The following is a 205186-nucleotide window of genomic DNA, read 5'->3' on the forward strand; positions in this document are numbered from 1 at the left end:
CAGAGGAAGCATGCTGACAGATTTAAATAAGTGTCAGAGCTTCATAACGTAACAGTGACGATGTCCAGTACAGCCAAAGTCACTCATCATAACAAGAACCAGGACATTGTAAACTTGAATGAGAAAAAACCTCAAGAGATGTCAACACTAAGATGACACAGATGTTGAAACTTTATGACAAGAATTTTTTGTTTTTGGAGACAAGGTCTCACTCTGCTGCCCAGGCTGGAGTGGCATGAACAAGGCTCACTGCAGCCTCAACCTCCTGCGATCAAACGATCCTCCCACTTGAGCCTCCTATGGAGCTGGGACTACAGGCGCACACCACTATGTGTGTCTAACTTTCACATTTACTTTTATTTTTTGTAGAGATGAGGTCTCACTTTGTGGCCCAGGCTGATCTCAAACTCCTGGGCTGAAGCAATTCTCCTGCCTCAGCCTCACAAAGTGCTGGGGTTACAGGCGTGAGACACCACACCCACCTGATGACAAGGATTTTAAAGCAGCCACCATAAAAATGCTTCAGTGAGCAGTTATAAACACTCTTGAAGCCATTAAAAAAAAAAAAGTCTCAGCAAATAGAAAGTCTCAGCAAAGAAACAGTAGGTATAAAAAAGAAATCAAATGGGAATTTTAACTGAAATATACAATGATAGCCAAAGTTAAAGTACTGCATGGATGGTTCAAGAGCAGAATGGAAAGGAAAGAGAAAATAACCAGTTATTCTGAAGATAAAACAATAGAAATTATCTAAACTGAGCAACAGAGAGAAAACAGACCAGAAAAAAATAAACAGAGCCTCAGGGACTCACGGACAATAATAAAAGATTGAACATTTGTGTCATCAGTGTCCCAGAAAGAGGATGTGGGTGGGGCAGAAAGAGTAAGCAAAGAAATAAAAATAAAACGTTCCACAGAATGGGTAAAAACTTTTGTGAAGCATGCATCTGATAGGGGCTTATATCTAGAAACTATAAGGAACTCAATAATAATAAAAAATAACTTTTTAAATGGGTGAAGGCCCTGAATAGACATTTCTCCAAAAAACATATACAAATGGCCAATCAGCACATGAAAAGATGCTCAACATCATTAGCCCTCAGGGAAATACAACGGTGTACAATTAATCGCCACTTAACATTCCCAATGTAGCCAACAACTTCCATTTCCACTGTAGAAAAGTTTGGCAGTTCCTCAAGGTAGTCAAGTTACTTAACTGCTCTGTCAAATGAAGTTAATCACGTTCACTTTGGATGAATGAGTTCATATATATCAGCTATAATTGCTATAGCGATTACCACTGTGTACATTATTACCAATCGGGTCAAATTGTTAGCCCCGTCTCCCTAATTCATTTACTTTTGTTACTTTGGATGAATATTTAAAGTAGTCTTGAACTGAGATATGTATGTAAAGGTTCTATCACATTGGCATATAACATGTGCTCAATAAATGAAAGCTGTTAATTATTTATTTCTGAAGAGTTTACAGATTAAACTTTCCTCAAAACAAACAAAAACCAAGGCCACGCCCCAAGCTGTGAGGGGCTGAGTCTCTCCTGGTCTCTCCGAGGTACAGGAACTGGCTGCACAAGGCCAGAGAGCTTACGTGGCGGCTCTCTTCAAATTAGCCCACACGGAGCGCTTCATCCCCTGCGCGGCCTTCACGTCTTGCCAGTCCAGTTTGATGTCTGGAACATCCTCTTCTGGCTCCGGATCCTTCCTCAGGGCCCCCCGGGGGGAGGCCACCACAATGGGCAGAGGGCCACACTCCTCCCGGATTTCTACAACATGGAGACCCTTCTTATCAGCCAGCTGCTGATGGGTTTCCTAGGCAAGACCAGATTCACAACAGATTAGGTCTGAAGTACATTTGCAACATAAAGAGCAGGAACTTCCACAGGCCAGAAGAGTACAGCCTGGGGGAATTCGAAGGCCATGTCAGTGGATTTGGGGTAATGTGTTTTGTGGCTAAACTCTAATAACCTGTCATGGGTGGAGCCATTTCAGCCTCACCTGCCGCATCTGCCCACCCCAAACTGGGACAGAGGAAGGGCCTTGGCCTCTGGTCTCTTGCCTTCTAAACCCTCCTGATTATGCACCATGCTGTGCCAAACACTGCACTTGAATCTCACCAACCCCCTAGATCTAACTACCAATTTACAGTAAATATAGGGGAGATAAGACATGAAGGACCCTACAGGTATTTTAGTCAGCAACAGGCCAGGAAGCACCACAAAACAAACAACCTGGTTTCCTCAACAAAAAATCCTAAGGGGGCAGGGTGGGGGGGGGGGGGGGCGGGAGACGAGGGGAACCTATTTAAAAGGCATAGCAAAAACATACATTAACCTGTTCTGCAAGCTGATTCAAACATATTGTGTAAAAAAAAATTTTTTTAATCTAACAAATGGAATTTGTTCGTTTGTATGAACACTGATTGGCTGTTTGATGATACAAGTTACTGTTAATTTTTTAGGTATGGTAATAGTATTACAGGATTTTTAAAATCCTTATCTTTTCGAAGATACATACTAAAATATTTAGGGGTGAAATAAAATGTCTGAGATTTGGTTCAAAATAACGGGGGGTGGTACTAAGAAGCAAGACTGGTCACGAGCTGGGTGACGGCCATGGAGATCCACTGCAGAGGGAAACCACAGAGTTCTGGAAGCCGGCAGATCAGTTCAATAGACGTTATTCATGGTACAGTGACATACCTGCTATGTCAATCCTGTGATCCCGGGCCTTATGGCTGCCTTGCACTATTCTATGTACGTTTGAAATTAGAAAAGAGATGAGCCATTCCACAAACAAAATAAAATAACTTATATTGGTGTGTCTTTCAATCAAAGCACATCAGCTAAATTGGTGGCATCTTTTCCTTTTTGAGTGACATATTAAATAATGCAACCTTTTATAGCTGATGGCATTTTAGGAGAGATGATATATGGTAACTACATCAGAAGGTTTAAAAGACTAACAGAAGGCCGGGCGCGGTGGCTCAAGCCTGTAATCCCAGCACTTTGGGAGGCCGAGACGGGCGGATCACGAGGTCAGGAGATCGAGACCATCCTGGTTAACACGGTGAAACCCCGTCTCTACTAAAAAATACAAAAAATTAGCCGGGCGCGGTGGTGGGCGCCTGTAGTCCCAGCTACTCGGGAGGCTGAGGCAGGAGAATGGCGTGAACCCGGGAGGCGGAGCTTGCAGTGAGCTGAGATCCGGCCACTGCACTCCAGCCCGGGCGACAGAGCGAGACTCTGTCTCAAAAAAAAAAAAAAAAAAAAAAAAGACTAACAGAAAACAAAAGTATCACATAAAAGAACAAGCCTAGGCCAGGCGTGGTGGCTCATGCCTGTAACCCCAGCACTTTGGGAGGCCAAGGCAGGTGGATCATGAGGTCAGGAGTTCAAGACCAGCCTGACCAACATGGTGAAACCCCGTCTCTATTAAAAATATAAAAATCAGCCGGGCATGGTGGCACGTGCCTGTAGTCCCAGCTACTCAGGAGGCTGAGGCAGGAGAATTGCCTGAACCCAGGAGGCGGACATTGCAGTGAGCTGAGATGGAGCCACTGCACTCTAAAACTTGGTGACAGAGTGAGACTCCGTCTCAAAAAACAAAAACAAACAAACAAACAAAAAAACAAAAACAGAACAAGTCTACTGGATCATAAATAACACCTATCTAAAACCAACACCTTAATTAAACCTCTAATGTTTCTGTTTAGAAGTGCTCTGAAGGGTGTTTAGACAGTACCTACACACAAAAGCTGTTCGGAAAACAGAAGGCTTTTACCCAAAGCCTTCCTTTTCTTTTAATTTTCCTATTTTAAACAGAGACATGTAAAATTTCTCCATGGATCACTCTAACTAAAGCCCACTACTGTACTCCTGAAGTGTCAGGAAGTCTGCCAGAGTCCTCAGCTAACAGGGTCAGCAAATGGAGCCTACTGAACCTGGTTGTCTTTTCTGCTCATCCACCATGCTGAGGTCTACCCATCCTTTCAAGAGACAGGCCACCCCTGCGGGGCAGGTAGGGCGGCCGCCCAAGAACGGGGGGCCGGTGCAGCCACAGCCCTGCCCTCCACGGTGGGTGACTGGGAGCCGGGCCCAGGGCTCCCACCAATGAGGAAAAGTAACCTGGCATGTTAATGTTCAGAGTCCCACCAACCCAGGCGTCAGTCCGAACCCTCAGTCCGAACCCCTACACAGGTAACCTGGCATGTTAACGTTCAGAGTTCCCTACCAACCCAGGCGTCAGTCCGAACCACCTACACAAGTCACAGGGAACTCACCGTGCCTGCCCTGAGTGCAGAGGTGCCCTGGGTGCTTCACCCTAGCCCCAACTGAAAGGACTAAATTAGGAAATAGACTTTCTCTTTTGATTTTACTTTTCCATACTGTTGGAGCTTTAGAACAAGCATGTGTGATTTTCCTAATAACATGTAGACTGTAATTATTGGCTTTAAAAAATGCTACTTAGAAAAACCCTTGAAATACTTTTTATAAGGTAATTTTCATGAACTTGTCAGTGGATTTAACTAAACTGATGTAGTCACAGACAGCAAAGAATGCCCAACTCCTCAGGTGGTCCCAGGAAAGCATCGCCAGGAGGCCCCAGGGCATCGCAGCCCCAACACACACAACTGATAAACAAACTAGAACTTCTGTTTCAGACCCCGGGGAAGGGTTACCTGTCTGGAGAGCCCATAGAAGAGGCCCCGGGTGAGGTTGATCATATTAACAGACCCAGAGACCTTGGCGTACATGTCTTTGATGCCAATGAGCCGGCAGATGGTGATGATGGCTCTGTGGCAGCGGAGGCCATAACCTAGAAAAGGAGAACTGGGTGAAACACAGCCCACTCGCCTGCAGCGGGAGGAGTCGCCCTGCTGACTTGCGCATGGCTTCACTCTGGGCTTCGGGAAACTGGTTCACATTCTGGTATCACCACTTCCTGGTGAGTTGACCCTTGACAACTTACTTAACTTCCAAGATGACACTTCAACAGGATACTACAAGGATTAAAAAGATGACACCTACAAATATCCTGAACACGTATCCAGGGCAAAGAAACAGGATTGTTACTGAGATTAACAAACATGCATGGAGACTCCTGACACTCCAGACTCACGTTAACTAAGGACGGAGGGACACACCTCTTCTCACCCTCCTTGATAGTTACGTTACCCTGAGCAGACTGGTCCACTTCCTCCTCCCGGAGAACCTCTTCTTTTCGTGTTGGTAACACATCCTCTCCTGGCTTTCCTCCTGGCTATTGGCCTGTCCTCCCCTCCTTGCTGGCCTCTAACTCTTGGCGGGGGGGGTCTCCCCTCCAGCCACTTGCCCTACCCTTTTCTGCCTGTAATCCCTTCTCCAGAGAGCTTTAAAAACACAAACCAAACACGTTGTTCCCCATTTAAAGATCCCTCCTTCCCACTGTTCTTGAGATTGAAATAAAGAATGCCATGGCCTATTCAGAGCCTTCTGTGCCTGAGAGTCCTGCCCACCTCCCTGACCTCATCTAGAGACGGGACACCTCCTGCTGGCTTCCTCACCTTAAGGACTGCACTTGGGATTTCCTCTGCCTGGAATGTCCTCCCAGCTCTGCCCCCTTGGCTCCTTCTCTTCTTCAAAGTCCCATTCAAATTGCTCCTCCTCAGACAGGCCTTCGGTGACCATGCTAGTCAAGATGGCATCCTTCCTTCTGCCTTCCTCCCTTGTACTCTAACACAGTATACTGATTAGGGCATTCAACAAAACCTGTTTATCCAATGATTCCCCTGAATGGAAAATGGCCCCCATAAGGGCCAGGATATTGTTTGCTCACCGTGGTGTCCCCAGAGCCTACAGCAGCATCTGGCAAATGCAGGTGGAGTGAGGGAGCTGCAGGGCCCAAGTTTGGCCTCCAACATTCTTATTTGCCAGACATAAAACTCAGAACACACCTCTTATGCTCCAAGGCAGAAGATCTCCTCTGGAAATTGGACATTACTGGCTTTCCAGTTTGACTTTTTTTTTTTTTTTTTTTTTTTTTTGAGACAGAGTCTCGCTTAGTCGCCCAGGCTGGAGTGCAGTGGCGCGATCTCGGCTCACTGCAAGCTCCGCCTCCCGGGTTCACGCCATTCTCCTGCCTCAGCCTCCCGAGTAGCTGGGACTACAGGCGCCCGCCGCCTCGCCCGGCTAATTTTTTTTGCATTTTTAGTAGAGACGGGGTTTCACCGTGTTAGCCAGGATGGTCTCGATCTCCTGACCTTGTGATCCGCCCGCCTCGGCCTCCCAAAGTGCTGGGATTACAGGCGTGAGCCACCGCGCCCGGCTCCAGTTTGACTTTTTATGGTCAAGAACTATTCCTTCTACTTGAAAGTGCCAATGAACTGTGGCCTCCATCATTACGCCAGAGTGCGCAAGACCTTAAGAGGAGAGCTAAAGACTGGTCACAATGGGGTCCTCTGTTCTTCCAGATGGAGTTATTCACACACAGAACAGGTGCCATCCATGTCTGGATGAGCACGGGTGCACACACACCCAGAGAGAGGTACACGTGGAAAGGGCATCGTGCAGATTCTGGAAGGAGCTGAGAGGCAGCTCTACCCTGTCACTGCTCGCTGGATAACCGTGACAAGGCGGCCCCCCTTAAAATACCTACTTGGCAGGGCTGCTGGTGAGTGCCGCGAAGGTGTGTGATACACAGCACCTGGACCAGCACAGACACTGCAATGAACACTGCCACTGCGTGACACACACACCAACACCCACGTGGTCGTGGTCGTGGTCAGTCCGATGGTAATGATTTCACTACCTTCCAGGCAGAGACTGTGTCAAAAAACACTGAATAAATATGGCCAAGTTTTGCAGGGCTGTGTGTGGAACTGAATACTGTTCTATAGCCGAGGCAGAAGTGTTCCATGGTGAAATAAATTTGGGAACACCACACCCTCCATTTCTCTTGGGAGATTCATATTGCACGGCAGAGCATTAATGACTGCAACATTCACAAAGATGCACAAACACTTTTGGTGCCTTTCCTTAATCCAGTTCTGCCATTTGGCATCCTTTTTGGAGTAACACCTTTTCTATCTCCTACAGAACTAGTAACACATAGGCGACATGGTTTAGGAAATGCCTATTTGAACATGTATGTACAAAATGTCTATCAACGTGTATGTATTTAGGAAATGTGTAATGGTCTAGATAATACAAACACCTGAAAAACACAGCTTTGATGAGAAGACAGGAAAGATTTTAAAAGGTAGCTTCCACAATTAAATTAAAATTACAGCAGTCATTTGAATAGGATTCTGTTCCAAGATGGCCGAATAGGAACAGCTCCAGTCTGCCGCTCCCAGCGTGATCAACGCAGAAGACGGCTGATTTCTGCATTTTCAACTGAGGCACCTGGTTCATCTCACTGGGACTGGTTGGACGGTGAGTGCAGCCCATGAAGCAGGGTGAGGTACTGCCTCACCTGGGAAGCGCAAGGGGTCAGGGGATTTCCCTTTCCTAGCCAAGGAAAGCTGTGACAGACTGTACCAGGAAAATCGGGACACTGCCCCCTACGTACTGTGCTTTTCCAACAGTCGTAGCAGACGGCACACCCGGAGATTACACCCCGTGCCAGGCTCAGCGGGTCCCACGCCCACGGAGCCTTGCTCACTGCTAGTGCAGCAGTCTGAGATCCAGCTATGAGGCAGCCCTGGCTGGGGGAGGGGCGTCCGCCATTGCTGAGGCTTGGGCAGGTAAACAAAGTGGCCAGGAAGCTCGAACTGGGTGGAGCCCACTACAGCTCAACAAGGCCCACGTGCCTCTATAGACCCTACCTCTGTGTGCAGGGCATAGCTGAACAAAAGGCAGCAGAAACTTCTGCAGACTTAAACGTCCTTGTCTGACAGCTCTGAAGAGAGCAGTGGTTCTCCCAGCATGGTGTTTGAGCTCTGAGAATGGACAGACTGCCTCCTCAAGTGGGTCCCTGACCCCCGTGTAGCCTGACAGACACCTCCCAGTACGGGCCGACTGACACCTCATACAGCTGGGTGCCCCTCTGAGATGAAGTTTCAAGAGGAAGGATCAGGCAGCAATATTTCCTGTTCTGCAATATTTGCAGCTCTGCAGCCTCTGCTGGTGATACACAGGCAAACAGGGTCTGAAGTGGACCTCCAGCAAACTCCAACGGACCTGCAGCTGAGGGCCCTGTTAGAAGGAAAACTAACAAACAGAAAGGACATCCACACCAAAACCCCATCACCACCATCAAAGACCAAAGGTAGATAAAACCACAAAGACGGGGAGAAATTGAGCAGAAAAGCTGAAAATTCTAAAAACCAGAGCGCCTCTTCTCCTCCAAAGGATCCCAGCTCCTCGCCAGCAACAGAACAAAGCTGGACGGACAACGACTTTGACAAATTGGCAGAAGTAGACTTCAGAAAGTCGGTAATAACAAACTTCTCTGAGCTAAAGGAGGATGTTCGAACTCCATCACAGGAAGCTAAAAACCTTGAAAAAAGATTAGACGAATGGCTAACTAGAATAAACAGTGTAGAGAAGACTTTAAATGACCTGATGGAGCTGAAAACCATGGCAAGAGAACTACGTGACAAATCCACAAGCTTCAGCAGCTGATTCGATCAAGTGGAAGAAAGGGTATCAGTGATTAAAGATCAAATGAATGAAATGAAGCGAGAAGAGAAGTTTAGAGAAGAAAGAGTAAAAAGAAACGAACAAGCCTCCAAGAAATATGGAACTATATAAAAAGACCAAATCTACATTTGATTGGTGTACCTGAAAGTGATGGGGAGAATGGAACCAAGCTGGGAAACACTCTTCAGGATATTATCTAGGAGAACTTCCCCTACCTCGCAAGGCAGGCCAACATCCAAATTCAGGAAATACAGAGAACGCCACAAAGATACTCCTCAAGAAAAGCAACCCCAAGACATAACTGTCAGATTCACCAAGGTGGAAATGAAGGAAAAAATATTAAGGGCAGCCAGAGAGAAAGGTCGGGTTACCCACAAAGGAAAGCCCATCAGACTAACAGCAGATCTCTCAGTAGAAACTCTACAGGCCAGAAGAGAGTGGGGGCCAATATTCAACATTCTTAAAAGAATTTTTCAACCCAGAATTTCATATCCAGCCAAACTAAGCTTCATAAGTGAAGGAAAAATAAAATCCTTTACACACAAGCAAATCTCTCAGAGATTTTGTCACCACCAGGACTGCCTTACAAAAGCTCCTGAAGGAAGCACTAAACCTGGAAAGGAACAACTCGTACCAGCCACTGCAAAAACATGCCAAATTGTAAAGACCATCAATGCTAGGAAGAAACTGCATCAACTAACGGGCAAAATAACCAGTTAACATCATAATGACAGGATCAAATTCACACATAACAATATTAACCTTAAATGTAAATGGGCTAAATGCTCCAATTAAAAGACACAGACTGGCAAACTGGATAAAGAGACAAGACCCATCAGTTTGCTGTATCCAGGAGACCTATCTCACATGCAGAGACACACATAGGTTCAAAATGAAGGGATGGAGGAAGATCTACCAAGCAAATGGAAAGCAAAAAAAAAAAAAAAAAAAAAAAAAAGCAGGGGTTACAATCCTAGTCTCTGATAAAATAGACTTTAAACCAACAAACATCAAAAGAGACAAAGAAGGCCACTACATAATGGTAAAAGGATCAATTCGACAAGAAGAGCTAACTATCCTAAATATATATGCACCCAATACAGGAGCATCCGGATTCATAAAGCAAGCCCTTAGAGACCTACAAAGAGACTCAGACTCCCACACAATAATAATGGGAGACTTTAACACCCCACTGTCAATATTAGACAGATCAATGAGACAGAAGGTTAACAAAGATATCCAGGAAGCAGACCTAATAGACATCTACAGAATTCTCCACCCCAAATCAACAGAATATACATTCTTCTCAGCACCACATCGCGCTTACTCCAAAACTGACCACACAGTTGGAAGTAAAGCACTCCTCAGCAAATGTAAAAGAACAGAAATTATAACAAACTGTCTCTCAGACCACAGTGCAATCAAACTAGAACTCAGGATTAAGAAACTCACTCAAAACCACACAACCACATGGAAACTGAAAAACCTGCTCCTGAATGACTACTGGGTACATAACGAAATGAAGGCAGAAATAAAGATGTTCTTTGAAACCAATGAGAACAAAGATACAAAGGCACACATTTAAAGCAGTATGTAGAGGGAAATTTATAGCATTAAATGCCCACAAGAGAAAGCAGGAAAGATCTAAAATCAACACCCTAACATCATAATTAAAAGAACTAGAGAAGCAAGAGCAAACACATTCAAAAGCTAGAAGAAGGCAAGAAATAACTAAGATCAGAGCAGAAATGAAGGAGATAGAGACACAAAAAACCCTTCAAAAAAAATCAATGAATCCAGGAGCTAGTTTTTTGAAAAGATCAACAAAATTGATAGACCGCTAGCAAGACTAATAAAGAAGAGAGAAGAATCAAATAGACACAATTTAAAAATCACCACCAATCCCACAGAAGTACAAACTACCATCAGAGAATACTATAAACACCTCTACACAAATAAACTAGAAAATCAAGAAGAAATGGATAAATTCGTGGACACACACACCCTCCGAAGACTAAATCAGGAAGAAGCTGAATTGCTGAATAGACCAGTAACAGGCTCTGAAACTGAGGTAATAATTAATAGTCTAACAACCAAAAAAAGTCCAGGACCAGACACATTCATAGCCTAATTTTACCAGAGGTACAAAGAGGAGCTGGTACCATTCCTTCTGAAACTATTCCAATCAATACAAAAAGAGGGAATCCTCCCTAACAAATTTTATGAGGCCAGCATCATCCTGATACCAAAGCCTGGCAGAGACACAACAAAAAAAGAGAATTCAACCATTGTGGAAGACAGTGTGGCGATTCCTCAAGGATCTAGAACTAGAAATACCATTTGACCCAGCCATCCCATTAGAGAGTATATACCCAAAGGATTATAAATCATGCTACTCTAAACATGCACACGTATGTTTATTGCGGCACTATTCACAATAGCAAAGACTTGGAACCAACCCAAATGTCCATCAATGACAGACTGGATTCAGAAAACGTGGCACATATACACCATGGAATACTATGCAGCCATAAAAACGGATAAGTTCATGTCCTTTGTAGGGACATGGATGAAGCTGGAAATCATCATTCTGAGCAAACTATCACAAGAACAGAAAACCAAACACCGCATGTTCTCACTCACAGGTGGGAACTGAACAATGAGATCACTTGGACACAGGGCGGAGAACATCTCACACTGGGGCCTGTTGTGGGGTGGGGGGAGGGGGAGGGATGACATTAGGAGATATACCTAATGTAAATGATGAGTTAATGGGTGCAGCAAACCAACACGGCACATGGATACACATGTAACAAACCTGCACGTTGTGCACATGTACCCTAGAACTTAAAGTATTAAAAAAAAAAAGAAAAGAAAACATGAATATAATACAAAAACATATGGGGACCTTGCCAGAGAAATTATTTTTAAAATAAAATTATAGCAGTCATTCAAAAATCATTCAGATATAAATGTGCTGCCCAACATAAGTATGATCCAAGCCATAAGCAGAAGCCACATAGGTAATTTTAAATGTTCTCATAGATACATTTTTTCAAGTTTTTAAAAAAAAGTTTATTTAGTGATGTGTTTTATTAACCCAACATGTCTAAACATTATCATTTAAAATGTAATCAATGCAATAATATTTTTTGAGATTTTATATTCTTGTTTTCTACTAGGTCTTTGAATTCTGGTGTGTATTTGACAATTAGAGCACATCCCAATAGCCACATGTTAAGTGCTCAATAGCCAGGCCGGCTAATGACTAGTGGCCGCTGTATGGGACAGCACAGATCTAAACCTTGAAGTCCACTTAACACCTTTTCTAAAGACAAAATACGTGGTTTTTATCCAGCACCTAAATCATTAATTATGGCTTTAAAGCAGAAGGCAAGTTCTGGTGCATTAACACAACTGATTCTGTATTTGAGGGTTTTTTCCTCTGATTTATTTCCAAGCCATGGCTCTAGCAAAGTTGTATTGGAAGCTTCGATATGAAAATTTAATGTTTTATCTCTTCTGACTCAAACTTTTTGAGATTTAAATACCAAAAGTTATATAAAATTATTTTTTACTGATTTTATATAATCAGTAAAATGCAAATCAGAAGGTTCAAGAATCCTACACTCAGAGACCACTAGGCATGACTGCCCTAGCCCATGACCCTGAACTCGGTCTGCCTGCCTGCTTGTCCACAAAACAGGAAAGGCCATCTCTGCACATCCCTAGTGCCCAGCATAGCACCCAGCTCACAGAAGGCATCCAATCAGAATGTGATGAGCAGTAAACACCTGGACCTGAGTAAGTCAGAACAGAAACACCTAAATGCATCAATGAATTCCCTGTGAGGAACTCATGTTCCCACTCCTCCAAACCCTACCACTCGCTCAGGTGCTATTTCCTGTTTCCAATGTGCTCTCCCCACATAAACTTTTTCTGGAACAGGCCTGTGCTCACAGGAGCCTGTGTGCCTTGACTATTCTTTCTCCAAAAGCCTCATCGTTCTTAAACCTAATATAAGCCTTTACATTTTGGTGTTTCCAAGATGAGTTCAACTAAAGATGAACAAAAATAGAGGAGAGGATAGACCTGTTATAATTTCTCTGCTTTATCATCGACAAATGGGAAGAGTTTTAAAGTTACCTTTGGGTTGTTTCTTCATCCTGATACGCGTCCTTTTAAATCTTAATGAAATATCATGGAATACTGGAGGGTAAAAACATAAACACAGAAGGATTAAGTGTGTGGCTTTAATAAGCCTTTGCAAATATTGCAAAGCAATTTATACTAGCCTCAACAGCCAGCACATACTGACCGAAGATAAATGGTAAGCTCTGATTTCATTCACTTTAGTAACCTTCTTAGATTTGTTTTCACACTTCATATATTTGTAAGAGTGTAGTAAGAGAGAAACACAAAGATACTTATAGAGATGTATTACCACACATACTTTAACAAATGTAATCCTGCAAATTAAAAAAAAAAATAGATTAACACTCACTTGTATGGTCTTCATATCGTTCTATATAATGCAAACAGTAAAGTGCTCTGTTCTTTGCCTGAAAGAAGGAAAATGTTTTTCTTAAATCTATTGTTGAAATTCACATCTTTTCAAGGATTCCAAAAATACCTTTAAAAATGTTTCATTACTAAAAATTCACTTATGCAAAAAGGTTAGTATATACTTCTAAAATATAAGGACTTATTTTTTAAAACTCTTAACCACAATATCGGTATCACCCCTAAAAAAATTAACAATAATTCCTGGCTAGGCGTGGTGGCTCACATCTATAATCCCAGCACTTTGGGAGGCCGAGGCAGGCCAATCACTCGAGGTCAGGAATTCGAGACCAGTCTGACCAACATGGAGAAACCCCATCTCTACCAAAAATACAAAAATTAGCCGGGCCTGGTGGTGGGCACCTATAATCCCAGCTACTTGGGAGCTTGAGGCAGGAGAATCGCTTGAACTCAGGAGGCGGAAGTTGCAGTGAGCCGAGATCACATCATTGCACCCCAGCCTGGACAAGAGTGAGGCAACATCTCAAAAAAAAAAAAAAAAAAAAAAAAAAAAAAAAAAATTAACAATTCCTTAGTATCTTCAAACATTCTGTCAGTGTTCAAACTTTCACAGTTGTCTCATAACTGGGCTAGGCAATTAAAAATCTGATTTAAAAAAATGGTGCAAAGGAATATAAGTACTTCTGAAACTGATTTTTACGAGCTAATTAACCCTTGACAGCAAGCCTCATGGGAAGGTTTTGGGACAAATTATTATTGCTTTGTGGTTCCCACCGTGTCCAGCATATAACTTACTAATCTTTTACTAAGTGTCGACAAAGGAAAAAAATGCACATACTTTCCTGAAAGCGTCCATCCGATCAGTGGCTTTCCCAATAGCAAAACCTTTAAACAAAAAAGCAAAAATAAGAAAAGAGACAGAAATTTGGCCCACGTGGTTTTCACCACATTTCAAGTTTCTGCTCCTACAATATTTCATAGCACTTCATCTTTCTACCACCCACAAAAGACTTGCTATATAAAACCAGTAACAGGCTGGTGTGATGACTCACATCCGTAATCTCAGCAGTTTAGGAGCCTGAGGTGGGACGATCACTTGAGCCCAGGAGTTTGAGACCAGCCTGAGCAACACAGCAAGGCTTTGTCTCTATTAAAAACAAAATTTAAAAAATTTGCCAGGCATGTTGGTGCGTGACTGTGGTCCCAAATACTCAGGAGGATGAGGTGGGAGGATTACTTGAGTTTAGGAGTTTGAGGGTACAGTGAGCTATGACTGCGCCACTGCACTCCAGCTAGAGCAATACCCTGTCTCAAAACAAAACCAGAACAAAAAAGCTAACAATAACAAAGCATGAGGTTACAGAGATCTGTTCTGAAGCATCCTGGAAATAACAAACTTAGATGTATTTATAAAATCCAAGGTTAGACGCCACCTTTTAAAAATAGCTAGATAAAATACACTCAATTTTTAAAAAACTAAATATATTCTAAATTAATTAGGCAAATCACTTTGGACATTTAAAGATAGATTAAAATAATCAGAAAGGGGCCAGGTGCGGTGGTTCACGCCTATAACCCCAGCACTTTGGGAGGCCACGATGGACAGATTGCTGGAGCTCAGGAGTTCACAATGAGCCTGGGCAACATAGTGAGACCCCGTCTCTACCAAAAATACAAAAATTAGCCAGGCATAGTGGTAGGTGCCTGTAATCCTTGCTACTCAAGAGGCTGAGGTCGCGGGATCACTTGAGCTCAGAAGGTTGAGACTGCAGTGAGCCATGATGGTGCGACTGCACTCCATGCTGGGTGACACAGCAAGACCCTGTCTCAGGAAGGAAAAAATATCAGAAAGGGTGGGAAAAAACATCCACTGCTAGAGAGTAAAACCATGATTTCAATGGAACTTCAAATGGAATCCAGATTTTAATTAACCAGGAAACCAAATTAATGACTTTAGTTTCTAAACACTTCACTAGGAAATACAATTTACCAGCCATTACAGAGACACTGCCATTATTTGCTGCCACTGTATTTTGTTTTGAACAACGTGTTTTGTTTTTAAATCATACATGGGAAAATAACATAAAACAACACTGCTCCATAAGACACATGGGACCTCTGAGCCCTGGGACAAAAGAGGCTGCGAATGCCAGTTCCTGGTTTAAACAAAACAAACTAAACCACGGAGTCCTAGAGGAAAATACGGGGAAACTTACTGACATTTATAATCTTCAAATGAGGCTTTCTAAGCAAGACACAAACCCGAAGTGGTAACTAATATTTATAACCCAGTAGTGATACAAGACTGATAAATTTGCCACAGAGCTTAAAACTTCTGTGTAGAAAAAAATTAAAACCTAAGTCAAAATATTTGACTAACAAAGAGCTAATGTCCTTAACTTACGAAGAGCTTATACCATTCAATAAGGAAAATAATAACCACCCAATAGAAAAATGAGCAAAGCACATAAACGAACAGATCTCAAAAAGGAAATAACAACAGCCAATAAACATGTAAAAGGGTGTTCAAGCTCTCAGTTTAAAAAATAAAAGTCAGCCGGGCACGGTGGCTCAAGCCTGTAATCCCAGCACTTTGGGAGGCTGAGACGGGCGGATCATGAGGTCAGGAGATCGAGACCATCCTGGCTAACACGGTGAAACCCCGCCTCTACTAAAAATACAAAAAATTAGCCGGGCGTGGTGGCGGGCGCCTGTAGTCCCAGCTACTCGGGAGGCTGAGGCGGGAGAATGGCGTGAACCCGGGAGGCTGAGCTTACAGTGAGCCAAGATTGCGCCACTGCACTCCAGCCTAGGCGACAGAGCGAGACTCTGTCTCAAAAAAAAAATAAAATAAAAGTCAAAACTGAGAGATTTGTTTCACAGATCATACTGACCATCAGTAAGGTTTGATGATACCCGAAGCTGGCAAGGGTGAGATGGTGTAGAGGAACACAGACATTGATGTAACCTTTTGTGGGGAGGCAATCTAGCAATATTTATCAACACTTAAAATATGTATAACCTTGGGGCAGCAATTTCACTGCAAGAAGTTTCCCCTATTGATATACTTGCAGCAGTAAAACAAATTACATATACATGAACCATACTGTTTTTTATAATTAGTAAAAATTTGGAAACAACATAAATATTCAGCAACAGGGAAAAGGTTACAAAAATTATTCATGGACAATGGAACACTGCAAACAGTACAGAGAATCAAGGAGAATGTTTATGTTAATCTGAGTATTAATATCTCTGAATATAATACTATGTAAGAAAATCAAGGTGCAAAATTATGGCTATAATGTGATTCCTTTGTGTAAATTTTTTTAAAGATATGTGATAATAATATGAACATAAAATTTAGGAAAATTACAAAAGTAGCTGTAAGGCCTGGTTTCCTTTGGCCACATACTATATACGTGTATTACTTTTGTTTTGAAAATGTCAGTATGGGCTAACTAGGCCATTTTCCTGTGTTCCTTTCCTTCAAAAGACATGAATACATTTCAAAAACAAGTGTCCACTATGGTAACTATACATAGGAGAAAATTTAAATCATCAGCAAACCTACTAATTGGAGTAAACACTATTAACCTTAACAGTGTATAGTTTTCCAGTCTTTTCTTGGCATATAAATATACTTAAAAAAAAAAAACAAAACTAGGATTTGATATGGTCTTATATAAAGCTTTTGTGTTCTTTTAACTTAGCATTGTAAGTAATTTCCCATAATTCTTTAATGGATACAGAATATTACACTGTATGGCTATACTGTTTTTATAACCATGACCCTATCGAACATTTAGTGTTTTTCTCCCTAATTTTCCACTATTACACATAATAAAAATAATGTCTTCAGCCTTTTATAATATTCCTTTTCCTCAGAGGAAAAGGCACGTATAGTAGAGTCTATTCTCTCTTTTCTAGGGGAAGTCATGGGCTTACCACAAGCTTTGTGAACTCAAACCACTAAAAGGTTTAATCAGCAGAAAAAGTCTGGCCAGCAGCATGAGCCCACGGGCTCCACAGCATGGCCCCGTGCCACGCCTGTCCCTGCGTGTCACGCCTGTCCCTGCACACCACTGCCACTGTGCAGCCACCACTCCCCATTCACCTGCAGCTCCTTTTCCGTTCCCCACAGCCACCAGGACACGGACCGATTTCTTTCTTCCCTCTTTCGCTGTCATATTGAAAACATTTCTTACCTAAAAGGCAAAATGTCTCATAAATATTGCACATTAAGAAAATGTGAAGGAGGGAAAGGGAGGAAGCCGCCTTCCTTGCAGGCATACACGGTGAACAGGCGCACACGGTGAACAGGCGCGCACAGACACAGGCGCACACGGTGAACAGGCGCGCACAGACACAGGCGCACACGGTGAACAGGCGCGCACAGACACAGGCGCACACGGTGAACAGGCGCGCACAGACACAGGCGCACACGGTGAACAGGCGCGCACAGACACAGGCGCACACGGTGAACAGGCGCGCACAGACACAGGCGCACACGGTGAACAGGCGCGCACAGACACAGGCGCACACGGTGAACAGGCGCGCACAGACACAGGCGCACACGGTGAACAGGCGCGCACAGACACAGGCGCACACGGTGAACAGGCGCGCACAGACACAGGCGCACACGGTGAACAGGCGCGCACAGACACAGGCGCACACGGTGAACAGGCGCGCACAGACACAGGCGCACACGGTGAACAGGCGCGCACAGACAGGCGCACACGGTGAACAGGCGCGCACAGACACAGGCGCACACGGTGAACAGGCGCGCACAGACACAGGCGCACACGGTGAACAGGCGCGCACAGACACAGGCGCACACGGTGAACAGGCGCACACAGACACAGGCGTGCCATCCTCCAGCTCCTGAGCACAGCAGCCTTTCTCCAGATGGAACCTCCTCCTGGACTGTTACAGGAAGAAAACAGAAACGAGACTTTCTCTTCATTCCACAGGCTTGTGAGAAGCTTCAACTGAGAAAACCTTTAAAGGTATTTGACATTATACATCTCGATATACCCTATCTCAATGAATGTATCACAAGAAAGAAAAAAGTTGCTGTCAAACTTTGATGTAATTTATCACTGATTATAAGATGCATTCTAACGTCAGAGATGATAAAATGTGAGGAAAATATGCACCTTAGAAATTATGACGTGCAGTGTATAGACATAACCAGCACAGGACTGGCGTCTATGCTAACGACTAGCATATTTGGAAATACCTGCTTACTCCATGTATTTTTTTCTCATGTATTTAAAAGGCCAGGAACAGCTGGGCGCGGTGGCTCACACCTGTAATCCCAGCACTTTGGGAGGCCGAGGCGGGTGGATCACGAGGTCAGGAGATCAAGACCATCCTGGCTAACACGGTGGAACCCCGTCTCTACTAAAAATACAAAAAATTAGCCAGGCGTGGTGGCGGGAGCCTGGAGTCCCAGCTGCTTGGGAGGCTGAGGCAGGAGAATGGTGTGAACCCGGAGGTGGAGCTTGCAGTGAGCTGAGATAGCGCCACTGCACTCCAGCCTGGGTGACAAGAGCCAGACTCCGTCCCTCCCCAAAAAAAACCCCAAAAAAGGCCAGGAACTACTGAACTGTTAACTAAACTGCTTACGTGGCAGCTGGCTCCCTGGTGCATAGTTGTCTCTTATCCCATAAAACAGGGTTAAAAGAAAAGGGAGCTTGAATCCACCTCCATGGATCTTACAGAAAATCACCCACATATATACGAATTATTCAAAGAGATTAACTTCCAAAAGCTGTAAGTGGGAATACCAAAGACATAATATGTGTTAACATTTTAAATCCTACAATGCAATTGATATTGAGGAAACAATATAGATAATCAGAGGCTCAATCACACACTCAATAAATGACTATTCCACATAGTATTTAACATTGAGGGTTCAGTGCCAGCTCAAAGGGAAGCTGACTATTTTAGAGACTGCTCCGGAGAGTGACAATAGCTTACCTGACACAGGCTTCAGTTTCAAGGGCCCGTGAGCAACCCAGAGACCATTTCCCCATCAAGAACCAGACATGCACCACAACTCTAGGCTTTCCACCCTGCCCAGGGCTCCCCGCAATCCCAGCTTCCCGCACAGAGTGCTAGATACAGCTGGTTTATATTCGAACATAGACTCCCAAAGCTACTTTAGCCTTAGGAAGGAGAAAATTTAAACCTCATCTCCAAATCCTGTAGTTAACAATATCACCACCTTATCATGAGACCTCAATGGTAGCCCCCCAGAAAAAAGAGGGTAGTAGTCAGAAGAGCCAGTGTCAAGTAACTGAAATTAAAGTTGCATAATTTCCTTCCCCAGATCAGCTGTGTGTCAGAAATAGTCACGCATCCAAGGCCACCCCTTACAATTCCTCTTGCCCTGTCCCTGCCCCAACCACCCCAACCTCTCCAAAGGCTTAACCAGGTATTTAATTCTGCATGCCTACCTCAAGTACCCTGGTATCAAAATCCTCGTATGTTTCTGCAGGGAGAAAAGAAACAGGGATACAGATGAAATCTGTGTACACAACTCACAGGAAAGCATTTTCAACACAGGCACCATCACAGACCTTTCAGGGAGAAAGAATCTCAGATCTTTTGGTCCCACTCTCAAGGCCACGCCCCAGTCGCCCCTCATCACTACAGACCACTCCACCAGTAAGTTCATAACTTAGTCACTGATCTCCCCACCTGCATCCTCCTCCCTGTCCAACTGCCTCTCATCAGTTCCTGGCCCCTCCAGACCCTGGATCCCTGCTCTCCCTCCTGCTTTCCTCCATCTTTGCGGCCTCTCCCCATCGACCAAGACACCACAGTCCATCATTTCCACCAGACCTTGTGATGCCCCCAACCCCTTCACCCTTTGCTCTCTCCACCACACTAGCCAGGCCTGAATCCATGCAGCTCTCTGGCCACTCCTGACCTGCTAGGTGCTGCTGGAAAGAAGTCAAAGTATGCACACACAGGGCCCGCTAAAAATCCATGGACTCCAGTTCCATCAAGTCCTCCCTGCTGCCAGCTGGCCTTTATGTACTTTCAATTCGGTCTCTCTCCGTTCACCACCGCAGCCATTTCAGAGACTCTCTACATTCTTTTATTTTTTTAATATTTTTATCACAGACAATTTCAATCAAACAAAAATAGAACAGCAGAAAGCTTTACGTATACATTAGTCAGCTTCCACACGCATCAACTCACAGCCAATCTTCTTTCCTCTAAACTCTGCTCAACCCTCACTCCGTTGGATAATTTTGAAGCCAGTTTCAGATATTCTACCTTTTCATAAAGAAACAATCTGGAGGCCACAATCATCAATGCCCCCACCTCACTCTCCACAGATGATTCCACCTCTTCCTCACAGACCAACTGCGGCCACGTCACGCAACACCCCCACCTACCTTTCCACTACAACCCCACAGGCTCACCTGATCCTGCACCCTGCTCTTCCTTCTGTGAACAAGTGAAGCCGTTTCTCCAGACTCCGGATCTGGGCCGTCGTTAGGTACTTGATTCACGGATTTTGTTCTCCTCCCCCCCATACCTTCATCCTCCTGACTGAAGCATTTTGATCAGTTCTAAGCATGGTCCTTGGAATTTCTCAATCTCTCCCCTCCTCTTTAAGCCAAACTTCTTAAGAAAGCGCGGTGGCTCACACCTGTAATCCCAGCACTTTGGGAGGCCGAGGCGGGCGGATCACAAGGTCAGGAGATCGAGACCACGGTGAAACCCCGTCTCTACTAAAAATACAAAAAATTAGCCGGGCGCGGTGGCGGGCGCCTGTAGTCCCAGCTACTCAGGAGGCTGAGGCAGGAGAATGGCGTAAACTCAGGAGGTGGAGCTTGCAGTGAGCCGAGATCGCGCCACTGCACTCCAGCCTGGGCGACAGAGCGAGACTCCGTCTCAAAAAACAAACAAACAAACAAACAAAAAAAAAAAGAAAGCAGCGAAACTCTAACGATTTCTTCTTCCTCCACTCACTGACAAGAACAAGTCTCTTGGATGATGGTTTACTGCTTTACATACTCAAGGAGGACGGAGGGAAACTTTGTCTTCAAATTTGGCCTAAGTATTTTCAATTTTTGCTTCATGTGTGCTTTTCCAGGGTTAACATGACAACTATCTGCTTTCCTGATTTCTAGACAGAAACAGCATTCCCAAGCCACGCTGCTCCACTGGCGCCCCCTGTGGCCACCTGTATTTTGGAAACAGTGTATCCTACAGGCAGCTCCTGTAGGTCCACAGGGCACATCCCCACATTTAAGGATCTGAGAAGGTACATGATAAACACCAGGAACCCAGTGCTTTCTATCCTGTTAGTGGAATACTTCCGCACTCCACAAAATACAGTTGGGATATTAATGTAATATGTTATTTCAAAGATGTTCAAATCTTTTTGGAAAAAGGTAGTACGAACAGACAAATAATAACACCACTTCAAGGAAATTCTAAACTACAAGTACTCTGTCACAAAGGCAAACAAAACCAGGAGTCTGCTACCTCCATTGGGGCCAGGGCCAGGGGGGCCAAGACTGACGCCTCCCCAGGAGTTTCCAGTCCATCCTCGCTCGTGTTTAACCTTTATCTTCCTCTTTCGGTACCACTCTTCTCTCTGCTGGATCATGTCGGCCTCCATCTTCTTCTGCTCTTCCTTGCTTCTTTGGGCGATGGTCTGCACTGCTCCATTTTTCATAAGAGGGACATTCAGACCAGGCCACAGAAAACCGTAATGCCCTGAAGGTTTAAAAATACAAAGAGTAATTTTTTTAAAGTACTCATTTGTCAAGTGTTAAAACGTCAGGCAATGCATGTACAGATAATGATGACACACTGTTCACTGGAGCTTCAGCTAACATTATTAACTTGGTAGGCCACTTGGCACAATCACAATTTTACATATACTTCATGGTATTACCTAGAGAAACACTCACATATAGGTACAAGGCATATGGATGCTTGGACAAGGACATCCACTGAAACATTATTTGCAAAGAGAAGAAATGCAAGTTATCTAAATGTCCAGCAATTATGGACTGGTTAAATGAACCACAGTGTCTCCAGCAGAGGAAACACCCTGCACTAAATCAAAAGAACAAGGTATCGCTCTAGATTCTGATGTGGAATGATTTCCAAGACCTATAATTGAGTGAAAAAAGTAAACTGTAAGACAGCATGTATCATGTGATATAATCTAAATTTTTTTTAAAAAAGAAGATACCTATTTGTTTTTAGGTATTTATGTAAAAATTAATAAAAAAATTAACACATAATACCTTTTGCATTAATCTTTTTGGGTATTTATGTATAAATAACTAAAATTTAGTAAATACCTTTTTAGGCATTTATGTATTAAAAAACTGAAGGAAACACACCAATATGAGGCCAGTGGTTTCCTTGAGGGAGACAACAGGATTGAAGAAGGTAGAAGAAGCATCCAGGGGGACTTCATGTTTCTCTATAATCTTTACATTTTTTACTGAGAAAGTATACATACATGATCCTTATAATTAAAAAAAAGTGTTAAAAAGATAAGATACAATAAAGGAAAACATCCATGTAGACATGCGATGCTGGAAGTGTGCTGCCAGGTGTTTTCTTTATCCCTGAAGGCCGTTACTATCAAAGACGGTTTGGCAGCAAGCACAGTACAAGATGGGCTGACTGAAGTACACTACACTATTTTTACTCTTCCAAAAGCATGAGTATAAACAATTATGTGTTCTAGGTGTCAACAAACGAAGGCCCACAGGCCCACTCAGTTCGTGGCTTGTTTTTGTACATGAAGTTATACTGGAACATAGCGATACCTATTCGACTGTATGTTGTCTGTGGCTGTTTCTGTGCTACAACAGCAGAGCTGAGCGGTTGCAAAACAGACTATGTAACTCACAAAGCCAAAAACATTTACTGTCTTCCCTTTGCAGGGAATATTCTCCAACTCTCCATTTAGTCTCTATTTTACCACTGATTACAACCTCCTTGAGGGCAGGCACTGCTACAGGAGTTGACACATAGAGACATTTAATGCTTGCTGAATGAATAAATCCATTTCTATGGGATTTTCCTCTCCCAGAATCCTAGGGCAATGAGTAAGTCAACTGGTTGAATTCTAAAACCATAGATCCTAGTGCCCTTCATGAGAAATGTTTTGATGCTTCTAGTTTGTAAAATATCTATAAAATCTAGGGTAAGAAACTTAAAAAGCACTTCAGCTATTTTTATAAACAAGTTTACCTTCACCAATGATCTGACCCCTGTTCAGATCCTTTCTTTTCCTCTTTTTAGTTCTTTTGCCTCTTCCTTTTCTTGATCCGGCACCACTCTCCGCTAAAGCGCCTTTCCACAGCTCATCTGCAGTCACTGTAATGAAACAGGGTTTCTTTTTATAATTCTGTAGTTTTCAAGCAATGGTCTATGCTCTCCTATTGAATCATAAGAGAAGTGGAGGTCTGCTTACAGCTTTACCCACACATCACTGAGGTGATGAAAGCAAAATTAAATCATTCTTTGCACACATCAAGACGGTTACATTTGGAAAGCCCAAGAAAGACAATCCTATCACTTTCCTCCACAAAACTCTCACTAACTATTTTGTTTTTCCCTCTAACGGCTTAAAAGCCAGCGTTCCGATCTCAGTTCTCCACAAAACTCTCAATAAATATTTTGTTTTTCCCTCTAACGGCTTAAAAGCCAGCGTTCCGATCTCAGTTCTCCACAAAACTCTCACTAAATATTTTGTTTTTCCCTCTAACGGCTTAAAAGCCAGCGTTCCGATCTCAGTTCTCCACAAAACTCTCAATAAATATTTTGTTTTTCCCTCTAACGGCTTAAAAGCCAGCGTTCCGATCTCAGTTCTCCACAAAACTCTCACTAAATATTTTGTTTTTCCCTCTAACGGCTTAAAAGCCAGCGTTCCGATCTCAGTTCTCCACAAAACTCTCAATAAATATTTTGTTTTTCCCTCTAACGGCTTAAAAGCCAGCGTTCCGATCTCAGTTCTCCACAAAACTCTCACTAAATATTTTGTTTTTCCCTCTAACGGCTTAAAAGCCAGCGTTCCGATCTCAGTTCTCCACAAAACTCTCAATAAATATTTTGTTTTTCCCTCTAACGGCTTAAAAGCCAGCGTTCCGATCTCAGTTCTCCACAAAACTCTCACTAAATATTTTGTTTTTCCCTCTAACGGCTTAAAAGCCAGCGTTCCGATCTCAGTTCTCCACAAAACTCTCAATAAATATTTTGTTTTTCCCTCTAACGGCTTAAAAGCCAGCGTTCCGATCTCAGTTCTCCACAAAACTCTATTTTGTTTTCCCTCTAACGGCTTAAAAGCCAGCGTCCGAATCTCAGTTCTCCACAAAACTCTCACTAAATATTTTGTTTTCCCTCTAACAGCTTAAAAGCCAGCGTCCGAATCTCAGTTCTCCACAAAACTCTCACTAAATATTTGTTTTTCCCTCTAACGGTTTAAAAGCCAGCGTCCGAATCTCAGTTGCTTACCAACAGGTTCGTTTCCCTGACATTTTACTAACCAGGATACAGGCGTCTTCCTGTCCTCTTGCCTCCACTATAACCACTAAGATAATTAATAACTATCCTTCCTAAGTATAAGTTTTCTAGTCCAAACAAGAATCAACATTTCAATCTGAACCCATAAATCTGGAACACAATCTATGGTTATAAAATCAACTGTTGGCCAAGTACAGTGGCTCATTACTGTAATCCCAAAACTGTGAGAGACCGACGCAAGGGGGATCACTTGAGCCCAGAGTTTGAGACCAGACTGGACAACATAGTGAGACTCCATTTCTACTAAAACTTCAAATATTAGCCAGGTGTGGTGGCATGTGCCCGTGGTCCCAGCTACTAGGGAGGCTGAGGTGGGAGGGTCACTTGACCCCAGGAGTTTGAGATTACTATAATCATGCCACTGTACTCCAGCCTTGAGAACAGAGTGAGACCCTGCCTTCAAAAAAAGAATGGTTCCATTACCAATTTCTTTAATAAAGAATCAGAACCACAAAATGTTGTAATAGTAAAAAATCTAAGACACATTTATATCTATATACCTAAAACACTAAACAAATTCTAGAAGACAAACGAGTGCCTTTATTCTCTTATGAATGCTCAGAGTTTAAAACGTCTACCTACTTGCTTCCTGCAAGGTCTTACGTTGATCCTCTAGGTAGATAACACGAAAAGAGAAAAATGTTTTAGGTTTATAATACTTTTAAATGCTCTATATCTGTACAGCATCCAGTTTTTCAAAAACACACACACGTATCACAACTGGTCTTCGTAAGCGAGGCTCAGGGAAGTGCGATTCCGCGTCACGTGTTGCTTTGGACATCCCTGATCAGAACAAAAGATTCAGCTCATCTTTAAGCTGACTCGAATTCACTTTAAAAGACCACAGGCTCAAAATAAAAGTACCAACCTCCAACCAAACTCTCACTAACGATTTGATTTTTCTCCGTAAGTGCTAAAAAATGGTGGTACCTATAAATGCCATGGAAAACTTGAAATTCACTTGTAATGGAGGCATACTAAGAGGCCAATCGATCACAGAGTTTTCTTTCACTTAGAATCAGAACTCATAAATCACTCATTACGATCAAGAGACTCAATTTTAAAAAGAACTTGACATTGAGACAAAAATGTAAGCTCTTTCATATATATAGTAAGAGAAAAATAAAATATTTAACTGCATTTGAAAAAGACAGCAAAGTCAGTCAATCTTTGAATGCCACTATGCTATTAAAAATGTTTTAATCCTTTTTCAAATTATAAAATAGTTATTTTTTAAAATCTGGAAAATACAGAATGCAAAAATAATCATAATCCCATTACCACTGTTAGATAAGAATGTGTATTCTGTCTTTTTCTTTACACATGCATACATAATATATATTTAAGCAAAATTATACTACATGCACATTTGTATCCTGTTTCTTAATTTAACATTACATCATGAGTCTTTTCCCATATTCTTTTTTTTTTTTTTTTTTTTTTTTTGAGACGGAGTCTTGCTCTGTCGCCCAGGCTGGAGTGCAGTGGCGCGATTCTGGCTCACTGCAAGCTCCGCCTCCTGGGTTCACGCCATTCTCCTGCCCCAGCCTCCCGAGTAGCTGGGACTACAGGCGCCCGCCACTGCGCCCGGCTCATTTTTTTTGTATTTTTAGTAGAGACGGGGTTTCACCGTGGTCTCGATCTCTTGACCTTGTGATCCGCCCGCCTCGGCCTCCCAAAGTGCTGGGATTACAGGCGTGAGCCACCGCGCCCGGCCCCATATTCTTAAATATTATTCATCAACACAATTTTGTAATGGCTACAAGGTGAATTAAGTTCTTTTAATAGAAATTTTACTATTTTCACATCAGGTCTAAGATTCTAAATAACCTAAAAGGCTAGTTAGAATACATCTACTATTATTTCAATTCTTTCTGTCATTTTTCCATAAGGGTGCAGTTAGGTTAATACATACACCTATTACTATTATAGTTATAAAAGATTAAGTTCATGTTTTTTTTTTTTTGAAACGGAGTATCACTCTTGTCGCCCAGGCTGGAGTGCAGTGGCACGATCTCAGCTCACTGCAACCTACGCCTCCCGGGTTCAAGAGATTCTCCTGCCTCGGCCTCCCAAGTAGCTGGGATTACAGGTGCCCGCCACCACGCCCAGCTAATTTTTATATTTTTAGTAGAGACGGGGTTTCACCCTGTTGGTCAGACTGCTCTCGAGCTCCTGACCCCGGGTGACCCGTCCACCCCAGCCTCCCAAAGTGCTGGGATTACAGGCGTGAGTCACTGCACCCGGCCTCATGTTTTTTATATATATACACATATACATAAATCCACTGTAGTGTCTAATCTTATACACTGAGTTATTTCCCTCTTAATCATGCTAAGTAACACAGATTGCCAATTTGAATCAAAAGGATTTAAACAGTGGATCCTCTATAGAAAAGAGATAGGTTTACAAGAACAAGATTCAATACTCATAGGAAATCATTTTTGAAAAAGTGTGTCTCTAATTTCTTGGAGATTCAGAAATCAAAGACTATTTCCTAATGAAACAGTGAAAACTAGCCCCATGCTAGTTTCAACTGAGCTGGCCCCAGTGAAGCAAATCTTACTACGACTTGGAGCCATAAACCCACAAAAGTACTGAGTCGGGCCGGGCGCGGTGGCTCACGCCTGTAATCCCAGCACTTTGGGAGGCCCAGACGGGCGGATCACGAGGTCAGGAGATCGAGACCATCCTGGCTAACATGGTGAAACCCCGTCTCTACCGAAAATACAAAAAATTAGCTAGGAGTGGTGGTGGGCACCTGTAGTCCCAGCTCCTCGGGAGGCTGAGGCGGGAGAATGGCGTGAACCTGGGAGGCAGAGTTTGCAGTGAGCCGAGATTGCGCCACTGCACTCCAGCCTGGGTGACAGGGCAAGACTCTGTCTCAAAAAAAAAAAAAAAACAAAAAAAGTACCAAGTCATGTCACTGAGGAAGAACACCGTGGATGAAAAGAGTCCGAGGCAGGGGTGGGACAACTGTGAAGGATGAGGTCTCGGAGGGTAAGGCCACTTCTAGAACAAGGCTTTTTAAAACAGGGAAAAGGCTATTAAAAAATAAAAATTCCCGGCTGGGCGCGGTGGCTCGCACCTGTAATTCCAGCACTTTGGGAGGCCGAGGCGGGTGGATCACAAGGTCAAAAGATCAAGACCATCCTGGCTAACACGGTGAAACCCTGTCTCTACTAAAAATACAAAAAATTAGCTGGGCGTGGTGGCGGGTGCCTATAGTCCCAGCGACTCGGGAGGCTGAGGCAGGAGAATTGCTTGAACCCAGGAGGCGGAGGTTGCAGTGAGCCAAGATCACACCACTGCATTCCAGCCTGGGCGACAGAAGCAAGACTCCGTCTCAAAAAAAATAAGTAAATAAAAATAAAAATAAATAAATAAATAAAAATTCCCAAGGCTTGTAAATCTGATATACCCACTAAAGTACAAAGTCATCTCTTAGAAAAAACTGGGGCTATGCATACCAAGTGGAGAGAGACTAAAGGCCCCAACTCTGTCCATCTCTCTTTTCTCTGTACTGGAATCTGCAGGTTCAACTAAGCCTACGTTGCTTAATCCTCCACCAAGTCTTTTCTGTGTTGTTGCTACACAAATGACCTCGTTACCAGGAGACTTCCAAATTAAAGTGAGCTGTATCCATACAATGAAATACTCTATGGTCATACCGTTGCACTGCAGAAGTCCATGGAAAAATGCAATGTATTACTACATTGAAAAAAGCAGCAGGCCAGGCGCAGTGGCTCACACCTGTAATCCCAGCACTTTGGGAGGCTGAGGCAGGCGGATCACGAGGTCAAGAGATAGAGACCATCCTGGCCAACAAGGTGAAACCCTGTCTCTACTAAAAATACAATTATTAGCTGGGCGTGGTGGCACGCGCCTGTAGTCCCAGCTACTTGGGAGACTGAGGCAGGAGAATCGCTCGAGCCTGGGAGGCAGAGGTTGCGGTGAGCCGAGATTGCACCACTGTACTCTGACCTGGTGACAGAGCAAGACTCCGTCTCCAAAAAGAAAAAAAACCCAACAAACTCAGTATTTCATAGTAGGAATATAGGTGATTATCTTTTTTTTTTTTTTCTGTATTTACCAAATATTCTAAACTAATCATGAATTGCCTTTATAATCCTAATTTCTTTCTTTTTTTTGGAGACGGACTCTCGCTCAGTCGCCCAGATTGGAGTGAGTGCAGTGGCGCAATCTCGGCTCACTGCAAACTCCACCTCCTGGGTTCACGCCATTCTCCTGCCTCAGCCTCCCAAGTAGCGGGGACTCCCTGGGACTACAGGTGCCCGCCACCACGCCCAGCTAATTTTGTTTTTGTTTTTTTAGTAGGGACGAGGTTTCACTGTGTTAGCCAGGATGGTCTCGATCTCCTGACCTAGTGATCCACCCGCCTCGGCCTCACAAAGTGCTGGATTACAGGTGTGAGCCACCGCGCCCGGCCAATCCTAATTTATTTTAATCTGCTAATGCAGAGTTTAAATTCAATCTCCATTTATTCCCTGAGAAGCCAGTCTCAGTTCAGATTAGACTCTTTTAAATGCTATCACAAATAAGAGTAGCGTTAGTGAACAGTATCTCCTTAAAATTAACTTTTTCCAATTAGATGTCCTGTCTCCTCAACTAAGGCACAAATGAAAACATGAGTATATTCTTGGTGTGAATCTAAGTCAGCAAGAGATATGGGCCATGATACAATATCCTTCAGGCCTCAGGTGCCCCAAACAAGGGGACTAAAGCAAACTAGTACTCCCCAAAATACAACTGGTAGCATTTGAGATAATTCTAGGACGTACATCAAGGAACATTTTCATTTTGACAGTACATTGTAAACTAATCACTAAAATCTTCATTCATGTAAAAAAGAAGAAAAATTCAGATATAAGAAATTCTTTTCCTGTTTCAAGAAACAGGAAGTTTGTGGCCATTCTACATACATTTAGTGAAGAAACTATATGGTCTATACTGCTGGCCCATCAGGTGACTGGGAGAAGAAACACAGCATTGTGTCTGCAGCGCGTGGCTCAAGCTGGCGTAGGGATGGGTGTCTCTGGTTCCCAGTGATGACAAACAGCCTGTAGGCAGAGGGGTTAAACTTTGAGTTAGATGTTTCGCGGCTGTGGAAAAACACTGGTAGCATCAAACAATCATTACTAATAAAAATAAGTCACTAAAATCCTGAACTTTTAAGAATCAGATTTTTAGGGCAGTCTTTCTTTTAAAAATAAAACAAAACTCTTGACCAACAACAACCTAAATGCCCAGCCTAGCTGGGAAAGTTATAGTTCATCCGCACAATGGGTGCAGCTGGGTAAAGAAAGAAGTAGATTTGTCCATCCCGGGGTTTCAGCACTGCACTGGCTAGCCTAGGTGAGCAGTCTACGCTGGGCAAACGGCGCCCTCTGCTGTGTGCGGCCAGCAACACACTCTTCGGAAAGACCTGCAACTGGCCAGGTCAGAACAGCAAGGTGCAGAGAGCACGTACACCATCCTACTCTTCTGTTAAAAAACAAGGAGCAGGTGTGAATGCATTTCACAGACTAACCCAGAAGTATGTAAGAAAACCTGGAAACAACGGTTGCCTCTGGGGAAGAAATCTGATACATTTAAAACTGGGTATGAGGGACTTGCTTTTTTTGTTATTTTTTGGAATTGTTATCATCCAGTGCATATATTACTTAAAAAGTTTTTAAACATCCATGTCTTAGAGGCAGCATCTAATCAATTCATGGAGGGTAAAGTCCTGTGAGGAAGGGGAGAGTTGAGAATTGGTGCATGTGAAGAAATGGGAATATTGCTAACAAAAACAGTGCACACTCTTAAGCTTTGCATTTCAATAGAGACACTAGTGACTCCAAGAGAAGTGAAGGGAATTAAAACAACCCTTGAGAAAGAAAAAAAAAAGGTTATTTAAGAATACTTGGCTTAAAAAAAGAAAACCAAACAGTGACAACAACAGCTATTTTCAAGTCTATGTGAAGTTATGAAGAAGACGGTAACAGCTGCTTTATGGCCACAGAGGGCCATATACCAGCAATGATCTTACGTGGCAATAACAAGTAGTATCAAATGGTTACAGTAGGCTATTGAAATATCTCCACTGCATAGACACACTAAGAAATAAAGGAATAATCTCCTTTTAATTAAATTAGATGATCTTTAAAATCATTTAAATATCTAATTAAAAGGAGGTTATTCCTCTTTTAATTAATTTAAATGATCTAATTAAATTAGATTATTTAATCCAATCTTTTCATTTTACAAAATAAACTTAGGCCTATGAGGTTAGGGACTTGCCAAAAGTCACAAGACTAGTTAGTAGCTGGGATTTAAGCACTAGTTCTGATTCCAGATGAGTTACTCAATCGCACAGAGGCAGGGAGATGACACACTGAGTTCCCTCTCAGCGCACTTAATGAACTAGTCAATAAAAAGTAGACAGGACATACTGGCGTTTCATTTTTAAACTCAGGACTTCATCATTCTAAATTCCGTCATGCAGCACACACTTTAGCTTTAGCTTTTCTTGTATGCTCCTTAATTTTCTTTCTTTTTTTTTTTTTTTTGAGACGGAGTTCTGCTCTTGTCACCCAGGCTGCAGTGCAATGGCACAGTGTCAGCTCACTGCAACCTCTGCCTCCCAGGTTCAAGCGATTCTCCTGCCTCCGCCTCCCAAGTAGCTGGGATTACAGGTGCCCGCCACCATACCCGGCTAATTTTTGTGTTTTTAGTAGAGATGGGGTTTCACCATGTTGGCCAGTCTGGTCTTGAACTCTTGACCTGACGATCCACCTGCCTCAGCCTCCCAAAGTGCTGGGATTACAACTGTGAGCCATCGCTCCTGGCCAGCTCTTTAATTTTCAACAAAATATCTTACTTAATATTGTTATTTATATTAATATTAAATAAGATATTTAATCTTGTACTGTTTAGTACTGCAATCTCTGACATACTTCAAAAAGTGTAAAATCATTACTAACAAATGTAGAATTCTTTAACTTTTTTTGAAAGCCTGAAATACTTCCCCAGCTAATAATGTACCTTAAAAGGTCCAACTGTCGGCCGGGCGCGGTGGCTCAGGCCTGTAATCCCAGCACTTTGGGAGGCCGAGACAGGTGGATCACGAGGTCAGGAGATCGAGACCATCCTGGCTAACACGGTGAAACCCCATCTCTACTAAAAAAAAAAATACAAAAAAAAAAACACAAAAAACTAGCCGGGCGCGGTGGCGGGCGCCTGTAGTCCCAGCTACTCGGGAGGCTGAGGCAGGAGAATGGCGTGAACCCGGTAGGCGGAGCTTGCAGTGAGCTGAGATCCGGCCACTGCACTTCAGCCTGGGCGACAGAGCGAGACTCCGTCTCAAAAAAAAAAAAAAAAGAAAAAAAAGGTCCAACTGTCAAAAGCAGAAAGAAATTGACTTTAGAATTGAGAAACAGTCACTTAAAATACACTGTTACTACAACTGACTTTGTTTAAAATGTGTTATAATTTTTAAAACAGGAGGTGGCATTAGCTTATGCAAAATTAGTCAGTTATAGATTATCCATCAATGATCAATTATCAGTTTGGGTTTTGTTCTTATTCTCTGAATTATTAATTTCAGACCATGAAGTCCCCATTTTAGGAAACAATTGCCCTGGAATCCAAAATGGGCCGAGCCCAAAAAGCACCCTCCTGTGGGTTATGTAAAAATACAAAAATTAGCTGGGTGTGGTGGCACATGCCTGTAGTCCTAGTCACTCGAGTGGCTGAGGCAGGAGAATCACCTGAACGCAGGAGGCAGAGGTTGCAGTGAGCCAAGATCAAGCTATTGCACTCCAGCCTGGGCAATAGAGCAAGACTCCATCTCAAAAAGAAAAAAAAAGACACATAGTCTGACCCCAAGGAGGATTCCGTTTCAGCATTTACAGTTTTCACTATTTACAGTTTTCACTACGATGAACTTCTTCCTCCTAATTGAAATCTCATCTATTTAATCAAACCAGCTGATCAGCGATGTGTTTGAGAGATTTTAGAAAACTATTGCCATTTGTCTGACCAATCTATTGCAGCATTTAGAAAAATACTGTAATAGATACTAAGGAAATTGTTGTAGGAAAAAGAAAAAAAATGTAAAGATAGAATTCTACCTAACTCAGCTATAAATACATACACAAACTTAATAATAAAAACACTGACCAGAGATTCAATCAAAATTGTGCTTATAACTATGTTGGAGAAGGCAGGAACAATGAAGGGTTCAATTTTCAATTAACATAACCATTGGTAAATTGAAAATTCAACTCTTCATTGTCCCTGCTCTAAGCCTAATACACAGAAACTACCCCGTAATCGTTTAGTTACTATTTTGTAAAGCCTTGAACTATAACAATTGCAATCATAAGAAATCTGAAAATACTCTTCAGAGCCTATGTATTTGTATCATAAAGAATGCGATTATTGAAGTAAGACTAACCAGGCTAAAAAATGAAAAAGAGAGAAAAGAAAAAAGCAGGTGATTACTCATATTTTTAAAAACTATAGAAACTACTCCGACATTACATCTTATGAGAAAAGGTGGTAGCATTAGTGAATCTCACCATTGCTCAGAGCACTCTTCCACGCCAAAATGGAAGCTGCTGGTAAGGTGCTTAGGGAACGCTGCCTCCCCAATAAATGACCTGCAAATTGGGGGAAAAAAAAAATTAAGATACATTTCTACATGAAAAGGAACATTTTAAACAGTAACACCCACAAAATATATCTATAGAATAAAGAACCAAGACAAGGGAATAAGTAATTTCTGGGCTCCAGGGCAACTTGTCAAGTAGCTGACATCATACCTCATCTTCTCCCTTCAACCTCACATCCAGCCAGTTACCAAGCCCTTCAGTCTCCTCAAAAATCAATCCACCTGCCAGCTGTACCTTTTCCTGTGGCCTCAAAGACCCTTCTTTGCTCAAGCCTCATCACCACTCAGCCACAGAGTAACAAGTTTCCTAGCAGGTTTCCTACTTTCAATCTCTCCCCCTCTGCTTCACGGCTTTTCTAAAATAAAAGGTCTGGTCACTTCACAGCTCTGACAGATTATTCTCTGGCTCCCTACTACCTTCAGAACAAAGTCAAAACTCCTCAGCATGGCCTACAGGCCTGCCATATGGCCCCAAGCTTCCACACCAGCCTGCTGCCTCACCTTTCTCTCCTCCACCTTCCCTCTGGCCATGCCAGGCTTGTACTCAGTCTTGAACCTACTGTGCTCTCGCATACTTCTGTGTCTCTGCAAGGTTCTCCGTTAGCCCGAAACATCACCTCTTAGTGAAGCCTCCCCGATCCTACAATGTTCCCCCTTCCCTCTGGAACCCCTGCAGCACCAGGCTGACTGTACTGTGTACCCCCTCACACAGTGTGGTACTCCAGAACAGGATCTGACACAGCATTTATGGGCAAGTGATTTTTGACAAGTGTGTCAAGATCACTCAATGAAGAAAGAATCATGTTTTCAACAAGTGGTGCTGGGACAACTGGATATGAACATGTAAAAGAATGAAGTTGGCACCCTACCTCACACCATATATTAAAACAAATTCATAAAGACTTACAGGTAAAGCTAAAATGATGAAACTTAGAAGAAAACATAGAGGTAAATCATCATGACCTTGGATTCTGCAATGGCTTCTTACATGAGACACTAAAAGCACAGCAACAAAAAGAAAAAAAAATAGATAAATGAGACTTCATCAAAATTTAAAACTTGTGGCTTCAAAAATACTGTCAAGAAAGTGAAAAGACAACACACAGAGTGGGACAAAAATTTTGCAAATCATATATCTGATATAAGGGTCTTGTACCTAGAAAACATAAAGAATACCTACAATTCAACAATAAAAAGACAACCCAATATAAAAGTGGGCAAAATATTTGAATAGCTATTTCTCAAAAAAAAAATATATATATATATATAAAAATGGCCATTAGCACATGATAATATGCTTCTTATTCATAAGGGAAATGTAAATCAAAACCACAAACTGATACCACTTCACATCCACTGGGCTGGCCAGGTATGGAGGTTCATGCCTGTAATCTCAGCACTTTGGGAGACTGAGGCAGGAGGACTGCTTGAGCCCAGGAGTTCAAAACCAGCCTGGTCAACATTGTGAGACCCTGTCTCTACAAATTTTTTTTTTTTTTAATTAGCTAGGCATAATGCCACACACCTGTAGTTCCAACTACTCAGGAGGCTGAAGTGGGACGGTCACCTGAGCCCAGAAGGTTGAGGCTGCAGTGAGCTGCAACTGTGCCACTGCACTTCTACCTGGGTAATGGGGTAAGAATCTGTCTCAAAAAAAAAAAAAAAAACACGAAAAAACAAAAATAAAAAATAAAAAAAAAAACCCACATCCACTAAGATGGTTATAGTCAAAAAGACAGACATTAAGTGCTGGCAAGGAGTAGAGAAATTGGAAGCCTCATATACTGCTAGTGGGAATGTAAAATGGTGCAGCTTTGGAAAACAGTTTGGCAGTTCCTTGACACCTAAACCTATGTTTCAGCATGGTGGCTCACACCTATAATCCCAGCACTTTGGGAGGCCGAGGCGGGAGGATTGCCTGTGCCCATGAGTTAGAGACCAGCCTCGGCAACATAATGAGACCCACTCTACAAAAAATAAAGAAAAACTAGCCGGGCATGGTGGCATGCACCTGTAGTCCCAACTACTCGGCAGGCAGAGGTGGGAGGATGGATTAAGCCCAGGAGATGGAGGCGGCAGTGAGCCATGATCGTGCCACTGCACTCCAGCCAGGGCGAGAGAAGGGAGTTAAAGAAACAGCAATTACAATCCTAAGTATATACCCAACAGAAATAAAAATATACTTGCAAAAACATTGCACACAAATGTTTCTAGCAAAATAGGCCTAAGAGCCAAAAGGTGGAAACAACTCAAATGTTCAACTGATGAGCAGATAAACAAAATGTGGTATTCATACAGTAAAGTCTTGCTACAGAGAGAGGGAAAGCACATCAGTGGTTGTGCTGGAGGCCAACGGGAAGCTGGGAAGTGACAGCTAAAAGGCACAGGTTTTCTTTTTGTAGTGGTTATAATGGCTGCATTGCTCTGGTGATATACTAAAAACCACTGAAATGTACACTTTAAATGGATTCATTGTATGGTATGTGAATTATGTCTCAACAAGGAAGCTGTTACCAAAAACAAAAAACAGGCTTTGGAGCCAGGTGATATGGATGCAAAAACCTGATGTCCACCTAGCCTAACCTTAAGCAAGTTTCTCAATCTATGTGCCTTAACTCCCTCATCTGTAAAATGGGAATAGCAGTACATACCTCATGAAGACATTGCGAAGATATGGTGAGGAAAATGAAGGAAAGCTACAACAGCTAGGAGCTATTTGAACAGGGCCTTGAAAAAGGAGGAGACAGCCGGGTGCGGTGGCTCACGCCTGTAATCCCAGCACTTTGGGAGGCCGAGGCGGGTGGATCATGAGGTCAGGAGTTCGAGGTCAGCATGACGAACATGGTGAAACCCCGTCTCTACTAAAAATACAAAAATTAGCCGAGCGTGGTGGCGGCCTCCTGTAGTCCCAGCTACTCAGGAGGCTGAGGGAGGAGAATCGCTTGAACCCGGGAGATGGAGGTTGCAGTGGGCGGAGATCGCGCCATTGCACTCCAGCCGGGCGACAGAGTAAGACTGTCTCAAAAACAAAAACAAACAAACAAAAAAACAAAGGAGAAGACGGAGACAACACGGACAAAAGAATGTTCAAGTCAGATTTTCTGCCAAATAACTTCAGGTTAAAGACTGCCGCTAAATGAGTTTTAAAATACACATATTCGGGCTTTAGCGGTCTTCGGATTTCGAAACTACAAACACTGGATTGTGGACTTCCAGTAAAATTGAGCAAACAGAAAATGCAAAGTCAACCACGGAGCGTTTCCTAGAGATAAACGTTACGCCGGAGGACAAACCCAGGCCGACATCCAACGACCCCGGGGGTCGCACGCGTGCCAGTTCCCGCTCCTCTTCGCCAAGCACGCTCAATGGGTTTTGGGAACTGGGAAGAACCTTGGAGAACGACGTCCAGTTCCCCCTCATTTGACAGACAGGAGCTCCGCGACCCAGAGACGGAGGGGACGCGCCCAAGGTCACACAGCGGCTCCGGGGAGGTGGAAGCACGGCGTGCGGAGCCGGCGGCCGCGGCTTCCCGCTTCCCTCCGCCCGGGCTTCTGCAGGCCCCAGACGAGCCCCGCTCCCGGCGTCCCAGCTCTCACCTGCCGTCCCGCTACACAGCGCGGGCAGCCGGCCCACAACACGCGCCGCGGTCGCCATGCTGGAGCCCGAGCCTCGCCTCGGCCCCCGCCCAGAGCAGCCTCGCCCACCGCCTGCCGCGACTGCTCCTCGTCAAACGGCGAGCCTTGGGCCGCAGCGGAATTCCTGAGGCCCGAGTCCACGCAGCAGCGCAGGCCGGGGTGAGGCACTGTCCGGACGGGACACACGGCACGCGGAGCCCGGCGCGGCCGCGGACAGCCCCGCGGGAGCCTCGCGTTAGGACCCGAGGGCTGGGCTTGGGCGGGCGGCCGGGCGGGGCTTGGGCGGGCGGCCGGGCGGGGGCGGGGCTTGGACGGGGGGGACGGGCGGACGGGCGGGGGCGGGGCTTGGACGGGGGGACGGGCGGCCGGGCGGGGGCGGGGCTAGCTCGCGCCTGCGGCGCCGGAGAGAGAGCGCAACCGGCCGGGTGAATTTGGCTACTTGTGCAGGGGCGCTCTGGAGGGGTCCGCTGGCGGGGGACCCTCGGGCTTACCAGAGCTGGCACTGCGGACGCCTGCGAGGTTCACAGAAGCACCGAAGGGGTCCAAGTGCAATGAGGATCCAAGGGATGAATAAGACGAGGAACGTAGAGGTGTTCATCCCCAACTCCAGGAAAGCTCTGAGTTTCATTAGATTAAGCACTTAAATGACCTGCATTTCACACACACTTGTGGATTCATACTGATTTTAACGTTTGGTCACACATGTGTATCTCAGCCCCGGGTCACGGTTTTTTTTATTGCCTCCATACCATCTACGTCTACTCAAGTGACCCACACACCTGCAACACAGCAGGGCACAATGTCTTGTAAGAGGGTAGCCTGCTCAGATAAACGTCTGGTTTTCAAGTCTAGCATAAAATTTTTCAAACATACAGAAGAGTAAAATTACTGACAAGCTAGAGTTAAAGATTATCAAGAGGAACACAGTTGTTTCATCTACTATTTTCCCATTTTCTTTGCTGAAATAGACAACTTATTTCACTCCAGGTTATTTTGATGCACACCATTTTCAACAGACCTTTTACATCTTGAGTTGGCGAAATTAAGAGAAAAGAGATTCATTACACCTATGTGTAAAGCCAACTGCTTCAGCATATTTGGGAACATGGTAAGACCAGCTAATTCCACGAGCAAGGACCTACTGCCACACTTCATTTGCTGTGGAGTGAGTTCCTAGGTCAGAGGCAACAGTGTGTAAAATAATTATTAAGTCCAAGGACAGTTGTTTTGGCAGACGCACGGTGGGCAGGAATAGCAAATCCATATCCAGAGTGTCTATTCCAGTCAGAACAAGTGCTGCCCCTTCCATGGTCCAATGTAATCAACCTAGAGCCAGAGAGCTTGCTGAGCCCCCAGAAGTGCTGCTGTATCAGGAGCTGTAGCCAGATTGACCCTGGCGAGTGAAAGTCCACATTGACCCCATGTGTAACCTCCATCCCTAGCCCTTTATTCATGAGTCCATTTGGCTAGGTAAAGAGGCTGACTGACATCCACAAAATGGATTATTCTATCCACCTCATTAAAATCCTCTGTGGAGGTCACCCTTTGATAAGCACTCATGTGGGAAATAATTATCTTCACATTCTGGGCCGAAGTCCATCCACATACCTGTTCCCTAGACGTCCTTGTCACCAACTTCCTAATTATGTTCCTCTCAAGTACTGACCATCCAGCCAAGCCATTAGCCACTGCTCATGAAAAAGTATAGATCTATACTTCCAACCAGGCAAAATGAACAACCAGGTACACTACTCTTATCTTCTTCCCACTGGGAGGATCTCCCTTCACCGCCATCCTTCAGAAGCATCCCAGAGTGGGATTGCAGTACTGCAGCTGTCCACTTTCAGGTGATACCAGCAGATCATGCAGAACCATGAGTAAACCAAGCCCAAGAGTTTTCTTCTTCAGGCAACTGGTCATAGGTAATTCCTCATGAAGCTGTGGGTAGGGGTTGAGAGAAGATCATGTAGCTTGCATGTTCAGGTCCTACTCCAGTTCAGTTTCATATGTACCATTTCCATTCGATGATGGAGTGTTGCTGTGCACGCACAACTTTATGGCTTGGTGATCATACAACAGCCAGTTCATGATGAGCAGCTTAAACTGCATGGTAAGTTGCTGGTCGATGGTCACGCCTTCAGACTCTGTTAAGGCCCAAAACCAGTTTGGTTTTGATTACTTAGTCATTTGTTTCTAACTTTTAAATTTGGAATAATTACAGATTCAAAGATACAGATAGGAAGTTGCAAAAATAGTACGGAGAAGTCCCATGTATCCTTAACTCAGTTTCCCCAAATGGTACAACTTACGTAACTATAGTACAACATCAAAACCAGGAAGCTGACATTGGTACAATCCATAGAGTTTATTTAGATTTTATGAGTTTTACATACTCATTTGTGTGTGTGTGTGTAGTTCTATGCAATTATGTCACATGTAGATTTCTGTAACCAGCACCACAATAGAGATACAGAACTGTTTCTATCTCCAAGACCACTTGTGCTTCTCCCTTCGAGTCAAACCCACCCCCTCTTCTATCCTCTCCTCCACCATCTCTAACCCTTGGCAACCACTAATCTGTTTCTCATCTCTATAATTTTATCATTTGAGAACATTATATAAATGGAATCATATAATACATATAATACATGATCTCGGCTCACTGCAAACTCCCCCTCCCAAGTTCAAGCGATTCTCCTGCGTCAGCCTCCTGAGTAGCTGGGATTACAGGCCTGTGCCACCATGCCCAGCTTTTTTTCAGTCAGCATAATACCCTTGATGTCTATCCAAGTTGTTCCATGTACCAATAGTTTCTTCCTTTACATTGCTGAGTAGTATTCCATGGCACTACCATTTGTTTAACCATTCACCCGTTGTAGGACATTTAGTTTGTCTCAAATTATTATTTTTCTTTTTCTTTTCCTTTTTTTTTTTTCCTTAAGACAGAGTCTCGCTCTGTTGTCCAGGTTGGAGTGCAGTGGCACAGTCTCAGCTCACTGCAACCTCTATCTCCTGGGTTCAGGTGATTCTCGTGCCTCAGCCTCCCGAGTAGCTGGGATTACAGGCGTGTCCCATTACACTCAGCTAATTTTTTGTATTTTTAGTAGAGACAGGGTTTCACCATGTTGGCCAGGCTGGTCTCGAACTCCTGGCCTTAAGTGATCCACCCACCTCGGCCTCCCAAAATGCTGGGATTATAGGCATGAGTCACTGCGCCCAGCCTGTCTCCAGTTATTAACTATTTCAAACAAAGCTGCCATGAACATTCATGTATGTGATTTTTTGATATTTAGAAATTTTATTTTATTTTTATTTTTTTGAGACAGAGTCTCACTCTGTCACCCAGGCTGGAGTGTAGTAGCATGATCTTGGCTCACTGCAAACTCCCCCTCCCAAGTTCAAGCGATTCTCCTGCCTCAGCCTCCTGAGTAGCTGGGATTACAGGCCTGTTCCACCATGCCCAGCTAATTTTTGTATTTTTGTAGAGACAGCATTTCACCATGTTGGCCAGGCTGGTCTCAAACCCCTGACCTCAAGCGATCCGCCTGCCTCAAGCAATACACCCGCCTCAGCCTCCCAAAGTGCTGCGATTGTAGGTATGAGCCACTGTGCCCAGCCAGAAATTTTAAAATTGTGGTAAAATACACATAACATAAAAATTGCCGGCCGGGCACGGTGGCTCACGCCTGTAATCCCAGTACTTTGGGAGGCCGAGGCGGGTGGATCACGAGGTCAAGAGATCGAGACCATCCTGGCTAACATGGTGAAACCCTGTCTCTACTAAAAAAAATACAAAAAATTAGCTGGGTGGGATGGTGGGCGCTTGTAGTCCCAGCTACTCGGGAGGCTGAGGCAGGAGAATGGCGGGAACCCAGGAGGTGGAGCTTGCAGTGAGCCAATATTGCGCCACTGCACTCCAGCCCGGGCAACAGAGCAAGACTCCCTCTCAAAAAAAAAAAAAAAAAAAAAAAAAAGCCATCTTAATTTTTTAAGCTGTTGCCCAGGCTGGAGTGTAGTGGCATGATCTCAGCTCACTGCAACCTCTGCCTCCTGGGCTCAAGCGATTCTCCTGCCTCAGCCTCCTGAGTAGCTGGGACTATAGGTGCCTGCCCTCATGCCCAGCTAATTTTTGTATTTTTAGTAGAGATGGGGTTTCACCGTGTTAGCCAGGATAGTCTTGATCTCCTGACCTCGTGATCCGTCCACCTCCGGCTCCCAAAGTGCTGGGATTATAGGCGTGAGCCATCGTGCGTGGCCCACCTTAATCATTTTTAAGGGTACAGTTCAGTGGCATTAACTACATTCACTTTGTTGTGCTACCATCACCACCATCTATCCACAGAAGTCTTGTATCTTTCAAAACTGAAACTTCAGCCATTAAACAATAACTCCCCATTCCCTTCTCCCCCAGCCATGGCAACCAACATTCTACCTTCTGTGTCGATGAGTTTAACTACTTTAGGTACCTCATGTAAGTGCAGTTATATAGTATTGTCCTTTTGTGACTGGCTTGTTTCACTTAGCATGATGTTCTCAAGGTTCATCCAGGTATAGCATGTGACAGAACGTCCTTACTTTTAATATTACGAATAATATTCCATTGTATGAATAGATCATATTTTTTTTATCCATTCATCTGTCAATGGACACTTGGGTTTCTTTCACCTTTTGCCTATTGTGAATAATGCTGCTGTGAACATGAGTGTACAGATAATCTCTTCAAATCTCTGCTTTCAATTATTTTGAAATATATCCATCCTGTACATGATTTTGTGTGGCTATACGTTTTCATCTAGGGGGATAAATGTCAAGCCGTGAGATTGTCAGACTGTGTGGTAAGTATATGTTTAGTTTCTAAGAAACTGCCAGCTGGGCGCGGTAGCTCATGCCTGTAATCCCAGCACTTTGGGAGGCCAAGGCGGGCGGATCACCTGAGGTCAGGAGTTAGAAACCAGCCTGGCTAACATGGTGAAACCCCATCTCTACTAAAAATACAAAAATTAGCCAGGTGTAGTGGTGCACACCTGTAATTCCAGCTACTCAGGAGGCTGAGGCAGGAGAATCTCCTGAACCCAGGAGGTGGAGGTTTCAGTGAGCTGAGATTGAGCCATTGCACTCCAGCCTGGGTGACAAGAGTGAAACTCCATCTCAAAAAAAAAAAAAAGAAATAAAAAGAAAAGAGGAAGGAAGGAAGGAGGGAGGGAGGGAGGGAAAGAAAGGGAAGGGAGGGAGGGAGGGAGGGACTGCCAAACTACTTTCCAAAGTGGCCATTCCATTTTATATTCCTGCCAGCGATGTGTGAAAGATCTAGTTTCTCTGTATCCTCACTAACACTCAGTGTTGTCCCCATTGTTTTTAGATGCTCTCATAGGTATAGGGACATATCGTCATGGTTTTAATTTACATTTCCCTAATAGCTAATGATGCTGAATTTCTTTTCATGTGCTTCTAGAATTGCCATCTGTACACCCTCTTGGGTAAAATGTCTGTTCATATCTTTTCCTCATTTTCTAGTTGGATTGTTTGGTTTCTTTCACTGCTGTGTTTTGAGAATTCTTTGTCTATTCTATATGTGAGTCCATTTTCTTTGTTTTTCTTTCGTTTTTCTTGGAAACAGGATCTTGCTGTATCACCCAGGTTGAGTGTGCTGGCACCATCATAACTCAGTGCAGCCTCACACTCCTGGCCTCAAGCAGTCCTCCTGCCTTGGCCTCCCAAAGCACTGGATTATAGGTGTGAGCTGCCACACCCAGTCAAGCTCATTTTCAAATAGGTTGTTTGCCAGTATTTCCTCCCAGTCTGTAGCTTGCCTTTTCATTCTTGCGGAAGGGTTTTTCACCAAGCAAAAGTTTTTAACTTTGATGACGTCCAATTTATCCTTTTTGTTTGTTTTATGGATCATGATTTTGGTGTCATGTCCAAGAATTCTTTCCCTAATCCATGGTCTCAAAGACTTTCTCCTGTGTTTTCTTCTAAAAGTTTTGTTGTCCCGATTTTACATTTAAGTATGTGACCCAATTTGAGTGAATGTTTGGACAAATGTGTGCGGTTTAGGTCAAGGTCTATCCTTTATCTTTATTGTTGCCTGTGTACATCACTCCTGCACCATTTGCTGAAAAGACTGTTGCTCTTCCATTGAATTGTTTTTGCACCTTTGTAAAAAAATCACCTGCACACACTTGCATGGGTTTTCTATTCTGGTTTTTTTTGGGTTTTTTTTGAGGCGGAGTCTCGCTCTGTCGCCCAGGCTGGAGTGCAGTGGCCGGATCTCGGCTCACTGCAAGCTCCGCCTCCCGGATTTACGCCATTCTCCTGCCTCAGCCTCCTGAGTAGCTGGGAATACAGGCGCCCGCCACCTCGCCTGGCTAGTTTTTTGTATTTTTTAGTAGAGACGGGGTTTCACTGTGTTAGCCAGGATGGTCTCGATCTCCTGACCTCGTGATCCGCCCATCTCGGCCTCCCAAAGTGCTGGGATTACAGGCTTGAGCCACCGCGCCCGGCCAGGTTTTCTATTCTGTTCCAAGGCATTTTTGAAAAGGGAAGTTATGCACAAAGGATGGCATGGTTTTGCTCCACTACCCTCAGGGTCTGCACTGTGATTCACCAACAGCAGCCTGCCAGAGGCTCCACACAGCATCCCGATCTGCCACTGATGCTTCAAACACAGTCATATCTGCTGGGTCATGGCAGCGTGGCAGGGAAGCTCACACAGCAGTCCGGATCTTCTGGCCATCTCTTGTCTTGAGCCCGACGCAAAGCTAGCAGCTTTTCTGGTTACTCGGTAAATAGGTCAGAGTAGCACACCCAAATAAGATGTATGTTACTTCCAAAATCCAAAAAGGCTTGCTAGGCTTTGTGTCTCCTTCTTAGTGGTCTCCCTTAAGAGGCCAAATGCAACTTTTCCTTTACCTTGGAAGGATATCTTGACATGCCTCAGACCACTAGGATTCTACAAATTTTACTAAGGTGGAAGGCCCCTGAATTTCTGTGGGATTTATTTCCCACTCTCTGGCATGCAAGTACATTGCCAATGTATGTATCTAGGTTAGTCACTACTTCCTACTCACCGGATCCAATCAGCATAATATGATCGGTGTAATAGGCCAGCCTGATCTCCTATGGGAGGGAAATGCATTCGAGGTCCTTTGAAACTAGATTATGACTTCGGAGTACAGGTTGGATATATGCCTGAAGTAGGACACTGAAGGCAAAGTCCTGACTTTGCCATCTGAACGCAAACTACTTCTAATACTCTTGATGAACAGGATTAGAGAAAAAAACCATTGACCACATCAATATGCATACAAGGTGCTGGGGGATGTACTGATTAGCTGTAAAACCACATCTGAAACAGCAGCTGCCAGGGGAGTCATCACCTGATTAAGAGTACAATAGTCCACTGTCATTCACCAAGAGCCATCTATCTTTTGAAGAGGCGAAATGGGCAAGTTTAATGCAGATGTAGTAGGAACTGCCTCCTGGCATCTTTCAAGTCCTTGATGGTGGCATCAATCTCTGCAATCCCTCCAGGATATGATACTGCTTTTGGTTTTCTGTTTTTGTGGGTAGAGGCAGTTTCAAAGGCCTCCTCTTGGCTCTTCCTACCCTAATAGCTCTTGTTAGAAGGTCACAGAAGCCATGAGGAGATTCTGCCAGTTGCTGAGTGTGTTTATGTGAAGTATGGAATCCACAGCTACAGGAATAATCACGGGATGGGTTCTGGGACCTACTGCACCCACCGCAAGACAGACCTGACCTAAACCTCCATCAGTCGCCTGATCTCTTTATCCCTCTGCCCTGACAGGTCACTGTGACATTTTGGGTCTCTAGGAATTGGTGTCAGCTCAGCCAGTGCTGAGTAATCCTTAAAACATCTGATATTCTCTGTCCTTCATGCATAGTCATCCTAGTAAATGGCTACAGGCACCTTTAGGGAAGGCTGAAAGGAAGATGAACAGCGTCCACTTTTGGTAGTGTACCAGTGCCTTTCCTGAGGGGGACCTGGCCTCCCCTTCACTCAGGGGACTCTCCATCTGTGAACTCCCTCAAGTCTGGGAATTGATGGAGGAGACATGACTCCCTCTTTTGGTGATTTAAGTCAGACTTCTGTTTACTAGGCCTAGATCTTTTCTGCTTATACAAATCCAGTAAGATTTCAGTAGGTTCCCCATTTCTTTTATTTCCAGAAGCACCAGGTAGCAACGCCAAAGGTCCTGGTGAGCCTGGCTATTCTGATGACGGTGTTTGTTCTACTGTCTATATGGTAACCATACCCAACTTCTGTTCAGTGATTAAATGCCGCCACATAGTACCTGTCACGTCATTATCTTCATTGTGTTTAGTGTTTTTGGGGGGTTTTTTGGTTGGCTTTTTTTTTTTGAGACAGAGATTTGCTCTTATTGCCCAGGCTGGAGTGCAGTGGCATGATCTTGGCTCACTGCAGTCTTCGCCTCCCGGGTTCAAGTGATTCTCCTGCCTTAGCCTCCCGAGTAGCTGAGATTACAGGTGCCCACAACCACGCCCAGCTAATTTTTATATTTTTAGTAGAGACAGGATTTTACCATGTTGAAGAGCTGGCCTGCCCTTCCACACCTGTGGGTGTTTCTCGTTAGGTGGAACGAGAGACTTGAGAAAAGAAATGAGACACAGAGACAAAGTATAGAGGAAGAAAAAGTCGGCCCAGGGGACCGGCGCTCAGCTTGCAGAGGACCCACGCCAGCACCGGTCTCTGAGTTCCCTTAGTATTTATTGATAATTATCTTTACAGATAATTAAAGATAATTAAAGATAATTATCTGTAAAGATAAGGGAGTGGCAGGACAATAGGATCATTTTAGGGAGAAAATTAGCAGTAAGACATATGGACAAAGATCTCTGTGACATGAATAAGTTCAAAGGAAAATGCTGTGCCTTGATATGCGTATGTAAACATCTCCACAAACCTCTTAGCAGCATTGTGCCAGCGAGCCCCACCTTATGCCATAAGGCGGTTTTCTCCTGTCTCAGTAAACAGAGCATATAATCGGGTTTTACACCGAGATGTTCCATTGCCCAGGGACGGGCAGGATTTTTAACCAGCAAGCTGCCTTCAGACACTTGTTTAACAAAGACACACCCTGCACAGCCCAAAATCCTTTAAACCTTGAGTCACCACAGCACATGTCTCTTGCAAGGACAAGGTTGAGGGTAGGGTCACAGATTAACAGCATCTCAAATACAGAACAAAATGGAGTCTCTTATGTCTACTTCTTTCTATATAGACACAGTAAGAGGCTGATCTCTCTTTCTTTTCACCACACCATGTTGGCCAGGCTGGTCTTAAACTCCTGAACTCAGGTGATCCGCCTGCCTCAGCCTCCCAAAGTGCTGGGATCACAGGCATGAGCCACCACACCCGGCCTAGTGTTTCAGTTTGATGGTAGCTGTTCAAAGAATTAGACTTCCACAAAAAAATTTTAAAAACTTTTATTCAATGAAAGACTCCATTAAGAGAATGAAATGGGCCAGGCGCCGTGGCTCACACCTGTAATCCCAGCACTTTGGGAGGCCGAGGAGGGCGGATCATTTGAGGTCAGGAGTTTGAGACCAGCCTGGCCAACATGGTGAAACCCCGTCTCTACTAAAAATACAAAAATTAGCCAGGTGTGGTGTCCGGCGCCTGTAATCCCCGCTACTCAGGAGGTTGAGGTAGGAGAATTACTCGAACCTGGGAGGCAGACATTGCAGTGAGCCGAGATTGCGCCACTGCACTCCAGCCTGGGCGACAGAGCCAGACTCTGTCTCAAAAAAAAAAAAAAAAAAAAAAAGAGAGAGAGAGATAATTAAATGACAAGCTACAGACTGGGAGGGAAATATCTGCAAGCCACATACCTGACAAAACACTAGTATCTAGAATTTATGAAGAATTCTCAAAACTCAACAGTAAAATAACAAGCAATTTGATTAGAAAATGAGGAAAAGACATTTCGCCAACAAAGAATTACAGAAGGCAAAGAGGTACCTGAAAAGATGTCCCACCACATTAACCATTAGGGAAATGCAAATCAAACCCACAGTGATATATCCCTACACACCTATCAAAATGGCCAAAGAAAAAAGTAGTGCCAGCACCATGAACTGATGAGGATGTGAGAAGCGGGATCACTCATACGTTGCTGGTGGGGATATAAAACGGTACCGCCATTCTGGAAAACATTTTGGCAGTTTCTTAAAAAGCTAAACATGCAGGCCGGGCACAGTGGCTCACACCTGCAATCCTCGCCCTCTGAGGGCCTGAGGTGGGAGAATCGCTTGAGCCCAGGAGGCTGATGCTGCAGTGACTTGTGACAAGACCACTGCACTCCAGCCTCGGTGACAGAGCAAGACCCTGTCTCAAAAAGAAAAAGAAAAAGGAAAGGTCAATTTCAAAAGGTCACACACTGTATGGTTGAATTTACATAATATTCTTGAAATGAAAAACTTATAGAAATGGAGACCAGATGAGTGGTTGTCAGGAGTTAGGAAGGGGGTGGGGGCAGGAGGGAAGTGGTGTGGCTATACAAGGGCAACCTGAATTCTTGTGGTAAAGGAAGTACAGCTGGCCCTCCATATCTGTGGGTTCCTTATCTGTGGATTCAACCAACCAAGATAAAAAATATTCAGAAAAGAAAGGATGGTAGGCCGGGCGCGGTGGCTCAAGCCTGTAATCCCAGCACTTTGGGAGGCCGAGATGGGCGGATCACGAGGTCAGGAGATCGAGACCATCCTGGCTAACACGGTGAAACCCCGTCTCTACTGAAAAAATACAAAAAACTAGCCGGGCGAGGCGGCGGACGCCTGTAGTCCCAGCTACTCGGGAGGCTGAGGCAGGAGAATGGCGTGAACCCGGGAGGCGGAGCTTGCAGTGAGCTGAGATCCGGCCACTGCACTCCAGCCTGGGCGACAGAGTGAGACTCCGTCTCAAAAAAAAAAAAAAAAGAAAAAAAAAGAAAAGAAAGGATGGTTGTGTCTGTACTAAACATGTACAGACTTTTTTCTTGACATTATTTCCCAGGCAATACAGTATAACAACTACTTATATAGCATTTACATTGTATCAGGTGTTATAAGTCACCCAGAGATTAAAGTATACAGAAGGATGTGCATGGGTTATATGCAAATATTATTACATATCATTTTGGATCAGGGACTTGAGTAGTCTCAGATTTTGGTCTCTACAGGGGTCCTGGAAGCAATCCCTCAGGGATATTGACAAATGATTATATTCTGTGTCTTAACTGTATCAATGTCAATATGCTGGCTGTCATATTGTTACTGTTTTGCAAAGTGTTACTATTAAGAAAACTAGGTGAAGGGTACATGGGATTTCCCTGTGTTATTTCTCACAACTGCATGAGAATCTGTAATTATTTCCAAATAAAAATTTTAATGTAACAAGCATATGAACTCAAAAAAGTTCAGCTGACCGTGAGAATGGATATCTTATACCAAGGACTAAAGGAATCTTTCCCCTACCAAGAATCTTGGCCAAATTTTTTTTATTAGGAGTTGATAGCCTCTCAAAAATCATAAACTTTGTGATTTTTACAAAGGTTCTTTCTGGTGGTCGCTGGATGTCCAAACCACATCTCATCACCCTTACTCATTTGCTCAAACCAGGCCAGCAAATTAGGCCTCAGTCTTAGGGATCACCCCTATTTCTGCACCCTGGTTATTCAAACCACTTTTCAAGGCTTCCCTCCCAGGTGTTTCCCTGGAAGGACTTGCTACCGATGCTCAGGAGAACTAGATACAGGCAGTTCAGGCCATGGTTAAGGTTCCCCAGTTCCCTAGGGCTGACCTCATCCCCTTTTTTAACAGCTGCATTTTGATATATTTCACATACTACACAATCCACTCATTTAAACTGTAAAACTTGGTGGTTTTTAGTATATTCACAGAGCTGTGCACTCATCATCAGAGTCAGTTTTAGAATATTTATTACTACACGAAAAGAAACCCCATACCCTGTAGCTGCTTCTCCCCTAAACTCCGTCCGGTCTGCCACTCTAGCTCAAAGCAACCACTAAGTTAACTAAGAACCCACTGCCAAATCTGAGGTCACAAAATTTAGCCCTGTTTTCTTCTAAGAGTCTTATCATTTTAGCGTTGATGCATTTTGCGTTTATTTTTGCACACTGGGTTAGGTGAGGGTGCAGTTTCTGCATGTGGCTGTACAGACATCCCAGCACCATTGGCTGAAAAGACTATTCCTTCCTTCTCCACAAAATGGTCTTGTTGAAAATTAGTCGGCCACAGACACATAGGTTTATCTCTGAGCTCAAAATTCTGTTCTGTCGGTCTCCATGTCCATACTTTACCAGTTCCACATTATCTTGACTGCTGTTGCTTTATAGTGAGTTTTGAAATTAGTAAGTGTGAGTCCTTCTACTTCATTATTCTTTCCCAAGATTGTTTTGGCTCTTCTAGATCCCCTGCAATTTCATGTAAATATTAGAATCAACTTTTCAATTTCTACAGATAATATCGCTGGGGTTCTTATAGAGATTGCCTTGAATCTGTAGATCAATTTGGTGAGTATTGTTATCTTAACAATAGTAAGTCTTCCAATCCATGGACGTGAGATGCTTTTTCATTTATTTATATCTTCTTTAATTTCTTTCAACAGTGTCATATAGCTTTCAGAATATAAGTTTTGCCATTTCTTTTTTTTTTTTGGAGACGGAGTCTCGCTCTGTCACCAGGCTGGAGTGCAGTGGCGCGATCTCGGCTCACTGCAAGCTCCGCCTCCCGGGTTCACACCATTCTCCTGCCTCAGCCTCCCGAGTGCTGGGACCACAGGCGCCGCCACCACGCCCGGCTAATTTTTTGTATTTTTAGTAGAGACGGGGTTTCACCGTGTTAGCCAGGATGGTCTCGATCTCCTGACCTCATGATCCACCCACCTCGGCCTCCCAAAGTGCTGGGATTACAGGCTTGAGCCACCACACCCGGCCGCCATTTCTTTAGTTAAATTTATTCCTAAGTATTTTATACATTTTGATGCCATTGTATTATACATGGAATTGTTTTCTTTCCTTCCTTCTTTCTTCTTCTTCTTTTTTTTTTTTTTTTTTTTTTTGAGACAGGATCATGTTCTGTTGCCCAGGCTGGAGTATGGTGGCATGATCATGGCTCACTGCAGCCCCAACCTGCTGGGCTTGAGCAGTCCTCCTACCTCAGCTTCTCAAGTAGCTGGGACTACGGGCCCACACCACTATGCCTGGCTAATTTTTGTATTTTTTGTAGAGACAGGGTCTACTATGTTGCCCAGGCTGGTCTCGAACCCCTGGGCTTAACCAATCCTCCTGCCTCGGCCCCCTAAAGTGTGGGGATTACAGGCATGATCTATCACATCTGGTCTGGAATTGTTTTCTTAATTTCATTTTTGGATTGTTCCTCACACATGTATGGAAATATTATTCATTTTTGGCCAGGCGCAGTGGCTCATGCCTGTAATCCCAGCACTTTGGGAGGCCAAGGCAGGTGGATCACAAGGTCAAGAGATTGAGACCATCCTGACCAACATGGTGAAACCACTGTCTACTAAAAATACAAGAATTAGCTATGCCTGGTGGCCTGTAGTCCGAGCTACTTGGGAGGCTGAGGCAGGAGAATCACTTGAACCCAGAGGCCGAGGTTGCAGTGAACCAAGATTGTGCCACTGCACTCCAGCCTGGTGACAGAGTGAGACTCCACCTCAAATAAATAAATAAATAAATAAATAAAATATTATTCATTTTTGTATATTGATCTTGAATCCAGCAATGCTGCTAAACTCATTTACTCTAAAAGGTTTTTAATGGATTCCTTAGCATTTTCTACACACAAGATCATATCATTTATGAACAGAGTTTTTCATGTTCAACCAATTAAACATTTACAATGTTCTTTTTTTTTTGAGATGGAGTCTCACTCTGTTGCTCAGGCAAAAGTGCAGTGGCGTAATCTTGGCTCACTGCAACCTCTGCCTCCCAGGTTCAAGTGATTCTCTTGCCTCAGCCTCCTGAGTAGCTGAGATTACAGGCATGCACCACCCCGCCTGGCTAATTTTTGTATTTTTAGTAGAGACAGGGTTTCACCATGTTGGCCAGGGTGGTCTTGAACTCCTGACCTCAAGTTATCCACCCACCTCTGCCTCCCAAAGAGCTAGTATTACAACCATGAGCCACCGTGCCTGGCCTACAGTATCTATTATTCTCTCCCTCTGACATTTCCGTTCACCACTGCGGCACTCTGAATCTTGCCATTCTCCTGCTCCTAACACTAAGAAAAGGGGGGGACCTCACAATTGTCTTACCTAACAGACAGTTATGGAACTTCCTGTAGCTCACTCAGATCCCTTAGAGACTCCTGTGAGAACCATGGGCTAATATTTTTATTGTTGTTTATGATGGATGATACCTTAAAACTGAAACTGGAGGTTATTAAGCAGGATAAACTATTACTAATTTATCTTTAGAATATAGTCCCCTATCTGAGGTAAAGTCAGCCCAGATGGCAGAACTTATCCCACTTACTATATAAAGCTCATCAACTAGTCAAATACCAGACAGTAAACATATATACAGATAGCAGACATCCTTGGGAGGAGTACATGACTTGAGGGTACTCTACAAACAAAGAGGGTTTCCTAACCTCAGATAGAACCCTCTTCAAAAATGAACAACAAATTAAAGAACTTATATTAGGTAGATGCACTCCTACTTCTTAGATTGTAGCTGTTACGAAAGCTAAGGCTCATGAAAAGATAGTACGAGAAGTGATAATATGAAAAAGATAATATGGAAATGAAAGAAAATGCTCTGATTTCTACGCCAAAGAAGGAGCCTTACCCAAAGCTATGTTCCTCACTGAACCCTCAAAGGATCCATCTCTGGAGGAATTCCAAGAGATTAAAAAATATCAATATTAAGGCCCTCATTCTGGAAATGAAAAGTGTTAAAAATTATAACCTTCACTCAAATAATCCCTAGTGCTCCCAAAATGGCCATGTGGTTGTGCCAGATTTTTTCAAGTGGGCATCAGCTAAATTTCTCCATTATATTATCCATTATGGTACATATGAATCAGCTACTATCTTAAATTAACATTGATGAAGACACTTTAAAGCACAGGTTTTAAACAGTATTTTTAGGCTGTACACCATCTGTCAACATAGTCCTGGAAAAACTGTAAAGGTAGGACATGGCCAGGAACCAAAGTCTCAAGAGCCCTCTGGAAACTTTCAGATGGATTTTATCCAGCTTCCTCCCTTCATGATATTCTAATATATTTTAGTTATTGCATATTTTAGTATTGTAGGTGTTATATTAATGGGTTGAAGCATTTCCTCTCTGAAAATTTGCAGTCCTTACAGCCACTAAGAGGTTTCTCACCTGGAACATCCAAACTTTTATAGCAAGTGATCAAGGCACACACACATTAGGGGAACTGATAAATTAACAGTTTGGATATTTGTCCCCACCCAAAACTTATGTTGAAATGTAATCACCAATGTTCGGTTGGGGCCTAGTGGGAGGTGACTGGATCATGGGTGTGGAGTGAGTTCTCATGGGATCTGGCCATTTAGGTGATACCTCCCCCTGCCAACTCCTTCTCACTCCTGTTTTCACCATGTGATGTGGCCATCACCCTTTACCTTCCACCATGATTGTAGCTTCTGGAGCCCACACCCAGAAGCTGAGCAGGTGTCAGCACTATGCTTCCTGTAAAGCCTGCAGAACTATGAGCCAGCTGAACCTCTTTTCTTTATAAATTACTCAGTCTCAAGTATTTCTTTATAGCAATGCAAGAATGGCCTAATACAGAAAATTGGTATCCAGCAGTGGGGCATTGTTATAAAGATAACTGAAAATGCAGAAGCAGCTTTGTAACTGGGTAACAGGCAGAGGGTAGAAGAGTTTGGAGGGCTCAGAAGCAGACAAGATGATGAGGGAAAGTTTGGAACTTCTTAAAAGACTAGTAAAGTGCTTGTGACCAAAATGTTGATAGTGATATGGACAATGAAGTCCAGGCTGCCAAGGTCTCAGATGGAAATGAGAAACATATTGAGAACCAAAGCAAAGGTCACCCATTATGCCTTAGCAAAGAACTTGGCTGTATTGTATCCATGCCCTAGGGATCTGTGGAAGTTTAAATTTCAGAGTGATGATTTGGGGTGTCTGCCAGCAGAAATTTCTAAGCAGCAAAGCATTTAAGATGTGGCCTGGCTGCTTCTAATAACCTATGCTCAGATGTGGAAGCAAAGAAATGACTTAAAGTTGGAATTTATATTTCAAAGGGAAGCAGAGTGTAAAAGTTTGGAACATTTGCAGCCTGATCTTGTGGCAGAGAAAGAAAAAGCTTTATTGAGAGAGGAATTCAAGCCGGATGTGGAGCAACTACTTGCTAGTGATATTTGCATAACTAAAAAGGATCCAAGTGCTAACAGCCCAGACAATGGGAAAAAAGCCTCTAAGGCATTTCAGAGACCATTGTGGCAGCCCCTCCCATCACAGGCCCTGAGGCCTAGGAGGAATGAATGGTTTTATGGGCCAGGCCCATGGCCATACTGCCCTGCACAGCCCAGGAATATGCTGCCCATATCTGCTGCTTTAGTTCCAGTTGGGGTTCAAAGCAGCTCAGGTACAGCTGAAGCTGCCACTTTGGAGGACGCAAGCAGTAAGTTTTGGTAGCTTCCATGTGGTATTAAACCTGTTGGTGTGCAGAGTGCAAGAGTGAAGAATGCCTATCAGACTCCATCTAGATTTCAGAGTCTGTATGAGAAAGACTCAGTGTCCAGGCAGAAGCCTGCTGCAGGGGTGGAGCCCTCATAGAGAACCTCAACTAGGGCAGTGTCAAGGGGAAATGTGGGGTTGGAGCCCCCACATAGTGTCCCCAGTGGGGCACTGCCTAGTGGATCTGTGGGAAGGGAGCTGCTGCCCACCAGATTTCAGAATGGTAGAGCCACCAGCAGCTTGCAATCTCAGCATGGAAAAGCCACAGAGGTGGAGCTGCCCAAGGCCTGGGAGCCCACCCCTTGCAGCAGTGTGCCCTAGATGCAGGATATGGAGTCAAAGGAGGTTATTTTGGAGCTCTGAGATTTAATGGCTGCCCTGCTGGGTTTCAGAGTTGCATGGGGACTATAGCCCCTTTCTTTTGGCCAATTTCTCCCATTTGGAACAAGAACGTTTACCCAATGTCTATATACCCCTTGTATCTTGAAAGTAAATAATTTGGTTTTTTATTTTTTAGACTCATAAGTGAAAGCACTTGCCTTGTCTCAGACCTTCCAGTTAACTCTGGAATGAGTTAGGACTTTGGAAGACCATTGGGAAGGCATGATTGTGTTTTGCAATTTGAGAAGGACATGAGATTTGGAGGGGGCCAGGGACAGAATGAAATGGCTTAGATATTTGTCCCCATTGAAATCTCATGTTGAAATGTAATACCAATGGTGAGGGTGGGGCCTGGTGGTAGGTGATTGGTTCATGGGGGTGGAGTTCTCATGAATGGAAAAAGTGCTTACAAGATCTGGTCATTTAAAAGTATGCTTGGTAGGCAACCATAAAAAAGGATGAGTTCATGTCCTTTGCAGGGACATGGATGAAGCTGGAAACCATCATTCTCAGCAAACTATCACAAGGACAGAAAACCAAACACCACATGTTCTCACTCATAGGTGGGAATCGAACAATGAGATCACTTGGACACAGGAAGGGGAACATCACACACCGGGGCCTGTCAGGGGCGGGGAGGGCGGGCTGGGGGAGGGACAGCATAGGAGAAATACCTAATGTAAATGACGAGTTGATGGGTGCAGCACAGCAACATGGCACAAGTATACACATGTAACAAACCTGCACGTTGTGCACATGTACCCTAGAACTTAAAGTATAATAATAATAATAAAAGGCCAGAAAAAAATTTAAAAATTAAAAAAAACAGTATGGTGGGGAGTCAGGCACAATGGCTCATCCCTGTAATCCCAGCACTTTGGGAGGGTGAGGCAGGCAGATTACTGGAGGTCAGGAGTTCGAGACCAGCCTGGCCAACATGGCGAAACCCCATCTCTACTAAAAATACAAAAATTAGCCAGGTGTGGTGGCGGGCGCCTGTAACCCCAGGGAGGCTGAGGCAGGAGAGTCACTTGAACCCAGGAGGCAGAGGTTGCAGTGAGCCAAGATCACACCACTGCACTCCAACCTGGGTGATGGAGCAAGACTTCATCTTGAAAAAAAAACATGTTGGGATGCTGGGGGAGCTAAACTATGAGGACGTGAAGGCATAAGAATGATACAATGGAGCCGGGTGCAGTGGCTCACGCCTGTAATCCCAGCACTCTGGGAAGCTGAGGCAGACGGATCATGAGGTCAGGAGATACAGACCAGCCTGGCCAACATACTGAAATCCCGTCTCTGCTAAAAATACAAAAATTAGCCAGGCATAGTGTCGCATGCCTGTAGTCCCAACTACTCAGGTGGCTGAGGCAGGAGAATTGCTTGAACCTGGGAGGTGGAGGTGGCAGTGAGCTGAGATCATGCCACTGCACTCCAGCTTGGGCAACAGAGACTTCATCTAAAAAAAAAAAAAGAATGATACAATGGATGGACTTCAGGGAGGGAAAGGTGGGAGGAGGATGGGGATAAAAGACTATACATTGGGTACAGTGTACACTGCTTGGGTAATGGGTGCACCAAAATCTCATAAATCACCACTAAAGAACTTATTCATGTAACCAAATGCCACCTGTTCCCCAAAAACCCAGTCTCAGGTATTTCTTTGTAGCAATACAAGAACAGCCTAACACAGGAACCACTATAACAAAACTCCATAAGGAATTAACCCTTACTCAAAAATTATACTTCCTTTACTATCCACAATCTTCTGGAATGCTTGGAAGAATAAATAGCATCCTTAAGTTAAAATAAACAAAATTTTCAGAAACCCTTGTGCTCTCTAGGCAAAGGTACTTCCAGAACCCCTTATGGCCATTTGGTTCACTCCCCTGGGGACATATCAGTTCTTCCGCTAAGAACTGGTAACTGGAAGGCCCACTTATTTAGGGATTTTACCTCCAGTACTATACGCTACCATGCTGTATGCAGGCACGGCAAAATAGGGTAAAGGACTCAAGTACTGTCACCAACAGCCTTATCACCAACAGGCTGAGGCCACCTTCCCATATTTTCCTAAACAGCCTCTTTATAATGTTAAATCATAAGATTTTGTCTACTGGAAGAGTCATCCAAGAAAAACTGCTTTTGAACCTTATTGTGAAGGATGTTATCAGGTACCATTAGCAAAAAATACAGCAGTGAAACTCCAGGGAACCAATCAATCAAACTCTGGGGAGTCAAGTTGTCCTCATTTCACAACTAAGGAAACAAGAATTAACGTAACAAGATCCCAGCACTTTGGGAGGCCGAGACGGGTGGATTACGAGGTCAGGAGATTGAGAGCATCCTGGCTAACACGGTGAAAACCCATCTCTACTAAAAAATACAAAAAACTAGCCGGGTGAGGTGGCGGCGCCTGTAGTCCCAGCTACTTGGGAGGCTGAGGCAGGAGAATGGTGGGAACCTGGGAGGCGGAGCTTGCAGTGAGCTGGGATCCCGCCACTGCATCCAGCCCGGGCGACAGAGTGAGACTCCGTCTCAAAAAAAAAAAAAAAAAAAAAAATTAACGTAACAAGATGCCTACTCCCATAGAAAATTGCAAACTAGGATTCTCCAGGGCGTTCTATACATAGCTGATCTCCAGAACTATACAGATAATTCAAGATCCTCAGAATAAACTACCCTGAATAGTAGATAGCCTCTGCGCAAGATGTCAGACCAGACCTCTGTAAAGATTCTGTTTTGTTTTTCCTCTGCTTGCTTATGGTCATTCTTCTTTTCATTTTCTATACACCCCTGGTTGTCATCCACCCGCGATGGCCCTTTGTCTCTTTTCTTTCATTTTTGTTGTAATTGTTAGGTCAGAACACACTCATTCTAATGCCATTCTTACATTATCCCAAACAGTAGCCACTGCCCTCCATCTTACCAACACTGGTTACACCATCTGTCACCAGACCAGCATGACAGATACATTTGACAAGTTCTAGTCTCATCAAACGAGTCCACAGGGGAATTACAGGCCATGGCTTTTTCACTTGCACCCACAGAACAAATGACATTAAATAAACACACCTGTGGTTTTACCAGTGTCCTTCTCTCTCAGAAAAAGAAACAATTATGATAATATGTTGATCTGACTCCAGGTAATTCTAAGTTTGAACCCAATGAACTTCACAGGGTGATGAGTGAGTTACTATCACCTGGAAGAGACATTAATAGGAATCGAAATTTGTAACACAGTTAATGTAAGGCCTTTGTTCCAATTTTGAGCCATGAAATAACTCCCTTTTTTTCTGGAGTTTTACGTGCCCTAACCAGGTTCACTTCATTTTTAGCCAGGACATCTATTCTTTATTTTATTTTATTTTTTTTGAGACGGAGTCTCGCTCTGTCGCCCAGGCTGGAGTGCAGTGGCCGGATCTCACCTCACTGCAAGCTCCGCCTCCCGGGTTTACACCATTCTCCTGCCTCATCCTCCCGAGTAGCTGGGACTACAGGCGCCCGCCACCTCGCCTAGCTAGTTTTTTTGTATTTTTTAGTAGAGACGGGGTTTCACCGGGTTAGCCAGGATGATCTCGATCTCCTGACCTCGTGATCTGCCCGTCTCGGCCTCCCAAAGTGCTGGGATTACAGGCTTGAGCCACCGCGCCTGGCCATTAGGACATCTATTCTTATTTTCCTCAGATTAAGGAATAGTATTTCAAGACTTGCCTGCATATTGAAATCCTAACTCTAGTCACCAATGCTGGAAATTCCAACTCAGGCAGGAGCTCCAAAATGAGATCCCTCGTGATTATTCAGGCACTCTACTTAAGGAATTGCTCACTTACTGTTTATGTGAACAGAGCAGTGTTCCAATGGTAGGAAATAAAAAGACTGAAAAAGACCTATCGCTACCTCTGGCAGAATGTATGAATGACACCACCTCTTCCCTAGATGGAACACAGATCTGTCTCAACTCACTGGCACAAGTTGTGATGGACGACTGCAGTGCTAGGATTGCCTGTTGGCTAATCAAGGTAGCATCTGTGTCGCTGCTATTACTTCTTTCTCTACTTGGATTAAGGACACAGACATGGTAGAATAAGCGATACATCATCTTAAAGAAAGCACTCCTTTGCTCGGTGCTTCTGTACAACTGCTCTCTTATCAGACGACTGCCATAATGACACAAGAAAAAGATCAAGAAGATATTCTGGTACAGTTTACTACAGAGACAACGAAACAATCTCCAAGTGGTGAAGGTCTGGATGTCGTGCCTTCTCTGAACCAGTCAATCTTTCTCAGTAAAGAGAATGATCAAAAAGGAAGTCCTTGACAGTCTTAGTGTTTGTGACTTGTTTATTTGAATAATAATTGAATCATTTTCATATTTATTTGTTTGAGGTTGTGTGCTTGTGTAATAAAGAACTTGGGCCGGGCGCTGTGGCTCACACCTGTAATCCCAGCACTTTGGGAGGCCGAGGTGGGCGGATCACTGGAGGTCAGGAGTTCAAGACCAGCCTGACCAACATGGAGAAACCCGTCTCTATTTTTTTTTTTTTGAGACAGAGTCTTGCTCTGTCGCCCAGGCTGGAGTGCAGTGGCCGGATCTCGGCTCACTGCAAGCTTCGCCTCCGGTTTACGCCATTCTCCTGCCTCAGGCTCCCGAGTAGCTGGGACTACAGGCGCCCGCCACCTCGCTCGGCTAGTTTTTTTTTTGTATTTTTTAGTAGAGACGGGGTTTCACTGTGTTAGCCAGGATGGTCTCGATCTCCTGACCTCGTGATCCGCCTGTCTTGGCCTCCCAAAGTGCTGGGATTACAGGCTTGAGCCACCGCGCCCGGCCACCCGTCTCTATTAAAAACACAAAATTAGCTGGGCATGGTGGCGCATGCCTGTAATCCCAGCTACTCAGAAGGCTGAGGCAGGAGAATTGCTTGAACCCCAGAGGCGGAGGTTGCAGTGAGCTGAGATCGCGCCACTGCACTCCAGCCTAGGCAACAAGAGTGAAACTCTGTCACAAAATAAATAAAATAAAATAAAATAAAATAAAATAAAATAAAATAAAAATGAAGAACTTGGCTGGACTTTGTCCCTAGTTCCTGGGAAATCACCTCTAGATCACTGGAATTTCCTGAGGGATAGAAGTACCTTTTACTATTCATGGTGGGCCACATCTTGTGGGGGTTCAGTCAGGATGGTGGGGAAAATTATATGACGCAAACTTTCTTGGAAAACCTGGAGGGTTTGCTCAAGTAATAAACTTGGCTGAAGGCAGCCTTGTCCTCTTAAATAAATTAGAGTAGAAACAAAGGAATGTGGGGAGTTTACCTAACTAGTTTGTTTACTCATGTGGTCCTAAGACTAACCTTTGATGTACAGCGGGTGCTTAACTGCTTTCTACTCGGGAAGTCCACAATGTCAATTACCATCTGGTGGTGTTGACTCAAGCCTCTGTCAATTAATCTTTACTGAATAAATGCAAGTCTCACTGGCTGGTCAGGGCTGCGGTCCCAACTGTTGACAGCACTCTGCTTGGAGTCTGTAAGCAGCCTGGACACTCAGCTGGACTGGCAAAGCAGAACGTCTGTGTGTCAGTGTATTTTATCCATCCATTGTTGGGTCAGGGTCTGCAGGACAGACTCCCGCATTTTCTGATAGTTTATGCTAAAGAGGTGACTCACAGTTGGCCTCTACTTTATGCTAATGAGATAACAGGATGGCTGCGATGGCTGCTGGTCATGCCAGAAACACCAAGCATGTAATTAGAGTTGGGGCTTTGAGCCATGTAATATCAGCCACACCTCTAGGGAGAGGAGGGGGAGCTGGTGATTTGAGTTCCACTGTGAGGTCAATGATTCAATCATTCATGAATACGTAATGAAACCCCAATAAAAACTCCGGACACCAAAGCTCCGGTGAGCTTCCATGGTAGGCATTTCTCTGTGCATTGTCACACATCAGTGTGCCAGCAGGGTAACATGCTGCAGGGGAGGCAGAAGCTTTGCATTTGGGGTACTCCCATACTCTTCCCCACGCATCTCATCCTTGGGCTGGTTCTGATTCGTATCCTTTTTCTATAATTGTCATCATAAATACAGAACTCTCCTGAGTTCAGATATTCATTCTAGAAAGTTATCAACCTGCAGGGGTTAGGGGAATTCCTGACTTTGTAGCCAATTGGTTATAAGTAAAGGTAGCCTGGGAACTCCCAGATTTGTGGCTGGTGTCTGAAGTGAGGGCAGTCTTGTGGGCTACTGTGTCCTTAACACATGAAATTTGGCTTAACTCTTGGTAATTGGTATCAGAAGTCATCATACTGCTACAAAATAACACTGAATTTCTATGTAAGCCCCCCCTACACACACACCCCAACCTATCCCTAGAAGATGGAACAGTGCTCATCTATATTTGCATTTGAAAAATAACTACAGTAAGCAATATTACATTTTTCTAAAGAAATATTTAACTGGTAGTTTTCTAGAAAGAAGGCTTTTCATCTAGTACAAAAACATGCAGCCGGAAGCACTGAGAAAACTGGGCAACACAAGAGAAGCGTGAGATGTGACACGAAGCAGCTGACAGTCTGCGTAAGTCAAAAATAAAATTCTAAGCAACAACCAACTGAATGGACCCTTCTGCTTGGCCAAGAGCATTCTAAAGTAAACCTGAAACACTAGTTCAGGCCACGATGGGAATGGGTGGTCAGACATACCTCATTATACCTTCCTCTCATTCAGGCACAGTGGACCAGCATTAACTTTAAAACAGAGACCTTAAGGCCGACAAAAACAGACTCTTTGTAACAATAAGGTAACACGACAGATAACAGGCCCTGAGAGAAATCTAAGTATTTTACCCTAAAATAAATTTCTCTGAAGTCTGATAAGAAGCATTTACAATCTACTCTCTCTGAAGCCTGCTACCTTCTGGCTTCATCTCATAGTAAGAACCTTGGTCTCCACAACACCTTACCTTAACCCAGACATTCCCTTCTATTGATTCCAGGTCTTTGGACAAACCCACTGCCAATCAGAAAATCTTTGAATCCACCTATAACCTGGAAGGCCCTCCCTCTGTCCCTGTCCCTTCCCCACCAGCTTCAAGTTGTCCTGCCTTTCTCTATCGAACCAATGTAAATCTTCCACGTATCGATGTCTGACATTCCCCTAAAATGTAAAAATGTATGAAACCAAGCTGTAGCCTGACAGCACAACTGTCTCTTCTTCTCACATATCCTTGCCATGTTAACCATACTCACCAGTTTGAACCCAGTGTCCTGCCCTCCAAAAATCCTTTGCCCTTCCTGCAAGATAAATCCTCACTCCCGTGTGTGGTATATAATGTCCTCTTTAGGCTGCTCCAACCTGCTGCTGCTCCTGACAAGAGCCACTTTGGGCACATGTTCTCAGGATCTCCTGGGGCTCTGTCAGACTGGTTTCTTATCAGACTTAAGAGAAATCTATTTTGGAGTAAAACCCTTTGATTTCTCTCAGGACTTACTGTCATGTTGTTATTGCTACAAAGAGTCTGTTTTTGTTTGTCGTAAGGCCTCTGTTTTAAGGCAAATGCTGGTCAACTATGCCTACAGGTCAGTCATACTTGTCTCAGAACAAATCTCTTAAAATATTTTACCATTTGACTTTTTCTGTTGTCAGCTGGTTCAGGAAATAAGAAAGTGGTAAAGTGATAAAAATTATTTCAATAGATCAAGACAGTGATAAGATTTACCACAAGTCTAGATATCATCCATTTTAAAAAACTTATGCGAACAAAGGTTTATGATCACAGATGGTAAGATACGACTTCATATCAGTTTCCAAGAGAACACCTCCCCGAGGAAGGGAAAGTTACACGGGTTTCTGACTGATTACGTAGGCTTCACGTAGGTAGAAAAGGTGCCCCAGGCTGATGGAACAGTAAGGTAAAGGTTTACAGGCTGAGAAGTAGAAAGGCATGTCTGAGGGATGATAAGAGAGCGTTTGTGTGCAACGGAGGCTTCTGTCAGGAGCGGCAGGAGGTTGGGGCAGCCTAAAGAGGACATTGTATACCACACACGGGGGTGAGGATTTATCTTGGAGGAAGTGCAAAGGATTTTTGGAGGGCAGGACACTGGGTTCAAACTGGTGAGTATGGTTAACATGGCAAGGATACAAGAGAAGAACAGAGTTTGGACAAAGACCAGTTACAAAATTGTGACAGATGTCCAGGTATAAAGCGATCTGGGTAGGTACAGAAAAGGGCACTGGGAAAAAAGGGAGAGATGGAGCAAGAAAATATTTGCTATTTCTGCTCCTGTAAACCTTGGCTGTCTGGGAAGAAATTTCTGTGTGATTTTTGGGCTCCAAGACTGGCATCTCAACCTCAGTTGTCCAAGTACTTCCAGATCCAGATGCCCCCGTGCATCCTGCCTGCCCTGGCCAACCTTGTGGACTCTTAGACCCAGCCTGTCTGCATGGGCCCGCTTTGTGCTGCTTCCCTGAATTCTGGGCTCAAGTTCCTCCTCTGGACTTTAAATAGTTGAAGGATTTCCCTCGGTATAGGCTAATCCTATTAGGCAAGTATCCTTCGGTCTACACCAGCTCCTGGTCTAGGCTTCCCCACCTGGGTTACCGAGCCAACATCACAGGGACTCTAAAGAAGAGTCTGACAAGGTTCTGAGACCCAGTACATGCAGGGGTAACTGTTATAGAAAATAGAAAGTGACACCAAAAATGCACAGATGGTTTGAAGTAACTAACAAAACAGGAACATTTGTTTAGCAATGGTTGGTATATCTGTAAATTTGATTTTGAAAACTGATTTTATTGAAGTATATTTGCCATAAATCTGCCCATATAAAGTGAACAATTCAATGATTTTTAGTGAAGTTACCAAATTATTCAACCATCACCACCATATAGTTTTGGAACATTTTCATCACCCCGAAAAGATTCCTTGTAACATTTGCAGTTACTTTGTTTCTGAAGATCTGCCATTTCTGGACATTTCCTAAAATGGTACTAGAAAATATGCGGTCTCTGACATCTGCCTTCTTTCACTTAGAATCACGTGTTTGAGATCTGGATTGTGTGTAATGTACCCATATTTTAGTAATTTTAATGTTTAAACAAGGTTTCACTTCACTTCAAAAATTCCAAATCTATTAGCATAAAGATGTAATGAAAATTGCTTTTTGTTCAATCCTAGACCACTCCATTGCCTCACAAAGAAAGGTAACATGTGCTACAGAGAAAGCAGTGCATGGAGGTGTTGTGCTGGAAAGGTCCAGTCTACTAATCTCCACGCTACAGCTGTGAACCACAGGAAAGAGGCCCAGCCTGTCGCTTTTTGAACATCAGTTTCATTAGCTCTAAACTACGACTGGGCTAGATCACGGGTAGCCGTCTACCTTTCTCAGCCTCCATCCTCTGCACCATGCATGGCACCCTGCCCCGTCAGTAACAGCATGAGGAGGCAATGCACAAGTGTGGTTATACAAATGGCCCCACCAGGCAAAAAATCACCAGACAAGGTCATTTCTCAGCTTCTTTTCAGCTCTAGTTTCATACATCTCAACCTGGAAAGGAACTTTCCTCACATTCATCATGTTCCCAAGGTTTCTCTCTGAGGTGAATACTGAGGTTTGAACTGTACTAGTGGGTTTTCCCAGTTTCACTAAATTTGAAGAGTTGCTCTGGCACAAATTCTCTAATGTACAAATTCTCTAACGTGTTTTTGTGGAACATCCATGAAAGCCTTTCCCACGCTCATCACATTACCAGAGTTTCCAGCTAGTAGGGAGAGTTCTAAGGGGCTTATAAAGCAATGAGGTTTGGCAGAAGGCGCTCCCACATGCCCACATTCACAGGTTTTTCTCAGGTATGAATTTTCTGATGCTTAATACGGGATGAGCTCTGACTGAAGGCCCTTCCTCTATTTCCTGCTTTCATAGGGCCTCTCTCTAGTATGTGTTCTTGGTGCCTAGCAAAGGAAGAGATACAACTAAAGATTTTTCCATACTTACCACACTTGTAGAATTTCTCTCCAGTACAAGTTATCTGATTTTCTTAAACAGTCAGTATGTAACTGAACACTCACTGCACTGATAAGCCTCCTCCCCAGTGTCGGCTGTCTGATGCTGAATAATATGCATCCTCTGATCGAAGCCTTTCCACGTTCATTGCATTCACGTGGTTTCTCACTAGTATGGATTCTTCTGTGTTTGGTAAGAGAGGGGAGGCCCACTCCCTCCTTACATTGATAGGGATTCTCTTTAGTAATTATTTCCTGATGTGGAACAAGAGGTGGTCTTCCCACACACATTACCCCTTCAGGATCTCTCTCTGATATGAATTCTTTAAGTTCTGGTGATATCTGCACTCCAGCTGAAAGCCCTTCTATATTCACTGAATTCATAGGGGTTTTTTCCCAGCATGACTTCTCTGATGTTTAATAAGCGATGCAGTATGAGCAAAGGCCCTTCCACACTCATTACATTTGTAGGGCTTCTCTCCAGTGTGAAATCTGTAATGTTGAGTGAGAGATGAACTCTGGCTGAAGGCTCTCCCACATTTATTGCATTTGTAAGGTTTCTCTCCAGTATGAAATCTGTAATGCACAATGAGTGAGGAGCTCTGGCTGAAGGTTCTCCCACATTCCCTGCATTCATAGGGCTTTTCTCCAGTATGAGTCCTCTGATGCTTAATAAGGGAGGAAGTGTGGCCAAAGGCTCGTCCACACTCATTACATCTGTAGGGTTTCTCTCCTGTGTGAAATCTATAGTGCAGAACAAGAGATGAGCTCTGGCTGAAGGCTCTCCCACATTCACTGCATTCATAGGGCTTTTCTCCAGTATGAGTTCTTTGATGTTTAATAAGGGATGAAATATGACCAAAGGCTCTTCTACAGTCACTGCATTCGTAGGGCTTTTCTCCAGTGTGACATCGCTGATGGCGCCGGAGTTCTGACTGGAAGTGAAAGGACTTCCCACATTCATTGCATTTACAAGATCTCTTCTCTGGATGGGTTCTCTGAGAGTTATTTCCCTCTGGAGTCTGCCTGAATTCGGTGTCACATTTATAAGACCCTTCTCCCATTAGAACACTGTGTTGGTTAACAAGGACTGATCTTAAACCTAAGCTTCTCCCAAATCTATTCCATTCGTAATCTCTGCTAAGGGTGGTAGCAGGTTTGTGAGTGGTTGACATTTGTTTCAGATGTGTCTCCTGTTTTATCTGCTGCATCTCTAACTGGCCATCGCAACCGCAGGCTGCTTTCAACTTTGAGAACTGCAGCACATCTTCAATATGTTTTTCCACTGATACTACCTGGAATAATTCTTCTTTGGAAATTCCCCAACTTGGCATTGATTCCTTGGATTTAGACCTTCTCTCCCAGTCTGTTAAAAAAAAAAAATGAAGACATTCTAGTATGTAGAATGTCCTATGTACCAAGAAAAGCAAGCTCCTATAATAAATGTGAAATAATTAAGCTTTAAAATAATACCTAAAAGGGATGTATGGATTTTTTCAATAATGGCTTATGTCTGAAAATGGTTTTGGAGTATTGAGAACAAGGGATGAGCAGATGACTGGAGATTAAGAAAATCTGAGAAATCTGTGTTTAGATTCCAGTACACAAAGTGAGTCCAAAGACCAAAGATGAGAGGAGGGTAGGAAGGGGGACAAGGGAAATAGATTAAGTTTAAGGGATGGTGACAAAAATCAATAAACAAAGTATAGGATTGTAAGTCACCAGGTACAGATTCTATATTCTCACAATTTCTTCAGGCCTACATAATTGTAACAGAGTTCTACCCAGTCTTCCTACCTCCAGGTTTCCTGAAACCCTTCACTTTCTTCTTTTCCAAATGCCCATTTCCTTAAGTTTCTTCCCAGTCTTAATCTTCCAAAGGCTCTCCAGTGCCTACAGGATAAACCCTTAATCTTTCACTATAGCTCTATAATACTTCACCAGGTCCTGTCCTCTTTTTCAGCAAGTGCCTTGAGCACAGAAACTGGCTGCCTTCCTGTTTCCCATATATCCACTGCCCCTCTCACCACTTTCTTTAAGACTTTGCGTACCTTTCAGGGACAAGCTCATGTCCTCCACGAAGTATTCCTTTAATACCTGAGTGCATACTCTATATTATTATATATTATGGACATATACATATCACACGTATCATATCACTCTACATAATTACGACAGGAAGAGAAACTCTCCCCTAAAGATGCCCATGTCCTAAGCACAAGAACCTGTGAGTGGTCACCTTACATGACAAGAGGGACTCTGCAGACGTGACTAAGGGCTCAGAGCTGGAGATGGGGAGATTCTCCTGGACTATTTAAATAGGTCAAATCTAATCACGCGTGCTTAAAATCGGAGAGCATTTCCTGGCTGCACAGAAAGGTGTGTGAGCCGCTGCTGGCTTTGAAGATGGAGGAGGCACACTTTCAGCCAAGTAATCTGGAGTCTCTAGAAGCTGGGAACACCCATCTGTTTATAGCCAGCAAGAGAACAAGGACCTCAGTTTTAGAACTGCAAGGTATTGGTGCTGCCAACAACCCAAATGAAAAGAAAAAGGTGCCCAGACACTCCAGAAAGGTACACAGCCCTGTGGACATCTTGGCTGGAACCATGTGACACACGCGCCAGACTTCTGACCTGTGAACTATGACATGAGTTTGTGTTGTTTAAAGCCACCAGGTTTGTGCCACTCTGTTTCAGACACAGTGGGAAATTAATACAATAATAATAATAACAGGCACACTTCTGAAGAAGGAAATGACTGGTAATGCCTAACTAGTGGTCCCAGAGGCCAGTCAGAGAGTTTCTGAGTCAGCAGGTCTTGTGTGGCTCCTGGGAACCTGAATGTGTAACAAGCTCCCTGGGACGTTCTGAAACATAGCCATGCTTATACACCACTGTTAAATAAACAGATGACCAGATCCAGATGTTAAACCCTTGATCTCATTTTGGAAGGAAAAAAGATCAAGTACCAGTACAGAGGAGATCAGCATCTTCCCCCTCTGCCATAACCTAGGTTCCTCTCATAAAGCCCAGCCTGTCCTCTCAGGAATTTAGCACCACTTTCCTGAGCTTCAGCTATGGCCACGGGTAAGATTCTGGCTCATGGAAATGAACTGGCATAGACTGTCATGTGCCTCCAGTGTGCTTGGGTCACACACGGCAGTCAGAAAGCTTTGAGTCAAGAATTCTGCTCCAAAGCATACAGCCTACCAGGTACTCTCCAGTCACCTAAGAATCCCAGGTCTCAAAGGGATGCTGTCAACGGCTGTCAGGGAGCGGTCTTTGTTCCTGGAACCACTTTTTTTGAGACTCAGCTTAATCAAGCTTGAAGTGTCCTCACCTGGATCTTTCTGACATCTCCTGTCTGTCACTGCCTGTCACCCTTTCATTTCTGGGGTGCTCAACTTTTCTGCCTGATCCCTCACTAACTCCCTTAACTCTGCTGATCTAGGACTGCCTGGCCCTATATGATTGTTGATCCATCTAACATCGACTATGAGACATCTCGTGATGCTGCATGGCACCAATAACCCAGAAGGCATGGGCAGAGATGGGCACCAAACAAAGCACAAAACCTAGAAAAGAAAATGAACATCTCCTCTTCTGACACCAGAAATAATTATAAACTTCAACATACCAGAGTTGAGTGCTCCTGCCAAGTGAGTTCATCTTCTGAAAAGACAGCACCCTGACCAAAGGCTCAGGGCTACCTCCCACCCCAGCTGGGCGTTAGCGTATGCAATGCTCTCACTGCCTCACTCACCTGAGTAGGCCCCTGTTGAGATTTCTCTCTCCACGATGAAGGGCTCGCCCCCTTCCTCCAACTGGCAGATCACATATGGTTTGGATACTGGAAGGCCTGACGGTAGAGAAGGAAAAGGATTTTGGTTGCGTGTGCCAGTGGCCGTGTCTTTGGATCTTCATCTTCAAGGTGGAGAAACACTGTAGGTGTGGAAAGCCTCCAGGGAACAGGCATTGTGAAAAATCAGGAACACACCAGGTAACTTCCTATTTCAACTCCGTAAGTAGCTGGATGTTTCCTGGAACTAGGAACAGAAATACCGTATCACTGGGCCCCAGAGAGAATGTAAATGTCTGATTCCAGACTTCCCAAGGAAACCCAGGGCAAGACTCAGTCAACTGGCCCAGACATCGCTAACTCTTACACATCAAGGAAATCAAGAAGTCCTGTGGGCAGGCTTTGGGCTTTGGAGGCCTTGCTCACCCAGAAAGGCCAGGTTCCTGAAGTTCTCCAGCATCACCTCCCTGTAGAGGTCCTTCTGAGCAGGGTTCAGCTGCCCCCACTCCCCCTGGGTGAATTCCACGGCCACATCTTCGAATGTCATCAGGTTCTGAAACACAGAAGACACTCCTGCTGTGCCCTGAAGGACCTCCCTCACGGCCCAGGGGAGAAGAGCGGGCAGGCATCTACGGAGAACCTCAGGGCATGCAACAAGGGATTCTCAGTGCCCGCCAGCTATCCCAGGGCCCACAGAGTTGTGGGTTTTGTTATCTCAAAAATATTTAAGCTGCTCCAGGGATTGTACCATCCTTACTACTTGGTATCCCACCCAATGTCCCACCTAATGTCCACTATCAACATGAAATATAACCAGTGTCTCAGGTGAATCAGGCCTACGGAGACATTCTTCTTAGTCAGAGGTAAATGTAATACATTTCCTCATTTGTCAAAAGGTCTTATTCTCAATCTAGTTACATTTAATTGGAATCAATTAGAATTAATGATGAATATGCTTTGCATTCTCAAATGCACAAGGATCAACAGTTTTCTAATAAAGTATTTTTGAAACTTGTGACCTATGATTTTAACAACAGTAAGGCCAAATCAAGTAATCTGGAGCTTGTGATAATTTATCCTCCACCTGCCTGCCAGCACACAGTTCCGCAAAAGTAAATGAGTGGCTTTACGATGAAACAGTAGGTTTTGTGAGTCTGACTAGCACGATCCTTTCCCCCAAAGCCTGATCATTATTCAGTCCCTAAGTTTACAAAGCTGAGCATGAGACCCTGGACCCCAGGTCGCCCTTGTAAAGTATAACGACTCCACAGGTCCTGGCCAGAACTGTCCTGTCACCTTCAATCTCAGTAATTGGAACACCTCCCACTTGGCTTACAGTGTATGGCAATCCACTGAAAAGCAGAGTAGGTGAAAGCACTATAAATTCCTGTTACTTTTACCCCAAAGTGTTTAGAAATCAAATCCCATTTAGACGCGGATTCCACAGAAAAGCTGAAGTAACAATTTTATAATATAAAAATCATCCAAAATAATCAAACATGAAAAATTCACTACTATACTGACCTCTTTTGATAGGTTATATTATTTGTCCAAAATATCCACTGGCCCTCCCTGAAGAATTGAGCTTCTGCCTCCCCCTGCCCCAGGTGGGGCGATGTCATCTGCTTTCTCACACTGAACGTGAAAGACACGAGCTACAGGTGAGCAAAAGCCTTCAGGGCCAGTGGGGGTTCTGCAGTTGTCCCTTCCTGTCTGCCTTGAGAACAGCAAATGATCTGAGTGAAGATGTGGGCAAAGCCACGGCTGTCATGTAACGTGGCAAGAGGGAACCTTTCATGGCGTAAGTCTCTGAGGGTTTGCTGTTGCTATCACGGCATAACTGGCCTATACTGACTCATTAAAAAACTGGTACTCAAAGTGGAGTTCTGCCATAATGAAAAGCCAAAACTAGATGACACTGGAGTCCGGGCCAGGCAGTGAGGAAACTTATTGGCAAGGTGGCAACCCATGTAATTTGGTGGTGAACTGTTTGGTGAAACGATTGCCTTTGGTAACTTGAAAGATGAACGATGAAAGCATGAGCTTGTGATGTTACGAGAAGAGACTGGAAACATAATATTAGTAGTGTGAGGTGGTTTTATAGGCTGAGTTTGACAAAGTATTACAAGAAAAAATGAGCTCAAGAGTTGTGGTTTGCAAAACAAAAATGGAAGGCAATAGGAAACGTCCAGAAATGCTAGGACTTGCAGGGTTGGAGACAACCAGTTCTCATTTCCAACTGGCCAAAGACAATATACATCAGCTTCTGCATGACAACGACTAATTAAAACTCAGCCCATTATCAGGGACCAAATCATAGATAGGGTTGTCAAACCTTTGGTTTAAACCTCTGAGTAATTTCAAAAGGCTCCCAGTAAATCTCCCAATAATTTCAAAAGGCTCCCAGTAAAGGCTTTCAGTGGGACCAAACTGTTTAGAGTGAAAAAAAGTATGGATTTTCAAAGGAAATCCAAAAACTCCACAATTAAGGCTAACAAAGGGGGCATATTTCAAAAAGAACTGTGGGTCAAACCACTGACACATGGAGCCAACTGGAAACAAAGTCATAAAAAGCTGTTGAAGTTTTTAGAGTTGCACTTAAAACAATCCTGGGCCACCAACCTACTCTGGCAGGATGAAAAAGCTGCTTTGCCCCCAAGAAAGCTTATTCTCCAGTATCATCTTCATATGACACCAAGCAGGTATCAAAAGGAAGGAACTTCCCAAGGGCAAAGCCAACAGCCAAGGAAAACACTAGGCTGGGGAGCATCACCCAGGGAGCAGAACCAGGGAGTAACCTGCAGACTTTCCCATTCCAAGACCACGGGTCCTCACAGTGTCTGTCCAGTGGAATTTCACCACTGCTATGGACCTGGGACTGGCTCTTCCCATGCTTCCCCTTTCTGCAAAGGAATGTTTACCGAGGCCATCCTGTCCCCATTGCTCACTGTATATTGTATATTGGATATATGGATTCAGGTAACTGTCCTTTTAGTTTATAGGTATCCAGACCCACAGGATCTCCATCCAGACTATCGCACCATCCAGGACTTTGATCATGATGCTCTGACTGGATGCGGCTCCTGGGTTAATTCTCTTGGAGGGCATTTTGTGTGCAGGAGAGAGGGAAGTGAACATCAATGGTTAAGAAAATATACAGTGATAGATGAATTATTTGCTTAATATAATCCCTGCCCTTCCCTTTGGGATCCTCACTCTAGGAGGCTAATACTTCCCACTTCATTAACATTAGGCTTGGCCACGGGACCTGCAACAGCCAGTTGGTTGTGAGCAGAAGCCACATGGGCCACTTCTGATTGGAAGCCCAAAGAGCTATCCCCAGGTTCTGACACTGCTCTTTCCCTCTGATACAAGAACAGCATAGGCTGGGGGAGGGGTGCCCACCATTGCTGAGGCTTCAGTAGGTAAAGAAAGTGGCCAGGAAGCACGAACTGGGTAGAGCCCACTGCAGCTCAAAGAGGCCTGCCTGACTCTGTAGACTCCACCTCTGGGGGCAGGGCACAGCTGAACAAGAGGCACTTAAATGTCCCTGTCTGAACAGCTTTGAAGAGAGTAGTGGTTCTCCCAGCATGGAGTTTGAGAACTGAGAACGGACAGACTGCCTCCTCAAGTGGGTCCCTGACCTCCGAGTAGCCTAACTGGGAGGTACCTCCAGTAGGGGCCAACTGACACTTCACATGGCCAGTTGCCCCTCTGAGACGAAGCTTCCAGAGGAACGATCAAGCTGCAACATTTGCTGTTCTGCAATACTCACTGTTCTGCAGCCTCTGCTGGTGATACACAGGCAAACAAGGCCTGGAGTGGACCTCCAGCAAACTCCAACAGACCTGCAGCTGAGGGTCCTGACTGTTAGAAGGAAAACTAACAAACAGAAAGGACATCCACACCAAAACCCCATCACCATCATCAAAGACCAAAGGTAGATAAAACCACAAAGATGGGGAGAAACCAGAGCAGAAAAGTTGAAAACTCTAAAAATCAGAGCACCTCTTCTCCTCCAAAGGAATGCAGATCCTCGCCAGCAACAGAACAAAGCTGGATGGAGAATGACTTTGACAAGTTGAGAGAAGAAGGCTTCAGATGATCAAACTTCTCCATGCTAAAGGAGGAAGTTTGAACCCATCGCAAAGAAGCTAAAAACCTTGAAAAAAGATTAGACAAATGGCTAACTAGGATAACCAGTGCAGAGAAGTCCTTAACTGGCCTGATGGAGCTGAAAACCATGGCACAAGAACTACGTGATGCATGCACAAGCTTCGGTAACCGATTCAATCAACTGGAAGAAAGGATATCAGTGATTGAAGATCAAATGAATGAAATGAAGCGAGAAATTTAGAGAAAAAAGAGTAAAAAGAAACGAACATTTCTCCAAGAAATATGGGACTATGTGAAAAGACCGTATCTACATCTGATTGGTGTACCAGAAAGTGACGGGGAGAATGGAACCAAGTTGGAAAATACTCTTCAGGATATTATCCAGGAGAACTTCCCCAACCTAGCAAGGCAGGCCAACATCCAAATTCAGGAAATACAGAGAACACCACAATGATACTCCCTGGGAAGAGTAACCCCAAGACACGTAATAGTCAGATTCACCAAAGTTGAAATGAAGGAAAAAATGTTAAGGGCAGTCAAAGAGAAAGGCCGGGTTACCCACAAAGGGAAGCCCATCAGACTAACAGCAGATCTCTCAGCAGAAACTCTACAAGCCAGAAGAGAATGGGGGCCAATATTCAACATTCTTAAAGAATTTTGAACCCAGAATTTCATATCCAGCCAAACTAAGCTTCATAAGTGAAGGAGAAATAAAATCCTTTACAGACAAGCAAATGCTGAGAGATTTTGTCACCACTAGGCCTGCCTTACAAGAGCTCCTGAAGGAAGCACTAAACCTGGAGAGGAACAACCAGTACCAGCCACTGCAAAAACATGCCAAATTGTAAAGACCATCGATGCTAGGAAGAAACTGCATCAACTAACAAGCAAAATAACCAGCTAACATCATAATGACAGGCTCAAATTCACACATAACAATATTAACCTTAAATGTAAATGGGCTAAATGCTCCAATTAAAAGACACAGACTGGCAAATTAGATCACGAGTCAAGACTCATCAGTGTGCTGTACTCAGGAGACCCATCTCACATGCAGAGACACACATAGGCTCAAAATAAAGGGATGGAGGAAGATCTACTAAGCAAATGGAAAGCAAATAAAAGCAGGGGTTGCAATCGTAGTCTCTGATAAAACAGACTTTAAACCAACAAAGATCAAAAGAGACAAAGAAGGCCATTACATAATGGTAAAGGGATCAATTTGACAAGAAGAGCTAACTATCCTAAATATACAGGCACCCAATACAGGAGCACACAGATTCATAAAGCAAGTCTTTAGATACCTACAAAGAGACTTAGACTCCCACACAATAATAATGGGAGACTTTACACCCCACTGTCAACATTAGACAGATCCACGAGACAGAAAGTTAACAAGGATATTCAGGACTTGAACTCAACTCTGCACCAAGCGGACCTAACAGACAGTTACAGAACTCTCCACCCCAAATCAACAGAATATACATTCTTCTCAGCACCACATCGCACTTATTCCAAAATTGACCACATAATTGGAAGTAAAGCACTCCTCAGCAAATGTAAAAGAACAGAAATTATAACAAACTGTCTCTCAGACCACAGTGCAATCAAACTAGAACTCAGGATGAAGAAACTCACTCAAAACTGCTCAACTACATGGACACTGAACAACCTGCTCCTGAAAGACTACTGGGTACAAAACGAAATGAAGGCAGAAATAAAGATGTTCTTTGAAACCAATGAGGACAAAGATACAACATACTAGAATCTCTGGGATATATTTAAAGCAGTGTGTAGAGGGAAATCTATAGCACCAAATGTCCACAAGAGAAAGCAGGAAAGATCTAAAATTGACACCCTAACATCACAATTAAAAGAACTAGAGAAGCAAGAGCAAACACATTCAAAAGCTAGCAGAAAGCAAGAAATAACTAAGATCAGAGCAGAACTGAAGGAGATAGAGACACAAAAAACCCTTCAAAAAATCAATGAATCCAGGAGCTGGTTTTTTGAAAAGATCAACAAAACTGATAGACCGCTAGCAAGACTAATAAAGAAGAAAAGAGAGAAGAATCAAATAGACGCAATAAAAAATGATAAAGGGGTTATCACCACCGATCCAACAGAAACACAAACTACCATCAGAGAATACTATAAACACCTCTACACAAATAAACTAGAAAATCTAGAAGAAATGGATAAATTCCTGGACACATACACTCTCCCAAGACTAAACCAGGAAGAAGTTGAATTCCTGAAAAGACCAATAACAGGCTCCGAAATTGAGGCAATAATTAATAGCCTACCAACCAAAAAAAGTCCGGGACCAGACGGATTCACAGCCGAATTCCACATACAAGCAGGAACTGGTACCATTCCTTCTGAAACTACTCCAATAGATAGAAAAAGAGGGAATCCTCCCTAACTCATTTTATGAGGCCAACATCATCCTGATACCAAAGCTTGGCAGAGACATAACAAAAAAAGAGAATTTTGGACCAATATCCCTGATGAACATTGATGCAAAAATCCTCAATAAAATACTGGCAAACCGAATCCAGAAGCACATCAAAATCCACCATGATCAAGTGGGCTTCATCCCTGGGATGCAAGGCTGGTTCAACATATGCAAATCAATAAACGTAATCCAGCATATAAACAGAACCAAAGAAAAAACCACATGATTATCTCAATAGATGCAGAAAAGGCCTTCGACAAAATTCAACAGCCCTTCATGCTAAAAATTCTCAATAAATTTGGTATTGATGGGACGTATCTCAAAATAATAAAAGCTATTTATGACAAACCCACAGCCAGTATCATACTGAATGGGCAAAAACTGGAAAAATTCCCTTTGAAAACTGGCACAAGACAGGGATGCCCTCTCTCACCACTCCTACTCAACATAGTGTTGGAAGTTCTGGCCAGGGCAATCAGGCAGGAGAAAGAAATAAAGGGTATTCAGTTAGGAAAAGAGGAAGTCAGACTGTCCCTGTTTGCAGATGATATGGTTGTATATTTAGAAAACCCCATCGCCTCAGCCCAAAATCTCCTTAAGCTGATAAGTAACTTCAGCAAAATCTCAGGATACAAAATCAATGTGCAAAAATCACAAGCATTCCTATACACCAATGACAGACAAAACAGAGAGCCAAATCATGAGTGAACTTCCATTCACAATTGCTTCAAAGAGAATAAAATACCTAGGAATCCAACTTACAAGGGATGTGAAGGACCTCTTCAAAGAGAACTACAGACCACTGCTCAATGAAATAAAAGAGGATACAAACAAATGGAAGAACATTCCATGCTCATGGATAGGAAGAATCAATATCGTGAAAATGGCCATGCTGCCCTAGGTAATTTATAGATTCAATGCCATCCCCATTAAGCTACCAATGACTTTCTTCAAAGAATTGGAAAAACTACTTTAAAGTTTATATGGAACCAAAAAAGAGCCCACATTGCCAAGACAATCCCAAGCCAAAAGAACAAAGCTGGAGGCATCATGCTACCTGACTTCAAACTATACTACAAGGCTACCGTACCCAAAACAGCATGGTACTGGTACCAAAAGAGAGATATAGACCTATAGAACAGAACAGAGCCCTCAGAAATAATGCCACACATCTACAACCATCTGATCTTTGACAAACCTGACAAAAACAAGAAATGTGGAAAAAATTCCCTATTTAACAAATGGTACTGGGAAAACTGGCTAGCCATATGTAGAAAGCTGAAACTGGATACCTTCCTTACACCTTACACAAAAATGAATTCAAGATGAATTAAAGACTTAAATGTTAGACCTAAAACCATAAAAACCCTAGAAGAAAACCTAGGCAATAGCATTCAGGACATAGGCATGGGCAAGGACTTCATGTCTAAAACACCAAAAGCAATGGCAACAAAAGCCAAAATTGACAAATGCTCTGGCAAAGGGCTAATATCCAGAATCTACAAATAACTTAAACAAATTTACAAGAAAAAATCAAACAACTCCATCAAAAAGTGGGCAAAGGATATGAACAGACACTTCTCAAAAGAAGACATTTATGCAGCCAACAGATACATGAAAAACTGCTCACCATCACTCACCATCAAAGAAATGCAAATCAAAACCACAATGAGATACCATCTCACACCAGTTAGAATGGCGATCATTAAAAGTCAGGAAACAACAGGTGCTGGAGAGGATGTGGAGAAATAGGAACACTTTTACACTGTTGGTGGGACTGTAAACTAGTTCAACCATTGTGGAAGACAGTGTGGCGATTCCTCAAGGATCTAGAACTAGAAATACCATTTGACCGAGCCATCCCATTACCAGGTATGTACCCAAAGGATTATAAATCATGCTGCTATAAAGACACATGCACACGTAGATTTATTGCAGCACTATTCACAACAGCAAAGACTTGGAACCAACCCAAATGCCCATCAATGATAGGCTGGATTAAGAAAATGTGGCACATATACACCATGGAATACTATGCAGCCATAAAAAAGGATGAGTTCATGTCCTTTGTAGGGACATGGATGCAGCTGGAAACCATCATTCTGAGCAAACTATTGCAAGCACAGAAAACCAAACACCACATGTTCTCACTCATAGGTGGGAATTGAACAATGAGAACACTTGGACACAGGAAGGGGAACATCACACACTGGGCCTGTCATGGGGGCGGGGGATAGCATTAGGAGATATACCTAATATAAATGAGTTAATGGATGCAGCACACCAACATGGCACATGTATACCTATGCAACAAACCTGCACTTTGTGCACATGTACCCTAGAACTTAAAGTATAATAAAAAATAATAATAATAATGCTAAACAAAAACAAAAACAAAAGCAGAACAGCATATCCCAGAGGGGGCTGACCCGTCAGCCTGAAACTCAGAGAGAAGAGGGTGTGGAGCAGAGTCACAGTTAGCCCACGACCGATAAAGACAGCGGAAAGAAGACACTCTTTCTGACTGCGAGCCACTGAGATGCGGGGCCATGATTACCACACTGAACCCACCTAAGCACTCGATAAATCTCTGAACGATGTACGTCAAGGCCAAAAAGATCTGAACGCTATTTATGACGTTACTGATTAAATGCCTTACTGGGGGGGTTCCCGTTTTGGCTTAAAAGTTAAATGTCAGTGTCTATCATCAAGCCTGAATCCCATGCCTATCCTGGATGCTGGGAAACCCCGGAGGCTGGCATTTGTACCCCTCCACATCCAGCTCACGAGAGCCAAACCTGAATCCCCCTTGAGGGCCAGTCACCATGAATCCTGATGCCAACAAGGATTAGGCAGTTACCATCTGCCAGTGGAACTACCAGCGGACTCTAACAACCACATGAGGCAGTTCTATGATTGAGTGGTTAAGATCTCAGAGCTAGACAGCCTGGATGTAAAATTGGGGTCCCTTCCTCACTAACTGGATAACCACAAACAGGTTACTTTCTCTCTCTGTGCCTTGATTTCTTCAGTTAACCTCTCCACACTTTGGTTACCATTCTTCAGAATGGTAACCATTTATGGGAACGTTTTAGAGACAAAATGAATTAGTATGTGTAAATTGTAGAGAATAGTTCCTGATACAGGTTTTGTTCTCCATAAATAATAACTATTTTCATTATCGTTAACATTATTATAGTCTTCATGTTACAGGAGGCAAACCAATGCACAGAGAGGTTAGGTGACTCATCCAAGGCCACACAGCCTGTCAACAGTAAAGTTAAGTGTGTCTCCTCCCTAATCCAGGGAGATAACATCTGAACAGGGACCCAGCCTCAAATGGCCTGCCCACCTGTCTATACCCTCAGAACCCACTTGTCCCCAATTCTCCACAAGCTTTCTCAACCTTTCCGAACAGGCCAATTCCCCTTTTCGTGAACCTCGATGGAAAGGCCTGTGTGTGCCACTCCATTTGGCATCAAACCATTCACATCATGTTACTGGTGGCTGCGTTCAGGGTGTCAGGGTCCTCTCCCACTGTGGCTGTGACATTCTTTCAAGGCCAGGGCTGTCATATTACCTGGTGGTCACCACAGTGCCCTTTCCAGAAATATGATCTGAGAAGGTGCATAGCAAGAAGAGAACACCCTGGGCAGGGCAGGGAGCCATCATTCACTTGGACGGGCTCAGCCTCCCGCAGAGACAGCATCGGGTCAGTTCCCTCAGTGAACAAAGAGGCTACTGTTTGGTGAAAAGTAGGCAAAGCTAACCATGGTTCAGGCATTTGAGGAAAAATGGAGAACACAACTCACCTGAGGCCTTGCTTTCAGGAATGAAGTGGTTGCTCCCTTTGCTCCTGGGAATCTCTCTGGAGGAAGAGCAGGATTCTGAGAAGGGGAAGCTGGGAAGGTAGAAGGAGACGTGAGGGAAGCTGACCCTGCTGGCACACACAGCTCTCAGACTTCCCAAGCCTGAGACCCAGAATAGCTCTGAATGTCACCTCCGTGGTCCTGAGGACACCAGTGGGTCAAAGGGATCTGAGGGGCAGCTTCTAGCCTTCAAACATTGAGAGAAGTGCCCCTGTACACAGCTGCATGAGGCTCCCATCTGTCCACAGGCCCACATCAGTCTACAGGTGAGTGAAGTGTGACCAGTCTGGCCACACCACTGAAGTTATTTGCTGGGCATACGGTATGCAGGTCATCTCCTAGGACTTTTGGAAATATAAACATGGAAAAGACCTTCAAGGAACTTTCAGTCTAGCCTACAGGTTAACAACTACACAAGACCCAAGGCGAGGCCATGCGGGATGATGAGGCTTTAAGGGGAGGAAGTTACACCTCTCCCCTCATCCTTGGGAACCCAGCTCAGAGGCTGCCTCTTCCTGAGAAACTGCCCCTGGTGTTCCCAAGCTCTGTTAGGTCTCTGCAGCACACTTGAGAGCTCCTTCGTTAAAAAGCTTTGTATCATACTATTTGCAGAGCCTTAAAACAAACAAAAAAACTAGCCCAAATCATGCCAGAGTAGTTAAGGCTAACAATATGGATGTAAGCAGGCAGCATAGCACAGGTCGGCACTCCTCAAGCTTCATGTGTGTGTGGATCCCTGAGGATCTTGTGAAACTCCAGTTCAAGACTTGCTAGGACCCTGTTTGAGGATGTGTGGGGCCCCAGAGTCTGCAATTCTAGAGAGCTTCTGGGCAGTGCCTCTGCTGGTGCCAGAGCCACACTGATTAGCAAGGGTATAAAGGAAAAAAGGGTTGGGAGGCCCAGGGACTGGGCCCAGTTCTTCCACTGGCCAGTTTTGTGTCCTTGAGCATGTGCACTGAAGGATGAACAGTCGCATTAAAACGGCCACCTGGTGAAAGACAGGACGTTCTAAACCTAGGACTGGCTTAAAATCTCCTGGGTCCCCTGGATTGTCCTGCCCCAGTGCTACTGGGGGAAGAGCTCACAGAAGGTGCCAACCGTGTACACTGCTGACCTTATACACTGCTGAGCTAGAAGGGCTGGAAGAACCTTATTAGTGAGGTGATTAAGGAGGTGGATGACAAGGCTCCAAATGGCTCTACTGTTCTCTGATCCCTGGCCAAGGGCCACTCCCTCTTGGGTTTGCTTATCCTCTCCCTGCAGCAGCAGGACGAGATCAGATCCTCTTCTGCTCTCCTCGCTCTCCTCTGGCCATTGGGACAATTTTCCGTGGCCATCTCCTCCACCTCTGCCACGGTCATCTAGAGACCCCTGCCAGACCCAGCAGACCGCGGCTTCAGCCTCCTGGGTCTGGAAGGTTAGATGTCGCCACCGGGAAGGCAGACGCCGTACAGCCTTAGCCTTCCCCTTCCCCTTCAGTGCGATTCCCCGGCCTCTTCCTGGGGTCCTCCTCATATTGGGCCCGGTACTAGCTCCCCAAGAGGGCTCCTGGCCCTCTGCACACTCCAGAGCCAAACCTGATGCTGTGGAGTCCATAGCTGGGGCTAAGGAGCGACGTCCCTTCACTAGGTCCAAATCTCTGTCTTTCGGCCACAGCCCTGTGGTCCTCCCGAGGGTTCAGGGAGCGGGACGCAGGCTGAGGCTGCCTGGGGCACACGGGACATCCCCAGTAGGCGCGGCGGGGCCAGCGGACCTGCAAGGCCCAGGGCAGGGCCGGCAAACACGGGTGCGCCCGGCGCCGTGCTCTTCCCCCGCCAAGTCCAGCCTCCTCCCCGCGCTCGGCTCCGCCTCAGGACGAGGCTCTGGAACCCAGCTCCCACGTGGATCCACACGCGCACTGGGCTCAGACCACCAGGAGACACGGCCACAGCCACGCCCGCGACGCGGGGGCCCGGCGCCCTTCAGCTGCCCGGAGACAGCAGGGATTCGGTAAGAGCCTCACGGGGCAGGCACAGGCCCCATCAGCCCGGCTTCCCCGCTGCCCCTGCCTAGCTCCGGCCTGCGCAGTCCCTAGCGGGGGGCTCTCGGAGGGACACGCCCCGCTCTGTAAGACGCCGGGGAGCGGGCCCAGGACAGGTCTGCGCGCCCGCAGTCTCCGAACGCGCACAGGGATAGGCCCAGCCCCGCCTCCCGAGGCCGTCCCCAGCTCGCGCAGACGCGGCCGCCGCCGAGGCCCTTCGGAGCGAGCGCCGGGGGTTGGGGGCGGGGTGGGGGGCGCGGGGAGGCCCGAGAGGACCTCAGCTGGGAAGGGCCGTGCGCGCCGGCTTTCACCCCGCTCTCCCCGGAGGGCCGGACCTACAAGCGTTTCCGCTCTCGCGCGTGCCTTTGGTAGTCGAGCCTCATCTCCCTCTCTTTTTTTGGAGACAGGCTCACTCTGTCGCCCAGGTTGGAGTGCAGTGGCGCGCTCTCGGCTCACCGCAACCTCTGCCTTCTGGATACAAGCAATTCTCCTGTCTCAGCCTCCGTAGTATCTGGGATTACAGGTGCCCGCCACCACGCCCAGCTAATTTGTTGTATTTTTAGTGGAGACGGGGGTTTCACTATGTTAGCCAGGCTGGTCTCGAACTCCTGACCTCAGATCATCCTCCCACCGCAGCTTCCCAAAGTGCTGCAATTACAGGTGTGAGCCACGGCGCCCAAGCCGCATATCTCGATGTAAGGCTGTTCAACAGAAGCCGCAGTCCTACCCTGGATCTGCTGAGTGAGGATTTCCAGGAGGTTCTCCTGGCTGCCTAGGAGATACTGGGGGCTCAGTGCTAGATACTGCTTCTACAGGCTGCCCCGTGCCTCTTGCCTTTCTCCATCTGCCCCTGAATTCAGCAAAGGGTGATGGAGAACAAAAGAGGACTTTGGATGCCCTCCTACTCCAGAAACAAATATCATTTAGGACCCAAAAGAAATGGAAAAACGGCTTGCTATGGTCTAAATGTATGTGTCCCCCTCAAATTCATATGTTGAAACCTAACTCCCAAGGTGACAGTATTAAGAGATGGAGCCTTTGGAAGACTCTGCCCTCATGAATGAGATTAGTGCCCTTTAAAAACAGGCCTTAGACCGGGCGTGGTGGCTCACATCTGTAATCCCAGCACTTTGGGAGGCCAAGATGGGCAGATCACACGAGGTCAGGAGTTTGAGACCAGCCTGGCCAACATGGTGAAACCCTGTCTCTACCAAAAATATATTTTGAAAAATTAGCTGGGCGTGGTGGTGCACACCTGTAATCCCAGCTACTCAGAAGGCTGAGACAGGAGAATTGCTTGAATCTGGGAGGCAGAGGTTGTAGTGAGCCAAGATCATGCCACTGCACTCCAGCCTGGGCAACAGAGCGAGACTCCATCTCAAAAAATAAATAAATAAATAAAATAAAAATAAAAACGGGCCTTAGCCCCCTTTGCTCCTTCTGCCATGTGAAGACACAGAAGGTGCCATCTATGAGAAACGCACCCTCACCAGCCCCTGAATCAGCTGGCATGTTGATACTGGATTTCCCAGCCTCCAGAACTGTGAACAACAAATCTGTATTATTTACAAATTACCCCCTTTAAGATACTCTGTTAGAGCAGCGCTGATGCCTAAGGCACAGTCTGAGTATTAAAACAGTGGTTTTCTGGAGGCAGCCCTCAGCCAGAGAAGGGCCACTCATGAGGATAGAGAGATTGGTTTATCAACTCTATTTAGGAGTTCAGGACAAAATAACTTACAAAATCAGGGCAAAGAGCCCATTCTCCTTTCCTGCTTTTGCAGTCTGTTTCACTTCTCTGCCAGCACTTCCAGTGGCACAGATGGCCAGGATGGCGCAGCAAGCAAACCCTCATCCACGCAGGGGGACATTGTCTGGGAACCATGGCTGGTATAGGAGCTTTTCCATCTTCGGTGCTCTGAACCAAAAAGGTGAGGGGATGGACAAGTGAGAAAAGATTTTCATCTCATTGATGGGTCAACAAAACTAGAGATGGAACTACTTCAGATGAACTTGAGGGCCACTGCCTTTTCCTGATGCCCATCCTCTGGGCCTGCTACAGTGTCTAAAATTCCCCAATCTTACATTGTGTCCTTTGGGACAGATCTTGATCCAGAGGCCCTTGTTTGTTACAATGCACGTTAATTATCCCAGGCATATTCTCTCTCCTGCTCAGTGCTCTAGTGCACCATTTCATCTCAAAGCACTGTTGGTGGAGCTCCAGTCCTCACCAGCCTATACACTCTCCACCACCTTCAACATTCCTTTTACTGTTGCTCTGCAAACACCTCTTCCACCCAACCCGTGACCACTGCTGTTACCTGTCCCTATAGTTTTGCCTTTTCCTGAATGTCACATAAATGGAATCATACAGTTTGTAAACTTTTTTTTTTTTTTGAGACAGAGTCTCGCTGTCTCCCAGGCTGGACGGCAGTGGCACGATCTTGGCTCATCACAACCTCTGCCTCCCAGGTTCATGCCATTCTCCTGCCTCAGCCTCCCGAGTAGCTGGGACTACAGGTACCCGTCACCACGCCCGGCTAATTTTTTGTATTTTTAGTAGAGACGGGGTTTCACCGTGTTAGCCAGGATGGTCTCAATCTCCTGACCTCGTGATCCGCCCGCCTCAGCCTCCCAAAGTGCTGGGATTACAGGCATGAGCCACCGCGCCCAGACTGCAGTTTGTAAACTTTTAAGACTGGTAGCTGGGTGCAGTGGCTCACACCTGTCTCTGCAAAACCCCGTCTCTACTAAAAAATACAAAAATTAGCTGGGCATGGTAGTGTGCACCTGTAATCCCAGATACCTAGGAGGCTGAGGCAGGAGAATCACTGGAACCTGGGGGGCCGAGGTTGCCCACTGCACTCCAGCTTGGGTGACGGGGCAAAACTCCGTCTCAAAAATAAAAAATAAAAAAAAGGCTTCTTGGCCGCAGTGGCTCACGCCTGTAATCCCAGCACTTTGGGAGGCAGAGGTGGGCATATCACCTGAGGTCGGGAGTTGGAGACCAGCCTGACCAACATGGAGAAAACCCATCTCTACTAAAAATACAAAATTAGCCGGACGTGATGGCACATGCCTGTAATCCCAGGTACTCGGGGGGCTGAGGCAGAAGAATCGCTTGAACCCGGGAGGCAGAGATTGTGGCGAGCCGAGATCGTGCCATTGCACTCCAGCCTGAGCAACAAGAGCGACACTCTGTCTCAAAAAAAAAAAAAAGCCATGAAGCCTCTGTCTCGTCCCCTGGGACCCTCTTAGAGCCCTGAAATGAGGTGCAAGAAGCCTGACTGCCCCAAGGTCACCATGCTGTGAGGAAGTCCAAGCACAAAGAGAGGTTACGTGCGGGGACTAACAGTCCCAGCTGAGCCTAGCCACACGTGCCAATCTGGGTGCCAGATACAGTCCTCCCAATTGAGGATCCAGAAATTGGGAAGCAGAAACGAGCTGTGTTAGGCCATTCTGCACTGCTATAAATACCCGAAACTGGGCAATTTATAAAGAAAAGAGGTTTCATTGGTTCTTGGTTCTTCTGGCTGTGCAGGAAGCATGGCACTGGCATGTTTGGCTCCTGGGGGGGCTTCAGGGAGCTTTCACTCCCCGTGGAAGGTGAAGTGGGAGCTTGCACTTTGCATGGTGAAAGCAGGAACAAAACAGAGTTGGGGAGGGCAGGAAGGTGCCACACACGTAAAAAACCAGATCTCAGGAGTACTCACTATTACAAGGACAGCACCAAGCCATGAGGGATCTGCCCCCATCACCCAAATACGTCCCCCCAGGCCCCATCTCCAACACTGGGGATTACATCTCAACATGAGATTTGGAGGGGATATCCAAATGATATCCTTGTGTGCCCATCCCTGTTGTGCCCATCCAAGTTCCCGACCCACAGAATGTGTTGGCCTAATAAAATTGTTGTTTTAAGTCACTAAGTTTGGACTGGTTTGTTAAACAGCATCAGATGGTCATAACATCCTGCAATTTGGCAGAACCTACAAGCTTGTGGGCCCAAGAGATATCTGTTTTACTCTAAAAAAATTAATGTATGTCACTTCTTGGCTGCTTAGCTTCGATATGCTCCTCCTAACTCTTTTGAGAAAATCAGTTAAAATTCTCTTAATCTTCCCAGTAACATGGCAGATTAGATGGCCTAAACAGCCCTCTTAATCAAAAAAACTAAAAATGCTGAAAAATTACAAACATCTTTATAAACACACTGATAAGCAGGCATGAAAGTGAGGAATGTGTAAACATTCAAAAAAATAAAGTGAAATGGGCCAGACGCAGTGGCTCATGCCTGTAATCCTAGCACTCTGGGAGGCCGAAGAGGGTGGATTGCTTGAGCCCGAGTTTGAAACAAGCCTGGGCAACATGGTAAAACTCTGTCTCTAAAAATATATATATACAAAAATTAGCCCGGCCTGGTGGTGCACAGCTGTAGTCCCAGCTACTCTTGAGGCTGAGATGGGAGGACTACATGAGCCCAGGAGGTGGAGGTTGCAGTGAGCTGAGAGCATGCCACTGCATTCCGGCCTGGATGACAGAGCCAGAGCATGTCTCAAAAAATAAAATGAGAGCTAGAATTCTGAGAATCGAGCAACAAACCTGACTTTGAGGCCGCTAAATCCTAGAGAATATAAACTTCCACTTTGGCAGCTACATGGAAGCAGTAAAGACAAAGCCTAAGGCCTGCCAGTGGGTGCAGAATATTCTAGAAAGAAACACTTTCAGGACCCCAGTTTCCACCCTCAGTATAAAGCTAAATAAATAATAAGGCCGGGCATGGTGGCTCAAGCCTGTAATCCCAGCACTTTGGGAGGCCAAGACGGGCGGATCACGAGGTCAGGAGATCAAGACCATCCTGGCTAACACGGTGAAACCCCGTCTCTACTAAAAAAAAATACAAAAAACTAGCCGGGCGAGGTGGCGGGCGCCTGTAGTCCCAGCTACTCGGGAGGCTGAGGCAGGAGAATGGCGTAAACCCGGAAGGCGGAGCTTGCAGTGAGCTGAGATCCGGCCACTGCACTTCAGCCTGGGCGACAGAGGGAGATTCTGTCTCAAAAAAAAAAGCTAAATAAATAATAAAAACCACCACACAGAATGGAACAAAAAGAAAATATTTCTCTTGTGGATGTTGTGACTTTAATCAAGCTCTAATCTTCTAGGAAGGTCCAAACCCGTTAGTACAACACAAAGTCAGCCACAACCTGGCCTTACCTCAAGATAGTTATTGGCCCCTAAACCTCATCCACAAGCCATTCACTTTGCTACAAATTCTTTTCACTTTTATCCTCTAGACTGTGCCTTTGCAGGTGCTATTCTCTGTTTAGATCACACTTCTTTTTCTTAATTACTTTAAGTACACCAATTATAGGAATCCTTTCCCACCTTTCCCAACCATAGTTAATAGCTTCCTTCCTCCATTGTACTCTCATAGTATGCCGAGGGGTGACATAATTGTAGAACATACTGCCTCTATTGTGATTTTTTCCATTGGACCAAGAGTTCATTTGGGTCAGTAACTTACTCAACCGTGCCTTGCCTATGGTGAGCAATTAGGATTTTTTTGAATGAAAGTGTAGTCTTATGGAGATGCAGAGTAGAAGGATGATTAACAGAGACTGGGAAGGGTTGGTGGGGTGGGGAAGTGGGGCTAGTTAATAGGTACAAAAATAGAATAAGAAATAGTATAACTAGTATTTGATAGCACATCGGAGTAACTACAGCCAATAATATTGAACATTTTAAAGTAATTAAAGGAATATAACTGAATTGTTTGTAATACAAAGGATAAATGCTTGAGGTAATGGACATCCCATTTATCCTGATGAGGTTATTACGTATTGCATGCCTGTGTCAAAATATCTCAGGTGGCCCATAAATGTTTACAACTACTGTGTACCCCAAAAAAACTTAAAAAAAAAAAAAACTAACGAAGTATTAACCTGGAAAAATGTAGTTTTGTTCCTGAAGTAGGATTTTATCATATTCTTTGTAATTTTCAGTCTTCCCGGAGCTATAGCTCAATAGTTCTTAGCTTTAGCTGCACCTTAGAGTCACCTGCAGCTCTTTGCAAACTTTCGCTCCACAGCTGGGCCTCAGGCATCAATGTCTAAAGCTCTCCGGGTGATCTTAGCTTGCAGCCAGCGCCCTTCCAGCAACTCCAATGCCGGCTGGTGTGAGCTCAAGCAGTCGGGAGTCGGACCAGCTGCACAGTTAATACATATATGTCCTAGGCTCTTCTCTCCTTCCAACGCAAATATGTGCATAGACCCTGCCTGGAACCGCAGCCCTGTTCTCACAACCAAACTGCCTCTCGGGCCAAAATTCCAGAATCAAATTTCTGCAAGTGGACAAACGGAAGCGGAAATAAGCCCTTTCCAACGCTAGATGACTCGATTTCGTCTCGGTCTTCCCCTGCCGGCTGGGCAGAGGCACCAGGATCAGACAGACACATTCCCTGTGGACGGCGCTCCCATCGGATGACTGGAGGGACTGGACACCAGGCGCAGGCAGTACTTCAGGGTGACCATAAGTCTCCCAAACATCCACAACGGCTCGCTCTCTCAGCTAAGGCGACAGCGCTGCCATTTTGGATCCTGTTCAGCCGCGCGAAGCCGGCGTTTGCACAGATTTTCTGACGTCATATTAAGGCGCACCGGGCGCGCAGACTTCTGGGAGATGAAGTCCTCGCGAAGGCAGCGCATTGATTGGGAGCGCGGGCGCCAGGACCCTTTGCGCAGGCGCGTTGCTTACCCGACCTGAAGAGGCGCCGTCTTCCCGGGTCCCGAGCACTCTGTGCCGGAGGTGAGGGTTGTGGGTGTGTGTCTTCGAGGAGCGGACTGAGCGCAGCAGCTTAGAGACGGGACTTGAGAACTTTGGGGAGGTGCTGTGGGAGCAAAACGGGGTGACAAGGGCGAGGCCAGCAGAGCGTGTGTCGCGACGACTCGGTGCGGACGGAAAGTTGTGCACCCACCCCCGTGTGTGCGTGTGTCCCGTGGGGTCTGGGCACCCATTGTCTGTCGGTCCCGGACTTTCAGGTTGGAGGTTTGGAGTCTTCCTCCGCCTCTCCCGTTTCTTCTTCCCATAATGGGTGCTTAATGAACGTGGGTGGAATTGACACCAAATTTAGGGTGCTGCCCGCTCCCTCTTTCCTAGCAAGCGCCTCAGATTGCCTCATTTAGCTCCCTGCCCTGGGCCTCCGCACGAGTGCTGGAGGGCTTCATGGAGGAGGTGGGATTTGACGTGAAAAAAAAGAAAAAACCAGGAAAGCAGCAGCTAAGCGTTAGGCAGATTTGAGCTGGAGAGAATTTTTACAGAAATTTAGCAACAGTGGTAGACAAGGTTGAAGAAAAGGTACGCTGGGAGCCAGGGCCCGGGACTCAGAGAATCAGGACAAGACCAGTAGGCAAGGTGGCTTGTATAGGTGTGATCCAGGGACTGACACGAATCAAACTACTTGGGAACAGTTGTTCTAGAGGTCACATTCAGGACTAGAGAGGGGAAAGGACCAGAAGCAGAGAGCCAGTTAGGGACGTATGGCAGTTTTGAAGTAAGCTGTTGTGGACCTGAATTCAGGTGGTGGTAGTGAAAGGGAAGGATACGGATGACATTGCAAAAGAAGAGTCAAAAGGGCCTGGTGACTAGATTTGGGAGGAAAGACAGTGAGGTAAGAGTTTGAGTTTGGGACACCTGGGAGAAGAATAAAACATCTGATACAAATGTAAAGCCAGGAAGAGGCGTGGATGTGGGGAATTGCCTAAAGGAAGATAATTTTGAGGTGATGGCGGAACGCCTAATTCAAGGTTTGCAGTCATTTGGAAATGCAGGATAAGTTTGGAAGAATGCAGTACAGTTGTACAATTACAATACAGTTACAGGACATGGACATCTGGAGAGTTGGAAAATGGAGCCCTGAGTGTGGATGGACTTTCTGAGGGATGGCAAAAATGAAGAAAGTACAAAGACTGAGCTATGGGCAGCATCCATGTTTCCAGGGCAAAAGTGGGGAAAAAGAGTCACACACAGACAGCAATTTTAGTGGTTGGAAGAAAGGCTAGTGCAGTATCATAGCAGTTACAGTAACCACTGGAACAAGCAGAAGCTTGTCAGAACAGTGAAAAGCTACAGAGAAATAGAGATAAGATCAGAAGTGCATTGGTAGGCCAGGCACAGTGGCTCATGCCTGTAATCCCAGCACTTTGGGAAGCCGAGGTGGGCAGATCACTTGAGGTCAGGAGTTCAGCCTAGCCAACATGGTGAAACTCCATCTCTATAAAAATACAAAAATTAGCTGGGCATGATGGCGGGTGCCTGTAATCCCAGCTACTCGGGAGGCTTTGGTGGGAGAATCACTTGAACCTGAGAGGTAGAGGTTGCAGTGAGCTGAGATCATGCCATTGCACTTCAGCCTGGGTGACAAGAGTGAAACTCTGCCTCAAAATAAAAAAAGGTAGCTTTCAAGCATGCCCTTTCAGGTGTGTGAGGGGCAAAACTGGAAAACAGGGACTGGAGAAGAGTAAGTGGTGACAGTGTGGAGTCAGTAGGTTTGTATTACTCTCCAAAAAGTTTCATCATGAAAGAAAAGCTTAAATGAGAACTGTTTTGCTAGAAGGAGGTCATGGGATTCAGTGAAAATAGTTTCAGGTAGAGGAGGCTTGTATGTCTTTGAAGATGTCGAAAGAAAGTACTACTGGGGTGGAAAATGCTGGGGGGGCAGGGGAAAGACTAGGGGCCAGGCGTGGCAGCTCACGCCTGTAATCCCAGCACTTTGGGAGGCTGAGGCGGGTGGATCATGAGGTCAAGAGATTGAAACCATCCTGGCCAAAATGGTGAAACCCTGTCACTACTAAAAATACAAAAATTCTGTAATCCCAGCACTTTGGGAGGCTGAGACGGGCGAATCACGAGGTCAGGAGATCCAGACCATCCTGGCTAACCCGGTGAAACCCCGTCTCTACTAAAAAATACAAAAAAACTAGCCGAGAGAGGTGGCGGGGGCCTGTAGTCCCAGCTACTCGGGAGGCTGAGGCAGGAGAATGGCGTGAACCCGGGAGGCGGAGCTTGCAGTGAGCTGAGATCTGGCCACTGCACTCCAGCCTGGGCGACAGAGCGAGACTCCGTCTCAAAAAAAAAATAAAAAATAAAAAAATAAAAATACAAAAATTAGCTGGGCGTGGTGGTGCATGCCTGTAGTCCCAGCTACTCCGGAGGCTGAGGCAGGAGACTGCCATGAACCCAGGAGGCGGAGCTTGCAGTGAGCCGAGATCGTGCTACTGCACTCCAGCCTGGGCCACAGAGCAAGACTCCATCTCCAAAAAAAAAAAGAAAAAAGTTAGAACACAGGTAAAGTCCTGGAGATAGATATTTCTGTCTTGTTGACCTCACACATCTCGCTGCCTAGCACATAACGGCTACTTGGTACATAGTCGTTGAATAGTGCAATAAGTGGATGGATTGCACTGAGCAGTAGAAAGGAAGAGAACTTGTATTTGTTGAATGAACTGGATGATAAATGCTTTATATTAATGGTCTTACCATTTGTAACTACTCTGTGAGTTAGGCAGCAAACAACTATTGGCTTAGGTAACTCATCCAAGGCTTCATGGTTAATAATTCCATGCCTGTGTAGTGCTTTCTACCATATAACCCTGCTTCCCTTGAAACTCATTCCTGGGACTCTTTGGTGTGGTAGAAGACAAAAGTTATGCAGAAATTTCTTGCTTATACTTAGCTAAACTTGTTTTTCCAAAAAGTTTTTGCTTGTTTTTCACATAGTTTTTGCAAACTGGTATTCACCCTCAAGGTAATAGTCCTTTAAAATTTTGCTTGGCCAGTGTGAACCCATTATTAAATAACCCTGAGCTGCCTGGCAACCTGTAACTCAAGCTATAATGATTTATTTTCATGAAAAGATGGCAAAGGTAACAGACCAATAGACTAGAACAGAAAATCCCCAAATATCCAAGAATGTGATAGCCCCATTATAGAATAGAGTTAAATGCTGCCAGACAGACCAGTGAATATCTATTGATCTGGTCTTTTGACATTTTTGAAAACTTAGTTGTTCCTTATTTGTATCTTTGATTCATAAGTCTAGCTGTAGGACTCATCTCCTAAGGGAGAAAGGATGAAATCTGCACAGTTACAATGCCTCTTTGGAACCAGAGGTAGGTTCATTGTTAGTAGAGCCCATTTCTCTTTCTACCTGATAGTTACCTGTAGCCCCAGTACTGTTAGTCCTCCCTGTTTGGGGTGTGTAGTTCCGTGTCTGGGATTACCTGGTTTATTCCTATTCCAAATTTCTTTTTACATACTTATGTGAATAGATACAAGTATATATCCCAAGGGTACATCTATACTTTATGAATAGTCATACAATTAATAGAAAAAGTACCTTTTTATATAACTAAAGTTTTAAACATTGCCTTCCTTATATTGCAACTTTTATGGCATACTTTATATTAACTTTTCTATTTTGAGTATGAAACTCATAGCCCTTCAAAGTTCAAATTATTTTATTTAGCACTAATGATTTTTATTACTTATCTGGCCAGTGGGAGCCAGAGTCATCTGAGTTTTCTTATTCAAGGATGTGGGGTCAGCTCAAATTCCGAATGTCCAAAACTGTACTCATTGGTTTTCCTTTCCGTCCTCCTTCTCTGTTGCTTATCTCCATGAACAGCATTGTTATCCACGCCGCAATGGTAACCTGGACATCATTTTTGCCCTCTTCACCTTCAGCCTCTTCTTCCAGCCAGTGTATTGTCTGTTCTTCTTCTTTTTTTTCCCCCCTGAGACGGAGTCTTGCTCTGTTGCCCAGGCTAGAGTGCAGTGGCGTGATCTTGGCTCATTGCAACCTTTGCCTCCCAGGTTCAAGCGATTCTCTTGCCTCAGCCTCCCAAGTAGCTGGGATTATAGGTGCCCACCACTGTGCCTGGCTCATTTTTGTATTTTTAGTAGAAACGGGGTTTCACCATCTTGGCCAGGCTGGTCTTAAACTCCTGACCTCGTGGTCCACCCACCTTGGCCTCCCAAAGTGCTGAGATTACAGGTGTGAGCCACTGCGCCCGGCCTGTCTGCTCTTCTTAATAGCTTGACAGCAGTGTCTTCCATTTCTGCTTTCACAGCTTTCATTCAGTTTGTCATCTTTCTTATTGAAGTACAACACTCTCCTCAGTGGTCTGCTCACCTCCATTCTTTCCTTCCTGTAATCTCATCACACCACAGCCGCTCAGTGTGGCGTGGCCACCTGTGTTGGGGTCCCCAGGATCACCCCAGGTTCAGGGATTCACTAGAAGGACTCAAGACTTGACCCATAGTTGTACTTCTGGCTAAGAGTATGATGATGACCCTGCAAGGACAGGCAGCCAGATCATAAGGTGAAAAGACAAGCCAGGTAGAGGAATCCGCATATAGGCTTGCTTCTATTCTCCTTCTCCCATGAGGGTGTCACATGGAGCACACTCCTTCCCCCAGCAACGAAAATGCAGCAACAATCTCTGCTCAAGGCAGCTCACTGGAGACTCAGCCCACGTTTTTACTGAGAGCTGGTCACCTAGGCACCGTCTGTCTAACACATACCAAAATTCCAGACCCTCCAATAGGAAAGCAGATGTTCACCATAAACCACATTGTTTGCATGAATAGTTTAGGCATAGCAGACCCCCATTATCTCTTAGGGAACTGGGGAACCCTCTCAAAATCGAGGTTTCCAGCTGCCAGCGAAGGGCCAGCACGCAAGCAGAACTTTCTAGGAATAGCAGTCTCAGGTCCGCTATAACTTTTCTGCACACCACTCTTCTTTCCTTTCTGTTATTTTTTCTGTACACCAAAATAAGGACATACTCTTGTTGAAAAAAATGTATAAAGAATGGTAAGAAAATAAAAATCTCTTATAACTCACCACTCAAATTTCATTTACATTTTAATATGTGTTCGTCCTTTTTCTATACATAATGTGCACGTACATGTATGTAATTTTAAGAGTGTACATTCTTCATGTAGTATTTTTGAATTTCTTAGTGTTTTTTTTTTTTTTTTTTTGGTTTTTTCTTTTGGGATGGAGTCTCACTCTTTCACCCAGGCTGGAGTGCAGTGGCATGATCTCAGCTCACTGCAACCTCTGCCTTCCAGGTTCAAGCGATTCTCCTGCCTCAGCCTCTGGAGTAGCTGGGACTACAGCCATGTGCCATCATGCCTGGCTAATTTTTGTATTTTTAGTAGAGATGGGATTTCACCATGTTGGCCAAACTGGTCTCGAACTCCTAACCTCAAGTGATCCTCATCCCTTGGCCTTCCAAAGTGCTGGGATTACAGGTGTGAGCCCCCGTGCCTGGCCATTCTTTGTGAGTTTTTTCAATTGTTGATTTTTTTTTTGTAAGAAACAAAGCATTATAAAGCTGAAGTATCCTGGGTATCCCTCCCCAGTCTTATTTCCCTATCTTCTCAGATATGTACACATTGGTGCTTATTGTCCCATGTGTTAATAGATTTTTGCAGGTATTATCTACCTGTTTTTAAATTTTATGTAAATATTATACAGTAAGTCATTTTATAACTTATTTTTTGCCCAGTAATTATGTTTTTTGCAATTTATCTCTGTTAATAATGTATAATATTCATATATGTGTATATATTCACAAATCCATTATCTGATTAATGGACATTGAAGTTGTTTGCAGTTTATCACTAGTGATCTTCTCCCCACTGACTTGTAATGCCACCTCAGTCGCACATCAGGCTTCCCTAATGCTTGGATATGTTTTGGAATTTTCTGTTCTAGTCTATTCATCTGTAATTGATGTGGCTATCTTTTCATGAAAATAAATCATGATAGCATAAAAGTTAAAAGCTCCCAGGCTGACTTGGATTCAAGTTCTACCTCAGCTTCTTACAAAGCCTTAATTTCCTAATATGTAAAATAGTGTCTTCCTTATTGATTTATGAGGATGGAGTTAAATTATCCTTATAAAAAGCACTTAGCACAATACCTGGCAAATAGCAAATGCTCAGTAATGCTAGTTGTTATTAAGATGATGGGGTTTTTTTGTTTTGGTCTGTTTGAGATGGAGTCTCTCTCTGTCGCCCAGGCTGCAGTGCAGTGGCACGATCTTGGCTCCCTGCAACCTCCGCCTCCTGGGTTCAACCAGTTCTCCCGCCTCGGCCTCCCGAGTAACTGGGACCACAGGCACGTGCCACCACACCCAGCTAATTTTTTTGTATTTTTAGTGGAGACAGGGTTTCACCATTTTGACCAGGATGGTCTCCATCTCTTGACCTCGTGATCCACCTGCCTCAGCCTCCCAAAGTGCTGGGATTAAGCCAATGCGCCAGGCCAAGATGATGTTTAATAGTGTTCCACTTATGTATGGACTGGACCAGAAATTACTTAACCAAGTCTCCAAATGTTTAAGGCATTTCAAATTTTTGCTGCCTTATTGAAAAGATTAAATGAGATCATACATATAGAGTGCTTAGGAAGTGCCCTGGAACATAGCTGTCAGTAAGGGTTAGTGTTAATGATGAGTCATAAAAAGCTGTGTACATATTATTACTTATTTCCTTAGTATAAATTCCTAGGAGATAATTGCTGGGTCAAAGAGTATGTTTCAAGGCCCTTGCTGTAAGTCACAGTGGTTTTTCTAAAGCACAGATGTGATGACATGTCCACACCCAAGCCCTTCGGTAACCTCCATGCCTGTGGAGAAAGGGCCGTGCAAAACTCTCCTTCAGGAAACTGGCCTCTGCCTCCCTCTTTAGCTGCATCTTCCCCACAGCACGACTCACAGCCTAGACTTCTACCATTCTAAGCTGATTTTTGTTGTTAATCCTTTCCATGTAAAGACCTGCCTCCTTCTTTTTGAGAAACTTGAGGTTTTTTTCTCAAGATTTAGAAGGTTCTGGCTCCTCCCACAAATGAAAACTTAGCTTAGATCCCACTCCTGTCAAGAAAGCTGCAGTGCTCCTCCCTCCACCCCCCCCCCGCTGGGCTAGGTGAGCCTCTGAGGTGCTCTCATGGATTGCTGTGCATATCGCTTTGCTGCACTTACACATCCTGGAGTGAAATATTATTTCATTTACTTGTTCTCTGTGCTAAGCTATAGCTTCTGGAGGACAAAGACAGCGTCTGACAGTTTTTTTGTGCTTGGTATAAGTAGTTGGTGCTGAATAAATGCTGGTTGAATAGAAGGATGAATGAGTCACAAGAAGCAGTGACCATATCCCCTTGACTGTTGGAGAATGGTCAGTGCACCACAAATACGCCTTTTCCTCCTCCTCACGAGGACCACACCATCTCCCAGCCACCATAAATCCCAGAAATGTGGGATTTAATGCTCTTGTTTTATTTTTATAGTTTTTATTTTTGTAGAGACAGGGGTGTTGCTATGTTGCCCAGGCTGGTCTCGAGAACTCCTGGCCTCAAGTGATCCTTTTACCTCAGCCTCCCAAAGTGCTGGGATTACAGACGTGCGCCACTGTGCCTGGTCTGTTGTTTTAATTAGACTCTCGATTGCGAAAACCTGAGACTTCGCTAATCCCAGTAAAGGGAATTAGTGATAAGATCTTACACAGAGCCCAAGAGGGTTAGAGTATTACGGCAATCTATGAATAAATAAGGCTGGTTTGCATGGAAATTGGACCCGTGGGTGGTGCTAGGCGAGGTGAGGGCCTCCCCAGGAATTCTTAGGTCTCTGCGTCGGTATTCCACCGCTGGTGGGACTGCACTGGGCTCCCCCTGCCTGCCCCTGGTCCCGTGGTCTATTATGACCTTTTCTCTACCTTGTACCTCCCACGTGCCCACGGGTTCTGCTGCTGGTAACTTTGGTTCCCCGATCCTTGTGGCTGCTTCGGGACCTCATGATATCCTTTCAGCTAGTCACTTACTTGTCCTGACATTTCTTAGTTCACATTCCCAAGGAAGGATGTCACCCCTTTTCAAGCCAGACCACGTCTCAGTCTACTACTCACCTATGCATCGCCCACCTGTGGCCTAATCAGTGTGGCTCCGGGAATGAGACCCAGGGTCACATGGTACAAAACCTGCCCAAGGGACGGTCCTTTAGCAGGGGCTACGAGTGGGGTCTTTTTCCTTTGAAGAGACTGGATTGTCTTTGATATGTCTTGTCCGTGTAGTCATTTACAAAATTGCTTATGGCTTTTGCCCAGTAATTGTTCAGGGCAATACTGAATGTGAGTTTATACGTATACGCACTGTGTGAATCTTACACAGTTCTTGACTCTCAGGAATAGAACTCTGCCTCTAGCATCATGGTAAAACCACCACCACGTTGTGGTCTAATTCGCAATTCCATGGTTGTTGGCTCTCATTCTGGGGTGGTCTCGGGTTGTGCCTGGCCTTGCTTGACTTTGACCCCCTTTTGTAAGGTACTGAGAATGACGTATCCCCCTGGTATGGGCTTCATGGGTCAAAACACTATGCGACGGTACTGGTCTTTCTCGTACCTTCTTTCTCACCCCACACTTCTGCTTCATTAGGACTCTGCCCTTGACTACAGGGAGAGCACACAGGAAAGAATGGCTGCTGTGTCTCCGACCACCAGATGCCAGGTGAGGTGGCCTTTTGTGTTTCCGAAGTACTCCATTCGTCTCCAGAATAGAACCACTTTTCTTTATCCTGGAGCCTCTTTGAGCAGACCCAGCCAGGCAGATGAAGGACTCCACAGGGAGTATTTCTTTCCCATTTCACTTGAGGTGTTCTTTAGTGACCTTTTCCTGCCGTGAGCATGTGCCCACTAGCTCGTCACCAGACTCACAACTCCTGGAGCCTTCGCTGTGAGTGATTGTGCCTAGAAAAATGGTAGGGTCTGACTGGAAGGTTTGGGGAATAGTGGGCTGGTTCTGGTCCTGACTGTCCCTTTGGTACATTCATGTGTGGACTGAGAGGAGGCCCCAGTGTTCAGGGAGCGTGGGGCTAGGCGGGGATGTGTGGTACACACTGTAGAGCACCGGTCTGCAGGTGCTGAGAGCCCCGAAGAGTCTCCTGTGCTACAGACATGTGGCTTGCTCCATTCCTGCCCAAGGGCAGAGTCTTGAATTCGGCACCCTGGCCTAGAACTTTTGCCGACGCACTGGAGACTCATCTGAGGTTTTAGAACTGGAGGTAAAGAGATGCAATCTTACAGAATCACAGAGCATTGGAATGAAATGAGGTGGATCCTACAGATGATCTAATCAACACCATTATTCTAAGGATTTGTAAAAAACAAAGACAATTGGTGAACTCTGAGTAAGATTGTAGATTAGGTAATAGGATAAGATCAATGCTATTTCTCCTTTTTATATTATTTTTTTTTTTTGAGATGCAGTCTCACTCTGTCACTCAGGCTGGAGTGCAGTGGCACGATCTCACCTCACTGCAAGCTCCGCCTCCCGGGTTCAAGCGATTCTCCTGCCTCAGCCTCTGGAGTAGCTGGGACTACAGGTGCCGCCACCACGCCTGGCTAATTTTTTTGTATTTTTAGTAGAGATGGGGTTTCACCATGCTCCTGTCCTCATGATCTGCCCGTCTTGGCCTCCCAAAGTGCTGGGATTACAGGCGTGAGCCACCACGCCCAGCCTGTTTTCTCCATTTTTTATAGTTATACTGTGATCATAACAACAGTACGCCCTTGTTTTTACAAAATACACATTGAAATATTTAAGATTAAAGACACCTGATGTTGGCAAGTTAGTCAAGAGGCTTAGCAAAAAGATAGGAGAATGTGTATCTAGAGAGAGACAGAAAGATAAAGCAAACGTGGAAAATGCTGCCATTTGAGGAAGCCAGGTGAAAGGCACACACGGCTTTTTTTGTGCTGGTTTGAGAGGTCTGAAGAAAGAGGCTGATACTCAGAAGCTCAGCTGCAGGTGTAGTGCTGTGAGATTCTGACCAAGAGCTCCATGTCCTGGGTGATGAGGCCACTTTTCCCAAGGGCTTTAAAGTTCTACTCAGTCCATTGTTTTTCTTCCCTCCCACCATGCATCCTCCAGGGCTGTCATCTTTGACATTTTTGGTCTGGTCCAAATAAAGAGAAGGGTTAAGAGTAAAGGAGAATGTGATTGTATTTTCAGGAATCAGTGACATTCGAAGACGTGGCTGTGGTTTTCACAGATGAAGAGTGGAGTCATCTGGTCCCCATCCAGAGGGACCTCTACAAGGAGGTGATGCTGGAGAACTATAACAGCATCGTGTCATTGGGTAAGGGGAGCCTCCATGAGGAGGTACAGTCTGTCCTATGCTAATGTGGGGCTGAGAGGGCTGAGGAATTATTACCTTTCTCCTCCCCACTGAGTCCTGAGCCACTTGAGAGACAAAGTAAGAGTTGAAAGATGTGGCATCAGAGTACAGCAACGGCGGGCTCAATACTGAACCCCAGCATTGGGCAGACATGCCTCCCCAGCCATGGGCGGTGCTGGACGACCATAGGCTCTCTCGCTCAGCAGCCTGCCCTGGCAAAATGGAGGGAGGGCCAGTGAGGGCTGAGCGACCGAGCAGAATGTGTGTTAGAGGCAGGGAGCTGGGTCTCCACAGGGGCAGGCGGAAAACGCTGAGTTCCATATGCCCAGCTATTCTCCCAACTCGCCAGTCAGGTAACTCAGCTCACCCAGAGGAGTGTGTGCTGGGGAAGGGGCCATCTTGTCGGAATAGAGGGTTGTGCCTCTGAGGTCACCAGAGATGTGTTTGATTTTGAGTATTTGTCTTAGGTACAGTCTTAGATGCTCACAGAACACACTTTGTAATTATAGAGACTTGTGTGACAGAGAAAGTTGAGTCACTACTGATTCCGGTATTAGTGAAAAGTAAAGTTGGGCTCCTGGAGGTTATGGGAACCTCTCAGGGGCTTCACGAGTGAGAGGCTGAGGGAGTGCCCAGAATGAGAAGCCGGTTTAAACTCAGCAGCAGTAAACTAAGCAGCAGTAAAAGGACTCGCAGTGCTGATTTCCTACCAGGCAGGTCTCAAAGTAAGTGCTAACACCCCCCAGAGTAATGTAATCAGGCCAGTAGTCTCCCAAACAGAATGGAATATTCAGGAAGGAGCCTTTGTTACAGGCGTTAGCAGATGGCTGTTGAGGAAAATAGAGCCCCTGAGGTCAGGGACCGAGAGCCACAGGGAGATGCTGGGTGTGGCCATTTTGTCAACAGAGAATCCACATAAAACCCAGTAGACAGTCCTTGGGCCCAATAAGAAAGTGCCTCTTTCCCAAGTTGGGGCCTCAACAAAAGGGAAGTTTAGAGCCCAAGCCTATTTCCAGGACCTATTTTTTAATATAACCAAAAATGGATAGATCTGCTTCAGGGAATTTATCCTAAGGAAATAATAGGACTAACAATCCGTGGTATATGGAGATGTTCATTACACTATTGTTTGTTAATAGCAAAACGTTAAAAATGATCTAAATGTCTGTCATAAGGGAATTCACTAAATAAATTATGTTATCCATACAATGTCATATCCCGTAGCTATTACAATGGTGAGGTCGATCAGTGCTGATTGAAATAAAATAGTATTTTAAATTTATTATGTGAAAAGAAAAATCAAGTTTACAAGTCAGCATCATTTCATTATCCAGTTTTTTATTTTTTAATTTAATTTTAGTTTTTCATTTGAGAGAGTCTCACTCTGTTGCCTAGACTGGAGTGCAGTGATGCAATCTCGGCTCACTACAACCTCCGTCTCCAGGGTTCAAGCAGTTCTCGTGCCTCAGTCTCCCAAGTAGCTGGGATTACAGCCATGAGCTACCATACCCTGCTAATTTGTGTATTTTTAGTAGAGACGGGGTTTCACCATGTTGGCCAGGCTGGTCTCGAACTCCTGACCTCAGGTGATCTACTCGTCTTGGCCTCCCAAAGTGCTGGGATTACAGGGGGGGGCCACTGTGCCCAGCCTCATTATCCAGTTTTTAACAGAATGTATCTAGAGGCATCTTTGGATATCTGAATAGAAAGAAAGAAAATACACTGTATGCAAGGTGATTTTTTTTCTTTTTGCTTGTATAGACTTCTAATTTTCCTAGAATGAACCGGACAGATTTGTTTCAATGAAAGCATAGTGCTCAAGGCAAACAACTGAACAAAAATGGGCAGTTTTGATACACTTTTTTATTCAAAGTGACTTAATTTCATTCTCATCTCCCTTAAGCCTTCATCCTACCAGTACTAACACCGGGAACTTCCCATTCACTTCACGGGGAAGAATAAACATGTGAATCCACATGGGTTCTCTCAACCTTCTGACCTTGTGCCACTTGCTCCTTTTATAGCCTCAGTCTTGGCCTCTGTCCAGAGTTTCCTCTGCTTTGGACTCTGCATTCTTGGCCTGTGCATTCTGCCTTTTGCATTTTCTCTCTAAAAGACTTAGACGCTGTGTCCAGGCACAGTGGCTTATGCCTGTAATCCCAGCTGTTTTGGAGGCCGAGGCAGGCGGATCACCTGAGGTCAGGAGTTCGAGACCAGCGTGGCCATCATGGCAAAGCTCCTTCTCTACTAAAAATACAAAAATTAGCCAGGTGTGGTGGCACCCGCCTGTAATTCCAGCTAGTGGGGAGGCTGAGGCAGGAGAATCACTTGAACCTGGGAGGTGGAGGTTGCAGTGAGCCGAGATCGGGCCACTGCACTCCAGCTGGGACGACAGAATGAGACGCTGTCTCAACAACAACAAAAAAGTCTTAGAAGCTGGGATTGAGCTTTGGGAGAGTGATATTTCATCACACACAGCCACTTGCTTTGTTTCTTTCTCTTTGAGCAGGCCTTCCAGTTCCTCAACCTGATGTGATTTTCCAATTGAAGAGAGGGGACAAGCCATGGGTAGTAGATCTGCATGGGTCTGAGGAGAGAGAACGGCCAGAGAGTGTCTCTCTAGGTAACTGAGTGTGAACAGGACAGGATGGAATTTTGTTATTTGGGTGATGGGGGAACATCAGCTCTCGCCTTTCTCTCACATTCCAGTCTTTTGCTTGTTATTTATTGTGTGTCACCCACTAGCTTTCATTTTTTCCCTTTACACCTTAACGTGTTATTCGTCTATATTCACCAAGTGTTACTTTCTCACATCTGTCACACGGCACACTCATGCCTTGCTCTTTCCTTTTTTTTTTTCCCAAGACAGAGTCTCGCTCTGTTGCCCAGGCTGGAGTGCAGTGGGGCTGTCTTGGCTCACTGTAACCTCCGCCTCCCGGGTTCAAGTGCTTCTCCTGCCTCAGCCTCCCAAATAGCTGGGATTACAGGCGCCTGCCACCACACCCGGATAATTTTTGTATTTTAGTGAGACGGGGTTTTGCCAGGCCACGCTGGTCTCGAACTCCTGACCTCAGGTGATCCACCCACCTTGGCCTCCCAAAGTGCTGGGATTATAGGAGTGAGCCACTGCACCCAGCCACACTTTGCTATTTCTATTGAGCGCCATCCAGTCCATTCGGCATGCTCTCGTAATTGTGCTGGCCATGCTCCCGCTGGACATTCTCCTGTTTTCTGAGGTGTCCACCATCCGTTCTGTTCCCTGCCACCTTCTTCAATCCCAGGTCTCAGTCCCTCTCTGCAGTGTAGTACTGTTTGTGGGAGCAAGCAATGCAGTAACCATACATTACTTTCAGACTCATGGAAGCATCTCTTCTTTCTGCTGTAATATTTTCTAGTCCAGGAAAAAAAACTGCATCTGTTTTCTGTTTGTTCCAGAAACGAAGCCTGAGATTCATGATGCTTCAGACGAAAAATCAGAAGGATCATTGAGGGAATGCCTTGGAAGGCAAAGTCCTCTGTGTCCTAAATTTGAAGTTTATGCACCCGATGGCAGGATGGGAACAGAAAAGCAAAGCCCTTCAGGGGAGACTCATAAGAAATCTCTCTCCCGGGAGAAAGGCGTGCGGCGAGGGTCAGCCCTGCCCAGGGAAGTTCTCACTAAAGAGAGACACCAGGAATGCAGTGACTGTGGGAAGACCTTCTTTGACCACTCATCCCTCACCCGCCATCAGAGGACTCACACTGGGGAGAAGCCCTACGGCTGCCGTGAGTGTGGGAAAGCCTTCAGCCACAGGAGCAGCCTCAGCAGACATCTGATGTCGCACACCGGGGAGAGCCCCTACGAGTGCAGCGTGTGCGCAAAAGCCTTCTTCGACCGCTCGTCCCTCACTGTCCACCAGCGAATCCACACCGGAGAGAAGCCCTTTCAGTGCAGCGAGTGTGGGAAAGCCTTTTTTGACCGTTCGTCCCTTACTCGACACCAGAGAATTCACACTGGAGAAAGTCCTTATGAATGTCATGAGTGTGGGAAAGCCTTCAGCCAGAAAAGCATTCTTACTCGCCACCAGCTAATCCACACTGGCAGGAAGCCGTACGAGTGTAATGAGTGCGGGAAAGCTTTCTATGGGGTCTCGTCACTGAACAGACATCAGAAGGCTCACGCCGGGGACCCTCGCTATCAGTGTAACGAGTGTGGCAAAGCTTTCTTTGACCGCTCATCCCTTACGCAGCATCAGAAGATCCACACTGGAGACAAGCCATATGAATGCAGCGAGTGCGGGAAAGCCTTCAGCCAGCGGTGCCGGCTCACGCGGCATCAGCGCGTCCACACGGGAGAGAAGCCCTTTGAATGCAGTGTGTGTGGGAAAGTTTTCAGTTCAAAATCTTCCGTTATTCAGCATCAGCGGCGTTACGCCAAGCAGGGAATAGACTGAGTTGGGTGAAAGCTTGGGCGGGACAAGAACTTCCATACAAATTCGAGATAGGTCTCCCCTGTCTTAAACAAAGCTGCCATTTACTCATTCTACCCACCCTGGCTGCCGCTGTCCTGGTCTGCTTGTGCGCCAGAGTGTTCAATAGGCACTCCCTTCCTGCTGTGTTACAGAACTGCAGGCAGGCCACGGAGATGACTCCCTTCCTGCTGTGTTATAGAACCACAGGCAGGCCATGGAAATGTCTCTAACGATACAAAAGTTTGACAAGGTTTGTCAGACAATAGGATAGATGTTAGGAGGAGACACACCTCTTGTCTGAGAACCTAGGCCCCGGGTATCACTGCACTTTAAGTAACTGGCGGCTGCAGCAGGAGGGAAAGGCAGAATGATACCAGAGCAGTACTATTTTTTTTCAGAACAGTTGTTTTGATGGCTGTTTTAGTCCCCCTGTCTTGGAGCTTTTTGGGGCCCTAATTTTGTTCTCGTGTCCCAGCTTTTAGACCTCTTCCTTCTACTGCTAGTAGCTGGCACTTCCTGAGCGCTTACGATGAGGTAAAGACTCAGCTAAGGGTTTTACAGGAAGTAGATTAACTGATCCTGTCGCCAACCCTATGAAGTAGGCACTGTTACCATCTGCATCTCTAGATGAGTACCTTGAGGTTTATAGAGATTAAATCACTTGCCCAAGGTGACCCAGCTGGTAAAAGGTGATGCCAGGTCTTGAAGACAGGTCCACCTTCAAAGTCTATTTTCTTTACCATTATGCTTGACAGTTTGTTTTATAATTTATGTATATGTATTATCCTCTCAACTAGATTGTAAGCACTTGGAGGTGTGACTTACAGGTCTTTGTATCTCACACAGTGCCTTGCTAATGGGTGCTCAATAAATATTTATATGAATGAATGACTTTTCTACTTACCAGATTCTCTCCATTCAAAACACCTCTTGGATTTGCATTCTTTGTCTGAATTCACAGCCCAGCCTACACTTTTATCATCCCCAGCTCCCACTCCTGGCAGCAGTAGCTTCCTAATTCTAGTTCTTCCCACTTGATTGTTGAAGAGGGATGTGCTAAGATGTGGTACAGTAATAGCCCACAGAGAGCTATGTCTCTCTTAAAACCTGACGGGAACCACTCTGTCTTATTCTGTCCTCATTATTTGGAACATCTGGCTTCCAAAGTCACCACAAGGGAGGAAGAGAAAGCTAGAGGAATTTGTCGGATTTCTTTTTAGACCCAGGCTTACATCACTTCTGTCCACATCTAAGAAGACAGAACCCAGCACTTGGAGGCCAGGAAAGTAAACAAGCACCTCGAAAGCTGGTTAACACCGAGAGCCTCTGTCACAAAGTAAACAAGCACCTCGAAAGCTGGTTAACACCGAGAGCCTCTGTCACCGTACAGTTTGCATATTACTGTTAACCCAGTCTTTGCAAGTGACCCCTTCCTGCCCATCATTGCCTTCCTCAAGACCTAAAATAGCTCCCTATTCAGTGAAAAATTATCTCAATATTTAAGATCTGCCTTAACATGATCCCCATTGCTGAACTTTACCTCCTGACTCCAAAAACCCTTCTATTCCCTGGACCCAGTCCTGTATTTTCATTTTTGTTAAAGGATACGCACTAGATGACCTCGACTCTAGGCATCTGCATTCTCTTGCTCTTCGCTTAGGGTGAAGCTCAGAAAAGGACCTGGTTCTGAAAGGCTGTCTGGAATTAGACTGCCCTACGTGATTCCCCGTGGATTGAGATGAATTTCCTCTGGAAGTTCAAGTCAGATTCGAGAAGCTGAATTACCAAACAGACCCTCCTCAACCTACTAACAACCCTATTCCTCTGTTCACCCTAGAGAAGACAAACGGCAGGGAAGACTTGATCTGTGGACTTTTGAAAGCAACTTGAGGAAAAACACGTAACAGAATCTGTGGGTGTGGACAATATGTGATATTGCTAAATAATGTCAAGTAGGAAATAAAAAAGACTATGGACAAACTTTTGGCTGATGACTGGGAGTTCTGAATTTTTACTGCCTCGTTAAAAGTAAATTGAGGGTCAGGTATTTCCCTAATACATTCTACCATTTTCAGCAAGATGAGACTGGAACAAATTCAAGATTCGATGGACATCTTTTTTACTCTATTATCCTTGGAAAAGATACCAATGGACTTTTGAGCACAGTGGTAATGGAAACAGAGTGGAGATATGGATTTGATTGTTTTCCCTTTGTTCCCCTTTTAAATTTGGTTATCAGAGCTTTTTTTTTTTTTTTTCAATGTGGATACTGTTCCACTTCCTTCTAAAAACAGGAAATGGCCATTTTATCTTTTAATTAATATCTCCCAATATGGCATGTAGTAGTGGAGACCTTAAATTTTGAGGTTTTGGCTTCACCTAATGGCCATTAGTAGGGTCAAATCTTGGAATCAGAAATTGATCAAATTGGAAGAATATCAGCATTCTTAAGGTATAAAGCAAAAATGACTGGATAGTGTTTGCAGGGGTTTGAGCCTCAAAGAAATGAAATAATATCACTGATGTCAAGCTTTAAAAGGAGTTTCAAAGACGTGAAATAATATTACTGATGACAAATTTAAGTTTTTGTTTTTTGTTTGTTTCTTCTTTTGAGACAGAGTCTCGCTCTGTCGCCCAGGCTGGAGTGCAGTGGCGCGGTTTCGGTTACTGCAACCTCTGCCTCCCAGGTTCAAGCAATTCTCCCACCTCAGCCTCCCAAGTAGCTGGGAATACAGGCGCCTGCCACCACGCCCGGCTAATTTTTTGTATTTTTAGTAGAGACGGGGTTTCACTATGTTGGCCAGGCTGTTTCAAACACCTGACCTCGTGAGCCACCCGCCACCGCCTCCCAAAGTGCTAGGGTTACAGGTGTGAGCCAGTGCACCTGGCCAAACTCTTAAGTTTTAAGAGAGAATTGAGTGCTTGCCACACAAAGGCACAGAAGCATTCCACGAATCAAAAGAAAGGTTGGCAATGCTAGAGAACCTTGCAATGGAAAGAATATGGCAGATGGCAAAAAGCTGGGCACCGCAACCTGGCACAGACAGTTGGCAGGCCCACCAATCCCAGAAATGCATCTGGGGTGTCAGGATGCCAGGGCGGCCAGTGGGAGGCTTGGCCAGCTTCTGGGCTCAGGCACGGCCACCCCTCCTCCCCAGGCCTGCATTTCTAAGAATAACCCCCTCTGCAAGTCTGACATAATAAATCACACAGAGTTGAAGATGGAAGCAAAGATACCAGGTGCCAGCCATTAGACAAGATGAATATGTTCATTTTCAATAACCAGCTAGAACTGATTCCTCAGGAAGTCTAAGAGATTGACTGCAATGGATATCAAGTTCCTAAGTGGTCTATGTTATTGAGGCAAGACTCCTGTGGTAAAAAGCAAGTTGAAGTAGGCATGTTGAGTTGGGTGATGGGGATCCTAGTGAGGGGGCTTCTCTGAAATGCTTTTACAAGGGTTTGAGTGGATTGGGAAATGTATATACAGATTGACCATTATAATTTGAAATCCAAAATGCTCCAAAATGTGAAGCTTTTTGAGTGCTGAGCTAAAGCCACAAGTGGAAAATTCCACATCTGATCTCATGTGATAGGTCGCAGGAAGACCAAGATTTAAGGGCGTGAAGACAGGACGAGGCTTCAAAGGAGAATGAGTAGATGGAGATAGAGAGGTCAGAGAAATACCAGGGGACAGCAGTGTCACAGAAGTCACAAGATTTTCAAGAAAGAGGGAATGATCAAAACACTCCAAGTTGCCAGGTAATCAAGGAAGACAAAGCCTGAGAAGGCTCCACTGGAGTTTATCAGTGACATTTAGCAGTGATATTTACAGAGTTGGAAAGATGATAATATATTGCTAAATGATAAACCCAGGTTACAAAATGTTTGGAACTTGAATACATTTACAATATATTTCCACATATATGCATAGAAAAAGAAGGACCAACACCAAGATATTATCCCTAATTATCTTTGACTAGAAAGCTTATATACTTTTGTCTTTTTTCTTTTTTTTTTCTGAGACGGAGTCTCGGTCTGTCGCCCAGGCTGGAGTGCAGTAGCATGATCTCGGCTCACTGCAACCTTTGCCACCTGGGTTCAAGCAATTCTCCTGCCTCAGCCTTCCCACTAGCTGGGATTACAGGCATGCACCACTACACCCAGCTAATTTTTTGTATTTTTTTAGTAGCTACGGAGTTTCACCATGTTGACCAGGATGGTCACGAACTCCTGGCGTCAGGTGATCCACCCACCTTGGCCTCCCAAAATGCTGGGATTGTAGATATGAGGCACCATGCCCGGCCACTTTATACACTTTCTTTATCTCTTTTTTTTTTTTTTTTTTTTGAGATGTAGTCGCACTTTGTCACCAGGCTGAGGGCAGTGGTGCCATCTTAGCTCACTGCAACCTCTGCCTCCCAGGTTCAAGTGATTCTCCTGCCTTAGCCTCCTGAGTAGCTGGGACTACAGGCATGCGGCACCACGCCCAGCTAATTTTTGGTGTTTTTAGTAGAGACAGGGTTTCACCATGTTGGCCAGGATGGTCTCGATCTTTTGACCTCATGATCCGCCTGCCTCGGCCTCCCAAAGTGCTGGGATTACAGGTGTGAGTCACCGTGCCCAGCCTATCTCCTTTTTATACTTCCCAGTTGTCTCCAGTGAACATGGTATGTTTTAAAATATTTTTAAAACTGCAAATAAAACGAGGAAGCACATTTTAAAATATGTGGAGTGATGAACACCAAATTTAGCACAGTGGTTAGCTCATGGAGGGGAAGAGAGGAGATGAGGGAGGGACTTCAACCTTAGTGTTAATGTTTATTTCTTAAATTAGGTGGTGGGTCCATAGGTGTTTGCTTTAGTCTTTATGCTTCTTATATGTCTTAAGCATTTCATAATGCATTTAGAAACTAAATACAGAAAATGAGGGCTTTATAAATTTCACTATTTAACTTTTTTTTTTTTTTTTTTTGAGACGAAGTCTCGCTCTTCTCCCTAGGTTGGAGTGCAGTGGTGCAATCTCGGCTCACTGCAACCTCTGCCTCCTGGGTTTAAGTGATTCTCTTGTCTCAGCCTCCCAGGTAGCTGGGATTACAGGCGCTCGCCACCACGCCCAGCTAATTTTTGTATTTTTTTTTTTTTTTTTTTTTTTTTTTGAGACGGAGTCTCGCTCTGTCGCCCAGGCTGGAGTGCAGTGGCCGGATCTCAGCTCACTGCAAGCTCCGCCTCCCGGGTTCACGCCATTCTCCTGCCTCAGCCTCCCGAGTAGCTGGGACTACAGGCGCCCGCCACCTCGCCGGGGTAGTTTTTTGTAGTTTTAGTAGAGACGGGGTTTCACTGTGTTCACCAGGATGGTCTCGATCTCCTGACCTCGTGATCCACCCGACTCGGCCTCCCAAAGTGCTGGGATTACAGGCTTGAGCCACCGCGCCCGGCCTAATTTTTGTATTTTTAATAGAGACGGGGTTTCATCATGTTGGCCAGGCTGGTCTTGAACTCCTGACCTCAGGTGATCCGCCCACCTCAGCCTCTCAGTGCTGGGATTACAAGTGTGAGGCACCACGCCCGGCCTATTTTACATCTTTAAAAACCAAAGCCATCATAATTTATCTTTTTAAGGATTTCTAAAAAACTGTTTATTGATGTTTATAGTCGTGTTTTATATTATCTAAAACTCTTCCAGTTGAATTTGTATTTTCATCAAATTCAACAAAATTGCACAGATATATAATTAAGGGATACAAATTCATTATTTTTAAAGCTATAAAAGAAAATGGCTTCATGGGGTTGTTCCTGAGGTGTGGAACCTTCTCCATATTCCACTGCTCTAAGCCAAGAACTTTCCCTCAACCCACAAGAACACCAGGTCCATATGGGAGACATTCCCAGATACTCATCAGGTAAAGAACACATGAACCACTTCAAAGAGACCTAACTCCGATTTTCTAGAAAGTCGCCCTGACTTCCCTTCAGAGAGCTGTGTATGTGATTCTGGAAAGTAGCATATGCTTGCTGGACAGTTTTATGTTCCCCCCTAGAAAGTAAGGCACTGCTACTAAACCCTGAGGTGGCTATGGGTTTCTATCCTAAACAGCCGTTTTTCATTCTGTTCTTTTTGAACAGGACTTTTATTTCCTAAACCTGATGTGATTTTCCAGTTGAATGGAGGTGGAGAGCCATGGAAACTTGATATTCAGGAAGGTGAAGTGAGACAGGGCGCAGGAAGTACTTCTGTAGGCATGTGTGGATGGGCAGGTGGGATTTAGTGGAAGGTTCACATAGAGACCCCTCCTTGGGGTCTCATAGGCCTATGGAGATGGTCATGGTCACACTGGGCCTTTGCCTCAAAAATCTGTGCTCCAGATAAGCACATGGCTTTCTTGTCACCTTTTCCAAGTCTTTGCTCAGATGTGCCCCCTTCTCAGCCAGGCTTTCTCTGGCCATCCTGTCTAGAAACAGAACTCTGAGCCAGGCACGGTGGCTCACACCTGTAATCCCAGCATTTTGGGAGGCCAAGGCAGTTGGATCACTTGAGATCAGGAGTTCAAGACCAGCCTGGCCAACATGGTGAAACCCTGTCTCTACTAAAAAAATACAAAATTAGCCAGGCATGGTGGCTCATGCCTGTAATCCCAGCTACTTGGGAGGCTGAAGCAGGATAATCACTTGAAGCTGGGAGCTGAGATCATGTCATTGCACTCTCGCCTGGGCAACAGAGTGAGACTCCATCTCAAAATTTAAAAATTAAATAATTTTAAATTATTTAAATTTAAATTTTAATTTAAAATTAAATAATTTTAAATTATTTAAATTTAAATTTTAATTTAAAATTAAATAATTTTAATTTAAAATTAAATAATTTTAAAAATTAAAAAATTAAATAAAACAGAACTCTCGCCAACTTCCCAGCCCCTGCACTCTCAGCTGTCTTCCCAGCTCTGTCTTCCTGACATTTTTACTTTTTACTTTTGTTTACTGTCTGTACACACCTACCCCTAATTAAAATGTCAACACCACCAGAGATGTTTTGTTTTATGTTCTCGCCTACTGTCAAAACACTACCTGGTACACAGCACACACACAGATAATGAGTGAGAAAGTGGAGCTGTCCACAGCAAGGCCCTTCCTGTTTGTTTTTCTTGGGGGTGGTAGTGGTGAGGGGTGAGGCTGGGAGAGGAGAGGGCTGAGACACACCTTTATTTCAACTCTGATAACACTTTTTCATCTTTCCTGCTTATTTTATTATTATTATTTTTTGAGATGAAGTCTCACTCTGTCACCCAGGCTAGAGTACAGTGACACGATCTCGGCTCACTGTAACCTCCACCTCCTGGGTTCAAGCGATTCTCCTGCCTCAGCCTCCCAAGTAACTGGGATTACAGGCACCCGCCACTATGCCTGGCTAATTTTTGTATTTTTAGTAGAGATGCAGTTTCACCATGTTGACCAGGCTGGTCTTGAACTCCTGACCTCAGGTGATCCGCCCACCTCAGCCTCCCAAAGTGCTGGGATTACAGGTGTGAGCCACCGCACCCGGCCTCTCCTGCTTATCTGTTACCACCTTCCTTTTCCCGTTAGATCCACTCAGTAGTCACAGGTAGCTACTTTCCCAGGAGCTAGCCTGTCTCCCTACTTTTTCCCGGATGTTTACACTCCTCTATCCGTAGCAAGCTGCCCTGCTCACTCCCTCTTCTATAGCTCTATGTACATCTGTAGGGAAAAGAAAAAAAGATCAGACTGTTACTGTGTCTACGTAGAAAGGGAAGACATAAGAAATTCCATTTTGACCTGTACCTGAACAATTGCTTTGCTTAAATGCTGTTAATTTGTAACTTTGCCCCAGCCCCTTCGCCCCAACCTTGTGCTCACAGGAACATGTGTTGTATGGAATCAAGGTTTAAGGGATCTAGGGCTGTGCGGGACATGCTTTGTTAACAAAATGTTTACAGGCAGTATGCTTGGTCAAAGTCATCGCCATTCTCTAGTCTCCATAAACCAGGGGCACGATGCACTACGAAAAGCCAGAGGGACCTCTGCCTTGGAAAGCCGGGTATTGTCCAAGCTTTCTCCCCATGTCATAGTCTGAAATACGGCCTCGTGGGATGAGAAAGACCTGACCGTCCCCGAGTCCGACACCCGTAAAGGGTCTGTGCTGAGGTGGATTAGTAAAAGAGGAAAGCCTCTTGCAGTTAAGACAGAGGAAGGCCACTGTCTCCTGCCTGCCCCTGAGAACGGAACGCCTCGGTATAAAACCCGATTGTACATTTGTTCAGTTCTGAGATAGGAGAAAAACCGCCCTGTGGCGGGAGGCGAGACATGTTGGCAGCAATGCTGCTCCGTTATCCTTGCTCCACTGAGGTGTTTGGGCAGAGAGAAACATAAATCTGGCCTATGTGCACATCCAGGCATAGCACCTCCCCTTGAATTGAATTATGACATAGATTCTTTTGCTCACATGTTTTCTTGCTGACCTTCTCCCTATTATCACCCTGCTCTCCTACCACATTCCTCTTGCTGAGATAATGAAAATAATAATCAATAAAAACTGAGGGAACTCAGAGACCGGTGCCAGTGCAGGTCCTTGGTATGCTGACTGCCAGTCTCCTGGGCCCACTGTTGTTTCTCTATACTTTGTCTCTGTGTCTTATTACTTTTCTCAGTCTCTCGTGCCACCTGACGAGATATACCCACAGGTGTGGAGGGGCAGGCCACCCCTTCATACATCTGCTATTTTTCTTCATATACCTCTTTTCAAAATGCTCTTCTTTTGGCTGTTCACATGATTAACTTCCTTCTTTCAGATCTTAGTTTAAACATCAATTCTAGATGACCACTCTTAAGGATCTCTATGAAGCCCCTACTCCAACTCCCACTCATTATTTCCTTCACTGCACTCATCACCATCTGTCATATTTTGTTTGTTTGTTTGCCATTTGTGTAGTAGAATATAAGCATCATGAGGGCAGGGACTATGACTGTCTTCGGCATTCGTGTTTCAGTGACTTACCATGCCCAGCACTTAACAGGCACACTAGATGATAAATAGCTAAAGCATGAATAACTGAACCGTGTTTAGTGGACTAAATGCCCACTTTCCACTTCTAATCTCTATTTCTCTTTTCCTTTGCTATTTTTCACTCTGTCCCTGTTGTTTTTCTTTTAAGGAGTTACCAATCAATCACCCAGTATTCTGTACTTGTTCTTAACACATACAATACTTTCTTCTTAACTAGCACTCAAAGCTGTGATCTCTATTTGCTATTTATTTTAGACCAGAAGACCAGACCTAAAAGCCAGAACTCCACTCAAAGGCAGGATGTTTCTAAAAAAGTAAAATCACTAAATACATTAATGAAAAACTCTGAAAAGATTGTCCTCTGGGTCCTGTACTTATCCCTGAAAAGCCTGAGGGGAGAAAGAAGAAAACCCATTCAGGGAAATGTTGAAGAAATCTGCCCCCAAGGAGAACGACTGAGGCAAAGATCTACTCCTGCCAAGAAAACCAACAGTAAGGGGAGGAACTTTGAATGCAGCGTGTGTGGGAAAACCTGATATAACCACGTATTCGTCACCCATCATCAGAGGACTCACAGTGGAGGAAAGCCCCATGACTGTCAAGAATGCAGAAAGGATCTGCGCCAAGATGGCCGAATAGGAAGAGCTCCAGCCTCCAGCTCCCAGCGTGAGCGACACAGAAGACGGGTGATTTCTGCATTTCCAACTGAGGCACAGGGTTCATCTCACTGGGGCGTGTCAGACGGTGGGTGCAGGACAGTGGGTGCAGCCCAATGAGTGAGAGCCGAAGCAGGGCAAGGCATCCCCTCACCCAGGAAGTGCAAGGGGGAAGGGAATTCCCTTTCCTAGCCAAGGGAAACCGTGACACACAACACCTGGAAAATCGGGTCACTCCCACCCTAATACTGTGCTTTACCAAGGGTCTTAGCAAATGGCACACCAGGAGATTATATCCCACGCTTGCCTTGGGGGGTCCCACGCCCACAGAGCCTCCCTCATTGCTACCACAGCAGTCTGAGATCTAACTGCAGGCGGCAGCGAGGCTGGGGGAGGGGTGCCCGCCATTGCTGAGGCTTAAGTAGGTAAATAAAGCGGCCAGGAAGCTCAAACTGGGTGGAGCCCACTGCAGCTCAAGGAGGCCTGCCTGCCTCTGTAGACACCACATCTGGGGCAGGGCATAGCTAAATAAAAGGCAGCAGAAACCTCTGCAGATGTAAATGTCCCTGTCTGACAGCTTTGAGGAGAGTAGTGGTTTTCCCAGCACGCAGTTTGAGATCTGAGAATAGACAGACTGTCTGCTCAAGTGGGTCCCTGACCTCCAAGTAGCCTAACTGGGAGACATCCCCCACTAGGGGCAGACTGACACCTCACACCTCACATTGCTGGGTACACCTCTGAGATGAAGCTTCCAAGGAATGATCAGACAGCAACATTTGCTGTTCAGCAATATTCACTCTTCTGCAGCCTCTGCTGCTGATACCCAGGCAAAGAGGGTCTGGAGTGGACCTCCAGAAAACAACAGACCTGCAGCTGAGGGTCCTGACTGTTAGAAGGAAAAATAACAAACAGAAAGGACATCCACACCAAAACCCCATCGGTACGTCACCATCATCAAAGACCAAAGGTTTAGATAAAACCACAAAGATGGGGAAAAAGCAGTACAGAAAAGCTGGAAATTCTAAAAAACAGAGCGGCTCTCCCTCTCCAAAGGAACACAAATCCTTGCCAGCAATGGAACAAAGCTGGATGGAGAATGACTTTGACGAGTTGAGAGAAGAAGACTTCAGACAATCAAACTTCTCTGAGCCAAAGGAAGAATTATGAACCCAGCACAAAGAAACAAAAAACTTGAAAAAAGATTTGACAAATGGCTAACTAGAATAACCAATGCAGAGAAGTCCTTAAACAACCTGATAGGGATGAAAACCATGACATGAGAACTATGTGACAAATGCACAAGCTTCAGTAACCGACTCAATCAACTGGAAGAAAGGGTATCAGTGATTGAAGATCAAATGAATGAAATGAAGCGAGAAGTTTAGAGAAAAAAGAGTAAAAAGAAATGAACAAATCCTCCAAGAAATATGGGACTATGTGAAAAGACCAAATCTACGTCTGATTGGTGTACCTGAAAGTGACAGGGAGAATGGAACCAAGTTGGAAAACACTCTGCAGGATATTATCCAGGAGAACCTCCCCAACCTAGCAGGGCAGGCCAACATTCAAATTCAGGAAATACAGAGAATGCCACAAAGATACTCCTTGAGAAGAGCAACTGCAAGACACATAATTGTCAGATTCACCAAAGTTGAAATGAAGGAAAAAATGTTAAGGGCAGCCAAAGAGAAAGGTCGGGTTACCCACAAAGGGAAGCCCATCAGACTAACAGCAGATCTCTTGGCAGAAACTCTATAAACCAGAAGAGAGTGGGGGCCAATATTCAACATTCTTAAAGAAAAGAATTTTCAACCCAGAATTTCATATCCAGCCAAACTAAGTTTCATAAGTGAAGGAGAAATAAAATCCTTTACAGACAAGCAAATGCTGAGAGATTTTTCTCACCACCAGGCCTGCCTTACAAGAGCTCCTGAAGGAAGCACTAAACATGGAAAGGAACAACCGGTACCAGCCACTGCAAAAACATGCCAAAATGTCGATGCTAGAAAGAAACTGCATCAACTAACAAGCAAAATAACTAGCTAACATCACAATGACAGGATCAAGTTCACAGATAACAATATTAACCTTAAATGTAAATGGGCTAAATGCTCCAATTAAAAGACACAGACTGGCAAACTGGATAGAGTCAAGACCAATCAGTGTGCTGCATTCAGGAGACCCATCTCACATGCAGATACACACATAGGCTCAAAATAAAGGGATGGAGGAAGATCTACCAAGCGAATGGAAAACAAAAAAAGGCAGGGGTTGCAATCCTAGTCTCTGATAAAACAGACTTTAAACCAGCAAAGATCAAAAGCAACAAAGAAGGCCATTACATAATGATAAAGGGATCAATTCAACAAGAAGAGCTAACTATCCTAAATATATATGCACCCAACACTGGAGCACCTAGATTCATAAAGCAAGTCCTTAGAGACTTACAAAGAGACTTAAACTCCCACAAAATAATAATAGGAGTCTTTAACACCCCACTGTCAACATTAGACAGATCAACGAGACAGAAAGTTAACAAGGATATCCAGGAATTGAACTCAACTCTGCACCAAGCAGACCTAATAGACATCTACAGAACTCTCCACCTCAAATCAACAGAATATACATTCTTCTCAGCACCACATCGCACTTATTCCAAAATTGACCAATAGTTGGAAGTAAAGCACTCCTCAGCAAATGTAAAAGAAAAGAAATTATAACAAACTGTCTCTCAGACCACAGTGCAATTAAACTAGTACTCAGGACTAAGAAACTCAATCAAAACCACTCAACTACATGGAAACTGAACAACCTGCTCCTGAATGACTACTGGGTACATAACGAAATAAAGGCAGACATAAAGATGTTCTTTGAAACCAATGAGAACAAAGATACAACATACCAGAATCTCTGGGACACATTTAAAGCAGTGTGTAGAGGGAAATTTATAGCACTAAATGCCCACAAGAGAAAGCAGGGAAGATCTAAAATTGACAGCCTAACATCACAATTAAAAGAACTAGAGAAGCAAGAGCAAACACATTCAAAAGCTAGCAGAAGGCAAGAAATAACTAAGATCAGAGCAGAACTGAAGGAGATAGAGACACAAAAAAATCCTTCAAAAAAATCAATGAATCCTGGAGCTGGTTTTTTGAAAACATTAACAAAACTGATAGACTGCTAGCAAGACTAATAAAGAAGAAAAGAGAGAAGAATCAAATAGACCCAATAAAAAATGATAAAGGGGATATCACCACCGACCCCACAGAAATACAAACTACCATCAGAGAATACTATAAACACCTCTATGCAAATAAACTAGAAAATCTAGAAGAAATAGATAAATTCCTGGACTCGTACACTCTCCCAAGACTAAACCAGGAAGAAGTTGAATCCCTGAATAGACCAATAGCAGTCTCTGAAATTAAGGCAATAATTAATAGCCTACCAACCAAAAAAAGTCCAGGACCAGATGGATTCACAGCCGAATTCTGCCAGAGGTACAAGGAGGAGCTGGTACCATTCTTTCTGAAATTATTCCAATCAACAGAAAAAGAAGGAATCCTCCCTAACTCATTTTTTGAGGCCAACATCAACCTGATACCAAAGCCTAGCAGAGACACAACAAAAAAAGAGAATTTTAGACCAATATCCCTGATGAACGTCGATGCAAAAATCCTCAATAAAATACTGGCAAACCGAATCCAGAAGCACATCAAAAAGCTTATCCACCACGATCAAGTGGAATTTATCCCTGGGATGCAAGGCTGGTTCAACATATGCAAATCAATAAACGTAATCCAGCATAGAAACAGAACCAACGACAAAAACCACATGATGATCTCAACAGATGCAGAAAAGGTCTTTGACAAAATTCAACAGCCCTTCATGCTAAAAACTCTCAATAAATTCGGTATTGATGGAACGTATCTCAAAATAATAAGAGCTATTTATGACAAACCCACAGCCAATATTATACTGAATGGGCAAAAATTGGAAGCATTCCCCTTGAAAACTGGCATAAGACAGGGATGCCCTCTCTCACCACTCCTGTTCAACATAGTGTTGTTGGAAGTTCTGGCCACAGAAATCAGGCAAGAGAAAGAAATAAAGGGTATTCAATTAGGAAAAGAGGAAGTCAAATTGTCCCTGTTTGCAGATGACATGATTGTATATTTAGAAAACCCCATAAAAAGCCTAGAAGAAAATCTAGGTAATACCACTCAGGACATAGGCATGGGCAAGGACCTCATGTCTAAAACACCAAAAGCAATGACAACAAAAGCCAAAATTGACAAATGGGATCTAATTAAACTAAAGAGCTTCTGCACAGCAAAAGAAACTACCATCAGAGTGAACAGGCAACCTACAGAATGGGAGAAAATTTTTGCAATCTACTCATCTGACAAAGGGCTAATATCCAGAACCTACAAAGAACTCAAACAAATTTACAAGAAAATAACAAACAACCCCTTCAAAAAGTGGGCAAAGCACATGAACAGACATTTCTCAAATGAAGACATTTATGCAGCCAACAGACACACGAAAAAATGCTCATCATCACTTGCCATCAGAGAAATGCAAATCAAAACCACAATGAAATACCATCTCATACCAGTTAGAATGGCAATCATTAAAAACTCAGGAAACAACAGGTGCTGGAGAGGATGTGGAGAAATAGGAACACTTTTACACTGTTGGTGGGACTGTAAACTAGTTCAACCATTGTGGAAGACAGTGTGGCGATTCCTCAAGGATCTAGAACTAGAAATACCATAGGACCCAGCCATCCCATTACTGGGTATATACCCAAAGAATTATAAATCATGCTGCTATAAAGACACATGTACACATATGTTATTGCGGCACTATTTACAATAGCAAAGACTTGGAACCAACCCAAATGTCCATCAATGACAGACTGGATTAAGAAAATGTGGCACATATTCACCATGGAATACTATGTAGCCATTAAAAAAAAGATGAGTTCATGTCCTTTGTAGGGACATGGATGCAGCTGGAAATCATCATTCTGAGCAAACTATCACAAGAACAGAAAACCAAGCACCTCATGTTCTCACTCATAGGTGGGAATTGAACAATGAGAACACTTGGACACAGGAAGGGGAACATCACACACCAGGGCCTGTCACAGGGTTAGGGGAGGGGAGGGATAGCATTAGGAGATATACCTAATGTAAATGACGAGTTAATGGGTGCAGCACACCAACATGGCACATGGATACACATGTAACAAACCTGTACTTTGTGCACATGTACCCTAGAACTTAAAGTATAACAAAAAAGAAAAAAAAAAAAAGAATGCAGAAAAGGCTTCAGCTGTAGGAGCCTTAAGAAAAACCTGATGTCAGCCAGCGTGGTGGTTCATGCCTGTAATCCCAGCACTTTGGGAGGATCACTTGTGCCTAGGAGTTTGAGACCAGCTTGAGCAACATAGTGAGACCTTGTCTCTATAACATTAATTAAAATTGAAAAGAGAAACAACTGACGTCACACCCTGGGAAGAGCCCCTTTGAATGCAATGAAAACTTTCTACAACTGATTAACCCTTACTGGACATCGGTGAACTCATCCTGGAGAAAGTCCTTATGAATGCACAGCGTGTGGAGAACCCTTCAGCGGGAAAGGTATTCCGGCCACAGCTAACCCGCCCTGAAGAGTGGCCCTAGGAATGCAGGGGTAGGGCAGAGCTCTGTTGGACCATTCATCCCTCATTCGACACAGGACAGTGCACACTGTGGAGACGCATTCCGAAGATAATGACTGTGGGAAGGTTTTCTTTGACGGCTCATCCCATTATCGGCATCAGAAAATTCATAGTGGAGACAAGCCCCATGAGCGCATTGCATGTAGGAAAACCTTCCTGCAGAAAAGGTGGCTCACTCACCATCAGAGAGTGCACCCTGGAGAGAAGCTCCATGAGTGCAGCACCTGTGGGAAAGTCTTCAGTCGCAAATCCTCTATCACCCAACATCAGTGATGCTTATGAAAATCAGGCTTCCGGGTACCGTGGAGGTGCTTCAGCCAGACAAGTAGTCCCCAGTGAGACTCAGCACTTGTTTGTTCAAGGTAATGGCGATTTCTGTTTGAGCACCTTCTATCAACTGCTTATCCTCATACCTCCATTTGGGACCACAGTCTTCATAAACAGTCTCAATCAACCATGCCATACGCTTCGTTGGGATACCTCAAATTTGAGAGGATGCCTGGAGGATCCCCAAATTGGTCAGAAGCTCTCCAATCAATATGCTTTGCAGGTGTCTGAAGGAAACCCTAAGACAGGCAACAGACGTATTATTTATTTATTTATCGCAAGGCTGAATGCTGCAGGAGAACAAGAGCTCCTTCACATCTATGTATTGCTGTGCTCCCAGTGTGGTGCCTGGCACTCATCATATATTTTCTTTCTTTCTTTCTTTTTTTGAGATGGAGTCTCGCTCTCTCACCCAGGCTGGAGTGCAGCGGTGCAATCTCAACTCACTGCAACCTCCGCCTCCCGGGTTCAAGCGATTCTCCTGCCTCAGCCTCCTGAGTAGCTGGGACTAGAGGCACCCGCCACCATACCCAGTTAACTTTTGTATTTTTAGTAGAGACGAGGTTTCACCATATTGGCCAGGCTGGTCTTGAACTCCTGATCTCATAATCCACCCGGCTCAGCCTCCCAAAGTGCTGGGATGATAGGCATGAACCACTGTGCCTGGCCTCATCATGTATTCTCTAAACGAATGAATACCTGAGTACTTGAGCCAAAAATCAAATGCACTTATACAACTAGAAACTTTAGTAAGAAAATAAACATCAAAGAAAATTTGGTGCTTATACACAATGGAGTACTATTCAGCCATAAAAAATAATGAGATCCTGTCATTTGCAACAACATGGATAGAGCTGGAGGTTATTATGCTAAGTGAAATACGTCAGGCACAGAAAGGCAAACATCACCTGCTCTCACTTATTTGTAGGATCTAAAAAACAATTGAACTTACGGACATAGAGAGTAGAAGGATGGTTACCAGAGGCTGCAAAGAGTAGTGGGGGGTAGGAGGGAGGTGGGGATGGTTAATGGGTACAAAAAAAGATAGAAAGAATAGGCGGGGCACAGTGGCTCACACCTGTAATCCTAGCACTTTGGAAGGCCAAAGCGGGCAGATCATGAGGTCAGGAGATCGAGACTATCCTGGCTAACACGGTGAAACCCCGTCTCTACAGGCACAGTGGTGGGCGCCTGTAGTCCTAGCTACTCGGAGGCTGAGGCAGGAGAATGGCATGAACCTGGGAGGTGGAGCTTGCAGTGAGCCGAGATCGCGCCACTGCACTCCAGCCTGGGCGACAGAGCGAGACTCCGTCTCACAAAAAAAATAAAAAATTAAAACAATTAAAAAAAAAAAACCATAAGAAACATCAAGCTTCTATGTACTTAGGACTGCCAGTGCCTTCACTATAGCTGTGCTGTGAGCTCTTCATCTGCTCCTCTTGTCTCTTCCTGGAGCTCTGATTCTGGTTATGTGTTCCTGTTCTTCACTCGGCTCAGCACCGTGTTTCCCTTTACTTGTGGTCTTCTGGCCCCAGACCTGACCTCTGGGTTCTGGAAGACAAATCCATCACCCAACTATCCTTGTTTCTACAGTGGTGGTGGTTGTTTCATCTTTGTTTAATTTTACTGATAACCATGCTTCCTTAGTCTGGCTCTGCCATTCCACAGCACCCTGGATATAGCCCCTTCCCTTTCTCTCTCTCTCTCTCTCTCTTTTTTTTTTTCTTGAGATGGATTCTTGCTCTGTCGCCCAGGATGGAGTGCAATGGCACCATCTCAGCTCACTGCAACCTCCGCCTCCCAGGTTCAAGTGATTCTCCTGCCTCAGCCTCCTGAGTAGCTGGGACTACAGGCGCATGCCACCACACCCAGCTAATTTTTGTATTTTTAGTAGAGGCAGGTTTTCACCATGTTGGCCAGGATGGTCTCGATCTCTTGAACTCATGATCCGCCTGCCTCGGCCTCCCAAAGTGTTGGGATTATAGGCATGAGCCACCGTGCCAGACTTTTCCCTTTCTCACCATATATTCACTTGTAGCTGTGGAAGGGAAACATGTTCATCCCAAAAAGTTCGGAGTCCTGTGCAGCATCCAGGCACAGCTGTGGCAGCTGGGTGGGGTCCCAGGCTGAAGAGGTTAGCCACCGTGAAAACGGCTACAGGAAATGGGGCTTTGTATAATCTCAAAGGATACCACAATGTGAAAGTTAACTCCAGACACTGCTTGTCTACAAACGGTCATCCCTCAGTACCAAAGCAACAGGCATGAGGATGTGACTGAAGGCCAGGCCTATGAGACATGATGTCCTTCTTGCCCTCAACATCAGTACCATGAAGCCAAAACACAGACTATCCTGTCCACACCTACACAATAGAGACTTAGATCAGCTTCCTCACATCTATGGCTTTAAGAAATCCTGCTTAGGAGTAAAGCAGTAATTTCAGACAGCTGCTGAGAGTGTGTGAGCACCAGGATGAGGAGGAGGATAGGCTCTTGCTATCCAGGCATTAAAAAGCATAATTATTTTAATTTCTTGTCCCATATTCACACTCCTGTGGATGAAGGATAGAGAATTAGTATGGCCCTTCCTTCTTTCATCCTGTAAATGAGCAGGAATGTGGAACTTCAGGCAGGACAAATGAAGTGATGGTGAACCCCAGTAGCAGAGGCCTCAAAAAAACCAGTCCTCATGATGATCAAATATCTGGCCGCTGGTGTGGTACCCAGCCTGTTGAACATGCCAGAGGTGCCACACAAAGATGTGGATTCCTCCCCATCATACTTGTGTACAAAACCTGTGCAGTCTGCAGAAGATGCAAAAGGCCATCTACTCTAAGATCAGAGGTTCAGGGTTTCGAGCCACCTTATAGATTCTCATGATAAAGTAGCTGGCAAGAGCTAAAGTGTTGACAAAGAGCACTGAGTAATGCTTACTGCGGCAGAAGCTGTTTGTGTTTAGCCAGAAGTCATTCTTCACCTCCTTAATGATAGGAACTCTGGTTCTATTCTGAGCAGCAGAGCACCCAACTATATTTCTTGGCTTCTTTTGCAGCTAGGTATAGCTAATCAGGCCAATGAAATATTGATAAATCAAATATCAGGTGAATGCTATGCTGATAAAAATCAAATTTTTTGGATAGGACTTCTGGTCAGGTACTTAAAAGAAAGAGTAACAGCTAGGAAACTCCCTTTTGGCCTTGACTTTTCCTTCTTTCTACCTGGAATGTGGATTTAATGGCTGGAACCCCAATAGCCACCTTGTGACTTTGAGGACATAAGCCATGCCTTAAGGATGGCAGAGGAGAAAAACAGAGGATGCCTGATTCCCTGATAATCTTACAGAGCCTTCATCTCAGCCCTGGACTGCTTACTTCTGGACTTGAATGTGAGAGAATAAAACCCGATGTAATTAACCATTGTACTTACAACCAAAGGAAGTTCCTGTCAAACTTTCCAAAACAATACATAGATTCCATAGAAAAACAGCTAACTCTTCCATCCTCATATTGGGACCAGAAGGGAGGTGAGCAGTACTTCACTATGTGGCTGGCCTGACCTCAGAAGCTTTATGGTCAGCTCCAGAGCACTGACGCCTCCAGGATTGTAGCTCACAAGGGCAGAATAATAGTCACGGAGGAGGTGTGGACCTTCCCTGTCCCCACAGTCCAGTATCATTCTTTGCAAATCCCTCATAAGTATCTGACAGTCCAATTCCAGCATCTTTCAAACATCCTTTGGCTGGTTCTCTTCAGGCCAACTTCTCTGCCACTCTCACTAAAAATAAATCCATTCATCCATATACAACTATCTTTTCAAAGTACACGCAGAATGAATTATAAACAAAATATACAACCACACTGTTCACAGTTGGCTAACTGGTTGCCAAGAGTCACTTCAGTATGGAGTTCTTGACTATTATTACACCTGTCTGTGGAGATGCCTGATGGCCCCCCAGGTCTACTACTTATCTCACTCTGTTGTTTGGAGGTGGTGAAAGGGACATCCCAAGCATCCTCTTGGTGCAAGAGAATGACAGGATATAGGCTGGAAGGTGTTTCTCATCTAAAGGTCTATTTGTTTTCCTCACAACATGGGTGCCCATTCCTGCTATTTCTTTCCTAATAACCCCCAACAGCTACCCTGCTAGGAAATGGGAGTTTTCTATAACTCCCTTGAAAAGCCATATCAGTAAGTCTATCTGATGGAAGCATGGATGGAAATAAGACCCCCTCTATTGATTATGACTTTATGAGTTTCAAAGAATCCATAATACTCGTTTAGCTATTGTGGGGGAACAAGCCAAGCAGATATCAGCAAACCAAAGACAGGCTAAAACCAACCCTGAATGTCCTGTGTCTGGGCAAAGTGGGTGTGGACCACTGTACCACCTGGCTTGACAGAAACTGCCCATATAGACCTCCACGTCCCAGGTATCTTTGCATTCTTCAGTCTTCATGGTTGCTCCTTTCAAATACCAGATAAAACACCAGGTCGGCATTTATCAGGTTCCAGAAGTCCATCTGGTTATTGCTTGTGATGTCAGCAGCTGTCTTGGCCTCATTCTGTGGCTCTTTTCTGGACTGCTATTTGCAACAGCTCCTCTACCACCAACGTGAGTTCATCAGTCAGAGATGGCCAGAAATTTCACAAGTAAATTCCTGTTATACTAGAGTTAAGGCTCTGGCCACGACACTAAGGCTCCTTGAGCAACTCTAAGATGGTAAGGGAGTAAGGGATTTGCTTCCTTGAAGTTCCTGGTGCTAGGACCAGAGCCCCTCTGTCATTCTCCCCCAGGGGCTTGTCTCCAGGCTCCTCCTCGCTTGATCCAGGCCTGTGGCTCTGCCTTCATCACTTGATCCTAGCCACTGCTCCTGCTCCACCATGAGCCACTGCTCCTGGCCCACAGTTCTCCCTTGCGACAATGCTGCCATTAGAGGGACCAGGGGTCACAGGCAGTCATGCTCCTAGTCTTAGCCCAAATTCCCTAGGAAATAGAGCTCGAGGCAAGGATTAAGAGCTGGTGCTTTATGAGGTGCAAACCTAGGGCGACATGAGTGAGGAAAAGGGAGTGAAGCAGGAAAGGATGGGAAGAAATGCAAGATGATGTTTGCCTGTCGATTTTTACTTCACCAGCTGGGAGAGAGATTATTCAGCATGTGCATCTACTCGGCTCTGTAAGAAGCCCACATTCCAGCGTATGTGCAGCGACCGTGCCCCGGAGCAATAACGGGTACAGGGAAGCTGAAGGAATTAATCTGATCAGCTCCCTCCATCTCTTGGATGCCCCCACACTTCAGCTGGCATCACCCAGCCACTCCTAGGGAAGCCAGACCCCACAACCCACTGTATGGCCCTTCAACAAGGCCGGAAGTGGTGTGAGGGGTCCGAAACCTGAGTGTGCAGCTCTTTGGCCTTCGGCTGGCAGGAGGAGAGCCTGGCACTCCCAGGCAGGTAACCGTCCAGCTGCGGGTGGTGCAAACGGAAGAGCTGAGTGGACTGACAGGCCCTGGCAGCTGAAGTGGAACAAATGGCCGAGGGCCTCTGCAGAAGCCTAAGGGATGTGACGAGGCACAAGACACAGGCCCGATGAACTCCCTCTGCTGCTTCACTCCAAGCCTGACTTCCTGCCTCAGGTCTGCCTGCCTCTCACACTATCTGAGGCCTTTGGCACCTCTCTTTCTCTTATGTTGAATCTCATGTACCCCAAATCTTCACCCGTTTGCTACCCAAATCCTTCCTTCACATTTTTGGCTTTGCCCTCTTCCATGGTGATGAACAGATTCCGTATTCATTTCTCTTAACATCAGCTTTCACATCAAAGTAAATGGCCTTTTATGGCACTACTGCTGCTTAAGACAGGCAAGGATGCTTTCCTGACAGGATGTCAGACCTATTAGAAGGAAATAGATGTTCTCATAAGTTTTGGAAACTCAGGGTTAATCTACCTGTAAGAGACAACGGGTTTTTATTACAAGGTGTTCCAATTCCACCCTGCTGCTGTGTGACACCAATTTATGTGCTGCAGTGGGAGGCGGCGCCACTGCTGTTCAAGGCCACATTATTCCAAAGTAGTGCCCGTGTCTATGTGTGAAGAAAGTTCGAATTTTCCAGAAGCGCACAAATCAAAGCCAAGAAAAGCAATGAGAACCACATTAGTTTCAGGTACTTTTACCTTCTCTGCATCATACAGAGAAGAGTATACTGTCCTTCAGTTACTGACCACGTCAGTACCAGGAAATATTCTGGGGATGCTCCTTCCCCGGGGAGCCTGATCCCTGGTGCATGTGCACGGGGGGACACTCAACAAATAAAATTAATAATTATAATATCAGAAAGAGATAGGTGCTATGGAAAAGCAATAAAGTAACGAAGGACAAAAAGGCTTCACAGAGATGGTGAACAGAGGCTTGGCGCTGGTGACAGAGCAAGTCTGGCGGCCACATGGGGGAAGGATTATGCAGGCTGAGCTGGGCGTGGTGGCGGCGCCTGTAGTCCCAGCTACTCGGGAGGCTGGGGCAGGAGAATCTCTTGAACCCAGGAGGCAGAGGTTGCAGTGAGCCAAGATTGCGCCACTGCACTCTAGCCTAGGTGACAGAACAAGACTCTGTCTCAAAAAAAAAGAGTAGAGCCAACAGAATTTTCTGAGGAACTGGATGTGCAGTGTGAGATAAAGAAAATGGTGACTCCAAGGTATCTGAATTGAGCAACCAAAGGATCAAGCTGCCATTTACTGAGGTGGGGAAACTGCAGGGGGAAGAGGTTTGGCAGTGGAGAAGGGGGAGCAGCAGGGGTTCACTTTCGAACATGCTACATTAAAGATGTTTATGAAACATCAAATCCAGAGGTGGAGGAGACAGCTCGAGGTCAGGGTTTGGAAAAGCCCAGGCTGGAGATATAAACTGGAAGCTGACCACATTTGGGTGGTATTTAGAGCATGTGGGTGAAACAAGATCATTTAAGAGTAGTTACTGCTATCCTAGTGTTGACAGAAGAGAGGCCCAAGGCCTGAGCTCTGGGGCATTTCAACATTTGGTTAGTTCTCAGATGAGCAGCTTCAGCATCATCTGGGAAGTTGGTGGAAACACAAATTCTCAGGAACCACCTCAGACCACCTGAATGAGGGTGGAGTTCAGCACTGTGTTTTAACAAGACTTTCAGATGATTCTGATTACCATATAATTGTGTGCCACAAAACAGCATTTCAGTCAATGGTAGACCACATATATGATGGTGGTTCCAAACAATTTTAACGAAGCTGAAAAATTCCTATTGCCTAGTAACGTTGTAGCCATTAGCATAATACATTACTTGTGCTTGTGAGGATGCTGGTGTAAACAGGCCTACTGCACTGTCAGTTGTACAAAAGTACAGCAATACAATTATCTACAGTATATAATACTTGCTAATGATAATAAACGACTCTGTTACTGGTTTAAGTACTTACTATACTATACCTTTTATCATTATTTTAGAGTATACTCAGTATACTCCTACTTATAAGAAAAAAGTTAACTGTAAAACAGCCTCAGAGAGGTCCTTCGGGAGGTATCCCAGAAGCAGGCATTGCTATCCCAGGAGATGACAGCTCCATGCCTGTTACTGCCCTTGAAGACCTTCCACTGGGACAAGCTATGAAGGTGGAAGACAGTGAGACTGAAGACCCTGACCTTGCATAGGCCTAGGCTAATGTGTGTGTTTGTGCCTTAGTTCTTAGCTTTTTCTTTTCTTCTTCTCCTTCTTCTTCTTTTTTTTTTTTTATTTTGAGATGGAGTGTTGCTCTGTCGCCCAGGCTGGAGTGCAGTGGCGCGATCTCGGCTCACTGCAACCTTCGCCTCCTAGGTTCAAGAGATTCTCCTGTCTCACAGCCTCCGAAGTAACTGGGATTACAGGCATGTGCCACCACGCCCGGCTAATTTTCGTATTTTTAGTAGAGACGGGGTTTCGCCATGTTGGCCAGGCTGGACTTGAACTCCTGATAGGTGATCTGCCCGCCACCACACCTGGCCAGAAAAGGTAACTTATTGAAGGGCAATTCTTTTTATAAATTTAATGTAGCCTAAGTGTGCAACAGTTATAAAGTCTACAGTAGTGTATAGTAATGTCATAGGCCTTCACATTCACTCACCATTCAGTGACACACCCAGAGCTGAAACCCACCCAATAGTCCCATAGACAAGGTTTTTTTTTTTTTTTTTTTTTTTTTTTGATAAACATAGAATGTGTCCCTTCTAGTCTTAAAGCTTGAAACTGAAATTTGTTTTGTCTGAGTTCCTTCCTCAGGAAAGAACTTCAGGCATCTCAAAAGTATCAAAGAACAGGTTGGGCACGGTGGCTCACGCCTCTAATCCCTGCACTTTAGGAGGCCGAGATGGGTGGATCACCTGAGGTCAGGAGTTCGAGACCAGCCTGGTCAACATGATGAAACCCCGTCTCTACTAAAAATACAAAAAATTAGCCGGGCGTGGTGGCAGGCGCCTGTAATCCCAGCTACTCAGGAGGCTGAGGCAGGAGAACCGCTTGAACCTGGGGAGGCGGAGATTGCAGTGAGCCAAGATCGTGCCACTGCACTCCAGCCTGGGCAACAAGAGAGAAACTTTTCTCAAAAAAAAAGTATCAAAGAAGGGAAACTCACCAGACCACTACACTCAGACAGTGAGACACCACGCCTCTCATGCATCATGATTGCCATCCTACCTCTCCTGAGTTCCTATTTTCCCACACATTGTTACATTTCTTCCCTGCTATATAAACTCCTAACTTCAGTGGGTCAAGGAGATGGATTTGATACTGACCTCCCATCTTCCAGGCTGCATCGCCCAATAATCATCTCAGTCATTGGCTTCCTGTGCGGTGAGATCATGGTCTCAGTCATTGGCTTCCTGTGCTGTGAGTGGCAGGACCTAGACCTACAAGAAAAAACGTTAACTGTAAAACAGCCTCAGAGAGGTCCTTCAGGAGTTATCCTGGAAGCAGGCATTGCTATCCTAGGAGATGACAGTGTTTTGGTAACAGAGTAACTTCCAGTCTTGCAAGCTCCAGTCATGGTAAGTGCCCTATACAGGTGCACAGGATATGTTGTATCCTATGTTATGTTTAGATACACAAATACCATTGTGTTACAATGACCTACAGTATTCACCACATAGCCTGCTGTACATGTTTATAGCTTTGGAGCAATAGGCTATGCCATATAGCCTGGGTGTGCAGTAGGTGATACAGTCTAGGTTTTCATAAATACATTCTATGATGTTCACACAAGAACAAAATCACCTAAAAATTCATTTCTCTGAGGGTATCCTGGTTGTTAAGCGATGCATGACTGTTGTTTGGAAAACACTGGTTTAGAGGTGGGGAGAAGAGGAAATACCTAATGAGATTGAGAAAAAGTGACCAGTCAAGGAGGAAGAAAACCAGAAAGTATTTCCAGGAGCAGGGAGCAGCCAAGTGTTATCACCTATTAATAAAGTAAGATGAGGACTGACAATTGACTTGGTAACAAAGAAGGGATATCTGTGATGGGGATGGTTAGCAACAAGAAGAAAGGGGTGCTCCAGACACATTGAAACCAGCCCAATAGTCCTATAGACTTTATTTTGGATAAACATAGAAAGTGATTTTTTTTTTTTTTTTTGAGACAGAGTCTCGCTCTGTTGCCCAGGTTGGAGTGCGCTGGCATGATCTCGGCTTACTGCAACCTCTGCCTCCTGGGTTCAAGCGATTCTCCTGCCTCAGCCTCCCGAGTAGCTGGGATTACAGGCGTGTGCCACCAGGCCTGGCTAATTTTTCTATTTTTAGTAGAGATGGGGTTCCACCATGTTGGCCAAGCTGGTCTTGAACTCCTGACCTCAAGTGATCCACCCGCCTCGGCCTCCCAAAGTGCTGGAATTACAGACATGAGCCACCGTGCCCGGCAGACTCTCTGGTTTTAAAGTTTGAAGCTTATACTTGTTTTATCATAGTTCCTTCCTCAGGAAAGATCCTCAGGCCTCTCAAAAAAGTATCAAAAGGTGATTCTGAGAGAGCATTTGATGAAAAAAAAAAGTATCAAAGAACTGAAACACACCAGATGACGGCATCCAGACAAGGATACACCAGACCCCTCATCATCATGATTGCTTCCTTATGTCTCCCTCATTCCTGTTCCCCCCACACAGTCACATTTCTTCCTGCTATATAGACCCCTGGTTTTTGTAGGTCAGGAAGATGGATTTGCAGCTGGTCTCCCATCTCCTTGGCTGCAGCACCTGACTAAAGCCTTCTTCCTTGGCAATATTCCTCTCAGTGATTGGCTTTTTTGTGCAGCAAGCTGCAGGGCCTAGACCTTATCCCTGGGGTTTCCGTAACAACATCAGCAAGTGGTGTCTTTCATAGGAAGCATCTTCTGAAGGAAACTGACCATCCTGTATCTCCTGTAGAGAGAAGAGTGGGGAGACTCCCTTTGGCTGCCATTTGAGCTGGCACGGCTGTGTCTCTACCACATGTCCTTTATCCCCACCAGCCCTAGCTGCCTGTACCAAATATAGCCAATCTATGGACCAGTTAGAGATACGTGTGGTTATCTGTGCAGAAGAAACCCAAAATAATAGTGGCTTATACAAAATAGAAGTCTGCATCTCTCTCATGCTAAAGCCCAAGCTCTGTTCCAACAAATTACTCGGGGCTCCGTTCCTTCTACCTTGTTGGTTTACCATCCCTCGGTTGTGATCTAGTTCACAGGGCCCATGATGATTCACTATGTTCCAGGCAGCAGGGGCTGGGAGTGCTGGGGAGGGCAAGGGCAGGAATAATGATAAGCCTTGGGAAGCCTTGAGCCTGTCTAAAAATTGGAGACTCTGTTGGAGAAAGGTCAATTGGACATTGTGGCTTGTATCCAAATAAGCACATCGCTAACTAGATTTTCTCTTGGGAATCGGAACTGGACAGAAACCTGGCACTTTAACGTGGGAAGGTAAGTGAAAACACGGCCTAGCCTGAAGACCCGCCCACCCCTAGAGCTCCTGGGGAGTCTGCAGGACCTCCAGGCTCCAGCCTCCCTGGGGCAGCAGCACTAGTTTACTGGTTCTTCTTGGAGACGTGGCTGTTGTTGGGGTTGAGGTGATTTCGGGATTGAAATTCCATTTTTCTTTATTCCGAGGTGCAATATGGAACAAACATCCCTGCTTACTTTAAACTGAGATCCCCTCTGTGCCCGCCGCGAAGGGCCGATGCATGGAGGCGCAGCAGCAGGGACGCCGCCGGGCGCCTCCCCTCCGAGGGAGCACCGCAGCCCGGGAAGGATCCCACGTGGGTCAGGGGCGCGCCCTCCGCCGTCACCGTAGCGGGGACGCGAAAGTCCCACGCCAGGCGGGGTTTGGCGCGTCCGCCGCCCACAGTCCGCACTGAGGGACGAGCGGCCCTTCGACAGCCACGGGCAGGGATTCGCCAGCTGCCGAACGCTCCTCCAGGCCGGTCACGCGCGCGCGGCGCCAAGAAACGCAGCCCCGGGCGCAGGAGGCCGCGCGGTCCTCTGGGAAGCGGCGTTGGGCGTGACGGCCGCCAGCCGCGCCCCGCGGAGGATTCTGGGAGTGGTAGTCCGGCCTCACAGTTGGCCGGCGCTAGGCGTCGCAGCCGGCGGTTAGATGCCTTTGTAGTCGGGCTCCGCTTGCCGGTGTGTGGCTGGAGGTCGAACCCAGGGTGGAGGAGGGCTGAGCGCATCCCCTTTCAGTCTGAGTGCCCGGGAGGAGGGTGGCGGGAGGACCCCCGGGTGGGGGCGCCGGGCCGCCAGCGCGTGCTGCGTTCCGGGCCTCTTGGGGAACGCGAGCGGCGGACCCCCGGCCCCTTCCCCCGCGGCGGTTGCCTCCAGCGCGGGCTGGAGGAAGGAGTCTCCATGGAACCTGGGGGCAGAGGTGAGGATTTGGGAGTGAGGCGGCCTTGGTGCCCGCTGGAGAGGGAGAAAGGGAGAAAGTGTGGGGCAGGCTCAGGAAGGAGTAGCGTCACGAGCCCCTTCCCGCTGGCCGGTCTCACGTGGGGTTTTGAGGGACAACCCGCCACTTCCATTGCCCTCCTGGTCTGTAGGCGCTGGACGCCTCCGTTGCCCAAGGGAAGATATCAACGCATCTGAAGTTTGGCTTTTGATAATGACTTGTCTTTTGATGTTAGAGGAGCCCCATAAGGCAGTAGGAAGGGACTATCTGACCCTTTTGGAAGGAAGGGAAGGCGGGGATTTGAGAAGTCACGGAGTTTGTTTACAATCTTGGTTTGTTTTTGCTGGTGGTGGTGGTTCTTCCGTAAGACCCATCGCTTTTCTGAGTCAGTCGGTATTGTATCAATATCTGAAAAGCCAATGTTCAAAAAGAATTTAACTCGTCTTCGTTCATCCTGGGAGCCTGAAATACAACAGAGGTGAATCACTGAGGCATGGACATACAAAGACTTGGAGTATTATTTTGTCTTACTTAGCACATGCAAGATAAAAATATGTTTAATTTATATGTCTAGATGCTCAGTCTGCTGGAGTTTAAGGGCAGAGGAGAACAGGAGGAGCCTGAGGCAGCAATGGTCAAGACTGTCTTGATTAAAGGATATTATGCGATTGTCCTTTGGTTCCCAGTGTTGACTCTTCTTAGATGACAACTAGCTGGTGTGTGGCACTTCCTCCTAGTTTATTGCAAGGAAAGAGTAATCGTCATGGCTCCTGTCTCCTCTTTTAGGATCACTTTTTGAGGACTCAGACCTTCTCCATGCTGGAAACCCAAAAGAAAATGACGTAACTGCTGTGCTGCTGACCCCTGGGTCCCAAGTAAGTTTAGATTTCTTCTTTTTTTTTTCCTTCTGTTCTCAGAGCAAGGATATGTTTCCTTCCATTGTTACGGAATTGCTCAGCCCTGATTCCTAGACCACTGGGTTCATCCTGATAAACTGATGACTGAGGAACCCCACAGGAAGTGGTCTTCGGTTGTGCAGGACTCTCTTCCCAGCGTTGCTTTCTGTCTACCCACTGAATGTTTGCTGCACACACACTCAGTACTGTAATTGGCCTTGGTGAGGTGCAAAGAAGTAAAAGCCACTTGCTCCTGCATCGTGGCGTTTACTAAGGCAGTGAGAGATATATAGATAAAATAAACATGAGGAAATAGATATTTTTTAAACATAGAAATGATTGGTCCAGACAAGTCGTAAAAGTCTCTGAAAGAGATTTTTTAAAAATCATCTGTTTGGGAGAAGTGTGGGATAAAAACTGTACTTTGAAAAACAAGAGAGATTGGGTAGTCGGAGGGCAGAATAAGGGAATATTCCAAGAGAGAACAGCTTTGGCCAAAAAAAGAAAAAAAAAGTCTTCAAATGATGAGGGAGTTGGAGGTCTTTCAAGGATGTGTGGATGTGTGAGTCGCTGTGGGGTGACCTAAACTGTGGTGAGGGAAGCTTGGCTGTGTTGTACCCAGACCCCAGGACAATCTACACTCAGTCTTATTCCAGAGGTAAATGACAGCCCCATGAAGGTTTTTAGAGGCCCAGCAGGACGAAACATGCCGTAGCTGATTGGAGAGAGAAGATTCGTAAAGATGCTTCTGTAAGATCTGGCCAAGACAGTGGGAGATGGCAGACCCTTTGGTTCAGGTGCTGGGACTCTTTGTTTCCATCACACCAGGCCTAAGCATACAGGTACTGATGATCCTTATAAAACCATAGGAGAAAATGCCAGTATTGATTTTGATCTGTGAATTTGTAGATGGCGTTCAGAGAGATGAGGGGAGAGAAAGTCAGTAGCGCCTGCTGACAGTGTCTGATTGGCCTGCCTGTGCCTTCCGACCCCGGCACAGGCACTTAAGTGAGTAGATTGCTGAGGTTTTCTTAGGGAACTGAAGTCTGAGGGCAACTGCCTGTTAGTCTGTTGGTGTTAGCATTGTTTGTACAGAACGAAGATGGTGCACGTTATATTACTTGTGCTGATTACTCCTGAGGCATATGACCTTATGTGTGGGATTTCTTACTTAAAGTGTTAAAGAGTGTATTTTGGGCAGAGGATTTTCAGAGTAGGTGGTTCTTTTAACTTTATGTCATTAGGTGCATTGTTTTACTAATAATTTTTGAAAGACTATGAAATATACATTAGAAAGCTGAATACAAACAAAATTTACCATTTGATATATATATATATATTCATTCAAGGGGCTGTGGCCCAAGTGGTAATTTAAAGAGCTGTAAAACTGATTCATTTGCTAACCCAAGGACTGGTTTATTTTACTCTAAGTTAAACTGTAGTTACACAGAAATCTAAAAAATAGAATTGAAAAATTATTAGACATTTATCTTAGCAGCAGTAACAGATTCAAAAGAGCATTACCTGCTCTACTCCCTTATTTCAATATTTTAGTAAACAAACTAAACTTTGTGCCTGTCATCTAGAAGAAGGTTAGGCTAAATACTCCTGCACTGTTTTCTATGTTTAATATGCTTCTGTTCTCCTCCCCACTTCTGTGCCCCTGCACACTTTTATAGAACACCCCATTTAAACTTGTTTCTATTAATTCTTGTTCCTTCCTTCCTTTCTTCATTCAAATATTCAACGAATATTTACAGAGTTTCTACTCTGTGCCAAGTACTAGGGCTGCTTCAGTGAACAAAAATAGACCTGGCCTCTGCTCCTGTGGAGCTGATGTTAGTCACAAGGTCTCCTCTATGTGTACAACCCAAGGGAAGGGAAGGAACATGTGTTCTCACAGGAGGGTCAGGGAAGGCTTCCCCTGAGTAACACCTGAGCTGAGATCTGAAGGGAGAGAAGGATTCACATTGCTGAAAGGATGGGGCAGGGGGCGGAATATTCAGGAATAGGAAGCAGGGTGTGTAAAGGGGCCAAAGGGAATAGGACACACAATTCAAGCAAATGAAAGAACGCCACCAGCTGGGGGGCAGGGGCAGACTGATCAGGGTCGTTGTGAAAAATGACAAGAACGCTCTGGGAACTTTCGTAATATTTTGGGCTTCAGATACTGTTTTACAAATAAGTCTATATTCTGTGATGTGTAGGAAACATCTTAATTTTTAGTATGTATGGAACTGATTTCATTCTTAGGAAAACTAGAGAAAACAATACTTCAATTTCTTGAACCCCGTATATTTTAAAAACTATACCATAAGGAAAATATTTAATTCATCATTACATTTTTCTCCCCCTTTTCCTATATAAGTAGTAGCAAATTCTGTAGTTCTGCAATTTATTAATAAATAAACTAAGAAGCTCATACCTTCAAGTTTTACATTGAAGGTGCTTTCCTTCCTACTTGCAGGTAATACGCATTTCTGTTGCCTGGAGGCAAAGAGTGAGTCAGTGGACTACAAATTCACCAGAGAATGTTAGTACTGGAAAGGGTGGCCGAGGCCCTGTTGTCTGTCCTCTTTTTATCCTTCCTGTCTTCCTCCTCCTGTGCTGTCAGCTTTAGCCCTCTTCAGAGGCCTCTATAAGGAGGCTTGTTGGTGAGCACCAATCTGTTTGGTTTTTCAGGAACTGATGATCAGGGATATGGCCGAGGCTCTCACCCAGTGGAGGCAGCTGAACTCTCCCCAGGGAGATGTGCCTGAGAAGCCCAGGAATCTGGTCTTGCTGGGTAAGGATGGCTCCCCCAGTGCCCGTGATTTTACCCAGTGTGGTACCTTGGTCTCCTCAGTTCCTAGGAGCTCCAGGGTCCTTATATTCAATGATTCTTAATTCTAGTAGGGCCTGAGACAGGCAATTTCTGCCTTTTGTTTCTGGATATAGTTTTAACACTCCTGGAATTAGACATAAACACCTATATTTTATAGACCTGTAGCATCCTTCTTCTCTACTCCTTGACCAAGGATGTGGAGACAAAGTGCTAATGAAAACAACTCTTAAGAGAATGGATGCTTATTCTTTAAATAGGGGGAGGTAAAATTGGTAAGGGACTCAACCCCCTATCAATCTTCCTACCTCGTGAGCACTGTCGAGGAAGAAATGGAGAACTGACCTCACTCTCTCCCTCTCTTACCATGTTCCTGAAGACCAAGGAACAGACACTGAGGTCTTTACCAGACTCCTTTTTCTTTCGCTATGAATAGGGCTTCCAATTTCCACACCTGATGTAATCTCTCAGTTGGAGCATGAGGAGGAACTGAAGAGAGAAGTTTCAAAAGCAGCCGCTCCAGGTGCGTGAGTGTTGAAAACGGTGCGAGTAAAACCCAGATTGTCAGTGGAAATGCTTATGGAGGAGGAGCCTGTCCAGATATTGCCAGACCCATGGAAAAGTTGAAATCCCTGTCTCTCCCCCGTGCCACATCCTAGCTCCGTGGATGGTGATCTGTTTATAAAGTTATAATTTGATTTTTTAGAAAGTAAATACTTTCTACTCTTTCAAACCAATTCTTTTTCCCAAATAAGGTGCAATGAAACCAACATTTTAATGTTTGTTAAACACTTGCTTGGGTTCAAGGCTCTAAACCAGAATTTTCCACGCGTCATTTTATCTTTGCCGAACGCCATGTTTTTGAGTCTCAGATCAATGACTGTAAATTCATTTCTGGGTTTTCCCTTGCCACCTTCTCTGTCTAAGCAGAGGCGGCATGGCATGATGGTTAAGACTGCAGACTTTGGAACTAAGCTCCCTTGGTTTAAACCCGATCTTAGCTACTCATTAGCTTTGCGACCTTTAACAGGTGACTTGTGTTCTCCGTGACTTAAATTTCCTCAGTGGTGAAATGGGGATAGTGACATCACAGAGCTTATACTGTTGTGGTGACGATCAAAGGAAATAATCCAAGAGAAATGTTTTAAACAGTACCTGGCTATATGCTAAGCAAATGATAGCTAGTAAGTCCTCGTAACTGTTTTGAAAGATGTTATGGATTTGACCCTGTTACTTCTGTCAAACTGGATTACTGCAATAGACTATTGGTTAATTATACTTTCTTTACTCTTCTCCTTGTAAAATTGAGGCAACATAATACTGCTAGATGCCCCAATGAGTTGCTTCCTCTGCCAGTTCTGTATTCCTCTACCTGCTTTCAAAGCCGTTGTTAGTCTACCTGCCTAACTTTTTTGCCTTCTCTGTTCTTCAGCTTGAACTCTTAACATCAGATAGGCAAATCCCTCAGTGTCTTCCACTAACCATGTGTTCTTCGTGAACATTTGGGGCTTTAATTTTTACACTCCCCTTAGCTGGAAGTCCGTTTGCCTTACCTCTTCTACCTATTTGTCCTTTAAAATCCCAGGCACTTCCCTGAGTATATCTAGTTGAGAACACTGTATTGTATTAATTTATTTCATGTAGAGACATGATTGGAATGGATATTAAAGATCGTTTAAGCTTGCAAGGATTTAAACATTTTTAGCAATGAAGCTTTTCCCCCTCAAATTCTTACTAGGAAGCCCAGGAACTTGGGGCAGGTATCTTGAGAGGTTGGGGACTAATCTGAACACATGGAGTTTCAACCTTCCTCTCCCAACACACTGCTGTTTTTCTCTTTCGTTCCTTTCTCTCTTTTTTCTTTCTTCTTGGTTCTGTTTTACTCTTTCCAGTTTGCTGGGTCTAGGGTGATGGTAAGCAATCAGAGGTGATTAATTGCTTTCCAGTTAATAAGCTTTGTGCTCATTTGAGTTTGTAGACCTGGACCATGTTGAATGCTAGCTTCTAGAATTTGTGTCTCATCTTGAGACAGTAGAAGCAACAGATTTTTGTGAAAGGGAGATGGTTTTCAGCAATTAGTCTTTTAGCAGTGGTTGGGACATATTGGAGTAGGAAAGGATTGGTGGCAAGGAGATTAGGTAAAGATGGTCATTCTTGAGGCATGAAATGATAAGGCTCTGGTCAGATGGGTACAGTGAGTCTTTGGAAGACCATCTTTCTCTGATCCTAGCCCTGTCTCCTCTAAATCCTTTTTAAAAAATCTGCTATTTCTCCACATCACCTCTTGTTAGTCTCGTTCTGTTATTTTTCGTTATTTCCTATCCTGCTGCGTAGGGGAACGTTGAGTACCTGTACACACTCTGGTTTTACGCAGCTGTACTTCTTTGTCCAGTCATCTTTTTTTTCTTGTGTTCTCCCAAGATTGCAAGACTATTTTTGAGAGCTTTGAAGTTCATGTGTTCACTGTAAATATTCTTAACAAACATGTCTCATTAATTTCCTACCCCAGCAGTTATTTTTCTCCCAGGGTAGGAAATGATACACATGTGTATTTTTGCTTATTTCAGACTGGGAAACAATACCAGAAAGCAAGGAGCTCACTCCAGAAAAGGGTATTTCTGAAGAAGAATCGGCCCCTGGGGTGTTAATTGTAAGATTTTCAAAGGAAGGTTCTAGTGAACCTGAGGATTCTTTAGAGAGTCAGCAGGAAAACCATGAGAAACATTTAATACAAGACACTGTCACTCAGAAATCTTCTAGGGAGAGAAGTTACCAATTTGATGAATTTAGAAGAAGTTGCACTCGGAGGTCCTTACTCGTTCAGCAGCAGGGAGAGAGACTACATCATTGTGAGTCATTTAAAAATAACTTAAAACAAAATTCAGAAATAATTAGGCATGAGAGAATTTGTGCAGGAAAGAAACCTTGGAAATGCAGTGAGTGTGAGAAAGCCTTCAGTTACTACTCAGCTTTTGTCTTACATCAGAGAATTCACACCGGAGAAAAACCCTATGAATGTAAGGAATGTGGGAAAGCCTTTAGCCAGAGCATACACCTTACTCTGCACCAGAGAATTCATACTGGAGAGAAGCCCTACGAATGCCATGAGTGTGGGAAAGCCTTCAGTCACCGCTCAGCCCTTATTCGGCATCACATCATTCATACTGGAGAAAAACCCTATGAATGCAACGAATGCGGGAAGGCCTTTAACCAGAGTTCATACCTCACTCAACATCAGCGAATTCATACTGGAGAGAAACCTTATGAGTGTAACGAATGTGGGAAGGCCTTCAGCCAAAGCACATTCCTTACCCAGCATCAGGTCATTCACACTGGAGAGAAACCCTATAAGTGTAACGAATGTGGCAAAGCCTTTAGTGATCGGTCAGGTCTTATTCAGCACCAGAGGACTCATACTGGGGAGCGGCCTTACGAGTGTAACGAATGTGGGAAAGCCTTTGGCTACTGCTCAGCCCTGACTCAGCACCAGAGAACTCACACTGGGGAGAAACCCTATAAATGCAACGATTGTGCCAAAGCCTTCAGTGACCGCTCAGCCCTTATTCGTCATCAGAGAACACACACTGGAGAGAAACCTTACAAATGTAAAGATTGTGGAAAAGCATTCAGCCAGAGCTCGTCTCTTACAAAGCATCAGAAAACTCACACTGGAGAAAAGCCCTACAAGTGTAAGGAATGTGGAAAAGCCTTCAGCCAGAGCTCATCCCTCTCTCAACATCAGAAGACTCATGCTGGAGTGAAAACCAAGAAATATGTCCAAGCTTTTAGTGAGCGTTTAACCTTTGGCCAACACAAGAGAATTCATACTGGATAAAGACCATGTACATGTGGTACATTCAGAGCATACTTACTGAGCATTTACCGTGCTTGCCATGGGGGTCTACAGAGAGATTTAAGATGGTGTTGCAAAAAAGTTATTGAGAAGTCACTGCTGATATGGGTTGTAGCATGATTAGACTGAAAGTATAGTTTTACATTTTTAAAAGTGTTCTGGCAGAGGACGCTGAATTTTCCTCAGGAAAGAGGGAAATTATTTGTAACACCCTAACGTGTATGTAAATTCCCATATCCTTGGGAGAGAAACGGGGTATGCTGTGGTGGAAAGGGGACATCTTGACTGTGCTAGATATTTTCATAATACTAAGAATATAAGTTTTAAAGAGATAAGTTATACTTTTAGGGAAGTTGCGTGGGTAGAAATAAAAGATTGAGAATTCACAATGAGTTTGTCCAGAGTCAGGAGTGGTGGTGGAAGGGGAGTTGTCCTTCATTCTTAAGTTTAAAGAGCCAAAGGAAGTAGAGGGAAAGGATAGAAAAAAAGAGCTCGGGGAATGAACCCAAAAAATGTTCATTATGTTAACTACTCAACTGAATATTCACAACTGTGAAAAATATTAGACTTAATAGTTGTCCAGTTGAAAAGTTTCTGTGAGGGTAGCTTTACCCTGCAGCTAAGGACTGTTGGCTGACTGTTTCTGTGAGGGTAGCTTTAGGCTGCAGCTAAGGACTGTTGGCTGACTGTTTCTGTGAGGGTAGCTTTAGGCTGCAGCTAAGGACTGTTGGCTGACTGTTTCTGTGAGGGTAGCTTTACCCTGCAGCTAAGGACTGTTGGCTGCCAGGTAATGCAGGGTGTTTGCTTCTGCACTTTTTGTCTTTTAGACCTTGCTTACTGAGACATCGCCTACTAAATCATGTTAATTTCCAAGGGTCAGGAGCCACAGCTTAGAAAATTGAGTACAGAAGAGACCTTTGATGTGTTCAAACTGTTTTAAGGTATCTGAGTTACCTGAGAATGTGTTTATTTATAAAGACTTACCTCAGTTGTATCTAGTTTGTACCTTAGATTTTTTTATAGCTTATAGTAAAGTTTAGTTGTAGATTTGCACTGACACTGCATATTAGATTATGAAAAGCTTGAAAAGACTTTGAAATACCTTTTACCATTTTACTCTTGGGTAGAGGCAGGTGGCGTCTTTTTATATTTTTTTTCATTGAAACTTTGAAGATTATTGGACACATTATTTTGAGTGCAGAGTTTTTAATTTTAGGAAGCTGTACTATGATGTATCTTGGTGTGAATTTCTTTTAGTTTACCCTATTGGGTTTGCTTAGTTTCTTCAATGTGTAGGTTTATGTCTTTTGCCAAATTTGGTAGATTTTCAGCCCTCATCTCTTTAAATACATTTTAGCCCCCACCTTCTACTCCTTTTCTCCTGGGACTCTAATGAAAGAAATAGGAGCTCTTTGGTTGTCATCTCACAAGTTCCTGAGGCTCTGTTCATTTTTTCTTGACAATTTATGTCTGAATCTGCTCAATCTGCCATAACAAGACAGCATAGACTGACCGGGTGACTCAAAAAAATACATAATTTTAACAGTTCTGAAGGCTGGGAAGTCCAAGATCAAGGTGCCTGCTGACTCTGCCTCTAATGAGGACTTTCTTCCTGGCTTACAGATGGCTGTCTTCTCGCTGTGTCTTCTCATATCCATAGTGCATGCAGATGGGCCAGTTGGGAGAGGGAGAGAGAAATAGCTCCCTCTTCTTATCAGTCCACCAGTTCTAGCAGATTAGGACTCTGCCCTTCTTACCTCATTTAACCCTAATTACCCCCCTGAAAACGCTGTCTCCAAATAAATTCACATTGGGGATTAGGACTTCAACGTAATTTTGGGGAAGAGGGGATACGTTTAGTCCATAACGTTCCACCCCAGGCCCCCACCGAATTTATGTCCTTGCGTGCAGAATACATTTATTCCACTCCAACAGCCCCAAAAGCCCTAACTCATTCTAGCATTAGCTCTAAAGTCCAGACCTTCAAGTAAATATCACCTAAATCAGATACGGGTAAGACTCAAGGTACAATTCATCCTGAGGCACAGTGACTCTCCAGCTGTGAACCTGTGAAACCAAACAAGTTATGTGCTTCCAAAATACATTTGTGGTCTGGACATAATGTAGGCATTCCCATTCCACAGAGGGAGAAATAGGAAAGTAGGAGGAGGGATGTGTCCTGAGCAAGTCCAAAACTTAGCAAGGCAAATTCCATTAGGTCTTATGTTTCGTCGGATCTTGTGAGAATAATCCTCTTTTGCTCAGTGCCTCCCGGACCCACTGGGGTAGAGGTCCTGTCTCTGGTACTGCCAGGTAGCCCCTCGCCTAAGCCTCTGCAGGGCAATTCTGCCCCTAAGGCTTCAGTTGGAGGCTTTCTGTTCTATTGAAACCAGGGTGATGGTTCCACCCTTTGAAACAGGAGGCATCCCCAGTGGTCTCTGAATTGTTTTCAGGGTCATTCTCTTTTCTTGAAGGATAACACATACTCATAGACAAATGGCTCTCTGGTTCTGTAGGATCTAAGAAGTCCTAAAGCCTGCCTTCATTTTATTTTGTTGTATTTCTGTCCCCTTTAGTGCCAGGTGGCTGTGTTTCTGCTGTTATAATCCCATTTATATTCCTGGCTTCTCCTGGGGCTGCTAAACCCATTTGATCTATTTATCAAATGGTTGAAATAGTTTTTAAGCCACACGCTTAGTGTTTTCTTCATAGCACATTTTCTCATATTTTTGTGATACGAATGGAATTTTCATATTTCTTTAATTGTGCTTCCTTGTTTCTTAACAGTTCCTTCTTCACTTAATCTCTCTCCTCTCACATTTTACTACAAGCACTAAGGGGACCCAAGCTGCACCTTCAGTACTTTGCTTAGAAATCTGCTAAATAAACAGTTTCATCACTCTCAAGTTCTGCCTTTCAGAAAACACTAGAACAGTTCAGAGAAGTTCTTTGCCACTTTATAACAAGAGCCACCTTTTTTTTTTTTTTTTTCCCAGTTCTAATAATATGTGCCTCATTGCCATCGGAGGCCTTGCCAGAGTGGCCTTTAATATCCGCATCTCTAGCATGTACCTCAAAACTCTTGGTCTCTACCCATCACCCTGTCCAAAGCTGCCTCCACATTTTGAGGCATCTGTTACAGCAGCATCCGCCTCTGGGTACCAGAATCTCAATCTGCTTGGTCGGCCATAACAAACATCCATAGACTGGGCGGCTCAAAGCACAGAAATTTATTTCTCAAAGTTCTGGAGGCTGTAAGTCTAAAATCAGGGTCCAACCGCGTTCAGTTCCTGGCTTGTAGATGGTTGTACTCTCACTGTGTTCTCACATGACCTGTTCTCAGTGCATAGGTGTGGAGAGAAGTTGGATTGGGACCCCACCTTTAAGGTCTCTTTTAACCTTAATTACTTCCTCAGAACTTATCTCCAAATATAGTCACATTGAGGGTTAGGGTGTCCACATAATGAATTGGGGTGGGGGGACATAGTTCATCACAGTTTTCTCTCTTCAGATTGAGTATTTTCTGTTCTGTCTTCCAGTTCACTAGATCTTCCCTCTGTCCTTTTGATTCTGCTGTTGAGACCATCCTTGAATTTTATTTCAGTTATTGTATTTTTTAGTTGCACATGATTCTTTGTTTCCTTGCTGAGAGCCTTTCTTTGCTTATTTTGTTTGCATTAAGCATGTTTGTAATTACTCATTGAGGCATTTTTGTGATGGCTGCTCTCAAATCCTTGCAGGCTATCCTAACATCTGTGTCATCTCAGTATTGACATCTTTGGGTTATCTTCTCATTTAAGTTGAGATTTTCTTGGTTCTTGGCGTGAGGAGTGATTTTCAGTTGAAGTCTGGACATCTGGGGTCTTTTGGTATGAGACTTGGTATCCTGTTGAAGTCTTCTGTATTGACAGGCCTCCTCGGATACCACTGTGGTGGAGAAAGTGTTGCGGAGGTGCTGCCTCATTACTTTAAGTTGGTGTTGGAAGTCCAGGTTCACCATTGGCCTCTAATGACTCCTGGGCAGGGGTCCTCACTACTGCTGGGCAAGGGTGAGATTTACAGCTCCCCACTAGGCCTCCGCTGACACCACACTGGCCAGGGAAGATCAGGAATGCTTTGTTACTGCTATTTACATGGCCTCGATTGACAGCATGGTGTGGGGTTGAGGGTGACATCATTACTGTTGGGAATTGGTGTAAGTCTTGACCCCCCACTTGGCTTCCACTGAGACCACACCAGTAAGAAAGAAGAGAGATGGCTCTGAGTAGGGGGGACACTGCCAGGGTGATGTGTGGGGAGGGGTGGGTTTTAGAAATCTATCTGCCCACTTGGTCTTCTCTGATACCACCCCAGGCTAAAGGTGGAGGACTGAGAGCCTTGTTACAGCCTGGTGAGGGCGGAAGTATAGGCCTTTGTTGGTGGGGATAGGACCATAGCTTGCTTCTGTGGTCTTTTAAGTAGGATTGTGGTTTCCTAAACATTTTCTGTCTTGCTAGGCTACTGCCTTTCCAGTCCTTTGGCTAGAAAAAGCAGATTTTTCTTGGGCCTTTTTTTTTTTTTTTTTTTTTGGTCTGTGCCTGTGCCTGTTGGCATTTCTGGGTTGTCAGCTTCTCTAGAACCCAATCTGGGATAGATGAGGCAACGAGAAAACCCAAGAACGTCACTGCTGTGTTCTTCCTCAGGTTCTGAGGTCCCTAGCCAGTCCATTCTCTCTCCACCTTCTAGAACTTTCTTATGTTTGCTTTGTATATAATATCCCAGATTTTTAGTCGTACTTAGTGAGAGCAGTAGGAGAAAGTAGTGCTCCACCTTTCCCATGACATCTTTGTGCTTGACACTGAAATCACACATCAAGTTGTGGTATATATAGGGTTTGTGGTGTATACAGGTCATTTGTAACCAGTTAGGAATAAGTACTAAAAGAAATGCTCACTGGATTCCTGAAGATAAGCTACCAATTTGATAGGTAGAAACTATCAGCCTGCTTCATCTAGCTTTGAAGGAACAATAGTTTATAAATTGAGGAAACACTAGTATTTAATTGTAGGTTATAAACTTGAGAAGGATAGATATGACTAAGAATATAAACTGTAGGGTTAAATTTTTTGTATTTGTATTTTTGTTTGAAAAGCATATGAGAAGCACTGGAGAACTGGACTCAGAATTTCAGATTTTTTTCCAGTTGTATATTATCTACATGTGGCTATCTGTTCACTTTAATTTGCCATGTGACATATGAGATCATAGAGAATCAACAAAATAAACAACGAAAATAACAGATTTGGGACAAGTCACCTTCATCCTTTGATATCTATCTCCTCATAGATAAATGTTTTAAAATTTAATGCCTACTTGAGAATGATTAGAGTTAGGTAGAAAAGGGATGCAAATGTGGTTTGTAAGCGATCAGGTGCTACATAACTATTAGGTATTAATGATACAGTCATTTAGAAGACATATCCATCATGTATGCTTCACAGTGGTGGCCCAATAAAAACAACTGTGAATATAATGGAATGAGACTTTTTATCTTTTTAAATAAGTTTTCTGGGATCCTGTTAAAATATGCATCTTTTGAGATAACCATGTGGTTCCTTTTCATCTATTAATGTGGTAAAGTACATTGATTTTCTGATGTGAAAGAATCCTTGCATTCCTGGGATGCAAGTTCATGATTTTTTTTCTCTCTCTCTGGGGGAGTTTGTGTCCCTTGAATTTTAGTTGCATTCATCTGTTAAACTGGGGTTATTGTGTTTGTAGTGTGTGGTTTGGTTGGTTTTAGGGGCTATTTAGATTTACTATTTCTTCTAGAAAGTTGTAGGTTTTTCTAAAAATGTATCCTTTTTGGTCATTGAGTTGTTTAAAATGGTTTTATTTTCAAGTGCTTGTTCTATCTGAACTTATGTCCCTTTTTTCTTTCCTGATATCGCTTATTTGTATCCTCTATTGGTAATGTTTCTAGAGATGTGTCAACTTTACTAGTCTTTTAAAATAACTGGCTTTTTGAACTTTTGCAAAAATCAACTTTTATCAAAGTACACAATAAAATTCACCCACTTAAAGGTGTTTGCCATGTTTGACGAAGATATTACCCTTGTAACTACCACCGTAATTGTGTGTGTGGTTATAATAGTTCCTCCTTCTTCTCCCTCCCTCTCTCCTCCTCCTCCTCCCCATCTTCCTCCTCCTTTCACCCCTTTCTCTTTCTCCTTTCTTCCTTTCTTTCTTCCACAGTTCTGTCTTAAAACACCCTGTGTAGACTTGTGTAACCATCACCACAAAGGGTACAGAACAATTCCACTGCACCAACAAATTCCCCTTGTGCTGCTTTTTTTTAAGAGTGGCTCCCCACCCTGCATTGAGTATAAAGGCTTTGATTTGCATCAGTGTTGTGTCATTTACTAATTTTTATTGCTGAGTAGTTTTCCACGTTAGGTACCACAGTATTCTTAGCCATTAACCCACTGAAGCACATTTAGGTTGTTTATAATTTTTGGTAATTATGAATAAAACTATTACAAACATTAGGTTTTTGTATGAACATAAATTTTCATATCTGTAGGGTAAATATTGGAGTGAAATGGTTAGGTCATATGGTGAGTATATATTTACCTTTGTAACACAGGGCCAACCTTTTCCAGAATGATTGGTTGAATTTGTTTTCCCACCAGCAATGTATGAAGATGTGGTTGCTCCATAATTTGCCAACACCTGGTATTCTCATTGTTTTTATTTTATCCATTCTAGTAGATGTGTAGTGGTATCTCATTGTGGCTTCAGTTTGCATTTCCTTAATGACTAATGATGTTGAGCATCTTTTCATGTGCTTTTGTCCATCTGTGTACCTTTGATGAAGTTTTCAAATCTTTTGCCATTTTAAAATAATTCTATTGTTTGTTTTCCTAGTTTATTTTTGTAGTTTGTGGCTTGTCTTTTTATTCTCCTTTATTCAATTTTTATTTCAGTGTCTTTTATAAAGCAAAGGTTTTAAATTTTAATGAAGTCCAGTTTTTCCTTTTATGGACCATACTTTGGTGTCATATTTAAGAACCCATCCGGAACTAATGTTTAGGAAATTTTTCTTCTACTAGCTTATTGGTAATGTTTTTCATATTGTGACAATTTTCATATTTTTATATAATGTGTTAAATAAAGGCCTAGGCTCATTGTTTTTACATGTGGTTATCCAATTGTTTCAGCATCATTTGTGGAAAACATTGTTTCTCCATTGAATTGCCTTTGCCCTTTTGTCAACAATTGATTGCTCCTGTTTAAGTGGCTCTGTTTCTCAGTTTTCTATTCTATTCCATTGATCTATGTGTCCATCCCTTTGCCAAAACCACACGTTATCTTGATTACTGTAGCTTTGTAGTAAATCTCAAAATCAGGTAATGTAAGCCCTTCAAATTTATTCTTTTTCTAATTTATATGCTTCCACTGTCATATATTTGTCTATATGTTATGTCAAGTTTTACTTTATGTATTTTGACACTCGGTGGTTATCTGAATACAAGTTAAGAATTGTCAAATCTGTGGTGATTTGAATGTTTTCTCATTATGTAGCAACTTTCTTTAAACATAAGAATACTTTATAACAGATAATATTGGGGGGAGGAGGTTTGAAATGAGGTCTCACTCTCACCCAGGCTAGAGTACAGTGGTGGTGTGATTTTGGCTCGTTGCAGCCTCAACCTCCTGGACTCAAGCAATCCTTCCACCTCAGCCTCTCGAGTAGCTGGATTACAGGCATGCACCACCACACCCAGCTAAATTATTTTGCATCTTTTGTAGAAATGGGGTTTCACCATGTTGGCCAGGCTGGTCTTGAACTCATGAGTTCAAGCAATCTGCCCACCTTGGCCTCCCAAAGTGCTGGAAATACAAGCATGAACCACTCTGCCCCACCACAGATTTATTGAGATATAATTTACATTCCATAAAATTCACCCATTTAAAATGTACAGTTCAGTGTTTGTGTATTCACAGAGTTGTACAACCATCACCACAATAAATTTTAGAACATTATCACCTCTAGAATAAAACTTTTAGCTATAACCTCTGCTATGGTCTGTATGTTTGTGTACCCTCAAAATTCGTAAGTTGCAATCCTAACCCCTAAGCTGATGGTATTAGGAGATGGGGCCTTTGGGAAGTGAGTAGGTCAAGAGGGCGTAGCCCTGATAAATGAGCTCAGTGCTCTTATGAAAGTGGCCACAAACAGGTCGCTCACCCCTTCTCCCTTGTGAGGACACAATGAAAAGACAGTCATCTGTGAGCTAGAAAGTGGGTTCTCACTCAAATTTCATTATGCTGGTGCCTTGATCTTGGACTTCCCAGCCTCCAGAACTGTAAGAAATCATTTATTGTTGTTTATCAGCTACTCAGTGTGTGGTACATTTGTTATGGCAGCTGGAACAGACTAAGATAACTCCCAACTCCTCTATTCTCCCCAGCACTAGGCAACCATGAATACACTTTCTATGTGTGTAGATTTGCCTGTTCTAGACATTTCATATAAATGGAATCATACAGTCATTATACAGTATATGATCTGGTGTGGTTTGAATGTGAATTCGGCCGTTTTCACACTGCTATCAATAACCTGAAACTAAGTTATAAGGAAAAGAGGCTTAATTGGCTCACAGTTCCACAGGCTGTACAGGAGGCATGGCTGGAGAGGCCTTAGGAAGCTTATAATCATGGTGGAAGGCAAAGGGGAAACAGGCTCATCTTACATGGCCAGAGCAGGAGACGGGGGAAGGTGCCACACACTTTTAAACAACCAGATCTCATGAGAACTCATCACAAGAAGAGCACCAAAGGGGGAAATCTGCCCCCATGATCTAATCACCTCCAATCAGGTCCCGCCTCCAACATTGAGGATTATAATTTGACATGAGATTTGGGCAGGGTCACAGACCCAAACCATATCAGAATGTGTCCCCTAAAGTTCATGTGTTGGCCACTTGATCCCCAGTGAGGTAGTTCTGGGAGATGGGGCCTAATGGGAGGTCAGTAGATTATGGGGGCACCACCCTCACGAATGGATTAATGCTATTGTGAGAGTGGGTCTGTTGTCACAGGAGTGGATTCCTTACAAAAGAACAAGTTTGGCTCCCTCTTGCTCCTCTATTGCCCTCTCTTTGCCCTTTGGCTATGGAATGGTACAGCAAGAATGCCCTCAACAGACACCAGCTCCTTGATTTTGGACTTCCCAAGCTCTAGAACTATGAGGAAATAAATTTCTATTCATTATAAATTACCCAGTATAGCATTCTGTCATAGCAGCACAAAAGGGGCTAAGACATGGTCTTTGTGATTGGCTTCTTTCACTTACCGTAATGTTTTCATAAGGTTTATGTTATGGAATATATTAGTGCTTCATTTATTTTATAAACATTCTTTCCTTTTAAAAAAAAATCCCAAATGTGATAGTACTTTTTTATTGTGGTAAAAAACACATAAAATTTACCCTCTCAGCCATTGTCTTAGTTTGTTTTGTGCTGCCATAACAGAATACCACAGATGGTAATTTATAAGGGTGGAAAATTTATTGCCTCACAGTTCTGGAGGCAGAGAAGCTCGAGATCAAGGGGCCAGCATCGGATGAGGCCCTCCTTGCAGCATCATCCCATGAAGGAATGTGGAAGAGGAGATTGAACTCACGCTTTTGTAATGGCACCAATTGCACCCACAAGGGTGAAGCCCTCATGGCTTAATCACCTCTTAAAAGGTCCTGCCTCTTTAAACTCTTAACACCGGTAATTAAATTTCAACATGAGTTTTGGAGGGGGTAAACATTCAAACCATAGCATTCCACCCCTGGCTCCCCAAAACTTTTGTCCTTTTCACATACAAAATACATTCATTCCATCCCAATATCCCCAAAAGTCTTCACTGATTTCAGAATCAACTCCAAATTCCAAAGCCCAAGAGTCTCATCTGAAATCAGATATGGGTGAGACTCAAATCACTATTCATCCTAAGGCAAATTTCCAGCTCTGAGCCTGTGAAATTAAACAAGTTATGTGCTTCTGAAATACAGTGGTGAGCCAGTCATAGGATAGACATTTGCATTCCAAAAAGGAGAGACAGAGAAAAAGAGAGGAGATCCTAAGCAAGTCCACTCTGTGGCTTTCCTGGGCTCAGTCCACACAGAAGCTCTCGTGGGTTGAAATCTTGTGCCTGCAGCTCTCCCAGACTGGTGTTGCACACTGGTAGCTCTACAGTTCTGGGGTCTTGGAAATGGCCCTGCCTCCACAGCTCCTCTAGGCCTAGTGGGGGACTCTATGCAGTGGCTCTGACCCCATAGTTCCACTGGGCATTGTCCTAGTGGGGTCTCTCTACAGTGGCTCCACCCCTGTAACAAGTCTCTGCCCCAGGCTGTTCATGACATCCTTTGAAATCTAGGGCTACATTTAAGATCAGGTCATCTGCACATAATTTTATTTTTTCTTTTCCAATTTATTGCTTAATTACTCTTACTAAGACCTCTAGTACTATGTTGAATAGAAGATGTGAGAGTGAGCTTGTTCCTATCTTGGAGGAAAAGCTTTCAGTTTCTCACCATTGAGCGTGATATTAGCTATGGACTTTTTATATATTGCCTTTGTTATGTTGAGGTAATTTCCTTCTGTTTTTAGTTTGTTGAGTGGTTTTTTAAAATCATGAAAGGATGTTAAATATTGTCAAATGCTTTTTCTGCATTAGTTGAGATAATTGTGTGTTTTTTTGTTTTTCATTCTGTTAATATGGTTTATTGCATTGGTTCATTTTCATATATAAACCATCCTTGCATTTCATGGATAAATCCCACTTGGTCATGGTCTATAATTTCTTATTTATTTATTTATTTTTATATAACTTTCATTTTTTTAAATTATACTTTAAGTTCTAGGGTACATGTGCACAACGTGCAAGTTTGTTACATATGTATACATGTGCCATGTTGGTGTGCTGCACCCATTAACTCGTCATTTACATTAGGTATATCTCCTAATGCTTTCCCTCCCCCCTTCCCCCACCCCACGACAGGCTCTGGTGTGTGATGTTCCCCTTCCTGTGTCCAGGTGTTCTCATTGTTCAGTTCCCACCTATCAGTGAGAACATGTGGTATTTGGTTTTCTGTCCTTGCAATAGTTTGCTCAGAATGATGGTTTCCAGCTTCATCCATGTCCCTACAAAGGACATGAACTCATCCTTTTTTATGGCTGCATAGTATTCCATGGTGTATATGTGCCACATTTTCTTAATCCAGTCTGTCACTGATGGTCATTTGGGTTTGTTCCAAGTCTTTGCTATTGTGAATAGTGCTGCAATAACATACGTGTGCATGTGTCTTTATAGCAGCATGATTTATAATCCTTTGGGTATATACCCAGTAATGGGATGGCTGGGTCAAATGGTATTTCTAGTTCTAGATCCTTGAGGAATCGCCACACTGTTTTCCACAATGGTTGAACTATAGTTTTTTATTGTGCTGTTGAATTTAGTTTGCTAGTATTTTTTAAAGGGGATTTTGCATCAATTCCTCAATAAATCCTGATCAATGAATACATCAGGGATATTGAGCTGTAGTGTTGTGGTGGAAGGTGAAGAGGAAGGAGGCATGTGTTACATGGCCAGAGCAGGAGGAAGAGAGTGAAGGGGAAGGTGCTACACACTTTTAAACAACCAGATCTTGTGAGAACTCACTCACTATCATGAGAACAGCAGGAGGAATTCCACCCCCATGATCCAATCGCCTCCCACTGGCCCCTCCTCCAATGCTGGGGATTACAGTTGACATGAGATTTGGGCAGGGACACAAATCCAAACCATATCATTCTATTTCTATTATTTGTAATGGTTATTTTTAATATCTTAATTTTAAGAGACAAGGTCTTGCTCTGATGCTCAGGCTGGAGTGCAGTGGCACCATCATAGCTCACTGCAGCCTCAAACTCCTGGGCTCAAGTGATTCTCCTGCCTCAGGCTCCCAAGTAGCTAGAACTGCAGGTGCACACCATCATACCCAGCCTATTTTTAAAATTTTTGTGAGATGGCAGAGGCTCACCTTGTTGCCCAGGCTGGTCTTGAACTCCTGGCCTCAAGTGATTCACCCACCTTGGCCTCCCAAAGTGCTGAGATTACAGGTGTGAGCCACCACACCTAGTCTATATATATATATATATATATATATATATATATATATATAAAGAGAGAGACAGACAGACAGAGACAGAGTCTCACTCTGTCACCCAGGCTGGAGAGCAGTGGCGCGATCTTGTCTCACTGTAACCTCCGTTTCTCGGGTTCAAACAATTCTTGTGCCTCAGCTATTATTAATACTTTAGCAAGCTAAATTAGCTTAAAGCGTATTTAAGACTCTAAAGTTAATCAGTTTCTTTATTGTTCCTACAATGAAATAAAGGACCTTAGAATGATTTAGCATCAGTCATTTCGGTATGGGTTAGCTCTTGCTGCAAGCAAATATTCTAAAATGTAATGGTACGAAATGATAGCCATGCATAACTCCTCATGAATCTAACGGTCAGCTTCATAGTGCTCCCTCTCCCATTCAGGCTGGGCTGTTATGTGTCTGCAGCAAGGTGATGGATCAGCTGTGGCTGGCTGCCCTGTGATGGCCTTGGCTCCGTTTTCCTAGCAGCCTAGCTAACTCAGGCATGCCCTTCTGGTGGCAGGAGTTCAAGAGAGCAGAAGCATGCCAGCCTTTTTGAGGCTTCCACTCCAAACTAGTACACTGAAACTTTGATCACATTCTATAAGCCAGAGTTACAAGCCAGCCTAGGTGGGGAGAAAATCAACTCCAGCTCCTGATTTAAGGGGCTAGAAGATCACATTGCAATGAGTGTGGACCAGACAGGGATGAAGAATTGGGTCAGTCTTTGCAATCAGTGTGGCAGAATCACTGTCCCTCTGAAGTATTGGTTTTATTTTACTGACATTGTCATTGTTTTATACAATCGATATTTGTTTAGACTTGCCCATGTGTGTATCACTATGCCTTCTTGCATTCCAGAAGGCCTTCGTATTAAGCTAGTAAAATGTAAGCTCACAGGGCCTCCTGGAATAACTTTTTTCTGAAGGCATCTTTTTTGAAGTTAGTCTGGTGAGGATCCGTAGCTGATAAATTGTCAGTTTCTGTTGAATGATGACATTTCCGTTTCCGTTTGACATTTTTGCCTCAGTTCCTGAAATGTATTTTCACTGGATGTGAGGTTCTAGGCTGCTGTTATTTTTCTCTCATCTCTTTAAAGCTAAACGTACTTTGGTCCGGCTTAGCTTCTCATGGTTTTATAATCATGAATTGTGAGCTTACATTTTACTGGCCTTAGTATGTAGGGATTCTGGAAGGCCTGTGTTGTGGAGTGTTTCTCCGAAGAAGAATTAAATAAATTTATTTCTTGAATTGAGATCTCCTGGACTAAGCAGGAAACATTACCTCAAATGCCAGACTCTCCTTCACACAGGTCTGTGGTTATTGACTCACTAAGGGAAGATCACCCCATTCCCAACTGCCATCACCAAGTGTGGGGTGCTTAGAGAGCCACGTGTCTCTGTGGGCCCCCATTTTAGTGGTTAGATGCATTTCCCACCACCTGTTTCACTAAGGGTCTCAGTCCACTGTGGTGTCCTGGATCCAAATCACTGCCTGCTCACGCCCAAGTCCTGGTCTCCTGGCTTAAGTGGCTCTTGAGTCCCAAAGTCCCAGGGAGTTAAGAGCAGCATGCAAGGCAGGAAATTTCTGGTTTCTTTTGTCCTTAGAAATGAAGTGTTTTATTAAATGAATTATTTTTCAAGACAATGAAATAATCACTACCACAATTTATTGATATGGCCCTAGAAAGAAGGGACCTGAGGCTCCTCTCTCCTCCCTCCCTTCCTTTCTCCCTCCCTTCCTTTCTCCCACCCTTCTTCCTTCCCACCCTCTTTCTTTTCCTTTCCCTTCCCTTCCCTTCCCTTCCCTTCCCTTCTCTTTGTCTCTGCATGTTTTCCTTTTGCTGAACTATCTGCAACAGGATTGCTGACATCATGGCATTTTACTACTCATGTCCTATATCTTATAAGAATATGTATCAGCATATGTTTTATTTTATTTTATTTTATTTATTTTATTTTATTTTATTTTATTTTTTGAGACAGAGTTTCACTCTGTCTCCCAGGCTGGAGTGCAGTGGTGAAATCATGGCTCACTGCAGCCTCAACCTCCTGGGCTCAGGTGATTCTCCCATCTCAGCCTCCCAAGTAGCTGGGACTGTAGGTGCACGCCACCATGCCCAGCTAATTTTTTTTTTTTTTTTTTTTTTTGAGAGACAGGGTTTTGCTGTGTTGCCCAGGCTGGTCTCAAACTCTGGGCTCAAGTGATCGCCTACTTCACCCTCCCAAAGTGCTGGGATTACAGGCCTGAGCCACTGTGCCCAGATATTTTATTTTTAGAGACAGGATCTCTGCTCTGTTTCCCGGCTGAAGTGCGGCAGCATGATCATAGCTCACTGTAACCTTGACCTCCTGGGCTCAAGCAATTCTCCCGCCTCAGCTTCCCGAGTATCTGGGATTACAGGCACACACCATCACATGCAACTAATTTTTTTTTTCTTTGTAGAGATAGGGTCTCGCTATGTTACCCAGGCTGGTCTCAAACTCCTGGGCTCAAGCCATCCTGCCAAAGTGCTGGGATTATAGCATGTGTCTTCTATGAGCAAGTATATTCTCCAACATAATCGCAATGCTGTTATTCAACCCAAACCATCTAACTCTGATGCAAGATTACTGTCTAACACACAGTTAGTTTAAATTTATCCAGTTATCCCCAGATGTCATGTACGGCTCCCTATCCAATTTCCAATCAGTTGGGACACACTGCATTTATTTGTCCTGCCTCTTTAGTATCCTTCTGTCTAGAATGGTCTTTCAAGCTTGTTTTGTCTTTCATGACATTAATATTTTGAGAACTCCAGACCAGTTGTTTTGTAGAATGTTTTGTAGAAAATACCATCTGTATTTTCTATTTCCTCATAATTAGATCCAGATTAAGCACTTTTGACAAGAAATCTACATATATGTATGATTTTCATTAAATGACATTAGGAGGGCTGGGCTTGGTGACTGTCCTCTGTAGTTTCAGCTATTCAGGAGGCTGAGGCAAGAGGATTGCTTGAGCCTGGGAGTTCCAGGTTACAGTGAGCTAGGATCACACCACTGCCCTCCAGCCTGGGTGACAGAGTGAGACCCTGTTTAAAAAAAATTTTTTTTTTACGTCACATCAAGAGACTCAAGATGCCAATTTGTCCTGTTCCTAACGCTAAATTTGATTACTTTGTTCACATGTTGTCCAAATTCTCTAGTTGTAGTTAGTAACTTCTCCCTTTGTATGAATATCTTGGCTCCTAACAATGTTTCACCAGTGTTTTTGCTCTCCATGGATGATACTTGCCTGAATCAATTATTACATTAGTGCCTACAAAATGGTGTTTTTATAATTCTGTTATTCCTCCCACATTGAGTGCTGGCATTCTTATGAAAAGAAGAGCTTTCTATCTTCACTTTCCACCTGGTGGTATTTTTTTTTTTTTTTTTTTTTATTGTGAAAGGAAAATATCTTGGCCGCCCCCCCCCCCCGAAATCATTAAAGAAAACTCAAGCTGGAAATCTGCTTACAGCAAACCTGCCTCCCGTTCTGTTCAAAGTTACCCCTCTGCTCACTGAGACAGATTCATATCTGATTTGCCTCTTTTGGAAAGGCTAATCAGAAACTCAAAAGAATGCAACCGTTTGTGTGTCACCTGTCTGTGACGTGGAACCTCCCTTCCCACTTCCAGTCTTCCTGCCTTTTCTTCCAGTTGTCCTGCCTTTCCAGACCGGACCAATGTACTTCTTACATAGATTGATTGACGCCTCATGTCTTCCTAAAATGTGTAAAACCAAGCTGTGCCCCGATCACCTTGTGCATATGTTGTCAGGACTTCCTGAGACTGTGTCATGGGCGTGTCCTCAACCAGGGCAAAATAAACTTTCTAAATTAACTGAGACCTGTCTCAGATTTTCTGGGTTCAGAGGATCACTATGGGTCCATGGATTCCTTTTAAAGAAAGTTTTAATTGAGGGTTAACATTCCTAACATGTATAGATCTTCAGTATATGCTTGGTGAATTTTTATATGTCTATAAACCCAGGTAACAACCACCCAGCTCTTGGTCAAGATACAGACCCTTTTCGTTCTGCTGGAAGGGCTCCTCCATGCCCTTCCCTTCCCAGTTAATCCACCCCATGCCACCCCACCTCATCCTCCCAATGCCGCACCTCCCCGTCCCCGTGGGTGATCACGGGTTTGGTTTCTACCTCCTCTACTAGTTTTATCTGTTTGAACATTATTTAAATAAGATCCTATAGTACATACTCCTTTGTATCTGGCTTCCTCACCCCACATTTTGTATGATTCAACCATTCTGTATGTATCAGTTGTTCTTCTCTTTTTCTTTTTTTTGAGACAGAGTCTTGCTCTCTCGCCCAGGCTGGAGTGCAGTGGTGCGTTCTCCGCTCGCTGCAAGCTCCGCCTTCTGGGTTCATGCCATTCTCCTGACTCAGCCTCCCAAGTAGCTGGGACTACAGGTGCCCGCCACCACGCCTGGCTAATTTTTTTTTTTTTTTTTGTACTTTTAGTAGAGACGGGGTTTCACCGTGTTAGCCAGGATGGTCTGGATCTCCTGACCTCGTGATCTGCCCACCTCAGCCTCCCAAAGTGCTGGGATTACAGGCGTGAGCCACCGCGCCCGGCCCAGTTGTTCTTTTTCACTGATGGTGTGGTATTCCACTGTGGGAATATACTACAGTTTTTTTATTCATTCTACTGTTGATGGATAATTGAATTGTTTCCAGTCTGGGGGCTCTCATGAATATAAGTGCATTTTCCTTGGGTACATAGAATTCCTGGGTCATAGAGCAGACAGATGTTTAGCTTTAGAAGATAATGTCAAATGGTTTTGGCTTTACCAATTTACATCATCTCTGTCAGTAAGCCATGAGTTCCAGTTTGTCAACACTTTGTACTTTTCGTCTGTTACATTTTAACCATCTGGCTCATGTGCAGTGGTCTCTTACGCTGGTTTACATTTTCATTTTTCTGTGGTATATATATACCATGGAATAAAAGGAATGAAATAATGGCATTTACCACAACCTGGATGGAGTTGGGGACCATTATTCTGAGCAAAGTAACTCAGGAATGGAAAACTAAACATTGTATGTTCTCACTTATAAGTGGGAGCTAAGCAATGAGGATACAAAGGCATAAGAAGGATATAATGGACTTTGAGGACTCAGGGGGAAAGGGTGGGCAGGAGGTGAGGGATAAAAGATTACACATTGGGTACAGTGTACACTGCTTGTGTGATGAGTGCACCAGAACCTCAGAAATTACCACTAAGGTACTTATCCACATAACCAAACACCACCTGTTCCCTCCAAAATTTGAAATATAAATAAATGAAATAAATTTTCATTTTTCTGAGTATTACTAATTTTGATCACTTTTCAAGTGTTTATTGGATATTGGTTATATTCTCTTTAAAAGTGACTGAGTCTTTTATCCATTTAAAAAAATTCAGCGTTTTAAGTTCCTTTGCGGAAGTTCTTTATCCGTATTCTTAATGCGAGTCCTCTGGTAGCTGTCTGCGTCGGGAACATTGTCGCCCAGCACTCAGCGATGGTGGGACGGGAAGTGGCAGACTCCACGCTGGCTCCTCCGTCACCGCCTCTGGGCGCCTCCCTCCTTCTGACGCGATGGAGGTTTGAGGCTCACTTTGTTCTTTCCTTGCACCAAATCTGGAATCAGCCAAGGATCCTTGGTTCCTTTCAGTGAGGAATGACTATGTGTTTTGGGATTGCTCCTATGTTTCCATGAGATGATTTATGATGTTTTAATCCAGCATTTCCATTTCAAAGTGTGGGGAGTTGTAGAGAATGCCCGCTTCACCCAGTGCTGACGCAACAGTGTCTGTGAGTGAAGTGTGGGGAGTTGTAGAGAATACCCGCCTCGCCCATTGCTGACCCGACAGTGTTTGTGAGTGAAGTATGGGGAGTTGTAGAGAATGCCCGCTTCACCCAGTGCTGACCCGACAATGTTTGTGAGTGAAGTATGGGGAGTTGTAGAGAATGCCCGCTTCACCCAGTGCTGACCCGACAGTGTTTGTGAGTGAAGTATGGGGAGTTGTAGAGAATGCCCGCTTCGCCCAGTGTTGACCTGATAGTGTCTGTGAGTGAAGTGTGGGGAGTTGTAGAGAATGCCCGCTTCACCCAGTGCTGACCCGACAGTGTCTGAGTGAAGTGTGGGGAGTTGTAGAGAATGCCCGCTTCACCCAGTGCTGACCCGACAGTGTCTGAGTGAAGTGTGGAGAGTTGTAGAGAATGCCCACTTCGCCCAGTGCTGACCCAACAGTGTCTGTGAGTGAAATGGTTCGATACTTTCTTATAAAGACACCCAATGACCCAGCAATCTGACTCCTGGATGTTTGCCCAAGAGAAATGAGCACATATGTTCACAAAAAGACTTCTTCAAGCATGTTCCTAGTAATGCTTTTCACAACTGGAAAGAGCCCAAATGTCCATTAGCAGTATAATAGAAAAACAAATTACAGTGTATTCACACAACGGACTACTCAACAATAAAACAAATGAGCTCATTTCAAAACATCATGTTGAATGAAAGAAGTCAGAACACTACAGTACATTCTACATTGTTTCATTTATATGAAACTCTAGAAAAGTCAGCACTCATCTATAGTGACAGAAAGTGGAAGAGTCACTGCTACTTAGAGGGGTACTGCCTGGGAAGGGGCAGAACAGATTTTCTAGGGCGATGACGCTCCTTATCGCGATTGGGGTGTGCATACGACTGTGTATCTGTTTGTCAAAATTGTACAGTTAAGATTTACATATGCAGTGTCTATAAAATGTTCCTAAAATGCGTATACATATGTGAGAGTGTGTGTATAAATTATGTCTCCAAGTGTAAAACAAAAAGGAAGGACAGAAGTATTAACTGCCTAGCCAAAGCTTGAAGTTGGCTGAGTAGATCAAGTTAATTTAACTGCAGGGGAAGGTTTGGCAAAAGGGAAACAGGAGTTCTCTGCACTGTTAACGGGGCTTCAAGGCTGTCATCCGGGGGCTCAGCACTGGTTTCACTTGTTTTAGGGGTTTACTTGCTTCGGTAGTTCCCTTCAGCCTCAGCAGGTGGCAGTGTCGTATCAGCTGGGGCCTGAGAACCATCAGCTCTCAGGAGACCCTGGTGCAGCGGGAGAGCAGGTGCCATTGTGCCATCATCAGTCGTCTTTGGGCAGACTATGACTCATACTCATTCACCAGGCTTAGCTGGACATTTTTTATCTGTTTCCAAAAATTATATCTAGGGCACAAATGTGCCACCTTTGCAGGTATTCAAGAGACTGTGCCCGAGGCCCCATGGAAAGCTGGGTGGAGGAAGAGCTCCCAAATCCAACGTGTGAGCTTCCCCCTAACGGAAGACGTGCGTGTGGCCTGATTCCCTGTGGAGGGGTCTGAAAACGTGGAGATGATTTCCCTCCACAGAGATGTACTTCTGTGACTTTCGATTTGACTGGGGGCCCCCGGGCTTCACTGATGATTATTCACATGCAGTGAGCATTTACCATGCATCAGGCACTGTTTGAGTTGCTGGACATACGTGATATCATTTCTGGTCTAGGAGGTAGGGACTATGAATATCTCAGTTTTTCAGGAGAAGAAACAGATACCAAGGGGCATTCCAGTGCTTGTAAGAAGGCAGCTGGCCTGACCAGGCAGTCCACTGCAGGCTACGATTCAGGCAGGGCGCCCGGGACACGCCTCGCCTAGCGGCTGAGCAGACGATAGGAGAGAGATTTTGGCAAACATTTCCATTACAGTATTTTGCTCTTCATGTCTTTAAAATCTTGGGTGGATCCCCCAGCTCAGTGTTTGTCTCTTTTGGTACATCTTGTGCACTTGGTGACACTGGAGCTGCCATTTACAGCCTCTCTGCTTCAACGCACACTGTAAGGAGGTCAGTCTTTTTAGAGGCTTTGTCTGTGGACAGCAGCAACAACAACAACAGGAAGAGGATTGTGTTTATCATCGGTACTTAGCACATCTTTGTACCCGGGGCTTTTTAATGCTAATATAGACTGCTTTAAATATGCCTATATATACATGCATGTGTGTGTGTGTGTGTGTGTGTATATGTATGTATATGTACGTATTTAAGGGATATGCCTATGTATACATGCATGTGTGTGTGTGTATATATGTATGTATGTATATGTACGTATTTAAGGGATATGCCTATATATACATGCATGTGTGTGTGTGTATATATGTATGTATATGTACGTATTTAAGGGATATGCCTATATATACATGTGTGTGTGTGTATATATGTATGTATATGTACATATTTAAGGGATATGCCTATATATACATGCATGTGTGTGTGTGTATATGTATGTATATGTACATATTTAAGGGATATGCCTATATATACATGCATGTGTGTGTGTGTGTGTATATATATGTATGTATATGTATGTATTTAAGGGATATGCCTATATATACATGCATGTGTGTGTGTGTATATATATGTATGTATATGTACGTATTTAAGGGAATAGAGTTGCAGAAATATTCCTCCATTCCCTCTTGCTTTAGTGTGGTGGAGTAATAGGTACTAAGTACATAATAGGTACATAATAGGTACTAAGTACAGGTTTGCGAGCTGAATGGCCTGTTGAATTCTTGGCAAAATGCACCTGAAATTACATTTAGCTCTCTAATTAGTTTACTCATCATGTGGGATGTCCTCTTTCCTGCCTAATTGTTTTTGAAAGGCACATTCCTGAGGGATGACTTCAGGTGACATCCCGAGCCTCTGGTTTTATTTTCTGGAAGCACACCTTTGTCCAGAGTTTCTTTTCAGGACTCCAAATTAGAGTTTTTGTTTCTGTTTTAGTTTTACACATACACACGAGACTCACATTTGATTTTTTCCTTGTCTTTTTTTTCTTCTTTCTTTCTTTTTTTTTTTTTTTTTGAGACAGATTCTCACTCTGTCGCCCATGCTGGAGTGCAGTGGCGCAATTACAGCTCACTGCAGCTTAGAACTCCGGGGCTCAAGCCATCCTCCCACCTCAGCCTCCCGGGTAGCTGGGACTATAGCTACATGCCACTAGACCTGGCTATTTTTTGAAAAAAATAAAAACTTCTCGCTATGTTGCCCAAACTGCTCTCAAATTCCTGGCCTCAAGCAATTTCCCTGCTACGGCCTCCCAAAGTGCTGAGATTACAGGCATGAGCCATCCTTCTTAGTTTTGAGAATAGGTCAGTTTTGTGAAATATGTGTGTCTTTTCTTTTTTCCTTTTTTTTTTTTTTTTGAGACAGAGTCCCGCTCTTATTGCCCAGGCTGGAGTGCAGTGGTGCGATCTCAGCTCACTGCAACCACCGCCTACCGGGCTCAAGCAGTTCTCCTGCCTCAGCCTCCTAGTTTTGTAAAATACGTGTGTCTTATTCCAGGAAGCAGTGGTGCAAGTGGGAGTAGGTGTCCATTTAAATGAGGTCTCCGTATGGCACCAGCAGTCAGGTGCTCAATGAGGAGCATTTCTTTGGAAACAAAAGAAAAACAAAGTGTTTATTAGGATTAGAAGAAGGCCCCAGAAAAAGAATTTCTCTCTCTGACATTTTCCTACCCCTCTTTCACCTGCCCAAGGCAGGACTCTAATCTGATTGTGGGTCTAAGACCTTCCTTTCAGAGAAGGTCCTGCCCCGCTCACGCTGGAAGAAGGAGTGCCGCACAGAGAGGCCAAGGAGAATCTGGACGGACGGGCCTTGCAGGGTTTCCCACCCAGTCTGTTAGCATTTGATCATGCTCTTTTTGTCCAGTCACATTTCTCCATGGTTGTTCAGGCTTCAACCATGCCTATCCAATGAAGGTTCCATAAAAGGCCCAAGAGGACAGGGTAGGAGGTTCCAGGTAACTGAGCACATGGAGGCTCACAGGAAGGTGAACAAAACTCATTCCTGTGCCCAGAGGTTGGAGCACTCCAACTCCACGCGGGCCCTTCCAGACCTCACCCTGTATGTCTCTTCATCTGGCTGTTTACTTGTACTTTTTAAAATGTGCTTTGTAATAAACTGGTAAACCGAAGTCTTTCTCTAAAAACGCTTTGGGTTTTATGATCGTAACTTGCTAGAGCAGCTCACAGGACTCAGGGAAACACATGAATCTGGTGGGTCAGAAGTTCCGGAGGCCTGGACTTGTGCTGGTTAGAAGGAGGGGAGGGGCTTGTGGGAGTGAGTTCTCACCTGTAGTTTCTTGGGCCATCTCTGGGTAGACAGCATCAGAACTGAACTGAATTGGAGGTCACCTGGCTGGTGTCCACTGCACAACTCATTGCTTGCTTGGCGCGTGGGGAGAAATCCCCACACATTTGGTCACAGAAGTCTTCTGTGGTGATTGTTGCTGAGGGAGAGAACAGGAAAAAGCAAACTGAGTGTTGTTTTTTTTTTAGACTTTCACAAAGATTCATAATTGGGAGCCTAGTCTCTGAGTCCAGACGGCATCCAGTCAAGATTTCTAGAGTTGAGCTCAGAGCATCCTTAGATGATGGAATGCAGACAGCAGTTGTAGTTTGATGCACCTCCTGGTTTGCAGCTGGAATATTTTCAGTTATGGCACTGGATGTTCCGGTAAACTTTTTTTTTTTTTTGAGTCGGAGTCTAGCTCTGTTGCCCAGGCTGGAGTGCAGTGGCGCAATCTCAGCTCACTGCAACCTCTGCCTCCCGGGTTCACGCCATTCTCCTGCCTCAGCCTCCTCAGTAGCTGGGACTACAGGCGCCCGCCACCACACCTGGCTAATTTTTTATATTTTCAGTAGAGACAGGGTTTTACCATGTTAGCCAGGATGGTCTCAATCTCCTGACCTTGTGATCCACCCACCTCAGCCTCCCAAAGTGCCAGGATTATAGGTGTGAGCCACCACGCCCGGCCCCAGTAAACTTTCTCAGTGGCTCAGACAACAGCAGGCATGCAGTTTGTCCATATGGTTGTTGTTGCGATTTCTCTGAAGTTTATATCAAGTGGTCAAGTTTAGTTTGTTAGGGTTTCAGGAAAAGGGAAATTTTGCTTTTTAATGATTCCAAATCGGAAGAGCTGCCATCTCTGTGATTTGCTCCACTCAGCCATTCCAGTCTGCTGGCTTTGGAGAGTCCAAACTGTCCAGACGTGGAAGGGTCCCCACCCCACTGCCCCAACGCAGCACACCTGCTCTACCAAAAAGCAGCCAGACTGCTTCTTTAAGTGGGTCCCTAATTCCATTTCTCCTGACTGGGTGAGACCCCCCAACAAGCATGTCTGGGCTGGCAACAGGTCAGTACCCCCCTGGGATGGAGCTTCCGGAGGAAAGAGCAGACTGCCATCTTTGCTGTTTCATAGTCTTCACTGGTGATACCGCCAGGCACAAGAAAAACTGAGGCAACTAGGGTTTGGAGTGGACCCCCAGCAAACTGCAGCAGCCCTACAGAATACTGACCTGACTATTAAAAGAAAAACAAACAGAAAACAAAACAACATCAGCAAAAAAGACCCCACAAAATTCCCATTCAAAGGTCAGCAACCTCAAAGATCAAAGGTAGATAAGCCCACAAAGATGAGAAAAAAATCAATGCAAAAGTGCTGAAAACTCAAAAAGCCAGAGTGCTGCTTCTCCTCCGAATGACCACAACACCTCTCCAGCAAGGGCACAGAACTGGGCTGAGGCTGAGATGGCTGAAGTGACAGAAGTAGGCTTCAGAAAGTGGATAATAACAAACATTGCTGAGCTAAAGGAACATATTGTAACCCAATGCAAAGAAGCTAAGAATCATTATAAAATGATACAGGAGCTGACAGCCAAAATAGCCAGTTTAGAGAGGAACATAACTGACTTGATGGAGCTAAAAACACAACATGAGGACTTCACAATACAATCACAAGTATCAACAACAGAAGAGACCAAGCGGAGGAAAGAATCTCAGAGCTTGAAGACTATCTTTCGAAATGAGACAGGCAGACAAGAATAGAGAAAAAAATAATGAAAAGGAATGAACAAAACCTCTGAGAAATATGAGATTATGTAAAGAGACTGAAGTTACAACTGACTGGGGTACCTGAAAGAGACAGGGAGAATGTAACCAAGTTGGAAAACATACTTCAGGATATCACCCAGGAGAACTTCCCCAACCTAGCGAGACAGGCCAACATTCAGGAAATGCAGAGAACCCCGGTAAGATACTCCATGAGAAAATCAACCCTAAGACACGTAATCATCTGATTATCCAAGGTCAAAATGAAAGAAAAAATGTTAAGGGCAGCCAGAGAGAAAGGCCAGGTCACTTACAAAGGGAAGCCTATTAGACTAACAGCAGACCTCTCAGCAGAAACCTTACTAGCCAGAAGCAATTGGGGGCCAATATTCAACATTCTTAAAGAATTTCCAACCCAGAATTACATATCCAGCCAAACTAAGCTTCATAAGCAAAGGAGAAATAAGATCCTTTTCAGACAAGCAAATGCTGAAGGAATTCATCACCACCAGGCCTGCCTTGCAAGAGCTTCTGAGGGAAGCACTACATATAGAAAGGAAAAACGTACCAGCCACTACAAAAACACACTGAAGTACACAGACCAGTGACACTATGAAGCAATTGCATAAACAAGTCTGCAAAATAACCAGCTAGCATCATGATGACAGGATTAAAGTCACAAATAACAATACTAACCTTAAATGTAAATGGGCTAAATGCTGCCAATTAAAAGACACAGAATAGCAAGCTGAATAAAGAGTCAAGACCTATCAGTGTGCTGTCTTCAAGAGACCCATCTCACGTGCGAAGATGCAAATGGGCTCAAAATAAAGGGATGGAAGAAAATTTACCAAACCTGTGGAAAACAGAAAAAAGCAGGGGTTGCAATCCTAGTTGCTGACAAAACGGACTTTAAACCAACAAAGATTTAAAGAAGACAAAGAAGGGCAATTACATAATGGTAACGGGTTCAATTAAACAAAAAGAGCTAACTATTATAAATATATATTCCTAATACAGGAACACCCAGATTCATAAAGCAAGTTCTTAGAGACCTACAAAGAAACTTAGACTCCCACACAATAATAATTCAAGACTTTAACACCCCACTGACAATATTAGACAGATCATTGAGACAGAAAATTTGAAAAGATACTCAGGACCTGAACTCAGGTCTAGATCAAGTAGACCTGATAGATATCTACAGAACTCTCCACCCCAAAACAACAGAATATACATTCTTCTCATTACCACATGGCACATACTCTAAAATTGATCACATATTTGGAAGTAAAACACTCCTCAGCAAATGCAAAGAACTGAAATAGTAACAGTCTCTCAGATCACAGCAGAATCAAATTAGAACTCAGATTAAGAAATTCACTCAAAACCACACAACTACATGGAAATTGAACAACCTGCTCCCAAATGACTCTTGGGTAAATCATGAAATGAAGGCAGAAATCAAGAAGTTATTTGAAACTAATGAGAACAAAGAGACAACATACCAGAATCTCTGGGACACAGCTAAAGCTATGTTAAGATGGAAATTTATAGCACTAAATGCCCACATGAAAAAGCTAGAAAGATCTGAAATTGACATCCTAACATCATAACTAAAAGAACTAGAGAACCAAGAGCGAACACAACCCAAAGCTCAGAGGGAAACTGAAGGAGATAGAGACATGAAAAACCCTTAAAAAAAATCAGTGAATCCTGGAGCTGGTGTTTTGTTTTGTTTTGTTTTTTTGTTTTTTTTGTTTTTTTTGTTTTTTTTTTTGAGACAGAGTCTTGCTCTGTTGCCCATCCTGGAGTGCAGTGGCACAATCTTGGCTCACTGCAAGCTCCACCTCCTGGGTTTACACCATTCTCCTGCCTCAGCCTCCCAAGTAGCTGGGACTACAGGTGCCCACCACCATGTCCAGCTAATTTTTTGTATTTTTTAGTAGAGATGGGGGTGGGGGTTTCATCGTGTTAGCCAGGATGGTCTCAATCTCCTGACCTCGTGACCCACCCATCTTGGCCTCCAAAAGTGCTGGGATTACAGGCATGAGCCACCATGCCCAGCCTGGAGCTGTTTTTTTGAAAAAAGAAAATAATAAAATAGGCTACTAGCTAGACTATAAAGAAGAAAAGAGAGAAGAATCAGATAAACAAAATCAGAAATGATAAGGGCGATATATCATCACTTACCTCAAAGAAATACAGACAACTATCAAGAATACTATAAACAGTTCTATGCACATAAACTAGAAAATCTAGGAGAAATGAATAAATTGCGGGACACATACACCCTCTCAAGACTGAGTCAGGAAGAAATTAAATCCCTGAATAGACCAATAACAAGTTCTGAAATTGAGGCAGTAATAAGTAGCCTACCAATGAAAAAAAGCCCAGGACCAGACAGATTCACATGCTGAATTCTACCAGAAGTACAAGGAAGAGCTGGACTATTTCTACTGAAAGTATTCAAAAAAATCAAAAAGGGGGGACTCCTCCCTAACTCATTCTATGAGGACAGCATCATCCTGATCCCAAAACCTGGCAGAGATGCAACAAAAAAAGAAAATTTCAGGCCAATATCCTTGATGAACATTGATGCAAAAATCCTCAATAAAATACTGGCAAACTGAATCCAGCAGCACATCAAAAAGCTTATCCACCACAATCAAGTTGGCTTCATCTCCAGGATGCAAGGTTGGTTCAACATATGCAAATCAATAAATGTAATTAATCACATAAACAAAACAAAGACAAAAACCACGTGATTGTCTCAATATGCTGAAAAGGACTTTGATAAAATTCAACATCCCTTCATGTTAAAAATTCTCAATAAACTAGATATTGAAGGAACATACCTCAAAATAATAAGAGCCATATATGACAAACTCACAGCCATATCATACTGAATGGGCAAAAGGTGGAAGCACTCGCCTTGAAAACCAGCACAAAACAAGGATGCCCTCTCTCACCACTTCTATTCAACATGGTATTGGAAGTTCTGGCTAGGGAAATCAGGCAAGAGAAAGAAATAAAGAGTATTCTTTTTTTTTTTTTTTTTGAGACAGAGTCTCGCTCTGTCGCCCAGGCTGGAGTGCAGTGGCCGGATCTCAGCTCACTGCAAGCTCTGCCTCCTGGGTTTACGCCATTCTCCTGCCTCAGCCTCCCGAGTAGCTGGGACTACAGGCACCCGCCACCTCGCCCGGCTAGTTTTTTGTATTTTTTAGTAGAGACGGGGTTTCACCATGTTAGCCAGGATGGTCTTGATCTCCTGACCTCGTGATCCGCCCGTCTCGGCCTCCCAAAGTGCTGGGATTACAGGCTTGACCCACCGCGCCCGGCCAATAGAGAGTATTCTAATAGGAAGAGGGGAAGTCAAATTGTCTTTGGAGATAACATGATCCTATATCTAGAAAACCCTGTCATCTTGGCCCAAAAGCTTCTTAAGCTGATAAGCAACTTCAGCAAAGTCTCAGAATACAAAATCGATGTGCAAATATCTCTAGCATTCCTATATACCAACAACAGACTAGCAGAGAACCAAATCACGAATAACTTCTATTCACAATGGCTATAAAAAGAATAAAATACCTAGGAATACAGCTAACAAGGGAAGTGAAGGGCCTCTTCAAGAACTACAAACCACTGTTCAAAGAAATCAGAGAGGACATAGACAAATGAAAAAACATTCCATGCTCAGGGATAGGAAGAATCAATATCATAAAAATGGCCATATTGCCCAAAGTAATTTATAGGTTCAACGGCATTCCCATTAAACTACTATCAACATTATTTACAGAATTAGAAAAAAACTATTTCAAAATTCATATGGAACCAAAACAGAGCCCAAATAGCCAAGACAATCCTAAGCAAAAAGAACAAAGCTGGAAGCATCATGCTACCCAACTTCAAACTATACTACTAGGGTGCAGTAAGCAAAACAGTATGATACTGGTACAAAAACAGAGGCATAGACCAATGGAACAGAATAGAAAACCCAGACATAAAGTTGCATACCTATAGCCATCTGAGCTTCAACAAAGTTGACAAAATAAGCAATGGGGAAAGGACTCCCTATTCAATAAACAGTGCTGGAATAGCTGGCAAGCCATATGCAGAAAATTGAAACTGGACCGCTACCTTTCACCATATACAAATATTAACTTAAGATGGATTAAAGATATACATATAAGATCTCAAAGTATAAGAATCCTAGAAGAAAACCTAGGAAACATCATTCTGGACATTGGCCTCAGGAAAGAATATATGACTAAGTTCTTAAAAGCAATTGTGCCAAAAACAAAACTTGACAAGTGGGACCTAATTAAACTAAAGAGCTTATGCATAGCCAAAGAGACCATCAGCAGAGATTTTCTCCCATCAACAGAATAGGAGAAAATATTAACAAACTGCATCCAACAAAGGTCTAATATTTATAATCTATAAGGAACTTAAATAATTTAAAACAAATAACCCCATTAAAAAGTGGGCAAAAGACATGAACAGACACTTCTCAAAAGAAGACATACAAGTGGCCAACAAACATATGAAAAAATGCCCAACATCAGTAATCGTCAGGGAAATGCAAATCAACACTATAATGAGATACCATCTCACACCAGTCAGAATGGCTATTATTAAAAACTCAAAAAATAACAGATGCTGGGGAGGCTGTGTGGAAAAGAGAATGCTTATACACTGCTGGTGGGAATGTACATTAGTTCAGCCACTGTGGAAAACAGTTTGGCGATTTCTTGGAGAACTTAAAACAGAGCTGCTGATCAACTCAGCAATCCCGTTACTGAGCATATATCCAAAGAACACTAATCATTCTACCAAAAAGACACACGTGTCTTTGTTCATATGTTCATTGCAGCACTGTTCACAATAACAAAGACACAGAATCAGACTAGGTGCCCATCAACAGTGGACTGTATAAAGAAAATGTGGAACGTGTACCATGGAATACTATGCAGCCATGAAAAAGAATAAAATTGTGTCCTTTGCAGCAACATAGATGCAGCTGAGGCCATTATCTTAAGCAAACTAACACAGGAACAGAAAGCTAAATACCACATGTTCTCACTTACAAGTGGGAGTTAAACACTGGGTACTCGTGGACACACAGATGAAAACAATAGATGTTGGGGACTGCTAGAGGGAAGAGTAAGTAGGGAAGGAGGGGCGAGGGTTGAAAAACTAATTACTGGGCAGTGTGCTCAGTACCTCAGTGACAGGATCAGTCGTACTCCGAACCTCAGCATCCTGGAAGATACCCAGGTAACAAACCAGCACATGTACCTCCTGAATCTAAAATAACAGATGAAATCATATTTTAAAAAGACAATATGAAGCGCAACAAATTATTTTGATGGGATATAGACTTTTTGTTTCCCAGGCAGATGCCTAAAAAAGTAAAGAAAACCCTTCATAACGTGGGAATTCTCATAAGGGATCAAAGGCTGAAAGAAACGGCAAGACCTGTTGCATGTGTATCAGGTTAGACAAGGAGAAGCGACTGCAGAGAATAGCTGGCTATGTGGCGAGGTGCAAGGAAGGCCTGTTTGCAGGGAATTCTCTGGTCAACAACTCCCCATCGAAGAATGTTCCTTTCTCCTGGAGAAAGGAGGGCACCTTTCACATGGGAGTTTTTGTCTCCTGTTTTCTGGGAGAGAAGGAAGATCAGAGTGCCCTGGCTGCACCTGCTGTTTTCAAGTTGCCTTTGGCTTGAGGCAATCCTTCTGTCAAAGTGGCCTATTTTGGGGTTGAATGTTCTGCCACTTTTCACTGGGATTGGAGTGTGTGTGTGTGTATTTGGGGGGATTGGGGGCTTGAGTTTGGCGGCTCTGCCAAGACCCAGAGATCCAGGCAGATGGAGGCCCCACCGTCTTGTCACATCACCATCTCAGCACGTGGCTTCAGGGTCTCCCCGACGAAGAAGGAAGCCAGGCGACCTCACATCTACTTTGCTGTGCTTCAGCCAAGAGGTAACCCACTTTACTTTTACGTGCAGCCTGCTCATCGGAATTAGCCACATGGCCCCGAGCCAGCTGCAATTGAGGCTGGAATACGCGATCTTCCCCAGCATCTGGGAGAGGAAAATGAACATGGATCATCGTCTTGGCTGTGGTGGCCAACAAACGTTTGGGACAGAACTTGACTGTGGGGGCGCCAAGTGGGAGGCGAGTGTGATGATCCGACGGCTTCACTTGTGAGCTCTTGTTCGTGATAATATGGGCTAGACCCAAGCCCTGGGCTCCAGGACAGGCAGTCTGCTGCCTTTGGCTAACTTTTAAGTGCAGAGGTGCTGGGCTTCTCCGCAGAGGGGCGGGCACTGCTGAATCACCGTGGTTTTCCTGGAGAGAGGGTCCTAGGAGGGGATTCCGGCTGTTCCCCTCCCCACCTGAAGTAAAGGCTGTTCTTCCCACGGGAGTGCTCCCGGGGAGGAGCCGCACTTAACCCTGGGCTTCTTGTCAGAGCTGTGGTTTGGTGAAACCTGGATCCTGGAGCTGCCCTGGGAAGCTTCTGTCTCCAAGATTCACACCCAGGTCCGGCTGCTGCGTGGCTCCCGACGTATCACAGAACCCAGTCTCCTTCTTCTGGCGGGCCGTGTCTGAGTTTCTGCTTTAAGCTTCTGGTGCTTTTCCCTGCAGCCTGCTGCCTGTTGCAACGTGTGCTCACCTGCCGCGCTTCGCTTCTGCGTCTGTGCTCACCGGCTCATCTCCTTCCTGCTGGGCGCCAAACACACACCCACCCTTTTATGCTGACCTTCTGTCCCTTCCTGCGTTTGCCACCTCCTTGCTTCACACTGACTTTGAAACAGTGTGTCTGGGCTCCATGTTACCTGCCTGCTCCCTGATCTAGCCTAGATCCTGAACGCCAGCCGTCCCCTCAGCTCTTCCTCTCGGGCTCCTTCCTGCTGACACAATTCCTGCTTTGTCTCCCCTTCTTATCAAAGGCCCGACCTTCATTTGGGGGCACTGCCTCCCTCACCAAAGTGCCTTCCTGGACATCCTAGAGCAGCCTACTTCACCAGGTTGTAATTTACACCACAGGTCCCCCTCGGACATTGCCAGTCTCCACGGAAACCTTGACAATGAAGCCAGTCTCCTGGGTTCTCATCCTCTCTCCCTCTGGGGACAAGAAGACTGACTGCAACAGTGAAGAGCCCATTTCTGTCTCCCTGGGCCCAGGCAAACTGCTGCCTCTGCCTCTGCTGTCTCGTGCCCTGCCTCATCTGCAAGAATGCTGCTCAGTGGGGCAGAGCACCTGCTTCCCGCATGACAGGAGGTGGGATCACCAGCCGCCGACTGGTGAAGTCAGGGGTCAACCTCAGAGGTCAGCAAGGCCAAACCCCGCTTTGGCACATGGAAGACTGGGGTCCTCAGTGGCTCATGAATCCCAGATGAGAAGGTGAGGGTGGCCTGCAGCCCAGGTGGTTCTCTCCGAGCGTGCAGTGTCCTCTAGGCACCCCTGCAACAGTGGCCTGCAGAGTTGTGTACGTGGAGAGGGCTCACACTCCAGCCCCAGACAGAACCCCATGTGATGTCATCATCAGGCTACAAGTTTGGGTTTTCAGTGCCAGGATCTGAGACAGGAGGAGACTCACGACAAGACAGAAGAGGGAGGCCCTGCAGGCAGGCAGCGCCCAGAGAGATTCCCCGCCGCGGACACCTGTGAGGGCATCAGGAGGAACATGATGACTGACATTCCTCCCTCTGTGTCACTTACCTTCCCTACCCCCAACCCTTCGTCAAAGACCCTTACACAATTCTTCTTCTTTGTTTTTTTTTTAGACACAGTTTCGCTCTTTTTGCCCAGGCTGCAGTGCAATGCAGTGATCTCGGCTCACTGCAACCTTCGCCCCCCGGGTTCAAGAGATTCTCCTGCCTCAGCCTCTTTAGTAGCTGGGATTACAGGTGCCACCACCACGCCCAGCTAATTTTTGTAGTTTTAGTAGAGACAGGGTTTCACCATGTTGACCAGGTTGGCCTTGAACTCCTGACCTCAGATGATTTGCCGGCCTCAGCCTCCCAAAGTGCTGGGATTACAAGCGTGAGTCACCAGACCTAGCCTCCACAATTCTTTTAGTGGAGATTCAGGGACAAAGGATAGGGACTGGCTCCCAGATTCCAGGTTGTGACCAGCAGCAAAGTGAGCAAGGGGACACTAGAGAATCCTCTGCTGTGCCGAGGTCTTCGATAGAGGAAGTTGCCTTGCAAGGAGATGGGAGGGATGCTGTGGGATGGGCTGAGCCATCTGGTTGGATATGAAAGGAAAGGGCCTGGGGACTTCCAGGCAGAAGTCCCTGGAGTTCCTCATTTGCGTCTGGTCATGCATCGAGTTCCAGGGCCGTGGCTGGTAGGAATGGCCCCCATGCAGGTGCTGGGGGTTCCCCTTCTCCTTCAGAGCTACGTGGAGGTGTGGTGCCAGTTGGTGCATGCTCTACCATATTTAAGTACCAGCAGAGTAAAACAAGAATGAAAGGGAAAAGAGAAGACATGAATTATTTCGTTTACGCTTGATAAGCGCAGGATCCTATTTTAATACGACACAACTTATGGATATGTGTTTTTATTTTCTTCAGTATTATGTCACTTGCTTCTAAAATACTTCTACTAACTGGGGGCTAAGAGAGTAAAACTTAAATGTATTGGGCAGCCAGAATGCAAGCGAGGGAGAAGTGAGGGAGAAAAACCACACTTTCTGACCTGTGCTCTGACAGGGAGAATTTGCCTGGTACACTCAAAACAAAATGCATCTGCAGTCAAATAACTTCGAGACACAGAGGATGTCACTGGAGGCTGAATCCACACGTGTCTACACTCCCTTCTCCCTGAGCCACAGAGCTCTGGCTTTATTCCAGGCAGCTGAGTGCCCGGCCGAAACTTCATGTTTCCCACCCTACCTGTAGCTATGTGTGGCCTTATGACCAAGTTCTGGCTAATAAGACGTGAGTTTAAGGTCTGGGAATGACCTCTGGGAAGGCTGTTTAAAGGAAGTTGCCTCAACTGGGAGGGTTACAGCTCCTCTCAGCCATCTCTGAGCCTGGGATGTGGATGTGATGACTAGACCTTCTGCAGCCATTTTGTTCCTTGAATCAACCACAAGTTTAGAGACTGCCTTGGGATGATAGAGTAGAAAGAGAGAAGGAGCAGGGGTTGTTGATGATTATGGTGCTGCCGGGACAGCCCTAGATTTTCAACCTCCAGTCTCATTTTATGTGAGAAGAAATATATTTCGGTTTTGGTTTCCCCACTGTTATTTGGAGTTTTCTGATGTATTCAACTGAACCTGATCCAAGAGATACCTGACACAGAAATCCCCCTTCTGGGAGACTCAGAAGTTATAGTAGCAAATTAAAGACAATAAGGGGCTTTATAATCAAGAAACCTATTACAGGCAGAATTCTAAAGATGTCCCTGGAGGACTCCTGTCCCTTGGCTGTTCAATCAAATGTCATTCAAGGTACGGCTGTGACAGGACGTTGCAGATGTAATTACGGTTACTAACCAGCTGACTTGAAGATAGGGGATCATCCTGAAATATATCATTGGTCCCAGTGTGAGTCATTAAATACAGATTAGGAAGCAGACGAGTCAGAGAGATGAGGCAGAAAAGATGAGAGAATATGGCAGATTCAGGAGTCAGAGAGATTTCAAAGGTGAGAAGGATTGGATGCACCCATGGCTAGCAGCCAGCAAGGAAATGGGGGCCTCAGTCCTACAGCCACAAGGACCTGGATACTTCCAACAACCTAGATTCTACCCCAAAGCCTCCAGATCAGAGCCCAAGCCATCAACCCACACCTTGATTTTAGTCTTGTGAGACTCAGAGCAGAGGAACCAGCCGAGCTACCCAACTTCCTACCTACAGAACAATTAGATCTTACATTTGCATGACTTGAAGCCACTAAGCTTGTGGAGATTTCTTTCAGAAATAATAGAAAAATGAATACAGAAACCTGGTCACTTTCACATAAAATATTAAACTTTTGGCAAAATAACACATTTGGTAAAAAATAAAACTGTACAAAAAGAACTATACTGAAAAATCAGCAAAAACCCAGCCCTGCCCTTGCTGCCTGCAGTCACACTTTCTTCTCTTAATTCTTTTTTTCTGATATTAACTCCGTATCTCTAAAAAATATTGCTGTATCTAGATTTATGAACACAGTCATTGCTTGTTAACTTTCTGTTATGAGACACTCAAATGTAGCTGCTTCATCCTTTTTCATCACAGTACAATTGCTTTAATATGTTTGTTTTTATTTTTTGTTTCTTTGGGTTTTTTGTTTTTGTTTTTGTTTTTTTGTTATTTTTGAGAAAGTCTCGCTCTGCCGCCCAGGCTGGAGTGCAGTGGTGCCATCTTGACTCACTGCAACCTCCGTCTCCCGGGTTCAAGCGATTATTGTGCCTCAACCTCCAGAGTACCTGGGACTACAGGCACCTGCCACCATGCCCAGCTAATTTTTGCATTTTTAGTAGAGACTGGATTTCCCCACATTGGCCAGGTTGGTCTCGAACACCTGACCTCAGGTGATCTGCCCGCCTCAGCCTCCCAAAGTGCTAGGGTGTGTTACAGGTGTGAGCCACCACGCCCGGCCACAATTGCTGTAATATGAATGAATTCCACCTCCAGCATTGGCCTGACGCTTGCGGGTGTGCTGTGATCCCATCTCTTTTCTTAGTCCATATTATAAAATGTCCCTGTTTGGTAACTTGCATAATTTACTAAACACATATCTTTTTTTTTTTTTTTTTTTTGAGACGGAGTCTTGCTCTGTCGCCGGGGCTGGAGTGCAGTGGCCGGATCTTGGCTCACTGCAAGCTCCGCCTCCCGGGTTCACGCCATTCTCCTGCCTCAGCCTCCCGAGTAGCTGGGACCACAGGCGCCCGCCACCTCGCCCAGCTAGTTTTTTTTTTGTATTTTTTAGTAGAGACGGGGTTTCACCGTGTTAGCCAGGATGGTCTCGATCTCCTGACCTCGTGATCCGCCCGTCTCGGCCTCCCAAAGTGCTGGGATTACAGGCTTGAGCCACCGCGCCCGGCCACTAGACACATATCTTTATTTCCAATCCTCCTTCAGGCACCTTCTACAGAGTTTTCCTTCATTCTAGAATCCCTATCCCCAGGTATCCCTCTTTCCCATCCACCCCCCGACACACACACCACTCCTCTCCCACTCTAATCTGGTCTGGGTGGTCTCCAAGTTATGTAACCAGCGGGTTGTCATCCTGAGGTGTCTCTGCCTCTCTTTTGGCATCGATTCATTGTTTCCTGATTCCTGTATCTTTCTTATTCTTGGCTTGTGCCACCATTTTTGAGGAAAACATCCTCTAGGAAGTTCTACAAAAAATAATGCAGGATGTATTAATGTTTTAGGTTCTTTAGGTCTAATATAGACATGTTTATGCCACTGAAATGGTAATTTGGCTGGTTATAAAAGTCTGAGGGAAGATCACGTGGCCTCTGCATTTGGAAGCACTGCTCTGCTGTCTCCGCACCGGGGGGTACTGCTCTGCTGTCTCCGCACCGGGGGGCACTGCTCTGCTGTCTCCGCACCGGGGGGCACTGCTCTGCTGTCTCCGCACTGGGGGGGCACTGCTCTGCTGTCTGCACCGGGGGACACTGCTCTGCTGTCTCCGCACCGGGGGGCACTGCTCTGCTGTCTCCGCACCGGGGGGCACTGCTCTGCTGTCTGCACTGGGGGGCACTGCTCTGCTGTCTCCGCACCGGGGGGCACTGCTCTGCTGTCTCCGCACCGGGGGGCACTGCTCTGCTGTCTCCGCACTGGGGGGCACTGCTCTGCTGTCTCCGCACTGGGGGGCACTGCTCTGCTGTCTCCGCACTGGGGGGCACTGCTCTGCTGTTCTCAGCACTTGGATGTTACAGCTCACTGTACTCCAGCTGGAGGCACAGCTCCAGTGTTCTCTGCATCTGGAAGGAAACATTCCAGTGTTTTCTGCAGGGGGAGGCCCTTGTTCCATCCTTCTGTGGATGTGGAAGGCACTGCTCTGCGTGTGTGTTTGGGGGACACTGTTCTGCCGCTCTCTGCTCTCCATCATCTTCGTCTGCAGGCACAAACCCCATCTTCTGCTGCGGAGCCGCTGCCCCCCGCCCTGCCCCCCGCCCTGTGCAGGCTGAGGTGCCGCTCCACAGCTACTCTTCCCTCGGAGTCCGTGCTCCCCGTTGTCGGCATTGACCTGGGACTGCTTGGCGGTCCTGTGTATTTAGAGGCTGCATTCCCTCTTCGCGCTGTACGTGGAACGCTCATGACCCACACTGTTGTATTGGGAGGCAGGGCTCCCGTGCCCATTGCACTTGGCTGTCTCTGCTGCTCTCTCACGTTCATCTGGAGTCACTGCTCCCCTGCCCAGTGCATTTGGAAGGCACAGCTGCCCTGTCCTCTGCCTTCGGTGGAACTGCCCCACTCCACTGTGCGTCTCCACGGGTCCCTCGACCCCTGCATGTGGAAGACACGGCTCCACTCTCCTCTACCTTCAGAGGCATTTCACTGTGTTCGGCCTTTGGGGACCCCGCTGCATTTACCCTGTGGTTTGGTTTGGATCTATGTCCCCTCCACATCTCACAGTGAAATGTAATCCCCAATGCTGGAGGTGGGGCCTGGTGGGAGGACTGGATCATGGGGACATACCCTTCATGGATGGCTTAGCGCCGTCCCCTTGGTAATGAGCGAGTTTTCCCTGTGAGTTCACACGAGATCCGGTTGTTTAAAGGTGTGCCGCACCTGCCCCTTCTCTCCCCTGCTCCTGCTTTCGCCATGTGATCTGCCTGTTTCCCTCCACCTTCCGCCAGGAGGGGAGGCTCTCTGGGCCCTCCCCAGAAGTTGAGCAAACACTGGCACCTGCTGTGTGTACGGCCCACAGCACCGAGGGCCAGCTACATCTCTTTTCTTTTCTTTCTTTTTGTTTTTGAGGCAAAGTCTCGCTCTGTCCCCCAGGCTGGAGTGCAGTGGTGTGATCTTGGCTCACTGCAGCCTCAACCTCCTGGACTCAAGTAATTCTCCTGCCTCAGCCTCCCGAGTAGCTGGGACTACAGGCGTGAAACACGACGCCTGGCTAATTTTTGTATTTTTACTAGAGACGAGGTTTCACCATGTTGGCCAGGCTAGTCTCAAACTCCTGACCTTAAGTCATTGTCTTCCCAAAGTGCTGGGATTACAGGCGTGAGCCACCGTGCCCAGCCTCTTTTCTTTATAAATGGCCCAGTCTCAGGTAGGCCTTTATGGCAACGCAAAAACAGCCTAACATACCCTGTGTCAGAGGCTCTGCCCACAGCCCTCCGCGTTTGGAGACACTGGAGCTCCTGTCCCCTGAGTTTATGTGGATGTCACTGATCCAATGTCGTCTGCATTTGGAGCTGCTGTTCCACATCCTATGCTTCTTTATTTCTTTGAGACAGGATCTTACTCTGTCACTGAGGCTGCGGTGCAGTGGTGCATTCAATCATCGCTCACCATAACCTCGAACTCCTGACCTCAAGCGATCCTTTCACTTCCCAAGTGAGTCCTGTGCTTCTGGAAGGAATGGCTCCAACACTCCCTGTCCTTCTAATGCACTGCTAATCCACTCTCCTGTGCATTTGGGGGGTGCTGCCTCACTGTCGTCTACACTTGGATGCCACTGCTCCACTGCCATCTTGATTTTGAGGTCCTTTCTCCGCTGTCCTCTGCATTTGGAACGATCAGCTGGAGTGAGGTGGGCGTTCGTGCAGCGGAACTGCTTTGGTCACTGACTTCATCTGTTTTCCTGCCAGCTTGGTAGTCCATCCCGAAGAGCTCCATGTAGACTTGCTGGCCCCCAGTAGTCCCCCAGAGCACCCCACAGGCTGCCCAGACCTTGGCAGGGAGTGTCTGCATCTCTCCACATGCCACAGTGGGTATTACACCCTAAATTCCAGCTGCCCCCCAAGGAGCTGAAGGCTTCCTGAGATATGTTCTGAGGCCCATCTGCAGCCTAGGCTCCTCCCGGCCACCCAGCTGCTTCCCGCCCCACCCCCTGTGAGAGCGTGGGGGGCACCCACTGTCTCCCACCCTCCTTTCTCATGCCTATTCCTTACCTGTGTGTCTTGGTCCCTGGGGCCTGGTGCAAAGGCTACTTATTCTCAGGGTACAGGCTGCGGTGGACGTGGAAGGTCGGGGGAGAGACGGCCACAGGCAGGGAAGGGATCCTGACGCCCCCTCACCAGCCCACATAGAAAGGTCAGGAACACATGAGGTGCGGGTGCCCCTGCCCTACAGGATAAGAGCTGTGTCCTGTGAGGGGGGCCCGCGCCGCCCTGGCAGTGGCTCTCAGGCCTCCTGGCAAGCTCACAAAACTCACAAACACTGAACTCCACTACAGGATATTAGAATCTGGGGGCTCTGGGACGTGAGCCAGGCATCCGCAGGTGATTCTGACGGGCAGCCAGGCGGAGACGTGGGGGTGAGTGATGAGCTCCCTTTGCAGCCCACCCAGAGAGGAAAGGCCTTTCCTTTCAAAGAGCCTCAGAAAGCAGCGGTCCAGGTCCTTCCTGCTTCCTGGGAGACGCCACGTGGATCTAGTTCTGAGAAGTCTGAGCAGTGGGTGTGGGAGCGCCTTGGGCTCCTGGGTGTCAGGTGTCCTATGTCCTCTCCATGGTCTGCAGAGAGTCTGCAGAATGTGCCAGTTGTGCAGGAAAGAGAACTGCTGCTGAGAGTGGGGCCCTGGAGGGCTGCGCCAAAGTGCCTGTCCTCGTCCTTCCATGCCTTGAACGAGGCAGGCGTGGGTGGCCGGGTCTGTAAGGCAGAGAATGTGGGTAGGAAGTTGGGGAGAAGACACGGTAGGGTCAGGTCTCTGGCTCCTCTCAGTGTGGAAGATGGGAAGCCAACGCCGCCTTCCCCTGGCCTTCCCATTCTCCCTCCTGACCCTTGGGGGCGGCTCTTGTCCTGGCTCGGTGCTCCTGGCCCTGCCTCATCTCGCTGTCACTGTCCTTCGAGGGAGTCCAAGCTGCAGAGCAGGGCGGGGCAGGGCAGGACCATGGCACGGGCCCCAGCTGCCGGACCTTTGGCCTCCAGGGCCATCTAGCCTCGCAAAGGCATCCTGGGTGTCTCGCCACACTCGCCACTCACGACAACTTGCGGTCAGCTAATCCTTGACCGTCTTTCTGTTTCCACAAACAGTTGTGAGTCTGGGAATCCTTGAGTTGGCCGTTTCATCCCTCCTGCCTCCCTCTCGGGCAGTGGGTGTGAGCCCCATTCCAGTTTCTCCACATCCCTTCCAGGCCCCCTCCTGCCATCGGGACCGCACACTTCCCTCCTCCCGGTTCTGTGCAGTAGGCCCTGCTGATGAGACTGGTCTCCAGGCGCTGAGCAGGGCAGGCTGTGAGCAGAGTAGGTAATGGGCCGCCAGGACCTTCCTTCAGGCTTCGGGTCTCACGTTTCCCCCCAGCGTGGCACCCCCATCCCAGACTGTCTTTCGTCTTTCGTCTTTAGGCCTAGCCCCACCTCCTGCTGGGCCCCACTGAAGACAAGCCTCTGCTCTTCCCTCCTGGGACTCCCAGAACTGTGTCGGGGACAAAGGGTGCAAGTGAAAGTCTGTCTGTTTCAGTGTCAGTGCAGAGCTCCTGAGCATCTGAGCAGGTCACATCAGGAGACTCCGGGGGCCACACAGGGCTCGGGAGAGTTTGATGGACAGTGCTGCTGTGAGGCCCCCAAGAGGCAGAAACAGACACGTGGCCCCTCCAAAGGGGGGACACCAGTGATCTCTCCTTCCACTGAATGTGGGGGAAGAGACTGAAGGGGAGAAGGTGTCAGGTTAGGCCCAGTGGCTTTTAGCCAACGTGTGTCCACTGTCTTTCTAAGTCCAGTTCTAGGGGTGCTCCGTGATGCTACCAGACCACACGTGGCCTCAGCAGCCTCGAGGTTCTGCACACCAGGCTTCTGTCTCTGCCTCCTCCCCAGGGTCAGGGCTGCAGGGCCCCAGGGAGACGGGCAGCTGATGCCGGTGTCAGGTGTGGCCTGAGCCTAACCCTGAGACAAGCCCTCTGCTCACCTGGGAGAGAGAGGGCAGCCAAGCAGGCTCTGGCCAGTGAGGAGATCTGGGTCAGGCTGGAAGACGCTGCTCTCCCATTTGACACAGAGGCCATGGAGGGGGGCAGAGGGGACTCACCTGGCCACAGACCATGGAGAGGGGGGAAGAGCACTCACCTGGCCACGGACCATGGAGAGGGGCAGAGGGAACTCATCGAGGGGACTCACCCGGCCATTGAGAGGAGGCAGAGCCTATCCCGTGGGCCTGGGCTGCAAGGACTGAAGTTTTTAGTGGACCCGAAGCCTTCCTACAGCAGCTGTTTCTGGAGGATCTGTTTGATTGTGGCCTGCTTTTTCTAGAAGCTCACGCTGCCACAGGGAACCAGAGCACAGGCACCCCTGCCTGCAGGGCCCCTGCCCTCCCGACTCTGACCACTTCTATCAAAGCTCCCTGAGGCCCTGATGTCCCGTGGCCTTCTAGTCCCTGCCAGGTAGCCGTGGTGAAACCTTACCGGCCCGCCGTCAGCGTCATGGGGACTCTCGACACTCTGCTGAAACCCTCACACACTCCCACACTTGGGTAGCCTCCGTTTGGGTTGCCTCCCGTCCATACTGCTTGGAGAGGCTCATGAAGAAGGTCCCAGGGCTCACTGAAGAGTCTCTTCCCTTTCCCACCCCAGCCACCTCACCCTCCCCCGCCAGGCTCACTCACCACAGTGGCACAGAGTTTTAGTTCAGGGACTCACCCATTCATTCTTCTTCTTGTTAAAACATCTGTTTGTTTATTTATTTATAAACAAGGTATGAGACGGGCTAATTTTTTTGTTTTTTGTATTTTTGGTAGAGACAAGGTTTCACCATGTTGGCCAAGCTGGTCTTGAACTCCTGGGATCAAGCGATCCACCCACCCCAGCCCGCACAGTGCTGGGATTACAGGTGCCTGCCACCAACCCAGCTAATGTTTGTATTTTTAGTAGAGACGGGGTTTCACTACGTTAGCCAGGCTGGGCTGGAACTCCTGGCCTCAAGTGATCCGCCCGCCTTCGCCTCCCAAAGTGCTGGGACTACAGGCGTGAGCCACTGCGTCCACCCAGGGGTTTTGGTTTGTTAATTTTGATGACCCTTATGGGGAACAAATCTTATCTTTAAATGTATTCAAATGATGTGCTTTTCCAAAGTTTCGAGACTGGAAAATATGCTGGGTTCTGTGTCCAGGGCTGAAGAGGATGTGACGGTGAGTAAAACTCAATCCTGTCTACGTGGGGGAGACAGACAAGGAAACGGGGAATATGGGGGCAGGTGTCACATTAAGGGATGCCTTGAAAGGACCCCTCACTCAACCTGGGGGTCCTAGAGAAGGTGACCACTGAACCAAGCTTAAAGGATGAGCAGAAATTGGGTGAACGTGGAGGCTGGGGATGAAGAAGGGGAATCGTGAGCAGGGCCAGGATGGAGGGAGTGTGGTAGGGTGAGCCAAGGACGGCAGGAACTAACCAGGGGAACTGAGAAGGGCTCCAATGGTGGAGGCCCTGGAGACAAATTAAGGAGTCCAGTGTAGGAGCCGTTAGGAGGTTTGAAGCAGGGGAGCCTGGGGTCCATGTACATTCACGATGGTCCCTTCTGAAGCAATACTCAGGAGGGGTGCTGGAAGGCTAGATGTGGGCTGCATGCCAGACCGAGGGAGGAGAAGTCAGGCAGGGACTCACATTCTGGGAGCGTGGTGGTCAAAACGCTCCAAAATATTCCCAGAAAGGCATCGCAGAGGCCTGTTCCCCCAGGGCCACCACATGCCACAAGCTTGGGCCCAGCCGCTGCGCTTGCTCCCTGTAAGGATGTCACAGCCAGAGGGCCCTGGTGGACTGGGAGACCCCGCCTCCGGTGGGGACCACCAGTTTCCTCCCGCTAGGATGGAGAGTGTGGCCTGTGGTGCTGGCGGGACTCATACCAGACCACCTGGGAGAACAGGCAGACTCAGATCGGCAGGGCAGCCCTCCCTGCCACGTTGGACGAGGAGAGTCCGTTCGGCAGAGGAGGCCGACGCCGCCCCAGAGAGAGGGTCTGAGACAGACATGGGGCCCTCGACGGATTTCCCGTTCCAGGCTCTGAGCCCTCCTGAGGGCCCTTGGACTCCAAAAGTGCGCTTGTGTCTCTATAATAAATGCTCACGTTTCAAATCCCTCCGCTGACCTAAGTGGGTTTTCATTCTTGCCATCAAAAATGGTGACTAAGACGGTGGCCGTGCCGTAGCCCTGATGGTCTGGTAAGTGGGTCTCTGTCCCCTTGAATTGGTTTAACACTCATTCCCAGGGTATGGCATGGATAGCAGAGGCAAGAAAGAAGAGGGGCCTGACTTCTTGCCTGAGGTTTCCCTGAGAGTGTCTGAGCTTCTTGGCGGCCTGTTCCCAGTGTGGCTGCGTGAGGCAGCCAGAGGGGCCCAGGGGCTTTCTGGAGGGCAGAGTTCCTCCCCTTGCTGAGGTCTCCACCTCTGCCCCGTCTTCCCCACCTTGGGGCTGTGGGGTTCCGGGAACATCGATCTTCTGGAGATGGTGAGTCAGGGTGAGCACGTGGCCCCAGGAGATGTTTCCAGGGCAGCCGGGAGCAGCTTCTCCTGGTCAACCAAAGAATTCCCCATGGAGGTCAGAGGGTGCGGGGGTCAGCAGGAGCAGAGAAAGTGCAGGTATACCCAGAAAGATGGGAGGAAAAGGAGGGTCCAGGACCACCTTGGCCTCCCGTCCCCACTTCCAGAAGCCCTCCAGCTGGGTGACCTGCCCACCGCCAAGGCCCTTAGTGGCTGCCGCAGGGGCACCCATGCTTGTGAACAGTCGTCACCCGCCTGCGTGCTGGGCTTTTCCAGGGAATTCAGGGAGAGCAGTGGCTTCCTCGCCTCCTCTGCCCAGCTCCAAGGCTGGATCCTGAACCCCACCTGCTCTCCCATGCAGGGCTGGGGGTGGGAGGAGGCAGGGGCTGACCGGCGGATCTGATGATAAATTGTTTATCAGGATCCCGCTGGGGAAGGGGAGCTGTCGTGTCCGCTCCTGGCTTGGCTGCTAACTCAGAATAGTCCTTTCTTCCATGCATCTATTTCTCTGTCCGTTCAACAGGCAGATTCAGCATCTTCATCTGGCCCTGGGCTGAGGAAGAGGCTTGGTATGTTTTTGTTTATCCCAGGGGAAATCTTATCTTCAAACCACAGTGTTTTTACCATACACACAAATAAAAACAATAGCAGTAGCCAATGATTGGCTTAATTAGGACAATAATGGAGAAGAGAGAGAGGGTGGGAGTGGAGCACCTGGAGCCAAAGCGCTTATTTCCCAAGTCCCTGAGGGCTTTCAGCACTAACCAGGAAGCTGGGACCTGAATCCCCCACCGCTGGTGCGCTGGAGTCAGAAGATACAGAAAAGCCTAAGAGGCAGGTACTCGGGTGAGGGCTGTGTGCATCTTGCTGCTGATGGGGGCGTTAGAAAACCATCCCAGGGGAAAGCGTTCTTTTTAACAGCCTAAATTGGAGGGAGAAGGAGAAGGGAGAAGCGGTGAGGCCCTGGAGAGACCAGCTCTTCCTCAATGCAGCCTCTGGGGAACCAGGAGCCCCCAACATAGATACTGGGCTCAGGTGAGTCGGGAGGAAGGGCTGTGGGCGGGCCTAGGTGGGCACAGCCTGCACTGAGCTTCACAACACGGTCATAGGCAGTGTGGCCAGGGGCCTCTCTGCACATGCTGGGGTCGGAGCCCCACAGGAGGAGCTGGCCCTGGACCCTCCCTGGGGTCCACAGCCTGCTCCCACCAGACCTAGGGTGCCAGGACACCCCTAGACTATTCTTCACTGTATCCCTGATCCTCACCTCTGAATCACCCTTTGATGAGGCCCCACTTCCTGTGTCTCCCCACTGTTAACTGGACTATGCCTTCTACCACTGTGTTCTCTCGTCCCCTGGCTCTGAGAAAGCCGCAGAGGCAGCAATGGGGGGTATAAGAGCTCTCCTGCGGGCTCAGCCCTGATTCACAGGTAAGGCCCCAATTGCCTGATAACCCTACCAGAGACAGCCAGACATCCCTGAGCCACTCACCCACCCTGCAGACCATCCTGAACTATTGCCCTGGGCTGAGCTTGGGGGTCCTGGGAGCCACGGAGCCAGCCCTTTTCTCCAAGGCTCCCAGTCAGGGGCAAGGAGCTGCCGTGGAAACTCACAAACTTCGATTACTTATGTAAATACGAGTAACACACGTTTAGTGCACAGCAATGAGGAAGTACACGTGAGCAAAAGAGAATGAAAACTTGCCGGCAACCCCACTGAAAAATGACTGCCGTTTACTGCATGTACTGGTCTGTAATCTTCTTTTTTTTTTTTTTTGTAGAGATGGGGTCTCGCTCTGTCACCCAGGCTGGAGTGCAGTGGCACAATCTTGGCTCACTGCAAGCTCCACCTCCCGGGTTCATGCCATTCTCCTGCCTCAGCCTCCTCAGTACCTGGGACTACAGGCGCCCGCCACCACGCCCGGCTAATTTTTTTTTTTTTTTTTGTATTTTTAGTAGAGACGGGGTTTCACGGTGTTAGCCAGGATGGTCTCCATCTCCTGACCTCGTGATCCGCCCATCTCAGCCTCCCATCTGGTCTGTAATCTTCTATGTGTGGAAATGATCACCGTTTTACACCTTTACTGCGTGTGCTGGCCTGTAATCTGCTATTTGCACTTACGAGTGCATGTGAGTATTTTTCAGTCACAAGAGACATTTCCACAGCACGTTCCTTAGCAACTGCCCAGTGTGTGATGTAAGAGGCTCATTTTGCCAGTTCCTCAGTGGTGGCTTTCAGGACTATTTCTGATTCCCTCCAGCCCTTCAGTGAATTTTCCCCATGGCCTGCTCAGCTGCAGGCGACTTTCTGGGCATTGGGCATACAGCTGTTCACAAAACAGAGATCTGTGCCAACACATTTCTGGTCATATCCTATCAGTTCTTTCAACTGCTGACTGGATGAGGTACGCCAGGCCAAAGGGCACACCTCGGATTTGCCCTCCCAAAGGCCTGTGCCCGTCAGGGTGGGCCTGTGTTCCGGATCGGCCCGGCAGTGGGCACCGGGCATGACCTGCAGGGACAGCGCAGGTTCCAGATGAAGCAGGGAGAGCAAGCCTGGGTCTTGGCCCTGTGTGCCTGGTCTTATGACCATTTTGGCCAGGGCTTCACCAAGCAGCTGTTTTCCCAGCTCCCAGACTGGGCTGCTAGAGCTGGGCATGGAACAGAATATTTGAAATGGGGCCACTCTAGGCAATCCCAAGCTGCTGAGGTACCTTTTGGACCCAGCTCAAGGCAGCCGTTGCCTGCAAGGATCTGGGTGGTGGGGAGCCCAGGCTTCCACCCAAGGCCACCAAGGGCGGTCCCAGCCTGGCCCTGCCCCTACCCTGTGCCTCCACCCCTGCCCTTCCTATGCTCCAAGGCAGGTAGGGAGGCGGGAGGCCAGGTAGCTCAGGAACCCAAACCTGTTGGGCAGGTTTTGAGAGCTGTGGAGAGAGGGACAGAGGCTGGAGAAGGATGCACGGCCTGCCCTGGGCTTGCCTGTTCCCTCCTGAGCCTGAGCCTGAGCCCCTTACCTTCCTGACCCCATGAGGCACGCACTGGCGCTGCTGGCTCCCCTGCTGGGCCTGGGCCTGGGGCTGTCCCTGAGTCGGCTGGCAGTGGGGGCCACAGACTGCAAGTCCCTTGGCCCGGCAGAGCCCCTGACATTCACCCCAGCGGCCAGGGCCCGGTGGCTGGCCCCTCGAGTTCGTGCGCCAGGACTCCTGGACTCGCTCTACGGCACCGTGCACCGCTTCCTCTCCGTGGTGCAGCTGAATCCTTTCCCTTCAGGTGAGTGTGCACCTCCCCAGCGAGAGCCTCAGCATTTGGGTCCCCAGCCAGGCGTCCTCTGTCCCCCTCTACCATGAGATGTGCCCAACCTACCAGCAGGCACTGGCCGTCTTCCTGGGGTAGAAGGCGGAGGATCCGGGGCGGGCTCCAGAACCTGCTGTGTGACTGTGGGTAGCCCTCGTTTCCTCTCTGAGCCTCAGGTGCTCTGTCTGTAAAGTGAGGAGGTCACATTAGAAATACATTAGACCTGACTCAGACATCCTCTGAGTCTAGTGGTGCTTGGGTTGGGTGGTCCAGGAGTGGCTGAAGGACCCTCCCAGTTTTGTCCCTTGCTGCTTGAGGGGAAGAACTGCCAGGCCAGGCCCCTTCTCCGCCTTTGCCCAGGCTCAGGACTGACCTGTAGGGTCCAGGAGGAGAGGTCTGCAGCCTCTCCTCTCTCACCCTCCTGTGGCAGTGCTGAGGTCAGGGCAGGATGGCGCAGGGCTGCGGTGATGCAGCCTCCTGCGAGGGTGCCATGGTGGTGGCGGGAGCCCTGCCTCAGAGCCACTTTGCCCTGGCAGTGGGGAGAGGACGGACACGGGGCAGGGCGGTGGCTGCCCCCAAATCCTCAGCTTGGCTCTTTCCGGTAGAGTTGGTAAAGGCCCTGCTGAATGAGCTGGCCTCCGTGAAGGTGAATGAGGTGAGCAAGCTGGGGAAAGGTGCTGGGGGAGGGAGTTCCGGGGTGAGCAGCAGGATGGGAGCAGAAAAGCCCCCAGTCCGCTCAGTCCACCAGGCGGGGGCTCGGGCATCCTCGCCCCTCCTCTGTGGGCCCTGCCGTCCGCAGACCTGGATGCAAACCACAGCTCTGCCATTTACTGGCAATGAGGTTTGCAGGGAGCTGGAACTTCCTGAACTTCAGCTTCCTCCCGTGTAAGATGGTGATGAGCAGTAAGAATGCGGTCGCCTCTGGGACGCGTTGCATGAGATGCAGGCCATGCCCCCCGACAGCACTCCCGCCCCTTCTGGTTTCCCTCTGGACTCCGGCAGAAGCCAGGGCTGGGCAGTGGGGGTCGGGTCGCCCCTCATGCCCTGCCGCCTGCCCAGGTGGTGCAGTACGAGGCGGGCTACGTGGTGTGCGCCGTGGTCGCGGGCCTCTACCTGCTGCTGATGCCCACTGCCGGGCTTTGCTTCTGCTGCTGCCGCTGCCGCCGGCGCTGCGGGGGGCGAGTGAAGACAGAGCACAAGGCGCTGGCCTGTGAGTGTGCGGCCCTCATGGTCTTCCTGCTGCTGACCACCCTCTTGCTGCTGTAAGGCACTGCCCAGAGCCCAGGTGGGGCGGGCGGTGGCCCCAGGCTCCCTCTTACCCCGCAAGCACCTCCCTCCTCCCTCCATTCCCACAGGATTGGTGTGGTCTGTGCCTTAGTCACCAACCAGCGCACGCATGAACAGATGGGCCCCAGCGTGGAGGCTGTGCCTGAGACCCTGCTTAGCCTCCGAGGCCTGGTCTCTGATGTCCCCCAAGTGAGCACTGTTACCCCTCACCCACATGTGCCCCTGTGAGCACCGGGCCCAGGCAGGACAGAGCCGAGTGGGCTCTCGCTGGCCCATCAGCAGCGCATCTGAAAGCCGCCTCCTGTCCCGCCTTGCCTGAGAGTCCACCACCCTCAGGGCGGATGCCATAGGGGCAGGGAAGGGGCCAGGGACAGATGGGGGTCAGGACTGCGGGTGACCAGGAAGGGCAGCCTCAGGGCCTTGTGTTTGCCTAGGAGCTGCAGGCCGTGGCACAGCAGTTCTCCCTGCCCCAGGAGCGCGTCTCGGAGGAGCTGGATGGTGAGGGTCTCGGGGGCTGGCAGGTGGGCCGGCTGCAGGGCCCCTGCTCGGGTGCCTCGGTGGGGGCCTCTCACTCCCTCATTCTGGACCCCACCTGGGAACAGGCTGGTAGAGGTGGGGATCAGGCCGGCTGGAGAGCAAGAGTGGCCACCACTCAGCTGCTGGAGGAAGAAGCGTGTTGCCCCTCCTCCACTCCCCTCCACCCGCCGGCTTCTGCAGAGCCCGGTGGGGCCTGGGGAGGCGGGATGGGAATGGGGAGGCCCCTCCATCCTTGGGGCCTCACCCTGCAGACTGCCGTGTGCCCTGCAGGTGTCGGTGTGAGCATTGGGAGCGCGGTCCACACCCAGCTCAGGAGCGCCGTGTACCCCTTGCTGGCGGCCGTGGGCAGTTTAGGCCAGGGTGAGCTGAAGCCGCCCCTGGATAATGTGGAGCCCAGCGGGTGTCCTCCTGGGAACGGTCCCACCTGCCCTCAGCCCTGGATTTCCTGAGCCGCCTCTGCCCCACTTATACTTCCCCATCGCTGTACCCCAGGATCCAGCCCCCCTCCCCTGGCTTGACGTACCCAGGGGCAGTTTCCACTGTAGGCAGGAGGTCAATGATTTGCAGGTCCCTTTGGCTGGGGAAGGGGAGTTCTGGGATGCCTATGGGGGCCACCGTTCAGGCTGGGTGTGGGTCTCTCAGCCCTGCAGGTCTCCATGCACCACCTGCAGGCCCTGAACGCTACAGTGGTGGAGCTGCAGGCCGGGCAGCAGGACCTGGAGTCAGCCCTCCAGGAACAACGGGACCGCCTCCTCCAGCTGCTGCAGGAGGCCGGGTGCCAGGGAGACTGTGCAGGGGCCCTGAGCCGGGCCCGCGCCCTGGAGCTGGGTGCTGACTTCAGCCAGGTGCAGACCCAGGACAGACTCCTCTTAAAGTCACGGAGGGCCGGCCACCTGCCGCTCCTGGGATCCGGCAAATTCCCAGTCCCCTTCCCCCATGTTCCTCCCTTGCCCCACCCACCCGGGGTTAATGCCGGTCATCCTGGCTGTGGGTGGAGTGCTCCCCGGGCCGCGCCCTCTGCGTGAGCTTCACGTGTGTGAGCTCCTTGAGTTCTGGCTGCGGCCAGGGGCAGTGGGAGCCATGACAGTCCCCATTTTACACTTGAGGACATTGGGGTTCAGAGGCACCTGCCCCCTGCGTCCGCCCTCAGGGATCCCCTTCAGGCTTCTCCTTGAACTTTGTAATAACCCACCTTCCGCCATTTCAGGTGCCCTCTGTGGACCATGTCCTGCACCGGCTGAAGGGAGTCCCCGAGGCCAACTTCTCCAGCATGGTCCAGGAGGTGAGACCACCCGGTCTGCCTGATTCCTCCCTCACCTGCCAAGTGAGGGCCTCCATTTCCCCCTTTTGGGCAGGAACCCAGTTGAACCTAAGACTTGGGGCCCCACTCACCACACAGCACCCTGGGCAGGGGACTCCCGACGACCACCCTTGGTGTGCACACAGTCTGTGCTCGGAAGGGAGAGCTGGGACCTTTAAGGCAGCAGGCGTCTGGGGTGGCAAGGGAGCAGTGCCCAACCTGAGCCCAGGGGGCAGGCGGCTCCCTCGGGTGGAGATGGGCCAAGGGGGAGGACTCGGTGTTGTGAGTCAGCGCCCAGGACCCAGGACCTGGAGCTGGGGAAATGGTGAGTCAGCTGTGCTGGGTGGCGGGAGTGGAAGGTTCCAGAAGGAAGGAAGTCAGAGCCGAAGCTGGAAGGGTGGACTGGGGCTGTATCTTCAGGAGCTAGACCTGGCAGTTGTGTGGAGGACAGCTGAGAGTTCACTGCAGTGGTGGGAGAGGGATGGGGGTAGGAAGAAGAGGTCCGGGAGGAACAACCTTTTAGAAGTTGAGTCAGGCTGGGCCAAGGGAGGGGAGAGGAGGGCAGTGACCAAGAGAAAAGAGGGAAGCTGGGAGCACTGAGGGGGGCCCTCCCTCTAGGCCTGGTGACTTTGGGGTATCCCAAGAGGGAACACTGGGCAGAGATGGGGAGGCCCATCCCTACTTGGTTCCTGCAGGAGAACAGCACCTTCAACGCCCTTCCAACCCTGGCTGCCATGCAGACGTCCAGCGTGGTGCAAGGTTAGGCCGCAAGGGTCAGAGGCAGCTGGCAGGCACAGCTTCCCGCCCCACCCCTACCAGAGAGGCTTGTTGAGAGAGGACTGGGGTGGCGGGGGACTGTCCTCCCTCTGTGGTTCCCAGATGTTCTTCCTGCCCGCTTGTCTTGTTCCTGGGCCCCAGGGTGCCCTCCGCATCCCACAAGTCCCCGCTACTTTGGGCAGAGCTGAAGAAGGCAGTGGCCCAGCAGCCGGAAGGGTTGAGGACACTGGCTGAAGGGTTCCCAGGCTCGGAGGCAGCTTCCCGCTGGGCCCAGGCACTGCAGGAGGTGGAGGAGAGCAGCCGCCCCTACCTGCAGGAGGTGCAGAGATACGAGACCTACAGGTGCTGGGCACCCGCAGGGTGGGGTGGGGCGGGCAGCCCAGCCTCTATGCCACCCTGACATCCTGAGCCCCATTCCCAGCCCTTATCAGCCCCTGATTATACTGAGCCTCTGTGTTTGTTTGTTTGTTTGAGACGGAGTCTCGCTCTGTCACCCAGGCCGGAGTGCAGTGGTGCAATCTCCGCTCACTGCAACCTCCGCCACCCGGGTTCAAGCGATTCTCCTGCCTCAGCCTCCCAAGTAGCTGGCACTACAGGCACCCGCCACCACGCCCAGCTAATGTTTGCATTTTTAGTAGAGACAGGGTTTCACCATGTTGGCCAGGACCGTCTCTATCTCTTGACCTCGTGATCCGCCCGCCTCAGCCTCCCAAAGTGCTGGGATTACAGGCGTGAGCCACCGCGCCCGGCTGCCTCTGCATATTTTTAAGCCAAGACCCCTGACTCCACAGGCTTCCAAGTCCCTACCAGGCTGTGTGCCCTCGGAACCTGAGCCTGGAGATGACACAAGAGCAGTAGGGCCTCAGGAAGGGTCTGTATCTGCATTTCTGAAGCCCCGGCCTTGGGGTTAGCGGCCACACCCAGCCACCAGGTCCCACACCTGTCCATCTTGGTGCCAGCCGCCTGCCTTCTTAGTGACACCCGTGTCCTCTCTGTGGCAGGTGGATCGTGGGCTGCGTGCTGTGCTCCGTGGTCCTGCTCGTGGCGCTCTGCAACCTGCTGGGCCTCAATCTGGGCATCTGGGGCCTATCTGCCAGGGAGGACCCCAGCCAGCCAGAAGCCAAGGGCGAAGCTGGAGCCCACTTCCTCATGGCGTAAGAGAGGGCTGGGAGAGGGGAAGGGTCCCCCCTTACAGGGCTGGCCGATTACTCTCGCTCCTGAGCACAGCTCCCGTGGCTGCCAGTGTCATCATCTGAATAAAGGGGTTGAACCAGAGCAGGAATGGCCAACAAGGAGCTCTTGCCTCCTACAGCAGGGGCAACTGCCATAGCATCTAATGGGCACTCCTTCCCCTGAGTCAGACACAGCCTAGAGTCCTCACCCCAGCTTCCAGGCGGCCCCCACCACCAATAGGCAACAGCACCAGAGGTGGAATCTGTTTGCCAGCCCCAGACTAGACGGTCTCTAAGGCCAAGGCTGCCACATACAGTTGTACAGGCTGTTCACTGAACAAGAGTGCCTGGCTAAAGAGGTAAGTGGGGGCTGAAATCCACCCCACGTTTTACTTTCCAAGCCTCACAGCCTGACGTAGGGCTGTGCCTACCTCATAAGCCCTTCGAGCCTCCTGGTCTAAGATCTTTACTCCTCAGGCTCTTCCCTGTCAGCAGGTCATGCCTGGCCGTGCCAGGTGACCCTTTTGAGTGCTGGGTCCTGGAGCAGGTCACCTCCATGGGCCCCAGGCACAGAAGTCAGCAGTCTTGGCTCTTTGGGTTTTGTTTTGTTTTTTGTTTTGTTTGTTGTTGTTGTGACAGGGTCTTGCTCTGTCACCCAGGACGGAGTGCAGTGACACCATCATGGCTCACTATAGCCTCAACCTCCCAGGCTCAAGTGATTCTCATGCCTCAGCCTCCCGAGTAGTTGGGACTACAGGCGTGTGCCACCACGCCCAGCTAATTTTTAAAATTTTGTAGAGACAAAGTCTCACTCTATTGCCCAGGCTGGTCTCATACTCCTGGACTCAAGCTATCCTCCCACCTCAACCTCCCAAAGTGCTGGGATTATAGATGTGAGCCCAGCTAGTCCTGGCTCTTTGAACAAAACAGCTGTTCTCTCCTCTAGGCTGCCAGGGCCAGCCCGGGCACCAGGCACAGGGTGGGGATGGGGTGAAGGTGAGACCGGGACAGTCAGGAATTCTGGGTTCTCCCTCCTCCCCGGGAGGCCAAGTCCTCCAAGCTCCTCTCCTCTGAAGGCTCTGTCCTGGGGCCAACTGGCTGAGCAGGCTGGCCCTGGGGTGCGGGTGGGACAGAGGGTATGGTCAGGGCGGCCAGTCCCTGCTGTCCCTCAGTCCTGCCTCTCGACTTCCACAGAGGCGTGGGCCTCAGCTTCCTCTTTGCTGCCCCCCTCATCCTCCTGGTGTTTGCCACCTTCCTGGTGGGCGGCAACGTGCAGACGCTGGTGTGCCAGAGCTGGGAGAGCGGCGAGCTCTTTGAGGTAGGCCCATCTCTGCTCACAGGCCCTCCTGGGGAGGGAGGTGGGGGCAGTATGGGCAGACAGGAGGGTTGGGGGAAAGTGGTGGTCGGGGGTAAGAGGGAGAGAGGGAGGGGAGAAGTGAGACAGACATGGCCAAAGAAAGAGACAGAAACCCGCCAGTGGACGGTGGAGGGAGAGTCCCTGAGATGCTGCCCAGGCCCCAGGGCAGGGACCTGAGAGATGGCACCCTGACCCATGCCCTCTCATCTCCTAACACTGTCTGGGAGCCGGCGCCCTGGTGCCCGGTGAGCTGCAATGCTGGACTGGGTTCTCTGCAGAAGATCGGGCCGGCCTCCCCTCCTAGGGATTCGTGGGAAGAGCCCCTGTAAGGATTTAGGGTCCAGAGGTCACCAGAGTTAGAGGCCAGGTGTGAGCTGGGCTGAGGGGATGTTTCCTACCCCTCGTCTCTGCTGTGCCACAGCGGCACAGCGCCAGGCCCTAGGGGACCCGGCTGGCTTTGCCCCCACCCCGCTCTGTGCCCACTTCTCACTGCCCCATCCCCAGTTTGCAGACACCCCAGGGAACCTGCCCCCGTCCATGAACCTGTCGCACCTTCTTGGCCTGAGGAAGAACATCAGCATCCACCAAGCTTATCGGTGAGCGGACAGCCTGGCGGAGCTGGAGACTGGGGAAGGAAGGAGACCGGTGTCCCTCAGGGGACCGACCCTCCCGCCACCCCCAAGGCTCATCGTCTGCACCCCTCACTCCTCCTCAGGCAGTGCAAGGAAGGGGCAGCGCTCTGGACAGTCCTGCAGCTCAATGACTCCTACAACCTGGAGGAGCATCTGGATATCAGCCAGGTGAGAGAACGTTTCGGGAACTGTGAGGAGCCCTCCTCAGATCCCCTCCTCAGATCCCCTCCTCAGATCCCCTCCTCCGGTCTTTTTGCCTCTGTGGAGGCACCGTCTCTTTGAACCCAGGAGACCCGAGAAGTCTGTGTGAGCGATTAAGGTGCCCGAGGGCAGAGGCCCAGTCACCAGCTCTGGGGAAGGTTCCGGGTGTGTGGGTGGGTCCGTGTGCACCTGGAGGCTATGTCCAGCCCCAAGCACAGCCAAGGTGGCAGCAGGAAAAGCTGGTGACAATGAGCAGGAGGACGGGGGGCACACGTGTCCTGACTGAGGACAGGCATTGGCCGGGATGCTCCACTTGGGAGGGGGAGGCTGGGGAAGGATGTGGCAGTGACACGGACGGCGGTGGGTCTGGCTAACGCTGGGGGAGGGCCTGCCAAGCTCACGGGGTGGGAGGTGGCGGCGGCAGGATTCCACCCCCAGGCTGACAAACCAGCCTCTTCCTGGAACTTCTGGGCTCTGCTGGGACTTGGTGTGCAGAGCTGGAGACGCTCGCCGATGCTGGCGAGAGACCGTTCTAGAACGAAGGCAAGGAAGGGCTGTTTCACAAGAGGGATGGACGTTGAGAACGGGATTCTCATGGTGCACAGAAGCCAGAAGACATTCCCTCCTCGACTTCCAGGCTCCTAAACACATGCTGGGGAAACCCCCCATCCCCGGCCCCGGTGCCCCTCTCCCTCCCCAGACACAGAGCATGCTAACTCCTGATTTTGCATCGTCCCGGGAAACCCTTCCAACCCCTAGATCAACCAACCAGCCTCAGCCCACAGACGGCACAGCCACATGGCCCAGTCCCAACTCTGTGTCTTGAACTACACAACCTGGGACAGTCACGCAGCTCACTCCTCCTTCCGCATCTTTAACCAGACAGGAGGGCCGCTGGAGCAGACGGTATCTCAGTGCTAGGCTGAGACACTGCCCTGTGGAGGAAGGCTGGCCAGGGAGGGAGGGATGAACCAGGGCCCTGGGCAGAGGAGCCCCCATCCCCTGCTGGCGGGAAGCCATGGCTCTCGAGGGGAGGAGTCCTGGGCTTTGGATTCAGATGCACTGGGCAGTCCTTTGAGGCCACCTGACAACGCACCCAAAATGGTTGTAAGAATCCTCGTCCTCAAAGGAGATACGGATGGGTACGCAGACATGAGTAGGACACAGGGCTTTCCAGAGCACGGGGAGGGCACCACGCACCTCCCCACTTCTCGTGAAGCTGCTGCCACTGATGCCTGAGACACGGCCCGAAGGCCCCCACCCGAGACGGCCAGGCCTTTTCCCCTCCAGGAGAAGGCAGCCTGGAGGGATGCGGGGAGGAGAGCCAAGCTGGGCCACAGTCTCTAACCAGCTGTGTAACCTTGGCAAGTGGACGCTCCACTCTAACCTCAGTTTCTCATCTGTTAAACACTCAGGCTGCGTTTTATGACGTCTAAATCTCTTCCAGTGATAGTAGGAAAATGCTGAGGCTCTTTCCTGAAAATGCAGTTGCGTGCATTCATTCATTCATTCATTCACTCATTCACACAACTAACAAACTTGTACCCTTCCCACCATGTATGAGCCTCTGAGTTAGATGCTGGGGGTTGGGGGCAGAACAGGCAGGCAAAGCCCCGCTCTCGTGGAGCTGACAGCAATGAACAATTAACTTACAAGTAACATCATTTCAGAGCAACAAGCGCTTTGAAGGCCTCGACACAGCTGACGGGATAAAGGGGATGGGAGAGCTATTTTATTTCGGGTGGCCAGGGAAGGTCTGTGTCTTGGCCCAGGCCAGGTCTTGGCATTTGGGACAAGGGCCTACAGGGAGCCTGTCTGGGGCTTGGGGTGTCCAGGGCAGGGGGCCCTGAGGGCCTGCCATGTGAGTCTGTTCTTGCATTGCTATAGAGGGATACCTGAGGCTGGACATGGTGGCTCACGCCTGTAATCCCAGGACTTTGGGAAGCTGAGGTGGAAGGATTACTTGAGCCTAGGAGTTCAAGACCAGCCTAGGCAACATGAGGAGACCTCCTCTATACAATTTTTTTTTAAAGCCAGGTGTGGTGTTTTGCACCTGTGGTCCCAGCTACTCGAGAGGCTGAGGTGGGAGGATCACTGGGACCCAGGAGGTCCTGGCTTCAGTGGGCTGTGTTTGTGCTATTACCCTCCAGCCTGGGCAACAGAGCAAGACCCTGTCCCCTCCCCCAACCAAAAATTTAAAAAAGCAACACCTGAGGCTGCATAATTTATAAAGAAAAGAGGTTTCAGTGCAGGCTGTACAGGAAGCGTGGCACCAGCACCCGTTTCTGGGGAGGCCTCAGGGAGCTTCCACTCATGGCGGAAGGCCGAGGGGAGCCAGCGCATCACACAGGGAGAGCGGGAACGAGAGAACCAGTGCGGAGATGCGAGAGAGGGAACGAGAGAGCCAGCGCGTCACACAGGGAGAGAGCAAACGAGAGAGCCAGTGTGGAGGTGCCACGCTCTTTCAAACAACCAGGTCTCACGTGAACTAACTGGGCAAAATCTCACTCATCACCCGGGCAGCAGCACTAAGGCCTTCGTGAGGGATCCGCCCCCGTGATCTAGTACCTCCCACCAGGCCCACCTCCACCCCCAACACCCGGGGGTCACATTGCAACATGAAATTTGGAGGGGACAAATATCCAGACCATATCGCCTGGTGACCGCCTCGCTTAGGGGAGCATCTCTGGGGTCCTAGCTCAGCAACTGGGCATGACCCCCACCCTGCCCCCACCCTCCCAGTACACCAACAAGCTGTGGCAGGAGTTGCAGACCCTGAAAGTAGACACACAGAGCCTGGACCTGCTGAGCTCAGCCGCCCGCCGGGACCTGGAGGCCCTGCAGAGCAGCGGGCTCCAGCGCGTCCACTACCCCGACTTCCTCGTACAGGTCAGCGGTGGGCACCTCAGTGGGGCTTCCTCGGCCAGGTGGTGACGGAATGAAGGGGCCCACAGAGGAGCGGGGTGGGCATCTCGCCTTATCCCGGCTCTGGGCTCTTCCACGTTTCCTGGGGCCTCTTCCTGTGGAGGTGTCCCCAGATCATGTGCCCCTGGGCCCGTCCTCCTGCCACCACCCAGGTCACATGGGAATGGACACCCTCTCCCCTAACCCAACAGCGCGTGTCGCTGTTCGTGGTTCTGAACCCACCGCTGCGGCGGACACAGTGGGAAGTCGCCTCTTCCTTGAGTTACACCAGAGGTGCCTTATTTGTTCTTGTTGTTTCTGTCTCATTGGGAAAATGTCTGAAATATTTCACAGTTCCAGGGAAAATCCACTGTGACTCATGCGTCACAAAACCCTTAGCTGGTGTCAGTTCTGTTTGACAAGACGGGATTTGGAGGCTGGGAGCGGGTGGTTGTGGGCCCCACGGGAGCTGGGTTCATCCCTCCTGGCCTCTCCTGTGCACCTGCAGATCCAGAGGCCTGTGGTGAAGACTAGCACGGAGCAGCTGGCCCAGGAGCTGGAAGGACTGGCCCAGGCCCAAGTGAGAGGGAAGCAGGGGCCCCCACTGGGCAGCAGGAGAAACGGGGGGCTTGGGAGGCAGGAGAGGGTGGGAGGATGTGAGGGCAAAGGCAGGGGACTGAGGACCACCACCAGTGAGGCCTGAGGCTCCTGACCCCTGGCTGGGCTGGAGGGTTTTGCAGCATCACTTCTTACTCAAGCTCTGCCACCCACTGGCTGTGTGGCCTTGGGCAAGACATGCAGCATCTCTGAGCCGGAGCTTCTTCATCTGTTGGGTGGCCTGTCCTCCGTCTCAGAACAGATGAAGTAACTTTCTGGCCTCACGCAGTTGGGCAGGTGTTTCTATGTGTGCCACTGCGGGATTTGCTGGGACAGGGGCTGTGAGGACTTTGGGATGAATGAGATGTCATGGCAGTTGCCCTTGAGGGGAAAAATAGCATTTTATATTTATAGCTATTTAGGGTTTAAAAGTTCTCTTTGAAACATCCCATAGGCCCCGCAACAACCCCACAGGGTGGGCAGAGCCAGGAGCACCCTCAATTTCCGCAGGTGCCCCTGCAGCTCAGGCATGTTCTGTGACTGACAGGGACACCCAGCGAGCTAGAGTGAACTTAGAACTTGGATCGAGCTAGAGTGAACTTAGAACTTGGATCTAGGCCCCCCCAAACCCAGATCAGGCCCTGGAGCTTATGGAGGCTTCGGTTTTCTGCCTCTCACTTCCCCTTGGTATGTGGGAGTGAAAGCCTGGGTGAGGGGTACATGTGTCCTGGGTGGGGCTGTTCTAATTTTTATATCCTTTCAGGGCAATTCTGTGCTGGGGCAGCAGCTGCAGGAGGAGGCCCACGGACTCAGAAACCTTCACCAGGAGAAGGTCGTTCCCCAGCAGAGCCTTGTGGTCAGTTTGCAGGCCCAGGGAGCCTGGGGCCTGGGGGAGGGGAGAGCTGGAGAGGGGACAGTGAAAGGGGAGGGAAGCTCTGAGAATCTGTTCCCTCCCCTCCTCTCCCCTCCCTTCCTATCCTCTCCCCTCCCCTCCTCTCCCTTCCTCTCCTCTCCCCTCCCCTCCCCTCCCTTCCTCTCCTCTCCCCTCCCCTCCCCTCCCTTCCTCTCCTCTCCCCTCCCCTCCCCTCCCTTCCTCTCCTCTCTCCTCCCCTCTCCTCCCCTCCCCTTCCCTTCCCCTCCCCTAACCAGCCCTGATCTCTTCTCCACAGGCGAAGCTCAACCTCAGCGTCAGGGCCCTGGAGTCCTCTGCCCCGAATCTCCAGGTGGCTGCTGGTGGTGGGGACGTATGGTGGAGCAGGGGGGCTGCAGAGGGAGGCAGGAAGTAGGAGCCCATCTCACTCTGGACCTCAGAGCTCTGCCCAGGTTGTGGGTGGGGTCGGGAGGAAGATGGGGGTGGCGGCAGAGCCTGGGGGATCACCACCCGTGGCCTGTCTGTCGGGGCTGAACCCTCTCCTGCTGAGTGTGCCTCGGTGTGTGTTGAATTAATGAATGGATGCGTGAATGTGGGGCACTGAGTTGAGGCTCTCGTCCCCTCCAGCTGGAGACCTCAGATGTCCTAGCCAATGTCACTTACCTGAAAGGAGAGCTGCCTGCCTGGGCCACCAGGATCCTGAGGAATGTGAGTGGTGGGTGGGATGGGGAAGGGGCTTCCCCCGAGACTTCTCCACTCCCAGCTTCTCACTGTGGCTCCCAGGAAAGCTGGGACCGTCCTCAAGTTGCCACGCATGGGAGGTGGCGCGGGCGGGGGGCTTCCGGGACCCCTGGGGCCCAGACCTCCTCTCCTTCCTGCAGGTGAGCGAGTGTTTCCTGGCCCGGGAGATGGGCTACTTCTCCCAATACGTGGCCTGGGTAAGAGAGGAGGTAAGTGGGGCCTCAGAGCAATGACCGATTCCCTGCCCCAGCAGACCAGCTGTTCCCTCTGCTCAGCCCTGCCCCCGCCCCCAGAGCCCCTTGGGGGTGACCCAGGCCTTCAGGATCAAACCCAAACTCCCAAACCTGGCATCTGCACCCCTGCTTGCTGGCCAAGCTCTGCCCACCCCACCTCTGTTGCAGCCCTTCCCTTAGCTGAGTGTGAGCAGGGTTGGCGTTCTCCAAAATGTTTCCTCACACCTGGCCTGCAGGTTCTTCCCTGGGCCGGCCCCTTCCCCAGCTTGTCCAAGGCCAATCCTCAAAGCCCACCTCCCGCTGCAGACCCTTGCTGAACACAGCCTCTGCAAGCTGTCTGGACCCCACACTAGGTGGCAGGGGTCTGGGTGTACCCTGAGTGTGTCTGTGTGCCTGTGTGTGTGTGTGTGCACGCATGCACACACACGTGTTGCCTCCCCAGTGAGAGTGGCTTGAAGCACGGTGCTGGGTCGTAGTAGGCCAGGCTGGTGAACAGATGGAAAGGGGAGGGCCAGCGAGGAGCCTGTGGGGTATGTCCCCATCTGTCTGTACCTGCCTCTCTGCATGTGTGTACGAGTGTGCGGTGGCCCCAGTGGTGTCCCCAGGCCTATCTGCGTCCCTGTCAACCACTCTCCCTGAATTGAATGTGGGTGTGCACCTGTGGGTCCGGGTGACTCTGTGTCACCTGCCTCGTGTTGGCACCACAGGTGACTCAGCGCATCGCCACTTGCCAGCCCCTCTCCGGAGCCCTGGACAACAGCCGTGTGATCCTGTGTGATATGGTGGCTGACCCCTGGGTGAGTGCCCCAGCTCATCAGGGCTCGTCCCCAAGCCTTCCTGCTCTCAGGGAGGGCCGGGTGAGCAGGGTGTGAAGCCAGGCATGGCCCCTGCCCCGGCTCTGATGACCAGGCAGCTGGGTGGGGCTGGGTACCACGTGGGTTGGTGAGCCGACCTCAAGCCCTGTTGCAGAATGCCTTCTGGTTCTGCCTGGCGTGGTGCACCTTCTTCCTGATCCCCAGCATCATCTTTGCTGTCAAGACCTCCAAATACTTCCGTCCTATCCGGAAACGCCTCAGGTGAGGGGCTGCCAGGGCTGCGGGCAGCGTCAGGGGCCAGGGAAGTGTCCTTTCCGCGGCCAGGTCCCTGTCACAGCCCCTCCTGAGGCCTCCCACGCAGAGGAGGCTCATGGCCGAGCCCTGGAGAGCCAGGAAGTTCCCCCGTACGTCTGCCCCTTACCCTTCTTGCTGCATCCGTTTGGGCGCAGATTTGAAGGACCCTTCCCATCCCCCCGAGGGCTTCCGAGGAGAAACCCTCAGGGCTCTGGGTTTGCCCCTGTGTCTGGGCTGAGGGTCTGGGGTGAGGCCATGCTCTCTCTGTCTTCGACGCTGCAGCTCCACCAGCTCTGAGGAGACTCAGCTCTTCCACATCCCCCGGGTTACTTCCCTGAAGCTGTAGGGCCTGTGGGTGAGTTTTCCCCAACGTGCTTAATTGCTCCCTGCCAGGGATTGAGGGAGTGGGGCGGGGAGGGGCTGGGGCCTGGGGTTTCTGGGGCCTCGGAGGGCAGGAAGGCTTGGGGACATGGTGGGGTCTGGGTGTTGGGTGTGGCCCGTCCAGCAGCGGGGCTGACAGCCCTGTTCTCCCCTCCCTCCTCTTCACCCGTTTCCTTCTTAATGCGTGACAGGGTGAGCTGACCCCAAGGCTGCCTGTCCTCCCCTTTGGTTCAGCCTGGGCCACAGGACTTCGGTAGCTCTTGCCCCAGAGCCCAGGCTGGCATCGGGGCTTGGACTGTCCCTAATTCCGGCTTACCTGGCCCGACCTTGCCTGCTCCTGTCCACCTCTTTCTGCTCACGACCCCCATCATTCGCTCTCAGAATCACGTGGGACTTCCGTGCAGCTGCAGAGCCAGCAGGTCCCTCCAGGTGCCACCCCTCACCCCCCTGCTGGTGGCATCCTCACGGGAAGAGCCTGTTCTCCACCTGCTGGAGCCTGGACCCTGGGGTGGGACAGAGGCCTCGTCCAACCCCACTGCCATTCCCGTGTGTCCTCCCCGTGCCAAGCCTCCCTCTGCCCCTCTCTGAGCTCCTCGCCCCCCACCCCATCCTCATCTGGGCTCCCCGCTGGCTCCCACTTCCTGCTTATGCCCTTCCTGGCCCTTTGCTTCCTCCCTTTGTCCCCTCGTCACCATATCCCCAGTGCTACCTTGCTGGCCCAGGGGACCGCCCTGCCCAACCAAACCACTCAGGTAACACCACTAATCAGGCAGGGGCACCGTGGCCTAGGTCTGGGCTGGCTGCAGGCCCTGCCTCATGGCCCCTGAGCCCTCCACTGCCCCAGAGCCCTGGGCCCTCTGCAGATCTCATCCTGGATTTATTGGTGCCCAGCGGGGTGACGGAGGCCTGTCTGAAGGCCGAGCCTCCCTGCCTGCACCCAGGTTAGAAATGGGGGTACCAGCACTTAGCTCCTCTCTGAGTGCTGGCTCCCGAGGAAGGGACCTGGGGCCTGGGCCACAGTGGGGACTCGCCCTTATCTCTTCAGAAGGAAGCATCTTCCGCAGCCCCCACCCAGCTTTCTTAGGAGTGGTCTGGTGGCCAGAACAGGGTTTTGCACTGCCCCTTCTATCCTGCGCGTGTGGCCGAGGGTCATCCCCAGCCCATCCCTGTGTCAGCCCTGAGTGCTGGACGCTGTGTTCCACAAATGAGGAAGAGGAGAGAGAGAAGAGATGGACAGACCTCAGATCCATTAAAGCATTCTCACTTCCCTGAGACTTGGTTCTGGGTCCTTAAAACCAGGTTTCCTCGGCTGGGGCCCTGTACACAGTTGGTGTTTAATGAGTGTGTATGGAGAGGAGAGTTCTAAGGTCACCTCTGGCTGCAGGCATCCAGGGGTTATTCCAGCAATATGCAGGTAGGGCGTGCATCCCAGCCTGGGAGCCTGCTGTCAGGAGCAGGCAGACCTAGACTCCCAGCCTGGCTGTGATACGTGCTCGCTCAGCTTCTCCGTTTATAAGATGGGAGAAGAGTCACAGCCTCCGCAAAGAGTTGTGCAAATCAAATGTGATCATTCACGGAAAGCGGCCTGGACAAAACAAAGGCTCAGTAGGTGGAAGCTTCCTGTTGTTATTGTCGTTGTTTGCCATGACTGCTCTGGGCCGGAGGTAGAGCTGGTGTCTGGGCGTGTACAAGGGAAGAGGGAGACAGGCCTCTGTTCAAAGGCAGAAAGTCCTTTCAGATTGTGGTGGGCTGGGTTTCAGGGAGTGTCCGTGTTGTTTGTTTTTGTTTCCTTTTGTTTGTTTGTTTCGAGACAGGGTCTCGCTCTGTCACCCAGGCTGGAGTGTAGGAGTGCAATCTTGGCTCACTGCAACCTCCACCTACTGGGCTTAAGCGATTCTCATGCCTCAGCCTCCCAAATAGCTGGGACTACAGGTGCGTGCCACTATGCCTGGCTAATTTTTGTATTTTTTGTAGAGATGGGGTTTTGCCATGTTGCCCAGGCTGGAAGTATCTATGATTAACTGCATCTTATAAACCAGCTACAAGTTTTCTACTAGAAATTAGAATGGTGCATGCACAATGTATTGTTATCACTGTCAGAAGAGCATCCTTGAATGTAGCGTGACTGCCTCTTTTTTGCCTTTCCTAGAGGGTTTTTTTTTTTTTTTTCTCGTTACTCATCTGTTGACCTACCTGGGGGAAGTAGCACCCTTGCATTTAAAAAATAAAATTGATGGGATTACAAATGGAATAGAAGCCATTTTTTAAATATTTTCAGTTTTCTTTCAAAATTACCTATTTTATCTTTTATCTATTTGAACATATTAAGCATAGTTACTTTAAAGTTCAGTTAGTCCCTTATATGGAGCCTCCATTAGTCTGTTTCTAGTGCCTGTTGTTTCTCTTGTTTTTTGTTAGTTTTGTCCTGTCTCCTCCCATACTTGGCAATTTTTTTTATTGAGTACAAGTAATTTCAGGTCTGGGATAGAGTTACCTTCCTCTGTGAGGATTATGTTTACATCTGGCAGGTGGCCGGGGATGCAGTGAGCCAGATCTCTTTCATCTACTTGTAGGGAATGAGATGATTTGAGTTACTTTAAGGGCTGGTCTACTTCTGATTCATCCGTATTCATCGGGTGAAGCCCACTGGGGCTCCAACCCAAAGCGTAAGACTTTTGCCAGGTAGCCTTCCTGTGGGGGCTTCGCAGTATCTTCTAGAATCCGCAGACCCCCTACAGAAAACGTAGTCCCAGATGCCGTGCGTGTGTCTCTGAGTTGCCTCCTTTTCCTAGATCTTGGCCTTGTAATTCTTCACTGCTTTGTTTCCTTCCCAATACTCTCAATTAGACTTAAATATATATATATATGTACATATATTTATTAAATAAATAAATACATATAACTTTAAAAGCTGTTCAAAATGCCCGCCACCCCACTCCCCCACACACACAGAGTTTGAGCAGCTTTTTAAGTTGTCCTGAATTGGGAATTACGTCCAAATTACCCAGTCCACAGTTATTAGAAGTAGTCCTAAAAAATTGACTTTGATGTTCCCCTTATAAACTGGGAAAAAGCTGCCACTGTTTGAATTTGGTGTCCAGAAACTGGGGCCCAGCTAATGGAACACTGTCTTTTGCAAAGGAGTTTTGTTTCGAGAGCGCCACGGTAATACTGGTCACCCGGGGATGGGGTGGCACTCGGCAGTTGGCAGAGAGACAGAAATAGCCACAGAGAAAGATAAATTACCTATTTCTCTGGCTTTTAAAATTCTGGAATCCTGAAATGCTAGTGCTACTTTATATGCGAAACAAAGCCCCTCTGAGGTCACAGTCTATTTCTTCTGTCCCACGACAGTCTCTGAGGGAGCAAATTCTCATCTGGTTGAGCAGAGGAGGCTCCAGGAAGTTCCATGGCTGGTTCAGGGTCTCAGAAGTTGAAGCCCAGCCAGGCTTTGGAAGCTGGTCCCCGGGTCCTGGTGGCCCTGGAGGTTTCTTCCTGGAGGCAATGCCAGTTCCCATTCCCTGTGGGCATGCGGGAGCGAGGCCCTATCTCCAAGGCGACTTGAACCAAGTGTCCTTGCTGTCCCTGTAGCAGGGATGACAGACTGGGGGTGCTAGGAGTTCTTCCAGACCCTCCAACCTGGCCCCCCAGCAGAAGGCCTCATGATAGATTCTGCCAAAGAAATGCCAGATGGGCCAGGGTGTCTGAGGTCCCAGGTGGCTGCTCAGGGCGGCTCCAGCTGGCTCGAGGTGTACAAAGGGAGCCACGTGGCCAGGCAAGAGCCTGCTCAACTACCTGAAGGGACAAACACTGTGAGTTAATATTTATTTACTGAGTTCTGAGCATAAGTCAGGAAGCGCTTTCCATGAATTAACTGGGAGGCAGGTGTTGTCATTTACCTGCCTGACAGTTGAGAAAGCTCAGGCAGAGACTGGATGTGGGCGGAGTAGAAAGAGCAACACTCCTCCCAATGAATCAGCGGAGAACAGTGCCACTCAGGTCACATCTGAGTCTTCTGGAATCAGCCCGAGGCCCCGCTCTGGGCGAATGTGGACAGCGTCCCCCTTCCCTGCTCTCCCCGAGCCAGGGCCGTCCATTGCTTCTAGCCTGAGTGCCAGGAGCTGAACCAGGAGGCTGGTGGCCAACCTGGTGCACACAGCACCTGCTGCCAGCATAAAGTTCCTTCTCCATGGTCCCAGCCCTTCCTAGCACATGCTGGGTGTGCCCGTCCTTGGGCGGTCCGCACTCATCCGTCTTACAAATGCTGGCCAAGAACTGCAGCTTGGGTGAGGAGGGAGGGAGGGGGTGAGTAGAGGGTGGGGCCCCATCTGAGCCCTTGACCTCTGCCCATGAGTGAAGCAGAATTTAGGGAAGAGGTGGCTGAGCCTCTACCCACACTGAGGGCTGGAGTGGGAGCCAAGGAGTCAGGCGCTGAGGTTAGAGGAGGGAGGTTTCAGGGAGGTGAGCTGAGTCCGAGGTGTGTGGTCAGCCGCCCTTTCTTCACTTCAAGCTGCAAGGAAAGGGGCTTTAAAGAAAGCCGCCAGAGAGCTTCACGGTGTCCCCTAAGTTTGAGAAATCCCTTGGACTGATGCCGCACCCACTGCAAAGTCTCGAGGGCAGTCAGGCTGGCTGCCTTGAAGGCAAAGCTAAGGAGAGGGCTGGCGGCCCAGGTGCGGGCCTCCCGTGACAGTTGGCATGGAGTCTCCTAGGTCCAGTCGAAGGAGGCCGCCCAGAGAGTGAACCGACCTCAGCCCAAGAGGAGGCAGAGTTCTAATTAGGTACTGGGGGCTTGTGGGTTCCCTGAGGCCCGTGTGAAACACTCTAGTCGGGGGACCATGAGGCCAGGCTCCGAGGACCCTTGGAGGAGCCCACAGAGAAAGAGCGACAGCTCTCAACCTCTGCAAACCCAGAGCACAGCTCAGCTGGAGGCTGCCGTGCCCGCCGCCCGCCCCAGGCCGCCACCCCCAGGCCCAAGCTGGGTGGGGAGCAGGAGAGTTGACAATGACATGGGCCTGGATGGGGGCTGAGCCTGTGTTGTGAGATGTGAAGTGATCAGTACCATTTGTATTTTCTTACCAAGATGCACCCAGCCGGCCAGGCTTCTCTCTCTCTCTTTCCCCCGCCTTGTACCCCTCAGCCAGGGCCCAGCAGAAAATAGGGCCTAAGGAAAAGAGCCCTGGGCTGGGGGCTCCACAGCTGGGTTTGGGGGCCTGGGGAGGAGGGGCTTGAATTTGGGCCTGGAATGCGGGATCACGAGCAACAATGGAGGAAGGTGCAGAAGGGCGGGGGGCACCGTGAGCCACTCGCCTGGGGAGGACAAGAGTGAGGGCCCTGGTCAGCTGAAACAGCCCACGACGGCCTCCTGAAACACTGTGACGAGAGGAAACCCGACCTTCATCCGGGCTTGAAATCATCCCTTCCTTTCTCACCTCCAAACTCCCCCCAGCCTCGGTTTCTCCCCATAGCCCCTGTGTGAGGAAGCCACAGCGGGAAACAGGGCTGAAGCGTTCCTAGCGGACAAGACGAGGTCCTCTCGAGCCTCCTTAACCTCCTGTGGGTCTGACACACCACAGAGAACCCTGGGAATTGCCAAGGCTGTCTCTGGGAAGCCTGCAGATGCCCGTGTGCCCACACCAGGGCCGCCTCTGAGCCCACGTGGGAGTCCCAGACCCCTTTCTCCTCCCCTTCTCATTCCTGTGTTCCCCACAGGCCCAGGGGAGGGCCCCAGCTGGGAGTGCCTGGGGCCCTGGACAGGCCACTGAGGAAGCGGGGTGTGGTGGCAGGGGGCACACACGCTCCACCTCTGCATTTTACGAGGGGTGCCCACCTGGGTATTAGCTGCAGTGGAAGGTTCACAAGGCCCGAGCAACTGGTGGGCCCAGCAGGGCAGGGCAGTCGTCCCAGGCCTGCGGTGTCGTACCTGTGAACGCCAAGGACAGCGCATCTGAGTGTGGGATGTCGGTGAGGGTGCCAAGCAGGGGTGAGCGACTCTCGGGGGTGCTGCTGTGATGAGTGGGCTCCTCTGCTCCTGACTCCTCCGGCCAGGCCATCGGGAAGACCAGCCCATCATGGCAGGGTGGTCACCGATTTTCCAAGCTGCTGTGTAAGCTGTGGGCACAGAGCCGCCAGCGGGATCTCAGCACCCGTGGTGCTCACTCCGGGAAGAAGGCGACAGGCTTTGGGCCCTGGCTTTACCACTCCCTAGCCTGTGACTCGGGCAAGTAATTTAGCTTTTCCGGGTCTCACCGTTATCATCTGTAGAGTGAGATAATGACACTTTTCTCCCAAGGCCACTATGAGGACTCAAGATGCTCGGTGAGTCCCTGCTTGCGGAGGCTTGCTCAGAGTCAGAAGGGCAGGACTGTCCCAGGCGCTGAAGGGAGGATGGGGCTGGGCATGGTGGCTCACGCCTGGAGCTCCAGCACTTTGAGAGGCAGAGGCAGGTGGATCATTTGCGCCCAAGACTTTGAGACCAGCCTGGGCGCCATAGTGAGACGCCATCTCTACAAAAAAGTATAAAAATTAGCCGTGCATGGTGGCATGTGTCTTGTAGTCCCAGCTGCTTGGGAGACTGAAATAGGAGGAGTGCTTGAGCCTGGCAGGTCAAGGCTGCAGTGAGCCATGATCACACCACTGCACTCCAGCCTGGGTGACAGAGTGAGACCCTGTCTCAAAAAACAAAAAGCAGATGAGCTCCCAGGATGCTGGCCCTGAGCTGACAGCCATGAAGGGGCCTCCCTCCCTCCCCCACTTCCTGGGGTGCAGTGTGGGTGGGGCGCGGGGCAGCTGGGGAGTCCTCCAGGCTCTGCGGAGCCCCTTCTCCAGTGTGAAGTCCAACCTGTCCTGAAGTCGCACAGGGCCAGACACCTGGGCTGCCGCCTCCCCTCTGGAAACCTCCTCCTTGCCCTGGTGGGTTGACAGCTCCGGGCTATTTTCTTCCCCTGAGGATCTGAAAGTTGGAGCTAATTGGTTGGCTCAAAAAAAAAGAAAAAAAAAAAAAAAGAAAAAGGGCATGCAAGCACAATTGTGCAGGCTGCGAAGGAGGGAGGCATCCCAGGGCTTCGTCTCCATGGGAACTGCTGGCACAGGCTGGCTCCTCTGGGCTCCAAAAAGGGAAACTTGGCAAAGATTTCGGGCACCTGAGTGGTTTGCTTGGGGGCCAACCAAATGCCCAGGAGCTGCCCGGCCGAGGGACGGGACAGAGCCCCCTCTCGCAGGGATGCCTGGGAGCCCTCGCCCCCATCCCCCACCCTCACACCCCAGGAGATCCCATCAGGTCCTCGGCTGCCCTGGACGCGTCCCGACTTGGGAGCTGGGAGGGGCCCAGCACAGCTGGAGAGCATGAGCAGCTCATGCACTGGGGAGACACCCACACTTCGAGGCCCTAGGATGGGTGAATGGGAGGTAGTCAATGAGGGACAGATCAAAGAGGTGGAAGGACCCTGAGTGTCATCCTGAGGATGTGACCCTGGTGGCTGTCACTGTTTCTGGGTTGTGAGCCCCAGACCAGCACGTTGCAGACCAGCACCTCAGGCCAGGACCCTGAGGGAGGACGCTTCAGATGCTGGGAGCACGGCTCCCTGCTCTCCTGGGGGCCCCTTGGGCTGAGATCATCATAAGGGTGCCACCGTCCCGTGTCTGTAGAGCGGCAGGCAGGACGGGGGCGGTGGGGGTGTCCTGACTTGCTCTGGAAAATGCCTCCGGAAAAGATCCGTTCCTTTTCCCCTTCCACGGTCCCTCCTGGGCACTCTGGGTTCAGCTGCGGCTCCTCCCC

The 205186-nt window shown here is 46.7% G+C and overlaps 5 protein-coding genes, 2 long non-coding RNA genes and 1 pseudogene across 42 annotated transcripts; 6 read left to right on the forward strand and 2 right to left on the reverse strand.

The window, feature by feature from the left end:
• Positions 1–1453: 1453 nt before the first annotated feature.
• Positions 1454–37096, reverse strand: MRPS5 (mitochondrial ribosomal protein S5). 3 transcript variants are annotated; one of them, XM_015433189.3, is made up of 13 exons: positions 36077–37096; positions 34333–34421; positions 33334–33414; positions 29692–29829; positions 23417–23542; positions 21683–21916; positions 19633–19667; positions 17283–17373; positions 14004–14050; positions 13146–13203; positions 12788–12850; positions 4699–4835; positions 1454–1829 (listed from the first exon to the last, which is right to left on the reverse strand). In XM_015433189.3, exons 2-13 carry the CDS (start codon positions 34367–34369, stop codon positions 1605–1607), a joined length of 1272 nt encoding a protein of 423 aa, XP_015288675.1. In that variant the 5' UTR covers positions 34370–34421; positions 36077–37096; the 3' UTR covers positions 1454–1604. The 3 variants fall into 3 exon arrangements, with proteins under 3 accessions (XP_015288675.1, XP_005575019.1, XP_015288676.1); XM_005574962.4 differs by lacking the exon at positions 34333–34421 and having other exon boundaries at positions 37022–37096; XM_015433190.3 differs by lacking the exon at positions 34333–34421.
• A 281-nt stretch (positions 37097–37377) lies between these two features.
• On the reverse strand, positions 37378–129362 carry ZNF514 (zinc finger protein 514). 18 transcript variants are annotated; one of them, XR_012421851.1, is made up of 7 exons: positions 86381–87054; positions 82180–82356; positions 78362–78450; positions 68402–68528; positions 67940–68035; positions 64169–65542; positions 38003–39204 (listed from the first exon to the last, which is right to left on the reverse strand). XR_012421851.1 is itself a non-coding variant. In XM_074010962.1 (7 exons), exons 5-7 carry the CDS (start codon positions 68520–68522, stop codon positions 64557–64559), a joined length of 1203 nt encoding a protein of 400 aa, XP_073867063.1. In that variant the 5' UTR covers positions 68523–68528; positions 78362–78450; positions 82180–82356; positions 126647–126760; positions 129019–129362; the 3' UTR covers positions 62947–64556. The 18 variants fall into 18 exon arrangements, 14 of the variants coding, with proteins under 14 accessions (XP_065382645.1, XP_065382646.1, XP_065382647.1 ...); XM_074010962.1 differs by lacking the exons at positions 38003–39204; positions 86381–87054 and adding exons at positions 126647–126760; positions 129019–129362 and having other exon boundaries at positions 62947–65542; XR_012421850.1 differs by lacking the exons at positions 38003–39204; positions 78362–78450 and adding an exon at positions 37378–37677.
• LOC141408292 (uncharacterized) lies at positions 42634–45538 on the forward strand. The gene is made up of 2 exons (XR_012421855.1): positions 42634–43247; positions 43565–45538. It is a non-coding gene; the product is annotated as an uncharacterized lncRNA (long non-coding RNA).
• LOC135966749 (uncharacterized) lies at positions 80275–84367 on the forward strand. The gene is made up of 3 exons (XR_012421854.1): positions 80275–80407; positions 82223–82369; positions 83530–84367. It is a non-coding gene; the product is annotated as an uncharacterized lncRNA (long non-coding RNA).
• Positions 87190–104105, forward strand: ZNF2 (zinc finger protein 2). Of its 4 annotated transcripts, XM_005574956.4 has the most exons (5): positions 87190–87242; positions 95934–96005; positions 97509–97635; positions 100184–100297; positions 101110–104105. In XM_005574956.4, exons 2-5 carry the CDS (start codon positions 95973–95975, stop codon positions 102105–102107), a joined length of 1272 nt encoding a protein of 423 aa, XP_005575013.1. In that variant the 5' UTR covers positions 87190–87242; positions 95934–95972; the 3' UTR covers positions 102108–104105. The 4 variants fall into 4 exon arrangements, with proteins under 4 accessions (XP_005575013.1, XP_005575016.1, XP_065382649.1 ...); XM_005574959.4 differs by lacking the exon at positions 100184–100297; XM_065526577.1 differs by lacking the exon at positions 95934–96005.
• On the forward strand, positions 110068–110677 carry LOC135966892 (uncharacterized; annotated as a pseudogene).
• A 74-nt stretch (positions 129363–129436) lies between the features above and the next one.
• On the forward strand, positions 129437–179624 carry ZNF892 (zinc finger protein 892). 9 transcript variants are annotated; one of them, XM_074010958.1, is made up of 7 exons: positions 129437–129739; positions 130544–130632; positions 133121–133186; positions 133336–133438; positions 133911–133997; positions 178623–178678; positions 179351–179624. In XM_074010958.1, exons 1-7 carry the CDS (start codon positions 129721–129723, stop codon positions 179504–179506), a joined length of 576 nt encoding a protein of 191 aa, XP_073867059.1. In that variant the 5' UTR covers positions 129437–129720; the 3' UTR covers positions 179507–179624. The 9 variants fall into 9 exon arrangements, with proteins under 9 accessions (XP_073867059.1, XP_073867053.1, XP_073867054.1 ...); XM_074010952.1 differs by lacking the exons at positions 178623–178678; positions 179351–179624 and adding exons at positions 131310–131495; positions 136042–143389; XM_074010953.1 differs by lacking the exons at positions 178623–178678; positions 179351–179624 and adding exons at positions 131310–131495; positions 136042–143389 and having other exon boundaries at positions 129437–129501.
• A 3321-nt stretch (positions 179625–182945) lies between these two features.
• Positions 182946–199658, forward strand: PROM2 (prominin 2). Of its 6 annotated transcripts, none has more exons than XM_074010947.1 (24): positions 182946–183289; positions 183919–183968; positions 184373–184575; positions 184669–184789; positions 185035–185098; positions 185408–185497; positions 185780–185982; positions 186345–186419; positions 187133–187196; positions 187397–187556; positions 188216–188368; positions 189581–189704; positions 190248–190339; positions 190459–190543; positions 193319–193465; positions 193989–194060; positions 194841–194933; positions 195247–195300; positions 195576–195656; positions 195830–195898; positions 196630–196719; positions 196892–196998; positions 197314–197386; positions 197604–199658. In XM_074010947.1, the coding sequence occupies exons 1-23, from the start codon at positions 183046–183048 to the stop codon at positions 197375–197377; spliced, it is 2505 nt and encodes an 834-aa protein (XP_073867048.1). In that variant the 5' UTR covers positions 182946–183045; the 3' UTR covers positions 197378–197386; positions 197604–199658. The 6 variants fall into 6 exon arrangements, with proteins under 6 accessions (XP_073867048.1, XP_005575020.3, XP_073867050.1 ...); XM_005574963.5 differs by having other exon boundaries at positions 197794–199658; XM_074010949.1 differs by having other exon boundaries at positions 184373–184523.
• The last annotated feature ends 5528 nt before the right edge of the window (positions 199659–205186 follow it).

This window comes from Macaca fascicularis, chromosome 13 (assembly GCF_037993035.2).
Source record: "Macaca fascicularis isolate 582-1 chromosome 13, T2T-MFA8v1.1".
Classification (NCBI taxonomy): Eukaryota; Metazoa; Chordata; class Mammalia; order Primates; family Cercopithecidae; genus Macaca; species Macaca fascicularis.

Bases quoted from the DNA above. Each gene is read 5' to 3' on its own strand.
- ZNF892 (XM_065527691.2), top strand. The intron at 133,439-133,910 runs GTAAGGATGGCT...CGCTATGAATAG, and splicing joins CAGGAATCTGGTCTTGCTGG to GGCTTCCAATTTCCACACCT. The intron at 133,998-136,041 runs GTGCGTGAGTGT...TGCTTATTTCAG, and splicing joins TTCAAAAGCAGCCGCTCCAG to ACTGGGAAACAATACCAGAA.
- PROM2 (XM_074010947.1), top strand. From the start codon at position 183,046: ATGAGGCACGCACTGGCGCTGCTGGCTCCCCTGCTGGGCCTGGGCCTG. The intron at 195,301-195,575 runs GTGGCTGCTGGT...CGTCCCCTCCAG, and splicing joins CCTCTGCCCCGAATCTCCAG to CTGGAGACCTCAGATGTCCT. The intron at 196,999-197,313 runs GTGAGGGGCTGC...TCGACGCTGCAG, and splicing joins CCTATCCGGAAACGCCTCAG to CTCCACCAGCTCTGAGGAGA.
- MRPS5 (XM_005574962.4), bottom strand. From the start codon at position 37,079: ATGGCGACCGCGGCGCGTGTTGTGGGCCGGCTGCCCGCGCTGTGTAGC. The intron at 17,374-19,632 runs GTAGGCATGCAG...TTTGCCTTTTAG, and splicing joins TTGATACCAGGGTACTTGAG to GTAAGAAATGTTTTCAATAT. The intron at 12,851-13,145 runs GTGAGTGTTAAT...TTTACCCTCCAG, and splicing joins ACGATATGAAGACCATACAA to TATTCCATGATATTTCATTA.
- ZNF2 (XM_005574956.4), top strand. From the start codon at position 95,973: ATGGCTGCTGTGTCTCCGACCACCAGATGCCAG. The intron at 97,636-100,183 runs GTAAGGGGAGCC...CTCTTTGAGCAG, and splicing joins TAACAGCATCGTGTCATTGG to GCCTTCCAGTTCCTCAACCT. The intron at 100,298-101,109 runs GTAACTGAGTGT...TGTTTGTTCCAG, and splicing joins GCCAGAGAGTGTCTCTCTAG to AAACGAAGCCTGAGATTCAT.
- ZNF514 (XM_015433196.3), bottom strand. From the start codon at position 86,422: ATGATAAAATCCTACTTCAGGAACAAAACTACATTTTTCCAG. The intron at 82,357-86,380 runs GTTAATACTTCG...TTTTTGGTTCAG, and splicing joins ACAAAACTACATTTTTCCAG to AGCACCGAAGATGGAAAAGC. The intron at 68,036-68,401 runs GTGAGCAAGGCC...CTCTACCGTCAG, and splicing joins CAGGAACCTGGCCTTTCTGG to GCCTTCCAGTATCCAAACCA.